Below are 288,358 nucleotides of genomic sequence, written 5' to 3' on the forward strand. Positions count from 1 at the left end.
GCCAATCGAGATGCACCAGGTACACCGAGGTGACCCTCCTAGCCACTAGAATTAAATGACCACAGGTCAGATTCGACAGGGGTATAAACGGGGTCCCGCCGGACGACACGTTGGTAGTCCTCCTCAGAACAGCGGATCTGTAGTCGGGGGCTCCCCCTCAGGCGGGGGCACTGCCTGAGGTAACTCCTCGAGGGAGAGAGCCCTCAGCTTTTAGGTGAGTGATATGCGCGTTTTGAGCCATCACTTTAAATCTTGGGGATTCTTAAGTCGGCCGTGTAGTATTAATTCTCTTTACATCATTGAGCCTGTGGTTTTATAAAATGTTACCGGACTTCTAACTAGCTTTTGCTGAAGAATAAATCTGAGTTTTAACACCTGTTGGATTTGGTTAGTTGTGCATCCGTAACATTTTAAGTTGGTGTAGTCGGCAGGATGGTGTTAATAGAGGAATTATTATGGAGGCAGGGCTGCAGCCCTTCTCCCCCAGGTCTGGACTGGGCGAAGGAGAAGTGGTCCGAGCCGGCAGCGGTCGTGGAGAGAGTAGAACTATGCCGTGGAACTTGTCGAGATGGCAAAGGCAGTGTGTGTGCCCTCCTGGGCGCCTGCTTGATTCAAGCACAGAACCGAAAGAGTGATTCTGCTAAAAGGCAAGGGGAAACAGATTATCTGAAGGTAGAATTGAAGGAAAGGGACGTGCGGCCCCTTATTGAAACAGAAGGGCACGCGGGTCTGCACGGTGGGAGCCCCTGGAGCGCTGTTTGCACGGCCCCTTGGTTGGGACCCGAACTCGGCGAGTTGCAAGCTAAGTTTTCGCGCAAGCCGGGCGAAACCGAACCTGAGTATTTGTGGAGAGTTTCTCTAACGGGGGAGGATCGGATACTGTTGAGTGATGATGAAGCGAGAGGTTACTGGGGACCGGGAGTGTTTCTGAGTGCTGGACCGGCAAGTGATCAGTCGATAACGTCCCGAGTAGCCTACTGGGCTGGGGGTGTGGACCCCAAGGAGAGAGGAGAATCTGTTACTATCCGGGAAAAGGGACTGTCGGAGTTAACGGAGGGCAGCAGGAAGGTCCGCCCAGCCGGTTGTAAACCCCGCCCCGAGCGGTCTCGAACTCGGGGGCCGTCGGGTCGGAACTACGATCCCAGAAGGGACGATCTCTGGCGGAAGGCACCGGCACTGGGGGCTGCACGGACAGTCCACTGACGACATCCGGGAGTGGGATTGCTGGAGGGGAAAGCTAGAGACCCACAGGGAAGCGCCAGCAACCCCGCCCCCTCGGGAAGAGAAACGGGACCCTTTCGCGGCACTGCGAGAGGAACTGGGAGGGCTAAAAACTAGGAGATGCGGTTTGGGATTCAGGCCGCCCAGTCTGCATGGTAAATACCTGCCAATGGTCTGCTGATAAGGAGCCTTATATACACATTCCTGTGGGTCCAAGACGGATAAGTTTGGAATTCTTAATTGATACATGAGCCCAAATTAGTGTTTTAAACGAACGACAAGCTAGTGAGCTGGGAATTAGGCCATCAAGAAAGGCTATAAACATTAGAGGAGTAACAGGGGCAACAGAAAATGCCCCATAGCTCAAACCCAACTTTGGCTACCTGGGGAAAAAAAAATGACAGCTGTGGAGGTGGCTTTAAGCCCCTATGAGGGAAATATACTGGGATTTGATGTGCTGGCAGACAGGCAATGGGACCTACCCAATGGCAGGGTGTGGAGCATTGGGGGCAGGGAGGCAGAGGCTATTCATGTGAGAACATTGCAGTTTGCTCCTGCACTGCCGCAATCTAAGGTAACCCGTGTCCCTCAGTAACCACTTCCAGCTTCAGCCAAACAGGGCATTTCGGAAGTAATTAATGATCTGGAGAAAAGAGAGATTATCAGTTGCACACATTCTCCTTATAATTCTCCTGTTTGGCCAGTCCGTAAATCAGATGGAAGGTGGTTATAAAAGATTGAACAGTAATACTCCACCATTAATTTCTGCCGTCCCAAGTATTACCTCAGTGATTGCCCACCCTCTCTGACTTGCTCCGAAAAAACCCAGAAAATGGGATTGGACTTTGCAACATATGGAAGCCCTTAACACTCTGAAAGATGAGCTTAAGGCTTATCAGAGACTAGGTCCATTGCACCCATGAGATCCTTTAAGGGTGGAATGGGGATTTGCTGAACATGCCTCATACTGTGGTGTGTTTCAAAAGGGGCCACAGGGACCAGCCAGGCCTTTATTATTCTCTTCCACTGCATTCAAAGAAACAGAGCGATGATATTCAGATTGGGAGAAGGGGACTCTTTCCCTCACTAGAGCAGTTAGAGAGGCTGAAAAGCTGCGTACTTCACAGGATGTTATAGTACAGGGTCCTTTCCCCCTCTTAAATTCAATCCTCAATGGGTCACCTCCTCCTGAGGGAGTAGCCCAAAAGGCCACAGTTAGGAAATGGTATGCATACCTAGAAAGAATAAGCCAATTGCTTCCACTAAAGGAGGGTCTGACTAAGGTTTTCAAACTACAGCAACCTGTAAACCCTGACCCAACCTTGCTGGGTCAACCATATAAACCTTCTCCAATTGAGGAGGCACCCAAATTCGTGGCAGGCTCAGATGTGCAGGGAGTGTGGTTCACAGATGCATCTGCCTGTCGAGTGGGATCAAAATGGCAATATAAAGCAGTGGCGTTGGAGATTGGTACTGGGAAGACAGTTGAGGAAGAGGGTGAAGGTAGTGCACAAGTAGGAGAACCACGGGCTTTATTACTGGCTGTAGAGAATGGTGCTACCATTGTCTATACTGACTCTTACGCAACCTTTAAGGGTGCTACAGAGTGGATATGTCAGTGGGAATCTAGTAAGTGGGAAGTAGGTCATGCGACAGTGTGGAGGACAGAGGACTGGCAATGTCTCCTGGCAATAGGGAGATCCCGACCTTTAAAGGTGGGATGGGTGAAGGGACATGCTTGGGATGGAACCCCAGCTGTGAAATGGAATCAGCAGGTGGACCACCTGGCCCAAATCAGGATGGTCACCAGTGAGAAGGAAGATTGGGATAGACTAGCAGAATGGTTGCATATCAAACGAGGCCACTCAGGGAAAGCAGATCTCTTATGAATGCTGATCTCGGGGTTGGCCAGTGTCTATGAAAACCTGTGAAGCAATTCTTACAGCTTGCCCACAATGCCGAATAAGGCTTAAGGCTAATCACCCAAACCAAGCTCTGGCCCAGCATATCAGACAAGGCAAGGCTCTTTGGAGCACGTGGCAGGTTGATTACATTGGTCTTCTGAGACCATCTCATGGGAGTGGAAAGACTCACCACATCAGTGCCTGGTGGATAATCCTGGACTTCTAACCCTGTGACCCGGTTTTAAGACCGAGGCCTAGTTTGTGCTTTTTTACAGGACCATGAAGGAACGAGTCATTCCAGTCCTTTTGCTGACAGTGATGATGGTGACAGGCGCGGATGGTGAAGATCTGGATGATAATGTCATGGCAAAATGATGGACATTAATATATCGCGAGTCCTTGACCTCGCACGAGAGCAATGTAACAATTATAGTTGGAGGTTCAGATTGGATGGGGGAGGAGGTTATACTCATGTTGTTTATAGTTGGTCACCAAGTGCAGTAAATGCTAGTTCAGTATGAAACACCAGATGTGACTATATCCTCCAACTAACCCATGGGATCACGGGGTGGAGTTGGAATGGTACTACGCTATGCCCTGAAATTCCGTGGGGGCAACTGTGTATGGTACTCGAGGAACATCAGTAGAGCACCCTAGAACTGAGTTTACAGCTATCAACCTTAGCCAATGCTACATCTAACAATTTGGGGACTCTCAAACAATCAGTTATAACATATTGGTAAAATGACTATCAAAAATTGGGCTGTATTGGATTAGATGCCAAAGAAAGAGAAGGGTATATGTAAAGTTTTGAACATGTCAATGGACAACTGCTGTGTTCACTCCAAATGTGTCATTGTGGCTTCAAGACTAAATCAAGGAGAGAATACAGCAAGAGACTCGGAGCCAATTGCTTCTGCACCAGGGACCAACTGGTTGGGAAAAGTTTTGATATGTTCAGATTTTCTTTCACGGGGTGGGCGACCAGCCTTCTCTAATCTTTAATAATGCTTGTAGTTATGATTACTGTAATCTATATTGCAATAAGTTCTATCAAATGCTTGGTAGTGAAGCCTGTACTAACGGTTAAGTATATTCCTTTAAACTGTCCATACACTGGATATTCCTGTGTTCGATATTCCACTTTAGTTCTAGACCAGAAGGGAACGATGACCCACAATGAGCATCAAACTCGCCAAACTGCACCCCCTTTTAACTTTGGAGGCAAGATGTGACTGTACCACCACTCCAAAGAAACCAGTCGAATCATGACTGTGGTCATGGGGTGGATTGTGGCAGTACATTCCCCCCCCCCCCCCCATCCTGCCAGCAGGAAACGAAACTTCTCCAGGAAGGGAGAAGGGGAAGGAAACCCTGGAGGCTGCAGGTTGAAATTTGAACTGGCCAATCGAGATGCACCAGGTACACCGAGGTGACCCTCCTAGCCAATAGAATTAAATGACCACAGGTCAGATTCGACAGGGGTATAAACAGGGTCCCACCGGACGACACGTTGGCAGTCCTCCTCGGAGCAGCGGGTCTGCAGTTGGGGACTCCCCCTCGGGCCAGGGCACCGCCCGAGGTAACTCCTCGAGGGAGAGAGCCCTCAGCTTTTAGGTGAGTGATACGCGCGTTTTGAGCCATCTCTTTAAATCTTGGGGATTCTTAAGTCGGCCGTGTAGTATTAATTCTCTTTACATCATTGAGCCTGTGGTTTTATAAAATGTTACCGGACTTCTAACTAACTTTTGCTGAAGAATAAATCTCAGTTTTAACACCTGTTGGATTTGGTTAGTCGTGCATCCGTAACACCTACCACAGTGTTTTTGGTGCCAAAACCCCGGGAATGTGAGGAATTCGAGATAAGGATAGTAACTGAGAGAGGTAACGGGCAAAACATGGACTGAATGCAGCTAGAGATTGAAGAGCTGCATGACAAGTGGGGAATTTTTATTGTTGTAATTCTGGTGAAGGGACGAGGGGTGGATTGTGTGTAAATTGTCCACTTTTTGTTGGTGTGGTGATGATATTATTTTGATTTTGGTGTTGAGACTTCTTTTTTGTTGATGTGAGTGAAGTTTGTGAAAACTGTGATGATTTTGTGTGATGAATGTAGATGTTAATTCTTAAATATGTGATGCACAGAGGCGAGTTTGTATTGGGTCTGGCTGAGATGGAGTTAATTCTCCCCATAGCAGCCCTCGTAGTGCTGTGCTCTGCATTGGTAGCTAGAAAGGTGTTGATAACACACCAGTGTTTTGGCTACTGCTGAGCAGTGCTGGCCCAGCATCAAGGCTGTCTCTCCAACATTTTTGCCCCCCCTCAACGGCAGGCTGGGGCTGGGCAAGATCTTGGGAGGGGACATAACCAGGACAGCTGACCCAAACTAACCAAACAGATATTCGATACCATATGACGTCAGCTCAGATCTAAAAGCTAAGTAAAGGGATATGGAAAGGGGGGCTTTTTTGTCTTCCGGAGCAACCACTACATGTACTGAAGCCCTGCTTCCCAGGAAGTGGCTAGACATCGCCTGCTGATGGGAAGTGGAGAATAACATCATTTGTTTTTCTTTGCTTTCGCGCGCGACCTTGGCTTTCACTTTATTAAACTGTCCTTATCTTGACCCACGAGCCTTTTGTTATATTTTCTCCCCCCTGTCCAGCTGAGAAGGGGGAGTGATAGAGCGGCTTTGGTGGGCACGTGGCATCCAGCCAGGGTCAACCCACTACAACTGATATCACCAAAACGCAGGAAAATAAACCCTCTGCTCCTGCCAACCCTTACTCAGGCTTAAGGAAGGATTTGATTGATCTAAAAAACTAGGAAGCGCGGGGGGAATTTCAGGCCGACCCACTCGCATAATATCCAGCTTAGAATGGCCTAACCAGCATATTGATCCACATATTATTTTAGCCACTGGCCCCAGATGAATACCTGTAAATTTTCTAATTGATACTGGAGCCCAAATAAGTGTTATCACTGAAAAAACAGCTAAAAGTTTAGGATTGACCCCTACCCGAGAAAAAATAAATATAATAGGAGTAACCGGAGTCCCTGAAACCAGACCAATTAGTAAAATATGTGTTTGGCTTCCAGAGGAAAATCGAATGACTAAGATAAAGGTGGTCATTGGTCCGTATCGAAATAATATACTAGGATTTGATGTCTTAGCAAACGAAGACTGGAAACTGCCTGATGGGACAGTGTGGAGCTTTGGAGCCCCACCGTGTGAAGTTCGGGTGCTTGAAGCAGCCATTAAGTTACCCCCTTCCAGAGTAACGAATGTTAATCGATATTCTTTACCAGCTGCTGCTAAAGCAGGGCTCAGAGAGGTGATCAAAGACTTGGAAAATCGCGGCATTATAACTAGAGTACACTTGCCCTATAATTCTCCAGTATGGCCAGTACGTAAACCTGACGGCAGATGGCGACTGATGGTTGACTACAGGAGACTTAATAGTAATACAATGCCACTCACAGCCGCTGTTCCTAACCTTGCTGACCTAGTCACCCAAATCCAAGCAAAACATCACACATGGATGTCCACATTGGACGTTAAGGATATGTTTTTTATGATTCCTCTTCAAGAGGAGGATAAACCTCAATTTACGTTCACTTGGGAAGGAATACAATATACCTTTAACCGACTTCCCCAAGGATACAAACACTCCCCCACTATTGCCCATAATGCACTGGCAAAAATATTGAAGGAAATAGAAGTCCCAGATGGGATAAGCGTGTACCAATATATTGATGATATCTTAATTGGTGGGGACGACCAAGAGACGGTCAGAGAAGTGTCTAGTCAGGTTTGGGCCTCGCTGACTTCATTGGGGTTGGAAATCCCTTCTGCTAAATGTCAGGGACCAAGTCAAGAGGTTAAATTTCTAGGTGTTTGGTGGTCAGGAGGAGCCGTAGCTGTACCAGCTGATACCCTGGGAAAAATAGAGGCTGGTAAAACTCCAGAAAATAAGAAGGAACTACAACAGATACTTGGGACTTTAGGTTACTGGCGAAAACATGTCCCTGGATTTTCCATAACTGCTCGACCTTTGTATAATTTAATTAAGAAGAATGCCCAATGGCAGTGGACCTCTCAGCATGAGGAGGCCTTGAATTTACTGATTCAAGAACTATGCATATATCAGACTTTAGGTCCCATACATCAGACAGATCCTATACAGATTGAGTGGGGATTCAGTGAACATGGTTCCCATTGTAACTTATATCAACGGGGACCAGAAGGCCCTGATAGACCGTTGGAATTCTCTTCTCATTCATTCAATGATACAGAGCAATGATACACTGATTGGGAAAAGGGTATGTTATCGCTAATACGAGCAGTAAAAAAGGCTGAACGGATTCGCACAAGCCAGGATATTGTTGTTCGGGGTCCTTTCCTTCTTCTGGAATCAGTCGGGAAAGGGACTGCTCCCCCCGAGGGAATTGCCCAAAAACCCACCATCCCGAAATGGTACTCTTACTTGGAAGGTATCAGTCAGTTAGTTACTATTACTGAAGGGCCAGTAAAAGTATCTAAATTACAAAAGGATGTTAATGCAGACCCTTCTATGTTAATCAAACCTAATAAACCATCACCTATTTCAGAAGCACCCCCATTTACAGTTGAATCAGACCTGACAGGAGTATGGTTTACAGATGCTTCTGCAGTATGAAAAAAATCAGACTTGGCAATATGCAGCGGTGGCTCTGGAGTTAAAGACAGGAAGAACTGAGATTGAAAAAGGAGAAGGTAGTGCCCAAATAGGGGAACTACGAGCTGTATTGTTAGCTGTGAAATTTGGGGCTCAAATTATATATACTGACTCCTATGCAGTGTTTAAAGGGGCAACAGAATGGATAGGACATTGGGAAGCCAACGGTTGGCAGGTCAACCGTGTTCCAGTGTGGAGAACAGAGGACTGGAGGCAACTATTAGAAGTAGGACAAGGAAGAACATTACAAGTAGGATGGGTAAAGGCACACGATAAAAACCTTACTGAGGCTACTCACTGGAATAACAAGGTTGATTATCTCACCTGCATACATACATTAGAAACGGATGAAAGCACAGATGCGCAGGAGTGGGCAAGATTGAGAGAATGGTTACACGAAAGGCGTGGCCACACTGGAAAGGCCGATCTGTACAAGGAGTGTCAAGCAAGAGGGTGGCCTGCCACAGTGGCTGACTGTGAAAGGACAATAACACACTCTCCACAGTGCCGCTTACGATTAAAAATGGATTATCCGAACCAAGCCCCACCTTTGCATATCAGAGCAGGAAAGACATTCTGGCAGACTTGGAAAATCGATTATATCGGGCCACTTAGAACATCTAACCAACACAGGTATATTCTAGTAGGAGTAGGGGTAGTATCCAGTTTGACCCAAGCCACTGCAACCACAGCAGCATCCGGAGAATGGACCATTCAAGTGCTAAAGGAGTGGTTTAGTACCTTACCTATGCCTTCTACTATCCAAAGTGATAACGGTTCGCATTTCACAGCAGCCATCGTCCAGGAATGGGCAAGGGGGGAAGGTATTGACTGGATCTTCCATACTCCTTATTACCCTCAGGCAAATGGAATAGTGGAACGAATTAATGGACTAATCAAAAGATTTGCAAGGGTCCATGCATCAAATTGGGACTTGAGATTGTCTGAGGCAGTATATACTGTTAATAACAGATGGGGTGAAAATGGAAACGCAAAAGTTAAGGCGTTCTGTCCTACTGGATATTTAATCTCCAAGAAACCACATGAAATTGGCAAATTCCCCACACAATTGCATTCTGGCCAACCTGTAATGGTCAAGTAACCTCAAATTGGAGTTGTACCCCTGATACTGACCAACCCAAGGGGGCTGTATGCATGGGAAGCAAAAGATAGCTCCAATCGCATACATCGGATAAGTAGCAGGTGGATTATACCAGATTTCTAACCAATTTATCGTCAAGCGTGTATACGTTCGAGCAGCTCTCTTCTCTTTAAATTATAGGACTGTTCCAGTAGAAGAAGGATAAGGGACAACTGGGAAGACACAGGGTGGAGACCTCACAGACGTCGATCCGAACTGATGTGAACTGTACCTGGGAGGAATTGACAAGCTACACAGACCTGGAGCATGGATCAGGAGTTTTGATCTTTTGATTTTCATATGTTTGTTTTGGTAGGGATAATTGTTTGTTAATCTAAGTTTTAATAGTGCTATACTATGGCTGTAATTGTAAGGTTTTTTGTAATAATTGTTGTTAGTCCTATAATAATCATAGGCATAAGTAGACAATCTAGGATATGGAATAGACAGCCTCAGGCTTTTGAGCAACACAGTTCCCCAATTGTGAATCATACCGAACCAGACAATGTGATCTATAAGATGATACAAGGTTTTGCTCGCATGCTTAACTTTTCTCATGTGACTACCTGTTTGCCTTTACCACATACCCCCACTCAGGGGATCCCCATAACAGCTCTCCCCGTGGATATAGGTAAGAATTTAGATTGGCTCTGGAATCAAAATAAGTCTCTCATTTGGGGTGAATTTGAATGGAAGTGGCCATTTAACAATACATTAAATCGAACTTCCGTTTGGAGCCTAAATTGTTCCTATGCCCCACTCTGTCGGGACAATAAGACTTTAGGATGTAGGGGCAAACAGCCTCAATCCTCCCAACAGCCATGTTCCAAACACCCTTGGGCAGATACACGGTATGGGGATGAGCCATATTGGGGAAAACGCTTGGTCCTGAGGTATGTGGAACTGGTAAACACCCAGTGGTGCTTTGAGTTTCCTTCAACACCCGGTAATTCATGTATGTGGTTCAATGTGATGGAAGGACCACCTGCTAATTGTTTCTGGTCTCAAGCCCATGAGGAGAGAAAAGATGACAGGAAGGAGTGCTATCCCTGGCGGTCTCGACAAAGGTTCTCAACACAACCGAATGTGAAAAAACCACCCCTGTGGAATTGTACAAATATTATAAATTGTACCATTGGTGGGGATGTAGAAAATAGTTGGTTGTGGTTAATTCCTTCATTACGGCATTTAATCAGTGCTGCCTGCTTGTGTCAAAATTACACCAGGCCATATCCCCCCGCAATGGGATGTAATACTAGCATAAGCTATGAAGACTTAAAATATTCTGAGGAATCCTCCCGTCGCATTCCTTGAACCATGGGTAATTGTGATGACTCACCTATATATGCTCCACGTCAGTTAATTTGGATATGCTCAGATGGGACTATTACAGATATGTTAAGACCTATACATCTTGGTCTGCAGCGTACTTTGGAAGTACCATCATTATGTCCTTCTTCTTACTCTGAGAAATTTATCTCTCAAGGACTGTGGCATCCCCGTACCAAACAAAGTACAGACAACACCGATTGGACTGTATCCCAGAAATTAGCGGTATGGGCCGAAGGATTCTTTGGGCTAGGAATAGGTCACCTTAAAACTAGAATTGTGCTGTCCAATTTAACTGCACAAGTGGAAGCTTTGGCTGACCTCACTAAAGACAATTTTGAATTGCTCAATACACAAGTACAAACTGCCTCGAAAGTTGCACTTCAGAACTGACTTGCACTGGATATATTACTCAAAGAACAAGGGGTGTGCAGATACTTGAAAGCAAACCATGAACAAGAAGAATGTTGTGTCACAATTCCTAATGTGTCACTACCTCTTCGGGAAAACCTCCAGAAGATGAAGAAGATAGTCGAAGTTACTCATGAGCTGCAGGACCAAATGAAGGAAACCTGGTTGGGAAATATTTTTGGTAGGATAGGATGGGTATTTTCTGGATGGACTGTTAACTTGTTACAAACACTGATTGTTATTATAATTTCTATTATTGTAGTATGCATTGCCGTTAGTTGTGTAAAAAGAATGATTGTAAAATCTATCTCTCGGGTAAGGGCTCACCCAGAAACTGAGGAATACGTAATTCTACTAAAACACACAGACAAAACTTATACCAATACACCGGTCAATGATGACATACTTGTGGTTGAATTGTGACTCAGGTCACGGGGTAGACTGTATGGATTGTCCGGCTCATAGTTCACAAACAAGTTTCACCATGTCTACTGCACACAGGCGACTCATGGGGGGTTACAAAAGCGACCCAGCCTTGGATTGCCTTGAGGCCCTGTCTCTGTGCAGAGACGACTCACGGGGAGCTGTGTAGACAGATTAGCCCTGGGTTGTCTGATAAACCCTAAACTAAACAGGGTGTTGGCTGTGCCATTCAAAGAACCAAAACCTGAACTGAGCCTTGAAATCCCTTAACAAATAGTATGCCCTGAGTCTCAATCCAACCACTATTCAGTTGCCTGAGGAAGCAAGGTAAAAAAACCCCAAACCTGGAGGGTTTCAGCTTCAGTTTCAAATGACAACCTTGTGTATTCAAACAATCACAGACCAGCAAAGGAAAGATAAGGGGAAACTCCACTCAGATATACATAATCCATTTAGGCATATATCATAATCCACTCAGACATAGTCGTACACACCATTCCACAAGTCAGGGGATAAAAACCCTAAGATTCAGGTTGGAAATGGGGGAGTCACTTCTCCAACTATACAGTTGGCTTGTGAAGGAGACCCTTCCCCTCCTTGATCGGGATGCCGGTCGAGGTAACTTCCCTGGGATTGAGAGCCCTTACCTGGAGGGGTAAGTGAATATTGTTTATGCTTTAGGTTTGTAAACACGTGTGTGCTTGTGGTTGTCTGTGAATCACTTGTGGTTGTAATAATGTACTACTCTTGCCTTAAAAAATTGCAATAGTGCATTCCTCCATTGTATCTGTAAAACCTGCAATAGTGGTGTGTTAAGTCTGTAAGTGAAGTTCAAATAAATCATTTGCTTGAACCTTGCAGTTAAGTCTGCAAGTGAAGTTCAAGTCATTTGCTTGAACCTTGCAGTTAAGTCCTTTTCCGTCACAGGCGGGTGGTGAGGAATTGCACTGCGCATCATTTATACATTCCAATCCTTTTATTATTACTGCTCTCATTTTATTAGTGTTATCATTATCATTATTATTTTCTTCTTTTCTGTTCTATTAAACTGTTCTTATCTCAATCCACGAGTTTTACTTCTTTTCCCGATTTTCTCCCCCATCCCACTGGGTGGCGGGGGAGTGAGTGAGCGGCTGCGTGGTGTTTAGTTGCTGGCTGGGTTTAAACCACTATAGGGCTAAGAGCCTAGTCTGCATCAGAGGTGCTCCCAGCACTGAAGCGTAGGCAGGAGCCCTTCTCCTACCTCTCCCATCTTCTTTCCAGCCTCAGAGAAAAGGTGACATGCAGACCCAGCTCAAAAAGCATGGTCACAGCTGCCTGGGGAGGAGGACTCCCCTGTACCCAGTACGAGCTGCTGGCACCCTGAGACATGCAGCTTGGTGGTTCCAGCTGCAGCCCAAGATGCTGTCCACCGTTCTGAGTTCCAGTCTGTGACATTTCCCCTTCCTCATACACTTCACATCTTAAAGGAAGTTTTTTACACAGATTAAGGTGGTTATTCATTCCCCTCCATCACCTTTTTACACTTCACTGGGTTGATGGTGAAGTCTAATTAAAGCAACAGAATCTAAGAACCAATATTTTGTTATTTAAAATAAGCAGATGATTTTCACAGAAATTTTTTAAAGGCAGAGTAATTCACTACAGTCTTTCAGAATAAAGCTAGCCTTGACTCTCCAAAATGCCTTGGAGTGCTCTTGCTGTGGGATTAATGACAGTATACATGACAGAAACATTTCCCTAAAACTTTTGGTGGCAAGCAAAATTTGACAAACATGGCAAATTAGAACATAGGCTTTCTTTTACTCTTGGCTATTGTACTGGGTCTGACTGGTATGGAGTTAATTTTCTTTATAGCAGTCCATACGCTGCTGTCCTTTGCACTTGTAGCTAAAACACTGTTGATAACACACTAATATTTTGGCTATTGCTGAACAGTGACCCAAACTGACCAAAGGGATATTCCATACCATATGATGTTGCACTCCACAATAAAAGCTCAGGAAAAGGAGGAGGAAGGGTGAGACATTTGTGGTTATGGTGTTTGTCTTCCCAAGCAACTGTTACATGTGCTGAGGCCCTGCTTTCCAAGAAGGGGCTGGACATCTGCCTGCCGATGGGATGCAGTGAATGAATTCCTCTTTTTGCTTTGCTTGCGTGCATGCAGCTTTTGTTTTCCCTATTGATCTGTCATTATCTCGATCCATGAGTCTTCTCGCATTCCTTTTACTTTCTCCTCATCCCGTGGGAGAGAGGAATGGGCAAGAGGTAGGGTGGTTGTTAGGCTGCTGTCTGGGGTCAACCCACCACAGCCCTTTTTGATGCCCAAAATGGGGCACGAGCATATAGGGTCTGGCTGGGATGGAGTTAACTTTTCCCATAGCAGCCCCCATAGTGCTGTGCTTTGTATTTGTAGCTAGAAAAGTGTTGATAACACACCAGTGTTTTGGCTACTGCTGAGCAGTGCTCCCACAGCATCAAGGCTGTCTCTCCAACACCCCGCCCCCACAAAGGCCAGTAGGCTGGGAGTGTGCAAAAGGTTGGGAGGAGACACAGCCTGGACAGCTGACCCAAACTGATCAAAGGGATATTCCACACCATACCAGGAGGGGGAGTGAAAGAGCAGCTTGGTGGGCACCTGATGGCTAGCCAAACTCAACCTACCAAAATGATATAAGGACAACTTTGATCTGAACTGCTATAACTGTTGTAGTTGTTAACTGGCAGGCTTCTGTGTTGGTCATAGAGCTTGCTTGCTTTACTGTGTGATAGAGTCTAGGACTTGTTAGGGGCTGCTTTCGGCTCTTTCTGTGTTCTGCATTGCTTATCTCTCTATCTTGCTGTGCCCAGGAAAATTTTGATAAAAACAATGTCCATGAACTATGAGTGGCATACTGCCCTGCCATTGATGCCATTCCTGTGTTGGGTGGGCTATCTTGTGGAGAGAATGAGGGATTACACGTCTCTTTTTTCCTCTGGGATTGGAAGGGCTAGGTTTGTTGCATGGGCTCCCAAGGTTTCTCACAGCATACTCCTTGAGAAACTGGCAGCTCATGGCTTAGACAGGTGTACTCTTCACTGGGTGAAAAACTGGCTGGATGGCCGAGCCCAGAGAGTTGTGGTGAATGGAGTTAAATCCAGTTGGCGGCCGGTCACAAGTGGCGTTCCCCAGGGCTCAGTACTGGGCCCAGTTCTCTTTAATATCTTTATCAACGATCTGGATGACGGGATCAAGTGAACCCTCAGTAAGTTTGCAGACAACACCAAGTTGGGAGGGAGGGTTGATCTGCTTCAGGGTAGGAAGGCTCTACAGAGGGATCTGGACAGGCTGCATTGATGGGCTGAGGCCAGTTGTATGAGGTTCAACAAGGCCAAGTGCCAGGTCCTGCACTTGGGTCACAACAACCCCATGCAGTGCTACAGGCTTGGGGAAGAGTGGCTGGAAAGCTGCCTGGCAGAGAAAGACCTGGGGGTGCTGGTTGACAGCTGGCTGAATATGAGCCAGCAGTGTGCCCAGGTGGCCAAGAAGGCCAATGGCATGCTGGCCTGTATCAGAAATAGCGTGGCCAGCAGGAGCAGGGAAGTGATTGTTCCCCTGTACTTGGCACTGGTGAGGCTGCATCTCGAGTACTGTGTTCAGTTTTGGGCCCCTCACTACAGGAAAGACATTGAGTTGCTGGAGCGTGTCCAGAGAAGGGCAACCAAGTTGGTTGGTGAAGGGTCTAGAGAACAAGTCTTATGAGGAGTGGCTGAGGGAACTGGGGTTGTTTAGTCTGGAGAAGAGGAGGCTGAGTGGAGACCTTATCGCTCTCTACAACTACCTGAAAGGAGGTTGTAGTGAAGTGGGTACTGGTCTCTTCTATCAAGTAACTAGGGATAGGACAAGAGGAAATGGCCTCAAGTTGCGCCAGGGGAGGTTTAGATTGGATATTAGAAAAAATTTCTTTACTGAAAGGGTTGTCAGGCATTGGAACAGGCTGCCCAGGGAAGTGGTTGAGTCACCGTCCCTGGAGGTGTTAAAAAAACACGTAGACGTGGCACTTCAGGACATGGTTTAGTGGGCATGGTGTTGTTGGGTTGATGGTTGGACTTGATGATCTTAAAGGTCTTTTCCAACCTAAATGATTCTATAAGGTTCTTGCACATCCTTATATAAACTCTTTGACCCTAGATCCACCTATCTAGAAGAGGCGGGGAATCTTCACCAGCAGATTGGCTTAGTGAATCGTGCTTTAAGCTAACGAACTTGGGAGGGTAGGGTCCACAGCTGTGACACCTGTACATCCATAAGCAACAGGGTGGATGAGCCACTACTACCAGAGTAGTGAGGAATGCTCCCCAACCTTCTCCAAAGGCAAGACCCCTAAGTCCAGCCACCTCAAGTGCATGTATACCAATGCACATAGTCTGGGCAACAAACAGAAGGAACTGGAGCTCTGTTCCCAGTCTGAGAGTTATGATGTCATAGGAATCACAGAAACTTGGTGGGAAAACTCACATGACTGGAAGACCACAATGGATGGCTACAAACTCTTTTGGAAAGATAGGAAGGGAAGAAGAGGAGGCTGACAAAACCTTACTTTGGCTGCTCAGGGGAGTCTCAGGACAACAGAACCTGGTCCTCATGGGTGACTTAAATTACCTGGACATTTGTTGGGAAAACAGCACAAGTCATCCATCAGGTTCCTGGAATGCATTGAGGACTGCTTCCTGCTACAGATGCTAGACATGCTGACTAGGAACAGCGCATTGCTAGATTTACTGCTCACAAACCGAGAAGACTTACTTGACAACATGACTACCAATGGTAGCCTTGGATACAGCGACCACAACATTGTGGAGTTTAAGATCCTGCCAAGCATGCTGAAGGCCAGTAGTAGGACAAAGATCCTGGATTTTAGAAGAGCCAACTTCAAGATGCTCAGAGTCCGACTGTGAGGGATTCCATGGGAAGCATCCATGGAGGGCAAAGGAGCTTGTGAGGGCTGGGAGTTATTCAAGAACAGCGTCCTGAAAGCACAAGAACAGTCCATCCCCTACAAAGGGAAAGGAAGAAAGCAGAACAAGAGGCCACCCTGGCTTAACAAAGAGCTTTTGGATGTGCTTAAAAGCAAAAAAGAAGTGTACTGGCTATGGAAAGGCAGCCAAATAGCCATCGAGGACTACAAGAACCTTACTAGGGCATGCAGAGATGCAGTCAGGAAGGCTAAGGCTCAGCTAGAACTGAAATTGGCCAGAGATGTCAAGTACAACAAGAAAGGGTTCTTCAGGTACGTGAGCAGTAAGCCCAGGGAAGACAGAGGCCCATTGCTAAACAAGGCAGGGAAGCTAGTCACTACTAATGCTGACAAGGCAGACGTTCTCAGTATCTGTCTTTACCTGTGTAGCTGGACCACAGATCACAGGACTGATTAGCTACAGCAACACATGTCAACCCACCAGCTGGACGCCAGGTGCCCACAAAAGCTGTTCTATCACTCCCCCCTCCTCAGCTGGTGTCCTGGTTTCGGCTGGGATAGAGTTAACTGTCTTCCTAGTAGCTGGTACAGTGCTATGTTTTGAGTTCAGTATGCGAAGAATGTTGATAACACTGATGTCTTCAGTTGTTGCTCAGTAGTGTTTAGACTAATGTCAAGGATTTTTCAGCTTCTCATGCCCAGCCAGTGAGAAAGCTGGAGGGGCACAAGAAGTTGGCACAGGACACAGCCAGGGCACCTGACCCAAACTGGCCAACGGTGTATTCCATACCATGTGACGTCCCATCCAGTATAGGAACGGGGAAGTGGGGGCAGGGATTCGCCGCTCGGGGGACTGGCTGGGTGTCCGTTGGCGGGTGGTGAGCAATTGCACTGTGCATCATTTGTACATTCCAATCCTTTCATTATTGCTGTTGTCATTTTATTAGTGTTATCATTATCATTATTAGCTTCTTCTTTTCTGTTCTATTAAACCGTTCTTATCTCAACCCACGGGTTTTGCTTCTTTTCCCGATTTTCTCCCCCATCCCACTGGGTGGGGGGGAGTGAGTGAGCGGCTGCATGGTGTTTAGTTGCTGGCTGGGGTTAAACCACGACAGTCCTTTTTGGCGCCCAACGTGGGGCACGAAGGGTTGAGATAACGACAAACCTGACCAGAGCTTGTTAAAACAAATTTGTTATAAGCATTCATTATATCAGTCTAATAGTCGCTGGTCATTATGTTGATTTATGTGTTCTTAGAGTTGTTGCTCTGGTTTTTAAAGTTCTGTTATGTATCACCTCGCTTGCTGTATGTAGTCCCTCTTCTGCTGCTTATCATCCGTGGGAGGTGGATTAAGGTTTTCGCTTTGATGTATTGTATAACACTGGTTTATGGTATGATAAAGTCGTCGGCTGTGGGATTAATCTGGTACTTGCACTCAGCATTGTCACCTTTATACTGTGGAAGCCATCTGTGGGAAACTATTAATAATTATACCATTTACCTTTCCTCCTTGGAAAACCAGTCTATGGGTGGGATACCTTTCTTCCCCTCTCCTTTCTCCTTCAGTCCAGTTACAATGGTGTTTGAGAATTTTGAAAAATTTGAATACTCTTGGGATGTTGGGACCAGCACGGTCCTAGCCCTACTGCTAGGAATTAGCATGCTTCTGAATGTGGTTCAGCTCTCGTTTAAGGTTAAACAACTATTTAAGAAAATCACCCAGAGATCTGCCCCAAGGCTGGATAATTATGAGTGGCAGGGTGTGTGGGGTAGTATGGGCAAGTACCTAGAAAAGTGGGCACCTCCAATGTTTTGGAAATTCACCCCTGAACAAGCGCAGAATCCAGAAGAACTAGTAAAATATTTGGAAAAGGTATGCTGTCACCCCGGCAGCTCCAGAGAGATACAAATTACTGCAACGTGCTGGGGCCTGGCCCATGCCTATCAAGCCCTGTTCGACACCACTCAGTACCCTCAAGGGGAAGAGAAGGTCTCTGGACCTAACAACAAAACGATGAGCACTGCGGTCACTCAAACCTCGGCAACGAGCACTGAGGTCCCTCCAGCCCCAGCAACGAGCACAACAGCTACCCAAACCTTGGCAACAGACACTGCGGTTATGCAAGACCCGGCGAGCGGTACTGCAGCTGAACCAGTGGACCAACCTGCACCAGTATCAGTTGCCCCCGTACAGAAAAAGAAATATACAAAAAAATCAGTTCGCTTAGTGAAGGATGAAGGCGAACCAGGGTCATCACGGGAACAGGAGGAAGAGGCAGAACCAGAGGTAATAACCCGGTCCCTATCCTTGAGTGAGCTGCGGGATATGCGAAAAGATTTTGGCCGCCGTATAGGTGAGCATATTATCACCTGGCTCCTCCGATGCTGGGACAATGGGGCTAATAGCTTGGAATTAGAAGGTAGGGAAGCCAAGCAGCTGGAATCGCTTGCCAGGGAAGGTGGCATTGACAAGGCAATTGGAAGAGGGACACAAGCCATCAGCCTCTGGAGGCGACTCCTGTCAAGTGTGAAGGAAAGGTACCCCTTTAAGGAAGATGTTATATGTCAATCAAGCAAGTGGACAACCATGGAAAAAGGTATCCAATACATGAGGGAATTAGCTGTGCTAGAGACAATTCATCATGATCCAGACAACCCACAATTACCCAAAGATCCAGACGAAGTCCAATGCACACGACCCATGTGGCAGAAGTTTGTACGGAGCGCACCATCGTCCTATGCCAACTCACTGGCGATAATGACCTGGAAAGACGAAGAGGCACCGACAGTGGATGAAGTGGCTCGCCAACTCTGTCAATACGAAGAAAATCTCTCCTCCTCCCTACAAGCCTGCATTTCGGCTGTGGAGAAGCTGTCCCAGGATTTCCAGCAATTCAAAGAGGAGATGTCCTGTTGCCCACCTGTAAGGACCAATGTCTCAGCTATTAGGAGTGAGCGCTCCTCTGCCCAAGAGAGAGAATATAGAAGGTACACACCGCGAGGTGCCCTGTGGTTTTACTTATGTGATCATGGAGAGGACATGAGGAAATGGGATGGAAAACCTACCTCGGTCCTAAATGCACGGGTACGTGAGCTGCGAGGAAAAAACACCACAAAACGGGATTCTACCAGGAAAAATGCTGCTCCGGTTTCCAAGCAGAGAAGGGCTGATCTTATTTCTGATCCTCTTGAAGGGACTTCTGAGCCAATTTTATGAGAAGTGAATACTGGATACTCTGACCAGAATTAGAGGGGCCCTGCCTCCAGCCAGGTGGAGGAAAGGGATAACCGGGTCTATTGGACTGTGTGGATTCGATGGCCTGGCACGTTAGACCCACAGGAGTATAAGTCTCTAGTAGACACCAGCGCACAGTGTACTTTAATGCCATCAAGTTATGAAGGGGCAGAACCCATCTGTATTTCTGGTGTGACAGGGGGATCCCAAGAGTTAACTGTATTGGAAGCTGAAGTAAGCCTAACTGGGAATGAATGGCAGAAACACCCCATTGTGACTGGTCCAGAGGCTCCGTGCATCCTTGGCATAGACTATCTCAGGAGAGGGTATTTTAAGGACCCAAAGGGGTATCAATGGGCTTTTGGTATAGCTGCCTTGGAGACGGAGGGCACGGAACAGCTGTCTACCCTGCCTGGTCTCTCTCAAGACCCTTCGATTGTGGGGTTGCTGAGGGTGAAAGAACAACAAGTGCCAATTGCTACCACGACGGTGCACCGGCGCCAATATCGCACCAACCGAGACTCTCTGATTCCCATCCACAAGTTGATTCACCAACTGGAGAGCCAAGGAGTGATCAGCAAAACTCGCTCACCTTTTAATAGCCCCATATGGCCCGTGCGAAAGTCTAATGGGGAGTGGAGACTAACAGTTGACTATCGCGGCCTGAATGAAGTTACGCCACCGCTGAGTGCTGCCGTTTCAGATATGCTAGAACTTCAATACAAACTAGAGTCAAAGGCAGCCAAGTGGTATGCTACAATTGACATTGCTAATGCGTTTTTCTCAATCCCTCTGGCAGCAGAGTGTCGTCCACAATTTGCCTTTACTTGGAGGGGTGTCCAGTACACTTGGAATCGATTGCCCCAGGGGTGGAAACACAGCCCCACCATTTGCCATGGACTAATCCAGACTGCACTGGAAAAAGGTGAAGCTCCGGAACACCTGCAATACATTGATGACATCATCGTATGGGGCAACACAGCAGAAGAAGTTTTTGAAAGGGAAGAAAATAATACAAATCCTTCTGAAAGCTGGTTTTGCCATAAAACAAAGTAAGGTCAAGGAACCTACACTGAAGATCCAGTTTTTAGGAATAAAATGGCAAGACGGGCGTTGTCAGATCTCCATGGATGTGATCAACAAAATAGCAGCTATGTCTCCACTGACTAATAAAAAAGAAACACAGGCCTTGTTAGGTGTTGTGGGTTTTGGAGAATGCGTATTCCAAATTACAGTCTGATTGTAAGCCCTCTCTATCAAGTGACCCGGAAGAAGAATGATTTTCAATGGGGCCCTGAGCAACAACAAGCCTTTGAACAAATTAAATGGGAGATTGTTCATGCAGTAGCCCTTGGACCAGTCCAGGCAGGACAAGATGTTAAAAATGTGCTCTATACTGCAGCTGGGGAGAATGGCCCTACCTGGAGCCTCTGGCAGAAAGCATCAGGGGAGACTCAAGGCCGACCCCTGGGGTTTTGGAGTCAAGGATATCGGGGATCCGAAGCTCGCTATACTCCAACTGAAAAAGAGATATTGGCAGCATATGAAGGAGTTCAAGCTGCCTCAGAAGTGGTTGGTACTGAAACACAGCTCCTCTTAGCACCCCGACTGCCAGTGCTGGGCTGGATGTTCAAAGGGAGGGTCTCCTCTACACATCACGTGACTGATGCCACGTGGAGTAAGTGGATTGCACTGATCACACAACGGGCTCGCATAGGAAACCCCAGTCGCCCAGGAATTTTGGAAGTGATCATGGACTGGCCAGAAGGCAAAGATTTTGGAATGTCGCCAGAGGAGGAGGTGGCACGTGCTGAAGGGGCCCCGCTGTATAATAAACTGCCAGAAAATGAGAGGCAATATGCCCTGTTCACTGACGGATCCTGTCGCATCGTGGGAAAGCATCGGAGGTGGAAAGCTGCCGTATGGAGTCCTACACGACAAGTTGCAGAAACTGCTGAAGGAGAAGGTGAATCGAGTCAGTTTGCAGAGGTGAAAGCCATCCAGCTAGCATTAGATATTGCTGAAAGAGAAAAGTGGCCAGTGCTCTATCTCTATACTGACTCATGGATGGTGGCAAATGCCCTGTGGGGGTGGCTACAGCAATGGAAGCAGAGCAACTGGCAGTGCAGAGGTAAACCCATTTGGGCTGCCACACTGTGGCAACATATTGTGTCCCAGCTAGAGAATCTGGTTGTAAAAGTACGTCATGTAGCTGCTCACATACCCAAGAGTCAGGCCACTGAAGAACATCAAAACAACCAACAGGTGGATCAGGCTGCCAAGATTGAAGTGGGTCAGGTGGACCTGGACTGGCAACATAAGGGTGAGCTATTTATGGCTCAGTGGGCCCATGATGCTACAGGCCATCAGGGAAGAGATGCAACATATAGATGGGCTCGTGATTGAGGGGTGGACTTAACCATGGACACTATTGCACAGGTTATCCATGAATGTGAAACATGTGCTGCAATTAAGCAAGCCAAGCGGTTAAAACCCCTGTGGTATGGAGGACGATGGCTAAAATATAAATATGGAGAAGCCTGGCAGATTGACTATATCACACTCCCACAAACTCGCCAAGGCAAGCGCTATGTGCTCACGATGGTGGAAGCAACCACTGGATGGCTGGAAACATATTCTGTGCCCCATGCCACCGCCCGGAACACTATCCTGGGCCTAGAAAAGCAAGTCTTGTGGCGACATGGCACCCCAGAACGAATTGAGTCAGACAACGGGACTCATTTCCAAAACAACCTCATAGACACCTGGGCCAAAGAGCATGGCATTGAGTGGGTGTATCATATCCCCTATCATGCACCAGCCTCTGGGAAAATCGAACGATACAATGGACTGTTAAAGACTACATTGAGAGCAATGGGAGGTGGGACCTTCAAACACTGGGATACACATTTAGCAAAAGCCACCTGGTTAGTCAACACCAGAGGATCTGCCAATCAGGGTGGCCCTGCCCAGTCAGAATTTTTACATACTGTAGAAGGGGATAAAGTCCCTGTAGTGCACATAAAAAATATGTTAGGGAAGACAGTCTGGGTTACTCCTGCCTCAGGCAAAGGTAAACCCATTTGTGGGATTGCTTTTGCTCAAGGGCCTGGGTGCACTTGGTGGGTGATGCGAAAAGATGGGGAAGTCCGATGTGTGCCTCAAGGGGATTTAATTTTAGGTGAGAATAGCCAGAATTAAACTGTATATTAGTTGCTATATAACCCTTCTACTGTATGTTATCCTTACTATAATTGTTATATGCTATATCCATAGTACTATAGTAAGAATCACTTAGATCAAGCAAGAAAAGAACTGTGATAAAACTGAGCAAAGCGCAGTAGTGATGGAACCAGAACTGACTCCAGCATGCAACAATCCAACGGTGCACACCATCCTCCTGCTGCGCCAAATGTCACCTGCTTGTCACACTGCACTGAAGCCCTATTCTGCTCTACCGACTGAGAGGACTTTGCACCATCCCTCCTGCCCAGAAAGACTGGTATGACAGATGGACCCCAGAGTCAGGAACTAAATGAACTCAATGAACATTTTATGAACATGACCCATGAACTAAAGGAATGATATCTCTGTGTGTGTATACATATATATATATATATATCTTTGCTCATATGTCTTAAAGGGATGGAAAGGTAATGATTGATCAGGATGTAACTAAAGGTATGGGAACTGTGCATGACATCAATGGTATAGAATAAGGGGTGGGTACTGTCCTGGTTTCAGCTGGGATAGAGTTAACTGTCTTCCTAGTAGCTGGTACAGTGCTATGTTTTGAGTTCAGTATGCGAAGAATGTTGATAACACTGATGTCTTCAGTTGTTGCTCGGTAGTGTTTAGACTAATGTCAAGGATTTTTCAGCTGCTCATGCCCAGCCAGCGAGAAAGCTGGAGGGGCACAAGAAGTTGGCACAGGACACAGCCAGGGCAGCTGACCCAAAGTGGCCAACGGGGTATTCCATACCATGTGACGTCCCATCCAGTATAGGAACGGGGAAGTGGGGGCAGGGATTCGCCGCTCGGGGGACTGGCTGGGTGTCGGTCGGCGGGTGGTGAGCAATTGCACTGCGCATCATTTGTACATTCCAATCCTTTCATTATTGCTGTTGTCATTTTATTAGTGTTATCATTATCATTATTAGTTTCTTCTTTTCTGTTCTATTAAACCGTTCTTATCTCAACCCACGGGTTTTGCTTCTTTTCCCGATTTTCTCCCCCATCCCACTGGGTGGGGGGGAGTGAGTGAGCGGCTGCGTGGTGTTTAGTTGCTGGCTGGGGTTAAACCACGACAGCTGGACAGGTGAGAGAAAATATAACAAAGAGCTTGTGGGTCGAGATAAGGACAGGAGAGATCACTCACCAATTACCGTCATGGGCAAAACAGACTCAACTTGGGGAAAATTAACTCAATTTATTACCAATCAACCAGAGTAGGGTAATGAGTAATAAAACCAAATCTCAGAACACCTTCCCTCCACCCCTCCCGTCTTCCTGGGCACAACTTCACTCCCGGATTCTCTACCAACCCCCCAGCGGCACAGGGGGACCGGGAATGGGGTTTACGTTCAGTGCATCACGCATTATTTTCTGCCGCTTCATCCTCCTCAGGGGCAGGACTCCTCACACTCTTCCCCTGCTCCAGCGTGGGGTCCCACCCACGGGAGACAGTCCTCCACGAACTTCTCCAACGTGGGTCCTTCCCACGGGCTGCAGTTCTTCACAAACTGCTCCAGCATGGGTCCTTTCCACGGCATGCAGTCCTTCAGGAGCACACTGCTCCAGCATGGGTCCCCCACGGGGTCACAAGTCCTGCCAGAAAACCTGCTCCGTGGGCTCCTCTCTCCACAGATCCACAGGTCCTGCCAGGAGCCTGCTCCAGCGCGGGGTTCCCACAGGGTCACAGCCTCCTTCGGGAACCCACCTGCTCCGGCGTGGGGTCCCCCCCGGGCTGCAGGTGGATATCTGCTCCACCGTGGACATCCATGGACTGCAGGGGAACAACCTGCCTCACCATGGTCTTCACCATGGGCTGCAGGGGAATCTCTGCTCTGGCGCCTGGAGCATCTCCTCCCCCTCCTTCTTCACTGACCTTGGCATCTGCAGGGTTGTTTCTCTTACATGTTCTCACTCCTCTCTCCAGCTGCCGTTTTCTCTGTCCCAACTTTTTTTTCCTTCTTAAAAATGTTATCACAGAGGCGTTACCACTATCGCTGATTGGCTCGGCCTTGGCCAGCGGCGGGTCTGTCTCAGAGCCAGCTGGTATTGGCGCTCTCAAACACAGGGGAAGCTTCCAGCAGCTTCTTACAGAAGCCACCCCTGTAACCCCTCCCGCTACCAAAACCTTGCCGCACAAAGCCAATACATGGAGGAAGGGCTGGTCTGCGGCCTCTTGCAAGGTCTCAACCCACATAAATCTATAGGTAGTGGCTGATATTGGTCAGGAAGTTGGACTAGATGATCGTTGTACGTCCCTTCCAACTGAAATAATAGTCTATTCTATTCTATTCTATTCTAACATTGCTGACATTGTTGCGAGGCCACTGTCTATAATCTTTGAAAAGTCATGGACATCAGGGGATATCCCTAATGACTGGAAGAGGGCAAATGTCATACCCATCTACAAGAAAGGCCCAAAAGAGGACTCAGGAAACTACAGGCCCATTAGTTTTGCTTCAGTCCCTGGGAAAGTAATCATAGAATCATAGACTGGTTTGGGTTGGATGGGACCTTTAAAGATTATCTAGTTCCAACCCCCCTGCCATGGGCAGGGATACCTTCCACTAGATCAGGTTGCTCAAAGCTTCATCCAACCTGACCTTGAACACTTCCAGGGATAGGGCATCCACAACTTCTCTGGGCAACCTGTTCCAGTGTCTTTCCACCCTCACAGTAAAGAATTTCTTCCTAATATCTAAGCTAAATCTACCCTCTTTCAGTTTAAAACTGTTGCCCTTAGTCCTATCATTACACTCCTTGATAGAGCCCTCCCCATCTTTCCTATAGGCCTCCTTTAAGTACTGGAAGTCCACTATAAGGTCTCCCCAGAGCCTTCTCTTCTCCAGGCTAAACAACCCCAAGTCTCTCAGCCTTTTGTCAGAGGAGAGGTGTTCCAGCCCCCGATCATCTTCGCTCGAGCAGGTCCATGTCTTTCTTGTGCTGGGGACCCCAGAGCTGAACACACTACTCCAGGTGGGGTCTCACAAGAGTGGAGTAGAGGGGGAGAATCACCTCCCTCGACCTGCTAGCCACACTTCTTTTGATGCAGCCCAGGATACGATTGGCTTTCTGGGCTGTGAGCGCACATTGCTGGCTCATGTCCAGCTTTTCATCCACCAGTTTATCCCCAAGTCCTTCTCCACAGGGCTGCTCTCAATCCCTTCATCCCCCAGTCTGTACTGATATTGGGGATTGCCCCAACCCAGGTGCAGGACCTTGTACTTGGCCTTGTTGAACTTCTTGAGGTTTGCATGGGCCCACTCCTCAAGCCTGTCAAGGTCCCTCTGGATGGCATCCCTTTCCTCTAGAGTATCAACCACACCACTCAGCTTGCTGTCATCCACAACTTGCTGAGGGTGCACTCAGTCCCACTGGAACGAGTCCTCCTAGAAACTATCGCAAGCCAAATGAAGCAGGTGACTGGGAAAAGCCAGCACAGATTTACCAAAGGCAAATAATTCCTGACTAACCTGATCACCTTCTAGAACAAAATAATATCTTCTGTTGACATGGAGAGAGCAGTGGATGTTGTTTACCTAGACTTCAACAAAGCATTCAACACTGTTTCCCACAGCCTTCTTTCTCCTGGACAAACTGGCAAGATACAGACTGGATCATCGGTCTGCAAGATGGGTAGGAAATTGGCTAACAGGCCGCACTTGGAGGGTGGTGGTCAATGGTTTTTACTCAGGCTGTCAGCCTGTCACAAGTGGGATCCCCCAGGGGTCAATACTGGGCCTGTTGCAGATGGAGTAACGCACTTCATTCGTAAGAGAGAAGTAGCAATATGTTTATTGATATAAACCAGTAATTTAACAGAGTTTGATAGTAAATGTGACTGTTTTAACAAGATTCAATGGCAAGGTTCACTTGATATTTACTGCATAGAGGACAGTGTCAGATGAAACTGTCAGGGAGACCTTCCCGTTGAGTCATGAGGTTCAGAAAGGACCCCCTTGTGTTCTAAACTTCTCAGAGAGGAGTCTAGGTGCGGCTGGATCCACTCCTAGTCCCAGACTTGGTCAACGGTTTATGTCTAAAGGATTATATATGTGCACAATCAATCTTTTATATCACTTAGCTAAGATTTCAAAGTTTAGCATGCTGTTAATCACTTACCAAGAATCTGTTGCAGCAAGGATTCTCTCAGCCTTGAGGAGTAACCTTGAGAGGTGTCCCTACTCAAGGGGAGATCCCGGCATGCAGCCTGCTGCCATGCAAGAGAGCTCAATGGGCCCTGGGCTGTCCACTATTTATGGAGTAAGATAATTGACTCATAGTCATATTTGCATACCGACTACAGGTGTTAGCTTCTTCCAAATTTGGCTTGAGTCAGACATTGACCAGTACTGTGGTTAGGTGGGTGCATTGTTCAAATTAGCCCTTGGCTATTGTGTTGTTATCTGTCTTCCCCAAAACCACTTTGAGCCGGATGCAGCCATCACGACCAGAAATCCATTATGTTTGCCACTGGTGGTTATCGCTTGATCAGGATTATGGGAAATACAGCTCCAGTTGAAGGGGCGGGGAGTGCACCACCACAGGGCCCCACGCTGTTCAACATCTTCATAAATGACCTGGCTAATGGGATTGAAAGCGCCCACTCTCACCAAGTTTGCTGATGACACTAAACTGGGTGGTGAGGTGGACACTCCAAAAGGGTGAGCCATCTTACAGAGAGACCTGGACAGGCTGGAAGAGTGGACTAGCAAGAACAGTATGAAGTTAAACAAAGACAAGTGCAAAGTCCTGCACCTGGGTCAGAATAACCAAAGAGCCTAGTACAGGCTTTGATCTGTGTGGCTGGGGAGCAGCCTTGCTGAAAGGGACCTGGGGGTCCTTGTGGTCAACAAGCTGAACATGAGTCAGCAGTGCGCCGCTGCAGCAACAAAGGCACATTGGATCCCAGGCTGCATCCACAGGGGCATTACTATCAGAGATAGAGATGTGATCATCCTACTCTACTCAGCGCTTGTCAGGCCGCACCTGGAGTACTGTGTCCAGTTCTGGTCCCCACAATTCAAGAAAGACATGGACAGACTGGAGAGTGTCCAAAGGAGGGCCATGAAGATGATCAAGGGGCTGGAGAACCTGCCCTATGAGGAAAGACTGAAGGAGTTAGGTCTTTTCTCCCTGGAGAAGAAAAGGCTCGGGGGGCACCTCATCACAATATTCTGGTACTTAAAGGGTGGCTACAAAGAAGACGGAAGCTCTCTCTTCACAAAGAGTCACATGGAGAAGACAAGGGGCAACGGGTACCAGTTGTACTGGGAGAGGCTTCATTTCAACATAAGAAAGAATTTTTTTACAGTGAGAACAATCAATCACTGGAACAACCTCCCCAGGGATGTGGTAGAGTCCCCATCACTGGAGGTTTTCAAGACATGACTGGACAGGGTGCTAAGATAATCTCATCTAGGCTCCCTTTCCCACAAAAGGATGCACCACATGATCCTTCAAGGTCCCTTCCAACCTTGGCTGTTCTATGATCTAACACTGTTGGCTTTTTCTCAGGTTTGTGGAACCTAGTTTCATCTTGGCATAAGAGGAGACAACTTGTTGCTGAGGTGACAAAGAAACATACCTTAAAGCAGTCAGTCACTGGGTAGCAGGGTGTATGGAAGGATTTGGGCAGGTGCCTAGGGCGGTCATCATGTCCAATAGCTTGGGATTTTGTGCCTGAACAGGCAATTAATCATGGTAAATTGACACGCCACCTGATAGAAGGGTGCCTTGCCTACCCCCATGAAACCCAGCAGCTCCTAGCACCATATTGGGGCTTTTCCTGTGCGTATCGAGCCTTCATTCAGCATCATCAGAAGAGCATGGCTGAGACAGGGACCGAAACTACATCTGAGGACACCATGGTTGAGACAGGGACCTAAACCCCAGCTACAGAAAATAAAAGGAATGCGAGAAGACTCATGGATCGAGATAATGACAGATCAATAGGGAAAACAAAAGCTGCATGCACGCAAGCAAAGCAAAAAGAGGAATTCATTCACTGCATCCCATCGGCAGGCAGATGTCCAGCCCCTTCTTGGAAAGCAGGGCCTCAGCACATGTAACAGTTGCTTGGGAAGACAAACACCATAACCACAAATGTCTCACCCTTCCTCCTCCTTTTCCTGAGCTTTTATTGTGGAGTGCAACATCATATGGTATGGAATATCCCTTTGGTCAGTTTGGGTCAGGTTTCCTGGCTATGTCTGCTCCCAACCTTTTGCCTACCCCCAGCCTATTGGCCTTTGGGTGAGGGTGTTGGAGAGAAAAGCTTTGATGCTGTGCAAGCACTGCTCAGCAATAGCCAAACCATTGGTGTGTTATCAACACTATATCTTAGCCACAAATGCGAAGCACAGCACCATATAGGCTGCTATGAAGAAAGTTAACTCCATTCCAACCAGACCCAGAACAAACTGGTAGAGAACTAATACATCATGAGCCTAAAATCTGTTCAAGATGCATGCTTCTTCCATTACAGTGTGGTCAAATGTTAGTCTGTTCTTTTGAGGATTCAAAGCTAGTTAGTGGCTTGATTTTGCTCTTCCCTCACTTATGTTTGCAGAATATTAGAACATTGCAAGCTGCAGGAGCTAGGTTATTAGAAAACTACAGTATAATGTTTCTAATTATTCTGTATTCTTAACAGAGCTATTTCTTTAGTCTGGATGCATTTCTGAAGTCTCTTTAGCAGCAGTGCTTTTAGTGTGACAGACTTGTAAGGAATTGAGGGAGGTGGAGGAAGACTTGGCTAATGATGAAAGTGCATTAAAGGAGAGCTCTGGGTTGCAGGTTTAATGGTGTCTGCATGTGACATTGATTTGCGTTTTCTCTGTGGTTATCTGTATTTTATCCTTTGAGGTAAAAAGGGTACAGCTCTAATTCAGATCATATCAGTGGTGTTGTGTTTTAACGTTTCTTATAACTAGAACATGACTTGAAAGAGGACTGAAATATGGCTGCAGAATAGCCTCGGTTAGTGTGTGTGATGGGGACCACACAACCCTTCCAAACTTTTTTAATATTAGCATCTTGTAATCCTTACACTTCTGAAACTTCACACCCACTGTCCTGTGATCATCCTGTCTCCATTCTGATTGTGTGACTTATTGCAGGTTTCCTTAGACCTACACTGTTTTGGGGGTAGATCCACCAAAGATCTTAAATATGAGAACATTTGACTTTTGAGTACCCCATGGTCCTTGGCCCAAGTTAAGCCTCTGAGTTCCCCGAGCATGGAGGTGGTAGAAAATTAGGGACCCAGCAGCAAGGTTCACAAGAAGTCAGCAAACTGAGTGGGCCACTAACTCAGCTAGTAAGTTGAATACGCTGGAGGGGAGAAATCCACACTTTAAAACAACCCACCCCCAATCTCTAATGTCAGGTTGAATGCAGGCACATCCTTCTCCTTGGAGTCCTCAGCCATGAGCACCCTGGCTGTCTGAGCAAGATTAACACCTCTCCCTCATTTAACAAAAACAATGTTTCTGCCAAACTTTGAGGAAGGTTTTGTACCTGAATCTCAAATCATCTTTTCAGGCGTGCTATTAGGATCTAAAAGGGGGGGAGGTATGTCTGTCACTTGCAGAGAAAAAGAACTAACCTAGCTTTGACATGCAAACTGTGGGTTTTGGATTGGATTGGAATAAAATTGGATGGATGCAAGCACTGCTATCCATTGTCAACACTTTTGTAACCAAATGTCTTCTGTGTGGAGTTTCACCAGTTTTACAGTATCTGCTGGGTTAGGACACACAATTCAGATAGGTAGGAAAGTCCCAAGCAGAAAATCTTGCTTAAACTGCAATGTGAAATTAAGCTTTATGGCTGTGTTGGATTTAGGGCCTAGGTGGTCCAGTACAGGACCACTTTGAAACTGCAGGCTGTCAGGTTTGTTAGGGGAAGACATGCCTGAGTGGTTAAATTGGACATCTCAAGAATATTGAAATGTTGGGGTCTGCCTTTTAAAGCAAAACTTAGATGCCTAATGTGCTTTGGGATCTTCTGAGAAGTCTTATGAACTTTGTCTTTTGAACTGCAAGTCCTTTAAACCTACTTCTAAGCTGTAAAAAATTAGGACTGCACAAAGGCCCTGATCGTTTGGAGGCTCCTCTCCTTTTTTTAGGCTCATTCTTAATTAACTACTGTGATGCTTCAAATCAGAAGTTTTGATGACTCTGTGAGGCTCAGTGTTTGGCTGTAGCAGATTTTTCAGGAATGTTTTTATTATTTGGACACCAGGCATCAATGAGCAGAACAGATTTAGTTGCAGGAATGTTTTCTAAAATTATCTTGCTAATAATGTAGTGTCTCAGCAGAACTCTACCAGAGTCTATGTGCAACCCCATGCTGCATTGTCTTCTGTTTCAACACAGATCAGTAAATTTGGATTTACATCTCTCTCATTTGTGGTTCTTGGGAGACTGTGGGGAAAAGTACCTAAGTTTATAAGAGTGAGCAGCAGTATTTTTTTTGGGGGGGGGAGGGATAATAGGCACCTTAGTCCCACTTACAAGTCAGTGCCAGAACTTAGCTTCTTTGCTAACCCTTTCTTCAGTCAGGCACTATATCTTGCAAATTCCAGTGTTGTGCCAGCACACAGTGCTTACCTAATGCCATGTAATGGCAAAAGTACACAAAAGCCTGTTTTTTGACCTGTTGTTATGTGTTTAAACAAGGTGCATCTGCAGAAAAAGTTCTTTCAATAGGGTATCCATACCTTACATTAACCATGAGATCTTGGAAGATTTCATTAAAACATTTTTAAAGCACAATAGTTTGGATTTTTTTTTCTACCTAAGTCATAATTTTGGTATCTCAATCTTTATATTAACACTAAGAAGGGATTATGGAAATCAAAGAACTTGCATCAAAGCATGGTGAAAATGGCAGTAATTATGGAGCTTGGTTTTGTTCTAAGTAAAGCATAAAGTGGCTTTAAAGAAACTGGTTTAAAACCAAATTAGCATTTAAAATATAAGTAATATGAATAAGATTTTTTTTTTAAATATAAAGCAAACAGAGCACTAGGTCATGGGTAAAAGAAACAGTATAAATCTTGTATATATCTTCAGATTACTGCATTCCTCTTACCTGGAAATGCTTGTAGAAATGGGGAGATTAGCTTCCTAACACAATTCTGGTTTGAGGAAAAAACATACATGGTCTCACACTGTCAAAGCTGCAAGGTTCTAGCCCCAAAGTTCTGAACCTGTTTTGACATGTCCTTTCCCTCGTACCCATTGGGTTACTCTTTCTTTCAGTCCCTTATGAATTACAAAAGGTAGCCACAAGTGATAGCCAAACTGTGAGCAGGGATGTGATGGGTTAACCCTGGCTGGACGCCAGGTGCCCACCAGAGCCCTTCTATCACTCCCCCTCCTTCTCAGCTGGACAGGGGAGAGAAAATATAACAAAGAGCTTGTGGGTCGAGATAAGGATAGGAGAGATCACTCACCAATTACCGTCACGGGCAAAACAGACTCAGTTTGGGGAAAATTAACTTGATTTATTACAAATCAACCAGAGTAGGGTAATGAGAAATAAAACCAAATCTCAGAACACCTTCCCTCCACCCCTCCCTTCTTCCCGGGCACAACTTCACTCCCGGATTCTCTACCACCCCCCCAGCAGCACAGGGGGACGGGGATGGGGTTTACGGTCAGTTCATCACACGTTATTTTCTGCCGCTTCATCCTCCTCAGGGGCAGGACTCATCACACTCTTCCCCTGCTCCACCGTGGGGTCCCACCCATGGGAGACAGTCCTCCACGAACTTCTCCAGCATGGGTCCTTTCCACGGTGTGCAGTCCTTCAGGCACAGACTGCTCCAGCGTGGGCCCCCCACGGGGTCACAAGTCCTGCCAGAAAACCTGCTCCATGGGCTCCTCTCTCCACAGATCCGCAGGTCCTGCCAGGAGCCTGCTCCAGCGCGGGGTTCCCACGGGGTCACAGCCTCCTTCGGGAACCCACCTGCTCCGGCGTGGGGTCCTCCACGGGCTGCAGGTGGATATCTGCTCCACCGTGGACCTCCATGGGCTGCAGGGGGACAGCCTGCCTCACCATGGTCTTCACCACGGGCTGCAGGGGAATCTCTGCTCTGGCGCTTGGAGCATCTCCTCCCCCTCCTTCTTCACTGACCTTGGTGTCTGCAGGGTTGTTTCTCTTACATGTTCTCACTCCTCTCTCCGGCTGCCAAATACCGCCGTCCCAACTATTTTCCTTCTTAAAAATGTTATCACAGAGGCGTTACCACTATCGCTGATTGGCTCAGCCTTGGCCGGCAGCGGGTCCGTCTTAGAGCCGGCTGGTATGGGCTCTCTCGAACACAGGGGAAGCTTCCAGCAGCTTCTTACAGAAGCCACCCCTGTAACCCCACCCGCTACCAAAACCTTGCCACACAAAACCAATACAAGGGATCACACAGGTATTAATTCCAGAAATTGCCAACAGAATTCACATAATTATTTTTTTCTTTGTGAAATACAAAATGTTTTGGATACAAAAAGCATATCCAAGAGCAGTGTTACTAAAGTTGATCTTCCACTTGACTACAGAAGCAAGTAAATAAATATATCTTGTAAATATCAAATTAAATTTAAGACAGCTTGATGCAAATATTTTACATTTATTGGAAGGGTGCAGTAAAAAGGGGACTGCAGAAAAGATAAAGGACTATTCAAAAATGGTCTGCAGTTTACAAGAATATTGAAATTCTGTTTTGTAACAGCCTACAAAAATAAAAAGCTAGCTTAAGTTCAAAAGTGTAACTTTAAAGTATATAAAAATTGGCAAATAAATAAAGTTTAAATGCATATCTATTTAAAATTATAAAGGACAGACCACTAACTTTTATTACATAGTTATCATTTTCGGACTTGTTTAAAAGCCATATGAATTCACAAATGTTTTGGTTTTTTACATGTGTACTTTTGGGAAGAAGCACCCATTTCCAGTGTTATGCATTATCGATCTGTTTCACAAATATATTATTTTTTAAACAACAAAGAGTATAAAAGGTTGTTTACCTAATATTAAACTTGATGATGCATACTTTGGCACAAAATTGAAAAAAAAGTTTAAACACGTTTCAAAACTGTATCTGTACCCCACTCAAGGTTACAAGTGTCAAAACTTGTGTGTGTGCTAGTGGGTCAGTGAATCAACCTTCCCACCTTCCTCAACATCCCTCCTCCTTCTCCAGATGCCTAAAACTATATGAAGGAAAATTAACAGTTGAAAAAACCAGCAGTCCTAAAATTAGTTCAAATTTTTATACCTGGAAGACTTTTGAATATGCATATAACTACACAATTCTTTAATAGAAGGGATGGATAGGTGCTTGGTTTTGGCTTTCAGTCCTCAAGATGTTTTTGTCTGCCTGTCTTTTGTGTCCCATGTGATGAGCCTAAATTCTGAGTTTTTCCTATTACATGTTTTTAGCATTTTAGTTAAAATTAGGTGGGAAGCTCAGTGGAAAAAATAAGTTGTCAGTTACAGGTAATGATACAATTAACAGTGGAAACAGTTATTTTTCTTCTAGTTGGTAGGTCTATTGAAGAGTCTGAATCTGTGGCATGACCAAGCAGAAGGTGGAGGGAAGGAAAATAATATTGTCACTATCTCTCCTTAAGCACTACAACTTCAGGTGTTGCAAGGAATTGGCTACATTCAGAGATACAAGAAACTTCCAGTCTCCAGGGGATTTATTAGTGCTTTGTAGCAAGCATAAGCATGCTATAAAAAGTTGCCATATAGAGTGCAAGACCTTCTCTATGAAATCCTGGCTGCATCTATGCTACATATCAGAATGGCTGAAAGCACCTGAATTGGTTACTTTAATTCAGCAGTCCCTTTCACTGAAAAACTGGAGAGGAACAAAGGTACAGGTTTACCTTTGTGTAGAATTCAAGTGAAATGTAAATGCTTCTATTGAAGAGATATTTTGTGGAAGCAATACTGCTGTTCAAAATATCAGTAAAGTAATTGTTTCAATTTAAAATTTTATATATTTTAAATGCATTAAGCCATATCAACTTAGTCACCTAATGAAAAATTAGCATCCCTGTAGACTTTTATTGACTTAGCAATGCTTGTTGTTTGAAGTTGCAAGTCTCAGAATTTGGGAGGGATGTATAATTATCTGCATAATTAAACATTATATGATGTAAAGAGGTCATATTTCTAAAAGCAAAATGGATAACAATAATGGAAATTAATACTATTTGGAAAGTTCTGATAAGTAGAAGGCATGTTTAAAGTGAAGCTCAAATGGAATTGAGGAACTGGTATTAATTTTAAAGATAGTGTTTTGCATCTGGTCTGACAGCAAGATCATTCCTTTGGAAAGGGGCATAACTGGCTTAATATTGTTCCATAAGAATAGGAAAAGGATGTTCTGTATTGTAAACTAGGCAGTGGGGAATGTTATTGTTCTGATGTCTTTTATGATGTGGACAATTCATTATGTATTTAGGGTTTGTAACTTGATTAAACCATGATTTGAACTATGTGTTTCACGTTTACTTAAATTTTCATACAAACACAATGCCACAGGTATAAAGGTATAACATCACTATGAAACTTTTGAGTCAAACAAAACCAGGGATATATCAGAACTTTTGTCTCACAAGAGTAACTTTATTGAAGTAAGTGAAAGGGGAGTATCTGTGGTAGATAGAGCTGTCAGAGTTAAGAAACGATTGGGAGGTGCAAAGGGCCAGATTCTTCTGGTTTAGCAGTACAGTGCAGCTAGAGCTGTTAGCCTACTGCAGCCCTGTTTAAAGAGCAGAAAGATTCTTTAATAATTGCAGCACAAGTTCAGAGAGAACTAGTTTACATATTAGTAATCCAAGGATTTTGTGTTGCTATTGCATTTAATATTTGTGGAATTTTTTATATGTTGAGAAAGACTGAAATGACTGAGCTGACTGTATAAAGACAGTACTGTGAATCTTTTAATTTTTTTTTGGTGGTGTAAATGTTTTGCTCAATAGCCTCAACATGTGCAATCTAGAAGCAACCTCTATCAATCTGATTTTTCTTTTAAAAGCATAATTGCCTTAAACTGAATTAAATTAAATGCAGAAGCACGTGCTGTCTCGTCTCTCTTAACCCATTCACAAAATTTCAGCTATATGTAGCTGATCTATAAACTTTTGTAGTTCTAAAACTGGATGAGAGTTCCAAATAGTGGCAATTTAGGAATTATTTTTTTTTCTCCAAGCCTTCTTTGCTAATAGGAGCATGCATCCTATGTTGTCCTATTGGATAACAGTTCATATTTACCTATAAAACACCAAGCCAGTTATTGCAAGTTTTACTTACAAAGCATTCAATTCTGGGAAGGCAGGGGAAGAAAGTATCAACTTTACCTATTCTAAGTTTTTACTCTGTGACCTCAGTCAACTGCATTTGAGAATTTTATTAATTAATTTTTTTTTAAGTACAGCTAACAGTTTTTGTTTTAGAGAAGGCCTTTATAAAGATGATCTGAGACCTATAAATGAGCTACTCTCTTATAGCTATAATCTGAGAGCTGCAAAATAATAATGCAACTAGCTAGCCATCTAATTAGTCCTTCACCTCCAAAAAAACCCCCAACACTCTGAAAATTCTAATTTAAGGCCTACCTAAATGATGTCTAAAAACATGGCGTTCTAAAATGGCTAGTAATATACAACTTCCTGAAAATGAAAGAACTCAGAATTAACACATAAATTCTACACCTGGACATATATTCCAGTTAGAATTTTGTGTAGAAGAGACAAAGGGACATTATAGTCCAAGTTGCAAAGAAAACCAAGAGTCATAGTAACAAACTTTGTGCCTTTCCTCCTCTGACTGTTGAGTCTTTATTCTTTCTGGAGGAATGTTATTTTTTATATAAACTTTTTCCTTCTTGGTGGCGTTTACAGCTCCACTGTCCCCAGTCTTTTGAAATCTGATTGTAATGATTTAAAAAAGTTAAAAGGTTAATGTTTCTACTCTGCCTTGTTCAGCCTGCTAGAGGCTTAAAACATATTTCCTTATGGCATAGAGAAGCAGTGTTTTTATTTGGACACTATGCATGGAATGTACTTTTGTTTAGCTTTTGCAGGCTCCAGCTGCATACTGATAATTACTGCAAATTGAAGGAAAAAGTCAGGATCAAAAGCAAATCTAGTAATTCACATTCTTTTACTCCTCTAAAACCAGTCCTATTTGTTGCCTATAACATGTTGCTATCATTAGCAAATCTACTTCTTGTTGACCTTTTCTACACGTGTGCACCTACTGCTTTTACTTATTTTTTGTAAGGCAGATGATTTGCAGTATTTGTTAACAACATACATGTAGTCAAGACTTGCTATTGGTCTTTTTGTTTTTTTAAATAAATGTAGTTCATTGCAAAGGAGACATATTACTGAATTCTGATGGCTTCATAGGAAAAAAGCAGTAGCTTAAGTAAATCACATCCAAAGTCAGAAGTATTTATAATGTGGTAAGAAATGCACATGTAGTTCAATTTTCTAGAAAAGAAAATTCTGGATTTCACCTTACATCCAGAATCTGACCTTCATCCTTAAACAAGGTATCATTTAAAAATATCAGTTGCATAAAGAATTTAAAAAATATAAAAGTGTCTCATTCATATACTTATCAAAAACTGTCTTCACTTTTAAGGCCATCGTGTGTGACACAGTCACCACATTACAGTGCCATAGTGTTGATATCTAGGATGGGGATAGGAGAGCGAGAACACAGCATAATGTAGAAAACCTCTGAAAAATTTCACTAGCATTTACTTGCTGTAAAATAGATAGAAGCCACAGTCACTTAAATTCATAGTATGTGCTTTTCTATTTACGTATATCCTAAATGACAATATTACTGTGACTGGATATATAGCATTTGGCAGAATATATCTTTAATGAAGGTGTAGACATCATTGGTAGACTTGGATATAAAAAAAAACCAGTTAATTTTAAAGTAATTAGAAGAATATTGCAAATAATGTTGTATAAATGCAGTGTTTAAGGGGAAAATATTACTTCACTAGAAAATAAAGTCCTGCAGACTGAGTTTGGTGCTAGTTTATCACTATGTCACTTTCTTTTTGATTGAAGACAGCTCTTTCTGAATCTCACTGAATTTTGGCCGGTTTTCAGGTTTGTAGGCCCAGCACCTCTGCATTATTTTATATATTTCTTCTGGACATTTTTGTGGTGCTGACATTCGGTATCCTGGTACACAAAAAAGGGAGAAACATATAGCATTGAAAAATGATACATATTGACAAATTTAAAAAGAAATTAGTTAAGTTCAATATCATTGCATTAAAAAAATATTGAGGGTAAATTTTATATGACTTGTGATATCTTTCTCAGTGGGTTCATACAGAATTGCAGTACTTAGGTAGTAAGACTTGTTTTTATAAACAATCCTCTGCTCTGAAAAACATCAGATTTTTCTTTGGCTTTTTAAGGACAAACTTCTGTGGTCATCTACAGTGATTATAATTAACAAGCAAACTAGCTTTTTTATCATTTGGTAGTTTTACTAGCTAAGAACCTGTTTATGAATTACGCAGTAGAAATATGTAGAGGAGAAAGAGTCCTGAAATGCCACTAAAGGTGATGAAATCAAAGACCTGAAACCTTGCTCACAGTTATTTGTTACTTTTAAATAAAAGTATTTTGATTATTTTGTAAAAGAGAAAAAAAATGTGGCATTCACTGTTCAACTAGCTTGCCAATCTCCACCATAACTTAAAATTTTGTCTGAAATGCTTTAATAGAGAAGATAGAAGGATATAATTTTTTTTCTAGCAGTTTGGGATATTTCCACTTGCATTATCTTAACTAATTCATTCTGGTCAAGCTTCTATTTGCACAGCAATCAATCCCTCCTCTCCATTTCACCTTTTAGTTCTGTAGCCACAAAAGCCAACATGCTATAACTCTGTCTTCCCCTAAGTAAGTCACTAGTCATGATCTTCCTTTTTGCAAGAAGCCTATAAATCACACTACTTCTCCCAGAAAGCTAAACAGCAATTAAATAATCTCATATTTATGCTAAAGTTGCTAGATAACCCATATGTTATTTCTTTGCTATTTTTCATACTGTATGTACCTACATCCCTATGGATCTACACAGCATCTCTTTTGTTCCCTACAATTAACTACCTTTCTCCACTTGTTCTCGTGCTTGTTGGTTCATCATTCCAGGGTATGGGCATACTCCTAAACTGAAGGTCTCCCACAAAAGGATTCCAAAGCTCCATACATCACTCTCAGATGTGTATCTCCCTAAGGAAAGGAAAGAAAACCAGTGGCTTAACTTACAGAATAATTCATGTTTTACATAATTGTGATATCATGTTCTCCTGTATTTCAAATTATAAACATAAATTATCTTAAAGTTAATACCTAGGAATAATATAAGCTAACCTAAAGTTCTGTAGTTTGACAGAGCACATGGCTGAGAAGATCTTACCATGTTGGTCATTTTCCATGTAAGTAAGTTAAGAATTTCTTTCCATTTACTGCCCCAAAATATTTTTTTATTTTCTTTTAATATAAAAGGACAGAAAAATGTCAGGGTTTTTTTTCCTTGTTTATAATCACTTTCAACTCTGAAGATACTTTTAAAAAATTTACCTTTTCCAGTTCCCTAATATAGCATGGCAATGAGTCCTCCAAGAGGAGCTAAAATCAATAGAGTTCTTAATTACAAAGAGGACCTGGGTTTCTTACTCTGAGAAACTACTCTCTGAAAATGAATCTACAGTTGCTTCAACTGTTATTTAATTTGGACTTTGAAGAACTGATGCACCCAATGAGGTTAAAAAAAGTAATCTGGCCTACTACTATCACCAGCTATGCTTCAGACAGATTGCAAAATTAAGATAATTTAAATCCAAACCTCTTTGTGGAATAAAAGCTTTATATTATGGGAGAAGGACAGCTCTTGGGGGTGATATTTGTATTGTCCCTGATAGATTCACATCAAGATGCATGCTATATCAGAAAGTGTAAGCTCCTAGCCCTTTGCAGCAGGGCCTATGAAAATGTTACCTTAAAAATCCATTTATCATATTTCTGTCATCATTTTTCATGACTTTATTTCTTTGTTACATTCTATGAGTGTCTTTATTCTTAAAAACATACACATGCTTGCAAATGTGTGTTTGCTCATCTCTGAGCATTAAACCAAACTCACTTATTTCCCCTTCCTTCTGCTGCATTTCCAGAAAGGCCCTATAATCCCATTGCTTGTGTCAAATTTTCAGCTAAACATTTTAAATCTACTTACACTAGAAAAAAGGAAAATACATGGAAATTATAGTGACAGTTGGTGACATGAAAACTGTTCTGATGTCAGAAAGTTCAGTTTACTCTTAAACTAAATATCACTTCCAGCTAACAACTCTATCTACATTAGCTTGTGTGCTTATTAAACAGTAATTATGGACATTCACTTTGCTCTTTATAGTAAGATTAGTTTTCTTGTCTATATATCAACTCTCTTCAGAGTTTGGCATCCAGTAATTTAACACTTTTCATTAAAGTCCTTCGGTAGATACAAGTGATTATTTTTTTTAAAGAAAGTACAACTTCTACACAGTTAATTATCTTTCCCACTATAATATTATCTGGGAAAAAAAAGGGCATGCTTTTTCATAAACAAATACAGTAATTTATTAACATTACAAAGAACTGGAAATGTTGTACTGGAAAAACATATGCATTAAAAGTGCATTTTAATTTTGAGAGAACTGGAAGCGAAAATACCCTACACCTTGGCCTAAATATGTAATTTATTAGGTGCGTTTAAAGCAATTTTTCACTTGCTGGAAGTGATGGAAATCATATAGTCCCAAGTAAAAATAATGGTATGGAATGGCACTGAACAGTACCTACTGAACTAAAGGTTAAATCTTCCATATGCTCCAGTAGCATCAAGATTTCATTCATGACTTCATACACAACTCCCTAACAGTTCCATTTGCCTTAATCCAGTTTCTAGACTTCCCAACCTGAATTTTGACATTTAAAATCTTTTTGTGACTGCTATTAATGTCATATAAAGTGAATCCAGAAGTGTTTAAAAAAAGGCACTTTTATTTATTTTCTTAAGCACTGTATCATTCATGTAATGACCAAATGACCCTATTTCTCATTTTCCTCTAACCATTAAATTTTGCCATTAAGAACTGACATGCTCAATGGTTGTCATCTAGTTTTGAAATATTGCACATTTAGTTCTATTTCACTCCGGTATCCTTAACTACTTTCAGTGTTACCTACACAAATTAATACAATAATTATGACCATATTATTAGAATGGCAAAACACAAACCAATTATTTTACCTTGCACTTTTCAAGGACTCCCTTGAAAATGATCCATAAAAAAAAAAAACCACAGAAAGCTTCAACCATATTTTGAAAGCTGAATATTAGACTGCTGAATACTTTAACAAATGTTTGAAACAGGTTATTTTCCAAACACTGCAGAAAATCACTTAAAACTGGCAGGGTATTGATTCATTTTAGGAAACAGCAAATAAGTAAAGATGTTAATCAGCTATATGTTCTTCTCCTGTAAGGTGTGGAAAATAGCAAAGACTCAGAAGTACAAAATGAAGGTGTCATAAAAGCCAGTTTTCTGCTTAATGTAGTAGACTGGACTGGTATGGCTGTGGAGAAGGGGTTTCCATTATATATCAAATAAACGACAAGTACTTTTGAAACAATGAAAATAAAAATTCAAAACACCTTTTATAGTGGAATAAACACCCAAAATAGAAATAGTATTCCACAGCAAACATTAGCAACACTAGCACCTCTTAGAAAAATAAATAATAGAGGGTCAGTCACTCTAACTACATTTATTATTAGCTTTCCAAGGGGAAGATTTGCATTATTGTGTTATGGCGTTAACTTCTGCAAAAGTGCTAATGAAAGGGATTCTTCTTCTAACAATCATGTTAGAAAATTATGATTTCCAATGCATGATTTTAAACAAAAGCTCTAAAAGGTGGGAGAAGTATTTAGAGATACTTAACAGGAAGATATAAAATGTTTAAATTTTTTTTCTAAGAACTCAAGTAAAGAATTGGTTGAGAGAAGTGCGTTCAAAATATGATTTCATTCATTTAATATGCTGCTGCTTCTTCACAGCTCACTTAGAAGAATAATTTTTTTCTAGTTTTACCTACAAGCTAAAAAGCTAAATCCAGCAGTTTCTATTTTTGTTTTGAAACTATTACCCACATAGTATGGACCACTTCACTCAATCAGAAATAATGGATTTTTTCCCCCCATAATAGCATAGCAATATATAAAAGTGCATATAAACAAAAGCTGCAGTTTAAAAAAATAAATAAAGCATTTTTTTCTCCAATGCAATGATTTATCTAATCATTTATCTGATAGAGTGCTCTAGAATGTTAAAATCTTCTGCCTTCTTTTAAAAAATGCCATAAATATGCAGAAATTCCCACTCACTGGAACGAGTTAGCAACATAACCACAGCATTATTTTACTGTTGAATAAGTAGCAATTTTGATGTTGCTGCCTTGTTCTTTTTGAAGGGAAAATAGTATTTTTACATAAATGAGGCTGAAATATTATTTTTAAGGTAACTAAAATACTTTAAACATCTGTTGATCTGAACTGGGAAAAAGGAAAAATTATATATATATGCTCAAATACTGTCCATGATGTAGTCCCCTTGCACCTTATACTGTATATTTTTTATACCAAGAAGATAAAGATATATCCTTACCATAGTTGAGAGCTTCTGGAGCAGTCCACTTGATAGGAATCTGCTTTAAGCCTGATGATGAATAAACTCCATCATCCTCTTGACGAGACATTCCAAAATCACTTATTTTCAAAATGTTGTTTTCATCTACCAAGCAGTTCCTTGCAGCCAGGTCTCTAAGAACAAGAAATAGCCCCCCACCCCCCCCATTTTTTTCACACATTTGAAACTACTAAAAGTCATTTAAAATGTGAAGAAAAATCTTTAGTGTATTGGGTCTGTCTGGGATGGAGTCAACTTTCTTCATAGCAGCCCATATGGTACTGTGTTTTGGATTTGCCTAAAACAATATTGATAACACACCAATGTTTTAGCTATTGCTGAACAGTGCTTGCATAGTGTCAAGGCCTTCTCTTTTTCTCACTCTGCCTCTGTCAATGAGTAAGCTGGGGGTGGGCAAGAAGTTGGGAGGGGACATAGCTGGGACAGCTGACCTGAATTGACCAAAGAGATATTCCATGGCATATAATGTCATGCTCTGCAATAAAACTGGGGGGGGGGGGATTTTTCCAAGGTAGCTGTTGCTCGGAGACTGGCTGGGCATTAGTCTGTTTGTGGGAGGTGGTGACTGACTGCCTTTTTGTATCACTTCTTTTTCTTTTTTCTTTCACTTATTAAACTGTCTTTATCTCGACCCATGAGTTTTTCTCATTTTTGCTCTTTTGATTCTTTCCCCATCTCGTTGCGGGCGAAGTGAGAAAGTGGCTGGTGGGTGTTTAGCTGCTGGCTGGGGTTAACCCACCACAAGTAGGTTCCTTTATATTTTCTATCATAGCTGAATTTATCAGGAAGAGCGAGTATGTCACAATGTAGACTAGGTTCTAGAGACCAAATAGATACTCATTTCAATGATGAAATAAGCAGACGTAAGGCAAAGAGCTGCTGTTGCTATACTGCCCATTGAGGTCACAGAAATAAACCTGCAGATTAACAAATTTTACTTGATGCAAAATGAGACAGAACTCAAAGAAGCAGCCCGAAACGTGTTCTCAAAATTGTGAAAGACACTGAGAAGCCAGAGAATTGGCTCTATCTTACCTCTATTATCATTACAGTTTCCATCAAAAATCAAAAGCTACTGAGCACTACAGGAAAAGGTATTTTGGTTCAGTGTTGGATGAGAAGCTCAGAAAAAACAACATCCTTCTTTTCCCTCCCTCCATCTCAAACATGCTTTTCAACAACAAGAAACTGTAAATATATGGGGCTTTGGATAGAAAACCACTGTGAAAAGTCAGTATTACAGATAACTTTGCTGTTAAATATTTGTAGTAACTCATCACACTTCCTAGATGGTCTTTTAAAAAAACTCCACAAATATGTTCTGTTTGTTTTCTCTTCCTTATCTTTCCCCAAAGCAAACATCCCAAATAAGTACAGACATAGTTGCATGGATTTAGGTGCCTCTCTCTCTCTGGGGAATTGTTTTTCTTTTCATACAGCATTAATACTTGCTGAAGTAATTCCATAAAATCAGTATTTAACTTAGAAAAGCAGCAAATATTCCTTATTTTCCATTGTGAAAGCTGTACAAATTGAGCACAAATTACACTGAGTTGCTACAGAACAAGTTAATTAGTAACAGAATAACCATGACTTTCACTTTATCATACCAAGATTATGGAAGTTCCTAGTGATTATTAAGAACAAAGGAAAAAGCCCCTTCCTCCAACTACCAAAGAGTAAAAATTAATATTTCATTTTCAAATTTCATTTTTAAACACTAATCTGAAGTTTCTATAAACACAAACAGCACAGTGACCACATGTCACTAATACAAGTTGAATATGCTGAAACTACAGCAGATAGCTCCCAATGCTTTTGCTAAAAATCCAACAGCAAGTTAAAGAGGAAGTGGAGGCAATTTCTTCATGCCAAGAATTGTTTGTCAGTGAAGACTTAAACCTCATAAAGTTTTCTTTAAGAACACCCTGTCCTGGTTTCAGCTGGGACAGAGTTAATTTTCTTCCTAGTAGCTAGTACAGTGCTGTATTTTGGATTTAGTATGAGAATAATGTTGATAACACACTGATGTTTTAGTTGTTGCTAAGTAGTGTTTATACCAAGTCAAGGATTTTTCAGTTTCCCATGCTCTGCCAGCAAGCAGGTATACAAGGAGCTGGGAGGGAGCATGGCCAGGACAGCTCACCTGAACTAACCAAAGGGATATTCCATACCATAGGACGTCATGCTCAGTATATAATCTGGGGGGAGTTGGCTGGGAGGTGCAAATTGCTGTTCGGGGACTGACTGGGCATCGATCAGTGGGTGGTGAGCAATTGCATTGCGCATCACTTGTCTTTCTTGGGGTTTATTTCTCTCTCTTTTTATCTCCCTTTTCATTACTACTATTATTTATTATTATTTATTATTATTATTATTATTATATTTTATTTCAATTATTAAACTGTTGTTATCTTAACCCATGAGTTTTACTTTTTTTCTGATTCTCCTCCCCATCCCACTGGGAGGGGGGAGGAGTGAGCAAGTGGCTGCGTGGTGCTTAGTTGCCAGCTGGGGTTAAACCACTACACACCCCTGGAAAGAACCACACAGCAGGTAATACCTAGTATTTCAACTGAATTCCATCAGTGAAAACCACAACCACAACCATGTTATTAAACCAGCAGGACAGACTGCCTCAGTGAAGCAATTAGCCATATTATACCTTCTCCCTGGGTCAGGTACTTAAAACACCCTCGGCTGATAAAAACAATTAGTGAACAGAATCAGTATACCTCCACTGCACATTTAATTCAACCAAAATAGTCTATTATCTGATCAAAAAAGAAGGGGTGGCAGGTCTACAAGTGAAACTTGTTTTTTTGTGGACTACAGACACTTCCTCTCTTCCAGCCACTTCAGATAACTTCCAATGCTGGCTGGCTAACTAAATCAAAACATACCTGTTTCTGAAGTTTCTTGCTACTCATGTGCTGCTACTTTTGCTATATGTGGAGATCATATCAATAGTATGTGTCATATCAATTAGTCTGTGTCTAATAACAGATAGGAAAAATAAATATTAGAGGGTCAGAAGCAGATCCTTTCAAGTGCTCTGTGTTAGCCTTCTCCTTCATACTTTTTTTATTTGTTTATTTTTTCATATTGTTGTAGTTATCACATAATGAATAATAATGGAAAATATTAACTGTAATACTGATCAGTCCTCTCAGTTCCTAATGTCATCCTCATTATCACAGATGAATAGTGCTAGGAAACTAGAGAATATCTGACTCCTCTACTTGCTATCCATATTGTTCAGTTTTTCCCAACTATAAAATGAGTAGATTTCCCCACCTCAGAGCAGAAGTGACATTCAATTACTCCCTGTAAAGCATTTTGAGATTTTTCAGACAAGGGATTTAAAGATTTTGCAAAAACAACTCAAAAGTATCACAGAATGGCTGAGGTTGGAAGGCACCTCTGGAGGTCATCTGGTCTAACCCCCCTGCTGGGAGACAGTGTCAAAGGCCTTACTCAAGTCCAGGTAAACAATAGCCACTGCTCTGCCCTCTTCTACCAGGCCAGTCACTTCATCATGGAAGTTTATCAGATTGGTCAAGCATGACTTCCCCTTGGTGAAGCCATGCTGACTACTCTTGATGACTTCTAGTACTTCATGTGCCTGGAAATGGTTTCCAGGATTAGCTGCTCCATCACCTTCCCAGGGATGGAGGTGAGGCTGACAGGCCTGTAGTTTCCTGGGTCCTCTTTCTTGCCCTTCTTGAAAATAGGAGTGACATTTGCCTTTCTCCAGTCTTTGGGCACTTCTCCCAATCACCATGATTGATCAAAGATTATCGAGAGTGGCCTCGCAATGACATCTTCCAGCTCCCTCAGCATTTGTGAAAAACAAAACAAAAAAGCCCTGAACAACTGTCTTCAGTAACTGAACACAACCACAAAGACCAGACTTATATCTAAAACCACATTCTTCCACAGAACCTTTATTTTCTTCGCCTGTAAGACTAAAATGTATCCTATATTCCAGGAATAGTCTGCATTGCACTGCTCACTCTCACTGTAATCATAGTGAGAGCTATCATATAGAATGATTTATAGCATCTTGGTGAACACATCCCTGTGAACTAAGGTTACAAAGATAATATTAATCAAAAGGCAAACTTTGGAAGTAATATAGGTCAAAGAAAACAGGAGAAAATAAAAACTGCCAATAAAGCTTAGGCTTTAGTGCACTATAATATGGTCTAACTAGAAATTGAAGTTGGTAAACAAATAGTCTATTCATAAATGTCAGATTTCTAGAAAATAACAACTATATTGAAATATAAAATGTATTCACTAGATATTGAAGGAGGTGTTAAGTGTTTTTAAAAATGCTCTAAGGATAAATACTGAGAGATATATATGTACACACACACACGCTATTGAGTATAAGTGTTCCTAATTCAAAATTGCAAATATATGTACATTATTATCATCCCCACCCTCTAAGAACTTACTTGATAACCATTATGTACCTGATTTTTTTCTAAGTGCTTTGCTAAATATGTGGGACGTCACATGGTATGGAATACCCTGTTGGCCAGTTTGGGTCAGGTGCCCTGGCTGTGTCCTGTGCCAACTTCTTGTGCCCCTCCAGCTTTTCTCACCGGCTGGGCATGAGAAGCTGAAAAATCCTTGACTTTAGTCTAAACACTACTGAGCAACAAGTGAAAACATCAGTGTTATCAACATTCTTCTCATACTGAACTCAAAACATAGCACTGTACCAGCTACTAGGAAGACAGTTAACTCTATCCCAGCTGAAACCAGGACAGTGATAGATTGTGGCATGGGTCATGGTAGTAGATGATGGAAAGTTACAGCATCCCATGCAGAATTGCAGAATGGGATGTATTTGGTTCACTAGGACAAAGCAAATTGCTTCATCTACTGAGGACTGTGCAGCTAAATAAGGTAACTACTGCATGCAGTGAACTTCACCCTCAGTCCCACCCTACACACCTTCATGCTATTTCCTTTTCTACTGCTAGTTTTTTCAAGCAAGTGAAAGTTGTCCTGAACTCTATAAACACAGTAACAAAAAACAATCTTAAGGAACTGTTGTACAGAAAACTATATTCCTATTTTCTCTACAGTAGTTATTGCAAATGCCTTCATATACACATATCTGAAAAAAAATTAAGATATAAAGTTTACTTATTTTACAGTCATTTCTGATGTGTAGTATGAGAATCAGAAGATTATATTCATTTTTATAGTCTGCAAAATGGTCAGCTACTAATGAAAAAATACACAATTACAATAAGGTATACTTTGAGGTAGATACAAAAATACTGGGCATAATAAATTAGATATATAATTCAATTATTTTTGTAGAAGGGGAGGCAGTAGGACTTCAGGAAGAATACCTTCCCAATATGTTTATGTTTCAGAGACAAACTTTCTATTTTACTTCTTGACCATTATAGAGATCACTTATATCTCAAAGGACATAAACTGTCCCTTTAGAAGTACAAAAGTAAAGCATGAGCTCTATATAATGTTATCACTGCTTTTTTTTGTTGTAATCTCCTAATACTTGGTGTCTGATATGAAGACTGTAGTTCTACAAGTTGAAAAACTGTGTTAATTATGAATCTCAATTTTCATTAAAAAAGAAACAGTTTAAGCTAGATGACTGTGAAAAAAAAATTACTTCGAAGTTAAGAAGAGAGAAATAAAACAAAACCCAGGCTTCCTATTTTCTGAATGCTTTGCATTTTTAAGTGATGCAGTATTTTTTTATAAATAACGAGATTGGTAACTCTATGTAGAAGATAGTGGAGCTGATCCAGCCTCCTGCTGTGATGAGTGACAGGGTCACTCCTGCTTCTTGGAGCTTTCTCACCTTCCTGTTCTGGGTGCATTTTTATTAGGAAGAAACCCACGTTGCTACCACACATTATATGGCACCTGTTACCTACAGAGGTAATAATGGAGGAAAATTAAACAACTGTAAACTTACTGCTTGCAGCCCAGAGAAGGCTCCAGTGAGTATACAGATCTATTGACACACTGTAAAACTTTTACCTTCTTTGAGTTTTACTCAGGTAAGTTACCATGTATTCTCCATTTTCCTAGTAAAACAAGATTTCTGTACCAGCTATTTTAAAAGAGGCAAAGATGGGCGTGGTTGACAATGAGCAGTTCCTGAAGAGAAGCAAATATCATCATAGCAGACTGAGAACCTGGAAATGGAGCAATAAAACAATATATGATCTATTCCTCCCACCATTTCCTTATTTCTGTGGTTACCTTCGCAATGTCTGCATGTGGGACAGAAATGTTCCTATCAGCAGCATCTACAGGTTTTTCATCTGCATTGTTTTTCAACTTTTAAAGAACTTAATAGTTATTGTTTGTATTTTTCTGAACAATTATTTTGATGAAAACTGCATCATAGTCATTTTAGTCTTTGCATTGATATCCTTGTTGATTTCTGTAACAGATTTTTCCCATGCATATCTGATGGCATATAATGTATTGAGCAAAATGTGAGACTTAGGAATGCCTAATGCCACGCACAGGAATAATACCACTGCTGGATCGCCTCTTGGATTTCAATATTTCCTGTGCTAGATGATCTATAGATAAACTTTATTAAAATGAAATGCAGTCATTCCTATGCTCTTGAACTGCCTGAAACACTGCATGACATAACAGGCACAAATATGTATAAATTTGATAACCATAACATTTTTAATTTTCATTAAAATCTATTTGATATACAACTGAATTATAAGGAAAATTAAGTGTCCAAAACCTGATTATCCAAGATGGACTCTGACCAGAATATAATAATTCCAGAAGTCCCTGTTTTTTTTAAAATGTTACCCTTCTAGCCTTGTTTGCAATTTATAATCACATTAGTGGTGAATAGATTTGCCTGCTCCCCTGGACCTCTGTTTCTCTGAAAAACATTAAGCTAGAGTATATGGAATATTTAGGGAAAAGAAGGGTGAACAGCAGCTGTGACAGCTGTAATGTAAAATGCATGGAATAGTCATTGCAATACAGACACAACTTCCACAGGACTGAAGCTCTCTGTAAGTGTCATTTGGAAATGCAAGTCAGTTGTAAGTCTGCTTAGCCTTAGTAGTTGGATTTAAAGATGAAAGCAAATCCCAGGGTAGAAACTGGTCTCTAACTCACTACAAAGAAGAAAGTGTGAAAGAGGTGAGGCTGGAACATTATGAAACTGCTAATGAAGTTGGAGTTGTGAGCTAAATCTTCCTATATAAATATAAGAAAGGAAAAAAGTATTTTCCATACAGTTAAAAACAGTCAATGCCTGCTTCTTAACTACTTACTGTAAATATGATCCACGATGTGAAATCCTGGCTCTACTAAAGTTAAATAACTTATTGGAATCAGAGATTCAACCATTTTTTTTAAACTCAATTTGTTCAAGTATTTGACTATACTTTTTCCAGCTTTGTTTAGTTTTTCTAAAGAACACATAATTTCTTGAGAGGAAAGCATTCTGCAAACCTGCTCTGCAAATGAATTGATATAACGCAGGGGAGTCATGCATAGAAAAGTGAGGCCTAAGAATTTACAAAACCAAAGAAATTACCTGGTGACAGGACAAACTAAATTCCCTTTTTAAAGTAAAGAAAAAAAATACCATAGTTAGTATTTTTAAGAAGCAACCATGGCAACTAGTATCATAAAAAGAGAAAGACATTCTCCAAATCTAAATGCTAATTTTATATAACTTGGCTGAAGTTTACTTTAGACACCCACACAGACATAACACACACACAAAATTCACAATCTTGAGGGATGTGGGCCAGGTGAAGAGTAGAGTCAGGACCCTGAATTTTAGGAGAGCAAACTTTCAGTTGTTTAAGGAACTAGTGGATGTGACCTCCTGGGAAGCTGCCTTCAGGGATAAAGGAGCAGAACAGAGCTGGCAGCTCTTTAAGGATATTTTTCTTAAAGCGCAAGAGCTCTCAATTCCCATGTGTAAGAAATCAGGCAAGGAAGGCAGGAGACTGGCATGACTGAGTAAGGACCTCCTAGTCAAAGTATAAGAAGGAAATGCACAGGCAGTGGAACCAGGGACATGTATCCTGGGAAGAATATAAGGATGCTGCCTAGATGCATAGGGATGGGATTAGGAAAGCTAAGGCACAGCCGGAGCTGAATTTGGAGAGGGATGTGACGAATAATAATAAGGGCTTCTACAGGTACATTGAAGAAAGGCTATATGAAGAAAGGCTGAGAGATTTGGGGTTGTTCAGCCTGAAGAAGAGAAGGCTCCGGGGAGACCTTACTGCAGCCTTTCAAAGTATAAAGGGGGCTTATAGGAAAGAAAGAGAGAGACTTTTTACAAGGGCCTGTAGTGACAGCACAAAGGGCAAGGGTTTTAAACTGAAAGATGATATTTAGATTGGACACAAGGAAGAAATTTTTTATGATGAGGATAGTGAAACACTGGAACAGGTTGCCCAGAGAATTTGTGAATGCCCCATCCCTGGAAGCATTCAAGGTCAGGTTGGATGGGCCTTTGAGCAACCTGATCTAGTGAAAGATGTCCCTGCCCATGGTAGGGGGGTAGACTAGATGATCTTTGAAGGTCCTTTCCAACCCAAACCATTCTATGATTCTATAATATACATATATGCTACAAGTGATAGAATTTCAGGTTCCATTTTCAAACTTTTTAAATTAGATTTCCCAATAATCAGACTATTTTTCCTTTCTTACTTTTTGTCACAATGCAGTTTGCTACATTTATTGGATTATTTAAATCAAGTACTTTTTCTTCTTTGTAATTTTATCATTTAGCTTTCTCTGAATGTGAATTTTGCCTGTATTTTTGCTTTTTTCTGAATTACCAGTTTATTTACCACTTTTTAATATCAGTGTCCAGAGCTGCATGTAGTGTTCTGTTCAGTGTGACTCACTGCTGCCTTACAGGCTATCTATTTCTAGTGCGTGGATACCTATTGTAATTCTTTATGCTAACTCTGAAAAAGGGGATATGAATGATACGCTATGCTAGATATGAAATAAATTTGTCATTAATATGCATATCAGAATATAAAAGAAGTATACAATTCATCAGTGAAATGAAAGTGGTGTATATAGCCCAGAATGTTAGGGGAAATAAGTGAACAATAGTGTCAAGTTTTTTGTTTGTTTGTTTGTTTTTTAATATTAAATCAGTAGCTGCAACTAGTAAATTAGCTGAAGTGGATCTGAATTGTGTCCAACGGATATGTTTACATTATCAAATAATTCAGTGCAAGAGAAGCAGATAAACAGACTGAAGTAACTGGTGCTGAGGTTCCTCAGATTTCCATTATACAAAGTCAGAGAGGTTTACTTAGGATTAAACGTAGTCTGGTCTTCTGTACCAAACATGGTCCCAAACTGTGTGCAGCAAAGCTATCATACAAATTTTGGCTTCCTAAACTGCAGGCTTCTCTAGGGAGCACCATTTTGTCCAGCATATCAGTGCCACATCAGAGCCCTTGCCATCATTGCTCACAAAAGACTCCATATTGTTTCTGTTCCTTCTCATGGCATTTTGAGTTACATCATTGTGCCTGATGACTGCCCTACCTTCCAGCTCAAAGTTTGGACAACATCTACTGCAAAGAATCAAAACACCAGTAGGAGTGAATCATGTGAGTTTAAAGAATAGATTAAAACTATCATAGAATAAAACTATCAAAGAAAAATGCTGGCTCACTGTCAAATATAAAAGATTACCAGGCACTATAGTAGTTACTTATAGTAAGACTCCAAAAGGAAGCTGAAGCACTTCAATATAATGGCTACTTCCTGGTTAAAAAAAAAGCTGGAATTGTATGTTTAAGGATGAAAATATGTCTTTATATTTTACATTGGAAAATCTTCCATAACTTTTACATTTTTCTGAGGGCTCTCTCTGCTTGACTCTTTCTGAAGCTTACAATGATCTCCTGTAGTAGGAAAGACAGTTATTTACTTACAAACATATAAACAGCTAATTTCAATTACAATTCAATCCATCTGTTTTACAGAAGAAAAACAATATACACTGAGAAGTTAAACACTTGTAAATTAAAACACATTAATAAATAACTAAGATAAGTATATCTGTAACCACAGTAATATTATTTCACACTTTAATTCAACTAAAATAAGACAATAGCAGGCATGGGAGGTCCTGTCATCTCAATTTTGTCATTTGTTTTCATGAGACTCAGAATTTCTGTTCAGGCACATGATAATTCCTGATCATTTCAAGCTAGAAAGATATTAAACCCTTATCTATTACTAGTTTTTCATGTAAGCAGTTACTTCAGCTCCCATAAGGATACTGGAAGTACAAAAGGGAGCAGGGGTACTCCCAGTAAAATAAAATGAGGAGGGAGTAAGGGTTCATGATTCCATCCATGCCCTTACAAGCAGGATAAGCAAACTAGTCCAGCTAATCATGTGCAGGAGAAGAGAGTCTGCACAAGCAATAATGGGAAGGAAGGGCAGCTTCATGGCAGTGAATGAGGAGTCAGGAAGGTCTATGATACCAAATAGGCAGGACAGTCAATTCAATCATTAGTAAATGGGAATGGAGATGTTTGTAACCAACTAACTATGAAGAAGTGATATTCATAGCAGGTAAGTTTAAAAACTCCTCTTTTGAATGTTTATAAGCTTACTCATTATACTGATCTCCAAAATCCTGCCCAGAAATTACTCCAAAAGCAGGAAGTCTTTCTAATCAAGTAATGTTACTTATTCTGCCACCTTAATTCCTATGTAAAGTTTTTCAAAACTGGGACTTGGCCCTTGTTTCGCTGATTTATTTTTATTTCCCAGAACCCATGAGATTTGATGAAATATCTGATATCCAGCTTTGCCAGGTTTCTGATCTTTTTCTGGCAGACTTGAGTGACTCAGCTTGAATCTGTGAACAACAAAATACCGTAACATTGATTCAATAATTCTTACAGCTCCATGTTCCTTGATCTCTCTCAATCTTCCAAATCAGTTACCATGCCGATAAGACTTTCTTCACTGACTGCAGCTTTGCATAAGGGTGTCCTGGTTTCAGCTGGGATAGAGTTAACTGTCTTCCTAGTAGCTGGTACAGTGCTATGTTTTGAGTTCAGTATGAGAAGAATGTTGATAACACCGATGTCTTCAGTTGTTGCTCAGTAGTGTTTAGACTGAAGTCAAGGATTTTTCAGCTTCTCATGCCCAGCCGGTGAGAAAAGCTGGAGGGGCACAAGAAGTTGGCACAGGACACAGCCAGGGCACCTGACCCAAACTGGCCAACAAGGTATTCCATACCATGTGACGTCCCATCTAGTATAGGAACTGGGGAGTGGGGGCGGGGAATCGCCGCTCGGGGGACTGGCTGGGTGTCGGTCGGCGGGTGGTGAGCAATTGCACTGCGCATCATTTGTACATTCCAATCCTTTCATTATTACTGTTGTCATTTTATTAGTGTTATCATTATCATTATTAGTTTCTTCTTTTCTGTTCTATTAAACCATTCTTATCTCAACCCACGGGTTTTGCTTCTTTTCCCGATTTTCTCCCCCATCCCACTGGGTGGGGGGGAGTGAGTGAGCGGCTGCGTGGTGTTTAGTTGCTGGCTGGGGTTAAACCACGACAGTCCTTTTTGGCGCCCAACGTGGGGCACGAAGGGTTGAGATAACGACAAACCTGACCAGAGCTTGTTAAAACAAATTTGTTATAAGCATTCATTATATCGGTCTAATAGTCGCTGGTCATTATGTTGATTTATGTGTTCTTAGAGTTGTTGCTCTGGTTTTTAAAGTTCTGTTATGTATCACCTCGCTTGCTGTATGTAGTCCCTCTTCTGCTGCTTATCATCCGTGGGAGGTGGATTAAGGTTTTCGCTTTGATGTATTGTATAACACTGGTTTATGGTATGATAAAGTCATCGGCTGTGGGATTAATCCGGTACTTGCACTCAGCATTGTCACCTTTATACTCCGGGAGCCATGTGTGGGAAACTATTAATAATTATACCATTTACCTTTCCTCCTTGGAAAACCAGTCTATGGGTGGGATACCTTTCTTCCCCTCTCCTTTCTCCTTCAGTCCAGTTACAATGGTGTTTGAGAATTTTGAAAAATTTGAATACTCTTGGGATGTTGGGACCAGCACGGTCCTAGCCCTACTGCTAGGAATTAGCATGCTTCTGAATGTGGTTCAGCTCTCGTTTAAGGTTAAACAACTATTTAAGAAGATCACCCAGAGATCTGCCCCAAGGCTGGATAATTATGAGTGGCAGGGTGTGTGGGGTAGTATGGGCAAGTACCTAGAAAAGTGGGCACCTCCAATGTTTTGGAAATTCACCCCTGAACAAGTGCAGAATCCAGAAGAACTAGTAAAATATTTGGAAAAGGTATGCTGTCACCCCGGCAGCTCCAGAGAGATACAAATTACTGCAACGTGCTGGGGCCTGGCCCATGCCTATCGAGCCCTGTTCGACACCACTCAGTACCCTCAAGGGGAAGAGAAGGTCTCTGGACCTAACAACAAAACGATGAGCACTGCGGTCACTCAAACCTCGGCAACGGGCACTGCGGCCCCTCCAGCCCCGGCGACGAGCACTGTGGCTACCCAAACCTCACTGACAGGCACTGCAGCCCCTCCAGCCTCGGCAATGAGCAGGGCAGCTACCCAAACCTTGGCAACAGACACTGCGGTCCCTCCAGCCCCAGCAACGAGCACAGCAGCTACCCAAACCTTGTGTCCTGGTTTCAGCTGGGATAGAGTTAACTGTCTTCCTAGTAGCTGGTACAGTGCTATGTTTTGAGTTCAGTATGTGAAGAATGTTGATAACACTGATGTTTTCAGTTGTTGCTCAGTAGTGTTTAGACTAATGTCAAGGATTTTTCAGCTTCTCATGCCCAGCCAGTGAGAAAGCTGGAGGGGCACAAGAAGTTGGCACAGGACACAGCCAGGGCACCTGACCCAAACTGGCCAACAGGTGTATTCCATACCATGTGACGTCCCATCCAGTTTAGGAACGGGGAAGTGGGGGGGGGGCAGGGATTCACCGCTCGGGGACTGGCTGGGTGTCGGTCGGCGGGTGGTGAGCAATTGCACTGTGCATCATTTGTACATTCCAATCCTTTCATTATTGCTGTTGTCATTTTATTAGTGTTATCATTATCATTACTAGTTTCTTCTTTTCTGTTCTATTAAACCGTTCTTATCTCAACCCACGGGTTTTGCTTCTTTTCCCGATTTTCTCCCCCATCCCACTGAGTGGGGGGGAGTGAGTGAGCGGCTGCGTGGTGTTTAGTTGCTGGCTGGGGTTAAACCACGACACCTTGGCAACAGACACTGCGGTTATCCAAGACCCGGCGAGTGGTACTGCAACTGAACCAGCGGACCAACCTGCACCAGTATCAGTTGCCCCCATACAGAAAAAGAAATATACAAAAAAATCAGTTCGCTTAGCGAAGGATGAAGGCGAACCAGGGTCATCACGGGAACAGGAGGAAGAGGCAGAACCAGAGGTAATCACCCGGTCCCTATCCTTGAGTGAGCTGCGGGATATGCGAAAAGATTTTGGCCGCCGTATAGGTGAGCATATTATCACCTGGCTCCTCCGATGCTGGGACAATGGGGCTAATAGCTTGGAATTAGAAGGTAGGGAAGCCCAGCAGCTGGGATCGCTTGCCAGGGAAGGTGGCATTGACAAGGCAATTGGAAGAGGGACACAAGCCATCAGCCTCTGGAGGCGACTCCTGTCAAGTGTGAAGGAAAGGTACCCCTTTAAGGAAGATGTTATATGTCAATCAAGCAAGTGGACAACCATGGAAAAAGGTATCCAATACATGAGGGAATTAGCTGTGCTAGAGACAATTCATCATGATCCAGACAACCCACAATTACCCAAAGATCCAGACGAAGTCCAATGCACACGACCCATGTGGCAGAAGTTTGTACGGAGCGCACCATCGTCCTATGCCAACTCACTGGCGATAATGACCTGGAAAGACGAAGAGGCACCGACAGTGGATGAAGTGGCTCGCCAACTCTGTCAATACGAAGAAAATCTCTCCTCCTCCCTACAAGCCTGCATTTCGGCTGTGGAGAAGCTGTCCCAGGATTTCCAGCAATTCAAAGAGGAGATGTCCTGTTGCCCACCTGTAAGGACCAATGTCTCAGCTATTAGGAGTGAGCGCTCCTCTGCCCAAGAGAGAGAATATAGAAGGTACACACCGCGAGGTGCCCTGTGGTTTTACTTATGTGATCATGGAGAGGACATGAGGAAATGGGATGGAAAACCTACCTCGGTCCTAAATGCACGGGTACGTGAGCTGCGAGGAAAAAACACCACAAAACGGGATTCTACCAGGAAAAATGCTGCTCCGGTTTCCAAGCAGAGAAGGGCTGATCTTATTTCTGATCCTCTTGAAGGGACTTCTGAGCCAATTTTATGAGAAGTGAATACTGGATACTCTGACCAGAATTAGAGGGGCCCTGCCTCCAGCCAGGTGGAGGAAAGGGATAACCGGGTCTATTGGACTGTGTGGATTCGATGGCCTGGCACGTTAGACCCACAGGAGTATAAGTCTCTAGTAGACACCAGCGCACAGTGTACTTTAATGCCATCAAGTTATGAAGGGGCAGAACCCATCTGTATTTCTGGTGTGACAGGGGGATCCCAAGAGTTAACTGTATTGGAAGCTGAAGTAAGCCTAACTGGGAATGAATGGCAGAAACACCCCATTGTGACTGGTCCAGAGGCTCCGTGCATCCTTGGCATAGACTATCTCAGGAGAGGGTATTTTAAGGACCCAAAGGGGTATCAATGGGCTTTTGGTATAGCTGCCTTGGAGACGGAGGGCACGGAACAGCTGTCTACCCTGCCTGGTCTCTCTCAAGACCCTTCGATTGTGGGGTTGCTGAGGGTGAAAGAACAACAAGTGCCAATTGCTACCACGACGGTGCACCGGCGCCAATATCGCACCAACCGAGACTCTCTGATTCCCATCCACAAGTTGATTCACCAACTGGAGAGCCAAGGAGTGATCAGCAAAACTCGCTCACCTTTTAATAGTCCCATATGGCCCGTGCGAAAGTCTAATGGGGAGTGGAGACTAACAGTTGACTATCGCGGCCTGAATGAAGTTACGCCACCGCTGAGTGCTGCCGTTCCAGATATGCTAGAACTTCAATACGAACTAGAGTCAAAGGCAGCCAAGTGGTATGCTACAATTGACATTGCTAATGCGTTTTTCTCAATCCCTCTGGCAGCAGAGTGTCGTCCACAATTTGCCTTTACTTGGAGGGGTGTCCAGTACACTTGGAATCGATTGCCCCAGGGGTGGAAACACAGCCCCACCATTTGCCATGGACTAATCCAGACTGCACTGGAAAAAGGTGAAGCTCCGGAACACCTGCAATACATTGATGACATCATCGTATGGGGCAACACGGCAGAAGAAGTTTTTGAAAGGGAAGAAAATAATACAAATCCTTCTGAAAGCTGGTTTTGCCATAAAACAAAGTAAGGTCAAGGAACCTACACTGAAGATCCAGTTTTTAGGAATAAAATGGCAAGACGGGCGTTGTCAGATCTCCATGGATGTGATCAACAAAATAGCAGCTATGTCTCCACTGACTAATAAAAAAGAAACACAGGCCTTGTTAGGTGTTGTGGGTTTTTGGAGAATGCATATTCCAAATTACAGTCTGATTGTAAGCCCTCTCTATCAAGTGACCCGGAAGAAGAATGATTTTCAATGGGGCCCTGAGCAACAACAAGCCTTTGAACAAATTAAATGGGAGATTGTTCATGCAGTAGCCCTTGGACCAGTCCAGGCAGGACAAGATGTTAAAAATGTGCTCTATACTGCAGCTAGGGAGAATGGCCCTACCTGGAGCCTCTGGCAGAAAGCATCAGGGGAGACTCAAGGCCAACCCCTAGGGTTTTGGAGTCGGGGATACAGAGGATCGGAAGCTCGCTATACTCCAACTGAAAAAGCGATACTGGCAGCATATGAAGGAGTTCGAGCTGCCTCAGAAGTGGTTGGTACTGAAACGCAGCTCCTCTTAGCACCCCGACTGCCAGTGCTGGGCTGGATGTTCAAAGGGAGGGTCTCCTCTACACATCACGTGACTGATGCCACGTGGAGTAAGTGGATTGCACTGATCACACAACGGGCTCGCATAGGAAACCCCAGTCGCCCAGGAATTTTGGAAGTGATCATGGACTGGCCAGGAGGCAAAGATTTTGGAATGTTGCCAGAGGAGGAGGTGACACGGGCTGAAGAGGCCCCGCTGTATAATAAACTGCCAGAAAATGAGAGACTATATGCCCTGTTCACTGATGGGTCCTGTCGCATTGTGGGAAAACATCGGAGGTGGAAGGCTGCTGTACGGAGTCCTACACGACAAGTTGCAGAAACTGCTGAAGGAGAAGGTGAATCGAGTCAGTTTGCAGAGGTGAAAGCCATCCAGCTAGCGTTAGACATTGCTGAAAGAGAGAAGTGGCCAGTGCTCTATCTCTATACTGACTCATGGATGGTGGCAAATGCCCTATGGGGGGTGGCTACAGCAATGGAAGCAGAGCAACTGGCAGCACAGAGGTAAACCCATTTGGGCTGCCACACTGTGGCAAGATATTGCTGTTCGGATAGATAATCTGGTTGTAAAAGTATGTCACGTAGATGCTCATGTACCCAAGAGTCAGGCCACTGAAGAACATCAAAACAACCAGCAGGTGGATCAGGCTGCCAAGATTGAAGTGGGTCAGGTGGAGCTGGACTGGCAACATAAGGGAGAGCTATTTATAGCTCGGTGGACCCATGGTACCTCAGGCCATCAGGGAAGAGATGCAACATATAGATGGGCTCGTGATTGAGGGGTGGACTTAACCATGGACATTGTCGCGAAGGTTATCCATGAATGTGAAACCTGTGCTGCAATTAAGCAAGCCAAGTGGTTGAAGCCCCTTTGGTATGGAGGGCGATGGCTGAAATATAAATATGGGGAGGGCTGGCAGATTGACTATATCACACTCCCACAAACCCGCCAAGGCAAGCGCCATGTGCTTACAATGGTGGAAGCAACCACCAGATGGCTGGAAACATCCTGTGTCCCATGCCACTGCCCGGAATACTATCCTGGGCTTTGAAGAGCAAGTTTTATAGCGACACAGCACTCCAGAAAGAATCAAGTCGGACAACGGAACTCATTTCCGAAACAACGTCATAAACACCTGAGCCAAAGAACATGGCATTGAGTGGGTGTATCACATCCCCTATCATGCACCAGCCTCTGGGAAAATTGAACGATACAATGGACTGCTGAAAACTACACCGAGAGCAATGGGGGGGGGTGGGACTTTCCAACATTGGGATACACATTTAGCAAAAGCCACCTGGTTGCTTAATAGTAGAGGATCTGCCAGTTGGGCTGGCCCCGCCCAACCAAGACTTCCACATACTGTAGAAAGAGATAAAGTCCCTGTAGTGCGCATGAAGAGTATGTTAGGGAAGACAGTCTGTGTTAGTCCTGCCTCAGGCAGAGACAAACCCATCCAAGGGATTGCTTTTGCTCAAGGACCGGGGTGCACTTGGTGGGTGATGCAGAAGGATGGGGAAGTTTGATGTGTACCTCAAGGAAATTTGATTTTGGGAGAGAATAGCCAGTGAATTAGGCTGTATGATGTTAACTGCTAAATAACCTGCCAATGAATGTCATTGTATCTATAGTGGCTATATGCCATATCAAGGGTATTACAGTAAGAATTACCCAAATGACTGAAGAATGGACTTTGAAACCGAGCCAAGTGCAACAGTAATGAAACTTGAACTGGTGCCCAGCGATTTCCTCAAGATCAACATCTTCGACCTGCAGGCCAAGGGCGTGGGTTGCACCAAATGTACCAGCCGCAAGCTCCAGAGGCAGCATGCAACAATCCAACACCTCACACCATCTCTCCTATCCTGAAGGACTGTTACAACAGATGGAGCCCCAAAGTCATGGACTAAATAAAATTGATGGACACATTAGAGGGATGGCCCATAGACTAAGAGAATGCTATTTGTGTGTGTGGGGGGGTGTCCATATACATATATATATATCTCTCAAAGACAGGGAAAGTAGTGGTGATTAATTGGAAAATGTAGGATCTGGGCATGATGTAGATGGTATAGAATAAGGGGTGGATAATGTCCTGGGTTCAGATGGGACAGAGTTATTTTTCACAGGAACCTGGGAGGGGGCACAGCCAGGACAGCTGACCTGAACTAGCCAAGGAGCTATTCCGTACCATGTGACATCATGCTCACTATATAAATGGGGAGTGGGCTGGGGAGTGCTCTCGGCTTTTGGTGGGGGAAGTGGCAGAGTGTTGGGTTCCAGGTGGTGAGCAGTTGCACTGTGCATCACTCGTATACTCTTTTATTAATACTGTTGTTGTTGTTGTTGTAACTTCTCATTTTGTGTTGTCCCAGTAAATTGTCCTTATCTCAACCCTCAAGGTTCCGTTTTGTTTTCTTTTCTCCTTTCTGATTCTCCTCCCCATCCCTCCGGAGGGGGGCAGGGAGGAGTGAGCGAGCAGCTGCGTGGTCCTTTGTTACCGGCTGGGCTGAAACCACGAGAAATTAAAAATAGGTCTTCAGCCTCTCTCTACCTAGAAAGTACTTGTTGAAAATCTTTGTATTGGGTTTGTGTGGCAAGGTTTAGGTAGCGGGGGTGTTACAGGGGTGGCTTCAGTGAGAAGCTGCTAGAAGCTTCCCCTATGTACCATGGAATTAATGCCAGCTGGATCCAAGACAGACCCGGCACCGGCCAAGGCTGAGCCAATCAGCGATAGTGGTAGCGCCTCTGGGATAACATATTTAAGAAGGGAAAAAAGATGTGGCGGGCACAGAAACTGCAGCCGGAGAGAAGAGTGAGAACATGTAAGAGAAACAACCCTGCAGACACCAAGGTCAGTGAAGAAGGAGGGGGAGGAGATGCTCCAGGCGCCGGAGCAGAGATTCCCCTGCAGCCCGTGGTGAAGACCATAGTGAGGCAGGCTGTCCCCCTGCAGCCCATGGAGGTCCACGGTGGAGCAGATATCCACCTGCAGCCTGTGGAGGACCCCACACCAGAGCAGGTGGGTTCCTGAAGGAGGCTGTGACCCCGTGGGAAGCCCGCGCTGGAGCAGGCTCCTGGCATGACTTGTGACCCCGTGGGGGACCCACGCTGGAGCAGTGTGCTCCTGAAGGACTGCACGCCATGGAAAGGACCCATGCTGGAGCAGTTCGTGAAGATCTGCAGCCCATGGGAAGGACCCATGTTGGAGAAGTTCGTGGAGGACTGTCTCCCATGGGAGGGACCCCATGCTGGAGCAGGGGAAGAGTGTGATGAGTCCTGCCCCTGAAGAGGATGAAGCGCCAGAGATAACGTGTGATGAACTGACCCCAACCCCCATTCCCCATCCCTCTGCGCCCCTGGGGTGGGCTAGGTAGAGAATTCGGGAGTAAAGTTGTGCCCGGGAAGAAGGGTGGGGTTGGGGGAAGGTGTTCTAAGATTTGGTTTTATTTCTCATTACCCTACTCTGGTTGATTGGCAATAAATTAAGTTAATTTTCCCTAAGTCGAGTCTGTTTTGCCTGTGACGGTAATTGGTTGAGTAATCTCTCTCTGTCCTTATCTTGACCCACGAGCCCTTTGTTATATTTTCTCTCCCCTGTCCAGCTGAGGTGGGGGGAGTGATAGAGCAGCTTTGGTGGGCACCTGGCCTCCAGACAGGGTCAACATACCACAATCTTTTTCCTCTAAATCATGGAGAGACCAACTTTATAGTCCTACAAGGAATGATGGAATTTTCTGCTGAAACAGGGTCCCATGAGAGGAGCCCCTGAAAAAGGATGGAAGGTTGTGTGAGCAGTACAGCCTGACTTATACAGAAAGTAGGCAGACTGCAGAAAAATAGTTTCAGCCAATGATTATCTTCCTACATTTAAGCTAGTTAGACTATATATAAACAGTTATGGTTGGACTTGATGATCTTAAAGGTTTTTTCCAACCTAAATGGTTCTATGATTCTATGATTATAAAAGTAAAATTTAACGCTAAAATGTGAAAATATTTAGAATATGTTTTCCTGAATTTTATATTCATTAGATGCATATGAGACATAAACTGTTTTAGAGATTCATGTCACTACATAGTACATGAACTTTAAACTAAGATACTAACTTAGCGTGCCTGCTTTTGTTTAGACACAGATTACAATGCAGCATTGTGCTGCCAAAAGTTTAAATGCTCCAGATGATAGTGCATGTTTACTTATTGGGCTCTTCATGTTATTTGTAAAGGAAATAGGTTGAGCAAGAAAAATTTTCCACCAGAAGATTAAAATGATTAATGAATTACTAGGAATTATACAACTCAGTAGTTTAAATGTTGAGGAAGTAAGCAAACTGGAACTGTATTAACAGAAGAACAACTTTTTCATTGTTATTTACATAAATGAAAGACACAGTAAATATAAGGAGAGTTCATAAAGGGAAGAGAAACCAAATGAAATGTTAGTTTGTTGAGCTGATCCCTGAGCAGTACAGCAAAAGTTTATCAACAGCATCATTTCAAATCACCAGTTTAAAATCATTAATTTTGTCCTGGTTTCAGCTGGGATAGAGTTATTTGTCTTCCTAGTAGCTGGTATAGTGCTATGTTTTTGAGTTCAGTATGAGAAGAATGTTGATAACCGATGTTTTCAGTTGTTGCTAAGATTTATGTTTAGTCTAAAGTCAAGGATTTTTCAGCTTCTCATGCCCAGCCAGCGAGAAAGCTGGAGGGGCACAAGAAGTTGGCACAGGACAGAGCCAGGGCAGCTGACCCAAAGAGGCCAACAGGGTATTCCATACCATGTGATGTCACATCTAGTATATAAACTGGGGGGAGTGGGGGCGGGGGGATTGCTGCTTGGGGACTAGCTGGGTGTCAGTGAGTGGGTGGTGAGCAATTGCATTGTGCATCACTTGTATATTCCAATCCTTTTATTATTACTATTGTCATTTTATTAGTGTTATCATTATCATTATTAGTTTCTTCTGTTCTATTAATCTGTTCTTATCTCAACCCACAAGTTTTACTTTTCTTCCCGATTCCCTCCCCCATCCCACTGGGTGGGGGTGTGTGGAATGATTGCTGGAGGTGACTTATCGATATGATACCCCCCCCCTCAAGGGAAGGTGAACCTCCAGGGAGGAATACAGTGGACACGTAAAGAATCGGTTCCATGGTAGTTCCCTAAGCAACATAACCTGCAACCTTAATTGTTAGCAACACCAGGGGAGCTTGGTGTGCTGACTCTGAAAAGTAACACGGAGGATGGAGCGGAGTGGAGACACTGCGGCCAGGCTCTGTGATTGCAGGGATAGGGAACTGGAACGATAGGAACAAGAACAGTTGGTCCCTGCACTGAATCCACTGAAGCAAGGAGATAAAATAATGGGGGTTCTGTCAACCTAATGCCCTACTTTTGATTTATATTACACATGCCCAGTACTGGGGTACTGACATGTAACATCATGTTCTCTGGGTGAACTTTACTCATTATAATACCAAAACACACCTCCATCCTAAAAGCTACCTACCTCCAAGGTGCAACCACCCCCCCATGGAGCACGCGCTCTGAATTTTTTCTAGCATATACCTTTAAAAGCAAAGCGAGAAAACTTTATACCAGTCAAAGTAAAGGTATGTATGACTAGAGTCACTCAAGCTCCACATAAAAAGAAAAATAGTATAAAAAGACCCAAAAAGAGGAAGACTATTAAGGAAGATACCATCATAGACAAGTCGGGAGGACATCGCTGACTTCTGGGATCAGTCAACGGGCTGAGCCTCTCTTCCCCTCCCATAGGGACGCCTATTGGGTGATATTTGAACACTCGGCTGTACCGAGTGCTTCCCTGGGAAACTTGGAAATCTCTATATATGAGTTGCTTTCTTTTTTGATTTCACACGCTGTATTCAATATTTGCACATGCTTTGCAGACAGTGTATTTATCACTGGCAATCCAAAAGAACCTGTACTGTTGTTTTAATAAACTGTGCTGCTCATTAATCTAGTCATGGTAGTTCGGTAATGCAACCAAACTCCCTGAGTCTGGTAATTCTCGTGCATTGAATGCAGCTAAGCCGAGAGCACAGTGTGCTATAAGTGCATCCGTCATCGTGATAGTTACGTGACCAGACTTATAGTGCTGAATTGGACATTACTCAGAAACTAAACCTAGCCGCCCCCAGCTCCCCTGACATCTGAGGATAAGCTGGAACGCAAGGGGGATTATTTTCTGCCAAATGCCTTTACCCTTTAACGCAACAGGGAAGTGAATGAGCGGCTGCATGGTACTTAGTTGCTGGCTGGGGTTAAACCACGACAAATTTCCATTAAGATATTCTACGTACATTTATTTTTAAAACCTGAAACCTGGTCTATGATACTCCAGTCTATTGCTATATGGCAAACAGAATGAAATGGTACAGTGTTCACTTGCCTCTCTCTCTTCCTAGATGACAACAGTCGAAGAGCACCATGTTAATTATTATAGGGTTGGAATTACCACACTTCAAAGTGCACGCAATAGTGTGAAAACTACTAAAAATAATTTTCTGGAGCATTGCAAAGCTCTGACATATTCACATTTTGTAACTCTGGTTAAAATAAATGTTAAGTTCCATAATGTAGTTTTAATAGCCACTGATGAATTAAGGTTCTTGTTCAGAAAGACTACCTCAATAGCATCACTCCCTTGGAGCACAGAAACAGACTGAAGACTCCAAACGCCTTGGTACAACATTAGCAGAGCATTGGCACACACTGCAGCCTTTAGACAGCTGCAGTGTTCCTTTGTTGCACTAGAAGCAGAGTGCCAAGTGGTGTGGAGAGGGGAGCATTGTTTTGGCAACAGTCAACACTTCCTTGTTTTGCTTAGCAACAACTAGGAGTCCCAAGAGCTGCTCTCCAAATCTATTTTTTTGGAAAGAGTTAGCAGAGAGATCCTCAGCCACCCACAATAGGGCTAGGAGAAGGAGGGCTTCTGCAGCCTTCTTGTATACTTGCCGCAAGTCTGTGTCATTTCTCCACGTAAATGTAATGTTTTTGTAATAGTTCTTCCATTAATAGTTATGATTAATAGACCAAATTGAAAATAATCAACAACCTGTGTAAAAACTGCAATGTTATAACTGCATGGTATCTTTATAATCTAATAAAGTCAGAGGAAATCCTGTTTTAGTGAAAAAAAAGTTATTAGGTTAGAGGTGATATAGAAATTTTCATAAAGGATATGCATAGTAAGAAATGAAAGCTCAGTACATGGTACTGCAATGTGGCAATCAAATTCAAAATTTGACTAAAAATTATTTCATAGGTATGAGAGTGAATAAATTTGGGGGGCTTTTTTTTTTTTAAACAACAACATACCTATATTAAGTGGCCAACAGAAAGTAACAGTTCTTTCATCGAAGTTCACATTTGCAGTTTTGAGTTTAAACAGAATGGAAATTTTTTTAAATATTCATATTGTAAAAAACATTATGCTTTGAAACATTGTTTTATATAAAACAGAGACATCATCTTATGAATAATTAAAATTTAAGCCTTATTTATTACATTTATGTGCTGTTTCAACTGTACCACTGACAATAATTCTCTGAAAGAATTATTGGCTGAAGCATGATCAACTATTATTATTAACCACCAACAGTATAGAATGTTTTGATTCGGTAATAAATGATTAAATGTTTTCTAGCTATGGAAAAAAGGTACAGAAAAGGAACTTTGCATGATCATTTAATTTTTTACATGCATTGCTGAATGAATCATAAAAAGCTAATTAATAATGACAATAACTGTACACAGAAGTATACAGACAGAAGAGACTAATAAATTTTCTGAGGATCTGCAACTTAAGTTTGTATAATACTTCTCCAAAGAAAAAAAACCCATAAATTTAATCATAAATTTAATATTTCTTCCACTACTGCTTTCTTTTATAAAGTCCTTAATAATCCCTCAGGAAATTTTATGAATTATGGGAGTGGATATCATCTTTTAAGAAATTACAGCTTGCACAATAAACCTTAATGAGTTTATGTAGGTAATAGAAAGGCAAACTCATTGCAAGGAAATGTAGTCTTTCTTCATAGTCATTACCAGCACAGAAAATTACAGAAACTACAATAAAGATCTTGAGTATTGCAATACCAACTTTTAAGCACTTTCTGCCCCAGGAGGAAAAGTAGTATTCAAAGAAACACATTGTGCTTGAGGACAATAAGGTACTTTAGAACAGAACTAAAACAGCCATTCTACTGAGAACTGAACTGCTTGGAGCTAGCCAAAATGAGACACTAGGCACAGACATGTATTTAGCTCCTATCCTCTACAAGATTTAGATACAGAAATCAAGCAGGGAAGTTCCATCTCCTTAGGAAGGAGACCTGCTCAGCTTTGGAGTTCAAACCATCACCTCCTATTTCCCAAGAGAGTTAGATCCCTACCAATATACTAAACTGAACAGGATCTACACTAAACTGAATAGGAACATATTATTCGTGTAGTAACTGAACCACTAACCCAGGGAGAAATAAAAGATTCAGAGTAAGTAAAAAAGAAGCAGTAGTAATATGAATAATGACATGGAAGAACTGGACCGAAGAGCTTGATTATCTCACCATGAAATACAAAAAAAGAAGCAGTAGTAATTTGAATAAATATATGGAAGAACTAGACCACAGAACTTGATCATCTCACTATTGAATAAGTCTTCTTTAATTCAAGATATGAGAGACTTCCAGAACATTAACTCTAGTGACTGAAAGGAAAGCTTGAGTAAGGAATATACCTTGATTGCTGTTTGTACCCATCTTCTCATATGCATGGTGTGTATAAGGAAAATAAGTGATTTGAATCTGATACCAACTCTATGCTATATCTGGCAGATGCATAGTTGAAGGCTATTGCTGATAACTTCAGTGAAAAACTGGCACTGGGAATGTTTATTAATTAATTACTTTTAAGATTCAAACTTTTATTATAGCATACTCCTAATAATTCATCTTGAATTTTGTTTACATTATTTTAAAAAATAAGCTGGTTCTTAATTTGTTTGTAAACCCCTTCCACAGGGGAAAAATCAATTTACTTCTCAAGTAAAACAGTGAAACTGTGTACAAAACACTGTCAATGCGCAAAGTAATTAACAGAAAAATAAAAAAAATATTTCTGCTAGTTTCAATTAGAATCATGTATGTTTTACTTGTAGATACAGCTGGAACAAAATTTTCATACAGAAATAATATTTTCAAAACTTAACTGTCCCTTTGATTTTAAGAGGTTTTACTAACTATCAAATGATAAAAACAGAGAAAAAACAGAACATAACTGCTTCTATCAATATTAAAATATTTTATCCAATAATAATTTGAATTATTTTCATTAAGACAAGATGGTGGGTAAGGAGAGGGGAAAATAAAACAAACAGCAAATATATTCAAATTCTCTGAACCACATACCTGCATCTTTTCTCCTGTATTGCCACAGGGTTGGTTTGGAAACTAAAACTAAATTATGGACAAATGCATTCAACATATGCAATCAAATACTGGAAAAGAAGATCGGTCATAAACGCTCATTGAACCAACTGAGATTATCACATGTCTATGCTAATCTTCTTGTACTGGGTCTGGTTGGGATGGAGCTAACTTTCTTCATAGTAGTCTGTATGTTGCTGTGTTTTAGATTTGTGACTAAAACAGTGTTGATAACACACCAGAGTTTGGCTATTGCTGAAGTGCTTGCACAGTGTCAAGGCCTTCTCTCTTTCTCACTCTGCCCCCTCAGAGAGTAGGCTGGGGTGAGCAAGAGGTTGGGAGGGGACGCAACCGGGACAGCTGACGCAAACTGACCAAAGAGATATTCCATACTATATAACATCATGTTCAGCAATAAAAGCTGGGGGGGGGAGTTTTTCCAAGGTAGCTGTTGCTTGGAGATTGGCTGGGCATTGGTCTGCTGGTGGGAGGTGGTGAATGACTGCCTTTGCATCACTTGCTTTTTTCTCTTTTTTCCTTCACTTATTAAACTGTCTTTATCTCAACCAATGAGTTTTTCTTGCTTTTGCTCTTCTTATTCTCTCCCCTATCCTGCTGCAAGGGAGTCACCGAGTGACTGAGTGGGGGCTTAGCTGCTGGCATGGCTTGAGAGGTTGGAGATAAAGACAAATTTGATCAGAGTGCGCTAGACTGAATTTATAGTTGTTAGACCTGTTTATCTGTTACTTGCTGTTGCTGTTTGCAATGTTGACTTGTTTGTTCATGACACTGGTTTATTTGTTCCCTCACCTGCTCCATGGTATGCTCCTGCTCTTGCTGTGCATCAAAATCCAGGGCTTGTTAACGGCTGCTTTTGGCTTTTGCTGTTTGCTATGCTGTTTATCACTTTGTTTTGCTTTGCCTGGGAGAGCTATGACAAAAGCACCTCCCCTTTTTTCTCTGGGGTAGATGTTTCCTGCCTTGTTACAATGGTCTTCAATTTCTTGAACATTCCAGAATGCTCATATTGGTGTGTGTCATGAATCTGATTTCAGCTTTTCCTAAGGTTAACCAACTAGTTGGGAATGCCATACAGGGATGTGCCCTGAAGTAGCCTGATCATGGGTGGCAAGGTGCGTGGGAGAATTTGAGCAGGTGGCTAGACCAGTTTTCACCTCCAATGGTGTGGGACTTCACTCCCCAACAGGCGTGGAATCCTGTTGAAGTAGCAGAACACTTGAAGAAAGGATGCCTTATCTATACCAGAGATACAACTTCTTGCACTGTGCTGGGGCCTGGCCTACGCCTACTGAGCCTGTGTCTGTATAGATGAGAGGGTCTCTGGATCTGAGACCTTACAAACAAACAGAATCTGTGGCTAAGCCAGAGACCCAAGCATCAACTATAACAGTTGCTCCTATATTCAAGAAGAAACAATGGAAGTGGAAGTCAACTTGGTTAGTAAGGGATGAAGAAGCTCCTCCTGAGAGGGAACAGGAGGAAGAATCAGAAGATGCAGCCTGTTCTGCAGCAGAAGAGCCGCAAGAACAAGAGAGGAAAGAGACAGAAATCATAAGCAAGTCAGAAACCACTGGGTCCCTATCCCTGAGTGAGCTGCGAGATATATGGAAAGGTTACAGCCATCATCCAGGCCAGAAAATTATCACCTGGTTGCTCCGATGCTGGGTTATTGGGGCCAACAGTCAGAAATTAGAGAGTAATGATGCCTGGCAGCTGGGAACCATCATTAGGCACTTGGAAATTGACAAAGGAATCAGAAGAAGGGCAACAATCCACAGCCTCTGGAGGAAGTTCCTGTCAAGCATGAAGGCAAGGTATCCCCTCAAGGAAGATCTTGTAAACTACCAAGGGAAGTACTCTATTGCAGAGGAAGGTGTCCAGTATCTGAGGGAATTAGCAGTGGTGGAGGTGATCTACAGCAACCTGGACAACAACCAGGCCTCCAAAGATCTGGATGATGTCCAGTGCATGCGGTCCATGTGGTGGAAGGTGTATGGAATGTACCAATGTCATACACCAGCACCCTAGCAATAATAGATTGGACAGATTGAGGCACCAAATGTGGGTAGACTGGCCTGCCAGCTCCAGCAATTCAAAGAGGATCTCTCTTCCTCCCCAACCCTACAGGCCTATGTCTCAGCTATCTTGACTGTCCCAACAGGTCTTCCTCCTCACCCATACAGACTGGCATCTCGGCTATAAAGTGTTGCATGGAGTCTGTCTTTCCCTGATCAAGGGAAAGGGAACCATGAGCCCACACCGTGTGCCACCCTGTGGTTTTATCTGCATGACCACAGGGAGAACATGAAGTGAGACGGTGCACCTACCTCAAACCTAGAAGCTCACATGCAGTGTGAGGAAAAATAGTGGGCAAAAAGGCTCCATTGGTGAAAATAACCCATGATTTGAGTTGTACAATGCCATAGTTGTATGATGCTATAGTTGTATGTCAGAAGTACTACAGCAGGAGCTGTCCAAACCAATGGAGGATGAACCTCATAAGGAACCGAGCAAGTGCAGCAGTGATGCAACCTGAGCTGGTTTCAGCTCCCAGCAATCCAGCACAACACACCATCTTTCCTGTCCTGAATGACCATCGCAACAGATGGAGCCCAAGTCATGGACTAAATGAACAGAATGGACATTTGAATGGGGATGGCCCTATAGACTAAGGGAATGATATCTGTGCATATGTCAAAGGACAGGGAAGGGTGTGGTGGTGGTTGATGAGAATGTATTGAATACTGTAGGACCTGAACATGATGCAAATGGTATGGAATAAGGGGTGGAGATTGTACTGGGTGAGGCTAAGATGGAGTTCATTTTCTTCATAACAGCCTGTATGTTGCCTTGTTTTAGATTTGTGGCTAAAACCAGTGTTGATAACACACTAATGTTTTAGCTATTTCTGAACAGTGCTTGCACGGTGTCAAGGCCTTCTCTCTTTCTCACTCTGCCCCCTCAGGGAGTAGGCTGGGGTGGGCAAGAGACTGGGAGGGGACACAGCCGGGACAGCTGATCTGAACTGACCAAATTGATATTCCATACCATATAATGTCATGCTCAGCAATAAAACTGGAGAGAGGGGTGGTGGAAGGAAGACTTCTTATAAAGTAGTTGTTGCTTGGAGACTGGCTGGGCATCGGTTTGCTGGTAGGAGGTGGTGAGTGATTGCTTTTGCATCACTTGCTTTTTCTCCTTCACTTACTAAACTGTCTTTATTGACCCATGAGATTATCACTGATAATGATAACTGAGATTATCATCACATCTCTATGCTAATTTTGTGTTTCTAATTAAGAGAAAAAAATGGAACCTTCTAAACAATAGCATGTTTTAAAAATGAAAAGCAAGAAACAATCTGTCAAACTAATTAAATGGAGATGAAATAACTGCATACTTTTGTATATCTTCAACCACTCCTTTTATTTCTTTTAATAACATCTATTCATGCAGCTTTCCTTATTTAAGCCCACTGATTTCTGCTTTTTAATCAGCACAAAGAGAGAGCAAAAAACTAGTGATTTCTGGAATCTAGATGAGATGAAAATGCAGATCAAAGAATCATTCATGTACATTAAGCATTCTAAGCCTGAAAAATTTAAACTTTATATCTGCACCTACTAAAACACCATAGAACACATGAAAATAGAAAACAGAGAGCAGATTAGTTGTTGCACTGTCTCAACTGCTGAAAGACTAAGCAAAAGCATGACTGAATTGGCAATTTAAAAAAGCCAGTTCAAATTTAAATGTAACTTTAAAATATAGAAACTGAGTGTAGCCAGTGCACTATAACTAAAAAGTGGCATTAAAATAATTTTAATAAGCTGCTGAGCAGTCTTTAGTTTCACATTAACAGCAAATCAAATGCACATGCTACTATAAATAAGTCACCTAAATTACTAAAAAAAAAAAACCCAACAAAAAAACTCTACACAAGGGTTCCAAACATCTTTAAAACAACAGATAGGAGTACTGCATAGCATAGTAGCAAAACAATTTATTTTTTATTGCAACCTACACAATAGAAACCATTTCTAATTAAGTATTATTTAAGATCCTTTTTTCCTGGCCAAAACAGTAATCAAAGCCTTTTGACTTTTAATTAAAAAAAAAAAAAAAAATTCTGCTGCTTAGTCTATTTTGTCTCTAATTTTCTTACCTTTTTTGTTTTCTCTAAAAGAACTACTTTTAGTTGATGAATTTTCTGACAAACAAGTGTTTCTTGTTCTTTTAAAATGTTTTTTTCTTTTTTCATAATGCTAAACCTTCTTCCTACTATAAATTAAATTGTTCCATTCTAATCTATGTGGTCTCAACATTAAACTTATCCATGACTAGATTGCATCATTGTTTTACCTGACCCATAAAGGAGGGAACAAGGGCTCCCATATTCCTTGTATAGACCATACAGTCACACCTTTGGTGCTCAAGTAAGGAGGGGCTGAAACTAATAGGGTTGAGTCCTGTACACCTAAGAGCTTTCTTAGAAAGCACTAGAGTTTGACTTTTCCCTGGTAGCCTGTCACTCTCTAATATATGTGCAGCATAGCACCAGAGTGCTGAACCCAGTAGTTTGCAATAGGTTCAAAGTACCCAGCAAGTAATAAACATTCTGTGCTTCTGTGGCAGACATATCCAAGGTTTCTAGACAAAAGGATCTCCAACCATTCCCCAGGGGCAAATGTTCAAGCTCCTCAACATTTCAAACAGAGAACATACCTAGAAAATTTTTATGTATGCTAATCCTAATAAAATGCAATTTAGTCTTTGGTAAAACATATTTTAAAATTTCATGAGCTACTTTCCTAGAGTGAGCATTTGCCAATTAACCTGTGTTAGTAACTCAAAAAAGCCCCAATAATTATGTAGTGCCTGTAGTATTACTACTAAAAATCACTAAACTTGGTTGTTTGTCATCCTGATTCAAATTTTTTCATTATATTTTCCTATCAGTCAGAACAATTAGCTCATAAATACAAGCATACACTATGCCCAACCTTAGAAGTCTGAAAGATCTTAAAGATCCCAGAAAATAAGATTGTTAAAATAATAATGGAAATGCATATTTTGATTTATTAACCTGTGTGTTTCATAAAAGTAAGCAGTGTTCCTGAAGATATTATTTGACTACTTGGTTATGTTTTGAAACTGCAACTTTCTTCAGGATATGTTTATTAAAAATTTTGTTTCTGCCTTTAAGGAAAGTGGCAGCTCTCTATGATAAACTTCTGTGATAATAATAAACAATTTTTGTGATTCTGAAAGTTAAAAGGTAAACAGAAGGGAAAGACCTTTTTCCCCCCATGTGTACCACAGTATGTGTAACCCAGGCTGTGTGCACTGGCAAAGTCTACGGTACTAAGAAAACAGAAAATTAGATTCCAGTTCTATTTCCTGGCTTTAGACCCACATGACATATTTGCATTCAACTTTCTAACTTATAATGAAATCCTCATATGTTAAGACATTGCTACATACATGTTCTCTCTGAAATGTATTCTTTGAATCACAAATTATTATCTTTTCAAATATACCTTAAAAACAAAACAACAAAAAAACCTTATGAAGACAGAAGTTAGGGGAAAATAGCAATTAAAAAAGGATATTAACCATTATCATAAACTGTTTTAGCACAATCACTATACAGTTCATCCACAAGCCATCAGGGATATAAAAAAGTTATTAGAAAGACAGCACTTGATGTAATGAGTAGTAATATAAATGAGTCCTTAAAGTTTACTCTAAATAGCAGAAAAATAACTGTTCCTATTCAATGCTGTCAGTGTCTCTCTCACAGGTATGTTGAGGCCATACTCTCATCTATAGTAACCAGAACAGTACTAATTAAGGCAGACGAGCAACAAAATGCTTTTTACAGAGTTTAAAGGGAGGAGGGGAAATAGCACTTCTCAAAAAATAATTGTTTCTAAAATTGTTTATATTTTGCAGGTGTCACATTACCATTTATTGAATAAAAACAGTAATCTTTTTCAGTAATCATAATTACCAAGTAAGACATTACACAATACACTTCCAATATAGTTTAGTTATTTAGTTATTTCTTTCCCCCTTGATTTTATTTTCTAAGAACACATGAGATCTAAATAGGGCCTTCTCATCAAACATTGATCCAACAGTTAAAGAAATGAGTAAATACTACAACATTTATGAGGATAGTGAAAGTCACTAATGCTATTAATTGCTTTGATTTGTATGCCATTATTTTCTTAACAAATAGAGTCAGTCTAAAATGCATTCTACCATGACAGAATGCTGGGAGTTTAATCATATTTTTCCTCATGTTGCTTACAATACTTTTCTGGGATTTCCCATAAGGAATTTTCTACATTTTTACATAGCAAGTATGGGATTTTCGCTTCGCTCTTAATTATGTGTTTCAATTAATTTGTTCTTCAGAATAATTTATAAACAGCATAAGATAACTATTTTATTTAGGTATCCTTAAATCAAGTCAAACACAAAAAACCTAGTAAAAACATATAAACGATACTTACAATAATACTATATTTTATAAATAGATTTTAAACTTATTCTTGTTGGAAGAATATGTTTAAAGATAAATCTACTTCTTGACCAGCAGCATGTAGAAAAATTCATTTTTGATAAAAAACTAAGAGAAATGCCATTTGGCTCTCATTAGAACTGTGCTAAGTATGAAATGGGCTGATTTTGTATGTTAAGTGGCCCAGAGTTTAGCTACAAATGTTCAAAAAAGCAAACTGGAAATCATCAGTATTATAAATGAAAATGTTATTTTATAATTTCCTCTGGAAAGGGAATTATCATCATGTTTCTGTCTCATATTTCAGCCATATGATTGATAGTAGCAGGGTTATATACTGTGATATTTCGAGAGAATTTTTAATTTTTTTATTTTTATTTTTGAAAGAAAAATTTACATTCCCTTTGATACACACTGAGTTAAGCAGCTCCAGAACAGAGTCAAGCTGGAGAAGAAACAACAAAAAGGAATATAAGGTACCCCAAAAGCATAAGGCCTGATCATCTTCAATATTGCAGAGAAAGCAGTCAAGACAATTAATAATGTTTTAATATACAGAACTCCAGCTTCTCTCCCTTGATCATTTGAGATATCAGTGGATTTCCCTGGAACACACTGCAAACATACCTGAACTTCTGTATTGGCTATGCAAATATCTTAAAATTTCAGGGAGGACTTAAGATGCATAGATTGCCATGATTCACTGACACTAAAATTCATTGCCATTATTAAACACCACTATACATTTAACCTGCTAACAGTTCAAGTGATCAAAATTACAATACTGAAAATAAATATCTTCCTTACCTGTGTATACAGTTTTTAGATTCAAGATATGCCATACCAGAAGCAGCATCTAATGAAAATTTCACTAACTGTTTGGTTTTTAGCTCATCCTTCTTTTTTCTTAAAAAGGACAGGAAATCTCCTCCTAGAGAAACAGACAGACAGACAGACAATGAGACAAGAGAGAGAAATGTCAGTATTGTATCTATTATTAGGGATGCAAGACCGAACAAAATGCAACTATCAGCTATTCTCCTCAACCTATCAGTCTGAAGTTAATTTAAGAAAAAGGAAGGAATGCACTATCACCAGATGTGGTTTCCCTAAGCACCCTTAAATATTAAGTGCTTAAAAGTGAAAACTGCACAAAACATGACAGAGGTTAAACAAAACCTGTGTTTTTGTTATATCAAAAATCTTCACTAGTATACATTAAATACACATTTATATTAAAAGTATTGACAAAAATAACTGATAATTTGTAGTTCTCTAATTACAGAATGGTTGCTGGAAGGGTCTATTAAAATTGTGAATAAAATAATTAGTTTCTACTTGTAGGTTTAGATACAGTAAAGTAATTGATTTGTAATTGATCATTTGTAGTGGTGTTTCTCAAACTCTACAGTAAAGCCTTTGGAAAGGTTACAAAGTGTTTTACTTCTTGGGCAATATTAACTGCCTATTTCATGCTGGCAATTAAAGGCAAACAATTATTACTGGGGCTTCAGAGGCTTCTGCCTTGGAGGAACTAAGTTGCTACCATCTTGTCTGAGGAGGGGAAGGTGTCAGCATAAAGGATTCCCAAAAGGGAATCTGCATTTGCAAAAGTTTCAGAAAAAGCAATTTAGGACAAAGATAAACATGGGAGACATTATATAAACACTGCAATGCCAAAAAATTACAGTATAGCTTTCCATGTCACAATAATTGCTAATTTATAGTCAGCCATTGCTCCAGTCTTTGTTTCTTTTCACTTTGCACTTACCTGACTACAGCAATTCTCTCTCTTAATTAATACTTTATGACACAATCTGAGAGGTTATTGACCCAGTCTGGTAACTGACAAAAAGCAGATATAGCTAGAGAGAAGGAAGATGATCACTCCATTGAAATAGGTGTCATTACTTCCACATGTAAAAAGAATTATTCCGATTATAGCAGACAGTTAAAAATAATTTTTAAGCAATCCCTCCTCCACATGCACACAAGCAATATTAGATTCAGAGCTGACTAAAATTGTTTATATACTGAGCACTTACTGCTCAGTACATAGGAATCATCTTTTAATAAGTATGATTATACATTGTCCTGGTTTCAGCTGGGATAGAGTTAATTGTCTTCCTAGTAGCTGGTATAGTGTTATGTCTTGGATTCAGTATGAGAAGAATGTTGATAACACACTGATGTTTTCAGTTGTTGCTAAGTAATGTTTAGTCTAAAGTCAAGGATTTTTCAGCTTCTCATGCCTAGCTAACAAAAAGGTTGGAAGGGCACAAGAAGTTGGGACGGGACACAGCCAGGGCAGCTGACCCAAACTGGCCAACAGGGTATTCCATACCATGTGACGCCACATCTAGTATATAAACTGAGGGGACTGGGGATAGGGGGATCGCCGCTTGGGGACTAACTGGGCGTCGGTCAGTGGGTGGTGAGCAATTGCATTGTGCATCACTTGTATATTCCAATCCTTTTATCATTACTGTTGTCATTTTATTAGTGTTATCATTATGATTATTAGTTTCTTCTTTTCTGTTCTATTAAACCATTCTTATCTCAACCTATGAGTTTTACTTTTTTTCCCTGATTCTCTCCCCCATCCCACTGGGTGGGGGGGAAGTGGGTGAGCGGCTGCATGGTGCTTAGTTGCTGGCTGGGGTTAAACCACGACAGTCCATTTTGGTGCCCAACGTGGGGCACGAAGGGTTGAGATAATGACAAGCCTAACCAGAGCTTGTTAAAATGAATTTGTTACAAGCATTCATTACATTGGTCTAATAGTTGCTGGTCTCTATGTTGATTTATGAGTCCTTAGAGTTGTGGCACTTGTTTTTAGAGTTCTGTTATGTATCACCTCACTTGCTGTATATAGTCCCTGTGCTGCTGCTTATCATCCATAGGAGGTGGATTAAGATTTTCTCTTTCATGTATTGTGTAATACTGGCTTATGGTATGATAAAATTATCGGTCGTGGGACTAATCTGGTGTTTGCACTCAGCATTGTCATCACCTCTATACTTCGGGAGCCATCCATGGGAAACTATTAATAATTACACCATTCACCTTTCCTCCTCGGAGAGCCAAACTATGGGTGAGACACCTTTCTTCCCCAGTCTAGTTACAATGGCATTTGAGAATTTTGGAAAATTTGAATACCCTTGGGATGTTGAGACCAGCATGGTCCTCTTGCTAGGAACCAGCATGGTCCTGAATGTGGTTCAGGTCTTGTTTAAGGTTCAACAACTATTTAAGAAGATCACCCAGAGGTCTGCCCTGAGGCTGGATAATTATGAGTGGCATGGTGTGTGGGGTAGTATAGGCAAATGCCTATAGTGGTGTTCCAAAACACCTCCAGTGTTTTGGAACTTCACCCTTGAGCAAGTGCAGAATCCTGAAAAACTAGCAGAACATTTGGAAAAAGTATGCTGTCACCCCAACAATTCCATGGAGACACAAATTACTGCAATATGCTGGGGCCTGGCCAATGACTATTGAACCCTATTCAATACCACTCAGTACCCTCAAGGTGAGTAGAAGGTCTCTAGATCTAACAACAAGGTAACAGGCACTGTGGCCACTCCAACCCCCGCAACAGGCACTGCAACTGAACCAGTGAACCAACCCGTACCAGCATCAGTTGCCCCCATACACAAGAAGAAATATACAAAAAAATCAGTTCGCTTAGTGAAGGATGAAGATGAACCAGGGTCATCACAGGAACAGGAGGAAGAGGCAGAACCAGAGGTAATCACCCGATCCCTATCCTTGAATGAGCTGCAGGATAAGCGAAAAGATTTCAGTTGTTGTATAGGTGAGCATATTATCACCTGGCTGCTCTGATGCTGGGACAATGGGGCTAGTAGCCTGGAATTAGAGGGTAGGGAAGCCAAGCAGCTGGGATCGCTTTCCAGGGAAGGTGGCTTTGACAAGGCAATTGGAAAAGGGACACAAGCCATCAGCCTCTGGAGGTGACTCCTGTCAAGTGTGAAGGAAAGGTACCCCTTTAAGGAAGATGTTATATGTCAGTCAAGCAAGTGGACCACCATGGAGAGAGGTATCCAATATCTGAGGGAATTAGCTGTGCTAGAGATGATTTATTATGACTCAGAGAACGCAGAATCACCTAAAGATCCAGATGAAGTGCCATGCACACGACCCACGTGGAGAAAGTTTGTACGGAGTGCACCATCGTCCTATGCCAACTCACTGGCAATAATGACCTGGAAAGACGAAGAGGCACCGACAGTGGATGAAATGGCTCACCAACTCCGTCAATACAAAGAAAACCTCTCCTCCTCCCTACAAGCCTGCATTTCGGCTGTGGAGAAGCTGTCCCAGGATTTCCAGCAACTCAAAGAGGATATGTCCTACTTTCCCACCTGTAAGGACCAATGTCTCAGCTATTAGGAGTGAGCGCTCCTCTGCCCGAGACAGACAATATAGAAGGTAGACACCACGAGGTGCCCTGTGGTTTTACCTATGTGATCATGGAGAGGACATGAGGAAATGGGATGGAAAACCTACCTCGGTCCTAAATGCACAGGTACATGAGTTGTGAGGAAAAACCACCACAAAAGGGGATTCTCCCAGGAAAACTGCCGCTCCAGTTTCCAAACAGAGTAGAAGGGCTGATCTTATTTCTGATCCTCTTGAAGGGACTTCTATGTCAATTTTATGAGAAGTGAGTACTGGATACTCTGACCAGAATTAGAGGGGCCCTGCCTCCAGCCAGGTGGAGGAAAGGGATAACCGGGTCTATTGGACTGTGTGGATTCGATGGCCTGGCACGTTAGACCCACAGGAGTACAAGGCTCTCGTAGACACCAGTGCACAGTGTACTCTAATGCCATCAAGTTATAAAGGGGCAGAACCCATCTGTATCTCTGGTGTGACAGGGGGATCCCAAGAGCTAACTGTATTGGAGGCTGAAGTAAGCCTAACTGGGAATGAATGGCAGAAACACCCCATTGTGACTGGTCCAGAGGCTCCGTGCATCCTGGGCATAGACTACCTCACGAGAGGGTATTTCAAGCACCCAAAGGGGTATCAGTGGGCTTTTGGTATAGCTGCCTTGGAGATGGAGGGAATTGAACACCTGTATACCCTGCCTGGTCTCTCTCAAGACCCTTCGATTCTGGGGTTGCTGAGGGTTGAAGAACAACAAGTGCCAATTGTTACCACAACGGTGCACTGGTGGCAATATCACACCAACCGAGACTCCCCGATTCCCATCCATAAGCTGATTCGTCAGCTGGAGAGCCAAAGAGTGATCAGCAAAACTCACTCACCCTTTAATAATCCCATATGGCCAGTGCGAAAGTCTAATGGGGAGTGGAGACTAACAGTTGACTATCGCGGCCTGAATGAAGTTACGCCACCGCTGAGTGCTGCCGTTCCAGATATGCTAGAACTTCAATACGAACTAGAGTCAAAGGCAGCCAAGTGGTATGCTACAAATGACATTGCTAATGCGTTTTTCTCAATCCCTCTGGCAGCAGAGTGCCGTCCACAATTTGCCTTTACTTGGAGGGGTGTCCAGTACACTTGGAATCGATTGCCCCAGGGGTGGAAACACAACCCCACCATTTGCCATGGACTGATCCAGGCTGCACTGGAAAAAGGTGAAGCTCTGGAACACCTGCAATACATTGATGACATCATCATATAGGGCAACACAGCAGAAGAAGTTTTTGAAAGGGAAGAAAATAATACAAATCCTTCTGAAAGCTGGTTTTGCCATAAAACAAAGTAAGGTCAAGGAACCTACACTGAAGATCCAGTTTTTAGGAATAAAATGGCAAGACGGGCGTTGTCAGATCTCCATGGATGTGATCAACAAAATAGCAGCTATGTCTCCACTGACTAATAAAAAAGAAACACAGGCCTTGTTAGGTGTTGTGGGTTTTGGAGAATGCGTATTCCAAATTACAGTCTGATTGTAAGCCCTCTCTATCAAGTGACCCGGAAGAAGAATGATTTTAAATGGGGCCCTGAGCAACAAAAAGCCTTTGAATAAATTAAATGGGAGATTGTTCATGCAGTAGCCCTTGGGCCAGTCCGGGCAGGACAAGATGTTAAAAATGTACTCTATACCAGAGCTGGGGAGAATGGCCCTACCTGGAGCCTCTGGCAGAAAACATCAGGGGAGACTCAAGGCCGACCCCTAGGGTTTTAGAGTCGGGGATACAGAGGATCCGAGGCCTGCTATACTCCAACTGAAAAAGAGATATTGGCAGCATATGAAGGAGTTCGAGCTGCCTCAGAAGTGGTTGGTACTGAAACACAGCTCCTCTTAGCACCCCGACTGCCAGTGCTGGGCTGGATGTTCAAAGGGAGGGTCTCCTCTACACATCATGCAACTGATGCCATGTGGAGTAAGTGGATTGCACTAACCACACAACAGGCTTGCATAGGAAACCCCAGTCGCCCAGGAATTTTGGAAGTGATCATGGACTGGCCAGAAGGCAAAGATTTTGGAATGTCGCCAGGGGAGAAGGTGGCACGTGCTGAAGAGGCCCCGCTGTATAATAAACTGCCAGAAAATGAGAGGCAATATGCCCTGTTCGCTGACGGATCCTGTCGCATCGTGGGAAAGCATCGGAGGTGGAAGGCTGCTGTATGGAGTCCTACACGACAAGTTGCAGATACTGCTGAAGGAGAAGGTGAATCGAGTCAGTTTGCAGAGGTGAAAGCCATCCAGCTAGCGTTAGATATTGCTGAAAGAGAGAAGTGGCCAGTGCTCTATCTCTATACTGACTCATGGATGGTGGCAAATGCCCTGTGGGGGTGGCTACAGCAATGGAAGCAGAGCAACTGGCAGCGCAGAGGTAAACCCATCTGGGCTGCCACACTGTGGCAAGATATTGCATCCCGGCTAGAGAATCTGGTTGCAAACATATGTCACGTAGGTGCTCACGTACCCAAGAGTTGGGCCACTGAAGAACATCAAAACAACCAGCAGGTGGATCAGGCTGCCAAGATTGAAGTGGGTCAGGTGGAGCTGGACTGGCAACATAAGTGTGAATTATTTATGGCTCAGTGGGCCCATGACACATCAGGCCATCAGGAAGAGATGCAACATATAGATGGGCTCGCGATCGAGGGGTGGACTTGACCATGGAAACTATCGCACAGGTTATCCATGAATGTGAAACATGCTACAATTAAGCAAGCCAAGTGGTTGAAGCCCCTGTGGTATGGAGGATGATGGCTGAAATATAAATATGGGGAAGCCTGGCAGATTGACTATATCACACTCCCACAAACCCACCAAAGCAAGTGCCATGTGCTTACAATGGTGGTAACAACCACCAGGTGGCTGGAAACATATCCTGTGCCCCATGCCACTGCCCGGAATACTATCCTGGGCCTTGAAGAGCAAGTTTTATAGCGACACGGCACTCCAGAAAGAATCAAGTCGGACAACGGAACTCATTTCCGAAACAACCTCTTAAACACCTGGGCCGAAGAACATGGCATTGAGTGGGTATATCACATCCCCTATCATGCACCAGCCTCTGGGAAAATTGAGCGATACAATGGACTGTTAAAGACTACACTGAGAGCAATGGGAGGTGGGACCTTCAAACATTGGGATACACATTTAGCAAAAGCCACCTGGTTAGTCAACACCAGAGGATCTGCCAATGGAGCTGGCCCTGCCCGCTCAGAACTTTTACGTACTGTAGAAGGGGATAAAGTCCCTGTAGTGCTCATAAAAAATATGTTAGGGAAGACAGTCTGGGTTACTCCTGCCTCAGGCAAAGGTAAACCCATTTGTGGGATTGCTTTTGCTCAGGGACCTGGATACACTTGGTGGGTGATGTGAAAAGATGGGGAAGTCCGATGTGTGCCTCAAGGGGATTTGATTTTAGGTGAGAATAGCCAATGAATTAAACTGTATGATATTAGTTGCTACATAACCCTGCTACTGTATGTTATCATTACTATAATTGTTATAGGCTATATCCATAGTACTACAGTAAGAATCACTTAGACCAAGCAAGAATGAACTGTGATAAAACTGAGCAAAGCGTAGTAGTGATGGAACCAGAACTGACTCCAGCATGCAACAATCCAACAGTGCACACCATCCTCCTGCTGCATCTAATGTCACCAGCTCGTCATACTGCACTGAAGCCCATCCTGTTCTGCCGACTGAGAGGACTTTGCACCATCCCTCCTGCCCAGAAAGACTGGTATGACAGATGGACCCCAGAGTTGGGAACTAAATGAACTCAATGAACATTTTATGAACATGACCCATAAACTAAAGGAATGATATCTCTGTGTGTATACATATATTCATATATATATATATAGTTGTTTATATTTCTCAAAGGGATGGAAAAGGTGATGATGATTGACCGGGATGTAACTGAAGGTATGGGAACTGAGCATGACGTCAATGGTATAGAATAAGGGGTGGATACTGTCCTGGTTTCAGCTGGGATAGAGTTAATTGTCTTCCTAGTAGCTGGTACAGTGCTATGTTTTGAGTTAGGTATGAGAAGAATGTTGATAACACCGATGTTTTCAGTTGTTGCTAAGTAATGTTTAGTCTAAAGTCAAGGATTTTTCAGCTTCTCATACCCAGCCAGCGAGAAGGCTGGAGGGGCACAAGAAGTTGGGAGGGGACACAGCCAGGGCAGCTGACCCAAAGTGGCCAAAGGGGTATTCCATACCATGTGACATCATGCCTAGTATATAAACTGGGGGTGGGGGGACCGCCGCTTGGGGACTAGCTGGGTGTCAGTGAGTGGGTGGTGAGCAATTGCATTGTGCATCACTTGTATATTCCAATCATTTTATTATTATTATTGTCATTTTATTAGTGTTATCATTATCATTATTAGTTTCTTCTTTTCTGTTCTAGTAAACTGTTCTTATCTCAACCCATGAGTTTTACTTTTTTTCCTGATTCTCTCCCCCATCCCACTGGGTGGGGGGGAAGTGAGTGAGCGGCTGTGTGGTGCTTAGTTGCTGGCTGGGGTTAAACCACGAGATACATCTATATGAATGTGAAATTCTTCCAGTGTTCGCAAATTATGGTATTGCTTGTATGAGAACAGTAAATCAAGGTAGCTTACAAAAAACCCTGCAAGGTCATCCTAAAAAACAGCTAGCTAGTTTTCAATATTGAAAATCACATCACATAAGTGCATTAATCATATGCTGGAGGATGCCTCAGTTTTTGTCCCATGAGACAGGGACACCTCAGGGCCCTGTCAGAACGAGGCTCCAGGCCATCAGAGCAACAACTGCCTTGCAAGCCTTGCCTTGCAAGGACTTTTAATTGAAAAATTGTATACAATCTTATAAATTCCTTTCTAATATGCTTAACCAAGTAATAAAGATCCTAATTTTCATCAGCTCATTTTTGAACAGGATGGAAAGGTTCTAATGTTCTTATATTACAGGGTCAAATTGGCAGAGTATGAGCCTGTAACTTCCCAATACAAACATAGCATCAGAAGGTGATTGAGAGTTGCTAATTTATCTTCAGTGCTTGACATGCACTGCATGAATTTCTAGACTTTTGAGCAAAAATAGCACAGTATACCTTAGTTGTATACAGTATATTTTATGTTTATCATCAAAACATAGTTTAGTATTTCTAATGTCTCAAAATCACAATAAGGAAAAAAGTCACCAAGGACATGTTTTTGTTAATAGTTCTGTTTACTGGTATTTGTTACTGAATAAAGGTCAAGAAAATGTCTTTTAGCTACTCTGTTCAACCTTGATTTGAAAGCACTGTTAGTTACAGATGAAAAAAAAAGTGATTTCCATCGCTTACTGTACAAAATATATTATTTCATTTCAGGTTAAATCTGGTTATCCTCATCACTGTAACACAAATACAAGCTTAACTGTCCTTTAACAAAATTACTCTTACAAGGAAATTCTGACTTTTACAGTCTATTGTAGCCAATGTTTCATCTATTCATCTTCACAAGAAACCATCCACAGGAATATCTTTGTCGTGGTTTAACCCCCAGCCAGCAACTAAGCACCACACAGCCGCTCACTCACTTCCCCCCCCACCTAGTGGGATGGGGGAGACAATCGGAAGGAAAAATGTAAAACTTGTGGGTTGAGATAAGAAGAGTTTAATAGAACAGAAAGAAAATAATAATGATAATAATAACAACAATAAAATGACAATAATAATAATAAAATGATTGGAATATACAAGTGATGCACAATGCAATTGCTCACCAGCTGACGACTGATGACCAGTTAGTCCCCAAGCGGCGGTCCCCCCACCCCCAGTTTATATACTAGGCATGATGTCACATGGTATGGAATACCCCTTTGGCCACTTTGGGTCAGCTGCCCTGGCTGTGTCCCCTCCCAACTTCTTGTGCCCCTCCAGCCTTCTCGCTGGCTGGGCATGAGAAGCTGAAAAATCCTTGACTTTAGACTAAACATTACTTAGCAACAACTGAAAACATCAGTGTTATCAACATTCTTCTCATACTGAACCCAAAACATAGCACTGTACCAGCTACTAGGAAGACAATTAACTCTATCCCAGATGAAACCAGGACAATCTTCAAAACTAAGTTAAGAGGATTTCACTATAAGCCCTTCAGTATAGAACTCTAGCTACATGATATCTTTATATGCTTCTGTTTTGGGTTTGTGTGGTGGGGTTTGTGTTGTGTAGGGAGAGGGTTACAGGGGTGGCTCCTGTGAGAAGCTGCTAGAAGCTTCCCCAGCTCCAAGTTGGACCCACCTCTGACCAAGGCCCACCCAATCAGTGACAGTGGTAGCGCCTCTGCGATAACATATTTAAGAAGGGAAACCTGCAGCCGGTGTGGAGATTGGAATGTGAGAGAAACACCTATGCAGATACCAAAGTCAGTGAAGAAGGAGGGGGAGGAGGTGTGCCAGAGGAGGTGATGCCCCTGCAGCCTGTGGTGAGACAGCAGGCTGTCCCCCTGCAGCCCATGGAGATGAGTGGTGGAGCAGATGCCCACCTGCAGCCTGTGGAGGACCCCACGCTGGAGCAGTTGGATGCCCCCGAAGATGGCCATGACTCCATGGGAAAGCCTGCACTGGAGCAGCCTGTGCCTGAATATCTGCGGCCCACGGAAAGGACCCATGCTGGACAAGTTTGTGAAGGACTGTCTCCTGTGGGAGGGACCCCACGCTGGAGCAGGGGAAGAGTGAAGAGTCCTCCCTCTGAGGAGGAAGGAACGCAGAGAGAATGTGTGAGGAACTGACCCCAACCCCCATTCCCAGTCCCCCTCCACCACTGGGGGGAGGAGGTAGAGAAAACCAGGTGTGGAGCTGAGCTGGGAAGGAAGGAGGGGTGGGGGGAAGGTGTTCTGAGATTTGGTTTTACTTCTCGTTATTCTTGTTTTGATTCGGTAGTAAATGAAATTGATTTTGTTTTTTTCCCCAAGTTGAGTCTGTCTTTTGCCCGTGACCATAAGTGGTGAGTGATCCTTCCCTGTCCTTGTCTCAATCCATGAGCGTTTCTTTATATTTTCTCCTCCTCATCCCACTGGGGTTGGTGGGCAAGGAGTGAGCAAGCAGCTTCGTGGTGCTTTGTTGCCAGCTGGGCTTAAACCACGACAGCTTCTTAAAACAAGTTTTACTATAAAAGCAGTAGTTCACTTTTTGCAGCATATAGTGTCAAAACATAATCTCAGATTTCATAGCTGTTAATAAAAATGAAATAAACAGACTAATTAGACTATGAACCAACTGAAACATAACTAGATGATTTCATAATAGAAAGTAGTGCTTTCTCTTACATGTGGAATTTCCATTGTATTATGAAATGCTACCCGTTAGTTAATGGCACACAACACTACTAGAAAATGAAAACTGCTCCAACAGCTATAACTGCTACAGAAATAATTAGACCATTATAGCGTCACTACAAGAAAAAATCAACTAGCAGTTTGGGGTTTATGAAAGGATAAATAACAGGACTGGAGTGTCTGCCTAATACAAGAGGATTATTTTATTAAGTAGATAAAAAGTGTAGCACACAAGCGGGAAGCTCCATGAGAGCAGTCTGCTGTAACTGGATTCATCCAAAAAACAGCCTTTCATGTATTTCACTGTGAGTGTGAAATATTTCTCTTTATATACAGAAATTTTGAGAGCAAAAATACCATGTCAGCATCTCCTCATCATGCCCATACTTTATAGCATAAAGTTTATGCTATACTTGATGTAATATTTTTTGGCAATATAACAGTACACTTAACGTGGAAAGCAAAAGAATCTACTGTTTTCCAAGACAGAAAACCTTTCTATGATGAATGAGAACACAACAAAAAACAGGAAACAGCAATGAAATATGCTAAATCAGTTTACAAAATATTTAATTATGGTAATCTCTAACTTAAGGCATCTATGCTCAACTGTAAATATGTACTTCAGTGTTCTCTTGAGCTGGTGCCTAAAATGGTACCTATCCACTTGTTCTAGACAGCCTTGGCATTATTCTAATACCAGTATTTATACTGAACATAATTAAAATATAGTTATGAAATGATGATGGAAAATAGATTTATATATTCAAATATATATATAAATAAAAAAATGGGAGAATTTCCTTTTTTAAATAACAACCATATTAAGCAGAAATTTAAAGTGTCCACTTCATTCCTCTTACAGATGGTAATGAATTGGACTCAGCATGCTTCTGGCAGTACCACTGAATGGTCACCTAACACAGATGAGCTCCATGATTCAATATTCATACCTGTTTTATAAGCTTTAATAATAATATTAAAATGATTTTTATATGCATTTCTAAGTATTTATAAATTTGAGGATTCATACAGACTGAAGTCAAGAAATTCACATTTTCTTTATTGCCTTGTACATTAAAACATAATGTATTATCAACAGAATACACCCAAACACAGCTACTTAAAACTATGAATTGTAAATATTAAAAATGCATCTGTAGCAATTCTAGAAAATACTTTTTTTAAAAAGTAAGCATCTATTTGGCAAACTAAAAAATTTAAGGCTTTAGAAAGGCTGAAGCTGTCACTTTCCTCAATGTAGTTCATTTTCACTTTTCAAGTAATGGATCATTTGTGTGTAATGCAGTATTTTCACCAATTTTTTTTTTATTGTAAATAAGTAGTAACAGAAACTGTAAATAAACCCGTTTTTTCAGCTACCTACGAAGAGAAATAATTGTATTGCTATTGCAAAACCCAGTTAAAACTTAACTTCTCCTGCTATGCAAACCAAATAAAAGTTGCTATAATCACGTAAAGTTTTGCAATAGCAATATTAACATTGGTATTAATGAAGTATGAATAGAAATGCATGCTTGTAGAAGGAAAAGATGGAAGAAGAGATCAAGAGCTGAAAGAATGGCATGCACTGAGAGCTACGGACATGATTAGTAGCAATAAAACAGGTAAACACTGAGAAGATATTGCTTGCACCAGGACCACAGTGCAGATGACTCGTTAGCAGAAAACTTGTGATGAGACCACAACACAGATGACGACTCAGCACAAGATCTGCAGGCCAATAAAATTGGATGACAACAACGTTAAAATGCATTGTATGTGCTGTTGCTCTTCCTGTTAACAGGAAGATGCACTATGGACATAATATATTAAAAATGAGGAAAATATTGACAATGGTCAGCAACCTTGCCTAAGATATTTAAGGTGGGTTAGATAAGCTAGAGTCTGAAACCAATGATCCCACCACAGCAACTACTGACTCCCAAAGGGCATAAAGGCCTGTCCAAAACCCAGTCTGTCATCACTAGTTAAGAGGAACCCAGAAATCATAGCAAGAACTCAACAGCCAGCATCTTTTGTCCTCTGTGAATGAGTGTGTAGATACAACTTATTTAAGAAATTAATTAAAATGAAAATCACCTTCCCCTTTCATGAAGTCTTCCACTGAGTTTTGTTACATTAATTCCTACAATTTGACTATATTATTAAAACATTAATAAAATCATTATCCTTGAAAGAGACTTTTGATAAGAAAGTAACAATGATCCATGTGAAACAGCACATACATGTAGAACAATTTTTTTTTAGTCTAAAGAAAAGCAATGAACATTTCTCTCTAAATGAAGACACATTAATTTTTTTATTTAAAAGTTGTTTTTAGGCAAAGCAAAAAGTAATAATATGAAGGATTACCAATAAATAAAACTAAGGAAACAACACTGCATACAAAACTTCTTGCAGCTATCAAAATGTTTTGGCTAAATTTTTATGTTTGGTTGGTTTCATTCAAATTTCCAAAAGACTGTCTGCTTGCTGATGGATGAAATATACATTTACTTTTGTACAGTCTTGATACAAAATATAGTTTTGTTAAAGCCTAAAATATTTGAAAAGATAAAAAACAAATTCTATTCTCAAATATTACAATAAAAAAAGACTGTATAACAGGACTTTGGTTTTGTTCCATCACAAAGAGAAGCTCTGAGCTGAAAGGAATTTTTAATCATCATCATCTGTTCCCCAACAGAGGAATCTGACTGTTCTCCCTGTTCTCTTAATATCCTCACAGATGGAAATCATGCAGCAAATAGGAGGAAGGCAGAGCCACACATGAATGTATAAGAGTAAAGAAAGGGGAGGGGAGGAAGAAGAAATGGGGTCTGTTTGCATGTGGGAGGGTTACAAGAGGGTTTGGGAAGGAGAGGGTGAAGTGGGACATATATGCAGAGAAGAAAGACATGGGGGGTCTGACTCATAGGGTGATATGTGCAACAGGAGAGAAAGTGGCAGGGGCAGAAGCATTGAAGGTTGCAGAGGAGTAGAGAGAGAAAGAAAAATGGAAGCTGGAAGCTTAGCTGAATGCAGGAGGGAAGGATGAAGTAACAGAGATGAAAACTAGAGAAAGAGACAGGGGTCATATTTGTGTGAAGAGAAACTGTAGGGGTAGACAGAAGATGATTTCAGCAACAGGTTGGGTATTGAGCCAAATAGCTTATTTGATTAAAGCATATCTTACAGAGGAAAAAACAAGAATTGAATTAAAAACAGTCACTATCGTTGTTAAAAATCTGCACCTTATTTCTAATTTGAATTTGTCTAGAATTTGACTATTTGTTTCTGTTGCACTGATTTTTGACAGTGTGAAGTAAAGATTCAGGATGTTACTGAAAGACAGTATAAAGATCTCAAATTTGCTGGCAAAACTCAGCTACTGATGATGCACAACACAACCAATGAGGCATATCATGCACTACTATATTAAAGATTTAAGGGGTCTCAAAACAGCAGTGACTGGAAAAAAACCTGAATGATCTTTTATAAAGATCTCACTGTCTCCATAAGCAATAGAAAATTGAAAAAAAAACCAAACCACATACAAAGCAAAGAACACAGGAGCTGAATCCATAACACAAAGTAAAAAGGTAAGGTTTTTGAACATCAGTCAGCATTCCAGGCCTATGAATGGAATCAGCTGTATCCCAGAGATAGCAGGGCTAAACTTCAGGCTCAGGTAAGACAGTGTACGCATATTTGAGTGAGCCTTAGACTACAGTGAGATCTCATTTACTCAAGATAATAGTTCATTTAGACACTCCAACTAGCAGAAAAGCTCAGATAATCTGGATATTATACATGATATCAACAAATAAAATATACCTACCTCAGTCCTTGGTTCCAAATGGGCTTGTTAGCTTCAGCGCAGCTAACAGCAGAAATATATGGAGTCAGCTGTGATTTGGTGCTATACCCAAATATATCACTACAGAGCATAATACAGAAAATATGAGTAATTCCACAAAACTCAGCTTAGATTTAATAGGATGTATTAGCTGCATCTCAGCACCAGCTATACTGAATCTGTAGGCATTTCTCCACTTGATACCTTGTAGCCCTCCCTTCCAAGAAGGCCAAGAAAAGGGCTTGCTAGGTCAGGCAGAATACTGGGCTTTATTTGCAAATGCCTCTGACCTAATAAGCCCACTGGAGCTAAAAAGTGCTGTAATGTACAGAAAGCAGCAATGGAGTCATCTTAATTTCAGAAGAGCTGGAGTGAATAAGCCAAGCTGAACCAAAGCCAACTGCAGATATGATGGCATGAACAGGGTGCAGAGGTAGCCCAAGAGCCTGAGTTAGGAATGGCTTCTCAGATCCTGTTACAGGCATTATAGAAATAGCCATGCTGTTTCTGAACGTGCCAGCATAGCTGCAATCATGCAGTGCTGCACCTGAGCTAATAAAACCTGTCACCTCTGACTTGTTTCTTCATCAGTGACATAGAGAATTTGCATCCCAAATATTCCATCCAAATCCGAACAGCTGCAAAGATGGATGTGATGACCTTGCTGAATTCCACCTTAAAAACTAGTTACATATGTCTAGGTATAAGCTGAACATACATAGCTGAAACCTGAATCCAATGATAAATTCAGACAACTTTCTTTTGCCCTTTATATGTACAAGCATAGCTCTACCTGTTTGCAGTTGCAAGTGTTCAGCACATCTACTCCAATGTATGTCAGCATGAGCATGAATAAAACAAGAAACACAAACTCAGTGTCCAATTAATGTGTGTGTGGGTGGGCAGGTTGGAACCATGCATTCATTTTGAAATAGAAATTTTATGGTTGTATCAGGAATGCACGCTAGTATTCCAGAGTAACATTTGCACTGCACTTAGTATTACAGTGAAAATCCCAGAAATGTCTGCTGGGGGGAGGGGGGGAAGGGGAGGGGAAAATCCCACTAAGAGCAGATCACTGATAGAATACATTAAATAAGGCCTGTGGCCATAGAATGGATTTGGAGAAGAGAAACAAATAGTAGAAAACTATTCAGAACTGTATGAGGTACGGATCTGGTATGAAAAGGATATCCAGTTATTAAAGGCTGTATCACAATATATATGCTAGAGGAAGCTAAATTCAGACTTAACAGACAAGTCAGATTCTTGAATTGTCTATTTTTGAATGCTTGACTTTGCAAAATGAAAGTTTTTTAAAAAAATTTCTAGGGATATAATTTTAACTATGTTAATTATAAGAATGCTTAAATACACAGAAACCTGAAAGAGATAATAGGCTATCTGCTTGTGATTAAACAGTCCAACAGCTAAAAGGAGTAGGTCATGAAAAGCATAACTGCAATCTTACTTATACCACCTTGAATCAATAGTTGGAACTTATGAAGATGTTTGCATCTGCTGTCATTAGACAAATCCTTCTAGAGAGAATTGATATAGGCTTAACTGAGGTGCATATTTTGACAACCTGCGCAGATTTTCTTTGCTGAAGGAATGGAGGCACCTTTGAAGGTTCTATAGGATATACTTTTGAAAGTATTTGCATGAAGTGGTAACTCCACAAGATTATACAACTAAATTCAAAATTCTCTACTCTAGAACACATAATTCATGAACATACGAAGTTCCTTCCTCTACCTTAGGTCCTTCTTTTAGGGCAAGCTGAAATTCAAGTAAATTGAAATGAACATAAAGTAGGAGAAGAAAGAATTCTGTGGCTTGGAATTGCTTTTTGCATCTGAAAGATTTCATTTGATTTTTATTAGCTTTTCCCTAAACCTAGGAAAAAGAGTAAACATTGGGAGTTTAGAGGGTCTCTTGCAACTTGATTTTGATTGTGTGGGAGATTGCATGATATATTATGAGCAAGTGAAAACAGAATTAAATGATCCTCATGGTTTCAGTGAATTAAACCCCCTTATTCTGAAAGCAGAAATACCATAGTAAGGTTCATGATCAGTGAGAAAAGTTGGGACTAGGAGATAATAGTGGAGAAGGGTGAGATAGAAGGGTATTCTAGCTGCTTTTCCATAAAAAGATGCAGAGTTCATTCTGAAAGGAGAAAAGAGAGGGAATGATCTTTAGAACACTAAGGGTTTCTTGTTAGTAGGCAACCACTAACACCTACTGAGATATTTATCTGTGGTATATGTGTCACAAGAAATAAGAAACAGTTGGTAGAACACTCTCTGTTGTAGTCAGAGAAACAATTATTATGCCTCCTTACTCAGACAATGGTACCAGTTGGTTATCTGGAAAACAGGAGAACACAGCTCTTTTAAAAATATTCCAGTTGATTTTTTCTGTATTAAAATGTACTGTTTGGTTTTATGTGTTGCTCGATATAGGTTTTTTTAGTATGTAAGAAAGAAGTTTATCTTGTGATTGAAAAAAGGTGTATTTTATTAGACAATCATAAAATATTTCTTTGTTAAAATATTTGTTATGATCTCTGAGTCGTCAGAAGAAATTGTCTTTAATCAATTTACTGGACTCTCTGTCAACTTGATAAAAGAATCATGTGTAGCTTAATCTTTAAAAACCCTAAGTCTCTTACTCCTATGTTTTCAATCCAGTGGATAAAACTTCCCAAGTCCAGGTCATCATCAATGGTACCATCATGAAAACATGGTTAGAATAACAAGTTCTGTTTTCTCAGGCCTCCTTTCTCAGTCAATTTAAGGGACTGTCTTTTTCATTAAATGTTGTCTGAGAAGCTAGAAGGACTAGAGTGACCTCATACCAACCAACTCTAGAAAAAGATGCCACAATCTGGTTAAAAAAAGTTCCTCCCCTTTCCCCTTGTACAGATTTCTGCAAGGCCCACAGGACATTACTGAGAAGTGACCTAGCCTCTAACAACCCAGCCAAGAGAAGTGAGATAGGATGTATTTTTCCACACATGCATCTCCTTAAAGTAAAGAGAAGTTATAACACACACAAATTAGATTAAGATATTTACTTCATTTTTTGATAGGTGATGGACAGGGAAAAAATATAACAAAGTCTTTCTCTATTGGAGTATTCTATGATGCATTGACACTGAGTGGATGTATGAAGTTAGTTCAACATGGCTAACAGCAAATTTAGAAGAAACTGAAATGTAAGTAAATGATGGTTATTTTTCATTAACGTATATAATTTCTAATCGACCTTTTAATTTTGGTTATATATCTGCAACATGCTCTGCTACCTTATTTATTATTTTCAGTTATTCATTCCTATGTCAACTTTATTGAATTTTCTTCATCAGTGTGATCCTTTCTTTAGGAAGCATGTCATTTATTATGTTCTGTTAACACACAAAAAATAAGGGATCTTGCTATAAAGGATGATTGTCTTTGACAACTTGTTTTATTTCTCTGCTATCTATTAGCAACATATGAGCTGTTTTTTGTACTGGGACTGGCTGGGATGGAATTAACTTTCCTCATAGCAGCCCATATAGTGCTGTACTTTGCACTTGTGGTTAGAATGGTGTTGATAATGCACCAATGTTTTGGCTATTGCTGAGCAGTGCTTGCACAGTATAAAGGTTGTCTCTCCATCCCCCTCCTCCAAAGGCTGGTAGACTGGAGGTGGACAAGAGCTTAGGAGGGGACATAGCTGGAACAGCTGACCCGAACTGACCAAAGGGACATTCCATACTATAGGACGCCATGCTCAGCAATAAAAGCAAGGCTCATCCCCTGCACTCTGAGTGTGCTGACCCCTGCGATTTCCCCAAATGCGGGAAACTCGACTGCTTAAGTTGTGGTAGTGGGGGACTGCGTTCGCACTCTCCCCTGGCTGATACAAATTTAGCAAAAGCCACCTGGTTAATCAACAGTAGGGGATCTGCCAATCAGGGTGGCCCTGCCCAATCAGAAATTTTACATACTGTAGAAGGGGATAAAGTCCCTGTAGTGCACATAAAAAATATGTTAGGGAAGACAGTCTGGGTTACTCCTGCCTCAGGCAAAGGCAAACCCATTCATGGTATTGCTTTTGCTCAAGGACCTGGGTGCACTTGGTGGGTGATGCGGAAGGATGGGGAAGTCCAATATGTTGTGGCGGGTTGACCCTGGCTGGATGCCAGGTGCCCATCAAAGCTGTTCTATCACTCCCCCCTCCTCAGCTGGACAGGGGAGAGAAAATATAACAAAGGGCTTGTGGGTCGAGATAAGGACAGGAGAGACCACTCACCAATTACAATCACAGGCAAAACAGACTCAGCTTGGGGAAAATTAACTCAATTTATTACCAATCAACCAGAGTAGGGTAATGAGAAATAAAACCAAATCTCAGAACACCTTCCCTCCACCCCTCCCTTCTTCCCGGGCACAACTTCACTCCCGGATTCTCTACCTACACCCCCCCCCAGTGGCGCAGGGGGCCGGGGAATGGGGTTTACGGTCAGTTCATCACATGTTATTCCTGCTGCTTCATCCTCCTCAGGGGCAGGACTCATCACACTCTTCCCCTGCTCCAGCGTGGGGTCCCTCCCACGGGAGACAGTCTTCCACGAACTTCTCCAACATGGGTCCTTCCCACGGGCTGCAGTTCTTCACGAACTGCTCCAGCATGGGTCCTTTCCATGGTGTGCAGTCCTTCAGGAGCACACTGCTCCAGCGTGGGTCCCCCACGGGGTCACAAGTCCTGCCAGAAAACCTGCTCCGTGGGCTCCTCTCTCCACAGATCCACAGGTCCTGCCAGGATCCTGCTCCAGCACGGGCTTCCCATGGGGTCACAGCCTCCTTCGGGCACCCACCTGCTCTGGCGTGGGGTCCTCCACGGGCTGCAGGTGGAGATCTGCTCCACCGTGGACCTCCATGGGCTGCAGGGGGACAGCCTGCCTCACCATGGTCTTCACCACAGGCTGCAGGGGAATCTCTGATCTGGCGCCTGGAGCATCTCCTCCCCCTCCTTCTGCACTGACCTTGGTGTCTGCAGGGTTGTTTCTCTTACATGTTCTCACTCCTCTCTCCGGCTGCCGTTTCTGTCTATCCTGCAACTTTTTTTCCTTCTTAAAAATGTTATCCCAGAGGCGTTACCACTATCGCTGATTGGCTCGGCCTTGGCCAGCGGCGGGTCCGTCTTAGAGCCGGCTGGTATTGGCTCTGTCGGACACAGGGGAAGCTTCCAGCAGCTTCTCACAGAAGCCACCCCTGTAACCCCCCCGCTACCAAAACCTTGTCACACAAAGTCAATACATATGTGCCTCAAGGGGATTTGATTTTAGGTGAGAATAGCCAATGAATTAAATTGTATGATGTTAATTGCTATATAACCCTGCCACTGTATGTCATCAATTACTATAATTGTTGTATGCTATATCAATGTTATTACAGTAAGAATCACTTAGATCAAGCAAGAATGAACTGTGATAAAACTTAGCAAAGCGCAGTAGTGATGGAACCAGGACTGCCTTCAGCATGCAACAATCCAGCACTACACACCATCCTCCTGGTGTGCCCAATGTCACCCGCCCGCTGCACTGCACTGAAGCCTGATCCTGCTCTGCCGACTGAGCAGACTTTGCACCATCCCTCCTTCCCAGAAAGACTGGTATGACAGATGGAGCCCAAAGTCATGGACTAAATGACTCAACAGACATTTTATAGGGATGGCCCATAGACTAAGGGAATGATATCTCTGTGTGTGTATATATATCTCAAAGGACAGGAAAGGTGATGGTGATTAATTGAGATGTATTGGAAAGTGTGGGACCTGGGCATCACATAAATGGCATAGAAAAAGGTGGATACTGTCCTGGTTTCGGCTGGGATAGAGTTAATTGTCTTCCTAGTAGCTGGTATAGTGTTATGTTTTGGATTTAGTATGAGAATACTGTTGATAACACACTGATGTTTTCAGTTGTTGCTAAGTAATGTTTAGTCTAAAGTCAAGGATTTTTCAGCTTCTCATGCCCAGCCAGCAAGAAGGCTGGAGGGGCACAAGAAGTTGGGAAGGGACGCAGCCAGGGCAGCTGACCCAAACTAGCCAAAGGAATATTCCATACCATATGATGTCATGCCCAGTATAAACTGGGGGGGAGTTGGCCAGGAGGGGCGGATCACTGCTCGGGAACTAACTGGGCACTGGTCGGCATGTGCTGAGCAATTGCATTGAGCATCACTTGTTTTGTATATTCCAATTCTTTTATTTTTATTATTATTGTAATATTATTATTATTATTATTAGTAGTAGTAGTAGTATTTTCTTCCTTTTCTGTCCTATTAAACTGTTCTTATCTCAACCCACAAGTTTTACTTTTTTTCCAGTTCCCTCCCCCATCCCACTGGGTGGGGGGAGTAAGTGAGCAGCTGCGTGGTGCTTAATTGCCATCTGGGGTTAAACCACAAGATGTCTGTATTCTGAAGCAACTGCTACATGTAATGAGGCTCTGCTTCCCAGGAAGTGGCTGGACATAGCCTGCTGATGGAAAAATAGAGAATAAATCTCCTTTGTTTTTGCTTTTCTTCCCCACCCCCCCTTCTTCCCAGGCTCAGCTTCACTCCTGACTCTTCTACCTCCTCCCCCACTGAGTGACTGAGGAGGGGTAGGGAATGGGGGTTGTGGTCAGTTCATAACACTTTGTCTCTGATGCTCTTTCCACCTCACAGTTTTCCCCTGCTCCAGTGTAGGGTCCCTCCCATGGGCTACAGTCCTTCACGAACTGCTCCAGCATGGGTCCTTTCCATGGGGTACAGTCCTTCAGGAACAGACTGCTCCAGTGTGGGTCCCCCACAGGCTGCAGCTTCCTTCAGGGCATAATCACCTGGTCCGGCATGGGGTCCCCCATGGGCTGCAATTTGGATATCTGCACTGATGTACTCCATGGGCTGCAGGGTGACAACCTGCTTCATCATGGTTTTCTCCACGGGCTGCAGGGGAAATCTCAGCTCCAGCACCTGGAACACCTCCTCCCCCTCCTCCTTCACTGACCTTGGTGTCTGCAGGATTGTTTCTCTCTCAGTTTTCCTCACTCCTCTCTCTCACTGCTGCTGCACAGCATTTTTACCCTTTCTGAAATACATTATCACAGAAGCGCCACCAGCATTGCTGATTGGCTCAGCTTTGGGCAGTGGCAGGTCCATTTTGGAGCCAGTTGAAACTGGCTCTGCCCATCATGGGGGCAGCTCCTGATGGGAAGCCATCCCTGCATCCTCCCGCTACCAAAACTCTGCCACATAAACCCAATACATTTTTGTATATAACAATGGATGCACAGATGCTTAAGTATGCATTTGCCACTGTCTCTATTGTTTTCACTGATGACTTTATCCAGATGCATATTCTTTAATTCCATTTACACTTGGAACAATGGAAAAAAAACCAAAAAAGATTTCCTCTGCAGAGAGTTAATGACAGAATCACTAATAGAGTAGCACTTCTCTACATGAAGTACTGTTTCCAGAAAATTTTTTAACACCTGAACAAAGAATCTGAATTGAAATCTGAATCTGAAATGAAAAGCAGAATAAGCCACTACTGAAACACTGAAACCCACATCAAAGCAGTCTCTAAAAGACACAGTAAGCATGCAGTATACATGTATTTGGTAAATAAGAACTGTAGAAAAAGTGCAATTAAACAGACCATTAAAAAACCTAACCCTAACACATGAATTCCACACTTTATGGAGCCGTTTCTAATGTTTTCTCAGAGAAGAAACTGTCATTATTAATCACAAACTTTCACTGCTGTACACTTGCAAAATACAATTCTAACTTAAACCATGCCGTTTTTTGTCATTAAAAAGAATTTCAGAGTTAATCTGCTTAAACACCTTCAACTGTAAAGACATATAAGACAAAAAGCACAGATAAAGAAGATACTGAGAAAGCCGAGTGGTGAGTGAAAGTCAGAAAGGCCACCAACATTTTGTTCTTCAAAGGGCAGCATTAAATATCAAGTCAAAGCACTAATAATAATAATTTTAGATTATCTCATCCAAACTTGCCATTAGAGAACAGAAAACTAGTAATATCAGAGTCACTGCTTTTCTGAACTGTTTTGTCTTTCTTTCCTCTGCTAACTTCTTCAGAGTTAGCATCCTTATCTTTTCTAGCTGATTTGGCCAGTCTCACGGTATGCTAGCCAAGTTTTAACTGTCCAAAGAACATAGAAAAGTGTGATGGTTCGAGCACAGTGTAACATTACAGAGGGCAGGCAAGCATGGAAGTTATCCAGAGGACTTACAGCCCAGAAAAAAATGATAGAATTAAGAAGTTTCTTGCAAATCCAAAGTCAGGAGACAGAAATTTTTTTTGATGGATTTGGACTGCAAACTGGGCATGAGAATCAGTGAAAGACTTCCACTAATTCCTTCTCTAATTGTATTAGTATGTTTCAAGTTGCCCTAGACTCTGAAAACCCTGAAGGATAAAGTTGTTAAAAGATGAGGTTTTATATTTATTAGCAGAGATGTCTAGAGAAGCTGATTACCAGTGTATGTCTTAAAAAATCTCAGGACAATGCTGTTAGTTTCCATTTTAATAAAGTCAATCACATGTACTAATATAATAATTTAATATAATCTAATGGAATAACAGCAGAAAATTCCAATAAGTCAAAGATTTCATCAGTGCACTTTTACTAAAGCTAGTTAGTACTCAGGAATTATAAAGTCTAAATATTTACTAAGTCTTCATTAATTAAATGGTTCTTAAACACCTTGCAGTATAATTTTGAAGACAAATCTAGCAATATATAAAACAAAGTGTTGCATATTAACCAATACCAGAGGGTACTAAACCCACACATTTTCCAGCTTCTGAGAGAATCAGATCGATACAGTTGCCTGAATCTGGTATCATCCCATCAATTTGAAACTCTCTCCAATCATTGATGAATAATATAAACTGAAGATTAAAAAATAAATCAAGAGCATCTGAAAAACTGAATAATTCTGCTGAACAATGTATTTTCATAAAGAGAAAACCCATATGAATGATAATCCAAATTTGAGTTACTAAAACTGAAACACTACCCAGTCATTAAGTTTCTTTAAATACAAGTATAGCATTAACAATATAACCCTATTGTTAAAGGAAGTATTATTTAATATCTTTTCAGGAGAAAAATGAAGATATGGCAGAGAGACATTGTAGCAAATTCTGTTCTTGAATGGTTACAGAAAAACTCACAACAGATTTGAATAGCTCACTCCACTCCTATCCTGGTAGAAGCTAAGATCTCCAAAGATTTGCAACATGGGTGACTTTTGAGATCAGTCATAAGAATGCAAATAAAGGCAAATAGAAAAAAAATATATTTTACACTATGGAAACAATACATATGAACATATGCTGTGAGAAAAGAAAAAAAAATACCTGAAACAAGTTCCATAACAATATAAATAGGTTGTCGTTGTGTGCAAACTCCTATGAGTTTTACAATATTAGGATGATCATACTGTTTGAGTATTCTGCAAAACATACAGTAAATTTATTATATTAATAAACTTTATTGTATAAACTGATTAAGTATCATAGGAAAATATCTTAAACTCTTAATATTATTTTAATGGAACATGTCATTAGTGTTATCATAAAAAAAAATCAATATAACAAATCAATCATCATAGTGTTTGAATGAGGGCACATCAACTCACTTATAAATCAAGACTGAATGCTATATTATTTTTATTATTATTCTACTATTTGTCTACATAACAAAAGAACTGAAAAATGGCCTGATAGATCTGTAGTTCCTCAAGAACCCCTGTAATTAAATAACATTTCAGTGGTGGACCAATAGCAGTTAGGTTAAAAAAGCCTGCACAGCACTTCCCTATATTTTCCTTCTGCACTGTTCAAATGCACACTCAATCCAATTTTACTTTAAGAGATTAATTTATTTGTACAGTAAGTTTTAAAAGAATATAAAGACAGCAATTTCAACTTTGGGAATTAAACAAAAACATTTACGTCTTCTTACACAATGCTTTAATAAGAACATTTGCAATCTAAAACAGCATGCTATAATTTACAAGTATAATGAAGAGCTAGGAAGAATTCTGGAGAGACATTACAACTTTTAAATGTTTCTTCTACTATTTGCTAACTTAAACCACGCCTTCTTTTTTTCATAAGAGTACAATATTAACCTACTTGGTACATACATACTCAGACACAGCATATTTATTTTTCTTTCATTATAAGACTGTTCTACCAGTGGCAGGCTGCTTAGCAAATGAAGCATCTCTGCAGCAACTGAGTTATGAGCCATTTAAAGATGTTCAATAGCTGTAATGGCTGATATTAGTGATTTATATAATGTCTTATAGTTTTCCTTATTGATCATACTAGTTTTTGAGTAAAAATGAAAATATATCAAGTTCCCTAGCAAGAACAGAAAAAGATAATTTAAACAGTTTCAAAATTATCTCGATATACCTCTCTACCCTGATGAAATTTATATACCCTGAAGATATTTATATACCCATATAATCAGCCTATATTCAGAATAATTAGCATATTGTGATATGAGTGTAATCGGAAAAATAGGTATGCAATCACATGCTGCCTGACACAGCACAGAATCTCTCTTCTGAAGTGAATTCTTCTTCCCAAGAAAAAATTAGTAAATGGGGATCCATACTATAACCTGTTCAAATTTGATCAGCTCTGTTAATCAAGCAGGTGAGAAGGCAGGATTAATGGTATAATATATAACTGGTATAATTATAACTGGTATAATTCAACAGTTACAGTGCAACAGTGTAGTGCAACAAAGAGAAGTGCAAAGTCCTGCACCTGGGGAGGAACAACTCCATGCACCGATATATGCTGGGGGTCACCCAGCTGGAAAGCAGCTCTGCAGAAAAGGAGGTGCCAGTTGGTGGACAACAAGTTCAACATGAGCCAGCAATGTGCCCTTGCAGCAATGAAGGCTAATGGTATCCTGGGCTGAATTAGGCAAAGTACTGCCAGCAGGTCAAGGGAGGTGATCCTACCCCTCTACTCAGCACTGATGAGGCCACACCTGGAGTCCTGTGTCCAGTTCTGGGCTCCCAAGTACAAGAGAGACATGGACATACTGGAGAGACTCCAATGAAGGGCCACAAAGATGATTAAGGGACTGGTGCATCTCTCCTATGAGAAGAGGCTGAGAGAGCTGGGATTGTTTATCCTGGAGAAGAGAAGGGTCGGGGGATCTCATCGCTGTATATAAATACATGAAGGGAGGATGCAAAGAGGATGGAACCAGGCTCTTTTCAGTGATGTCCAGTGACAGGACAAGAGGCACTGGGCACAAACTGAAACACAGGAGGTTCATCTGAACATCAGGAAACACTTTTTCACTGTGAGGGTGACTGAGCACTGGAAAGGGTTGTCCAGGGATGTTGTGGAGTCTCCCTCCTTGGAGATATTCAAAATCCATCTGGACACGGTCCTGGGCAACCAGCTCTAGGTAGCCCTGCTTGAGCGGGGGCTTGGAAAAGATGAACCCCAGAGGACCCTTCCAACTGCATCCATTCTGTTATTCTGTGATATAATCACATTTAAAGTAACACTGTCTTTCAGTCTTTTTGTCTGAATCCTTATGGCAAAATGCAGAAGAAGTTTTAAATTGAGGCACTTAAAATAAGAAAAATGTGTTTTATAGGCACAGCTTGCTTTGCTGAAGAGGTGGTTTTGCCAACTGCAGATGCTGCTGCATTCACACATTAAAAAATTGCCTATTTTTAGTTACTGGGACAACAGTTGTGGAACATATTGAGGGAGAGGAAAAAAGGAAAAAATTTTTAGAACGGCTTCTTAAAATTTTTGTGAAGGTCAGATTTTATAAATTCATGTAGCAATAAAACTTGAAAAAACACCACAGTGTAAATATATGTTTTAATTAAATTTAGAAAACCTACCTGGCTTCTGACAGAAATTTTATTTTCAGTTCCTGAGGAAGATCTTCTTTACAAGTTTTTACAGCAACAGGAGTCTTATCCTTTAATGTTCCTTTATATACCTCACCAAAATTACCCTGAAATCAGGAAAAAAAAAATCATTCTAAGTAAACAAAGTCTTTGCCTTTTAATAAAAGAAAACTAAAGTAAGGAGCATAGAATAATTTCCATCACATGTATTTCTTAAATAAAAACAAAATGAAAATTATTTAAGACAGAAATTGAAGGAAGAAGGTGTCAGCCAAACCCTCCCCCCCCAGAAAACAAAAACAAAAACTGAAGATCTCATTCTTTTAGATAAGCTTTGTATTTCCCAAAGAACAAATCAACTCCATTTTAAAATTGTCAGGTAAATTTTCAGATGAATCCCTCTCCTGTTTGCTAGTATCTAGAGATGCACGTGAGTTTAATAAACAGCAAAAATCTGCTGGAAATGTTTTCCTTTCTTTCCTCATTTGAATATTTGTCCTTGTTTTGGCTAGGATAGAGTTAATTTTCTTCTTAGTAGCTGGTACAGTGTGTTTTGGATTTAGTGTGAGAAGAATGTTGATAACACACTGTTGTTTTAGTTGTTGCTAAGTAGTGCTTATCCTAAGTTAAGGATTTTTCAGTTTCCTGTTCTCTGCCAGCAAGCAGGTGTACAAGAAGCTGGGAGGGAGCATAGCCAGGACAGCTGACCTGAACTAGCCAAAGGGATATTCCATACCATAGAATGTCATGCTCAGTATATAAAGTAGGGTGGGGAGTTGGCCGGGAGGGGCAGATTGCTGCTCGGGCATCGGGCATCAGGTGGTGAGCATTGTGCATCACTTGTTTTTTTTCTTGGGTTTTATTTATTTTTTATTTTATTATATTCCTTTTCATCACAATTATTTTTATTATTATATTTTTAATTATTATTAGTAGTATTACATTTGATTTTAATTTAGTTATTAAATCGTTCTTATCTCAACCCACGAGTTTTACTTTTTCTCCGATTCTCCTCCCCATCCCACTGGGAGCAGCATAGAGTGAGTGAGCAACTGCGTGGTGCCTAATTGCTGGTTGGGCTTAAACCACAACAATACTATAGTGCCAAAGGAAGAAGATAGAGAAAAGGAGAAAAAAAAAATCATAGATGGAAAATAGTAATGCTATTTAGTTACAAGTAAAGACATTCAGGTGCCTAAACACAAGCCTCTAGTAGTATTTCAGAAACCAAGATAGCTGGCAAGCATGGCAGAGGATCTTTAACAGCCATCTATCATTCTAGAATAGCACTTCTAGAGGCCAGGACACTACCTTTGATATCTAAATGGCACTAGATGCCCAAAGGTAAGTAGCTGAATCACTCCCAACATGCTTTTCCTCTAGCTTTCTAAGAAGTACTTAATAATGAAAACTGAAACTACCTTAAAGACTATTTAAGTATTAAAAATTGGGTTTTCCCCTTATTTTAAAATATTTAATTATCATTTTATATCTGTTCCTTTTATATAAATTTCATTTTGCAGGGTATTATAGAATTAATACAGAGTAAATAAATGGAACTTTCACACCTGAGGTGAAGCAAAATCTTCCTCTTCACTAAAGTTTGCATCATCTTCTACATCAAACTTTCATGATTTTTCAATTAATCTTTTCCAGGCCACTCAAGATTTTATAATCCTTCAGATTTCTCATTTCCAAGGTAAATTATGACAGTTTATTTAACATTTTCTCATATAGAAACTGATCATCCTGTCATCCTTTGGTTTGACTATTTTGTTTTTTGAGATGGATGCATAACAAGTTGTCCTGGTTTCAGCTGGGATAGAGTTGTCTTCCTAGTAGCTGGTGTAGGGCTATGTTTTTGAGTTCAGTATGAGAAGAATGTTGATAACACTGATGTTTTCAGTTGTTGCTAAGTAATGTTTAGTCTAAAGTCAAGGATTTTTCAGCTTCTGATGCCCAGACAGCAAGAAGACTGGAGGGGCACAAGAAGTTGGGAGGGGACACAGCCAGGGCAGCTGACCCAAAGTGGCCAACAGGGTATTCCATACCATGTGACGTCATGTCTAGTATATAAACTGAGGGGAGTGGGGGTGGGGGGATCGCCGCTCGGGGACTAGCTGGGTGTCAGTGAGTGGGTGGTGAGCAATTGCATTGTGCATCACTTGTATATTCCAATCCTTTTATTATTACTATTGTTATTTTATTAGTGTTATCATTATCATTATTAGTTTCTTCTTTTCTGTTCTAGTAAACTGTTCTTATCTCAACCCATGAGTTTTACTTTTTTTCCTGATTCTCTCCCCCATCCCACTGGGTCGGGGGGGGAAGTGAGTGAGCAGCTGCATGGTGCTTAGTTGTTGGCTGGGGTTAAACCACAACACAAGTTTATATAGTGGCCCAACAAAGCTTTTTATTCTGTTTATTATTTTTTAAATACTTCTTAACCAGATTTACTGTTATAATCACTTGTAAGCACTAAGTTGTCTTTATTGTTAAAAATGCTTTTTGCCAAAAACATGCAATACATACATAAATTCATTTTACTAAAAAGTAATCGATTTTCAGATAGATTAACTGTCTTTACTAATCAAGACATTCATAGTTGTTTTTAGGAAGACAAACTTTTTTATGCCTGAAACATCTTTATTTTTGACACTTTTTTTGATACTTTTCTATTTAAGAATGCGAAACTGGCATAGTACCTGTATAGCATTTTATGTGGATATAGCTCTGTCTAAAGCTAACTAATGCTTTTTGTCATCTTAAGCTGTTAAAGAGATTTTATCTTGGGAAGCAGAATTTTCTGACAGTATTTAATTCCCCATTTCTTGAAAAGTTTATCGATTCTTATGGTGTGTCTCTTAATACTAAGGCAACTGTTGCTTTCATTTTACTTCTCATTTAAGCCTCTTTTTCAGGTTTTGGGAAATCTTTTGGAACATTGTGTCCAAAGTGGCACTTGCACTAAATTTGTTTGTAGTTGCAAAGCTGCTGAAAATATAAGTGAGGTACACGGCATTACCTGAATAGGGGTGTTTTAAAAACTTACAGCTACTAAGCACAATTTGTGATAGAAACTATAAGAATTAATTTAATATATATACCATTGTGAGGTTACCTAATTCATTGTCATACAAAATCAATGAGCATTTGTTTTAACAAGTGTCGATTAAATCATCTTATTATATCAGATTTTTTATTTACATATAACTTTCCTATTTTGCAATAATATTATTCTTTTGTAAGATTGCACAGATTAAAACAGCCACATAATGCTTTATAGAAATCCACTTATCTTAAAAGCCTTCCAAATAAGAAAAATATGCATGCTAGAGTTAAACATTTTCAGCACTCAGACGCATTACATTGTTTCCCAGTAAATGTGATTTACATTTATTTAAAGCACAATGTTGTGTTTCGTATTATAGTAAAAGAATTGGTATAAAATCGCATACCACAGTAATTTAAAAGATAAGGCAAATAGGAAACGTACAGACTTCATGATTGATATATACCTATTTAAATGTTATTTAGCTCACTTGATGATAACTTACTTTGCCCAGTAATTCTCCCAGTGTGACATCTTCATGACTGAGAGCCCATTTCTTGTCCTATGGAAAGGAAAGGAAAGAAGAATTTTCAGTCTGTGTATTTTCTACAAAATAAATTTCAGCCATTAGAAAAGTACCTAAAGAAGGATTTTATTTGGACCACTCAATCAATAGCATGCTAGGAAGTTATAAATTCAAGAGTTTGCAAAACATGTTTTAGAAATCTTGCTATGCAATAAGATATTGAAGTATACTATACAGCAAATTTCTATCAGAAGATTATGCCTACAACAGTATACACTTTTTATACACAAGCTCTGGAAAGGGTATCTAGCACTCTGTTTAAAAAAAAAGACTTAAGTAAAAATTTGCAAGGATATCTTCATTTTAGTATACAAAATAACATATTGCTAGATAAAAAAAAAATTTGTCCTCAGTATACTGAAAAAAAGAACCAATTTTCCTATTATGAATAAGACACATATTTGCATCTCTTAAACCTTCTGTGGTAGTTTGATATATGTCCTGGTTTCGGCTGGGATAGAGTTACCACGACAATATATTACAGGAAACTACTTGAAAAAGATAACATAACAAGCACTGATTACAGTATCTTTTCAGTGCTGATGACCAATACCACAAATATTCTGCAACAACCCACAGACACATGGAAAACAATCATAAGCTTCTTGCTACACAGACCTCTAATAAATATTTAATGAAAAAGTTAGAGTAGGATATTTTAAGTCTAACCCATATAATGAAACAACTGTTTAATATTGTTCATTTTTAATAGTCTGTTAGCACCTCATCCACTAACCACCTTGCAAGCACGATTGCCATCTGTCATGTTATTGGTAAGGTCCTAATTATATTTCAAGCAATCTCTGTTACTAATTGTGGTGCTATTAAACAGTCTTGTACTAGCATGAATGAAAAGTATGAGACTTTTAGCAAATGGTAAGAGGAGATGGAAACATTTTAATTCAAGGAATAACCATTTCCCAAAGTGTTCATAGTTTTTTGGACTTTATTTTCCCATTTGCTTTCAGGGTGAAAAACAATAGCGAGCGAATTATTGCCACCATTTTACTTACCAGATACAAAGATATAAATATATTAAAACAAATTTTGCAACTGAAAGACTGGAATAGGAGAATCTGTGTTAAGGCATTATATTCGTAAAAGTTTTTAGCATAAGATACAATATTTTTCAAATGCTTTTTTTTGCCTTACAATATTAAATACATTTAAGTTTATCCTGAACAAAGTCTGTTTCATTTTGATTCAGATATTTTAATTTCTACTAATATATTTACCAAACTTTTCCACTTAGATATTAAAGCTAACAGCTATTTGTGATATTGCTAAGGTCACTGCCTTTGGAATCCTGTAATTGGTGCTTGCTTTCCAAGTGCACCACAGTATATGATAATCATTACATTAGCCAACAACACATATATGGTTATTGTCATAGGTCAAAATTTCACTCACTATTGTTAATAAATAACTTTACAGTGTGAAATGATCTCAAAAACAAAACAAAAAGCATGTGCTGCCCCATTATACTCTCCCTCAAGCATAATTTACCAGGTTGAATGAAACTGAAAAAATCATTGTGGATGAATACAAATACCTGCAGCACATACAGCATGCAAATATATTTTCAGATACAGCATGTAGGAAATATTCTACTCTATATACTTACAATATTTCCATGTAAGTGTAATGTATGAATTCTTTTGTTGAAATAAGAGACTCAGTAGAGATTACACTAGAAGAAGAATGCAGACAGAATATCTATCATCTTAAAAACTGCTAGAGAAAAAACACATTTAAAGTAACTTACTGTGGGTTACTAGAACATTTAAACTGTATTTGTGGGGAAAAACTAGACCTCAGTGATTTTTCCACATTGTTTTTGTAAGGAGCGTGTCCTGACTTGAATCTGGCTGACCTGCAATCCTTCTCCCTGACAACTAAAACACATAAAGACTGAATTGCTTCAGCAGTCTTAGGAGCCAGTTTTAGTAGGCTGTCCCATTTACATTGCATATAAAGCCTACCAGCTGTGCATTGCTGTCCACTGGACTTGTTGGGTGCAAGTGCGCTTCAGACTCTTGATTTCTGGTTCTGGTCCCTCGTCTCCTATTCTGCTCTGGTTTCCCTGCCTGACACCCTGATGTGAGCAGCCATAAAGATGGCCTGGTTAGAAGGGGAAAATTACTAAGCAGAAGAAAATGTCTGCTGAAAAATACTGACAGAGAAAATGCCTGCCAGCCTGGGAACTGCTAGCCTGGGAACTAGGCCTGGGAACCAGAAGCATCCTTGAAAAGTGCAGCTGGCATCTTTGAAGTATGGCTGGGTACCCAGAAACTGGAGACATCCTGAGATACCATTGATAAGTACAAAACCAAGGAACTGTAACAGCAACTTATCATCTGAAAAGGTGAAAAATAGTCTGGGAAAAGGGGAAAACATCCTGAGAAAGTAAGAATCAGTAACTGCCATAGGCTGTTCTAACTGCAAGAACAGGAAATGAGTCTGGAAAAATAAAGTGGTCTGAAAGAGCAGAAATCATCATCATCTATTTGCTGTTCCAGGTGAAAAACAGAAATTAACAGCATCTATTGGCTGCTCAAAGTGGTGGTGTCCTAAGCCCTCTTATGTCTCTATGTTATAAAAAGGACTTAATTTTTATGCAAAATGGAGCCTCTCTTTGAGAACTTCCCATGCTGCACATACTTTTTGCAAAAAACTTTCTATGAGATCTTGGATCCTTGCCAAGGATGCCTGGCTGATTCCAAACTCCATGACGCAGATCATCTTTGAAGTGAGACTCTCTTTTATCTTACTGGTCCCCCTCTGGGCCCGCTTTTGGGGTCAGTTCTGTTTGTCCTCTGGGATGGTTGGGTCCCCCTCTGGGATCGGTTTGTCCTCTCCTCTGGAATGGTTTGGTCCCTTCTGAAATGTGTCTAATTCTCTTGATACTGGTATTATATATCCATATATGTAATCTATCATAAGTATATCTGCTGTTATATTGTTAAGTTTGCTTCACTAATGGTAAGTTTGTAGTAACCTGTAATAGTATATACCTACTTGGTTGTTGCTGTTATTGGTTGTTGCTATAATGGTGATTGCTGCTATACTATCAATTGTTTCTATTATTGATTGCTGCCATACTATTGATTGATACCATATTATTGATTGCTGATAGTAATTTGTAAGAGCTTGATATATATATTAGCTTTATTAATCATAGGTATACTCATAGTGGTGATTTTTGTGGTAGTATACTTGCTAGTGGTGATTTGTATGGTATTTGTGGTAATCTGTAATAAATTAGAGAAATTTAGAGGATAAAAGCCTCTGTGTCTTTGTGTATTATGGAATCCCACAAACCCATAGTCGTGATCTCTACACATGCGCAGGCCTGGTAACCCTTTAGGTAGTGACACACCCTAGGTCTGATCCGTACCAATACAATCTATCTTGTGATAGTCTCCTCTGTTTCCTCATCTCAGACTTGCCACTGATAACCACCACCTCTCACCCCATGGATGGAGCTTTTCCTGAACAACTATTTTTTTTCCCTGAATGCCAAAGAGGAGGGAGCAGTTTTAGAAGGAGAAACCTAGTTGCAATCCCTATAAGAAAATATGATACATTTCATTATTAGTGATACTGCAGCCATTTTAGAAAAAGTTGCAACAATTCTATTTGTAACAGGTCTTTGAAAGAAAGCATGAATGAACATCCAATGATTTAAAAAAAATAAAAATTGAAAAATTGCTTTTATCCCACAATAAACTGTTCAGATAACTGTGATATGTAATCATTATATCTTCTAGTTTATTTCAGATAAATCAAGTACTGACAATAAGAAATTCAACTTTGTCATTAGCATTCCACAGAAAGATTTTGGTAACATACAAAATTACACACAGACATAGTGCTCCCCATATACATAAACCAAATACAGCTTCAGTAGTCCAAGCCCAGCCTGCAATTCTATGGAATTACTGAGGAAGTTCCCCTGATTCCTATGATGGGGATGAGAAACTAGCCACTATTTCCTCATCTACACCTTTGGCTCAGTGACTCACAACACACTCTGCTAAGAAAGCAATCTTTTTACTGCCAGTTACTGCAGTTAGTCCTTTAGCTCAAATAGGGGCAGCCTGGACTGCAAAGGAAAATTTCATGGCATCTCAAAGGGAACTGGACATTTAATATCTTGTACATCCTGTGCCAAGCAGCTCTGAGAGCTGGGCCCCATATTCAGAAGATTATTTTTTTTAATTTCCAAATGAAGCAACTCAAAGAACAGAACAGAGCATTCAGTATATGAGTTGATCTAGTACATGAATCATTTTATTTACTCTTCCACAAATAATACATTTCACTGCTGTGTGGTATAGAGAAAGACATAGTTATTATACTGCTTGCAGATATCTAGGAAGTTGATGGAAAAATACTTGGTAGTCTTGAAAGTGGAATGTTAGCATGAGTTGTTACTTGTCTGATGGCCTGTATTCATTATACTGAAGGAACTGTGCTCTATTCCAAGAACCATACACATGTATACAGCTGTATTGTGCTCACACCGTGAGTTGTCGTAACTAATGGTCTTTCATTTCTGAGACTGGCAACAAAATATTTTGCAAATGCCTGTTCAGTTACTTATATTTCAGAGAAATGTATGTTTTCAAAACATCCAGTTTTCATTTAGGACTGTGCACTGATACACTAAACCCACTTTTTATTTTAGCATATGTTCAAACCTGCAACCGTACTCATGATTATCTTGCTACAAATGAAGACATGCTGGAGAAGGTATTCAGTTTAGGCGAAATGCTACGTAATTTTAACATACAACACAGGGTTTTGGCAAAGTGCCTACAGAAATATGACCTTTACAAGACAGTAGAAATTTCACCTTTCGATTTAACTACATAGACTTATTCACATATATTTTGTGCTGACCAATTGTACATTTGACTAATCTGCATCAGTACTATTTATTACTACATTATTGCACTTACATTTTAAAGATGATCATTCTCTGTATAATTATCAAACTAATATATGAAAAAAATCCCTTCATCTCTACTTCCCAAAGACAGAGAAAACCCTTTTGTATGTAATTAGACATTAATGCAGGAAATCATCTCTCTTGTGCAACCTGTCTGTAACTAATATGCTAGGTCAAGCCATATTATCTGTCTAGAACCAGATATTATATAAATTATTTTTGCCAAAAGACTGAATCCTAACAGAAGACATTACAGCCATCATCACCGCCTTTAACACATCAATTTTCAAATTTAAAATTAAATGCTGTAGAATCAATATTAATTTTTTTAGTTATTAGTGAGACACATGACCAAAAAGGGAAATGTTGATTCCCTGGGAAATAAACTAAATTAAATAAAACAAAACAAAACTCCTGTCTTGGCTGAATCCTAGATAATTAGCAGAGTACTGAATACAACCTGAGTATAGAGCCTGATCAATAACCTTTTTGCAATATAAAGCTTGAGACCATCTTAAAAGGAGCTGAAAGATGGCTGTTTTTTGGGTTGGTTTTTTTTTTTAACTCTAAAAGTTCTTCTCTCCCATCAGAAGAGAGGGGCTAAAATCTTTGACAGAATGTCCCCCACAGTACCCTCCTTCACAGTGCTGCATATTTCCTTTGGGCTACATGGCCAGTAAATTCTATTGTCTAGTCATAAGGAAGGTGGAGGCTTGTATTGACTTATTTCTCTCTCTTTTTTTGAGAGGAAACCATTCAGCAGGTAATCCAGAAGCGTTCTGGGTAACTGAAAGAACAGAAAGAGTACAGAAGAAATATGCTGTGCAGTGCACCTTGCTGGGAAGGTAGCTATTCATTACCTTCTTCCACATTTTTACATTTACATGAATTCAGCAGGAAAAAAACCAGGAAAGGGCAGGGGGAGATAAGTTCTACTGCAATTTCTAAGACTTTTTTCTTACGTACATGGCCACAAAAAAAAAAATCACATAGATCACTGCTTTTGTAAACCATGCTCAGTGCACATTCTAGAGACTCTTTGAATCCTCTATTCATCCAAACTCCTGGCATGCCACTCTGTCAGGCACCATCACATGAAGTTTTGTACCACACCATCATGTCTGTGTGATGGGATCCATGCATAGACATTCCCCCTTCCTTGGGGCATTGGGAGACTTCTGAGGTACGTCTCGATAACCATTAATTGATTTTTCACCTATAGACAAGATTCTTGATTGAAACTGCTGCCCCACTGACCAGATACCAGAAGCAACATATTTCCTTCATCTCCTCTTTTTGATTTTGCTAAAAATAAAAAATTTTCTGTTCACTAAACCTGTAAGATTTTCTAGATATTTTCTGTTGATTGCGTGCCTTATTCAGAATCTGTTACACTATAAACACATAGAAATGGCCAAACTGAGTGCACACTTTCCTCTAGTTTAAGTTTAAAAAAACTATTTAGAAATAAAGCTTTTAAGAAAAAAACCAAAAATGACTACTTGGAAGTATTAACAAAATACTTTTTTAACATTGAAATAAGTACTGCAAAAGCAAAAGAATTCTAAAATGTTACTGGTTTTTTTTTTTAACCTCTTAATTTCCAGAACTCAATACTTCAGTGAATGACTTTTTGAAAATATTGACAACATGACATTTCAAAGTCTTGTTTATGAAGAAAAAATCTGATGCATAATCCTTCAGAGGAATAGTTAAACAAAATGGCACTATAAACTGCAGTCAAATGATCTATCAAAGGATTTGTTATCACTATATTAGTACATTAATCACTACCTGTAACCCACTCATTACATTCAGTAACTTGGTCCTGCCAGATTTTTTCACAAAGGATTATTCAAAGTTTGATCAGCTTTGTTACTGAAGTTCATCTTTATTGATAAGGATACACAAATTGTGCTGCCTTGTTAGTATCAGTTTCACAAGGTATCAGTAAGTGAATATTAATTTAAATGGTACATAAATTAATGAGTTGCCTACTTATAGGAGGTTTCTATGAATAGAAATCTTTAATTACTTTTGTCGGTATACAAACTATGTCTTAAACTTAAGAGCCTCATCACATGTGTCACAGAAGACAGCTGATAAGAAGGGGACATCCAAGAAGGCTGTCAGTTCAATTGCTGATCAGGAATCCCCCAGATGCAGAAAAAGGACTGAGATCACCTCCCTTGATTATGGTGAAGGGACCTCTGGTCTGGCAGTGCAAGGTTCAGACAGTGAATACTCCATCTGGAAATAGAGGGCCCCTGCCTTCATCCAGGAGGAGGAACGGGGTGACCAGGTTTACTGGACTGTGTGTATTTGATTGCCTGGCACATCAGATCCACAGAAGTATAAGACTCTGGTGGACAGTACTGCACAGTGTACCCTAATGTCATCAGGATATAAGGGTATGGAACCCATTTGGATTTCTGGAGTGACAGGGTTATCCTAACAGTTGTCTGTGTTGGAGGCTAAGGTGAGCCTAACAGGGAATGAGTGGCAAAAGCATCCTATTGTGACTGGCCCGGAGGCCCCGTGTATTCTTGGCATAGACTACTTTGGGATAAGGTACTTCAAGGACTGTGCTGATTTTGGCTGGGATAGAGTTAATTTTCTTCATAGAAGCTAGTATGGGGCTATGTTTTGGATTTGTGCTGAAAACAGTGTTGATAACACAGGGATGTTTTCGTTACTGCTGAGCAGTGCTTACACAGAGTCAAGGCCTTTTCTGCTTCTCACCCCACCCCACCAGTGAGTAGGCTGGGGGTGTACAAGAAGTTGGGAGGGGACACAGCTGGGACAGCTGACTCCAACTGACCAAAGGGATATTCCATACCATATGACATCATGCTCAGCATATAAAGCTGGGGGAAGAAGAAGGAAGGGGGGATGTTTAGAGTGATGGCGTCTGTCTTCCCAAGTAATGGTTACGTGTGATGAAGCCCTGCTTTCCTGGAGATGGCTGAACACCTGCCTGCCGATGGGAAGTAAAGAATGAACTCCTTATTTTGCTTTGCTTATACACACAGCTTTTGCTTTACCTATCAAGCTGTCTTTATCTCAACCCACAAGTTTTCTCACTTTTACCCTTCCGATTCTCTCCCCCATCCCGCCATGGGGGGAGTGAGCGAGTGGCTGTGTGGTGCTTAGTTGGCAGCTGGGGTTAAACCACAACAAGGACCCAAAAGGGTATTGATGGGCTTTTGGTGTAGCCACTGTGAACACAGAGAAGATGATTAAACAGCTGTCTACACTGTCTGGTCTCTCGGAGGACCCCTGTTGTGGAGTTGCTATGGATCGAAGAACAGCAGGTGCTTGATTGCTACCACGACGGTCAATACCACACCATGACAGTCAATATCACACCAACTGAGACTCCCTGGTTCCCATCAATGAGCTGAATCATCAATTGGAGAGCCAAGGAATGATCAGAAAGACTCGTTCACCCCTTAATAGTCCCATATGGCCAGTGCAGAAGTCTGACAGAGGGTGGAGGTTAACAGTAGACCGTTGTGGCATGAACGAAGTCACGCCACCACTGAGCGCTGCTGTACCAGACATGTTAGAGCTCCAATATGAACTGGAGTCAAAGGCAGCTAAGTGGTATGCTATGATTGACATTGCCAATGGATTTTTCTCAATTCCTTTGGCAGCAGAATGCAGGCCACAGTTTGCTTTTACGTGGAGAGGTGTCCAATACACCTGGAATTGATTGCCCCAGGGGTGGAAGCACAGCCCTACCATTTGTCAGAGACTAATCCAAGCTGCACTGGAACAGGTGATGCCCTTGACCATCTGCAATACATCGATGACATCATTGTGTGGGGCAACAAAGTGGAAGAAGTATCTGAGAAGGGAAAAAGAGTAATCCAGATTCTTCTGAAAGCCAGTTTTGCCATAAAAAAAGAGCAAGGTCAAAGGACCTGCACAGGAGATCCAGTTCTTGGCCATAAAATGGCAGGATGGATGTCATCACATCCCTATGGATGTGATCAATAAGATAACAACTATGTCCCCACCAGCTAACAAAAAAGAAATACAAGCTTTCCTAGGGATTGTGGTTTTCTGGAAATAAGCATTCTGGGTTGTAGTCAGCTTGTGAGCCCTCTTTATCGAGTGACCCAAAAGAAGTATTTTGAGTGGGGCCCTGAGCAACAGCAAGCCTTTGAACAGATCAAGTAGGAGATAGATCGTGCAGTAGCTCTTGGGCCCATCTGTACAGGATCAGCTGTGCAAAATGTGCCCTACACTGCAGCTGGGGAGCATGGCCTCACCTGGAGCCTCTGGCAGAAAACACTAGCAGAAACCCAAGGTCGACCTCTAGAGTTTTGGAGCCAGGGGTATTGAGGATCAGAAGCCAACTACATACACCCCAACTGAAAAAGAGATACTAGCAGCATATGAGGCCATTTGAGCTGCTTCAGAAGTTGTTGGTACATGGAATAAGTGGGTAGCCTTCATCATGCAATGGGCTCATGCTCGAACTGCCCAGGAGTCCTGGAAGAGATCGTGGACTGGTCAGAAGGCAGAGACTTTGGAGCATCACCTGAGGAGGTGACTCATGCCCAAGAGACAACACCATATAATGACTTAAAAGAAGATGAAAGGCACTATGCTCTGTTTACCATCAGAAGTGGAAAGCTGCTATGTGGAGTCCCACATGAGAAGTCGTTGAAGTTGTTCAAGGAGAAGGCGAGTTGAGTCAGTTTGCAGAAGTGAAAGCCATCCAGCTGGCCCTAGAGATTGCTGAACGAGAAAAGTAGCCAATACTCTCTCTATTGACACATGGATGGTGCTTAACAGCCTGTGGGGGTGGCTACAGCAGTGGAAGCAGACCAATTGGCAGCGCAGAGGTAAACCTATCTGGGCTGCTGCATTTTGATAGGACATCGCTGCTCAGGTAGAAAACATCACTCTAAAGGTAGGTCATGTAGATACTCACTTGCCCAAGAACCCTGCTACTGAAGAACATCAAAACAAGCAGGTACACCAGGCTGCCAGAATTGAAGTGTCTAAGGTAGCCCCAGACTGGGAGTGTAAGGGTGAGCTATTTGTAGCTTGATGGGCCCACAAAACATCGGGACATCTAGGGAGAGATGCAACATATAGATGGGCTGGTGATCAAGAGGTAGCCCTGTGGTGGTGCATTTCTTTCCCCCTCTCCAGGCTGATTTACGAACTCAGGAAGGCTCGCTAGGCCTTAGCATAAGTGTAATGAGTCGGGCAGTTAAGCAACCCTTGACTGTGCCAGGAACTCTTACACAGCTAAGACAGGGAGATATGCTGTGCGTCTCAAGGACTCCTGCTGCCCGGCGAAGGTGGGGGGACGGGAGTAGAGATAGCCAGTTCTCATAACAACCTGCAGCCAGTTCTCTCTCATAACAACCTTCGAGACATTACAATCCTCCCCTGACAATCTTGGAGCATCCCGTATCTATGTTTTGAGTTATTCTCCAACAGTCTTGGAATTTTCCAGCACAGCTGGGATACCAGCACTTTGTTGATGACAAGTCAATCATCTCCCAAACCTATAAACAGTGGTACTAAGTGAGGCCCTTTGAGCTCTCCTGGACCGCAGCAGGCTGTGACCAGCATCTCCCTCTGAGTGGGACACCTCTCAGAGCTTGCAAACTTTCCTGTTTGTGAAAATTGGAGGTCTGTCACCCAAAGCCGACATGACCTGGGCTGATTCTCTTCGCTCCTTGAGGCTTGACCCTTTGCCCATTGAGACAAATGCCGAAGCATTTGACGTGAATATTTTCACTGACCTCGAGGGGAATTTTTAACAGGTATACCTCTTTTTCTCTCTCTTTCACTCTCTTTTATTCTCTTTTACTCTCTCATATGTATTCCTCTTAGTGTCTTTATGCACGTGCATGTACTAACCTGAATAGTCTACAGTAAGTATATTAAAAGTTAAGTATATTATAGCAAGTATATTATAAGTTATTACTTTCAAATTTATACTTAAATTTCGGTCGTGATTTTTATTCAACTGTGAATGAATTTTAGGCTGCTATTATACTCATAATCCCTTTAGATATAAACTGTTGCCCAAGTCTGGGACTAGGAGTTGATCCAGCCGCACCTAGACTCCAACAGGAGTTTAGAAAGCAAGGGGGTCTTCTCTGAACCTTGTGACTCAATGGGAGGGTCTCCCTTACCCTTTCCCACATTCCCTTTTACCCTATTATGTTTTCGGTCCCTATATACATAAGTTTAGTCTGATTCTGATTTAATTTTCCTGTGTGCATTTCATCCATGTACTAAGTAATAATAGAGTGAACCTTGCCATCGAATTCTGTGAAGTCGCACTTTCATATAAATTTCTATAAAATCATTTTTCTATTGCTAATACTATTGGAGGTGATTCTTTAAACAATCCAAACCTCTCATTTCTCTCTCTCTCTCTTTAAATCCCCCCGCGACAAGCCCTGACCATGAAGGCCATCACACGGCTCACCCATGAATGTGAAACATGCACCGCAATCTAGCGAGCCATGCAAGTAAAGTCTTCCTGCAATAGAGGGCGGTGGCTGTGTTTTCGATATGGCAAGGCCTGACAAATTGACTATATTGAACCACTGCCACAAACCCAAGGCAAGTGCTACATACTCACCATGGTGGAAACGACTACCAGGTGGCTGGAAACATACACTGTTGACCATGCCACTGCCCAAAACACCATCCTGGGCTGTGAAAGGCAAGTTCTATGGCAACATGGCACCGCAGAAAGAACTGAATCAGACAATGGGACTCATTTCCGAAATAACCTCATAGACTCCTGGGCAAAGAAACATGGCATGGATTGGGTGTATATCACATCCCGTATCACTCACAAGCCTCCAGAAAGATTGAGAGATATAATGGACTGTTAAAGACTATGTTGAGAGCATTGGGCAATGGGGCATGGAAGCACTGGGATATAAATTTAGCAGAAGCCACTTGGCTGGTAAACACCAAAGGATCTGCTAACCATCCCAGTACTGCCCAAACAAAACCCCTACATACTGTGGGAGGAGAGAAGGTCCCTGTAGTGTACATAGGGAAGTGGCTGGGGAAGGTGGTGTGGATTGCTCCTCCCTTGGGAAAAGGCAAGTCCATTTGTGGGTTTGTCTTCACTCAAGGCTTTGGGTGTACTTGGTGGGTAATGCGGAAGGATGGGGAGACCCAGTGTGTGCCTCAAGGAGATTTAACCTTGGGGGAAAAATAATCTGTGATGTGAGTTGTATGTTGTAGGAAGTAATGCAGCAGGAACCACCTGAACTGACAGAATGATCTTTGCAAAGAACTGGGTGAGTTCAGCAGTAACCCAAACCGAGCTGGTGTTGGCACCTAACAATCAGTCACACTGCTTCTCCTGTCCTGAGCAACCACCTTGACAGATGGGACCCAAGTCATAGCCTGTTCTTATGGGTATTTTGCAGGGGAGTGGCAGAAACCCATGGAATGGGAAAATAATATCTATATATATGTTAAGGGACAGAGGATAGTAGTTAATGAGAATGTATAAATCCATATGTTGGGTATAAAGTATGTAGTATAAGTTGTAAGTGTTGGTAAGAGGGGATTTCAGGAATGAGAAAGAGATACAAGGGGATGGTCAGAAGATATATAAATGTATCAGTTAGTTAATGTGGGACCTCAGCATGACACAAACAGTATGGAATAAGGGGTGGAGATTGTATTGGGTCTGGCTGGGATGGAATTAACTTTCCTCATAGCAGCCCTCATAGTGCTGTGCTTTGCATTTGCGGTTAGAACAGTGATGGTAACACACCAATATTTTGGCTACTGCTGAGCAGTGCTCCCACAGCATCAAGGCTGTCTCTCCAACTCCCCCTGACCCCAGAGGCCAGTAGGCTGGGGTAGGAGGAGACATAGCCAGGACAGCTGACCCAAACTGACCAAAGCAATATTCCATACAATATGATGTCATGCTCAGCAATAAAAGCTAAGAGAAAGGAGAAGGTGGGGGGCATTTGTTTTCTGAAACAACCGCTACATGTACTGAGGCCCTACTTCCCAGGAAGTGGCTGGACATTGCCTGCTGATGGGAAGTAGAGAATAAATCTTTTTGCTTTGCTTTGCTTCCACATGCTGCCTTTGCTTGCTTTCATTAAACTGCCTTTATCTTGACCCACAAGTTTTTAATCTTATTTTCTCCCCCTGTCCTGCTGAGGAGGCGGAGTGAGAGAGCGGCTTGCTGGGCACCTGGTAGCCAGCCAATGTCAACCCACCACGTGGTCACTGAATTACTTCTTAATCAACATTTAAATACTCTCTCAGATTCAGCTTCTTGAGAATTCAGGCACTACTACATACATTTGATACATATATTTGATGCAAGAAAATAGCTCTGTCCTTGTAAGTTTGCAGCTTCTTCTGAGCTTATCCTTTGCTCCTTCACAGCTGAAGTGTCAGAAGACAGTGGACTTCACCAAAGAAGTTTAATTCTTTTGTGGATTGATCTTGTAGAATAATATATCTCAGTGATGAACTGCCAGGAAAGTTAACTGCATTAGAGTGGAAGAAATCCTTAAAGAGGAATCGTAGTTTTGGCAACTGCAAGATAGCTCCTGGAGATCCACACACATCTGTAACAAATGCTATATTACTGTAGATACTTAGGAAAGAACTTGTTTTGTTTGATCAATAGTGGCTATTTATTTAGGAATCCAAGAGCTATTTCTGACTGAACTGCTCACTTTGAAATTATTCACAGTGCAATGGGTAAACAAATAAGCAGTATACAAATAACCACATTTAGTGGTAGATTTTTTTTCAGCCATTTGATGAACTTGTGCAGATACAATGGAATACAAATATGGATAGCACACTGAGAAGAACCCCAGTTACTAATAAATAATTTCTCTTATGATCAGATACAATAACTTTTAACTTGCAAAACTCATGAAGGCTGAAAATTAAAAAGGAAAGCTCACAACACACTTTTTTCTTAATTCTGAAGTACATTTTTCCAGAACTCATTTTGATCAGTTGGGAGAACAAAAAAACATAAGTCAGAAAAAAAAGTTGTTGCAAAGATCTACGACAGTTAAAACAATTTTAAAACAACTGCTCTAAACCATTTAAAAATATTTAGCTAACACACTTTTCAATTTCTTATTTGATTCAAACTGCTGGTCATGAAGCATTTAAAGTGCATTATATATTGTTTTTAGTTTACACATGGTATAAGTAGCTATTAGACACTCAAGATCATAATTCTTAATTTTTTAAAAGCAAACATACAATTTATGTGTTACACATATACTAAAACCATAAAGTTTCCTAGCACTCAGTATTCTTTTTAGCACTAACCATCAATAATATCATAGACATCCTTTCTGTTACTTCATGTAACCTGATGAAAGTTGAAAAATTCATGAACCCTAAAGGAATTACTCTTGACTATTAACACTGAAGCACATCACCACAAAGGAAGTCATATCACCAAATATAGAACCTGTATGATGGGATTTTATGGATGGATGATGATTATTTGCAGCACTTGGGAAAACCTGAGTAATGAAAGTACTTCATCACTACAACTGCAAGCAATTACCACCTGGTTATAAGACAGAAGACTAGCATCACCCTCAGTGCTAAAATTTGCTCTAGTTTAAGTTAATACTGAAACTAACTCAGTGGCCCTCAGTCCGTTTTGTAAGGAGGTTATGATATGATGGATGCATTTGTAGTGGTACGGATTTCAGACATGAAAAGACCTGCCACAAAATATCATACGTGTCTGTACAGTTTCTATGTCATATAAGGACTGGTTATCACCGAGGGATTTTAAACTATTCATAAGTGCATTTACACCTCAAAGGACATGAGCTCAAGTAAAGTAATGCAGAAATGTTCAAGAAACTGATCTGGGACCATATTTTACCAATAGTGTATGTACTAGAAAAATTCTTTGACTATACATAGTTACATAAAACTATGTATAAATAAAACATAACTTTATTAAAAAAAATTTACCAAAATGAAACAAAATGTTAAGAATATGAAAGTTCCTTGCATTCCAAGTAAACAACAGAGAATGAAGAAATTATGTTTTCCAGGCCCGTTTAACAAACAGAATAACTAAGAATAAATTCTGTTATCATTTAGCATGTAGTAACATACTACATTATCATTTTACATTTGTTAAAATAGGGCTGTTCTCACAGGCTTTTATACATTGAAAAATGCTTTTATACACTGAAAGCTCTGCAGTAATATGTATATTATACAAAGCCAGAAAAAAAGCCAGGAAACAGACAAAGCATTAAATTTTTAAAATAATTATAGTATTATAAAAGGAATTTGCAAACAGACATAAAAAGATTTCATTTTTGGTTTGACAGCCTTTTATCTTTAGCTTAAACAGTGTGGAATGATTGCTGGAGGTGACTTATTGATAGGGGGGTGTGTGTGTGTCCCCTTAAGGGAAGGTAAACCTCCAGGGTGGAATGCAGTGGATATGCAAGAAATCTGTTCCATAATAATTCCCTAAGCAACATAACCTGCAACCTTAGATGTTAGCAACACCAGGAGAGCTTGGTATGCTGACTCTGAGAAACAACACGGAGGGTGGAGCGGAGTGGAGACACCACGTCCAGGCTCTGTGATATCACTGCAGGGATGGGGAACTGGAACTACTGGAACAAGAATGGAAGGTCCCTGCATTGAATCCACTGAAGCAAGGAGGTGAAACAATAGGGTTCTGTCAACGCTATGGCCTTACATCTGATTTATATCATAAGTGCTCAGTTCTGGAGTAGTGACATGCTAAATCATGTTCTCTGGGTGAACTTTGCTTATTATAATCTCATTATAATACCAAAATACACCTCCATCCCAAAGGCTACCCGCCTTCAAGGTGCGACCACCCCTCACTGAGCATGCGCTCTGAGTTTTCCCTAGCATATACCTTTAAAAGTAAAGCGAGAGAACTTTATACCAATCATAGTAAAGGTATGTATGACTAGAGTCACTCAAGCTCCACCTAAAAAATAAGAAAATATAAAAGGGCTTAAGAAAGGAGGAATGTTAGGGAAGACACCATCATAGACAAGTTGGGAGGACATTGCTGACTTCTGGGATCAGTCAATGGGCTGAACCTCTCTTCCCCCCAATAGGGACGCCTATTGGGTAAGATTCGAACCCTTAGTCATACCAAGCGCTTCCCCAGGAAACTTGGAAATCTCTATAGAGTTTTTCCATAATTTAGTGTGCTTGTAGTCAACTGTATTATTATTTGCACGTGCTTTGCAGACAGTGTGTTTATCACTGGCAATCCAAAAGAACCTGTACTGTTGCTTTAATAAACTGCGCTGCTCATTAATCTAGTTGTGATAGTTCATTTAACGCAATCAAACTCCCTAAGTCTGGTAATTCTCGTGCATTGAACGCAGCTAAGCTGAGAGTGCAGTACGCTATTAAGTGTATCCGTCATCGTGATAGTTCAGCATATTGAACGCGACCGGACTTATAGCGTTGAATTGGACATCACTCAGAAATTAAACCTAGCTGCCCCCAGCCCCTCTGACATCTGAGGATAAGCTGGAACGCAAGGGGGTTTATTTTCTGCCAAACTTCTTTACCCTTTAATGCAACAAACAGTTTATATCAAAATATAATTATTTGCATATCAAAGATAAAATCCTAAGCTTTCCCATATATTCAATAATGAACTTAAAACAATATATTATGTTCAATAAATAAAATATCAGTTTTGCAATCAGCAAGACATTAACCAAAAATGAGTATTTGCAAAGCCCCACTCTTTAAAATTAAAAATTATATATAATAGAGAAAATATGTATCAATTAAGACCTAAAAAACCTCCCTACATATCAACTTCAATAAATGTTGAAATTCCCCAGGAAATAAGCAGAATAAATGCACTTCACAAATAGACCACAGTGTACAACTCACATAAGATGTAATAAATTTTCAATATCTTTATAATCAAAGCAGACAAAAAGCAAAGGTCATTCAAGTTTTAAGAGTTACCTAGAAGAAATAACTTTCATTTTTGATTTGATCAAAATTGTCCATATACATTTACTAAAGCTAGCAAGTGTCCATAAAAACATGTTGAACATATATGCAATATAGAGAATAAGTATATAGATGTTAAAAGCTATGAAGAAAAAAAGGCTTTCATTTTAACAGCTAACTCTTGCTCTTTTTTATTTTTTAATTATTATTAAAGCAAGCACAGGTAAGCATTAAAATACATTAATTTTGAGAATAACAGAAATATGCTTTAATTTCTTAGGATTATTAGAGGAAAAGAACTAGGATTTTGGAGAAGGAAACTAACTCTGAATTATAATGTTATGCTTTCTAAAATTTTGTAGAATGTAAAATGTGCCTTAAGTGTGCTTGAAACCAGTCAATTTTTTTTCATTAAGAACAAATGGCTAACTCATAGTTAAAACAGAAAGATTAAGTTGAAAAGAGTTGGTTTATGAATGAAATATCAACCGAGTAAATACTAACCACAAAACTACTGGAAGAATGCAAGGAGACTGTTAAGCTTTCTAAATGGTGATATATTTTATTATCCTTTTTTGTTTCTATTCTGAAAGACATTCTGAAGTGGCTTACAGATTAAAAGGTTTTATTTCAAATTTGCAATGATGCTGGCGGGACAGTACCTGTTTCCATGTCTATATCAGTACCTTATATATGAGATCTAAAACAGAAATGAAACTGTGATTTGAGAATTTTACCACTTAAAGAAAACCATTTTTATTCAGACAACTTCTTCATTACAATGTTATGGACAATGAACTAATATTTTCAGTTACATAGTCCATAGTGGAATCCAAACGGGAAACTCAAAAGCAGAGAAAAGAAAAAAAAGAAGTACAAGGATGTTTTGGGAGACTCTGAATGCCATTCTTTCAGGATGGCAATTATTTATTATATAAATCAGGATGGAGTGTTATTTTGGAGGAATGCATTGGGCAGAGTAGAGAAGGCTGAAAACATTCAGAAAAAGAATGGAGATTCACAGAACAGTGAGCAAGAACAAAAAATCTTCCAAGAATTTGCATGCTGAAATAAACACTAAAGAAAACTGCAGTGTCTTCTGTCTAGAAGCCAGCAACTGAGATAGTTCCAGTACTCAAATTATTGACTTAATAGCATATACAAATATTCTACAACCTACTTAATATTACCACTCGTCATCACAAGGAACATATGTTAAATGATAATACAAACCCCAAAATACTTTCAGTTTAATAGAATTCTTGGAATGCATGTGTTACCTTAACAACAGGATTCAGCAGAACAACACCTGATTTCTTTGTAATAATTTGCTTTGTTGTGTAATGATGGTCTATGAGCTGAGGAATAGTTGGAAACCCAGTTCCTTCAAAACGATACTGATTCTGTATGGAAGTAAAAGGAAATAATTGTTTCTGTACAACCAAAATTTCAAAGAAGAAACTGTAAAAGAACATTACCTAGCTTTCATCACTAGTAACAAAATAAAGAAAAGTTTGCTTTTACAGAATTAAAACTCTATCCTAATCAATTTAATAACACTTCTACCACAATAAAAAAAAAAGCAAAGATGGTGATTCAGGTTCATTTACAAAACTGGGCAATGAAAACCTCTACCACTGCCATGCAGATTTATTTTTTTTCTAACACTTACAGTTAAATTCTTTGCAGAATGCATTATACCAAGTTTCTCTTCATTAGAAATAAACACATCCATTTCCTGTAATGTTTTATCACTATTAGTAAAGAGAGCTTGGTCACGTCACTTATTTTTATCTTATTACTGGTTCTCTATTGTAAACATGCTTTCACAGTCTAAAATACTTGTGGTTTATTCCCCTAACGTTATTCACTAATTAATACTGACTCAGCTTTGCTTGCCCAGTAACACTAGTCTCCGTTCCTTTCAAACAACCCCCTTCAAATATCTGTTCTGATGAACTTTAGCATGGTTAGGGTACTCATGTCCCGAGAGTCTGCCTAGCACAATAACCAGTACTGCATAACATTTCCTCATACCAGACCCAGCCTTGCACTCATCTGCTGCCATTTAAGCTTACTTACCTTCAGGGCAGACAACATTCTTTTATGCTGTGTATTTACATGGGATCCTGATTAAAATCACTAACAAACAACAGTTTGAAAATAGCATAGCCTCAAAGAGGAACAGTGAAAAACAGAGTAGCCCTCAGTGACAGCAATGAATTTTGATGCTTAAAACTGAAGGATGAACTGATTTATAATGCAAATACTTTTATTGGGATTAGCACTTAAAAATATTTGCAAAACTAGAAAGAATACTTATGCAATTAAAGGACTACCGTTAAAACAGGTATATGTTGTACTTCTGCTCTGTAGTCTTTGACTCAGAAGAAAATTTAAGGCCAATGGGGACCAAACCTGTCAGTGATGCAAGAGTGTGATTTGACCAGTCACAGAGACCTGATTCAACACTACTTATACCAATGTGAAAAAAAATTATTACACTTTACTCTCAGCAAACTTCCCTACCAAGATGTTAATGAATCCAGTCATTCTTGTCATATGGCCATAACAATCCCACCACTTATTAAATGCTTTTTAGGGTTAATAAGCTTTTTTTAAAAAAAATTAAAGCTTTTTTTTTCACAATAAATGTAGATCATTCAACCCATAAGAATGCATAAGGAGTCTTGCATTTCTTTAAGAAAAAAAGGTTTTAGCTTCCATGATTGTCAAGAAAATCTCCCACAAATTAATCCCAAGAGCGGATGAACATAAGGTGTTATTACTAAATGTACAAGCAGAGAGATCTAGTGACCTGATAATGTTTGGATTGTGCAATATTAAACAGTATCAATCTTACATTTCTAATATAACACCTAAGAGAAAGTAGTGAAATTATGGGAATTTATTTACAGTTCTGTAAATTTTTCTTGGAAAAGTGGATATTAAAAAGCGTCAGATTACAGATAAGGGTAGCCTCAAAGTAATACTTATTAAAAAAAATCTCTATTTTAACTGACTTCAAAGCCCAGTCCCAGTCTACATTTTTTGAAGCCCCACTGGAGTATGACATACAATGATTTACACAAAATTATTTCAGCCACACTAAGCACATAACATGCATTTAATTCTGCTGAGTAAGGATCAGAGCTCCAAGGATCTTATAAGACTGTGTGTATCTAGGTATAGGTAGTTTTATTGCTCTTATTTTCTCATTCAGCACTCTGATAAACCAAAATACTTTAAGGTCATAAAAATAAAATAAAATAAACACTGACTTTTTGTCAATTGTTAAATCCTAAAAGGAAAGCTGTGGGTGAAAATTAACAAAAACCCCAGATAGACCAGTGTCCATATTGACCCTATAAAAAAACCTTTCAACTTATATGAAGTTTGAACAATACCACTACCCCTCATTAAAAAAAAATAAACCAGCAACACAATACTGAATTCCCCAGGTATGCTGCATCAGCTGGGGATTTAGACCGGGAAACATAGTGTAAACATAGTTATGCTACCAAATTTGTAAATTTGTCTGTATAGTTTGACTGATGTTTGGGAGATTTTTATTGTATCAGACTGAAGTATGTTTTGTCAGTATTGCTGAATCAAAACTGAGACTGATTTGCTGGTATATTGTACCTATATTCACAGAGTAAAGAACTAGAAGCATTTCTAGTAATGTTATGAGCACTATCTTATTTTGAATGAGTTTGAAATTCTGAAAGGTAAAAAGAAAAATACATATATAAATAAAACCAAGAAATGCATTAAAAATAAAAAGTAATACATTGGGTGAAAGCAAATAAATATTAATGTAGTTTAAAATGACCAGTTTTTCCTAAGTTAGAGAAACAAAGGGATCAATTTTGGTCTTTACTCAGAAGCATACATGCTATGTAATATTCACAAGCATTTGTGTTCTGCTGAACAAAACAACATCCACAAGGCTAAAAAGAACACATGTATCTCCAAAGCAGCATGGACTTCAATTCCCAGCTATATACAAAACAGCACAGAATATTTTCTCCTGAGTGAATGTTTCCATTTTTTGGGAAGATTCAATGGAATCTTTATAATCTGAATTAAAAGTAGCCTAATAAGCACCAACTGTGAAAATAGGTTTAAAAATAACTAAATATACATGCATAAATTAGTAGTAATAAGTTCTGGATTTCAAAACATTTACAGAAATATCTTGGTTTTTCAACATAGGCTAAAAGATGTAGAATAGCCTCATACTTCATATTTTTCTTTTATTCCCAAAAATTACCTTTTCCTCCAATTTGAGCACTGATGGAAATATTTCCAACAGCTTTCATATTTTCATATAAAGGCTAAATCTATGTGTCATAGTAAATTATGTAGATCCTAAATTGTTTAGCTGAAATAATTAACTTCCTAACACTGAATATTTAGTACTATATCAGAGACGTACATCAGCATATTGTATGATAAAGTGTCTCCGTTGTCCATCTGAAAACACAGAAAGGACATATTCACCAGGTTTCCCATGGCTCTCTCGCACCAAGAAGTCTCCTTGCTGTTTTAACAGCTCCTGGGCTTCTATTCTTGGAATTGCACCATGATACCAGTCTTGCTCTGCCAATGGTTTCTCAGTAGTTGATATTACATCAAAGAACTTGGAAAAAATATCAAAGAAGAATGTTACTATAACAGTACATTTTTAGAGTTTAGTTTTCCATGAAAAGCATGATAAACAACAATAATTTCTATTTCTGTATCTAAATTGCCTATTTCTATTAACAAACAAAATTAAGGCTATTTATTTACACTAAAGGCATACTGATCACCTTTTTTTCTATTGCTTAAAAAAATACTGACCAAGCTATCAGCCTTTCTCACACATTCTGACATGCTATTAACAACAGTTCAAAATTAAGCATGTCTTTATCCAGAGACAAATTTCTGTGACATAAGAACATAAGAACATAAGAAATTGAGTTTTCAAAAGTATTTGTATTGGCTAAATTATTTTCATAGAATTTAAAAATCCCATTCCAAATCAATTAATAATTCTAAGAGCCATTTTCTTCCTAGCATTTACACCATAACAGAGAATAGGCACTTGGGCATATTGTGCTTATGAACTTACATACAGTTTCTGAAGGCACAAAGATTCTAAGATACTATTTTCATTGCTTATAAATGGAAGGTAATGAGTTTTAACCTATAACCTCACATATTAAACAAGCTTACATTGTTTAAGAAAACACTTAGAAAAACATTTTTTTTCAATGACTACTTCAGATTTATTTGTTATGACTAGACTGAGAAGCCCTTACTTAGGCTCTATGTCATTCAAAATCATGCCAGAACTCATACAAATTCTCACTGCTAGAGTGATAAATCTCTGAATAAAATAATAGACTCCATATTGCATCATGAGTTGAACACATATCTGAACATGTCCCAGAAAAACCTATTGAACTGCATTTTAGATAGAATGAAAACTGAATCGTCAATAAAGCCCTATCAAACAGATACAAATGAAACCTACAATTCCGAATGGATCTCAGCTACTGATCTACCCAGATGAAACAAGGTTTTTCTTCTTCATATCATCAAGGATGATATTTCTGCCATATAGGATTGGGAAAGAGAACAGAAACATCCCACTGATGCATGCAAAAGAAAAATTTGACACAATGTAAATCTGGGCAGACTAGAGGCCACCTGCACATTTAAGGTCTCCCTGAGGAGTTGTTCAGGTTAAGATGACTTATCTAACAAAAAATAACACTAGGAAGAACTTCAAACGCTCAGAGAAGGAACAAGTAGAGCCCAGAAAGGAAGCCCACACAGGACTTCAGAGGGTTGTGATCAGTGGCACAAAGTGCAGTTGGAGGCAAGTCACTAGTGGTGTACCCCAGGGATTGATACTGAGGCCAATACTGTTTAACCTCTTCATTAGTGACCTGTACGCTGGGACAGAGTGCACCCTCAGCAAGTTTGTAAACAATGCAAAGTTGGGAGGAGTGGCTGATACCCCAGATGGTTGTGATGCCATTCAGAGGGACCTGGACAGGCTGGAGAAATGGACAGAGAAGAATCTCATACAGTTCAACAAGGGGAAGTGCAAAGTCCTGCACCTGGGGAGGAATAACCCCAGGCACCAGTGCAGGCTGGGGGCTGACTGGCTGGAAAGCAGCTCTGCAGAGAAGGACCTTCCCCCCAAGAAGAGGGTCCCAGCAGACACCAAGCTGACCATGAGCCAGTAATGCACCCTTGCAGCAAAGAAGGCCAACAGCCTCCTGGCCTGGATTAGGAAGAGCATTACCAGCAGGTTGAGGGAGGTGATCCTTCCTCTCTACCCAGCACTGTTGAGGCGACACCTGGAGTCCTGTGTCCAGTTCTGGGCTCCCAAGTACAAGAGAGACATGGACATACTGGAGAGAGTCCAGCGAACAGCCACAAAGATGATTAAGGGATTGGAGCATCTTTCATATGAGAAGTGGCTGAGAGCTGTGACAGTTTAGCCTGGAGAAGAGAAGGCTCAGAGGGGGAATCTTATCACTGTGTATAAATACCTGATGGGAGGGAATGAAGAACTCTTCTCAGTAGTGCCCAGTGACAGGACGAGAGTCAATGAGCACAAATTTAAACACATGAAATTCCATCTGAACACAAGAAAACACTTTTTTAGTGTGAGAGTGGTCAAATACTGGAACAGGTTGCCAGAGAGGTTGTGGAAGTTCCATCTATGGAGATATTCAAAATCCGACTGGATGTGGTCCTTGGCAACCTGCTCTAGATGACCCTTACTGAGCAGGGGAGTTGGACTAGATGATCTCAAGAGGTCCCTTTCATCCTCAACAATTCTGTAATTCTGTATAAAAAAATGCCTTTAAGTCTGGGGGTTCCTAGCTTTCTTTCTAAGTTATATCTCAAAAGGGTTAATTTAGTCTACAATCCTGATGGAAAACTGGAGAATATATTTAAGAGTCTGACAGAGACTCATAGTCTCAGACATCAACATTGGGATCTAGAGCCCTGGGTGTCTATTGTATCAGGGATATTTTTAGACATGAGATCTGAGACCAACACTATAACCAATAGACCCATCACTAGAAAGAGTGACTATGCTCTATTACAGATTCAGAGAGAAGTGGGACTGTATAAGAAATAATAACGGCTTGAACAAAAAGCACCCAGTCAGAGTTTTTAGGATAGAAAAGGGATGTACTCCAGCATAATGCATTTATTAGCATAATGAAGTACTAAAAGATCAGATTATTGTTCAGCCAAGAAGGCAGTCCTATTTTTCAATTTCATCAACAGTTAAATACTTCTCAGACTGGAGCTGTCTACCATTGTTAAAGTTAAATGACACAAAGCTATTCTCTTTCAGAAATTCCTAAACCAAAAATAATCTTTCAAAATGTTATAAAAGGTGTGACCAGTACCTCCTGCTCTTGACCCCTGGTAATAGTGTCGTCATCATTCTGCCAAGGATCCCAAATAGAACCTGCCTGTCCCCTTAGTGTCGGGTGACAAAAGGTTATTTATTCTGTTAAGGGATATTAGGAGTAGTTGCCTCTCCAGCATCCCCATCCCAGGACTTCCTCCTGCTTGGCCACTGGAACCCAGTCCAGTGAGCCCAGGGACACGGGGTCTCTGCCCAGGCTGAGGGACATGGCTGCTACTTTCCCATTTGCAGGTTCAACCAGTAGCAAAGCTGAGCATGCATACCAGAGACAAACACACTGTGGCAGGTTGACCCTGGATGGACGCCAGGTGCCCACCAAAGCTGTTCTATCACTCCCCCCCCCACCTCAGCTGGACAGGGGAGAGAAAATATAACAAAGGGCTCATGGGTCGAGATAAGGACAGGAGAGATCACTCACCAATTACCATCATGGGCTAAACAGACTTGACTTGGGGAAAATTAACTTAATTTATTGCCAATCAACCAGAGTAGGGTAATGAGAAATAAAACCAAATCTTAAAACACCTTCCCCCATCCCTCCCTTCTTCCCAGGCACAGCTTCACTCCCGAATTCTCTACCTACCCTCCCAGCGGCGCTGGGGGATGGGGAATGGGGGTTGGGGTTAGTTCATCACATGTTGTCTCTGGCGCTTCATCCTCTTCAGGGGCAGGACTCCTCACACTCTTCCCCTGCTCCAGCATGGGGTGCCTCCCATGGGAGACAGTCCTCCACGAACTTCTCCAATGTGGGCCCTTCCCATGGGCTGCAGTTCTTCACGAACTGCTCCAGCATGGGTCCCTTCCACGGCGTGCAGTCCTTCAGGAGCACACTGCTCCAGCATGGGTCCCCCACGGGGTCACAAGTCCTGCCAGAAAACCTGCCCCAACGTGGGCTCCTCTCTTCACAGGGCCACAGGTCCTGCCAGGATCCTGCTCCAGCACGGGCTTCCCACGGGGTCACAGCCTCCTTCGGGCATCCACCTGCTCTGGCGTGGGGTCCTCCATGGGCTGCAGGTGGATATCTGCTCCACCATGGACCTCCATGGGCTGCAGGGGGACAGCCTGCCTCACCATGGTCTTCACCATGGGCTGCAGGGGAATCTCTGCTCCAGCGCCTGGAGCACTTCCTCCACCTCCTTCTTCACTGACCTTGGTGTCTGCATAGTTGTTTCTCTTACATGTTCTCACTTGTCTCTCCAGCTGCAGTTTCTGTGCCACAGCAACTTTTTTTCCCTTCTTAAATATGTTATCACAGAGGTGCTACCACCGTCGCTAATTGGCTTGGCCTTGGCCAGCGGCGGGTCCGTCTTAGAGCTGGCTGGCGTTGGCTCTATCGGACACAGGGGAAGCTTCTAGCAGCTTCTCACAGAAGCCACCCCTGTACCCCCCCCCATTACCAAAACCTTGCCACACAAACACAATACACACACACACAGAGGACACTTACACAGCCAGTTACACAGACTGCCACAGACATGGTGCTGCCTTCAACCACACCTACATATAGGACTAGCATAAAACATAAGTATAGGCAGCCAAGTCCCCTTACTCCTCTTTGGCTGGTAGAGATAAAAGGTCACTAGCGAAGGTACATACATGGCACTCTCTAGATTCACAAGCCCACCCTCTTACCCACTCCACAGGTCTCCTACTTGCCAGCTTGTCCAGCTCAATGCTTGTTAGCAGACACATGCACTCACACACTCATCCCACAGGCACTGTACACTCGCAAGTCCCCCTGGGTATACCAGCATGGACCCTTACCCACCTGATATCCCTGCCCAGACCCAGGGTGTCCTACTTGCTGGCTAGTCCAGCTTGCAGTTTGCTAGCAAATTCCACACACACACTCCCCTACACACCACGTTCAGAGAAGATACAGACACTTGGACACCCCCTCCTCCCAGCAGCCGGCACCAAGCGTGCGAGCTGTGACCTGCAGTCCTGCTCCAGCTGCTGTCACTGAGCCCCTCACTTGTCTCACTCATGCTAGTCCCTTCCAGTAGCAAGTTTTTGGGACACACACTATTCCCACCCCAGTGGCTGGAGGCAAGAGACCCCCACTTGCTCCAGTAGCTGACGCTACAGGCCAGGGGCACCTACACCCCTGGTCTGACTCTAGTAGCTGGCACCAAAGCCATTCATGCCGGTCCCCTCAGTAGTGGGCATTCCAGGCACAAAGTCTGTAGGACCCTACCTAGATCGAGAGAGCTATGGCCCCCTACAACTACTGATGCTAGCACCCTCACTTGCTCCAGTAGCTGACACCATAGGCCAGGGGAGCCTACACCCCCCCCGCCCCTGAGTCCAGCAGCTGGCACCAAATCCACTCATACAGCACACAGGTCTCACGAGTAGCTGGTGCTTAGTCCTTGCAGCACACACACACGAGACAGAGAGTGAGATAGTTAAGAAAAGATTTAATAAGAAGATATAAGAAGATAGGATAGACTGTGGTGATCAGGTGCAGGGCTCTGCCAGACAAGCGTACTGACTGGCCCCATTCTACCTGTGACCAGCCCCTCTGGTAGTCTTTTCTGCCTATCCTCTTCTTTGTTCATCCCTGCTCCCCCTTCCCCTGCACACTGCCTCATCAGTTGGCATAGTTCCACCTACCCCTCTCAAACATCCTGGACCCTCAGGTTTGCATCCTTATCAGTTGCAAAGTCCTCTTTGCCTGCAGTTTCTTGATAGCCCCTCAATTTGTGTGACTGACAAGGTTTGTTTCTGGTTATTGTCTTTGTTAAGGCTAATTGGACAGGTTTTATGTCTCTGTGTGTTTGTCTCCTTCCCTTTCCTTATCCTACAGGCTGAAGAAATAAACACTCTCACACTCCACATATCCTAACCAATTAGTATGACTGGCCAGGTTTGTTCTTATCACGACCTCCCTTATCATTTGTCCCTCAGATTTTTCTCTGTCTGTTTTTGTTTATGGCTCCTTTGACCAGATACCCTTAAAGGAGCAGACACTCTCCTTCCACATACCCTTACATATTTGAACGTTTATTGTTCAAAGATGCTGCATTTGACTGACCTTTGCTACATGATCAAGAAATGTTGCGGGGTTCAAAGTAATAAAACCATTCCCACAGAAAAACATTTCTACTCCAAAAGAAACACTTCTAAGTATAAAAAAGAAAGTTCAATGTCAACAAGTTAGTTCATGACCTTCACAAAAAAAGGTTAAAAAACCCACATCTGACAATTGAGACAGCTCCTATAAAATGGATATTATCAACTATGACCATGAAATCCATTTTATAGCTTACAAAAGAAGCAGCCACCAGATAACACCTGCTTATGTTCAAACTGGGTCAAGTCTGAGTCACTGATTAGATTATCATGTTCACATCCCAGAATAAAAGCATCTTTATTACACAGAAAAAACAGGGAACATTTTAGACTTTGCTAATTATGGTATTGTTTATAACACTAACATCAACCTCTCCCCTTTTTTAAATTTGTTTAAACAAATATTTATTTCTTTAGAAGAAAGCAATGAAAATTCTACAAGGTATCCTATGCTTATTGTCTCCTACCAAACATTACCTTTAATTTTGGTCATATACTATTGGTTAATCATAACCGAGGTAGAAATCTTTTTAATTTTTTCTGATGAAACAATTAGTAATTGGTCATGTTTTGTATGTTATTGAAATTGTATTTTTTTTTATTAAAAAGTCTTCCTACTCCAACATATTTTCTGTATGATACAATATTCACCCTGACTGCTTATTAAAGAAAACATGGCTGAAAGCCCAGAAAGATCAGTACAAATGCAAGATGTATAATCATTTTAATATTGATTTCAACTTGATTTATCACTTAGCACTAATATTTGTATTGCATTTTATAGTTAGAATAAAATGGTTTAAATGCAAGAAAGGTTAGTCACTAAAGAAGATAGAAGAAACAATGTTATGGGCACAAAATTATTTACAATTCCCACCTATTTTCTTAGCAAGTTTAAAGAACAGTAAGCTGCTTGAAATTACTAACTAGATATCTGAAAGAAAAGGTTTACATTCTAGGCCTCAGTGTTTTACAATTTCACTGATGAAAAGATCTTTTGCCCATTTTTACGTACACACTCACAGGAGCATTTTCAAATAAGTGACTGAACAGCTTACATGGACAAATTTTTTTCTAAGATTTTTGCTGTTATTTTTAACTTGCAGTCAAATTAACAGTTAACATAAAATCATACAAAAGGAGAACAACTCATACTGAAGAATTTCTACTTTCACCCCCAATCCTTTTTTCCCCTTTTCTTTTTTCTTTAAAGATTTCCATTTTTTCCCACACTTTGCTCATGAGATAGTTCTCTTTCTGTGGGGAGGGAAACACCCTCATATACTTCTTCATGCTCTTCATGTAACCATTAGTGTCTTTTTTGCTTATAATTAATCTCCTTTCTTCCCCCTACTGAACAATCCATTGAAACAGCAGCTTTTCTCCAACAACAGTAAATGAAGCAGTCTCAAACTGCTTTTTCAAAGCCTTTTTAAGAGCTGCTGGTTTTTTGAGTGAAAAACTGAGCAGAGTATTGCATTATTTCTAACTGTAAAAAGAGAGAATATTCTTGCACTCACACTGTCAATGAAAAGACAATAATAATGGAAATTATATGTTAATAACTAATAGGTTCATTAATACTTTATTTTCATATATATTCTGAGCTCAGACTTTGTGTATTACTTCATTTTCCACCTTTAAACAAAGAAAACATTCTGTCAAGAAATTTTTTTCCCTCCCCATGTAAAAGAGAGGCACAGACATGGATAAGAAAGTAAAGCAACACATTTTAGTTGATATTTTGAGACATTTCCCTATGGAGTATCTCCCAGCCCTGCTACTAGGCTCAGTGAAAACTGATTCATTCCCACACTGGGTTTGTGTGGCAAGGTTTTGGTAGCAGGAGGGCTACAAGGGTGGCTTCTGTGAGAAGGTGCTAGAAGCTTCCCCTATGTCTGATAGAGCCAATGCCAGATGGCTCCAAGACGGACCCACCGCTAGCTAAAGCTGAGCCAATCAGCAACAGTTGTAGTGCCTCTGTGATAACATATTTAAGAAGGGGGAGAAAGTTGTGCAACAGAAACCGCAGCCAGAGAGAGGAGTGAGACTATGTGAGAGAAACAACTCTGCAGACACCAAGGTCAGTGAAGAAGGAGGGGGAGGAGGTGCTCCAGGCGCTGGAGCAGAGATTCCCCTGCAGCCCGTGGTGAAGACCATGGTGAGGCAGGCTGTCCCCCTGCAGCCCATGGAGGACCATGATGGAGCAGATATCCATACTGCAGCCTATGGAGGACCCCACACCGGAGCAGGTCAATATGCCCTGAAGGAAACTGCAGCCTGTGGAGAGGAGCCCACGCAGGAGCAGGTTTTCTGGCAGGAACTGTGGCCTGTGGGGGACCAACGCTAGAGCAGTCTGTTCTTGAGGGACTGCACCCCATGGAAAGGACTCATACTGGAGCAGTTCTTAAAGAACTGTATCCAATGGGAGGCACCCCACACTGGAGCAGGGGAAAAGTGTGAGGAGGAAAGTGTGGCAGAAACGAAGTGTTATGAACTGACTGCAACCCCCATTTCCCATCCCGTCTGTGCCGCTCGTGGTAGGAGGAGGTAGAAGAGTCAGGAATGAAGGAATAAAGTTGAGCCTGGGAAGAAGAGGGGGGTGGGGGGAAGGTGTTTTTAGTTTTGTCTTTGTTTCTCACTTTCCTACTCTATTTTTAATTGGCATCAAATTAAATTAATATCCCCCAAGCCAAGGCTGTTTTGCCCAACTGGTGAGCAATCTCCCTGTCTCTATCTCGACCCATGAGTTTTTTAATCTTATTTTTTTCCCCCTGTTCTGTTGAGGAGGTAGGGGTAAGAGAATGACTTAGTGGGCATCTGGAAGCTGGCCAAGGTTAAGCCACCACAAGTAGTAGTAATAATAATATCAATAACAACAAGAAGAATTTATATGATGGCACCTCTATAATAAATATAGGAAATATCATTATTGCAATGATGGTAAAACATGCCTGACCATCAAACCTACTGCAGATTATCATAATATACAGCATTACTAGTAAATCTACCACACAAGAACTGGTAATCTTTCAAGTATAGCACCAATCTGGGAGCAGCAAAGAATATACAAATTCTTTTTTCTGAAGTGCAATAAAGTTGTTCTGACATACAATTATGTCACAATATTATCATATCCACTGATCAGTCAGAACTGTGCTTTTTATAAAGTCATTGTAATCTAATTTTTTCCTGTGTAAATAGAAATGTGTGATACTTCAGAAAAAAATCCTACTTAAGCTGCAAAAATAAGAGAATTCTACATTGTTGATACTACTTACCGATGATGAGCCCAACATGGATTTTGGAGATCTTATAATTCCAGCTATGGAGTGACGTATAGTGTCCAACTTTGAGACTTTGACCTTCTTGTCCTAGGAGAAAAAGTAATATCTCCAGTAAAACCAAGCAAATCAATATGGATTTACCTCTGTACATTAATAATTGAATTCCTGGAGGACATGGAATGTAGACTCATGGATTTTGTTTGAATAAAAGATAGGGACTGATCTGCTAGTGATACAAACCAGCAGGCACGTGTCAACATCAGTGGGATTATGCTACTGCATACCAATTGAAGAGCTGAAAGATTCTGTGATTCCTTAAATATTTAGTGCAATTATTTTAAATATCACTATTGTTAACTATAAGAGATCTCAAATTCTTTTGCACCCTAAAGACATAGGACCTAATTCTCAGCTGTCCTGAAATACCTTTTCTTTTTAAAGGGTATTGGTTTGACAGCATATAATAAAACCATACATAATAAAACCCATACATACTGTATTGGGTCTGGCTGAGATGGAGTTAATTCTCCCCATAGCAGCCCTCATAGTGCTGTGCTCTGCATTGGTAGCTAGAAAGGTGTTGATAACACACCAGTGTTTTGGCTACTGCTGAGCAGTGCTGGCACAGCATCAAGGCTGTCTCTCCAACATTTTTGCCCCCCCTCAACAGCAGGCTGGGGCTGGGCAAGATCTTGGGAGGGGACATAGCCAGGACAGCTGACCCAAACTAACCAAACAGATATTCCATACCATATGACGTCAGCTCAGATCTAAAAGCTAAGTAAAGGGAGACAGAAGGGGGGCATTTTTTGTCTTCCAGGGCAACCACTACACGTACTGAAGCCCTGCTTCCCAGGAAGTGGCTAGACATCGCCTGCTGATGGGAAGTAGGGAATAACATCATTGGGTTTTCTTTGCTTTCGCGCGCGACCTTGGCTTTCACTTTATTAAACTGTCCTTATCTTGACTCACGAGCCTTTTGTTATATTTTCTCCCTCTGTCCAGCTGAGGAGAGGGAGTGATAGAGCAGCTTTGGTGGGCACCTGGCACCCAGCCAGGGTCAACCTACCACAGTCCTTTTTGGCGCCCAACGTGGGGCACGACAATGGCAGTTTTGCATTAAGCATGCTATAGCTAGTTATTAAGTGGCAAGCTCCTGTGCGGGTCATGGAGCTTGTTGGCTGCTTGCTTATCTCTATTTTGCTGAGTTTGGGAGCATGGTAATACAAATAATGTCTATGTGCCTTGTACTGGCACCGTTGGCTTTGCTGTGCTGTGGGAGCTATCTTGCGGAGGAGATGAGGGAATACATCTCCCTCTCCCTACCGGGTATTGATATGAATGGTTTTATTATGCAGGCTCCCGAGGTCTTTGTTCACCCTTATGTGAGCTGTTCAGTACTAATAATGAATACTGGTGGTATATTATGGGTATTGTGGAATCTGGTCTCATCCTGGTATAAGAGAAGACAAGTTTCGGGTGAGGCAATACTGAAATGTGCCCTCAAGCGACCGGTCCCTGGGTGGCAGGGTATATGGAAGGATTTGGGCAGATTCCTAGGATGGTTATCACCTCCCATAACCTGGGACTTTACACCCGAACAGGCAAGCAACCCTGGCAAACTGACGCGCCACCTGATAGAAGGGTGCCTTGCCTACCCCAATGAAAACCAGCAGCTTCTCGCACTGTACTGGGGCCTGGCCTATGCCTACCGAGCCATAGTTCAACACTCTCAGAGGACCACGGTTGAGGCAGGGACCCAGACTGCATCTGAGGACACCATGTGTTGGAGAATGGCTGAGGGAGCGCGGTCATGGCTCCGTGGAGGAGTTTTGTTCTACCAATCTGGACATAAAACCAGACTAGGCCGCGATGGAAAATTCCGAGTCATGCTGACAAGGAAGAAAAGAAGGTCATACTGACCTTGTATTGTGTAGATAAGGAGGTACTGTATGAGAAAAACAGGATGGAACGCGGGCCCAGGCACGAAGGCAGTAACTGCAAGTAGGAGGAGTATGATAATGTAACTTTTAGAGCTAAGCCAATGATTGTAAGACAAGTATGTATAAGAGGTAACTTTGTGTTATAAATATGTGAAGGTTTTGCAGTAAAGCTGAAGCTTGCTTTATCACTCACATTGAGTCGACTGCTTGACTTCCCTCGCTCGTCGCAACCATGCTCGAGATAGGGACCCAAACAACAACAACAACTACAGTAATTGCCCCAGTAGTGAAAAAGAAACAGTGAACAAGGAGATCAACAGGTCCATATCATCGATTAGTGAGGGAAGAAGAAGAAGAGGAAAGGTTTGATCTAGAAGCCGGTCCTTCGACAAAGAAATTGGAGGAAGGAGTGAGAGAACTTAGACAGGAAGTGGAAACTCCCCGGTCCCTGACCTCCTCAGAACTTCGGGACATGCGGAAAGACTACAGCCGCCAGCCAGGTGAGCGGATTGCTGCCTGGCTGCTCCGATGCTGGGATAACGGGTCTGACAGTCAGCAACTGGAAGGCAAGGAAGCCCAACAGCTGGGATCCCTTGCTAGAAACTGGGGAATTGAAAGAGGAATTGGAAAAGGGGCAGCAATTTGCAGTCTCTGGAGACGGCTCTTCTCAAGTGTGAGGGCAAGATATCCATTTAAGGAAGATCTTGTGAACTCCTCAGGAAAGTGGACTACTGCAGATGAAGGCATCCAGTACCTGAGAGAGTTAGCAGTGCTGGAAGTCATCTACAGTGATCTAGATGATGAGGAGGTCTCCAAGGATCCAGAGGATGTCCTGTGAACATGGGCCATGTGGAGAAAGGTGATTCAAGGTGCCCCAGCATCGTATTCTAACAGCTTGGCAGCAATGTATTGCCCAGATATGGAAACACCAACTGTGGAGAAAGTGTCGTCTTGGCTCCAAAACTTTGAAGAAAATCTCTGTGTCTCCTCACCCCTACAGGACAGTGCCTTGGCTGTTAGGGATGCTCCAAGAAATCAGTCCTCTCCTGCCCCGGTCAGAGGGAAAGGGAGCCCAAGGTGTATGCTGCGTGCTGCACTCTGTGTCGTGGTTTAACCCCAGCCAGCAACTAAGCACCACGCAGCCGATCACTCACTCCCCCCCCCCCACCCAGTGGGATGGCGGAGAAAATCGGGAAAAGAAGTAAAACTCATGCGTTGAGATAACAACGGTGTAATAGAACAGAAAAGAAGAAACTAATAATGATAATGATAACACTAATAAAATGACAACAGCAATAACAAAAGGATTGGAATGTACAAATGAGGCGCAGTGCAATTGCTCACCACCCGCCGAGCAACACCCAGTTAGTCCCCGAGCGGCGATCCCCCACCCCCACCCCCCCAGTTTATACACTAGATGGGACGTCACATGGTATGGAATACCCTGTTGGCCACTTTGGGTCAGCTGCCCTGGCTCTGTCCTGTGCCAACTTCTTGTGCCCCTCCAGCTGGGCATGAGAAGCTGAAAAATCCTTGACTTTAGACTAAACACTACTTAGCAACAACTGAAAACATCAGCATTATCAACATTCTTCGCATACTGAACTCAAAACATAGCACCATACCAGCTACTAGGAAGACAATTAACTCTATCCCAGCTGAAACCAGGACAACTCTGGTTCTTGCTGTGTGATCAAGGGGAGGACATGAGGAAGTGGGATGGTGAACCCACCTTTAAGCTGGAAGCCCGTGTACGTGAACTGAGAGGGAAGACAGCTGTTAAGAAGGGGTCACCCAAGAAGGCGGCTGTCAGCGTAGTTGCTGTAGAGGCCCAAGAAAGCAATCAGCTATCTTCCAGGCATAGAAGAACTGAAACCACCTCCCTTGATTCTGGCGAGGGGACTTCTGGTCTGGCACCGCAAGGGTCAGACAGTGAATACTCTGATGAGGAACAGCAATAGAGGGTCCCTGCCTTCGGCCAGGAGAAGGAAAGGGATGACCGGATATACTGGACTGTGTGGATTTGATGGCCTGGCACATCAGACCCACAGAAGTATAAGGCTTTGGTAGACACTGGTGCACAGTGTACACTGGTGCCATCAGGGTACAGGGGCACAGAACCCATCTGGATCTCTGGAGTGACAGGGGGATGCCAAGAATTGACTATATTGGAGGCTGAGGTGAGCTTGACAGGGGACAAGTGGGAAAAGCACCCCATTGTGACCGGCCCAGAGGCCCCTTGTATCCTTGGCATAGACTACCTCAGGAGAGGGTACTTCAAGGACCCAAAGGGGTACCGATGGACTTTTGGTATAGCCACTGTAAACGCAGAGAAGATCAAACAGCTATCATGTACCCTGCCTGGCCTCTCGGAAGATCCCTTCATTGTGGGGTTGCTGCGAGTTGAAGAACAGCAGGTGCCAATTGCTACCAGGACGGTGCATCGGCGGCAGTATCGCACAAACCGAGACTCCCTGGCTCCCATCCATGAGCTGATTCATCAACTAGAGAGCCAAGGAGTCATCAGCAAGACTCATTCACCTTTTAATAGTCCTATATGGCCAGTGGAAAAGTCTGATGGAGGGTGGAGGTTAACAGTAGATTATCGCGGCCTGAATGAAGTCACGCCACCACTGAGTGCTGCTGTACCAGACATGTTAGAGCTCCAATATGAACTGGCATCAAAGGCAGCCACGTGGTATGCTACAATTGATATTGCCAATGCGTTTTTCTCCATTCCTTTGGCAGCAGAGTGCAGGCCACAGTTTGCTTTCACGTGGAGAGGTGTCCAATACACCTGGAATCGACTGCCCCAGGGGTGGAAGCACAGCCCTACCATTTGTCAGAGACTAATCCAAACAGCACTGGAACAAGGCGATGCCCCTGAACATTTACAATACATAGATGATATCATCGTGTGGGGCAACGAGGCAGAAGAAGTGTTTGAGAAGGGAAAAAGAGTAATTCAGATTCTTCTGAAAGCTGGTTTCTCCATGAAGAAAAGCAAGGTCAAGGGACCTGCACAGGAGATTGAGTTCTTGGGAATAAAATGGCAGGATGGATGCTGTCATGTGCCTATGGATGTGGTCAACAAGATAGCAACTATGTCTCCACCAGCTAACAAGAAAGAAACACAAGCTTTCCTAGGCCTTGTGGGGTTCTGGAGAATGCATATTCCAGGTTATAGTCAGCTTGTGAGCCCTGTCTATCGAGTAACCCGGAAAAAGAACTATTTTGAATGGGGCCCTGAGCAACAACAAGCCTTTGAGCATATCAGACAGGAAAGAGCTCATGCAGTAGCTCTTGGGCCTGTCCGGACAGGACCAGATGTGCAAAATGTACTCTACACTGCAGCTGGGGAGCATGGTCTCACCTGGAGCCTCTGGCAGAAAACACCAGGAGAAACCCGAGGTCGACCATTAGGGTTTTGGAGCTGGGGGTACCAAGGATCAGAAGCCCACTACACCCCAACTGAAAAAGAGATACTAGCAGCCTATGAGGAGGTTCGAGCCGCCTCAGAAGTTGTTGGTACAGAAGCATATCTCCTCTTGGCACCACGATTGCCCGTGCTACACTGGATGTTCAAAGGAAACATCCCCTCTACACATCATGCAACCAGCGCTACATGGAGTAAGTGGATAGCATTGATCATGCAACGATCTTGACTGGGGAAATCCAACCACCCAGGAATCCTGGAAGAGATCATGGACTGGCCAGAAGGCAGAGATTTTGGAGCATCGCCTGAGGAGGTGGCTCATGCCCAAGAGGCACCACCATATAATGAGTTATCAGAAGACGAAAGGCGTTATGCTTTGTTTACTGATGGATCCTGTCATGTGGTAGGGAACCAGCAGAAATGGAAAGCTGCTGTGTGGAGTCCCACACGACAAGTCGTTGAGGCCACTGAAGGAGAAGGCGAGTCAAGTCAGTTTGCAGAAGTGAAAGCCATCCAACTAGCCCTAGATATTGCTGAATGAGAAAAGTGGCCGGTACTCTATACTGACTCCTGGATGGTGGCTAATGCCCTATGGGGGTGGCTACAGCAGTGGAAGAAGACCAATTGGCAGCGCAGGGGTAAACCCATCTGGGCAGCTGCATTGTGGCAGGACATTGCTGCCCGGGTAGAACACATGGCTCTAAAGGTACGTCATGTAGATGCTCACATGCCCAAAAGCTGTGCCACTGAAGAACATCGAAATAATGAACAGGTAGACAAGGCTGCCAAAATAGAAGTAGCTCAGGTGGACCTGGACTGGGAGCATAAGGGTGAGCTATTTGTAGCTCAATGGGCCCACAAAACATCGGGACATCTAGGGAGAGATGCAACATATAGATGGGGTCGTGATCGAGGGGTGGACCTGACCATGGAGGCCATCACACAGGCCACTCACGAATGTGAAACATGTACTGCAATCAAGCGAGCCACCAGAGTAAAGTCTCCTTGGAACAGAGGGCGGTGGCTGGGCTTTCGATATGGCGAGGCCTGGCAAATTGACTACATTGGACCACTGCCACGAACACGTCAAGGCAAGCGCTACATACTCACAATGGTGGAAGCAACTACTGGTTGGCTAGAAACATATCCTGTAAACCATGCCACTGCCCGAAACACCATCTTAGGCCTCGAAAGGCAAATTTTATGGCGACATGGTACCCCAGAAAGAATTGAATCAGACAATGGGACTCATTTCCAAAATAACCTCATAGACTCCTGGGCAAAGAAACATGGCATTGAGTGGGTGTATCACATCCCCTATCACCCGCAAGCATGTGGAAAAATTGAGAGATATAATGGACTGTTAAAGACCATGTTGAGAGCGCTAGGCAATGGGGCATGGAAGCATTGGGATACAAATTTAGCAGAAGCCACTTGGCTAGTTAACACCAGAGGATCTGCTAACCATCCTGGTCCTGCCCAAACAAAACCCCTACATACTGTGGGAGGAGATAAGGTCCCCGTAGTGCACATGGGGAAGCAGCCGGGGAAGGCCGTGTGGATTGCTCCTGCCATGGGAAAAGGCAAACCCATTCGTGGGACTGTCTTTGCTCAAGGACCTGGGTGTACTTGGTGGGTAATGCGGAAGGCTGGGGAGACCCAGTGTGTGCCTCAAGGACATTTAACCTTGGGGGAAAATAATCTGTTATGTGAGTTGTATGTTGTAGGAAGTAATGTAGCAGGAATGACCTGAACTGCAGAGGAGTGAACTTCACAAGGAACCAGACGAGTGCATCGGTGACCCAAAGCAAGCAGGTGTTGGCGCCCAACGATCGAACATACTGCTTCTCCTGTCCTGACCACTTATCTTGATGGATGGGGCCCAAGTCATAACCTGTGTGTGAACATCTGGAGGAGTGGAAGAAGCCCATGGAATATCTATCTGTTAAAGGACAGGGGATAGTAATTAATAAGAATGTATAAATCTGTATGTTGGGTATAAAGGTGGTTTTAGTATGTAGTTTCAGTTGTAAGTGTTGGTAAGAAGGGATTTCAGTAATGAGAATTAAATACAATGGCGTGGTTAGAAGATATGTGTATTAAATTATGTGGGACCTGAGCATGATGCAAATGGTATGGAATAAGGGGTGGAGATTGTATTGGGTCTGGCTAAGATGGAGTTAATTCTTCCCATAGCAGCCCTCATAGTGCTATGCTCTGCATTGGTAGCTAGAAAGGTGTTGATAACACACCAGTGTTTTGGCTACTGCTGAGCAGTGCTGGCACAGCATCAAGGCTGTCTCTCCAACATTTTTGCCCCCCCTCAACAGCAGGCTGGGGCTGGGCAAGATCTTGGGAGGGGACATAGCCAGGACAGCTGACCTAAACTAACCAAACAGATATTCCATACCATATGACGTCAGCTCAGATCTAAAAGCTAAGTAAAGGGAGATGGAAAGGGGGGCATTTTTTGTCTTCCAGAGCAATCACTACGCGTACTGAAGCCCTGCTTCCCAGGAAGTGGCTAGACATCGCCTGCTGATGGGAAGTAGGGAATAACATCATTGGGTTTTCTTTGCTTTCGCGCGCGACCTTTGCTTTCACTTTATTAAACTGTCCTTATCTTGACCCAAGAGCCTTTTGTTATATTTTCTCCCCCCTGTCCAGCTGAGGAGGGGGAGTGATAGAGCAGCTTTGGTGGGCACCTGGTGCCCAGCCAGAGTCAACCCACCACACATACATACTTGCATTATCCTTAATTTGTTTTCTTCTTTTATTAATCTGATTCTCTAATAATACACTACTTGTAAATATTAATACCAATCAGTACAAGTAATAGGATCTGTTTGTTTTCTGGTACTACAATAAACCACAGGGGCAGCCACCACTACCTGGATTTTAAATCCTGTAAGAAAAGAGCTATTCACTAAAACTACTTCCATCACAAGTAAATGGAAAGTCCAAAGTGTTTATAACTTGACTTAGTCCAAGGACTGTTAATTTCCTAATATCTGATTCATTGTCAGCTCTCAAATTTTAGTATCAAAGAATCTTTCAAAAATACATAAATGTATTTTTAACACTGAAAAACTTAGTTTATTTCTCATAACTTCACTCTCAGACACAGATGAGGTATTTTAATGAATATTTGCAAAATAATTAAACCTGAAGCAGAGAGACCACAAATTAAAAATCTCATTCTAATTAGCTATGGGTTAATTAAGCTGTAAGAAACTGAAAATGCAAACAGAATAAATCTGTTTTGTAGTGTAACAAAAAAGATTGCTTCAAAGTTTTGAACATACCCCCTTGACTGAAGAAACACAAAATCTGATAATGTAATAAATGCAGTTTCGGTTTATTCCAAGAATTCTGAATGAGCAACAAAATCCATTAAATATGTATACACAATAAAGCATTGTTTGAAAATGACTCCCAAATATAATTTAGTTTACAGGATATAGGTTAAACATTGTCTTAGTAAAATAAATTTACTTCTTTAGCAGCAAAATTCTGCAATATTCCATAATTTGTTTGTCATGAAAAGAGAGTATGAAAAAGAATATTTCATATAGGAATAGAAAAAAGGCTAAAAGGGAATTTACTAGCCACTTGAAATTAACACCAATCAATACAATTTTTATTCTTTTTATCAGACTCAAGTAATACTGCATGACAACTACTTTTCTTACAGTGAAATACTCTGTCCTGAGTCGACTGTCAAGTCAATATTTATTTTTTAAGTGTTGATGAAATAAATTGACTACTTAAAAATATCATTAATAATGGGACAACACAGTGTCTAATTTTGCTTGCATGCCTATCAGGCTTGGAACGATCAATTCATTTCACACATCTTTTCACAAGTGAGCCACAGGATTTAGCTGTGACTAAATGTCTACTTCTTACATGACAGGAAAAATTAAGTTACCAAAATATGCATGAATTCCACTGTGTTGTGTTTCCACCCCTGGGGTAGTCGATTCCATGTATTGGACACACCTCCACGTGAAAGTAAACTGTGGTCTGCACTCTGCTGCTGAAGGAATTAAGAAAAACGCATTGGCAATATCAATTGTGGCATACCACTTGGCTGCCTTTGACGCCAGTTCATATGGAATTCTAGCATTTCCAGTATGGCCGCACTCAGCGGTGACATGACTTGGTTTAGGGTGCAGTCCTTCAGGAATGTCCCCCATGGGGTCACAAGTCCTGCCAGAAAACCTGCTCCAGCGTGGGCTCCTCTCCATGCGTCCACAGGTCCTGCCAGGAGCCTGCTCCAGCGCAGGCTTCCCACGGGGTCACAGCCTCCTTTGGGCACATCCACTTGCTCCGGTGTGGGGTTCTCCACAGGCTGCAGGTGGATATCTGCTCCACCATGGACCTCCATGGGCTGCAAGGGGACAGTCTGCCTCACCATGGTCTTCACCACAGGCTGCAGGGGAATCTGCTCTGGTGCCTGGAGCACCTCCTCCCCCTTCTTCTTTACTGACTTTGGTATCTGCAGAGTTGTTTCTTTCACATTTTCTCACTCCTCTCTCCCAGCTGCTGTGTCGCAGCAGTTTTTTCCCCCTTCTTAAATATGTTATCACATAGGCACTACCACTGTCGCTGATTGGCTCAGCTTTGGCCAGCAGCGGGTCCATCTTGGAGCTGGCTGGCACTGGGTCTATCAGATATGGGGGAAGCTTCTGGCATCTTCTCACAGAAGCCACCCTTGCAGCCCACCCCCGCTACCAAAACGTTGCCATGCGAACCCAATACAGGACGTTATGAGAAACAGTGTCAAAGGCCTTCCTGAAGTCCAGATAGACAATATCCACTGCTCTCCCCTCATCCACAAGGCCAATCAGTTCATCACAGAAGGTTATCAAGTTGGTCAAGCATGACTCCTCCTTGGTGAATCCATGCTGACTACTCCTGATGATTTTCTTGTCCTCCATGTGCCTGGAAATGATTCCCAGGATTAGCTGCTCCATCACCTTTTCGGGGATTGAGGTGAGGCTGACTGGCCTGTAGTTCCCTGCGTCCTCCTTCCTGCCCTTCTTGAACATAGGAGGGACATTTGCTTTCCTCCAGTCCTCAGGCACTTCTCCCAGTCACCATGATTAATCAAAGATTATTGAGAGTGGCCTTGCAATGACATCTGCCAGCTCCCTCAGCAGTTGTGGGTGCATCCCATCAGGGATCATAGACATATGCATGTCCAGTTTGCTTAAGTATTCCTTGACCTGAGCCTCTTCCACCGAGGGTACATCTTCCTTGCTCCAGCCTTTCCCCCTGGTCTCTGGGACCTGGGATTCCTGAAGGTTGGTATGCTAGTAAAGACTGAGGTGAAGACGGTATTCAGTACCTCAGCCTTTTCCATTTTCTATGTAACCAGGTCCTCCGTCTCGTTCAGCAATGATCCCACGTTTTCCCTAGTCTTCCTTTTGTTGCCTATGTACTTAGTGTAGCCCTTCTTGTTGCCTTTGACATCCATGGCCAGATTCAATTCCAGGTGGGCTTTGGCTTTCCTAACCTCATCCCTGGATGCTTGGACAACATCTCTGTATTCCTCCCGGGTTACCCATCCTTACTTCCATCCTCTGTATGCTTCCTTTTTGTTTCTGAGTTTTGCCAGGAGCTCCTTGTTCATCTACGCAGGCCTCCTGGCATTTTTGACTGACTTCCTGCTCATTGAGATGGACCGCTCTTGAGCTTGAAGGAGGTGATCCTTGAATATTAACCAGCTTTTGTGGGCCCCTCTTCCCTTCAGGGCCTTATCCCATGAGACTCTTCCAAGCATGTCTTTGAAGAGGCCAAAGTCTGCTGTCCTGAAATCCAGGGTTGCAATCTTGCTTTTTGTCCTGCTCCCTGCCCTCAGGATCCTGAACTCCACCATCTCACAGTCACTGCAGCCAAGGCCACCTTTGACCTTCGCATCCCCAATGAGCCCCTCCTTGTTGGTGAGTATGAGGTCCAGCAGAGCACCTCTCCTCATTGGCTCCTCTGTCTCTTGGGTCGGGAAGTTATCATCAATGCACTCCAGGAACCTCCTGGATTGCTTCTGCCCTGCTGTGTTGTTCTTCCAGCAGATATCGGGGTGGTTGAAGTCCCCCATGAGGACCAGGGCCTGAGAATGTGAGTCTGCTCCTATCTTATCTGTCTGTAGAGGGCCTCATCTGCTTGTTCTTCCTGGTCAGGTGGCCTATAGCAGACACCCACTACAACGTCACCTTTACCCATCTTCTCTTCAATCCTAACCCATAAACTCTCCGTCAGCTCCTCATCCATCCGCAGGCAGAGCTCTATGCATTCTAGCTGCTCTCTCAATAAAGAGCAACTTCCCCTCCTTATCTTCCCAGCCTGTTCTTCCTAAAGAGCCTGTACACATCCACTGCAACATTCCAGTCATGGGAGCCATCCCATCCCATCTCTGTGACCCCAACAAGATCGTAGCCCTGCAACTGCACACAGACTTCTAACTCTTCATGTTTATTCCCCATACTGATTGTGTTAGTGTACAGGCACTTCAGAGAGGCACCCCAGCATGTTGAGTTCCTGGAGAGAGTTTGGGGGATTTCTCCATAATGGTACCTTGTAGGCAAGGTGCCTTGTTTCCTCTTACACCAGGATGAAACCAGGTTCCACAAACCCATAAAAAGCCAACAGTCTTAGATACTAGGATCAAACAGCTTACATAAGGATGTGCAAGAACCTTAGGAGCCTGTGCAACAAAACTATGCACATCAATCCCAGAGGAGAAAAGGGAGGTGTTATCCCTCATTCTCTCCACAAGATAGTCCAGCCAGCACAGGAATGGCATCAATGCCAGGGCCAATCACATGGTCATTGTTTTTATCAAACTGTTCCCAGGCACAGTAAAATAGAGAGATAAGCAGCGCAGCAAATGGCCAAAGCTAAAAGCAGCCACTAACAAGCCCTAGATTCTATTATACAGTAAAGCAAGCAAGCTCTGTGACCTGCACAAAAGCCTGCTAATTAACAACTATGACAGTTATAGCACACTCAGATCAAAACTGTTGTTATCTTGAGCCCCACACTGAGTGCCAAAAAGGGCTGTAGTGGGTTGACCCCATCTGTCAGCCAAACACCCACCCTGCCTCTCGCCCACTCTACTCTCCTACAGGATGGGGAGAAAATGGAAGGAAGGTGAGAAGACCCATGAATCTAGATAATGACAGTTTAATAGGGAATGCAAAAGCTGCATGCACCAACAAACAGAGGAATTCATCCACTACTTCCCATTGGCAGGCCTGGAAAACAGGGCCTCAGTACACATAATGGTTGCTTGGGAAGACAAATGCCATAACCATGAATGTCCCCACTTCCTCCTCCTTTCCCTGAGCTTTTACTGCTGAGCACGATGTTATATGATATGGAATATCCCTTTGGTCAGTTGGGGTCAGCTGTCTTGGCTATGTCCCCTCCCAACCTTTTGCCCACCTCCAGCCTACAGACTTTTTGGGGAGGAAGAGAGAGTGAAAGCGTTGGCACTGTGCAAGCCCAGTTCAGCAGTAGCCAAAACACTGGTGTGTTATCAACACTGTTTTAGATACAAATGCAAAGCACAGCATCATACCAGCTACTATGAGGAAAGTTAACTCCATCACAGCCAGAACCAGTACACAATGCAAGGTCAAATGACCTGCACAAGAGATCCAGTTTTTGGGAATAAAACGGAAGGATGGACATCGGCACATCCCTATGGATGTGATCAACAAGATAACAGCCATGTCCCCACCAGTTCATAAAAAAGAAACACAAGATTTCCTAGGCATTGTGGCTTTCTGGAAATAGGCATTCTGGGTTATAGTCAGCTTGTGAGCCCTCTCTAGCGAGGAACCTGAAAGAACTATTTCGACTGGGGCCCTCAACAGATCAAACAGGGGATAGCTCACGCAGTAGCCCTTGAGCTGGTCCAGTAAGGAACAGCTGTGAGAAACATATTCTACACAGTAGCCATGGAGCATGGCCTCACCTGGAGCCTCTGGCAGAAAACACCAGGAGAAACCTGAGGTCGACCTCTAGGGTTTTGGAGCCAGGGGTACTGAGGATCTGAGGCCCACTACACCCTGACTGGCCTCTGACCCCAGGACTAAAGTACAATAGCAAGGATGCATGATGTACTTAAACAAATGCAAAGCTTACCATAGAAGTGACTGATCTGGCATCTTCTTCATAATTCACTACAAGTGGTGGCTCTTTCCCATCATTTTCTTGAACCTTTTGTTCCAGTAGTTCTTTTTGGGCTGCAAATTTTGCCTCAGAGCATCTTAATTGCTGAACTGTTTGCTTAAGTTCTTCCAGTGCATGCTTTTGGCTCAGCAAGAGTACAATACTGCAGAGAAAAATAACAAACAATTTTAAAACATATGATTTAAAATACATATTTTGCTTCATGAAAGCTACATAGAATAAAGCATTTTCAATACTGGAATTTGTTTTTCTTTTTTCACTTTATTCATCCATGTAATGAAGGAAATTATTAACCTTTTATAAGTAAGAGTCTGAGAAGTCCTCAGAATTATTTGTTCAAAGGCATAAACACATGAAGCAAATATTAGAAAATTCTCAAAGCTACAAGACAATGAAAGCAGACACCTACTTAGCGATTCCAAAACCAAAAATCACATTGTAGTAAAAACAGAAGAAATTATTGTCTTCATCCACTTCGGTTGAATTTACAACCGTTAGGGTTCCCTGTCCTTTTGGGTAGAAATACACTTTTAGATTATGATTTCCAGTGATGAGGAATCCACTGCAATCCACATAGCTGTTATAATAATAATCTTCATTATTAAACTCACCTTATATCCAGTATAAATTGGTCTGGCTCCATGTTAGAGATACCTGTTGTCTCCATCTTCTGGACTGAAAGGTCCTCTACTGCATAAGTATTTCTGGACTGCAGTTCAGAACACTCTTTAACTTTTTTTTTTTTTAGCTAAACAAATTGAACTCCATAAGGGGCTAAAAGAAGTTCTTTCTCATCTTCTACATGCTTTTATGGCTTTTTGCTGACACCCCCCCCCCCCCCATTTTTCAATATCTATCAGAACTGGACCCTGTATTCTATTAGCAGTCTCACCTATACCACAGTCTTCTGATACAGTATTTCACCATTTATAGATTTAGAGATCACAAGAGCATTTTCAAATTTCCCCCATTAACTCCAACACCTTCCCAAAGACAGACCAACAGCCACTCTCAAGCCTTATAAGCTTTCTTTTTTGTGTGTATAAGTTTACATTTGAAAAGAGACAATTAGCCAAGCACAATACATAATGCAATCTGAATTTACTAGTGTCTCATCTCAATGTTTTAGATAGATAGTTTTCTTCCAGGTCACTGATTAAAAAAAAAAGTTCAGTAATTCAGAGTAAGAAGATTTAGTTACAGTTATATTTCATGTCCGCTAGCCAGTTTTTAGTCTATTTATTGATTCTTCTTTCTTTGAGAGAGACTTCATACCTACATTCTTACACTGACAAACTTCAAACTGTTACCCTATAAATAGCGCCTTGTAGAAGACCTGAGATTTTCCTTTCTAAAACAACAGTTGTAGCACAGCCTACTGAAAGCTTTATCAGCTTTAAATGCTTCAGGGACATGATAGTATTTAAAACAGATGGGGGGGGGGGGAGGGGGGAGGAAACCCACAACCCTGCAAGTGGCCTCACAGCAGACAGCCATGTAAAAAGACTGTACCAATCTCCTATGCTGCAATCATCAAGATTTCCACCTTTGTTGCATGCAAATGGAGAGCCATTTGAAGAGGTTCTGCAGAGGGAAAAAAAACCCAAAACCAACCTACCAAAAAAACCCCAAAAGCTCCAGAGTGCTCAGTCCTCCCAGAAATTAATAAAGTTAAATCTGGAGGACTTTCAGAAGGATCTAGATCTGTGTCAATAAAAGGAAAGAGTCCTCCTTACACTGAGAGTATCAAGTATAAATTCAGTCCTAAAAGCATGAACCTTCAGGAATAAGGAAATACTGAAAAACTAACTTCTTCGCTAAGAAAGAACAGAGATTAATTGAATTAAGATGGCCATAAGACAGACTTTCACATAAAGATATCAAAGAACAACCATATTTAACTCCAAGAGATATTCTAAAACAGTAGTGAAGGACAAGCAGATTACTTAGAGCATATACAAGTACCTAGAGGACACTTTCAAATTACCCCCAAGAACTGCCAAAACCAAAGATGGACAGAAGTTGTCTAACACAGAGAACCATCCACCATCCATGGTGCAATATAGACAACCTTAAAAGCACTCAACTGGAACCCAGAGACGTAGTCTAGAAACAGGTGCAGAGTTCTCACGGTCTGAAATGACAGATGAAGCAGGTTGAGGGACCAGAACTACCAAGAATGAGGACAGCGTAGAGAAAAATCATAGTATTCTGTCACTCTACACCTTGAGAATAACCCCTGGAAGACAAACCCTCCTGCCAGCCCTCCAATTCTTATGGGAAAAAAAGGAAATTTAGAAGTTATCCCTGACAGCAACCCACTCCTGAGCAGAAATTAAAGTATTTCTCCTTTGCCCTAGCAGCGAATAAATCTGGCTCGTGTAATTCCTCTCTCACGAATTATGCTGGTGGTTGTACTCATGAATGAGGTTCACAGCTCTGCTGACACACTGTCCACAAGAGAGCTAGAAAATCCAGAAAAAACAATTCAAATATCAACCTCATCAACAATTCCACACATCCACAGCTTCAGTCCTCTCCAACAAAGCAGGGGAAACCTGATTCAACCTTGTTTGTTGATACAGCAAGAAGTTGCTCTGTCATAACCTGTACATGTAAACACTGAACATGAAATAGACATATTCTGAATGCACTACAGGCCAAACGTCATGGATGTCAAGAGATTGTTTCTTCACAAAGTGATCCTGAGTTAGATGATTATTCAAGTAGGTTCCAAAATAAGGGAACACTCTGTTATAAAATCCTTGTTGGCAGGAAAAGATAAAAAGTCATATCCCTAAATATGTGCATTGCACTAAGTCACAAAAAAAAAAAAATTCTGATAATCAGCAGAATGATCATTCATGGGGAAAGGATCAGTATGATGTATGAAGACACAATTGGAGGTCCTGGAAGTGAAGTTTGGCATGAAACTGCAGAAGTTTAAAAGTATAACACAAAGAAATGAACAATCTCTACTCAAGATAATGTTCTATCGTTTGGTCTTCATTATGAGAGAGAAAAAAGAAAAAAGATCTCCCTGTGAAAATGATGTCCTTCCACTATCAGCAAGGCTTTGGTGAATACACAACATCAGCTAAAATTAAAACACCCCAAACTCTGAATGGTTACAGCTCACCATGATCCAGAGATAAGATGGATCCTGCATGTTAAAAGACATGAACTGTTCTCTTTCCTGAACTGTGGCAAGATGTGCACCAGGTCATCCGCTGAAAAGTATCTGAAACACTAAATATTTTCAGCTTGCCAAAATCACACGTATGATGTTCCCTGTTCCATCTATGCATGGAGAAGTAGCCCCTATAAAATTCTTTAGCTATTGCTTCCATCAATGCAAACTTTATGGTCCTTGTGGCTAAAAAGAGCTACTATCAACCTCACAGAGTAAGATCTTGTGTGAAGAGTCCTTGTGAGACCGGATCAGGGCAACAGATTGGAAAGTGGTTATTGGGTTTATATGGCAAGGTTTTGGCAGCTGGGAGGCTGCAGGTGTGACCTCTGTGAGAAGACCAACATGAGGCACCAAAAAATGCTGTGGTGGGTTGACCCCATCTGTCAGCCAAACACCCACCCTGCCTCTCGCCCACTCTACTCTCCTACAGGATGGGGAGAAAATAGAAGGAAGATGAGAAGACCCATGAATCTAGATAATGACAGTTTAATAGGGAATGCAAAAGCTGCATGCACCAACAAACAGAGGAATTCATCCACTGCTTCCCATTGGCAGGCCTGGAAAACAGGGCCTCAGTACACATAATGGTTGCTTGGGAAGACAAACGCCATAACCATGAATGTCTCCCCTTCCTCCTTTCCCTGAGCTTTTATTGCTGAGCACAACATCATATGGTATGGAATATCCCTTTGGTCAGTTTGTTTCAGCTGTCCTGGCTACGTCCCCTCCCAACCTCTTGCCCACCCCCACCCATCTGGGCTTTGGGGGGGGAGAGAGAAAGCCTTGGTGCTGTGCAAGCGCTGTTCAGCAATAGCCAAAACATTGGTGTATTATGAACACTGTTATAGCCACAAATGCAAAGCACAGTACTCTATGGACTGCTATGAGGAAAGTTAACTCCATCCTAGTCAGACCTAGTATACGCTGCAAAGTCATTCAATAGCTCAGAACTGGTGGTGCTGAGGCTGTGTCAGAAAGAAGTGAGCTGAAGTCCAAACCAGTTTAAGTGAAGAGACAGAAAACATAATTTTGCAGACTTGACCTTCATTTTGCCCAGATAAAGCAGAACCAGGGAAGATTTCCTCAGCACTGAAGGGCTAGCCTCAGCATCTTGCATGAGACTCAACAATAACAGACTCTAAAGCTCTTGAATTTGGAGGTGACCTCCTCGCTTTCTTCCATGAAGAGACTTGCATTAAAGCTCTTTGAAGGTGCCAAACTCACAGCCAAGCAATATCTGACTTGACCAGCCCATCCACCAGCAGGATGACCTCTGCCTCAAGAGGCAAGCTTTCATTCATCGCTCAACTGCCCTTGCCTTTGACCTTGCTTTGCAGTGTTGAGGCTGGTGCTATATCATGTGACAGCAGTCAAGAATATGCAACAGTTGACTGAGACCTTCTAGGGACCATAAGTACTTGTATAAGAAGAGCTAAACAATCAAAAATGTCCTGGTCATTCTTCAGTGCAGTTAAAAATGAAAATGGGGTCTGTTGGTGGAAGACATAACCAATGCCAAAAGAGAATGGGTGATTTCAAGGAAACTTATGTCTTACACCTAGAAATCTAAGCCAGATCCCATGCTTTTTAAAAAGACCCACAGATACAGCTGGAGTCTACACTGAGATCATCTCTTCAAAAATACAAACATCTGCTACAGGATCAAAGGAGCCTACCTACAGCAGGAAAGGCAGGGATAGAAAACCACTTTCAGAGAGATATAACGGACAACAAAATAATACTGAAGAAACATTCCTAAGGAAAAAGCAGCATGAGGGAGAAACAAAGACATAATGCTTAAAATACCCACAAAACTCTCATATTTCAAAGCATTTATCCTTTAAGCTATATGCAGCAAAGAAGGTAGGTCAAGAATTGAAAAATGGGAAAATATACATACTGTGAGTATATGTGTAGACTATCAAAGAAAGAACAGGAAATCATCAAATCAAAACAATTACACATACGTATAAAGTTTCATATATGAATAAAATACTACTCAATGTATCAAGTTACAAGATGCCTTCAGCAGAGAGCTTAGAAGTCTTTTTCAATGAAGACAGAATTATCTGAGGACTTGCATTCCACTTCACTGGTATTGCAAACCAATATTTATGTCCATGTTTGTAAGATTCTGACTGATCACAACAAGAATTGGAAAAACATCACTACAGACAAAAGTTATTTATCTGTTGTTATAACTTCAGTTTAGACTGTGATGTGAAATTTAATCAGAGTTAGAAAAAAGACCAATGATCTTGATCAAAAAAAATTATTTATAATGTATGTTTATTTGTGGCACTGTAAGACATCAATTAATCCCTCATCTTCATTATTTACTATTCAGTATTACAGGGTGTTGGTTCTACATTATTGCATAAGAAAGTTTACATCTTGCATATGGCTCTGAAAAGTCTTTCATAAAATCATATCTATACAATGAACTGTCAGAGAGACAATCTGAATTGACTCCTTTTGTTCCATCAAGCTGAAGTTACACTGCTAACCAAAGGTCTAATTCTTGAGCCATCCCAATAGTATGACAATTAAACTAAATTAAAGGAGCTGCTCGGTTCTCTAATTAATTAGGATCTGGAGTGGGGAAGGTTTATTTAAGACATGGGAAATTAACTTTTTGTTGTCATTGATAATAATCATTTCTCACTAAAGCAAAACAATGTTAGTGCAGATTATTTAATATTTAAGTCTTAGGAACTGCATTATACACAAATTTATCTCAAATTATTATATTTTGATATTTTAATTATACTTACTCTGATGTTTTTTCACAAGTCTTAGAGGACTCTTCTAATTTTTTCTCTAGTTCCAACACAAGTTTCTCTTTGCTCAGAAGTGTCTGCTGTGTCTGAATCAATTCTTCTATTAATGTTTTTAACCTGTAATACATATATTTCAGAAATCTGTTATGCATACACAAACTGAACATATTTGGAAACTTTCTTTTTTTCCTAAAGATGAAAAGGAGCATTAGTCTTCAAAGTATGTTATTTGCTGGTCATTGGCCTTTTTTGTGGCTGTACCTTTATATTATATTATTAACCTATGTTATTACAGAATCCATACTAGATTGTGGATACATACAAAGTTACAGAATGATCTGCTGCCTGCATTCTCTAGAATGCATGATGTTATGTGGATTAATGCCTTCTTAATATATTGCTAATTCATGAGTAGTTATATGAAAAATGAAAGCCTTCAGACTGTTGAAGTACACATTAGATAAATACATACAATCAGTAGTTGTGATGTATTAATCTCTAGAAATAATAAAACCAGAATCATTGCAAGTTAAAACAATACTTTTTAGTATAAGAGTGATCTGTATATTCTTCTCTATACGATTAACTTTTTTAAAGCCACACAGTTTTTGGTAATGGTAAGTCCAAAATAAAGATAAAATTTGTACAAGAATACTCAACATTAACTGAGAAACTGTTATTGCACATTAAAACCACTACTGACACTTTGCAATTATACTAGCAAATATTCCAATAGCAAAAAAAGTCAACAAATGTAAAATGAGACTTTGCGATATAATTCTCAATCAACTCTACACAAAGCAGATAAAAAGCTTGCATATCAAAAAATATACTTTGACTTCAAGCAATTGCTAAGCTGGGAGAATAATTTAAAAAATATCCTTTCCTTCTTGGCATTCATCTATCCATCTTCAGGTATCTTACTCTGTTTCCCCTGTATTTTCAAGCACAATTTCAACAAAAAGGTATTATAGTAAAGAGTGGAACAAAGATAAAATACATATAGTACTTGATACTGCACAGATCAATTGCCCAAAACTGTTCCAGTTTGGGGAGTGTCAGAGGTTTATTCTGTTATGCTTTTCAGAATATCTCAATATTAGTCTATGATATTCATCAATGTTTATCAGGAGACACCCTATCTCTCTCATTACTTACAAAAGTTCCCTAATAAACACTGACTTTTAACTACCTCTCTCTGTCAAATCTTCTTTATTCATAAATATAAACTTACCTGAAAACGTAAAACTGAGCCAGTTTTCTCATCACTTATCCTTAGAATATATTTTATCAAAACCTTCAGTAATGCATGTAAAGTTGTCATTCTTCTCATATACTCAAAAAAACTATTGATTTGACAAAAAATTATTGATTCTGGATTAACATATATCTTCTAATCCATTCAATGTCTGGGAAATAAACCCAGTATATGTATTAGATTTATTATATTTGCTAGATACTGAAGGTAGTTTTCCTCTGCAGAAAACATAACGATGTAGTATTTTGAAGATCCAAGGCCATGATCTCAACTCTGAAGATCAACAATCAAATTCCTATTGTTTCAGAACATACAGAATGGATCTTTAAAAAGCCATCATCTATCAATAAAGGATGTAATACACTGACCTTACTTGAGAATATCTAGTCAATGCACAATAAGTTGATGCAAGCATGTTATATTTTTCTAGTAGTTTTAAAGCAAGACTATAGGAAAAGCTACCTAAAAAGCAGTTGACAAGGTATATCAAGCAAAAGCAGTTAAAGAAAACTAAGCAGTCATAAGAGGAAGGGTTCTTGCTTGTATTAAAAACAATTTAAAAAAGAAGAAATAGGATAATAATAGTCAGTTTTTACAGTGCCAGGAGATAACTAGTAGAAGTCCACAAAAATCTGCACTGCTTAATATGTTCATAATAACTGAGATAAAACAACAATTTAAAAAGTGACAAAGAATGCTGACAGAACAATGTTATTTGAGGTAGCAAAGGAAGGGGCTGAATGTGAATAATGCACAAAGATTTTTCTGAATCTTATGAGAATCAGTAACTGGACTGCCATTTAGAAGATTAATCTCAATGTGTATTAAAATAAACAAATATACAAGGGGGAAAACAATCCAAAACTTTATACAATGAATGGCTCTAAGCTGACCGTTACCACTAAGAAATGAGATCTTGGGTTACAACAGACTATTCCATGGAAACACTGGCTTGATACTCAACAGTGGTCAGAAAAATCAAATAGAAGGATTCTCTAGGATTTGTTAAAAATTAAGCAGAATGAGAACATAGGAAACCTCAATATGCCTCTCTCTAATCTATGTATCTGGATTACCTGTGCAATTCTGGTCATTTATCTCAAAAACAATACAATAACCTTGAAAACATTCAAAGGAAGCTAACAAGCTTAATAAAAGATAAGAAGTTTTGGGAAAGGAAGGACTAAAGCTAAAGACTATTTGCTTTGAAAAAAAAGATGACAGAACAGGAGTATGATAAAAGTTTATATCATAAATGGGGTGGAAAGGAGTACATTGTTCCTATTGTCTTCCAAAACAAGAGCTTAGAGTCATAAAATGAAACTAGGAAGTAACAGGTCCACATAATGTTAACTTAATCTTTGGAATTCCTTGACCTAAGACTGTGGACAATAGTTAGTTAGACATATTGAAACTGACTAGACAAATTCATGAAAGAAAAATACATCTAAGGCTATTACAAACAAATATTACTTCTGGCTCAAAAAAAATTCTAATCCGCAAATTATGGGAGGCTGAGAGAACATTCTGGGGAATGCACGCACATCCTGTTCTTGTTCTCCTCCCTAGACTTTCCCTTTGGGCTAATGTCAGAGAGAAGAAAGTTGGCTAGGTCAGTCTTTGGTCTGACCTAATATAGACTCATTTGCTCAAAGGCCCTAATATAATCTCTACCAGAAAGTGGACATACAACAACACTTCAAAGAGCTATTTGATTCCTGTTCCAAAAATAAAATCACACCATAAAATTTCTCTCTCAAATGTATCAAAGAATTTAAAGTGCATGAATATAAGCTTTGTAACAGGACACACTTGTATTGAAAAAAATTATATTTATGCAAATATGAAGATACTTATTTACAAACACAAGTTTCATCAAAATCATTTGCTAAAGAAGCAGCGTTTAAGCTGTTTTGCTTACACATGCTGATGGCTTATTTCTAAACACTGGGACATTGAAGACAAGCCGAACAAGAAGTTATTTCTGATTTTGAGCTATGGAAGGTAGAATCTTATAAAAATTGTAAGACCATTCAAAAGGGAGATTTAGTATATATTTTTTCCTTGTAACTGTGCTGAAGTACAGCTAGCTGTACAACATATACATAGTTTATGCAGGAATAATCTTGATTTAGTAATGATGCAGAATATATTATAAACAAAAATGTTTAAAGAGGAGGGAGGGGCTTTATTCATTAATGGACCTTTTCATAAGAAAGATGAAGCTGTTTTGGGACTGAGGAGAAATCTGACAAAGAAAGCTGAGACATTATATAAAAGAGGTTATTTCAATATCTATTTAAGAATAAATTTATGAAAAATAATTAGATCGCATAAGAAAAACAGAGGACAACTAATGACCTTGAAAAAGAATGAACAAAATGCAGAGAATCTTAGTAGTGTTGAGGAAACATAGGGCTTAGAATAATTTACAGAAGACACGCTGTAATGTATTTAGATTTGAAATGTCTCACTTCTATACGTTCTCACTATTATTTTGGTTTTAATAAAAGTCTGCATGAAACAAAGGTCATAGTTTGATTAAGCAGACAAATTGAAAAAAAATACAGATTTCTTATTTGGATCAGTTATACATTGTAAAGAAAAACCTCAAATAAGTCAGACTGAAATATATTACAGACAAAACCCATAATCTACTAATGAATTATTAATTTACCATTTTATATTGCTTATAATTAATTTTTGCAATCTCAAAAGTGACTGCATCAGAACATTTTATGGCAAAAGATGAGATTGACAAGATAATAACCTCAGCAGTAGATTTGTTCCCCAGTAACAACTGATTAAAGTTGGTGTCGTGGTTTAACCCCAGCTGGCAACTAAGCACCACGCAGCCACTCGCTCACTCCCCCCACAGTGGGATGGGGGAGAGAATCAGAAGGGTAAAAGTGAAAAAAACTCTTGGATTGAGATAAAGACAGTTGAATAGGTAAAGCAAAAGCTGCACGCACAAGCAAAGCAAAACAAGGAATTCATTCACTACTTCCCATCGGCAGGCAGGTGTTCAGCCATCTCCAGGAAAGCAGGGCTCCATCATGCATAACAGTTACTTGGGAAGACAAACGCCATCACTCCGAACGTCCCCCCTTCCTTCTTCTTCCCCCAGCTTTATATGCTGAGCATGACATCATATGGTATGGAATATCCCTTTGGTCTGTTGGGGTCAGCTGTCCTGGCTGTGTCCCCTCCCTACTTCTTGTACACCCCCAGCCTACTTGCTGGTGGGGTAATGTGAGAAGCAGAAAAGGCCTTGACTCTGTGTAAGCACTGCTCAGCAATAACGAAAACATCTCTGTATTATCAACACTGTTTTCAGCACAAATCCAAAACATAGCCCCATACAAGCTACTATGATGAAAATTAACTCTATCCCAGCCAAAACCAGCACAGTTGGGGAAATTAATAAAAAGATAAACCTACACAATAGATTTACAAAATATGTGGAGGTAGTTTATCACCCTGAACAGCTAAAAGTTCCATGAAATGTAATACAACAGCTACATCTATGTTAGCAAATTAATACATATTAAAGGTTATAACAGTGAATAAGAATTTTCTTTGGAAAACAAAAGCAGAACACCTAGTTGGCAATCAGGAAATCACTGACTACATCACTATACTCAATGGCTTCAAAGACAGATTTCAGTATTTTTCCTAGAATACTGAATGTGGAAGCACCTTTGAGAAAATTATTAAGTTCCCAAAGAGAATTCATGATGGATTTGGGGCACCGTAAAAATTAACTGGGGAGGAGGAGAGACTAGATTGAAAGTTCAGGCAAGTGCTGTTTTTTTGGGTTGGGGGGAGTATTTTGTGCAAAGGAACAATAAAAAGTGCAATACACAAGAGTCTATAGCTTAAAAACATTATTTCAGAAACTGGACCTTAAAAGTCAGGATACAGCTACGCAATGAGCTGATTGAGCTTAGACATCGTGTATGACAATTTCTAAAGGAATATATTTTTTTAAAGAAAACTTACATGACTTGTAAACTTTCTGCTGTTAGATTATTCCACATGATCTCATTAGCTTGAAGGTTTTCATTTTCTTCGAGTAAAGACATATCAAACTCTATTGCTTGTTCAGCAACTTCTGATGACCTAATTTAGCAAATAAAAGTGATATTTGCAAAATTAACATGTATCTTTAAGTAGATCATAAAGAAAATTGTTTTGTTTTGAATTATTAATAACTAGAATATAGTTAAAATTACATATGAAATAAAAGTAAAAACAACAATAGGATATATATTCTTTTTCCTCTAAATAAAGGGGACAGTCTTAAAAACATACCAGAGAACAAAATAGAATATAATTCTCTGAATTAAGATCACAACATAATCAAGGTTTTTCAGGGGGTAACTATTTGCATGGATCCACTCTTAGCTGATCCAGCTATAAATCTGCATGACAATTATCAATTTGCACATTAATAACAAAGGATAATGCAAGAAGTCCTAGGACTATCCACTTATGTACCAATATGAAATATCAGTTCAATAACCAGCAAATAAAGTTTATTTTTTTCAATTAAAAACTTTCTTGCAAAATGCATCCAAATACACACTAAATTAGCTCACACCGAATCTGGGTTGTCATGTGTCCAAAGAAGAGCAACGAAGCTAGTGAAAGGTCTAGAGAACAAGTCTTATGAGGAGCAGCTGAGGGAATTGGGGCTGTTTAGTCTAGAGAAAAGGAGGCTGAGGGGAGACCTTGTTGCTCTCTACAGCTATCTGAAAGGAGGTTGTAGTGAGGTGGGTGTTGTTCTCTTCTCCCAAGTAACAAGTGATAGGATAAGAGGAAACGGCCTCAAGTTGCGCCAGGGGAGGTTTAGATTGGATATTGGGAAAAATTTCTTCACTGAAAGGGTTCTCAAGCATTAGAACAGGCTGCCCAGGGAGGTGGTTGAATCACCATCCCTGGAGGCATTTAAAAGATGTGTAGATGTGGCGCTTGGGGACATGGTTTAGTGGTGGACTTGGCAGTGTTAGGTTTATGGTTGGACTCGATGATCTTAAAGGTCTTTTCCAACCTAAATGATTCTATGATTCTATGTATAGTCTGCTGCCAGTACCAAAGTTATGGCTCTTCACATGCAATAATAGTAATTGGAATTCTGTTTTTCTAGAGACAGCCAGAGATGGATGATTGAAGAAACAGTCAGATTAAAAACCTGACATTCAGACAACTTTCTGCACGTGTAGGTGGAACAGCTTTTCAAATTAGGACAATGGTTTACAAATAACAATTTAAAAGGAACCAAACAGAAACAAATACAACTCTGATCACTTTAGCAGTGTTGTAGTTTAATAGAATTTTTCCTCGAGAAGAAACATGAACATGTACACCAAGATGAAAACTTATACCTATGAGTATCTATGAAGTCATTATACTCAGAGTTAGGATCTATCCATTCAACAGAGGTCTGGATCTCTTTATGGACATTCGCAATCTCTTCTGTTACAAGACTGGTGATCTGGCTATATTCATCCAAGATTCCTTTTCTAGAGAGAAAAAAAACCCACTATAGTGTATAACATGGCACTGAAGGCATAGATGGCATTGACGATGCTTCAAACTTTCAATTTTCTGTTAGTACAAACTCGTTTCAACTGGCTAAAAAGGGAGAAAAAAAAAAAAGACCATATATTACTCAAAGAAATAACAGATCAATTGTGACCTCTTCTTTACAGATTTGCTATGAGTAGAGAAGTCTCCAAGACCATGCTCCTTATACTAATTACAGTGCATCTACATATAGTGTAGTGAAACTAAAGCTGTAGAGATTACAGGGAAAAGGAATGTATACAGCTCATTGATGACACCCTTCTTTATGACCAGAAAACTTATGCTAGCTATCATTTATACTGAAGCTTTTCATGTTCTCTTGACTGACAAAATAAGTATATTCTGACATATGATAAAATGAATCAAAAAATAGTCAGTGTGCATTTCCTTTAAGACCTGGCTTTCTCCATTGCTTTAACTGTTCTCTTTCATATCTTCATTTTATTATTTGATCATTAGGGCAAAAATAAGCATAAATCACAAGTTTGCATATATTTACAAGAAGAAATAAAATCAAACAAAAAGTTGACATGAGAAAGTACAAGCCATCTAGCCTAATGACCTGCCCCCAACAGTGGGCAAAAGCAAGTGATTAGGGAATGGCCAAAGAAAAGAATAAGTGATATTTTACCACTACATTTAATAGCATCCAGTGATATTTCCCCAGAATATCTTCCTACTCTAAGTTTTAGCTTTCCATAAATAGCCCTTCATAATAATTTCCTATTTCATTTTTATTTTTGACAAACTTCTTGGCTTTCCAGGTTCTGAAGCATGGTGAGGTGTTTTTTTAAATACTGATGAATTTTCACCAACCCAGAGGAACGTGCAGAAAAAAAAGTATCAGCAGATTTTTCCTGGATAAGATCTCAAGTTATGTTTATTTTATAAAAAACATTATTTGCTTGTATTTCTTCAGTACTTTTTCTAAGGAGAAAACAGACAAGAGAATTCATTAATGTCAACTACAGCAATGCCAGATCTAAGAGAAATGGAATCTATGTTAATTACTAAAAAAAAAAATAGTGATGTTAATATATGCTTCAAGTTTACCAAACTAATTGATTTGCAAAACCAAGATTATTAACGAAGTATATTTCACAGATAGCCACACCAACCCCTACACTTGTAATCACCATCTCCTTTAGTAAAACTAAGCCCAAAGATATTAGATAGCAGTAATTTTCCAATAAATTCAGATCTCACTGAAAATGTTTATTTAGTGACAAGAATATTTTTACAGGTTTTTCTTTCAAAGATGACAAAGCAAATTGGGTTCAATAGGTTCTTGTTCAATGATAAAACTCTTCAGTGAATTATCATAATTCACGATTATGAAAAATCACATTAATTATAGCACACAAATTTAACTGAAGTCTCTTGCTGTTATTTTACATACAAAATTAAGATTAAAAGGACTGTGCAGAGACTACTATAGAGGTCTATTTCATTTACACACCTGCACCAGAATCAAAGGGAGCAATGATACTTCATGAGGCAGTTAATATTGTCCGTATCACCTAAGCATATAAAGCATGAAACCCCCAACTCTCCTTCATTTCCTATGTGCTGAAGTCAAGATGAATGTAGACTTCAGAAAAGGTAAGAAAATGATATATAGAAGAGTGCCTCCCATCTAAATGAACAATACTTACAAAAAGAGGTAACTACTTTTTCTTTTAGTAAGTGATTTACAAGCAATACATTTAATTGCAGTCCTCGGAAAATCTTAGAGAAAGACCTACAGAACAGTCTCCCAAACCAACTCATATTCTTCAGGAAAGTCAAAGAGGCAGCATGGTGGTTACAAATCAGAAAAGATAGTTTAGAGTCCTCATTGACAATTCTCCAAGATATCAGTTTGCACATCTTCATCAGTGATGTGGAGAATGATCTTTCAGAAAAAGGTAATTGTATTTTTAAGGCTGGATTCCTTACAATGAAATTTCGTTTATATGATCCTGCTATTTGCACACACATGAGTAACCATGCATCTGTCTGGCGCTCCTCCCAAATGACTTTCATAGAATCATAGAATCATTTAGGTTGGAAAAGGCCTTTAAGATCATCGAGTCCAACCATCAACCATGCCCACTAAACCATGTCCTGAAGTGCCACGTCTACGTGCTTTTTGAATACCTCCAGGGATGGTGACTCCACCACTTCCCTGGGCAGCCTGTTCCAATGCCTGACAACCCTTTTGGTGAAGAAATTTTTCCTAATATCCAATCTAAACCTCCCCTGGTGCAACTTGAGGCCGTTCCCTCGCGTCCTATCACCTGCCACCTGACAGAAGAGACAAGCACCCACCTCGCTACAACCTCCTTTCAGGTAGTTGTAGAGAGCAACAAGGTCTCCCCTCAGCCTCCTTTTCTCCAGACTAAACAGCCCCAGTTCACTCAGCCACTCCTCATAAGACTTCTGCTCCAGGCCCCTCACCAACTTGGTTGCCCTTCTCTGGACATGCTCCAGCACCTCAATGTCTTTCCTGTAGCGAGGGGCCCAAAACTGAACACAGTACTCAAGGTGCAGCCTCACCAGTGCCGAGTACAGGGGAACAATCACTTCCCTGCTCCTGCTGGCCACGCTATTTCTGATACAGGCCAGCATGCCATTGGCCTTCTTGGCCACCTGGGCACACTGCTGGCTCATATTCAGCTGGCTGTCAACCAGCACCCCCAGGTCTTTTTCTGCCAGGCAGCTTTCCAGCCACTCTTCCCCAAGCCTGTAGCATTGTATGGGATTGTTGTGACTGAAGTGCAGGACCCGGCACTTGGCCTTGTTGAACCTCATACAATTGACCTCGGCCCATTGATCCAGTCTGTCCAGATCCCTCTGCAGAGCCTTCCTACCCTCGAGCAGATCAACCCTGCCTCCCAACTTGATGTCATCCGCAAACTTACTGAGGGCGCACTCGATCCCCTCGTCCAGATCATTGATAAAGTTATTAAAGAGAACTGGACCCAAAACTGAGCCCTGGGAAACACCACTTGTGACCCGCCACCAACTGGATTTAACTCCATTCATCACAACCCTCTCTGGGCTCGGCCATCCAGGCAGTTTTTTTACCCAGTGAAGAGTACACTTGTCTAAGCCATGAGCTGCCAGCTTCTCAAGGAGTATGCCATGAGAGACAGTGTCAAAGGCCTTACTAAAGTCCAGGCAGACAACATCCACAGCCTTCCCCTCATCCACTAGGTGGATCACCTGGTCATAGAAGGAGATCAGGTTGGTCAAGCAGGACTTGCCTTTCATGAACCCATGCTGGCTGGGCCTGATCCCCTGCTTGTCCTGCACATGCCATGTGAGCGCACTCAAGATGAACCGCTCCATAATCTTCCCCGGTACCGAGGTCAGGCTGACAGGCCTGTAGTTCCCCGGATCCTCCTTCTGACCCTTCTTGTAGATGGGTGTCACATTGGCAAGCCTCCAGTCATCTGGGACCTCCCCTGTTGACCAGGACTGCTGACAAATGATGGAGAGTGGCTTGGCAAGCTCCTCCACCAGCTCCCTCAGTACTCTCGGATGGATCCCATCTGGTCCCATAGACTTGTGAGTGTCCAGGTGGTGTAGCAGGTCATTAACTGCTTCCTCCTGGATTATGGGGGTATATTCTGCTCTCCGTCCCTGCCTTCCAGCTCAGGGGGCAGAGTACCCTGAGGATAACTGGTCTCACTATTAAAGACTGAGGCAAAGAAGGCATTAAGTACCTCAGCCTTTTCCTCATCTTTGGTGGCAATATTCCCCTCTGTATCCAACAAAGGATGGATATTCTCCTTGGCTCTCTTTTTGTTGTTAACATATTTGTAAAACCATTTTTTGTTTTCTCTTACGACAGTGGCCAGATTGAGTCCTAGCTGAGCTTTTGCCTTTCTAATTTCCTCTCTGCATGACCTAACAAGATCCCTGTACTCTTCCTGAGTTGCCTGCCCTTTCTTCCAAAGATGGTAAACTCTTCTTTTTTTCCTGAGTCCCAGCAAAAGCTCCCTGTTCAGCCAGGCTGGTTGTCTTCCCCGGCGGTTCGTCTTGCGGTGCATGGGAATAGCCTGGTCCTGAGCCATTAAGATTTCCTTCCTGAAGAATGTCCAGCCTTCCTGGACCCCTTTGCCCTTCAGGATTGTCTCCCAAGGGACTCTCTCAACCAGTGTCCTGAACAGGCCAAAGTTTGCCCTCTGGAAGTCCATAGTGGTGGTTTTGCTGACCCCCTTCCTTACCTCACCAAGAATCGAGAATTCTATCATTTCATGGTCCCTAAGCCCGAGACGGCCTCCGACCACCACATATCCCACCAGTCCTTCCCTGTTTGTAAACAGTAGGTCCAGCAAGGCTCCTCCCCTGGTAGGCTCACCTACCAGCTATGTCAGAAAGTTATCTTCCACACACTCCAGGAACCTCCTAGACTCCTTTCAAGACTGTTGGCCATTTTAAACTGTCGTGGTTTAACCCCAGCCAGCAACTAAACACCACACAGCCGCTCACTCATTCCCCCCCACCCAGTGGGATGGGGGAGAAAATTGGGAAAAGAAGCAAAACCCATGGGTTGAGATAAGAACGGTTTAATAGAACAGAAAAGAAGAAACTAATAATGATAATGATAACACTAATAAAATGACAACAGCAATAATAAAAGGATTGGAATGTACAAATGATGCGCAGTGCAATTGCTCACCACCCGCCAACCGACACCCAGCTAGTCCCCCGAGCGGCGATTCCCCGCCCCCACTTCCCAGTTCCTATACTAGATGGGACATCACATGGTATGGAATACCCCTTTGGCCAGTTTGGGTCAGGTGCCCTGGCTGTGTCCCCTCCCAACTTCTTGTGCCCCTCCAGCTTTCTTGCTGGCTGGGCTTGAGAAGCTGAAAAATCCTTGACTTGAGACTAAACACTACTTAGCAACAACTGAAAACATCAGCATTATCAACATTCTTCGCATACTGAACTCAAAACATAGCACCATACCAGCTACTAGGAAGACAGTTAACTCTATCCCAGCTGAAACCAGGACATAAACCAAATTGGTTCCCAGCAAATTTCATAAAAATAAGGCTACTGGAGAGGCAACTAACATAACATAGAATAGAATAGAATAGAATAGAATAGAATAGAATAGAATAGAATAGAATAGAATATTTCAGTTGGAAGGGACCTACAACAATCATCTAGAGTCCAACTGCCTGACCAATTCAGGGCTGACCACGTTAAAGCATGTTAACTTGCCATAGTATTCCAGCTGAAGGAAAGGATAAAGCATAAGATTAACTATAAACACTGCAGTTAATCTCTAAGGTTTTAAAAGTTTATGAGAAGACAGTCTCACTAAAATGCTTAAGTAACCCCTTAAAACTACTATCTGCATTTATTTCAATAGACTTCTCTATGCACAGTTATTGTCAATGGAAAGATGAAAACAGCTTTTTCATTACTCCTTGATATACAAATAATTCATGAAGGTTTATGTCCTGGTTTCAGCTGGGATAGAGTTAATTGTCTTCCTAGTAGCTGGTACAGTGCTATGTTTTGAGTTCAGTATGAGAAGAATGTTGATAACACTGATGTTTTCAGTTGTTGCTAAGTAGTGTTTAGTCTCAAGTCAAGGATTTTTCAGCTTCTCATGCCCAGCCAACAAGAAGGCTGGAGGGGCACAAGAAGTTGGGACAGGACACAGCCAGGGCAGCTGACCCAAAGTGGCCAATGGGGTATTCCATACCATGTGACATCCCATCTAGTATATAAACTGGGGGGAGCAGGGGCGGGGAGATCGCCACTCAGGGATTAACTGGGCATTGATCGGTGGGTAGTGAGCAATTGCACTGTGCATCACTTGTATATTCCAATCCTTTTATCGTTACTGCTGTCATTTTATTAGTGTTATCATTATCATTATTAGCTGCTTCTTTTCTGTTCTATTAAACCATTCTTATCTCAACCTGTGGGAGATTTCATGGAAAATGGGGGACATTTCTTTGAGCCTGATTATTTGGAGTTAGCATAAGTAGGCCGCAGTTACCATGAGTGGGCCAGAGTACGTGACAGCTGCAGTATGAACGGACTTTGAACCACCAGAAAAACAACGGACATGAGGAACTTGGACAGTGGAGCAATTAATAAACAAGATAACAGAACTGCAGAGGCAAGAAGGAGCTGCAAGAGCTTTAACGCAATTAAGAAAGCTGTCATTTTGGCTTAGAGCATTTAGCTGCAGGATGGGGACTTAGGAGTTGGTTTGTATCTTTGTTAAAAATTGGGGTTTCTTTTATTCTTGTATATTTTATTAGGTATAATGTTGCTTTTACTGTGTTTAATTAATTGTGTTCATAGATCTTGTAGGTCACCTTGACCAACATAACAGGTCAAGATTCTCTGTGCATTGCAACCGCATCACAAAACCCATGAACCAGTAGACAGGATGGCTATGACTCGTGCAGAGCGCCTGGCCAGCGAGCGTATGCATCATAGGCTCCCCATATTGCAACCGAGGCGGATTTTGGCACCCGCTGGCCACGTGTGCTTAAATCCGATCCTCTGCAAATGTATAAATACCGGGATTTTCTGAAGAGCATCGGGCTGGTGTACGGCAAGGCCATCGTTGCCTCCATGGGGACGCCCATGTAAAGCTGGCACCTATCGATTGCTGGGCTGAGTTTGCGGTGCAAGACGGCATGCAATGTTGCAGAATAGAGCTGCTATTGATTTTCTATTGCTAGCACATGGTCATGGTTGTGAAGATTTAGATGGAATGTGTTGTATGAATTTATCTGATCACTCTGAATCGATCCATAAAGCTATACAAATGATGAAGGACCAAGTTCAAAAACTGCAGGTTAGTGATGGTTTGGGATGGTTAGACAGGCTGTTTACCCATTGGGGAATTATGGGATGGATAAGAGATCTGTTAAAAATGTTGGGAATTGCTTTGTTAGTATTGGTAGTCTTGTTATTAATTATCCCTTGTATACTCAGTTGTTTAGGAAGGATGGTACAGAATGCAATGGCTAAAGTCTGGATTGTTCAAAAACAAAAAGAGGGATTTGTGGGATACTTGGAAAGTAATGGGCACACAGTGAACAATCCAGACTCGATAGAATTGATCAATTTGTGAGCCAAGGATGTTTTGTAGGCAGCAGACTTCAAGGATGCTTTGCTAGTGGACACATATTTAGCTAACGGTAGTAAGAGCATTCCAGATGCCTTTAGAAGGCCTTGAACAGAATAAACAAGAAGACAAAACAAGAAAGATGCCAATTAGAAGAACACAGGTGCGCATTCCACGATAAAGGGAACTTGGCAAGAACCTCAATTCCACAGCTTATCTTGACCAATTAGACTGAGACAAGTTTCGCATGTTTTAGTTAATACAACCAATTATGCCTTATGTTTATGCGCGTGTACAGTGTTGTTATAACCAATCACTAGGTGTAACTAGGCGCGTGGACAGCTCATGCTAACCAATCTCTAATTTGCTTATGCGTGAACAGTAACTAGAATGAACATATAAACCGAGCTATCTTGGCAATAAGGTGGCATCTGCTTGATCATATTGATTGTGCGCAGTGTCCGTGACTTCCGCGTCAACATCAACCCACGAGTTTTACTTCTTTTCCTGATTTTCTCCCCCATCCCACTGGGTGTGGGGGGGGAATGAGCGAGTGGCTGTGTGGTGCTTAGTTGCTGGCTGGGGTTAAACCACGACAGTTTATTATTTTCTAATAATACTATGAATTAATTAGGAGATTACACAAAAATTGTGGAAATTAGAAATATATAAGAAAATACAGCTTACAGGGCTTTAATCATTTCTTCTTCCATCTTCTGTAATGAATCAAGTAACAGAGGAAGTGTAGTGTCATAATATTGGTGCTGATGTAGCTGTGCTCCTTTCAGTGCCAATACATATTGATTATGCAACATATGAAGTTTCATAGTGGCTTTATCACACCGATCTTTGGCTTTCTCAGTCTCCTTTCCTGAGAAGAAAGAAAAAAGGAAAATGCATATGGTGATTTTAAAGTATACAAACATCAGTACTTGTGGTTGACATAAATCTAATAGATTCATGATGTTTGCACTTTGTTCCACAATAATATGTTTAAGCTATTTCTCTGAAGAAGCTAAAATTTGACAATTCTCAGGTCACTAGTAAGCCCAAATGTCTTAGTGTTCCTATTCAAGATGATAGAAAAAATGCTGCCTTTCCTTTGAGCAGAAATGTGAGAATACTTTATCTGAAAGTATATGAAAACCATCATCTCCATAAGTATAAAAATAATATAACTATGAAGAATGAAATGAAAACTACTCAAACACGAGTACCACAAATGCTAATCTTTTATCTGTCTCAGAGTAAATAAACATTTTTTAATGAAGAAAATAAATAATGTCCTACTATCTCAGACCCATGATCCATTTAGACCAATACTCTGTCTCCACTAGTGATAGCAGGAACTGCTTTTAGGGAAAGAATGTGTATTGGGTTTACGTGGCAAGGTTGTGGTAGCAGGGGCTTACAGGGGTGGCTTTGGTGAGAAGATGCCAGAAGCTTCCCTTATGTCTGATAAATCCAATGCCAGCTGGCTCCAAGATGGACCCGCTGCTGGCCAAGGCTGAGCCAATTTGCGACGGTGGTAGCAACTCTGTGATAACACATTTAAGAAGGGGAAAAAGCTGCTGTGCAACAGCAGCCGGGAGAGAGAGGAATGAGAATATGTGAGAGAAACAACCCTGCAGATACCAAGGTCAGTGAAGAAGAAGGGGGAGGAGGTGCTCCAGGCACCGGAGCAGAGATTCCCCTGCAGCCCGTGGGGAAGACCACGGTGAGGCAGACTGTACCCCTGCAGCCCATGGAAGTCCACAGTGGAGCAGATATCCACCTGCAGCCCGTGGAGGACCCCACACCAGAGCAGGTGGGTGCCCCCAAAGGAGGCTGTGACCCCATGGGAAGCCCACGCTGGAGCAGGTTCCTGGCAGGACCTGTGGCCCCGTGGAGAGAGGAGCCCACACTGGCGCAGGTTTGCTGGCAGGACTCGTGTGACAGTCTGATAAATTATAGTCAATGTCTCAAACATTCATTAAAGAACTTTGGTGGGGAAAATGGCCTCTGTAAAAACGCTGGAGTTTTGTGAACAGGACAATGTGGCCGGAGGAGAGGGACCCACGGAGGGTGGGACCGTGCTTCTCCAAAGCCGCAATTCCTTATCTTAAGTGACCAGGAGAAGGAGCACAGCATATGTGCCTGGAGGAGGGGGCCCCACGGAGGATGGGACTGTGCTTCCATCTTAAGTGGTCATGCCAGCAGAAAAAGAGAGGCAACTCCCCAATGAACCCCCTCAAAGCTCACCGACCAATTCCAGAGAACCCCGGGAACGTGAACTGCACATGTCGAGACCACCGACTAACACACTATAAAAGAAGGGAGGACGAGTTCTCAGTGCGCGCCCTCTGGAACTGGATCTCTATGCTGGCTGGACCAACGCTGGACCCAGGACTGGTGAAACCCTTTTCTTCTCTCTTTCTTTCTCTCTTTCTTTCTCTCTCTCTCTCCCCCTCTTTTTCTTCTCTCTTTTCCACAGTCCCTACACCTCATCCTTTTAAACATAAACCGTTGACCAAGTCTGGGACTAGGAGTGGATCCAGCTGCCCCTGGGCTCCTCTTTGAGAAGGAGTCCAGAAAGCAAGGGGGTCCACTCTGAACCTTGTGACTCAATGGGAGGGCTCTCCATATTTTCTTCTTTGAATTGATCCCCAAATAAGTAAGGCTTACGTATGGTTAGCACGTGTTGTACAGTTCACTGACACAGTTTCATGTTCCTTTTTCTGCTTCTTTTTCTACACCTCCCTTCTCTTTTCAAACAGCGGCTTAATGACATGATGCAAGGTTCATATTGATAAGTTCACTTGTACTTGGGCAAGGTTAGCTTGGTTGAATAAATGTTGATTGTTGTTTGAACTCCCCTGGTGGTGTTTCACCTTAATTCTGACAAAGGAAATCCACGAACCTGAGTTGCTCCAACTTTGGGACGTGACAACTTGTGACCCCGCAGGGGACCCATGCTGGAGGAGTCTGTTCCTGAAGGACAGCATGCCATGGAAGGGACCCACTCTGGAGCAGATCATGAAGAACTGCAGCCCATGGGAAGGACTCACGTTGGAGAAGTTCATGAAGGACTGACTGCCATGGGAGGGACCCCACGCCGGAGCAGGGAAAGAGTGTGAGGAGTCCTGCCCCTGAGGAGGAAGGAGCGGCAGAGACAATGTGTGATGAACTGACCGCAACCCCCATTCCCTGTTCCCTCTGCACTGCTTGGTGGGGGAGGAGATAGAGAATTCGGGAGTGATGTTATGCCCGGGAAGAAGGGAGGGGTGGGGGGAAGGTGTTTTTGAAATTTGGTTTTATTTCTGATTACCCTACTCTGGTTGATTGGCAATAAATTAAGTTAATTTCCCTGAGTCGATTCTGTTTTGCCCATGACGGTAATTGGCGAGTGATCTCTCCCTGTCCTTACCTCGACCCACGAGCCTTTCAGTATGTCCTGGTTTCGGCTGGGATAGAGTTAGTTTCCTTTCTAGTAGCTGGTATAGTGTTATGTATTGGATTCAGTATGAGAAGAATGTTGATAACACACTGATGTTTTCAGTTGTTGCTCAGTAGTGTTTAGACTAAAAGTCAAGGATTTTTCAGTTTCTCATGCCCAGCCAGCAAGAAGGCTGGAGGGGCACAAGAAGTTGGGAGGGGACACAGCCAGGACAGCTGACCCAAAGTGGCCAAAGGAATATTCCATACCATGTGACGTCAATGCCTAGTATATAAACTGGGGGGAGTTGGCCGGGGGGTGCAGATCACTGCTCAGGGACTTAATTTTCCCTAAGTCATGTCTGTTTTGCCCATGATGGTAATTGGTGAGTGATCTCTCCCTGTCCTTATCTCGATCCATAAGCCTTTTGTTATATTTTCTCTCCCCTGTCCAGCTGAGGAGGGGGAGTGCTAGAGCGGCTTTGGTGGGTACCTGGCCTCCAGCCAGGGTCAACCTACCAGAGTGAGAAACAACAGAGGGAACACCAAGGTCAGAGGAGTATGATGTACTCCATGGCAGAGCAGATATTCCTGAAGGGACTGCAGCCCATGGAGGACCCACTCCAGAGTAGAGGAAGAGTGAGAAGGAAGGAGTGACAGAGAGAAACCACTATATCCTGACTGCACACACACACCCCTGCAATCCCTTCCACTGAAGGGACTGAGTGTAGCCAGTAGCAATAACAAGGAGGGAGGAGTCCGGAGTGAAGGAGTGAAGTTGAGCCTGAGAATGGGGAAGGAAAGGTCTTTTCCTTAAGTGTGCTTGTTTCCCAATACCCAAATCAGTACTCAAATATTTATAGTAATTAGCAACAAATTAAGTTAAATTCCCCAAAGTTGAGTCTGTTTTGCCTGTGGCAGTAATTGGTAAGTGATCTCCCTGTCTTTATTTCAACCCACAAGTCTTTTTGCTCTCTCGTTCTTCTTATTTTCTCCTCCCCCAATCCCACTGCGGTGAAGCGTGTGAGCAAGCAAGCGGTTGTGTGGATGCTTGGCTGTGAGCCAAGGTCAACCCACTACAGGGTACAAAACATTTGCAACTACTAAAGGACACAAAAGCAGAAAGACAAAGCTCTATAAATATATTAGGAGTAACAGTTGAAGGACACGAGATTAATTTCTTAATGGAATGCACAACAGAGAAGGCTGAAGGATTTTATGCCATTTTGCTTCTAAGAAAGAAATTTGGTAACAATTAACCTAATAAAATTTTAACAGTAAGATAGGCTATAAGATGAAGCGAGAAAAAAATTGACTGTCTGGCTACGTTAGAGGCATTTCCATTACATGATTAGACAAAGTTCACACTAGAGCAGATGCTCCCAAACTGTGGTTTACACATGCATATCTGTGTGGTACACATACCAAACTATATATAATACATAGCAACAGTAGTATGCAAGTGCCCCCATGAAGGAGCTTTACCTGAACTCTAAAGTAGGATCTTGACATAGGGGTTTTGATTGATAACCAATGAGAACTACCTTTGTGCATGTCGTGGTTTAAACCCAGCTGGTAACAAAGCACCACGCAACGGCTCGCTCACTCCTCCCCCCCAGCCACGGTGGGATGAGGAGAAATATAAAGGCAGGCTCATGGGTTGAGATAAGGACTGGGAGGGATCACTCACCACTTATGGTCATGGGCAAAAGACAGGCTCAACTTGGGGAAGAAACAAAGTCAATTTAATTTACTACAAATCAAATCAAAACAAGGATATTAAGAAGTAAAACCAAACCTTAGAACACCTTCCGCCCCCACCTCTCCCTCCTTCCCGGCTCAACTCCACTCCCGGTTCTCTCTACCTCTTCCCCCCGGCGGCGCAGGGGAACAGGGGATGGGGGTTGGGGTCAGCTCGCCACACATTGTCTCTGCCGCTCCTTCCTCCTCAGGGGGAGGACTCCTCACTCGTCCCCTGCTCCACCGTGGGGTCCCTCCCACAGGAGACAGTCCTTCACGAACTTCTCCAACGTGAGTCCTTTCCTCAGGCTGCAGTTCCTCATGAACTTCCCTGGCATGGGTCCTTTCCGCGGGCCGATCTTCGGTCACACACTGCTCCAGCACCGGCTTTCCCATGGAGTCACGGCCATCTTTGGGGGCATCTGACTGCTCCAGCATGGGCTTCTTCACAGCCTGCAAGTGGGCATCTGCTCCACTGTTCACCTCCATGGGCTGCAGGGGGACAACCTCCCGTCTCACCATGGGCTGCAGGGGCATCAACCTCCTCAGGTACCCCTCCTCCCCCTCCTTCTTCACTGACCTCAGTATCTGCATAGGCATTCCTCTCACATTCCAATCCCCCTACTCCCTGCAGGTTCCCCTTCTTAAATATGTTATCCCAGAGGCGCTACCGCCGTCACTGATTGGGTCGGCCTGGACCAGAGGTGGGTCTGACTTGGAGCCAGGGGAGCTTCTAGCAGCTTCTCACAGGAGCCACCCCTGCAGCTCCCTCCCCCGCTACCAAAACACTCCATCACACAAACCCATAACAGTGCAGTTGCTGACCCAAGCCATCTAATCAGTAGTCCCTCATACTACTTCAGACTGTCAGGGCATAGATAGCATGGGCCAGTGGCTACCTGCTGAGGGGAGCCAGGGGTTGTGGTGGATTCCTGGGCTGGCAGTGGAGGGGGCCTTGCCAGCCTGACCCACCAAACCCAAACAAGGCAACAGGGCAGGCTGGTGGGGGCAGTCTCCAGCCCAGGGAATCAGGCACTTCCACAGGAATTCGCAGAGGCCAAGTCAGAACATCAGCCTGCAAGTAGGGGTCATGATCAGGCCTGGTGAAGGTACCCAGCATCAGACCCAGCCCTGGGGTGGCCAGGCAGGAACATGGCGACAGGGCTGGGTAGAGGCCAGGCTGGGACATCAGCCTGTGGGTCAGGCCCAGCTCAGTGGGGCTCATGGCCACGCAGGGCAGGGCTGTGGCAGAGCTGGAGACTGACTGGCACTCCTATGGTATCACTGAGGCAGGGACTGACAGCCCTGTGCTGAGCTGAGCTGAAATAGGGCCCCTGAGCCTGTGGGCAAGGGTGGGGGAGGCTGATGAGAGCCAGTAAGGCCTATTAGTACCCTCTGGGCCTGCACAGGCTTCCCTTTTGCTTTTGCACACTTTCTAAAAGCTCCATTGTATTATGTGAGTTATTGTCTCAGTCAAGCCTTTCAAATGATAACACAGGAGGAGAGGAAAGTAGACAGGATTCATACAGGAGTATTGTTCTTACAACATTCTTAAAACACACAAAGAGACTGTAGCTTTTTCAGAGTTCAGAATAGTCTCTTTTTCTTATCTCTTGCTTGTTCTTTAGAACTACTTGTTTCCAGTAACCATTCCCTACAGTGTCTGAAACTTGCCCTGATTTGATGTTTGGCTGGTAGTTGAATCATACCTTTGTTTGACCTTGCAGTGTTCTTCATACTTCTCAAATTACACATTATTTTTCACATTAGATTAATATTTTTAAATCTTGTGATTTATATTAATATAGTTTCAATTAAATCTTATCATTTCTATGCTATTATATACTATGGAACATGATAGCCAAAACTCTACTCTCAAACTCCTCAGCTTAATCTGTTCTGTTACAAACTGCATGAAAGAGCATCAGTCACTGTCATGAACAAAACCTTTTCTCTCTCTTTTCCTTCATACCATGACATACAAGCACTAAACAAGTTATTCTCCTTTGGGCATTTTTAGAGGGTTCTTTTGGTCATCTCATCCATTTTTTGGTTTATCTTTATGTGGCTCAGATATACAATCAATATTTTTATTTTAAATTACTATCCAAAATTCTTAGCATCAATTAGGATATCTGTTTATTTCCCAAGAAAAGCAAAGGAGTTTGGTTTTGGATTATGGTAATTTTCTCTATTAAAACTTCACTAGGGCATCACAGCATTTTATTTCAGAAAAATTTAAAATGGAAATGGAAAATAATATTAGGGGAGTATCAGGGCTTTTTTTTTTTTGAATGAAGCAACAATACTCCTTTGAGAAAAGATGCCAGTTTTGAGAGTATAATGTTTCAGACAAAAAAAACCCCTTCAGTTTACTTTAGAATCTTTTATTTTTCTAAACATCAGCACTGAAATGTAAAACTAAGTCGAAGCATACCGTAATGCATTAGACATTTACCAGTGTTTAAGAAAGCAGTTTTTCAAATAATTCCCCACAACCACATCTATCTTTTCAGCTACATGTTTTTCAGCATTTCTAATAACCAAGGTAACTCCTGAATTTTTTGTTGTCTTCACATTTGTTTATCAATAACAAACCTCCCACATAGTCACTTCCTTATTTATTTCAATTCTGGAGACGCACATTTTCACAGAGGATTATTTCTGTGTCTAGAAAAGAATGTTCCTTTATACTATTTGTTTGCATTATGCTACTGAAAAAATTTTTATACAGATGAATGAGATGACTAAGGCTTTCAAATAGGTCTTATGATCCTTTAACAACAATTTTTTAAAGCAATAAAATATTTTTAGAGAATCCTAAAGCTGGGCTTAAAACTGCTTCTACAGATTGATAAAGAGAGAGAGTACTGGTGGGACCCCAGCATTTCCTTTCTCCTAAGTCAATTTTGGTAAGGACTAAAAACTTCTTAAATTAAAGCAAACAATTAAAGAACCTAGGTATGACAGGGAAAAAAAAGACTAACCTTACAGTGATATACCAAGCCAAAGTAGCTAGGTATATTCAAGGTAACAGACTCCCAATACTGAAGAAAAGTTTACACAATTTACAGTGAATTCTTGAGAAAGCTTTGTTGCTTACCAATTTGGGGGGCAACCCTCTAATTTGTCCTTTTCTTCTATTAAGCCTTTCCTCATAGTTTGATTTCTCTAGTCTTCCATCATTGAATAGAAAAGATGAAGTCATAACACCTTGTAGAACTTACCTTATAATTGATTATTCTGTATTACCTATTTAGTTGATCTTAGGACCTCCCTGATCCCATCATCTGCTTAAATGAAGTATTTTATGTAATACTGTGTACATCTAAATACCATAGGTGATTATGAAAATGATTTCTTCATTTGATAGTTCTTATTCATCCTGGGAAAACTGCTAGTGCATTAACCAACTACATGGATTTTTGTGGGATACTTGGAAAGTAATGGGCACACAGTGAACAATCCAGACTCGATAGAATTGATCAATTTGTGAGCCAAGGATGTTTTGTAGGCAGCAGACTTCAAGGATGCTTTGCTTGTGGACACATATTTAGCTAACGGTAGTAAGAGCATTCCAGATGCCTTTAGAAGGCCTTGAACAGAATAAACAAGAAGACAAAAAAAGAAAGATACCACTTAGAAGAACACAGGTGCGCATTCCACGATAAAGGGAACTTGGCAAAGAACCTCAATTCCACAGCTTATCTTGACCAATTAGCCTGAGACAAGTTTCGCATGTTTTAGTTAATACAACCAATTATGCCTTATGTTTATGCGCATGTACAGTGTTGTTACTGTGTGAACAGTAACTAGAATGAACATATAAACCGAGCTATCTTGGCAATAAAGTGGCATCTGCTTGATCATATTGATTGTGCGCAGTGTCCGTGACTTCCGCGTCAACAAGTGGCGCCCGAACAGGGACCCTCGGATCGGTGTTGAATTCTACAACAGGAACCGACGGAGAGAGGGTGCGGAAGCCGGCCGGAGGCGAGTGCTGCCCCGGCACTCGGGAAAAAAAAAAGCGGTACCGGTACCGTCGTGGGAATCTCGTCCTGATCAGGCGAGCGGCCGGGGAGGAGATGGGGTCCACTATGTCCAAGGAAGAGGCAGCAGTGGTTAAGCTCCTCCAACATATGCTCTCTACGAGAGGATTAAGTTATGACTCGTCTACCCTGAAAGCCCTGCTACTATGGGCGAGAGAAAAAAGCTTACTCCCTACTTTTGGAGATGCTTTTGCCATTCCTACTTGGGAAAAGATAGGGCAAGAATTATGGCATAACATAAGTTCGGGTTCAAAAGAGGCGAGCAGATATTCCACCATGTGGAAGTTAATTATAGAAACTTTAAAAGATATGAAAGCTGAACGTTCGGCAGTAGCTTCTGCTTTTGCCGCACTGCAGCCCGAAGGGCCACAAGGGATGCCATCCCCGGCGAGCTTCACCTTTGCGCCACCACACATTCCAGCCGTTGTTCCAGCCCGTGTATCCGGCGCAGGGGCTAGTGCAGTCAGGAAATCTGCGGTAGCAGATCCAGAGCCCAGAGATCAGCCCTTAGAAAAAGCCGACAGCCTGGCAGAATTTCCACCACTACCAGCAGAAGAGACGGAAAACAACTTAGTCTCTAATTCTCATCCTTCATCACCTAAACCAGTTGCCTCATCCCTGTATCCACCACTGCCACCATCCACTCTCCCATCCCCGCTCGAGGGAAAGGAGGAACGGGCAATAGGTTCGGGGGATCCACAACTAAAGGAACTGGAGCCGTCGGTGAAGTCCGAGCCATCGTCTTCAACTTTTCCTGCGCCTCCACCACCCTTCAACGCAGGATTTTCATCGTTCCCGCAACCACCTCCAATGAATCCTTGTGTTTCCCAGGACATATCGGGTGAGATCGGTGCTGTGGCTCCTTTGCCACAGCCACCTCCGGCGACCTTATTAACAGGGAGTGGGGTGGGAGATCCGGCAAAAAGATGGAAGGGGGTAATCAGAGATGCTTTGATTGAAGGTGAAATTATTCCATCTGTGTTCCCAGTTGTGGCAGGGGCGCATGGGGGTTCCATTTGGGAAACGTTAGACTGGAAAGTTTTAAAGGAAACTAAGGCAGCAGTCACTTAATATGGGTTAAAATCACCATACAGTCAATCTGTTATTCAACATGTATTTTCTGCACATTTATTGACACCATACGATGTTAAAATGATTGTGCAAATGTTACTGCTTCCATCCCAGCAGATTCAATTTTATCAAAACTGGCAAGCGACCTGTGAAAATGCAGCCGCTATCCCACGACAGAACGGGGATCCTTTGTTTGGAGTGCAAGCTCAAATGTTATTGGGGGCAGGTCCTTATGCCAGATCAGGATGGCAGGCACAATTTGCCATAGAAGTTTTACAACTCAGTCAAGATTTAGCTTTTAAAGCATTGAACAGAAACCTTTTAATTGGTGTGGGTACAGCTTTTGAGCTTAGTACCTGGGAAGCTATCGGAACCTCCCTATGGGATGAAATTAGTGACGGGTCTAAAGAAGTTAAAGGTCTTACAACTTTATGGAAATTAATGAAAGCAGATCGTAAAGCATCTGCGTCTGCTTTTGCTGCTCTCTCTCCCACCACAAGCGAAGGAGAAACGCGGGGAGAAAAACATAATGCAGCGAGAGAGACTTTTGGAGCTTGTTTGCCTGCTCCTGTGCCCTTGACTTCTGCTCCACTCCCTGGGACTGCCAATATTAATCAGCCATCTGACAGTTCCCAAGCCTCCCTAACCGTATGCTTAAAGGAAACCCTACAGAATCAGGAGGCTGCTGTGAAGCGAGAAAAACCGCCAACCGTATCCTTTGATGCACGCCCCCCCCCCCCCCACTTTCCTCCTCCTTGCTACATTTGGCCTGTTATGGGTGACACACATAAGTGAAGAATGGATGATCCAACAACCAAAACAGAATGTATGGGTAACTTTGGTGAACATAACGCATCAAGAAGCTATATGTCTTTCTGTCGCTACCCCTGAAAACCCTTTTTCTACCTCTTTGGTGGGGTTACCTCTAGACACCTGGCCAGATCCAATGCCTGAATTTTCCCTTTGTACTAACCCACAATCCTGTGTCGATAATTGGGACGGTGTGTATGCACACCTGCCTCAAGTAATGCAAGAACCTCAAGAGTTAGAGTTGTCAGGATCAGTCATCATGAATGCCTGTGTGATGTTTAATTACACCTATAACACCACTCGAAAGGGTCAGAATGTAAATGCTATTTTGCCTGTATATAGAAATGCTACAGCTTGGTGTAACTATATCTATTCCAGAATATCACGCTTTTTTTTTTCTATTCCAGCTGCTTTACCTGCAGGGATGTTTTTAATTTGTGGGGATAGAGCGTGAGGGAATTCCATTGAAACTTAATGGGAGGCCATGTAGCCTCGGACGACTTATATTACTAACACCTGATATCAATATGATTCCCAGTAAAAAGGCTCACAATAACTAACACAGGGTTAAGTGGATGACTAACAAGTTTAAGAATTACGAGATGGTTGAAAGATTTGCTTATACATGGCTTAGTTATTTTAATTGTAATATTAGCAGTTGTAATGATTGTACCACGTATCATAAAAATAGTTGAACGTATGAGTGCAAAAGCATTTCATGTAACTTGGCTTACACACACAAAAAAAAAAAGGGGGGGAATTGTGGGAGATTTCATGGAAAATGGGGGACATTTCTTTGAGCCTGATTATTTGGAGTTAGCATAAGTAGGCCGCAGTTACCATGAGTGGGCCAGAGTACGTGACAGCTGCAGTATGAACGGACTTTGAACCACCAGAAAAACAACGGACATGAGGAACTTGGACAGTGGAGCAATTAATAAACAAGATAACAGAACTGCAGAGGCAAGAAGGAGCTGCAAGAGCTTTAACGCAATTAAGAAAGCTGTCATTTCGGCTTACAGCATTTAGCTGCAGGATGGGGACTTAGGAGTTGGTTTGTATCTTTGTTAAAAAGCGGGGTTTCTTTTATTCTTGTATATTTTATTAGGTATAATGTTGCTTTTACTGTGTTTAATTAATTGTGCTCATAGATCTTGTAGGTTACCTTGGCCAACATAACAGGTCAAGATTCTCTGTGCATTGCAACCGCATCACAAAACCCATGAACCAGTAGACAGGATGGCTATGACTCGTGCAGAGCGCCTGGCCAGCGAGCGTATGCATCATAGGCTCCCCATATTGCAACCGAGGCGGATTTTGGCACCCGCTGGCCACGTGTGCTGAAATCCGATCCTCTGCAAATGTATAAATACCGGGATTTTCTGAAGAGCATCGGGCTGGTGTACGGCAAGGCCATCGTTGCCTCCATGGGGACGCCCATGTAAAGCTGGCACCTACCGATTGCTGGGCTGAGTTTGCGGTGCAAGACGGCATGCAATGTTGCAGAATAGAGCTGCTATTGATTTTCTATTGCTAGCACATGGTCATGGTTGTGAAGATTTAGATGGAATGTGTTGTATGAATTTATCTGATCACTCTGAATCGGTCCATAAAAGCTATACAAATGATGAAGGACCAAGTTCAAAAACTGCAGGTTAGTGATGGTTTGGGATGGTTAGACAGGCTGTTTACCCATTGGGGAATTATGGGATGGATAAGAGATCTGTTAAAAATGTTGGGAATTGCTTTGTTAGTATTGGTAGTCTTGTTATTAATTATCCCTTGTATACTCAGTTGTTTAGGAAGGATGGTACAGAATGCAATGGCTAAAGTCTGGATTGTTCAAAAACAAAAAGAGGGATTTGTGGGATACTTGGAAAGTAATGGGCACATAGTGAACAATCCAGACTCGATAGAATTGATCAATTTGTGAGCCAAGGATGTTTTGTAGGCAGCAGACTTCAAGGATGCTTTGCTAGTGGACACATATTTAGCTAACGGTAGTAAGAGCATTCCAGATGCCTTTAGAAGGCCTTGAACAGAATAAACAAGAAGACAAAACAAGAAAGATGCCAATTAGAAGAACACAGGTGCACATTCCACGATAAAGGGAACTTGGCAAAGAACCTCAATTCCACAGCTTATCTTGACCAATTAGACTGAGACAAGTTTCGCATGTTTTAGTTAATACAACCAATTATGCCTTATGTTTATGCGCGTGTACAGTGTTGTTATAACCAATCACTAGGTGTAACTAGGCGCGTGGACAGCTCATGCTAACCAATCTCTAATTTGCTTATGCGTGAACAGTAACTAGAATGAACATATAAACCGAGCTATCTTGGCAATAAAGTGGCATCTGCTTGATCATATTGATTGTGCGCAGTGTCCGTGACTTCCGCGTCAACAGATTTTTAAGCATTTTTGTTTCCCATTCTGAACCCAGCCTCACTAGGCTTCTACAAGACCAGAAGTCAAGAGGCTTTAAAATAATTTATACTGATCTACAAAGTACTTTTTATGCAAACTACCTCAACTAAACTAAGATAGCTTTGATTATTAGTTCTGTCTCAGGAAGCAAACTCTAAAATTTACTGACCAGCCTGAAATACCATCACTCTCCAAATAGAGATGCAAGTGCAGTGCTCTTAATTAACATGGCTTTCATAAGACCTAAATCACAAAAATGGACAGAATAAAGAGAGTATGTTGGCTTTTAATCTCTAAGGTCTTTTTTCCCTTTGTCTTGTAAGAGACTTAAATGAATTTGCTTTTTCAAAAAAAGAAAATCACGCATTCCCTCCTCCACTCAATATATTTCTAAGAGGATAACTTGTTTTTCCCCAAACCTTATTTAACAAATTCATGACTGCAAGTGACAAATAGTTTTCTGATGGAGAAATACCTATTTATATATACATACAAGTTTTCAGAATACTGAAGATCTAAACTTCTGAGCTAAGAATAAAGTTATCTGTGTAATGAGTATCAGCAGTTAAGATAGATAAACAAATAATAAAGCATAAAGTAAGAAAAATAAAAATGCAATCTTATGCACTGCTATAACACGTTTGAGCTAATAAATAACACTAGTAAATTCTCTCAGAATGATGAGTGCTGGTCTGTGAGAACTGAGTAGTGCACATCCCAGGGCTGTATGTCTATGCTGAATGGAAACAATATGCCTAAGCTGGTCCCAAACTAACTCCACAAAAAGCCACCAGGATCTCTTGGCACCATGCTCCCCAGTGTTCCCTACGCTAGAAACTTTATTTCACGCACAAGAAACAACCCTAGCCCTTGCAAGTACTGGTACTCTCTCTGAGCTGGAATGCGTGAAATACAGTATTTCTTTTATTCACCCTGCTAACATCTGTAAATAACACAGGCCAGTTCAACTAGCATTACTAGTTTCATCTTACAATGTGAGTTTCAGGCAAAACCAAACTCAAAACCCTAAGAGTTTCCCTGATCTCAGTGACATCTAAAGACAACATATGCCACCAGGAGATGTAATGGTATAATCACGATTATACAAACAGCTCAGAATGAATGCACCAGCAACCTAATAAAAGTATTATCTGACCACTCAGCTATTACAAAGAGTGGCAGGGCAATAACTTGGTTTAACCAAAGCTTTTTCAACAGCTTCCTTATTTATCATAGATATAGCTTTTGTTCTGTACCACTTCATTATATACCAATGGAATCAGAAAACATTTTCCCAGCAAATACAATATTGTATAATATGCTAGGTGTACTGTTAATATTATTAGTGTCCTCTAAATCATAAAATCGCCAGGGAACAGAAGGCAACCTAGGGCTTGCAAATGTGATTTAATTTTTATTATGCTACTGCAATTCCACATATGTGTACAAAAAGATGAAATTATATGCTTATCTACTGGGTCTGGCGTTAACTTTGTTCATAGCAACCCATATGGTGTTATTTGTTGCTAAAAGAGCATTGATAACACATCAATGCATTGGCTATTATTGAACAGTACCTGCACAGCATAAAGGCTTGCCCCTGCCCCTGGAAAAGCAAGTAGGCTAGGGGTAGGCAAGAGGTTAGGAGCAGACATAGCCAAGACAGCTGACCCAAACTGACCAAAGAGATATTCCATATTCGAGGACATCATGCTCAGCAATAAAAGCTCAAGGAGAAGAGGAAGGGGGGACAGTCGGGGTTATGCTGTTTGTCTTCCCAAGCAACCATTACGCATGCTGAGGCCCTGCTTTCCAAGAAGGGGCTGGATAGCTGCCTGTCCATGGGAAGCAGTGAATCACTTCCTCTTTTTGCTTTCCTTATGCACAGAGCTTTTGCATTCCCTATTAAACTCTCATTATCTCAATTCATGAGTGTTCTCACCTTCCTTATATTTTTCTCCCCATCCCATGGGAGAGGGGAGTGGGCAAGAGGCAGGCTGGGTGTTTGGCTGCCAGCTTGGGTCAACTGACCACAGGACTTCTTGGTGCCTCACATAGGGCACAAAAATGGATTGTAGTGGGTGAACCTCAGCCAGCAGCCAGATGCCCACCCAGCTGCTCGATCACTCCCCCTCCTAAACAGGACAGGGGAAGAAAATAGGATGAAAAAGGTCATGGGTCAAGAAAAAGACAGGGAGATTGCTTACCAGTTACCATCACAGGCACAAGACTCCACTTGGGGAAATTTATTACCAATTAAAATAGATTTGGGTAGTGAGAAACAAACAAACAAACAAAAATTAAAGCTCCACCTTCCCCCACCCCCCTTTTCCCAGGCTTAACTTCACTCCCAACTCATCTATCCCACACCCCAATAGAACAGGGGGAGGATGGGGGGTTACAGTCATAGAATCAGGACAGCCCACTTTGGAAGGGACTGTCTTGTCCAACTTTTGATGGGAAAGGGAGCCTAGATGAGATTATCTTAGCACCCTGTCCAGTCATGTCTTGAAAACCTCCAGTGATGAGGACTCTACCATGTCCCTGGGGAGGTTGTTCCAGTGATTGATTGTTCTCACTGTAAAAAAAATTCTTTCTTATGTTGAAATGAAACCTCTCCCAGTACAACTGGTACCCGTTGCCCCTTGTCTTCTCCATGTGACTCTTTGTGAAGAGAGAGCTTCCGTCTTCTTTGTAGCCACCCTTTAAGTACCAGAATATTGTGATGAGGTGCCCCCCAAGCCTTTTCTTCTCCAGGGAGAAAAGACCTAACTCCTTCAGTCTTTCCTCATAGGGCAGGTTCTCCAGCCCCTTGATCATCTTCATGGCCCTCCTTTGGACACTCTCCAGTCTGTCCATGTCTTTCTTGAATTGTGGGGACCAGAACTGGACACAGTACTCCAGGTGCAACCTGACAAGTGCTGAGTAGAGTAGGATGATCACATCTCTATCTCTGATAGTAATGCCCCTGTGGATGCAGCCTGGGATCCAATGTGCCTTTGTTGCTGCAGCGGCGCACTGCTGACTCATGTTCAGCTTGTTGACCACAAGGACCCCCAGGTCCCTTTCAGCAAGGCTGCTCCCCAGCCACACAGATCAAAGCCTGTACTAGGCTCTTTGGTTATTCTAACCCAGGTGCAGGACTTTGCACTTGTCTTTGTTTAACTTCATACTGTTCTTGCTAGTCCACTCTTCCAGCCTGTCCAGGTCTCTCTGTAAGATGGCTCACCCTTCTGGAGTGTCCACCTCACCACCCAGTTTAGTGTCATCAGCAAACTTAGTGAGGGTGCTTTCAATCCCATCATCCAGGTCATTTATGAAGATGTTGAACAGTTGGGGCCCAGTATCAACCCCTGGGGGACCCCACTTGTAACAGGCTGCCAGCCTGAGTAAAAACCATTGACCACCACCCTCCGAGTGCGGCCTGTTAGCCAATTTCCTACCCATCTTGCAGACCACCCATCCAGTCTGTATCTTGCCAGTTTGTCCAGGAGACGGCTGTGGGAAACAGCATTGAACACTTTGCTGAAGTCCAGGTAAACAACATCCACTGCTCTCCCCATGTCAACAAAAGATGTTATTTTGTTCTAGAAGGTGATCAGGTTAGTCAGACATGATTTGCCCTTGGTAAATCCATGTTGGCTTTTCCTAATCACTTGCTTCATTTGGCTTGTGATAGTTTCTAGGAGGACTCGTTCCATTACTTTCCCAGGGACTGAAGTAAGACTAATGGGCCTGTAGTTTCCTGGGTCCTCTTTTGGGCCTTTCTTGTAGATGGGTATGACATTTGCCCTCTTCCAGTCATTAGGGATATCCCCTGATCTCCACAACTTTTCAAAGATTATAGACAGTGGCCTCGCAACAATGTCAGCAATGTTAGAATAGAATAGAATAGACTATTTCAGTTGGAAGGGACGTACAACGATCATCTAGTCCAACTGCCTGACCAATGTCAGCCACTTCCTATACATTTATGTGGGTTGAGACCTTGCAAGAGGCCGCAGACCAGCCCTTCCTCCACTACTGGTGGGTTGACACATGCATTGTCATAGCTACTTGATCCTGTGATCTGTGGTCCAACTACGTCAGTAAAGATAGAGGCAAAGAAGATACTGAGAACCTCTGCCTTGTCAGCATTAGTAGTGACTAGCTTCCCTGCCCTGTTTAGCAATGGGCCTCTGTCTTCCCTGGGCTTACTGCTCACGTACCTGAAGAACCCTTTCTTGTTGTACTTGACATCTCTGGCCAATTTCAGTACTAGCTGAGCCTTAGCCTTCCTGACTGCATCTCTGCATGCCCTAGTAAGGTTCTTGTAGTCCTCGATGGCTATTTGGCTGCCTTTCCATAGCCAGTACACTTCTTTTTTGCTTTTAAGCACATCCAAAAGCTCTTTGTTAAGCCAGGGTGGCCTCTTGTTCTGCTTTCTTCCTTTCCCTTTGTAGGGGATGGACTGTTCTTGTGCTTTCAGGACGTTGTTCTTGAATAACTCCCAGCCCTCACAAGCTCCTTTGCCCTCCATGGATGCTTCCCATGGAATCCCTCACAGTCGGACTCTGAGCATCTTGAAGTTGGCTCTTCTAAAATCCAGGATCTTTGTCCTACTACTGGCCTTCAGCATGCTTGGCAGGATCTTAAACTCCACAATGTTGTGGTCGCTGTATCCAAGGCTACCATTGGTAGTTATGTTGTCAAGTAAGTCTTCTCGGTTTGTGAGCAGTAAATCTAGCAATGCGTTGTTCCTAGTCGGCATGTCTAGCATCTGTAGCAGGAAGCAGTCCTCAATGCATTCCAGGAACCTGATGGACGACTTGTGCTGTTTTCCCAACAAACGTCCGGGTAATTTAAGTCACCCATGAGGACCAGGTTCTGTTGTCCTGAGACTTCCTTGAGCAGCCAAAGTAAGGTTTCATCAGCCTTGTCATCCTCATTGGGTAACAGATACCTAACACAAGATCCCCCTTGGTGACGATCCCTCCAATCTCGATTCAAAGGCATTTGATAGAACATTCATGGACTCCATAGCTCACCTCCATACACTCAAATTTCTCTTTTACATGAAGTGCAACTCCAACTCCTCCTTCTTCCCTTCTGTCCTGGTTTTGGCTGGGATAGAGATAATTTTCTTTCTAGTAGCTGGTATAGTGTTATGTCTTGGATTCAGTATGAGAAGAATGTTGATAACACTGATGTTTTCAGTTGTTGCTCAGTAGTGTTTAGTCTCAAGTCAAGGATTTTTCAGCTTCTCATGCCCAGCCAGCAAGAAGGCTGGAGGGGCACAAGAAGTTGGGAGGGGACACAGCCAGGGCAGCTGACCCAAAGTGGCCAAAGGGGTATTCCATACCATGTGATGTCAATGCCTAGTATATAAACTGGGGGGAGTTGGCCTGGGGGATGTGGATTGCTGCTTGGGAACTAACTGGGCATCGGTCTGCAAGTGGTGAGCAATTGCATTGTGCATCACTTGTTTTCTATATTCCAATTCTTTTATTATAATAATAAAATGACAATAATAATTATTATTATTATTTTCTTCCTTTCTGTCCTATTAAACTGTCTTTATCTCAATCCACAAGTTTTACTTTTTTTCCCCGATTCTCTCCCCCATCCCACTGGGTGGGGAGGAAGTGAGTTAGCAGCTGCGTGGTGCTTAGTTGCCAGCTGGGGCTAAACCACGACACCTTCCTATCTTTCCAAAAGAGTCAGTACATAACAGTTCCTCTCTGCTGTGCTCCTTTCTCCTCACACTTTTCCCCTGCTCCAGTGTGGGTTCGCCATGGGCTGCAATTACTTCAGGAAGTATCCCACTGCTCCAGAATGGGGTCCTCCTCAGGCTGCCTCCTGTGCCAGACACATCCAGTTCCAGACAGCTCCGTAACAGACCTACCACATGCCAAAGTTGAGCCCATCAGCAAAGTTGGTGGCACCTCTGTGAAAACATATTTAAGAAAGGGCAAAAATGCTGGATAGGCAGAGGATTGGGGGGGGCAGGGGAAGAAGTGAGAAACAGCAGTGCTAACACCAAGGTCAGAGAAGGAGCAGGAGGAGATGATCCAGGCACCAGAGCAGAGATTCCCCTGTAGCCTGTGGAAGAACCCATGCCAGAACAGATATTCACACTGCAGGCCCTGGAAGACCCCACACCAGACTGACCCCATGCCAAATTTCAATATCATTACACTTGCAAAATAGAGAAATTTCTAAATTGTTCCTTTGTGTGACTTGCATAACTTCTTAGGTTGACCAGCTTGTAAAGGTATTGTGCAAATTTACAAGTAATTGAGCATGCTCTAGCCCAGGGACAGAAGACAAAGTCAGATTTTCTATGCGGTAATTGCCCACCTCTGCTCTAGGCAGATGAGGCCAGATACCATAACGGTGACTCTGTTTACCAGAGGAAAGGTACTATTTTACAAAAGTGGAACTGGAATGCCTAGGAGAGAGACTAGAACTCACTGGTAAGGAAATAAAAGGAAAAATTATAGTCTCAAGTTGAACATTGGTTTGGAGAACTAAACTCTATCCTAATCCCCATGAATAGCTTTATATCTTAGGTAAGTTACTCAAACCAAGCTTTTATAAAACATTCGTTTCTTTTATAGGACATTCCTCATTTCTAAGGAGTAATTCGGTACTCCAGGTCCTATTTGCAGCAGTGCTGGATGCTCACAGATAGTATGAGGCCAATGGAAGTCATGCTTCAAATTTAAGATGACCTTTATAATCTGGGATGCCAGCTGCCCAAAATCCAAAGATATTATTTTGTGCTATATATTACAGAAGTCTAATGATATGTTACATAAATATAATCTTTATCATCCAAGCTTGTAAGGCACTGAAGGACACATTCACTGTCAACACACTATCCAATATCATGGAAGGGAAAAATTAGATCAGATCAGAAAAAAACTATAAATCTACTAAATACTAAAGAATATTTAATATTCACCCAAGCATTGCTTTTCAAAGGTACAATTTAATTAATTTATCTTGAAAAAGTAGCAACAAACAGGATTAAAATACCTTACCAAATATAAAAAAAAATTCTAGGTATTTCAAACCCAGTTTTAGAATGAATACACCATTTGGAATATAAAAGCAAATAATACTAGGCAACTGAATGGCAGCTGATAATCAAATGCTCTCTTTCCTACCTTCTTTTGTTAACTCCCCGTTCTGAGTTGGCCCAGAAGACTTTTTAAGAATACAAAGGGACACAGCATAGATACTTTCCCTCACCCACACCCCTTTAAAAAAAAAACAAACCAAATAAAAAACCTAACCCCCCCCCCCCCATCTGTGAATGAGACATGGTAGCAATCACCTTTTTTGTTTTCATTAATTTCGGCTGTAGTTTTTCATGAGAAATAGTAAAATTTTCTTTAACCATTTTAAAATAAAAATATATCTATTCTATTGAACCTCACAATTCTAAAGGGCATGCTGCTGTTCTGCAGTTCTTTTTGAAAAGGGTTTTGTTGTTGTTTAGTTTGGTGGGGTTTTTTTTCTTTCATGTGGTATTTTATGAGAAAAGAAAAAGAAAAATCAACTCTGATCTCTCCAAAATTGTTATCTTATACAGCAGAACCTGAGATGTAGTAATAAATCTTCCCAGGATAAATGTTTTTATTGCTGCTTCCTTTAACATTTACCATAAACCTCAGATACTCCAATACTTTCACCTCTTCAGTAGCTTATGCAACCACCAAAAATCATCTTAAATCATGTTTATTATTAATTGCTATAATCCTTGTCTTCCTAATCATTAGCAGAAAGTCTTTCTGGGCCCAAACTCCTTCCACATTACTTAACAGTACTTCTCCCACTCTGATACAGAACTTGTGTAAAGAAGCTCAGGTGATAGTGTACACCCATGACAAACACCCTTCCAAATCCTAAAGCATTTGTCAAATCCTCTGGGTTTTTTTTACTGCTGTCTGTTGGCTCTCAAGGAACTTCCTAGACAGCTTCAGTACATGCCTCAGATATTAATGTTTCATTTCTCTATTAGCTCTCTTAAATTGTAACTACCCTGCTAGAAGATGAGCTCCATGGCACATCCTTTATTTCTAGATCTCCTATTGTTCAGATAAGTGTGTGGGCTGGAGTACTTAACTTTCTCCTTATGCATGCATCCAGGCTTCTCCTAGACACCAAGTTCCTTGGTAACAAAAGAAAGCACATGCCAAGATATTGTCCCTGCTATAGCCATGATATGACACTGGGCCTGGAAGATGTTCCCAAATACTACAATCTAGCCCTGACCTTATTAGCATTAAAAGCATTACTTCTTTAGATCATTCTTCATATACCTCTTTACCAATAAAGATTTATTCCATTTCAAGTTCTTTCTTATCTATAACGAAGAACTTTGACTGTTTACCCTAACCGCTGAGTCCTTTTTGTGCTCTTTTGAAACACATTTCTTGTAAAAGCTGATGTATGTCTTTTAAGAAAATTTTTTTCATCTTACTTTCAATACTTGGTTATGCCCTCCCAATCTTCTGGTAGGTACTGTACCTGGGTTTTTTTGTAAAAAAAACCCAAAAACCAAAAAAAACCCCAAACCACTAGTTACTCAGACCTCCATAACTTGTTCACCTCACAAACCAGCTTGACAATTCCAGGGCTCAGAAACCCTATGAAAATACCATGGCTTAAAAAAATTACAGCAGCTCAGCTGACCTGAACTGATTTACTGATTTATTATCTACACCACTACAACTACAAAAATATTTGTAATCAAGAACACAGCTGGGGCAGAGGCATAAGAGAAGCTGTAAGACATTTAATTTTGCAATTCTTGGCAAAAAAGCTGCAACATTTTTCTGAGGGTCAGTTTGTTAACTGAGATTTACACTAAGATGGTACAGAAAGCAAAATTAAGTAAGAAATATAATAATGGAAGACATATTAAATGGAAGAAGGAATAAGAAGGTTAAGGAAAAACCACAATAGAATTAAGTGTCTTAAAAACAGCACTTTTTTGTTTTTGTCATGGTTTAACCCCAGCCGGCAACTAAGCACCACACAGCCACTCACTCACTCTCCCCCCCAGTGGGATGGGGGAAAATTGAAAGGGTAAAAGTGAGAAACTCATGGGTTGAGATAAAAACAGTTTAATAATTAAAAAGAAATAATAATAATTTTTTTGAAATGTAAGGAAAAGAGAAAAAAAAATCAAAGATAAAAGGAAAATAAAACCCAAGAAAGACAAGTGATGCAAATGAAAACAATTGCTCACTACCAACCGACCGATGTCCAGCCAGTCACTGAGCAGCGGCCCCCCTGCCAACCTCCCCCCTAGTTTTATTGCTGAGCATGACATCATATGGTATGCGATATCCCTTTGGTCAGTTGGGGTCAGCTGTCCCAACTGTGTCCCCTCATAACTTTTTTTTCACCTCCAACCTACACAGTGGCGTGGCAGTGAGAGGAGCAGAAAAGGCCTTGACGCTGTGTAAGCACTGCTCAGCAGTAAATAAAACATCAGTGTGTCATCAACACTGTTTCCAGCACAAATCCAAAACATAGCCCCAATACAATCTACTATGAAGAAATTTAACTCTATCCCAGCCAAAACCAGTACAGTTTTTTATTTTTAAAAAAATAATAATAATTCAGTTGTATTGGGTTTACATGGAAAGGTTTTGATAGCAGGGGGGCTGCAGGGTGGCTTCTGTGAGAAGACACCAGGAGCTGCCCCCATGCTGGACAGACCCAGTTCCAGATGACTCCAAAACAGACCCACCGCTGGCCAAAGCTGAGCCAATCAACAACACTGGTGGCACCTCTGTGATAACATATTTAAGAAAGGGTAAAAAAAAACCCCAACACTGCACAGCAGCTGTGAGAGAAAGGAGTGAGAAAAAAAACCAACTCAGAAACACAGTCCTGCAGACACCAAAGTCAGTGAAGGAGAGGGAATGTGATGCATGCACTCAACTCCTTGACCAAACTAGTGGTAGTTTGGTTCAGCCTCCAAAGGAAGTAAAGGCCTAGGCTGTAACCGGGCCAAGAACTTCTCTAGTTCCAGTCTGTTCTTTGAAAACCCACACAGGAACAGGGTGACACGGTGAGCATTGATGCATATGAGCTTGGAAACTGGAACACCAATCGTGTGATTAACACATGAATACCAGGTGGTTCTTCCAAGACTAATTTGTCAAGGAACAAAGTAAGTTGTGGGTACAAGGAGTCACATGCTTACCTTTTCCATCGCATGTAATTTGACTATAAGCCAACCACTTTATTCCATAAATATGACAGCCTGAGTGAGCTATTTTTGAGCTCTCCCTGCTAAGCAGCTGGCTGCATGGCAGCGATCTCCCCTTGAGCTGGGACGCCTCTCAAGGTTACTCTTCGAGGTTGAGACCCTCCCTTACCAACTGCAGATCTTTGGTAAGTGACCAACATTGTGAATACCCTTGTATTATAGTGCACTAAGATTTTGTATTGGTAACTTTGAATTATTATTACATCCTCTGTGCAGTAAGTAATAGAGTGAATCTTGCCATCAGACTTTGTTAAGTCTCACTTTTACAAACATCTTACTTCAATAAAACCACTTTTGCGGATACCTTTGGTGGTGGTTCTTTAAGCAGTCTAAAATCTCCCCCGTGACAGGGAATAGGTGTATCAGGGGCAAGAGCAGCCTGTGGTGAAGACCATGGTGAAGCAGGTTGTCCCCCTGCAGCCCATGGAGGATGACATTGGAGCAGATATCCACCCTGCAGCCTGTGGAAGACCCCATGCTGGAAGAGGCGGATATGCCCTGAAGGAAGCTGCAGCCATGGAGGGCCCACACCAGAGCAGGCTCCTGGCAAGAGCTGCAGCCTGTGGAGAGGAGCCCATTCTGGAGCAGGTTTTCTGGCAGGAACTGTGGCCTGTGGGGGACCCACACTGGAGCAGTCCATTCCAGAAGGACTGTACCCCATGGAAAGGGCCCATGCTGGAGAAATTCTTGAAGAAATGCAGCCCGTAGGAAGGACCCACATTGGAGCAGTTCATGAAGGACTGTATCCCATGGGAGGGGCTCCATGCTGGAGCAGGGGAAGAGCATGAGGAGGAAGGATTGGCAGAGACAAACTGTTAGGGACTGACCACAACCCCCATTCCCCATCTACCCTGCACTGCTCAGGGGAAGGCAGAAGAGTTAGGAACAAAGAAGTGAAGTTGAACCTGGCAAGAAGAGGGATGCAGGGGGGGAAGGTGTTTTTTGTCTTTGCTTCTCACTATCCTACTCTGTTATTAATTGGCAATAAATAAAATTAATCATCCCCAAGGTGAGTCTGTTTTGCCTGTGACTCTAATTGGTAAGGGATCTCCCTGTCATTTTCTCAACCCATGAGCTTTTTTCATCTTATTTTCTCCCCCTGTCCTATTGAGGAGGGGGAGTGAGAGCAGCTTAGTGGAAACCTGGCAACCATCTAAGGTTAACCCACCACATCAGTTAATCAGGAAACCATCAAAACATTGCAGTTACTGAATAGCCAAAACACTCTTTGATTTCAATGGGAAAGTTTGGTGCATAAGGAATGAAGAACAATGACCAGAACTAGAACAGAAAGAAGGAATAAAAAGAACATATTAGATCACAACATCCTGTTATAATTTTAATATTATGTACTATAAGTTCCCATGTTATGTAGTTGCTTGGGGATAAACTTCAAATTAAAGCAACATAGAAGACAGATAGGGAACTAGATGAAATTAACAACTGAGTATATATTTACATTTTTAAATTAACATGAACACCAGTTAAAAAAAATTAAGCTAAACAGCACTAAGTATAATTTCTCTTATCCGATGCCATTTTGTCTTTGAACAATAAACGTTCAAATATGTAAGGGTATGTGGAAGGAGAGTGTCTGCTCCTTTAAGGGTATCTGGTCAAAGGAGCCATAAACAAGAGCAGACAGAGAAAAATCTGAGGGACAAATGATAAGGGAGGTCATGATAAGAACAAACCTGGCCAGTCATACTAATTGGTTACGATATGTGGAGTGTGAGAGTTTATTTCTTCAGCCTGTAGGATAAGGAAAGGGAAGGAGACACAACACAGAGACATAAAATCTGACCAATTAGCCTTGACAAAGACAATAACCAGAAACAAACCTAGTCAGTCACACTAATTGAGGGGCTAGCAAGAAACTGCAGGCAAACTATCAAAGCAGCTGGTTGCAGGTAGAATGGGACCAGTCAGTACGCTTGTCTGGCTGAGCCCTGCACCTGGTCACTGGAGTCTACCCTATCTTATTATATCTTCTTATTAAATCTTTTCTTAACTATCTCTCTGCATAATCTCACTCTGTCTTGTGTGTGCTCTGCAAGGACTAAGCACCAGCTACTGGTGAGACCTGTGTGTGAGTGGAATTTGGTGCCAACTACTGGAGTCAGACAGGGGGTATAGGTGTCCTGCAGCCTGTGCTGTCAGCTACTAGAGTGAGCGAGGGTCCTAGCATCAGTAGTTGAAGGGGGCCATAGATCTCTAGACCTAGGTAGGGTCCTACAGACTTTGTGCCTGGAATGCCAGCTACTGGGTGGGATCAGCATGAGTGGATTTGGTGCCAGCTACTGGAGTCGGACCAGGGGTGTAGGTAGCCTGTGGCCTCTGGTATCAGCTGCTGGATAAAGTGGGGGACTTTAAACTCCAACCACTGGAGCGGGAACAGCGTTTGTCCCGAAAACCAGCTACTGGGAGGGACCGGTGTGAGTAAGGGGCTCAGTGCCAGCAGCTGGAGTGGGACTGCATGTCACAGCCCATGTGCTTAGTGCCAGCTGCTGGTGGGGGCTGAGTGTCTGTATCTTCCCCAAATCTAGTGTGCATGTATATTCACTAGCAAACTTCAAGCTGGACTAGCTGGCAAGTAGGAGGCCCTGGGTCTGGGCAGGGGTATCAGACGGGCAAGGGTCCATGCTGGTATACCTAGGTGGACTTGCAAGTGCAGAGTGCCTATGGGATAAGTGTGTGCATGCTTGCTAGTGAGCATCAAGCTGGACTAGCCAGCAAGTAGGGGACCCATGAAGCAGGTAAGAGGGCCCAGGATCTGGGCAGGGGTACAGAGGGGCTGTGCCAGTACTTGAGGGATCTGCAAACGTGCATGTGCTTTTGAACCTAAAGTGTCATGTGTGTGCTTTCACTAGTGACCTATCTCTACCAGCCAAAGAGGAAGGGGACTTGTCTGTCTATGTTTATGTTTTATGAGAGTCCTATACGTAGGAGCTGTTGAAGGCAGTGCCTTATCTGTGGCAGTCTGTGTAACCAGTCGTGTCAGCATCCTCTGCCTGTGTGCACGCCTGTCTCTCTGGGATACATGCTCAGCTTCGCTACTGGTTGAACCTGCAAATGGGAAAGTGGCAGTCACATTCCTCAGCCTGGGCAGAGGGACCCCAGGTCCCTGGGCACACCGGGCTGGGCTCCAGAAGCCAGGCAGGAGGGAGTCCTGGGCCAGAGCAGCTGGAGGAGGAAGCCACGCTCTTAACATCCCTCAACACGTTCATTTATCAGTTTTCGCCCAGAATTTTGGACAAATTTGGAAAGAAACAATCTTTCTCTCAGCACCGATAGCTACTATACTGCACTATGAACTATAGTACAACAGAACCAAGGACAATAAGTATCATTTTAGGCAGTCATACAAAAAGTAAAGATGGATCTTAGAATTATATTTACACACTGCCGTCCAATTAATTTTCTTTAAAGAAAAAAAAAATAATCTTAGGAAGCATGTAAAAAACCCACCAGTCATTAACAAGATATTTCAACAGACAATAGAACAAAGGCTCTCATTTACCTAATCATTAGTACAAATCAACAGGAATCAAAAAACATGCAATTTGGACACACCATTCCCTTAAAAGCTTTAAAACGTCCCAGCATACCAATGAATTATTTTCCCCCTTTTGCTTAAGGTTAAACAATTTGGATCCATTCTACTAAGTGTCAAGAATTGATGTCGCTGCCACTGCAGCAACCATAAAAGATCACAGGATGTAAATAGGCTGCAGCTACAATGTAGATGAGACAGAGCTGCAACCTGCTTACCACTATTACAGTGGATTTGAGCAATTTTACATTCAAAATATGTCCACTGAAGGAATGATGAGTTTAGAGCAGAGCTACCATTTATTTTAAGGAAGGGCTATCATTTGTTTTGATTTTCAAAAACAGTACCATCAATATATATGACAATTAGCCTTACTTAAGACATTTTGGTTTTTTAATATTGCAATCAAGTTGCTTAAAATAAAAACATTGTCTTGTTTCACTGTAAGAGTTTTAGTACATTCTAAAACCACAATAATAAATAGATAAAATTAATACAAGTCAGTCATACCTTTAGCCACAGCTTCTTTATACTTTTCTTTGGCAGAATTTACTTCTTTTATTAGTTGTCTATAGCTAGATTTTAGTTTCTCCAATTCTGTCTTCGTGACCTTTAAGAAAACAGAAATATAAAATGTATTAAAAATACTCAAACTCAACATTACTAACAATCTTGCCATTAGTGAAAAAGAATTACAGGATTTTTTTTCTAAAATAAGCATATTAAATTTTTTCATTAGCTCGAGGTTATCTTAAAAGGCTATTACTTGTTGTCACAAAAACAAAACCAATAAATGTAAGGGATGAAATTGAGGCCTGAAACAGTTTCCCTATTTGTATCAGTGCAGTACAGTGTAACAACAAATGTTTAGGAAACATAGTTTATCATAAACATTAGTACATTTTAATCAAGTGGAAAAAAAGATGCTTATTAAAATCACACTAGATGGAAAAAGTTCTATACGCTACTCTCAATCTCCACCTCAACACCAACCACGTTGCTGGAAGAAAGAAGAAACAGTGCTTTTCCATCTCTCAGTAGAGCTTTCAGACTGATTTTTTCAGACCTGATTTTTGACAGTTGCAACTAACCTTTCCCCAGAGCACCTGAACGAAACTGATTCCCGTCAGCTTCACTGCTTAGACACAGCACTCTCAACATCAGCAGGGAGACTGACATCAGTTTTTATTCCACCACTAATGCTAAAAGTAACAGAAAAGGTCCTGAAAAGCTCTACCTGCAGACTTAAATATTTGGTTTACACTTGATTCATATTTTAGAATAGAGACTAGAATCCTACTTCTACCCAAAACATTCTGGACAGTAAGGAGCACTCATTAACAAAAGTTTTTAAAGCTCTGATCCTAAGGACGTCAAGGGATGTTATAAGTGGCCACCACCTCCAGCAGCTTCAGAGCCCAGGGATTCCTTCTGACAAGCCACTGGAGACCCCCAGAGACCTGGGGATCTCCATCCCAGGCCAATGGATGTGGCTGCTGCTTTCAGGTACAACCAGTAGCAAGGCTGAGTGTGCATCCCAGACACACACACCACACACAAACACACACAGAGGACAGAGGGCTACACAGACTGCCACAGACAAGGCACTGCCTTTAACAGCCAGGACTCACACAAAATATAAGCACAGACAAGCAAGTCGCCTTCCTCTGCGGCTGATAAGGACTGAAGGTCACCAGTGAAAGCACACACACCACATGATTCACAAGCACATTCACAGATCCCTTGAGGAGTAGCACAGCCCCTCTGTCCCTCCATGTATTGGGTTTACACGGCATGGGTAGCTTCTGTGAGAAGAGTCCAGGGGCTGCCCTCAAGATGGACAGAGCCAGATCCAGCCAGTTCCAAAAGAGACTCATTGCTGACCAAAGCTGAGCCAATCAGCAACACAGGTGGCACCTCTGTGATAACATATTTAAGAAAGGGTAAAAAACACTGCACAGCAGCTGTGAGAGAGGAGTGAGAAAAAAAATATGAGAGAAAAGACTGCAGATGCCAAGGTCAGTGAAGAAGGAGGGGGAGGAGGTGCTCCAGGCGCTGGAGCAGAGATTTCCCTGCAGCCTGTGGTGAAGACCATGGTGACGCAGGCTGTCCCCCTGCAGCCCATGGAGTACCATGTCAGAGCATATATCCACACTATAGCCCATGGAGGACCCCATGCTGCAGCAGATAGATATACCCTGAAGGAAGCTGAAGACTCCAGAGAGGAACCCACACTGGAGCAGGCTCCTGGCAAAAACTGTGGCCTGTGGGTGTCACATCCCAAAGTTGGAGCGACTCAGGTTCGTGGATTTCCTTTGTCAGAATTAAGGTGAAATGACACCAGGAGAGTTCAAACTGTCACGACCCAGACTGGACAGACCAGGGAGTCGCATTTAAATCAGAATTCCCTCGGGATAAATTAAGGTGAAACGACACCAAACGATCAGTTAAACATTTTATTCATGGCAGAAGCAAACTGAACTGGGGAGTCGTGGTAGTAGGTGGCAGGATTTCTCAAAACAGGAACTGGCATGAGACTACTTCTGTAAACCGTGTAACCCATGGTAACCATATACATCAATTCAGGGAATAAGGAGATCCCTCCCGTTGAGTCACGAGGTTCAGAGCAGACCCCCTTGCTTTCTAGACTCCTCCTCAGAGAAGGGCCCAGGGGCAGCTGGATCCACTCTTAGTCCCAGACTTGGTCAACAGTTTTATGTCTACAGGGATGAGGTGTAGGGATTGTGGAAAAGGAAAAGGAAAGAGAGAAGAAGACAGAGAGAGAAAAAGGAAGAGAGAAAGATTTCACCAGCCCTGGATCCAGCGCTGGTTCAGTCAGCCGAGGGGTCCAGTTCCGGTGGGCTTGCGCACCTGGGGCTTCAGTTTGTGTCCTTTTATCATCCTTGCCCCTCCTTTGGGTGGGCACTCAAACTCATTAGGCTAATGAACAGTTTGTGAGCCTTTGGGCTTGGGGGTCATTTGGGGAGTAACTTCTTCCCTGCAGAAGTGGCCATTGTTTGATCTTTGTATCAGAACAGCTTATCAGAACAAGGAGCTGTGTACCCTCCAGCAGGCCCTCCCCGTCCTGTTGCTGATGTCTGTGCTGATGGGCTTTTCACCTGTGGTTCCTTGCTGTGCAGGGTTTGTTGTTATACAGAGTTCCTCTTTAAGCAGAACTTGCCCCACCACAATGTTTGAGACATTAACTCTTTCAGTCTCTCACACAAACAACAATCAACATTTATTCAACCTAGCTAACCTTTGCCCAAGTACAAGTGAACTTATCAATATGAACCTTGCATCATGTCATTAAGCTGCTATTTGAAAAGAGAAGGGAGGTGTAGAAAAAGAAGCAGAAAAAGGAACATGAAACTGTGTCAGTGAACTGTACAACACGTGCTAACCATACGTAAGCCTTACTTATTTGGGGATCAATTCAAAGAAGAAAATATGGAGAGCCCTCCCATTGAGTCATGAGGTTCAGAGTGGACCCCCTTGCTTTCTGGACTCCTTCTCAAAGAGGAGCCCAGGGGCAGCTAGATCCACTCCTAGTCCCAGACTTGGTCAACAGTTTATGTTTAAAAGGATGAGGTGTAGGGACTGTGGAAAAGAGAGACAGAGAGAGGAAGAAAGAGAGAAGAAAAGGATTTCACCAGTCCTGGGTCCAGCGTTGTTCCAGCCAGTCTAGAGCTCCAGTTCCAGAGGGCACGCCCCGAGAACTCTTCTTCCCTTCTTTTATACCTAAAGGGTCCACCCCTGTAGGTGGGGGTTTGCCATCATTGAGCAAGCGCAGTGTGAGCTCAGGCATGTTCCAGAAATTGAGTCGGTGGTCTCGACATGTGCAGTTCATGTTCCTGGGATTCTCTGGAAACGGGTCGGTGGGCTTGGGGGGTCATTGGGGAGTTGCTTCTCTCTCCCTGCAGGCATGACTGCTATCTGGCCTTTCCTCCAGGAGCATACGTTGTGCTTCTTCTCATGGTTGCTTAAGATAAGGAATTGTGGCTTTGAAGAAGTGCAGTCCCACCCTCCGTGGGGCATTCTCCTCCAGCCACATTTTCCTGTTCACACAACTCCAGCGCTTTTACAGAGGCCATCTTCTCCAACAAAGTTCTTTAACAAATGTTTGAGACATTGGCTATAATTTGTTCAGACCGTAACAGTGGGGGACCCACACTGGAACATTCTGTTCCTTAAGGACTGTACCCCATGGTATGGGTCCATGCTGCAGCAGTTCTTGAAGAACTTGAAGGGAAGGACCCACATCGGAGCAATTAGTGATGGACTGTATCTCATGGGAGGGACCTCATGCCAGAGCAGGGGAAGTGCATGAGGAGGAAGGAGCGGCGACCAAGGTCAACCCACCACACTCCAATATCCTGGCCTGTATCCTGAGCCCTCCTACCCACTCTACATGTCTCCTACTCACTGGCTAGTCCAGCTTGGCACTCTAACAGAAACACACACTCCTACAGTCATCTCAGAGTCACCCCACACTCACAGGTCTTCCCAAATACCAGCACTGCCCCTCTGCTCACCTGATACCCCATGTGACTACAAGTGCTGTTAACATACCAGTGTTTTAGCTATTTCTGAACAGTGCTTGAACAGCATCAAGGCCTTCTCTGTTTCTCACTCTGCCCCACCAATGAGTAGGTTAGGGGTGGGCAAGAAGTTGGGAGGGAACACAACCAGGACAGCTACCCCAACTGACCAGAGGGATATTACATGCCATATAACATGATGCTCAGCAATGAAAACTGAAGGGACGGGTATTTGGGGGAGGTAGCCGATGCTCAGAGACTGGCTGGGCATCAGTCTACTTGTGGGAGGTAGTGAATGATCGCCTTTGCATTACTTGTTTGTTTCTCCACCACCACCACCACCACCACTTAAGCTGCCTTTATTTTGACCCACAAGTTTTCCCGCTTTTGCTTTTCCTATTCTCTCCCCCATCCCACTAGGGGCAGGGGGAGTGAGTGGCTGCATGGTGCTTAGCTGCTGGCTGAGGTCAACCCACCATATCTGTCCAAATAAATTCATATAGAAGAACATTTTCAATCTCTGCCTTGTCAGCTAGCAGGGGAGAGAAAATGTGGAGGAAATATTGAAAATTGAAACTAGACACAGTCTACATATCACAGATCATCACTTGTACCATAGCACAGAAACAGAACAAGTAAAAAAAAAAAAAATTCACCTTTAACTTTCTAAACAAAACTATAAGTCTATAAAACATAGTCAAATAAAATACCTTGTACATCTCTGCTTCAATTTGTTGATGAACACCTACATAACTCTTCTTCACTTGCTGCTTATCTTTGATCATCATTGTAAGCCTATGCAATGGCCCAGAATTAAGATCCTCTGCATGTGTCTTCATTATTTTACTCAGCTGTTCTGTTTGCTGCACCATGAGCAACCAAGACTATTAAAAAAACAAACAAACAAACAAAACCACACAAAAAAGGAAGAAAAGCAGTTACTTATTCTGGCTTACAAATAACGAACAGGAACTGTGGGGAAAATGCATCACTGTTTAAAACAATTTAGTAATTTTATTTTTCTTTTTAAGTTACCTGAATCTTGAGATCTTGTAAAAAAGTTCTTCCTGCTATGGCAAAACTATCCCTTGAACTTATTCATAAAAAAAAGTATCAGACACAAAAACATAATATTGCATGGTCACATTTCAGCAGTGTTTTAGTACTTCTAAACATCCATGAAAGCTGTACAGCCTTTTCTGGATTACATCCTCAACACCTTTGACAATCATGTCCCCATGTTCTTTGTTCTCTTGTTTCCTAATCACAGTTCCTCTCTTCAAGCTGACTTTTCCGCCTTTATCTAAATATTTCACAGTAATATACATTTGAATTGTAATTGTTTAAGAGGATACTATTCATCAGCTGTTCCATATTAATTGATATCATCAGTGTTCAGTCCATCAGTGACAAAACATAAGGTGCTAACAGATTACTCATTTGTCACAGTAACTGAACATCTTTCTGTACCCTTAACTTTAATAACTTCCTTGGCCATTCTGCTAGTCAGTTTTCAGGACAGCAAAATATACTGTGGCTTTGAACCTTGCATAAAGAATGAACTGCAACGTGAACAAAGATTTCCAACGTACAACAAATAGGGACCTGAAATTAAAGTTCAGATGAAAGGAAAGTATTTCATACCCTATAGAATCTTGTTACACTTTGTTGATGGGAACAGTATTGGATTCCTAAGAGGTAATTCACTAACAGACTGCTATGCTACATTTGAAATTGCAGAATGGCTATTTGCAATACAATTACCAGTTTTTGAAGGCAGCTGATATGCTGTTTTTAAAATCTTGTTCTTGCTAAAGATACAAATTAACCTTATATCATCAAACCTTCAAAAATGTATTTGTTTGGTAGGTTTGGGGGTTTCTTACATCTCATTATAAACATGTATTATACTGGGTCTGGCTGGGATGAAGTTAACTTTCTTCATAGCAACCCATATGGCGCTGTGGTTTAGATTTGTGACCAGAACAGTGTTGATAACACACGAATGTTTTAGCTATTGCTGAACAGTACTTGCACAGCATCAAGGCCATCTCTCTTTCACACTCTGTCCCCCCATAGCAAGTAGGTCAGGCATATGCAAGAAGTTGGGAGGGGACACAACCAGAACAGCTGACCCAAATTGACCAAGAGAGATATTCCATACCATGATCTGCAATAAAAACTGGGGGGAGGGGGATTTTTGGGAAGGTAATCGTTGCTCAGAGACTGACTGGGCATCAGTCTGCTTGTGGGAGGTGGTGAGTGATTGCCTTTGCATCACTTGCCTGCCTCCCCCCCCTTCCTCTTTCCTTTGCTTATTAAACTATCTTTATTTCCACCCATAAGTTTTCTTGCCTTTGCTCTTCTTGTTCTCTCCCCCATCCCCGGGGGGTGGGGGGAGCAAGTGAGCAGCTTTGTGGCACTGCCAACTGAGGTCAACCCATCACATATATTTCCATCTCTACATGACTATGCTAAAAGTCACATGGGATTTTAGAGAATAAAATGAAAAACAGATAATCCCTGTATACTTATTAAACTATATTTAACATTTCTTTTAGCTCATACACATTCCATGGACCAGCACAGAGCTGTCTCAGACTGCTTAAAAAGTAATGTTCTAAAAAGGTCAGGGCCTAAAGCTTCCTGGCTTTATCTGAAAACTGTTTAATCCTTTCACTATAGAACACTTTCCAAATGACATCAGAAGACATATTTCAAAGTTGTGTATGATAAAAACAACATTAAGCATCTTTATTACAAGAGTGAACTCTTCTATAACCACAAGACTCATGAGAGAGCTCCTAAAGGTAGAACTGTAAGAGTTCTGCATTTTCTCTTCGACTGATTTATTACTGATGAAACAAATAGTTTCAACCAACCCTGAAAATCCCAGCAAATGCATTTTTCAATAGAACAGGTACTCTAAAGAAATACTTAGCTTACAATTCACTAAATAAACCTAAATAAGTCATATACGTAGTGAAAAATTGTCTTTCCAATTTAAAAAAAAAAATCATCTGCACATTCTCTATTCCTTACATCTCTCTCTCCACACTGAGAAAATACTGGTTAAAACAAGATTTCAGTGTTTTGTATGATTACATTTTATTAGTTTTAAATAGCAAAAGCTATTTTAAAAAGCTAGCTAAGGGACAAATATCAAAAAAGGCAAAGCATTAACTTTTGGGGAAAAAAAAAAACAAACCACCCCCACACCAAAAAACCCACAAACCACAATCTGTCAAAAGCAACAAAATAAAACATTGTTCAGTTTAACAGGTGAGTTTTTTTAGACATACACACAGAAAAAAGCTTATGGAAAGCACTTAAAAATACTGCTCTTCTGGTATTAGTAGATGCTGTCACTGTGCCTTCCAACAAGTTTACTGCCTCTTCATTAAAAAAAATAGGACACATTTTCAAAAAACCCATCTCCAATTACTCACTCTTTCTGTACACTTAAAAAATAAAAGCATAAAAGATTAGAGATCTTGGTATTTATTTTTGATGTCACATAACACCAAAAATCAAATCTATATGTAGAGTTTTTCAAATGTTAGGAAATGTAAGATACTAGACCTACGCCACAAAATACTTGGTCAGATTTTGGTTCTATAAAACCTCCCTTCTCAAGAAAAGGTATCATGAAATAGAAAAGTAAATTAGAATGATGTCAGTAATCAAAACAATAGTTCAGACATTTTAATTGACAAAAATCAATAAGACAATGTATTGCTACACAACCTTAAAATCTAAGTTGACAGTGAAATTTCAGGGCAAGCCCATACAAAAGATTTGCCAGTAGCATATGAATATTTTTGCTATTGTGCAAAGATGTACAGAGATCAAGGGTGCAGTTTGAGTAACACAGTACCTCCTCAGAAGATGGGGGGGGAGGGGGGCTAAAATAACTCCTGAAAGAACAACTTAGGTGCCAATGTCCAAAACAAATTTTCAAAATATGACACAGATGCCTCTCTGCAACCCAAGGAGAAAATGGCTTAAGATACATCTTCAGCTTTTTTTTTTATTATTATTTGCTCACAAAAAAAGATGCCCATATTACTCGCATAAGTTGCGCTAGACTGAGCTAGCCACAAAGCTTAAAGATTGCAATGCTGAATACTCTAATATCTATGCTCCTTTATTGTTCTAGCCTTAAGTCACTCTCAGTTTCACTGCCTAAAATAACTGCAAGACAGTTTTGCTAGCACATAAGAGCAATTCTACTGGGGCAGCAGTAGCAAGAACTATGAATCATATCATCAATAAATCTATATGAAACTGAGTTTTCTATGCCGTATATTTTATAATGATGGATCCCAAAGAAGACATCTGACTTCTGCCATTAAGCAGAAAACGTTTCAATCAGTTTACCAAAATCATCACAGCTTAGATGATAAAACCTATAACAAACTGTGCATGAAAAACATAACTGGGTGAAAAGCATTCCAAATATACTAAAATACACCATTAAAACCCACATATGAAAAAAGGCAGAGCATCAATTTAAAAATACAATTACTGGGGAGGGATGTAACTTAAGCTAGATGCTATGTGGTTATACTTTTGGGACATCTGAAACAGGCTAGCTATACCAGTGTAGCTTTCAAATCACACAAACCACCACTTTAATCCAGCATAAATCTAGATTGATGCACAAGGAGTAGTTATGTTCCTACTCCTATGAGCATTATATACTATATGTCATGCTCATACCTAAGAGGCCAGCATTCAAGCAGCAACTCCATAAGGCAGCTAAGAACTGCTTTGTCTAAAACTTAACCTGACCAAAAAAGATGTTTTCCTGCAGAATAGGAGATCAGTATTTATGCCACACTGAAGTGACTGTGTAACCACTGCTACAGCAAAAGGGCCAAGAATTGAATAAGCCATTAAAACAGAATTGTTTTCTCAAGTCAGGAAGGAATCCAAGTCAGGAGTGAAGCTTACTAACAAGCGAAATAGGGAAGTTTAAGTCATCTTTACCTTCATTGTACTTCCTCTAAATGTGATAATTAACAATTTAGGGGGAGGACAGCCTTACCTTCATAAAAAGTCAAGACAGTTATTTTAAATTGGGTATGAAATTATGTTTAAACATATCTACAATTATGAGAAACATCCTGAATGCTTTGTTTTCACAAAAATATACTATGGTGTGAATAACAGAATGTTAGGCTTTGCCTTGGTTTCTTGGCATTTTTCTATTTCTGTCACAAATTCTATAACAAAAACAATAGTTCTTATTTAACTGTTTTATAAGAAAAGCTTACTATAATGTTTTGAAAACAGAGTATGCTAAACAAAATAGCAGACAACCCAGGAACCTAAAATACTGAAGTTCAATATTCAGGATCCTGGTTTAGTTTGTTGTTCTTAAAGCAAAACTGGAGCTTGACTTTCGCATATTCCACTGAGGGACTAAAAGGAGCTTATTTTAAACACTTTGGCAACAGTAATTCTCAAGAGGCTGAATCAATAGGAATCAAACACAAACACTATTTTGAGCTGAGCCAGTTATTCCATATACTATCTTTCCCATTTTCCTCTAAATAAAGTAGACAGAATATAAGACAGAATCACTTCACAAGCAGCCAGGAGAATAATATTTATTGTGACACATTTTAGTAGGTCACTGGAAAATAAAATTTAAAAAAATGCTAGACTTCATTACTTACAAAAAACCAGACAAAAACCCCAAACTAATGAAAAAACCCAACCCTGTTGATCTCTAAGGATTTTCTTACCTTGGACACATTGCTGATATAATCCAGTTGACAAGTACTCTCTTTATCTATTTGATTACAAAGATTTTGTAAAGTGGAAGCATACTCCTTATCACTTTTTACACGCATAACCATAAATTTCTTCACTGTTTCCAGCAGTCGTAGTTCCCTGTCTTGCAGTTTTAATAAAGCATCATGAGAATACTTCAGGTCGCTTCCAAACCCCATTTTTTAAGGCACTCTATACCGCACAGCTGACAAGATAGATTCTTCACCACATCTGAAAGTGGAACAAGATTCATGAGAAACATATTGAAAGAAAAACTTGTGTTACAAAGAGCAACTATTAATGCCTAAACTCTGAAATAACATAATCATAAGATTAAGCATTACCTTATATATACCACTTGGAAACCAAATGAAAGGAAGGTCAAAACAATTTCAAACACCAACCTATGACTTGAAGAGATCTCAGGTCCTCCATGTTACTTTGAACTGTGTCCCGATCCAATATCGGGGAGGGTTCTTAAACGATCCCAAGAGCGAGATTAAGACACAAACGAGGTCAGATGCCGTACAACCTTACAAGTTTTATTTCCTATAACAACTGATAATAGCAACAGGACAGAGGGAAGAAGAAAGGAAAAAGAGGCAGGCCTAAGCAAGAAAATGGGACAGATGCAGCAAGACTAGTTACCACCACCACGAAGCCAGCAATGTCCCGTTGGCTCGGTCTCGGTGCAGGTGATGGAGGTCCAAGTTCCAGGTTACAGCAGACAGACAATGACAAAGTCCCAGTTTCAAGCGCTGATTATCAATCCCTTGCAGTTCCTTTCAGTTCCTTTTTCCAGTCCCTTGCAGTTCCTTTTTCGAGGGAGGAGTATGCGGTTTTTCCGAAGAGTTCAGACATTTCCACAGAGACTGCTAGCTTCAGGCAGATATGGTGATTTCTTCAGGGCCTTCAGCACGTACTCCCCACAGCAACTGGATGCTGAGGCTAGCAAATGGTCAGCAAAGTCGAGACAAATATAGTCCAACACAGTCTCTTACAGTCTCTTACTACTGTCAGCTTAATCTCAGTTTGTAGCCTCCAGTTTCCCGTCTGTAAAATATAGTAGTATAATAGTACCTACCTGTACTAGGTCTGGCTAGGATAGAGTTAGTTTTCTTCATAGCAGCCTGTATGGTGCTATGTTTTGGATTTGTGACCAAAACAGTGTTGATAACACAATGATGTTTTAGCTATTGCTGAACAGTGCTTCCACAGTGTCAAGGCCTTCTCTGTTTCTCACACTGCCCCGTCAGCGAGTAGGCTGGGGATGGGCAAGAAGTTGGGAGGGGACACAGCTGGGGTAGCCAACCCAAACTGACCAAAGGGTTATATTCCATGCCATATAACGTCACATTCAGCAATAAAAACAGGGGGTAGTCTTTCCACAGTAGCTGTTGCTCAGAAACTGGCTGGACATCAGTCTGCTTTTGGGAGGTGGTGAGTGATTGCGTTTGCATCACTTGGTTCCCCCCCCTTTTCACTTATTAAGCTGTATTTATCTCAACCCACAAGTTTTTCTTGCTTATGCTCTTCCAATTCTTTCCCCATCTCACTGCAGGGAAAGTGAGTGAGCAGCTGATGGGTGCTTAGTTGTTGGCTGGGGCCAACTCCCTAACTCTTAAGTGACTAGTCCTAGTGACTCAAAATATTTGATTCCAGTGTTAAGTCCTAAGAACACTGCATCTCTGAGAAATGGATAAATGGAAGATGACTAGGCAGTTTGTTCCTAAATACTGTGGTAACAGTTTCAAATTCAACCTCCCAAAAGTTAGAAGATATTTCAAATCAAGTTCCCCGTGCAACCTTACATTGATCCCCTCTGAGATACACACATAACAGAGTCCTTAATTTCATACCATTTCCCCCTAAAGCAGATCCATCTCACTGCACAAAATAGACATCATTTGATAATCAGATAATAAATATTGAATATTACTGTATGAAATCCTACAGCACAACTGCAGGTTAAGACATGTCTGAGCTAGCTTTGAAACACCTGCTTCTGATACCGATACGCATGCAGCCACATCACAGAAGAGTTGAGTCCACATATACGAGCAATTTCCAAAGACTTACATAGGTTTTGCCCTGTGGGCTGAACCCCATTTTCTGCGTATCCATCTAAAACTTATCCCCATACTAATCGGCTTCATACTTGGTCAGATAAACTACAATTACAGCTCTAGACCGCAGTACAGACATACCCTGTGCATTGCTTTTTCACCAATTCCTGCGCTCCAGACAAGCCTTAGTTCTTTTGAACACAGAAGTATTAATTTCTTCATAGGCTTTTCATTCACACTTAAATTAGCTGAGTGCTTTACAAACATTAATAGATTTATCTTCCTAACAGTCCAGGAGGTGAAGCAGGACTAATACTCTTATTTTATGCAGATAACTACGACATAGAAATTCATGTCAACATTGTACCAGCTAATACTAGATACCTAATTTGCAAGGCTTAAAGACAGACTTTTCAGAGTGCCCAGCATTTTTAATATATTAAACATCTAGAACAAAGATGTAATTGGCTTCAGTTACCACACAGAATTTCTGCAAATCAGAATCTACAACTTGAAAGCTATCAGATAATGAAGAACGGTCATCACATAAGCAAATTTTCATGTATATGATTTTTCCAATATGATACGTCATGATAATAGCAGCATAATTACTTTATCTCCAGAGTAGCCTTACTCCCAAAACCATTCCTTCTCTTGCTGCAGTTTCCTGCCTCAGTTAACTCTTCCAAAAAGTTACTGAAATAAGCCTCATTCACTACATATTTATTCTCAGAACACAAGGTATGGTATGTAACTAAAGAAACCATGATCCTATAACAAAAATAAAAATAGCATTGTGTTATTATGTATGTACACAATAGAGACAAATGAAGGTTATTGGAGTAACCTCAGATCTTGCTGTCACAAGCTTTCATATGCTCTTAACTTCAAAAGCATCATATATTCGGAATTCTTACTGATGGTTAAGAGCTCTGTCAAAGAGCAACACTAAATTTATATTGGCTCTATTTATAAAGGATGGTCTCTGTCATTAGCTGTATTAATGCTAATATTTTTACAGGTAAAGTTTAGGAACAGTCTTGCAAAAAAATTTAGTAAGATGAACAAAAGAAAAAATATTAAGACGCTTATTAAAATGACTGGTGCTTCATTTCTGATTTTTAACATGCTTTAGATTTATATCTACTTTTGTGACTAAGCTCATTTATCTCCTACCACACTTCAGAATTATAAGCTACTTTCTTACATTTCAGAATTGGAAAAGAATGGAACTGAATCTCAGGATAAAGTCTGGCCCTGTGCTACTAGTAAAGTGCTGACTTCCATCTTTTACTAAAGGACAGGAGGACAAGGGAGGGAGAAACTCTTCTCAGCATATATTTCATTCAGCTTTTACTGACTCACAGTGAATCAATAGAACAAAAGATCAAATAATATCTCACTTCAGCCTCCTAAGTCTCCCTTCATTAAGTAACAATTAGACTGTTTTCAGATGACACTATTAGATGTCTGGATACATTGACAAAAAATGAATACATACTGGACTCTGATATTTGTTTTAAATCATTCCATTCATCACAACAGAAGTAGCTGTCCTGGTTTTGGCTGGGAAAGAGTTAATTGTCTTTCTAGTAGCTAGTATAGTGCTATGTTTTGGGTTCAGTATAAGAACGTTGATAACGCACTGATGTTTTCAGTTGTTGCCAAGTAGTGTTTAGACTAAGAGAAGGATTTTTCACCTCCTCAAGCCCACCCAGCAAGCAGCCAACTAGCTCCTTGACTACTTCAGGTCAGCTGTCCTGGCTGTGGCCCCTCCCGGGTTCCTGTGAAAATTAACTCTATCCCAGCTGAACCCAGGACACCCATCTCTTCGCATCACCTACTAAGCACACCCAGGTCCTTGAGCAAAAGCAATCCCACAAATGGGTTTACCTTTGCCTGAGGCAGGAGTAACCCAGACTGTCTTCCCTAACATATTTTTTATGTGCACTACAGGGACTTTATCCCCTTCTACAGTACGTAAAAGTTCTGAGTGGGCAGGGCCACCCCAATTGGCAGATCCTCTGGTGTTGACTAACCAGGTGGCTTTTGCTAAATGTGTATCCCAATGTTTGAAGGTTCCACCTCCCATTGCTCTCAATGTAGTCTTTAACAGTCCATTGTATCGCTCAATTTTCCCAGAAGCTGGTGCATGATAGGGGATATGATACACCCACTCAATGCCATGATCCTTGGCCCAGGTGTCTATGAGATTGTTTTGGAAGTGAGTCCCGTTGTCTGACTCAATTCGTTCTGGGGTACCATGTCGCCACAAGACTTGATTTTCAAGGCCCAGGATAGTGTTCCGGGCAGTGGCATGGGGCACGGGATATGTTTCCAGCCATCCAGTGGTTGCTTCCACCATTGTAAGCACATGGCACTTGCCTTAGCGGGTTTGTGGGAGTGTGATATAGTCAATCTGCCAGGCTTCCCCATATTTATATTTCAGCCATCACCCTCCACACCACAGGGGCTTTAACTGCTTGGCTTGCTTAATTGCAGCACATGTTTCACATTCATGGATAACCTGTGCGATAGTGTCCATGGTCAAGTCCACCCCTCGATCACGAGCCCATCTATATGTTGCATCTCTTCACTGATGGCCTGAGGTATCATGGGCCCACTGAGCCATAAATAGCTCACCCTTATGTTGCCAGTCCAGATCCACCTGAGACACTTCAATATTGGCAGCCTGATCCACCTGTTGGTTGTTTTGATGTTCTTCAGTGGCCTGACTCTTGGGTACATGAGCATCTACATGACGTACTTTTACAACCAGATTCTCCAGCCGGGACGCAATATCTTGCCACAGTGCGGCAGCCCAAATGGGTTTACCTCTGCACTGCCAGTTGCTCTGCTTCCATTGCTGTAACCACCCCCACAGGGCATTTGCCACCATCCATGAGTCAGTATAGAGATACAGCACTGGCCACTTCTCTCTTTCAGCAATGTCTAACGCTAGCTGGATGGCTTTCACCTCTGCAAACTGACTCGATTCACCTTCTCCTTCAGCAGTTTCTGCGACTTGTCGTGTAGGACTCCATACAGCAGCCTTCCACCTCCGATGTTTTCCCACAATGCGACAGGACCCATCAGTGAACAGGGCATATTGCCTCTCATTTTCTGGCAGTTTATTATACAGCGGGGCCTCTTCAGCCCGTGTCACCTCCTCCTCTGGTGACATTCCAAAATCTTTGCCTTCTGGCCAGTCCGTGATCACTTCCACAATTCCTGGGCAACTGGGGATTCCTATGCGAGCTCGTTGTGTGATCAGTGTGGCCCACTTACTCCACGTGGCATCAGTTGCATGATGTGTAGAGGAGACTTTCCCTTTGAACATCCAGCCCAGCACCAGCAGTAGGGGTGCTAAGAGGAGCTGTGTTTCAGTACCAACCACTTCTGAGGCAGCTCAAAGTCCTTCATATGCTGCCAATATCTTTTTCAGTTGGAGTATAGCGAGCCTCCTATCCTCAACTCCAAAACCCCAGGGGTCGGCCTCAGGTCTCCCCAGGTGCTTTCTGCCAGAGACTCCAGGTAGGGCCATTCTCTCCGGCTGCAGTATAGAGCACATTTTTAACATCTTGTCCTGCCCGGACTGGCCCAAGGGCTACTGCATGAACAATCTCCCGCTTAATTTGTTCAAAGGCTTGTTGTTGCTCAGGGCCCCATTTAAAATCATTCTTCTTCTGGGTAACTTGATAGAGAGGGCTTACAATTAGACTGTAATTTGGAATATGCATTCTCCAAAAACCCACAACACCTAAGAAGGCCTGTGTTTCCTTTTTATTAGTTGGTGGAGACATAGCTGCTGTATTGTTGATCACATCCATAGGGATGTGACGACGCCCGTCTTGCCATTTTATTCCTAAGAACTGGATCTCCTGTGCAGGTTCCTTGACCTTCCTTTCTTTTATGGCAAAACCAGCCTTCAAAAGGATTTGGATTATTTTCTTCCCTTTCTCAAAGACTACTTCTGCCATGTTGCCCCATACAATGATGTCATCAATGTATTGCAGGTGTTCCAGAGCTTCACCTTTTTCCAGTGCAGCCTGGATCAGTCCATGGCAAATGGTGGGGCTGTGTTTCCACCCCTGGGGCAGTCGATTCCAAGTGTACCGGACGCCTCTCCAATTGAAAGGAAATTATGGACGGCACTCTGCTGCCAAAGGGATTGAGAAAAAGGCATTAGCAATGTCAATTGTGGCATACCACTTGGCTGCCTTTGACTCTAGTTCGTATTGAAGTTCTAGCATATCTGACAGGGCAGCACTCAGCGGCGGCATGACTTCATTCAGGCCACCATAGTCAACTGTTAGTCTCCACTCCCCATTAGACTTTCGCACTGGCCATATGGGACTATTAAAGGGTGAGCGAGTTTTGCTGATCACTCCTTGGCTCTCCAGTCGACGTATCAACTTGTGGATGGGAATCAGGGAGTCTCGGTTGGTGCAATATTGCTGCCGGTGCACCATTGTGGTAGCAATTGGCACCTGTTGTTCTTCAACCTTCAGCAACCCCACAATCGAAGGGTCTTGAGAGAGACCTGGCAGGGTAGACAGCTGTTCAGTTCCCTCCATCTCCAAGGCAGCTATACCAAAGGCCCACCGATACCCTTTGGGTCCTTGAAATACCCTCTCCTGAGATAGTCTATGCCAAGGATGCATGGGGCCTCCAGACCAGTCACAAAGGGGTGTTTCTGCCATTCATTCCCAGTTAGGCTTACTTCAGCCTCCAATACAGGATCCCCCTGTCACACCAGAAATACAAATGGGTTCTGCCCCTTTATAACTCGATGGCATTAGAGTACACTGTGTGCCGGTGTCTACTAAAGCCTTATACTCCTGTGGGTCTAACACGACAGGCCATCAAATCCACACAGTCCAATAGACCCGGTTATCCCTTTCCTCCACCTGGCTGGAGGCAGGGCCCCTCTAATTCTGGTCAGAGTATCCAGTATTCACTTCTCGTAAAATTGGCTCAGAAGTCCCTTCAAGAGGATCAGAAATAAGATCAGCCCTTCTACTCTGTTTGGAAACTGGAGCGGCATTTTTCCTGGTAGAATCCCGTTTTGTGGTGTTTTTTCCTCACAACTCATGTACCCGTGCATTTAGGACCGAGGTAGGTTTTCCATCCCATTTCCTCATGTCCTCTCCATGATCACATAGGTAAAACCACAGGGCACCTCGCGGTGTGTACCTTCTATATTCTCTCTCTTGGGCAGAGGAATGTTCACTCCTAATAGCTGAGACATTGGTCTTTACAGGTGGGGAGTAGGACATCTCCTCTTTGAATTGCTGGAAATCCTCGGACAGCTTCTACACAGCCAAAATGCAGGCTTGTAGGGAGGAGGAGAGATTTTCTTCGTATTGACGGAGTTGGCGAGCCACTTCATCCACTGTCGGTGCCTCTTCGTCTTTCCAGGTCATTATCGCCAGTGAGTTGGCAATAGGACGATGGTGCACTCCGTACAAACTTCCGCCACATGGGTCGTGTGCATTGGACTTCGTCTGGATCTTTGGGTAATTGTGGGTTGTCTGGGTCATAATGAATCGTCTCTAGCACGGCTAATTCCATCAGATATTGGATACCTTTTTCCATGGTTGTCCACTTGCTTGATTGACATATAACATCTTCCTTAAAGGGGTACCTTTCCTTCACACTTGACAGGAGTCGCCTCCAGAGGCTGATGGCTTGTGTCCCTCTTCCAATTGCCTTGTCAATGCCACCTTCCCTGGAAAGCGATCCCAGCTGCTTGGCTTCCCTACCTTCTAATTCCAGGCTATTAGCCCCATTGTCCCAGCATCGGAGGAGCCAGGTGATAATATGCTCACCTATACAGTGGCCGAAATCTTTTCGCATATCCCGCAACTCACTCAAGGATAGGGTTTGGGGGATTACCTCTGGTTCTGCCTCTTCCTCCTGTTCCCGTGATGACCCTGGCTCATCTTCCTCCTTCGCTAAGCGAACTGATTTTTTTGTATATTTCTTCTTGTGTATGGGGGCAACTGATACTGGTGCAGGTTGGTCCACTGGTTCAGTTGCACTACTGCTCGCTGGGTTTTGGGTAACTACAGCATCTGTCGCTGGGGTCGGAGGGGCCGCAGCGCCCGTCGCTGGGGTTTGGGTAGCTGCAGTACTCGTCGCTGGGGCTGGAGGGACCACAGTGCCTGTCACCGGGGTTTGGGTAGCCACAGTGCTCGTTAACGGGGCTGGAGGGACCGCAGTGCCCATCGCCGAGGTTTGGGTAGCCGCAGTGCCTGTCATCTTGTTGTTAGATCCAGAGACCTTCTCTTCCCTTTGAGGGTACTGAGTGGTGTCGAATAGGGCTCGATAGGCATGGGCCAGGCCCCAGCACGTCGCAGTAATTTGTATCTCTCTGGAGTTGCCAGGGTGACTGCATACCTTTTCCAAATATTTTACTAGTTCTTCCAGATTCTGCACTTGTTCAGGGGTGAATTTCCAAAACATTGGAGGTGCCCACTGTTCTAGGTACTTGCCCATACTACCCCACACACCCTGCCACTCATAATTATCCAGCCTTGGGGCAGATCTCTGGGTGATCTTCTTAAATAGTTTTTTAACCTTAAACAAGAGCTGAACCGCATTCAGAAGCATGCCTGTTCCTAGCAGTAGGGCTAGGACCGTGCTGGTCTCAACATCCCAAGGGTATTTAAATTTTTTAAAATTCTCAAACGCCATTGTAACTGGATTGAAGGAGAAAGCAGAGGGGATGAAAGGTACCCCACCCATAGATTGGCTTTCCGAGGAGGTGTCCTGTGTTCAGCTGGGATAGAGTTAATTTTTACAGGAAGCTGGGAGGGGGCACAGCCAGGACAGCTGACATGAACTAGCCAAGGAGCTATTCCATACCATGTGACATCATGCTCAGCATATATATGGGGAGCAGGCTGGGGGGGGAGCTTTCGGGGGGGGGGGGGGGAAGTGGCGGAGCATTGGGTTCTGGGCGGTGAGCAGTTGCACTGTGCATCACTCGTTTTGTATATTCTTTTATTAGTACCATTGTTGTTGATGTTGTAACTTTTCTTTTTGTGTTGTCCCGGTAAATTGTCCTTATCTCAACCCATGAGGTTCTGGTTTTTTTATTCTTTTCTCCTTTCTGATTCTCCTCCCCATCCCACGGGAGGGGGCGGGGAGGAGTGAGTGAGCGGCTGCGTGGTGCTTTGTTAACGGCTGGGTTGAAACCACGACAGGAGGAAAGGTAAATGGTGTAATTATTAATAGTTTCCCACACACGGCTCCTGAAGTATAGAGGTGATGACAATGCTGAGTACAAATACCGGATTAGTCCCACAACCGATAAATTTATCATACCATAAGCCAGTATTACACAATACATCAAAGTGAAAACCTTAATCCACCTCCCATGAATGATAAGCAGCAGCAAAGGGACTACATACAGCAAGTGAGGTGATACATAACAGAACTTTAAAAATGAGAGCAACAATTCTAAGAACACATAAATAAACATAGTGACCAACGACTATTAGACCAATATAATGAATGCTTGTAACAAATTTGTTTTAACAAGCTGTGGTCAGGTTTGTCGTTATCTCAACCCTTCGTGCCCCACGTTGGGTGCCAAAATGGACTGTCATGGTTTAACCCCAGTTCAACAACTAAGCACCACGCAGCCGCTCACTCACTTCCCCCCCCCAACCCAGTGGGATGGGGGAGAAAATCGGGAAATAAGTAAAACTCGTGGGTTGAGATAAGAACAGTTTAATAGAACAGAAAAGAAGAAACCAATAATGATAACACTAATAAAATTACAATAGAAATAATAAAAGGATTAGAATATACAAGTGATGCACAATGCAATTGCTCACCACCCGCCGACCAACGCCCAGTTAGTCCCCGAGCAGCAATCCCCCCTCCCCCACCCCCACCCCCCCCAGTTTATATACTAGATGTGACGTCACATGGTATGGAATACCCCGTTGGCCACTTTGGGTCAGCTGCCCTGGCTGTGTCCTGTGCCAACTTCTTGTGCCCCTCCAGCTTTCTCACTGGCTGGGCATGAGAAGCTGAAAAATCCTTGACTTCAGACTAAACATTACTTCGCAACAACTGAAAACATCAGTATTATCAACATTCTTCTCATACCTAACTCAAAACATAGCACTATACCAGCTACTAGGAAGACGATTAACTCCATCCCAGCTGAAACCAGGACACAGCCTTAGTACTGTGTAAATTAAGGCAATGTTCAATACAAAAATTAAAATCATAGAATCATTTAGGTTGGAAAAGACCCTTAAGATCATCCAGTCCAACCATAAACCTAACACTGCCAAGTCCACCACTAAACCATGTCCCTAAGCGCCACCTCTACACGTGTTTAAATACCTCCAGGAATGGTGACTCAACCACTTCCCTGGGTAGTCTGTTCCAATGCTTGAGAACCCTTTCGGTGAAGATATTTTTCCTAATATCCAATCTAAACCTCCCCTGGCACAACTTGAGGCCGTTTCCTCTCATGCTATCACTTGTTACTTGGGAAAAGAGACCAACACCCACCTCACTACAACCTCCTTTCAGGTAGTTGTTGAGAGCTACAAGGTCTCCCCTCAGCCTCCTTTTCTCTAGACTAAACAGCCCCAGTTCCCTCAGCTGCTCCTCATAAGACTTGTTCTCTAGACCCTTCACTAGCTTCATTGAGGTGCTGGAGCATGTCCAAAGAAGAGCAATATCTTTCTTGTAATAAGGGGCCCAAAACTTAACACAGTACTCAAGGTGCAGCCTCACCAGTGCCGAGTACAGGGGAACAATCACTTCCCTGCTCCTGCTGGCCACACTATTTCTGATACAGGCCAGCATGCCATTGGCCTTCTTGGCCACCTGGTCACTCTGCTGACTCATATTCAGCCAGCTGTTGACCAACACCCCCAGGTCCTTTTCTGCCAGGCAGCTTTCCAGCCACTCTTCCCCAAGCCTGTAGCATTGTATGGGATTGTTGTGACCGAAGCGCAGGACCTGGCACTTAGCCTTGTTGAAACTCATACAATTGGCCTTGGCCCATCGATCCAGCCTGTCCAGATCCCTCTGTAGAGCCTTCCTTCCCTCAAGCAGATCAACCCTCCCTCCCAACTTGGTGTCGTCTGCAAACTTACTGAGAGCGCACTCGATCCCCTCATCCAGATCATTGATAAAGATATTAAAGAGAACTGGCCCCAGTACTGAGCCCTGGGGAACACCACTTTTGACTGGCTGCCAACTGGATTTAACTCCGTTCACCACAACTCTGGGCCTGGCCATTCAGCCAGTTTTTTACCCAGCAAAGAGTATGCCCATCCAAACCATGAGCAGCCAGTTTCACCAGGAGAATGCTGCAGGAAACAGTGTCAAAGGTTTTACTGAAGTCTGAGTAGACAACATCCACAGCCTTTCCCTCATCTACTAGGCAGGTCACCTTGTCATAGAAGGAGATCAGGTTCATCAAGTAGGACCTGCCTTTCATAAACACATGCTGACTGGGCCTGATCGCCTGGTTGTCCTGTATGTGCTGTGTGATGGCACTCAAGATGAGCTGCTCCATAACCTTCCCCGGCACCGAGGTCAGACTGACAGGCCTGTAGTTCCCCAGATCCTCCTTCTGGCCCTTCTTGTAGATGGGCGTCACATTTGCTAATCTCCAGTCCACTGGGACCTCCCCAGTTAGCCAGGACTGCTGATAAATGATTGAAAGCGGCTTGGTGAGCACTTCCACCAGCTCCCTCAGTACCCTTGGGTGGATCCCATCCGGCCCCATAGACTTGTGTGTGTCCAAGAGGTGTAGCTGGTTGCTAAGCATTTCCCCTTGGATTACGGGGGCTTCATTCTGCTCTCTGTCTTCCAGCTCAGCAGGCTTGGTACCCTGAGAGCAATTGGTCTATTAAAGACTGAGGCAAAGGTGGCATTAAATATCTCAGTCTTTTCCTCATTCTTTTTCACTGTTTCCCCCCACATCCAATAAAGGATGGAGATTCTCCCTAGCTCTCTTGTTGTTAATGTATTTATAGAGACATTTTTTATTGTCTTTTACCACAGTAGCCAAATTCATCTAATTTCAAATGCTCCAATATTGCAGAGGCAAAGATGTGGTAAACAAGTATCAAGATCTAACCCACTTCACTGTCTATAGCCTAAAAACCAATACTTTTAATTATATATAGAAATCAAGTGAAACCAATATAGATCACACTGTCACTTACTTGAAGCTAAAACTGTGAGAAGAATTACCAAATAGATTAATAGACATGGTCTATGCAATCTGTAGTTAGAATACTCTTAAAAAGTACAAGTGCATTTCAAAAGGCCAGCATTCAAAGAAACAATATCTGGCATCAATACATACAGGTATTTTCTCAGGTTTGATATTCCCCTGCTTGGTGTACACAGATGGCTTGATGGTCTGACCCAGTAGGGCAGCTATTTAGTCTAGTGCTCTGTTTCCAACCATGGCAACAGGATATGCTGTTTCAGTATAGTGAACAAGCCTGGCTATTATTTGTGGCTTGTTCATTCTTGTGCTTCCCCACATTCAGTTACTGGATTAGGGAAGAAATATTAGTAGTCCCATTTTTTGCTTCCCCACACAACATTATAACAGTAGCACTGAACATGCAGGACAGATTCCCAGACAGATTTTACAACCGCAGACTAGTGGTAAAATTGGGAAGTCCAAAGTAAAATCTAAATGCAGAAAAGATTTACTATGGAACCAGTACAAAATATGGGAAGTTTGAGACACAAAGATACTTTCTACTCCAGTGCAGAAAATACAAAAAGAAAGTGTGAAAGATATTACAAATAAAATCTTCCTCAAAAAAAAGAGGCAGAATAATATTTTATCTTAAAGGAAAAAAAAAAAAAGTAGAGATGGCATCATGATTTAAAGTAGCTAGATCAAGAACTGATGACAATGAACACACAAAATGACAAATTAATACAGAAAGACCTTCAAAAATTGCTTACCCTTACTGTGAAGGGATCTTTCCTACTTCTGGCAGATACCCATGAGCTTTATCTCTTTTTCCACACATGAACAATGCTTGCATAATTTGACATGTGAAATCTGAAATTGAAGTCTAGCACGTTTTGTAAAGGTAATAAAATTCCAGTGGCACCAAATAGAACAAATGAGTTTCAACTAGTTAAATCTTTATTTTAAGATGAGATCTATATCTCACTATAAAAATTACTGGTTATGCAAATTAGCCAATCAATATTTGGTAAGTATTAACAGTTAAAATATGTCCCAGAGTCAATTTTTTTTTTTAGAATCACTCCCAAAATAACAAACTAATAAATGATAAGTAAATTCTCAATGTACATTTAATAATATATTGTGAATTCCTTGAACAGTTCTGAATTTCAGTATAGTTACCAAACATGGTTTGTGACTTGTCTCAATCATCACCACCAAGAACAGCGATGCTGTAAGATTCCAAACTAAGCAATGATAAATTTTGTCAGTACGTCAATGAAAAAACTTCAATGACAGCCACATAAATCTTCGATACTGCAACACTGCCTTCAGCAAATAGAGCCAATATTCCAGCATTAGTAGTCTTCCTGGATTCCAGCAACAGCTCTGAAAACAGTACTTTTCACATCCAATCTACACCTAAAGATTGCAATCTATCCCTGACACATGATAATGGCCATACTGGGTCAGATCAAAGGTCCATGCAGTCCGCAGTCCTGTATCCTGCATCTCATTTGCTTTTGGTCATTGGCAGAGTAGGGAAGAAAAAAAGCACGTATATAGCAATACTTTCCCAGGATACTCTCCTACCCTTGTAATAACTTCTGGCTCAGGAATTTTATTATATATTGCCATGAAATATATCTGGGAATGTGACTGATAATCTTAAAATAATGATGGAACCATAAGCACCAGTTAAAACTTGTGGTTTATAATGTGAATGACAGCCCACATATTTAGAACTTTCCAGGCCAAGATAGGCAACTGATAAACCACAAACCAGAAGCAAGCCTGGCCTCCAGTTAAATTCAGAACAGGGGAGCACAGCATATACGTGGACCTTCAAGAATGCGGCATATGGAACAGGAATTGTATGCCAAGAGGCTCATACTTACTCTTGATCTGCTATCAATTCCCATGCTACATGGGCTCCAAATTGCTTAGCATGGCACATATTTTGCAGCCCTACTCTAAACATTAAGAATACTGCAAAAACAGAAGACGATTTGGATTCAGGAGAAACAAATGCTCAAATTCAAGGCTTTAGTAATGATTTAAAGACCACTTTACAACAGGTGATCAATTTACTATACAGTCCATCTCAATTTCTGAATGTGAGGCTTATAATAATCGTATTCCATTAACGCAAGGAAATCATTCTTACACCTCCATCCACACCCCAAATAAAAATTAGACTATTAAATAACTGAAATTTCTCTTAGTATAGGATCTAATCCTGGAATATACAAAAAAGACCATGAAACATAAAACGCATGCTTTACCTATCATTTGCTTACATTAATCACACATTCAGAATATTAATCTATACATGCATTGGAGGCTAATTGTATGTAATATAAACTAGCCTTCACTGACAACGTTTCCATAGAGCTACCGCTATTAATAGACATCCACAGTGGTAATCTAAAGCTAGCTTGATCATTTCAAAATTGGTCTGAAATATCAGTCTACCCAATAAAAAATAATCAGCTTATTTTCAGGAAGGTTTTCCCGCAAAAGGTAGCTTATATACCTTGAAAAATTTTCCCCAAGAAATTATCCTCAGTATACTTCTCTTTATACCTGCAGCTACTTCTTCTGACTTCCACTTTCTAAAATATACTTTTGTTTTCTAGGAACTCTGTGAAAGTAAAACAGACCAAATACATGATTTTTATTTTATTTCAGCATGTATTGTAAAATACATCACAAAAAATAAATTGGATAAGTTACTTTGGATTTTCAGATTATTACCAGAAGATATTTAAAAAAAAAAAAGAGAAAAGAGATTTGAAACAAATAGAAAGAGCAAAGATTTCTCAATTACTGCAAGTAGTATTATCCTATGACTTCACACACACAATTTTGAGGGAAGAAATAATTGTCTATACACATGCAACCAAAGATATTTTTTTTCTTTTTTTTAAGTTCTTAGAATTTCTTTTCTTATGAAAGTGCATTATATCAGGAAAATAGATAAATTCATTTATTTGTGAAATTTACACTTGATAAAACAAAAAGGAAGCCCATTAATAAGGAAAGGAGAAGCATGGGAGAACAAAAGATAATATATGGGAAAGACAAACTTAATAACAGTATTTTCAACAGACTGTAAGGAAACAAGTGGCAACCTGAGAAAGTGACTGACCAAGACACTGAAATTTCTCAAAACATTCAAAATTCAAGCTGCAACTCTGACTATAGTCTAGGTGAAGTGAACTGAGAAAGAAGACTGGATCTTTGAAGTTGTGTGGGTTTTGTTGTGGCTTTGTTGTTTGTTTTTTTTTAATATATTTTTACGTACGTGTGTGTGTGTGTGTGTGTGTGAAAAATGGGCTTTGCATATAGCTTGTAATTACAAGCTAATCTATATAAGCTACATCCAGACCAACATAAGCATTCACATACAATCTCATACCAGTTTAAAATTAAATCTTTAGACAAGGCATTCTATATTTGTTTAGCCATATGCCCTTCTAAAAAAAAAAGACACAAATTAAACAAAATTTAAAGAGAGACAGCCAGACTATGTAAGGGTAAAGAAAAGAGAACTGTTTTGCAGATCTCCATTATTTAAAACAAAGTACTTATAATGGTATGGTTATAACATTTTTTAAAAGTCTTACAATGGGATAATTTTAGTTCATATTCAAGCAGACATTATTTAGCATTCCTTTCTGGTTACTTAGTGACAGTCTAGAAACTAAGTGCTGCTTAAAACAAATACAAAATTTCCACTCTTCATAACCAATAATAGGAAAGACTAAGTGATGCTTACATTCAGCCACTGTAAAGAAACAGCAGCTATGCAAGCAAATACAAAAGGATAAAAAAATGCAGCAGGCTAGAAGCATTACATAATTCACTACAGTTTTAATAGCAGATACAAAAAAATCTTATGAGAAGTTCCAAAGACCAAGATTCAATTATGTAAGAGAAAGCCCACACCAGCAAAAAATTACAGGAGGAAAACATTATAGTAAATTTGGCTCCAGTCCTCCTATCACAAATACAAACCATGTAGAAACACCAGAACACCACTGGACAGGAACACTTTCTTCCCCCTTTTCAGGTTCAGACAGACTCATGAAAGTGAAAGGCATGTTACCAATAACACCTAAAGACATTCAAGTTTTAAGCAAATGTTAAAGAACTGCATGTTGTAAGATGCCCCTGTCTGAAAATTCCATTTTAATAAATCAAATTACTGATTGGAGCCACTTAACACAGACAAACTGTATCTTCTGCTCTCTGCACACAGACAATACACCCACCATTCTTCACTAAAAACTATACTATCACATATGTAAGAAGGGATAGTTTTTGTTTATCAATGTCTCCCATTTTCTCAACAGGCAATTTCAGGGGGAAAAAAGGACTCATGATTAATGCAGTTTAATACAATTCTGAATTGTATTTCTGCTTCTGTCAAAGAGCTCTTACATAATGCTAAACAAATCACAAACTTTTCACAGGTTGTCCCTACTTGAAAGGTAATTGATTTTTCATTAGATCTTAATTAGACATTTATTTTGATGCTTAATTTCTTAACATTTCAGTTCCTCATGTTAACATAAATAACTTCCAAAACAATAATATGAAAAAATTTTGAAGTCATACCCGCAAATGATTTTATGATGAGAGATGACAAGAATCCAAATTTCCCATCACATTAAGTCGATTAAAAGAAAAAAAAAAAAAAAAGAGACATTTTAGAAGCACCCTTGCTGATTTCTAAAAACTACTTCCAAAACTTTCTATACACCACATACCATCACACACACGAAGCTCTTAAAAATAGTGTCCTGGCTTTGGCTGGGATAGAGTTAATTTTTTTTCTAGTAGCTGGTATAGTGTTATGTCTTGGATTCAGTATGAGAAGAATGTTGATAACACTGATGTTTTCAGTTGTTGCTAAGTAGTGTTTAGTCTCAAGTCAAGGATTTTTCAGCTTCTCATACCCAGCCAGCAAGAAGGCTGGAGGGGCACAAGAAGTTGGGAGGGGACACAGCCAGGGCAGCTGACCCAAAGTGGCCAAAGGGATATTCCATACCATGTGACGTCAATGCCTAGTATATAAACTGGGGGGAGCTGGCCTGGGGGGATCACTGCTCCGGAACTAACTGGGCATCGGTCAGCAGGTGGTGAGCAATTGCATTGTGCATCACTTGTTTTGTATATTCCAATCCTTTTATTATTGTTATTGTCATTCATTTTATTATTGTTGTTATTTTCATTATTATTTTCTTCCTTTCTGTCCTATTAAACTGTCTTTATCTCAACTCACAAGTTTTACTCTTTTTTTTTTTTTCCTGATTCTCTCCCCCATCTCACTGGGTGGGGGGGAGTGAGTGAGCAGCTGCATGGTGCTTAGCTGCTGGCTGGAGTTAAATCATGACAGTCTAAAGTTAACTATCTTTTCTTGAACCCTGGAAACAAAGCTAAGAATTCCATTGCTTCACTATTAACAAAAGTTTCCAAAATAAATCTTTCTGCAGAAATGCTGCAGTGATCTAATGCAAATGTTACAGAGCAGAAACTTGCAGCATATTCACATACACAGTATTTTAGATCTTTCTATTCCTTAACAAAATGGTGAATACTCAACAATTCCCATGTCCCTCCTGCATAATAATCCTCCCTTCTTAAGTTTTCTAAAACCATTTTTATAATGTAAATAAATCAAAATAAATCAATACTATAATTAAGACAGTATTAAGTGGAAAGTCTTTTCTCTTAAGATAAAAGCACATAGCAGTTTACTTTCTGCTGGAATGAGCATAAACTCTCTTCTCTTGCTGCTGCCGATCCCTCCCTCCTCCCTCCCCCCCCCCCCGCAAAAGAATTCCCCTTCCTTTTCCTAGACCCACTTCCCACACACAGAAAAAGACTCCTCCCTGTGAAGGGATGACCTCATGCAGCTAATCCATCCTTGTATGCAGCAACTCCAGGCTTGCTGCCAGCTTTCTCTGCCTTCAGGCAGAGAAAGCAACATACCTTCCTTCACCCTGCTGATAGCTCAAAAAAACATCCATAAGTGGCAGCCAATCACTTTATACATTGAGAATCCAAATATCAACTAAAGAACCACCTTCTTTTGAAAGATTCAGATGTGACAAGAAGTAGTCACAAGTAAGTTGTGACTATAGTTGTAGGAAAGCAGGGAAGGATCTTGGTGATAATTAATAAAGCCTTTGCTCAGTTTAAAAGTAACCTTGTATATAAGACAATCTTTTCCTTCAAAGAAGTATCTTTGAAAGCTCAGCTCTTTTGGGGTTAACATTCCACAAAGGTTTACTCTAAACTTTTAACGGTACTGATAACCTGCTACAAACCTATTAAAAAGGAATTTATAAAAGGAGAAATGCACAACATACACATCTCACCAACAATAATCATTATGGTAACTCAACCTATGGCATTAATTACCATTTGCTTTGACTGTGAGCTGTTTAGAAGTATGAACTTTCCACCTTCTTGAGTCTTCCAAAGGCTAACACACGTATAGCAAAACATATCAGTCATTTCTTTTCTAGACAATATACCTTTATTATATATAACTTAATGTGTGCAATAATTAACTTAAAATAATATCCAGTAATTTCTTTTGACCTTAAATCAAAAAGTTTCAGATGTTGCCCAGGTTTTTCTTACATTGCAACTTGTTAAAAGAAACTACATTAAGATATAGCAGAATATCCAAGTCACTTTGTGTAGGTTTGTTACAAAGTGGAGAAAATTTATGTCAAGTATTTGGAAGATATTTTTTCTCACTGCATTTAGAAAGTCAGAAAACAGTCTAACTTGTATCAAAATAAAAAAAAAAAACACCCACACACAGATGTTCATGTGGGATGAGTCACTTCCAAGTCTGTATGTTTACATAAGTTTAAACAAAACAGAAACATATTCCAACACAAAAAGGTATCTTTAATGCCTTTCTATATCTTGTGCCCTCATATACCAACATGTCAGCATTTGGTATTCTTAAATACCAAACCCATGAACAGAAAACAACATGTTTACTTATAGCAGATTCAAAATAGGCACATGAATAAGAAAGGGACTTTTTGGTGTTACTGTGTCAGCTATCTAGACAGCCTCCAAATCTATATTCAAAGTTAAGAAAGTCTCTAAGCTGTACAGAATTGCTAGAGGAAAAACAGGGCCTTATTTTCCCATTTATTTGAGGGGAGCCACGCATCATAAAGCTACAAGTGGTGACTGGGGCACTCCCCTCCCCCTTTTATTCCCCCCCCCCCCGCAGCATTTATAGCCCAGCCAGTGTGCCTTGGTACACCAGGAGCAAAGCAAGGGAGCTGCAGCTCTGAGGCCAGGCACCCCGGGTACTGGCGGGGACAGGCACAGCAGGAACCGAACTGACTTGGCCCTTTCTCTCCCCTCATCCCCGAGGATGCCGCCGAGCCCGAGCCTCACATGCCCGGGGGCCCACTCGACCCACCACGCTACCAGCTACGCCAAGGCGGAGCCGCCACCAGGCAAGAAGCACTCCCGACTACTCCCGGCACCGCCACCGCCACACCCTCAGAAGAAAGCGCGAGCTGTATCGAGTGCGCCCGGCCTGCAGGTAAATCAGCTCGCGGGGCCTACATGCCGCCGCCGCCTCCCATGCCCCAGCTCCCTCGCGGGTGAGCAAGACACTGCGGAGTGTAGTCACATCGCACGCCAGCGACGACACTCCTGGGATGTAGTCACCACCACATGCACCGCACCATACACAGGACCTACCTACCTACCTGACAAACCGACACCCTCCGCCACGACAGGGGTCACAACCCCACCAGCATCACATGAGCAGAGCCAACGAATCAACGCCAGACTCACTTCTCCCCGTCAACCAATCTGGGCCCTCACCGTCCCTTGGTGACGCTCTGTGACTGGCGGCTAGTAAGTGAGGGAAGAGGCATTGCTGCTCCCGTTCCCCGGCTAGGAGGGAGGATGCGATTAGCTTCCGGGGGGGAGCCGCGGGCGGTGGGTGCTGTGGCGCCCCGCGGGGGGCTGAGACCTTTGAGGGGAGGCCAGGACAGACACCCCTCGCTCGCGCCTGTGGACTGTGTTCCTAGGGCCACCGCCCTGCCCTCGGCTTCTCGCTACTGAACTCCGGTGCCTATTGCTCTTGCTTGTTAAAGAGCAGAGTAACCAAAAGGCGACGATGGTGCGGGCGGTTGGGGGCCCGGCCCGTTAGGCCCTGCGGAAGGCAGGCAGGGCAGCGCAGCGCAGGCGGTTTGTCCACTCAAAGTGCAGCCCCTCGGCCGGGGCGCTAGCGGGGCAGTGTGGTCAGGCTACAGATGGTGTGGCAAAGCCACCAAGGGTATTGCTACAGATACTTGTAAGGGAGAAAGAGCCTAATACCCGTTCACAGCTGTTTCTGGCATAATTTACTATGCATGGTTAAACTGTTGTGGCTTTCTGTGCCCATCAAGCACTCTAACAAGAGGTAGATATTGGAATTATATATATGTAATACCTATTATGTCAGAACCTGTGGTAGACCACCAACTGCCAGCCCAGGCAGTGATGACAGTAGCTCCCAACACTGCAGTGTCAGATGAGAATGAATATGTAGCTGGGTGCCAGGGTGACCTGACAATATCAACCTCAGCAGCCACTTCTGGTTCTTTTCTTTCTGTAGGCAGAAATGCAGAATTTTCAGCAACTACCATACCATCAGAGGCTGATTGCTCTCATACAACAGGTCAAGCATAGGAGTGACCTTTGAGATGCTTAAAAGCCACATGAGATGAAAAGTCAAGTCTGCCATGCTCTCTGTAATCAGATTCATATGGACAAACATTCCTAAAATTTCCCATAAAAATGTGTGAAAAATCACTGTTGAATATAAAGTCACCTGTGCATTAAAAAGTGCTCTTAAAATCTACCACTGCTGGAAAACAATACATCACATTTTTTTTTACTAAATGTTTTTAACTATCTTTTTAATCTCTTTAATCACTTTTGACTTTTCCAAACAGTCTCAAAAATATTTTTTGTATCCTGATTTTAGCATCAAATGTTGCCACCTTCAAAAGTTAGTGGAGAATGGAAACAGAAGATTTGATTCAAACTTTAATAACTGGTGAGGAACATTTACATAATTAAAATGTTAAAATATAATGTACACCAAGTTTAATATATTTGTATAATTTTTCTGCTATTTAGTACTTGATGATGGAAATGTAGGTGAGAACATAAAAGAAATGTAGAGACAAAAATATGGCAAAGCCTGAGAAAATAACTCATGGACATTGCAGCTTATGGAGAGAGAAAAAAGTCTGATGTTTTGTTATCTAGAGAATTTAGTATCAGGAACGGGTAACAAGAAGCAGCAAAAAAGTTGAGCTATTATTGTGACACTAACTTAAGAGGTTGGGGAAATATTGCATGAATATTAGTGTTCTATAGTCTCTTTTTAACAAGCTCTGTTTTAAGCAAAGAATTAAATTTAATTAAGAAGTAGTAACAAGGTCTGATATTGCAATGCATTCCATGCATAAGAACATAAGAACCACCATAACAGGTTAGATTAGTTACAGACAAGTATCTTGTTTCAAGTAGCGGCCAGTAGCTGGTATTTCGGAAGGAGTCTAAAAAACAGGACATGGGCAGAGCAATCCTATTCCAATCCAGGACTTAAGCTACAATTTGTTTCTAGACCATCGTGTTTAAAAAACACTAGTGAAACTATGCTGTGTGCACTCATCTGGCTGTGTTTTTTAAGCCACTGTGCTTTTTTCTTCCTTATGGAAGTCTTATGGAAACCATTTCCTTTATTTACTTATCAGGTGAAAAAAAAAAAAGCTTCCTTCTGTACTTCCTCCATATGCACCTCATTGCAAGATTGGGACCTAAAATTAGAAGCAAATTTGCATAATATTAAATACACAATGGAGACAAATAACGAAAAGCTGTTATTTGATTTGCAGTAAAAAGTGGTTTTTTAAGATGTAATTTATTGTTGGATACTTTTCAATAATGTTATGTTTGGGATAAAAATATTAATTTAGATGCAAATACAAAATTCAACATAAGAAATCATCAATGACAAGGTTTTATGACACATGCAGGTGCAGACAGCCTTATTCAGTCCTGTTTCAGCTATACTCAAAGATTATATCCTATTGTATTGGGCAGATAACTTGTCAGTCAAGTTGTACACATGACTAAAGAAGATCTTTTATGATTATGTCTATGGTTTGGTAATTTAGCCAGCCTTGATAGTCTTGAACCTGATGAGAACCAGTAGAAGCTGCTGTGAGGTTAGAAGAATCTCTCTCCTTTAGTTTTCCAATTAGAGTTTTTAAAATGTACCAAAGAACAAGCTTGACTTTTGAGGAAGAAAGGATTGCTTGTTTCTTTTTGTAATTAGTTGTTTTCAAACCCTTCGTATATTTATTAAATGGAGGGGAAAAAAAGGGTAGGCCTATACTGTGGTCACTGCAGTATCATGTAGAAATATGCAAGCTAGTCTGAAATTTAAATTAATTTCATTTAGAAATTGCAACCAATAATTGAATAGGAAAAACATTAAAAGTGTATTAGCACTTGCAATTAAAAGCCTAAAGTAACAACTTTATTCCTGACAGGTTGCAGATGCTAATCCTCTCCTCTCTTCCCCACCCCAGTCTTCTTGCTCTGAACACGTTCCTTTCCTACTCAGACCCATACATGATTTCCTCTGCCCCAGTCCTACCTGGCCTGAGACAGGGCCCATAAGTTCATTAACATCAGCACCTTAAATCAGCTAGTTTGGACAACTGTAGCAGTCAAGCATCGCTTCAGACATCATTGCAAAATACAGAATCTGCCTGAGAAACTCAGTAAGCGTATGAACACATGCTGAGTTCTGGGGTGCAACACCTCAACACCTACCAAGCAGAATGCTTCATGGCTGAACTAGTTGAAGTAATAGCAACTGTCTAGTAGAAATACCAGAAGAATTAAATTTATTATTCTGATTCTGTCTTCTCTTCTCACATGACTCATCTTCTGTAAACTTTCATGCTTTCATTTTTGCAAGCTTCCTACTTACTGAAGGAAGAATCTTCAGTCTTTCTATCATATTCTATTCTCCCACCACTGTGACCCTAGAATAGCAAGAGTCTTGTCTTATTGAGTTAAGCTCTAGGTTTCAAGAATCCTTTCTTTTTTGTTGCCAGTCTATAATTCAGTCAGCACATTTTCATGATTTTGAATGTTTTTTTCCTACCTTCATCTAATTTATTTTTGTTTATGGTTCATTGCCTTAGATTCCTGAATGCAAGATGCAAGTATCTCTTTTATACTGCCAATACTCATGTTGAAAAACCTTAAAGTTATTCTTAGATGACAGACACTTTAGCACTGTATTACTTGAAGAATGCTAACAACTTTAAATGAAGTTACATGTGTGGAAGGAAATAAAAATGTAAGTGTTCCTCAAAATCACTCCTTCAAATAGCTAAATGTCCTGGTTTCAGCTGGGATAGAGTTGATTGTTTTCCTAGTAGCTAGTACAGTGCTATGTTTTGAGTTCAGTATGAGAAGAATGTTGATAACACTGATGTTTTCAGTTGTTGCTAAGTAGTGTTTAGACTAAAAGTCAAGGATTTTTCAGCTTCTCATGCCCAGCCAGCAAGAAAGCTGGAGGGGCACAAGAAGTTGGCACAGGACACAGCCAGGGCAGCTGACCCAAAGTGGCCAACGGGGTATTCCATACCATGTGACGTCACATCTAGTATATAAACTGGGGGGGGTGGGGGCGGGGGGATCACCGCTTGGGGATTAACTGGGTGTTGATCGGCGGGTGGTGAGCAATTGCACTGCGCATCATTTGTACATTCCAATCCTTTCATTATTGCTGTTGTCATTTTATTAGTGTTATCATTATCATTATTAGTTTCTTCTTTTCTGTTCTATTAAACCATTCTTATCTCAACCCACGAGTTTTACTTCTTTTCCCGATTTTCTCTGCCATCCCACTGGGTGAGGGGGAAGGGAGTGAGCAGCTGCGTGGTGCTTAGTTGCTGGCTGGGGTTAAACCATGACACTAAAGTAGAAGGCAAGTCATTGCAAAAATTCAACATCAAAAAATCTCTTGGATATACTGAAGTGAGGGATATAAATAAGTTAATAAATTCCTAATAATTTCAGGCTTTTGACCAACAATGAGATTCCTTGATTCTCAACAAGGGCATATGAATTCTTTCCTATTCAGTTAGATTTGCTGCAATTTCTTGATGAGTTACGTATAAAAGAATATTTCTAAACTATTGCATAACTTGGAAAAAAATGCAGTTAACTGTTTTACTCATTCTTTACCTTTCTAACATGTCTTCTATTTGCTATTGCTATTACTATAAAGAAATACAGTAAAAAGGTTTAAATGCCTACACAAAATGTGTATAAAAGCATTGGAGCTTTTGTGCCAGATATAGAATGCAATTACTACTGTTATTATTATCTATGAAAATTAATCTGATTCTTCTATTACATATCTAGAGAATAACATCATAAAACCCAGGCATGCTGAAGCAATAAAACTAAGAACATGCGAATACAGAGCAGAGCAAACACCTGAAGTTTTTCTTTTCACTTTTGCCATAGACATTCTATTGGACTTGAGCAAAACTCTCTCTCTGCCTCAGTATCTCTATCTATAAATGGCAACATTAATACTTTCCTTGAGGCATTGCACTGAGTTTGCGTGGCAAGGTTTTGGTAGCTGGGGTCTTGTGTGGATTGTCCGGCTCATAGTTCACAAACAAGTTTCACCATGTCTAGTGCACACAGGCAACTCATGGGGGGTTACAAAAGTGACCCAGCCTTGGATTGCCTTGAGGCCCTGTCTCTGTGCAGAGATGACTCACGGGGAGCTGTGTAGACAGTTTAGCCCTGGGTTGTCTGATAAACCCTAAACTAAACAGGGTGTTGGCTGTGCCATTCAAAGAACCAAAACCTGAACTGAGCCTTGAAATCCCTTAACAAATAGTATGCCCTGAGTCTCAATCCAACCACTATTCAGTTGCCTGAGGAAGCAAGGTAAAAAAAAAACAAAAACAAAACCTGGAGGGTTTCAGCTTCAGTTTCAAATGACAACCTTGTGTATTCAAACAATCACAGACCAGCAAAGGAAAGATAAGGGGAAACTCCATTCAGATATACATAATCCATTTAGGCATATATCATAATCCACTCAGACATAGTCGTACACACCATTCCACAAGTCAGGGGATAAAAACTCTAAGATTCAGGTTGGAAATGGGGGAGTCAGTTCTCCAACTATACAGTTGGCTTGTGAAGGAAACCCTTCCCCTCCTTGATCGGGATGCCGGTCGAGGTAGCTTCCCTGGGATTGAGAGCCCTTACCTGGAGGGGTAAGTGAATATTGTTTATGCTTTAAGTTTGTAAACACGTGTGTGCTTGTGGTTGTCTGTGAATCGCTTGTGGTTGTAATAATGTACTACTCTTGCCTTAAAAAATTGCAATGGTGCATTCCTCCATTGTATCTGTAAAACCTGCAATAGTGGTGTGTTAAGTCTGTAAGTGAAGTTCAAATAAATCATTTGCTTGAACCTTGCAGTTAAGTCCTTTTCCGTCACATTAATTTGGCGTAGTCGGCAGGATACAATGGAGGAACTATTGCAGAAACATGGTCGTAAACATTCTCCTGCAGACAAGGAGAAGGCGAAGAAGTTGTGGAGAAGTAAAGAGAAAGTGGTGGCATGGGTAGAGCAGTGTAGGAAGGAACAAAAGAAAAAGAAAAGGGAAAGGTAAAGGCATCCTGTGCACTGTTTTTGGAGCATGCCTAACTTGTGCACAGGAGGAGGCACTGAAATCTGGGACGGCAAAAATAACAGGTGCAGCCGATCTCATTGAAGATACAAAATTCAGGGCATTAGAAACTGAAGTTTGTCCTGGGTTCAGCTGGGATAGATTTAATTTTTACAGGAACCTGGGAGGTGGGGGGGGGGGGGCATAGCCGGGGCAGCCGACCTGAACTAGCCAAGGAGCTATTCCATACCATGTGACATCATGCTCAGTATATAAATGGGGAGCGGGCCGGGGGGAGGGGTCGGGACGGCGGAGCATCGGGTAACGGGTGGTGAGCAGTTGCACTGTGCATCACTCCTTTTGTATATTCTTTCATTAGTACCGTTGTTGTTGTTGTTGTAACCTTTTTTTTTGTGTTGTCCCAGTAAACTGCCCTTATCTCAACCCTCGAGGTTCCAGGTTTTTTTTTTTCTTTTCTCTCCTCCGTCTCCTCCCTATCCCACCGGAGGGGGGCGGGAGGAGTGAGCGAGCGGCTGCGTGGTCCTTTGTTACCGGCTGGGCTGAAACCACGACAGTCCTTTTTGGCGCCCAACGTGGGGCACGAAGGGTTGAGATAACGACAGATCTGGCCAGAACGTGTTGAAACAAATTTGTCATACGCATTTCTTATATTAGATAAATAGATGTTAGTCACAATGTTGATTCATTTGTTTACATGGTGGCGTTTTGTAAGTTCTTATGTGCTCTATGTATTGCCTGTAGTCACGTTTCTCACCTCTGGGAGAGTGATTGGGATTATCATTTTGCTGTACTGGGCAATGTCGACTTGTGAAATGATTACATCACTGGTCATGAGGTTAAGCTGGTATCTGTATGAGGCAGTGATATCATTTCCATACTTCGGGCACCTTCTATCGGATTTTATTGGTAATTACACTCACTCCATGGGGAAGTCAGGGGGGGATACTTCCCCCCGTCCGTTCGCCTCCCTTCTCTCCTTCCGACTAATTACAACAGCTTTTGAGAATTTTGAATATCCTTGGGATGCGCAAGCCAGTGTGCTGTTAGTGCTATGCCTCCTGAATATGTTTCAGGTCTTGTTTAGGGCTACAAAAAGGCTCTTTAAGAGTACCACCCAGAGATCTGCCCCAAAGCTGGATATTCATGGGTGGCACGGCATGTGGGAGGATATGGGCAGGTATCTAGAGAACTTCTCACCTCCAGTGGCTTGGACGTTCACTCCCGAACAACTACAGAACCCTCATGAAGTGGTAGAATATTTGAAAGAAAAATGCTGTGGCTATTCCAAAGACGTACAAGTCACTGCACTGTGCTGGGCCCTGGCCAGTATCTACCAAACACTGCTTGATATTAGGCAGCACCCTCAGGGGGAAAAGGGGGAAAAGATGGAAAACAGGGCAACAGGCACCGTGGCTACCCCAACCCCGGCAACAGGCACCGTGGCTACCCCAACCCCGGTGACAGGTACTGCAGCTAAACCAGAGAACCAACCTGTGCCAGTATCAGTCGCCCCTGTACAGAAAAAGAAACACACAAAGAAATCAGTTCACTTAGTGAGAGATGAAGATGAACCAGGGTCATCGCGAGAACAGGAGGAAGAGGCAGAACCTGAAATAATTACCCGATCTCTATCCCTGAGTGAGTTGCGTGACATGCGAAAAGATTTTAGCCGCCACCCAGGTGAGCACATTGTTACCTGGCTGCTCCGATGCTGGGATAATGGGGCCAGTAGTTTGGAATTAGAGGGTAAGGAAGCCAAGCAGTTGGGATCTCTGTCTAGGGAAGGGGGCATCGACAAGGCGATTGGGAGAAAAACACAAGTCCTCAGCCTCTGGAGGCGACTTCTGTTAGGTGTAAAGGAAAGATACCCCTTCAAGGATGAAGTTACATGTCACCAAGGCAAGTGGACCACCATGGAGAGAGGTATCCAGTACCTGAGGGAATTAGCTGTGCTGGAGGTGATTTATAATGATCCAGAAAATGCGCAGTCACCCACAGATCCAGATGAAGTCCAATGCACACAACCGATGTGGTGGAAGTTTCTACGAAGTGCACCACCAACCTATGCCAACTCATTGGCAGTAATGTCCTGGAAAGAAGGCAATGGACAAACGGTGGATAAATTAGCTGTCCAACTCCGGCAATACGAAGGAAGTCTCTCTTCCTCCCTACGGGCCTGTGTCTCAGCCGTAGAGGAATTGTCCCGAGAGTTCCAGCAATTCAAAGTGGATATGTCCTCCTCCCCACCTGTACAGGCCCGCATCTCAGCTATTGGGAGTAAGCACTCCTCTGCCCAAGAGAGAGAAGAGAGAAAGTACACACGACGGGCTAACCTGTGGTTTTACCTGCGTGACCATGGAGAGGACATGAGGAAGTGGGATGGAAAACCTACCTCAGTCCTGGATGCACGGGTACAGGAGTTGCGAGAAAAAGCAACCAGAAAAGAGGATTCTTCTTGGAAAGCTGCTGCTCCAGTTTCCCGTGAGCAGTCCCCCAGATGCAGTAGAAGGGCTGATCTCATTTCTGATCCTCTTGAAGGGACTTCTGATTCACGTGTGCGAAAAGTGAGTAACGGATATTCTAACCAGGATTAGAGGGGCCCTGCCTCCAGCCAGGTGGAGGAGAGGGACAACCGAATCTATTGGACAGTGTGGATTCAATGGCCTGGCACGTCCGACCCACAGGAATATAAGGCTCTAGTAGACACTGGTGCACAATGCACCCTAATGCCATCAAGTTATAAAGGGGCAGAACCCATCTGTATCTCTGGTGTGACAGGGGGATCCCAAGAGCTAACCGTATTGGAAGCTGAAATGAGTCTAACCGGGAATGAGTGGCAGAAACACCCCATTGCAACTGGCCCAGAGGCCCCGTGCATCCTTGGTAGAGATTATCTCAGGCGGGGGTATTTCAAGGACCCAAAAGGGTACCGTTGGGCCTTTGGTATAGCTGCCTTGGAGACGGAGGAGATTGAACAGCTGTCTACCCTGCTTGGTCTCTCTCAAGACCCTTCGGTTGTGGGGTTGCTGAAGGTTGAAGAACAACAGGTGCCAATTGCTACCACGACGGTGCACCGGCGGCAATATCGCACCAACCGAGACTCCCTGATCCCCATCCATAAGCTGATTTGCCAATTGGAGAGCCAAGGAGTGATCAGCAAGACTCACTCACCCTTTAATAGTCCCATATGGCCCGTGCGGAAATCTAATGGGGAGTGGAGACTAACAGTAGATTATCGTGGGCTGAATGAAGTCACGCCACCGCTGAGCGCTGCTGTGCCAGATATGTTAGAGCTTCAATATGAACTGGAATCAAAGGCAGCTAAGTGGTATGCCACAATTGACATTGCTAATGCATTTTTCTCCATTCCTTTGGCAGCGGACTGCAGGCCACAGTTTGCTTTCACTTGGAGGGGCGTCGAGTACACCTGGAATCGACTGCCCCAGGGGTGGAAACACAGCCCCACTATTTGCCATGGACTGATCCAGGCTGCACTGGAAAAAGGTGAAGCTCCAGAACACCTGCAATACATTGATGACATCATTGTATGGGGCAACATGGCAGAAGAAGTTTTTGAGAAAGGGAAGAAAATAATCCAAATCCTTCTGAAAGCTGGTTTTGCCATAAAAGAAAGTAAGGTCAAGGGACCTGCACAGGAGATCCAGTTCTTAGGAGTAAAATGGCAAGACGGGCGTCGTCAGATCCCTATGGATGTGATCAACAAAATAGCAGCTATGTCCCCACCGACTAATAAAAAGGAAACACAGGCTTTCTTAGGTGTTGTGGGCTTTTGGAGAATGCATATTCCAAATTGCAGTCAAATTGTGAGTCCTCTCTACCAAGTTACCCGGAAGAAGAATGATTTTAAATGGGGGCCTGAGCAACAACAAGCCTTTGAACAAATTAAGCGGGAGATTGTTCATGCAGTAGCCCTTGGGCCAGTCCGGGCAGGACAAGATGTTAAAAATGTGCTCTATACTGCAGCCGGGGAGAATGGCCCTACCTGGAGCCTCTGGCAGAAAGCACCAGGGGAGACCCGAGGCCGACCCCTGGGGTTTTGGAGTCGGGGATACAGAGGATCCGAGGCTCGCTATACTCCAACTGAAAAAGAGATATTGGGAGCATATGAAGGAGTTCGAGCTGCCTCAGAAGTGGTTGGTACTGAAGCACAGCTCCTCTTAGCACCCCGACTGCCAGTGCTGGGCTGGATGTTCAAAGGGAAAGTCTCCTCTACACATCATGCAACTGATGCCACGTGGAGTAAGTGGGCCGCACTGATCACACAACGAGCTCGCATAGGAAACCCCAGTCGCCCAGGAATTGTGGAAGTGATCACGGACTGGCCAGAAGGCAAAGATTTTGGAATGTCACCAGAGGAGGAGGTGACACGGGCTGAAGAGGCCCCGCTGTATAATAAACTGCCAGAAAATGAGAGGCAATATGCCCTGTTCACTGATGGGTCCTGTTGCATTGTGGGAAAACATCGGAGGTGGAAGGCTGCTGTATGGAGTCCTACACGACTAGTCGCAGAAACTGCTGAAGGAGAAGGTGAATCGAGTCAGTTTGCAGAAGTGAAAGCCATCCAGCTAGCGTTAGACATTGCTGAAAGAGAGAAGTGGCCAGTGCTCTATCTCTATACTGACTCATGGATGGTGGCAAATGCCCTGTGGGGGTGGCTACAGCAATGGAAGAAGAGCAACTGGCAGTGCAGAGGTAAACCCATCTGGGCTGCCGCACTGTGGCAAGATATTGCTGTTCGGATAGAGAAGCTAGTGGTAAAAGTACATCACGTAGATGCTCATGTACCCAAGAGTCGGGCCACTGAAGAACATCAAAACAACCAGCAGGCAGATCAGGCTGCCAAGATTGAAGTGTCTCAGGTGGACCTGGACTGGCAACATAGGGGTGAGCTATTTATGGCTCAGTGGGCCCATGATACCTCGGGCCATCAGGGAAGAGACGCAACATATAGATGGGCTCGTGATCGAGGGGTGGACTTGACCATGGACACTATCGCGCAGGTTATCCATGAATGTGAAACATGTGCTGCAATTAAGCAAGCCAAGCGGCTAAAACCCCTGTCGCATGGAGGGCGATGGCTGAAATATAAACAGTGGGAGGCCTGGCAGATTGACTATATCACACTCCCACGAACCCGCCAAGGCAAGTGCCATGTGCTTACAATGGTGGAAGCAACCACTGGATGGCTGGAAACATATCCTGTGTCCCACGCCACTGCCCAGAACACTATCCTGGGCCTTGAAGAGAAAGTTTTATGGCGACACGGCCCCCCAGAAAGAATCGAGTCGGACAACGGGACTCACTTCCGAAACAACCTCAGAGACGCCTGGGCCAAAGAGCATGGCATTGAGTGGGTATATCACATCCCTTATCACGCACCAGCCTCCGGAAAAATCGAACGATACAATGGACTGCTGAAAACTACATTGAGAGCAATGGGGGGTGGAACTTTCAAACATTGGGATACACATTTAACAAAAGCCACCTGGTTAGTTAATACTAGAGGATCTGCCAATCGGGCTGGCCCCGCCCAACCAAGACTTCCACATACTGTAGAAGGGGATAAAGTCCCTGTAGTGCGCATGAGAAGTATGTTAGGAAAGGCAGTCTGGGTTAGTCCCCCCTCAAGCAGAGACAAACCCATCCAAGGGGTTGTTTTTGCTCAGGGACCTGGGTACACCTGGTGGGTGATGCAGAAGGATGGGGAAGTTCGATGTGTACCTCAGGGAGATTTGATTTTGGGAGAGAATAGCCAGTGAATTAGGCTGTATGATATTTAACTGCTAAATAACCTGCCAATGTATGTCATTGTATCTATAGTGTCTATATGCCATATCAAGGGTATTACTGTAAGAATTACCCAAATGACTGAAGGATGGACTTTGAAACTGAGCCAAGTACAACAGTGATAGAACTTGAACTGGAGCCCAGCAATTTCCTCAAGATCAGCCTCTTCGACCTGCAGGCCAAGGGCGTGGGTTGCACCAAATGTACCAGCCACAAGTTCCAGAGGCAGCATACAACAACCTAACACCTCACACCATCTCTCCTATCCTGAAGAACTGTTACAACAGATGGAGCCCCAAAGTCATGGACTAAATAAAATTGATGGACACATTGGAGGGATAGCCCATCGACTAAGGGAATACTATTTGTGTGTGTGTGTGGGGGGGGGTGTCCATATACATATATATATATATGACAAGGAAAGTGATAGTAGTTGATTGGAAAATGTAAGATCTGGGCATGATGTAGATGGTATAGAATAAGGGGTGGATAATGTCCTGGGTTCAGCTGGGATAGAGTTAATTTTTACAGGAACCTGGGAGGTGGGGGGGGGCATAGCCGGGGCAGCCGACCTGAACTAGCCAAGGAGCTATTCCATACCATGTGACATCATGCTCAGTATATAAATGGGGAGCGGGCCGGGGGGAGGGGTCGGGACTTTCGGTGGCGGAGCATCGGGTTCCGGGTGGTGAGCAGTTGCACTGTGCATCACTCTTTTTGTATATTCTTTCATTAGTGCCGTTGTTGTTGTTGTAACCTTTTTTTTTGTGTTGTCCCAGTAAACTGCCCTTATCTCAACCCTCGAGGTTCCAGGTTTTTTTTTTTTCTTTTCTCTCCTCCGTCTCCTCCCTATCCCACCGGAGGGGGGCGGGAGGAGTGAGCGAGCAGCTGCGTGGTCCTTTGTTACCGGCCGGGCTGAAACCATGACAAGTTGAAGTGACCAAAACTGCTTTAGAGGCAGAACGAAAGATAAGTGTGGCCTTGAGTGTTCATAATGGACAATTGGAGGTTGAAAATGTGTTTTTGAGAGCTGAATTAAATTCTGAAAGGGAGAAGAACAGAAAATTACTAGAAAAATTAAATTTGTTGTTTTCAAGTGCTCCAACTCCCTCTCCCGCCCAAGTCAGGAATCTAGTTATGTGTGCCGATCCTGACACTTGGGACAGGGATATCTGGGGCGACCCAGATGATGAATCTGATGGGGCAAGTAATATTGAAATTCGACCCCTCATTAAAACAGAGGTACAGTCGAGGGCCAGGAACGATCGAAATTTAACTACAACCCAAACCACCCCGTGGTCTGGACCTGAGCTCGCACAAATGCAAGAGAAATTTTCACGCAAGCTGGGGGAAAGTGAAACTGAATATTTATGGTGTGTGTCATTGAATGGAGGGGATTGAGTCTTGTTGAGCGAGGAGGAAGCTAGGGGATATTGGGGTCCTGGTGTGTTCCTTGATCAGGGTCCCTTGGGGAACCAACCCTTGATGCTCAGAGTTGCCTATTGGGCAGGGGGACTAGATTCTAGAGAGCAAGGTGAACCTCTGACTATTAAAACGGCTGGATTATCTAGGCTGGCTGAATCAGTGCAAAAGGCTGCCTGTATATAAGCCATGTACAAGCGTGGGGAGCAGGGTATTCCCCTTGCTGCTCTGGTTGATCCGGTCCACCTTAAACCATTAATTAGAGGTCTCCCTGACGTCCTGAAAATTTATGCGCAAAACCTAAAAGAAAAAATGATACGGGCAATTGATCACAATACTTGCAACCCCAACCAGCGACAACAGCCTGTTTTAACATGGGGGGAATTATTACAAGAAATAGTGATTTATGGTAGAGAGATGGGCTGGTTAGAGGAAGGTTCAGATTCACAGCGCCGAGTCCAACAGGCACGATTTTTTAAGGAGAATAACTCCCATCCCCCTCGACAAATCTATTCTCGTTCTGACTCTCAGTGCAATGAACTATGGAAAAAGGCATTAGCATTAGGAATACTCTGCTCAGTGTTACGTGGGCAGTCCACAGAAAATATTCGTACAATGATAAACCTGGTGGAGCAGCCTATTAGCAAGGCTATGGGATGTACTGATATCACCAAAATGCAGGAAAGTAAACCCTCTGCTCCTGCCAACCCTTACTCAGGCTTAAGGAAGGATTTGATTGATCTAAAAAACTAGGAAGCGTGGGGGGAATTTCAGGCCGACCCACTCGCATAATATCCAGCTTAGAATGGCCTAACCAGCATGTTGATCCACATATTATTTTAGCCACTGGCCCCAGATGAATACCTGTAAATTTTCTAATTGATACTGGAGCCCAAATAAGTGTTATCACTGAAAAAACAGCTAAAAGTTTAGGATTGACCCCTACCCGAGAAAAAATAAATATAATAGGAGTAACCGGAGTCCCTGAAACCAGACCAATTAGTAAAATATGTGTTTGGCTTCCAGAGGAAAATCGAATGACTAAGATAAAGGTGGTCATTGGTCCGTATCGAAATAATATACTAGGATTTGATGTCTTAGCAAACGAAGACTGGAAACTGCCTGATGGGACAGTGTGGAGCTTTGGAGCCCCACCGTGTGAAGTTCGGGTGCTTGAAGCAGCCATTAAGTTACCCCCTTCCAGAGTAACGAATGTTAATCGATATTCTTTACCAGCTGCTGCTAAAGCAGGGCTCAGAGAGGTGATCAAAGACTTGGAAAATCGCGGCATTATAACTAGAGTACACTTGCCCTATAATTCTCCAGTATGGCCAGTACGTAAACCCGACGGCAGATGGCGACTGATGGTTGACTACAGGAGACTTAATAGTAATACAATGCCACTCACAGCCGCTGTTCCTAACCTTGCTGACCTAGTCACCCAAATCCAAGCAAAACATCACACATGGATGTCCACATTGGACGTTAAGGATATGTTTTTTATGATTCCTCTTCAAGAGGAGGATAAACCTCAATTTACGTTCACTTGGGAAGGAATACAATATACCTTTAACCGACTTCCCCAAGGATACAAACACTCCCCCACTATTGCCCATAATGCACTGGCAAAAATATTGAAGGAAATAGAAGTCCCAGATGGGATAAGCGTGTACCAATATATTGATGATATCTTAATTGGTGGGGACGACCAAGAGACGGTCAGAGAAGTGTCTAGTCAGGTTTGGGCCTCGCTGACTTCATTGGGGTTGGAAATCCCTTCTGCTAAATGTCAGGGACCAAGTCAAGAGGTTAAATTTCTAGGTGTTTGGTGGTCAGGAGGAGCCGTAGCTGTACCAGCTGATACCCTGGGAAAAATAGAGGCTGGTAAAACTCCAGAAAATAAGAAGGAACTACAACAGATACTTGGGACTTTAGGTTACTGGCGAAAACATGTCCCTGGATTTTCCATAACTGCTCGACCTTTGTATAATTTAATTAAGAAGAATGCCCAATGGCAGTGGACCTCTCAGCATGAGGAGGCCTTGAATTTACTGATTCAAGAACTATGCATATATCAGACTTTAGGTCCCATACATCAGACAGATCCTATACAGATTGAGTGGGGATTCAGTGAACATGGTTCCCATTGTAACTTATATCAACGGGGACCAGAAGGCCCTGATAGACCGTTGGAATTCTCTTCTCATTCATTCAATGATACAGAGCAATGATACACTGATTGGGAAAAGGGTATGTTATCGCTAATACGAGCAGTAAAAAAGGCTGAACGGATTCGCACAAGCCAGGATATTGTTGTTCGGGGTCCTTTCCTTCTTCTGGAATCAGTCGGGAAAGGGACTGCTCCCCCCGAGGGAATTGCCCAAAAACCCACCATCCCGAAATGGTACTCTTACTTGGAAGGTATCAGTCAGTTAGTTACTATTACTGAAGGGCCAGTAAAAGTATCTAAATTACAAAAGGATGTTAATGCAGACCCTTCTATGTTAATCAAACCTAATAAACCATCACCTATTTCAGAAGCACCCCCATTTACAGTTGAATCAGACCTGACAGGAGTATGGTTTACAGATGCTTCTGCAGTATGAAAAAAATCAGACTTGGCAATATGCAGCGGTGGCTCTGGAGTTAAAGACAGGAAGAACTGAGATTGAAAAAGGAGAAGGTAGTGCCCAAATAGGGGAACTACGAGCTGTATTGTTAGCTGTGAAATTTGGGGCTCAAATTATATATACTGACTCCTATGCAGTGTTTAAAGGGGCAACAGAATGGATAGGACATTGGGAAGCCAACGGTTGGCAGGTCAACCGTGTTCCAGTGTGGAGAACAGAGGACTGGAGGCAACTATTAGAAGTAGGACAAGGAAGAACATTACAAGTAGGATGGGTAAAGGCACACGATAAAAACCTTACTGAGGCTACTCACTGGAATAACAAGGTTGATTATCTCACCTGCATACATACATTAGAAACGGATGAAAGCACAGATGCGCAGGAGTGGGCAAGATTGAGAGAATGGTTACACGAAAGGCGTGGCCACACTGGAAAGGCCGATCTGTACAAGGAGTGTCAAGCAAGAGGGTGGCCTGCCACAGTGGCTGACTGTGAAAGGACAATAACACACTCTCCACAGTGCCGCTTACGATTAAAAATGGATTATCCGAACCAAGCCCCACCTTTGCATATCAGAGCAGGAAAGACATTCTGGCAGACTTGGAAAATCGATTATATCGGGCCACTTAGAACATCTAACCAACACAGGTATATTCTAGTAGGAGTAGGGGTAGTATCCAGTTTGACCCAAGCCACTGCAACCACAGCAGCATCCGGAGAATGGACCATTCAAGTGCTAAAGGAGTGGTTTAGTACCTTACCTATGCCTTCTACTATCCAAAGTGATAACGGTTCGCATTTCACAGCAGCCATCGTCCAGGAATGGGCAAGGGGGGAAGGTATTGACTGGATCTTCCATACTCCTTATTACCCTCAGGCAAATGGAATAGTGGAACGAATTAATGGACTAATCAAAAGATTTGCAAGGGTCCATGCATCAAATTGGGACTTGAGATTGTCTGAGGCAGTATATACTGTTAATAACAGATGGGGTGAAAATGGAAACGCAAAAGTTAAGGCGTTCTGTCCTACTGGATATTTAATCTCCAAGAAACCACATGAAATTGGCAAATTCCCCACACAATTGCATTCTGGCCAACCTGTAATGGTCAAGTAACCTCAAATTGGAGTTGTACCCCTGATACTGACCAACCCAAGGGGGCTGTATGCATGGGAAGCAAAAGATAGCTCCAATCGCATACATCGGATAAGTAGCAGGTGGATTATACCAGATTTCTAACCAATTTATCGTCAAGCGTGTATACGTTCGAGCAGCTCTCTTCTCTTTAAATTATAGGACTGTTCCAGTAGAAGAAGGATAAGGGACAACTGGGAAGACACAGGGTGGAGACCTCACAGACGTCGATCCGAACTGATGTGAACTGTACCTGGGAGGAATTGACAAGCTACACAGACCTGGAGCATGGATCAGGAGTTTTGATCTTTTGATTTTCATATGTTTGTTTTGGTAGGGATAATTGTTTGTTAATCTAAGTTTTAATAGTGCTATACTATGGCTGTAATTGTAAGGTTTTTTGTAATAATTGTTGTTAGTCCTATAATAATCATAGGCATAAGTAGACAATCTAGGATATGGAATAGACAGCCTCAGGCTTTTGAGCAACACAGTTCCCCAATTGTGAATCATACCGAACCAGACAATGTGATCTATAAGATGATACAAGGTTTTGCTCGCATGCTTAACTTTTCTCATGTGACTACCTGTTTGCCTTTACCACATACCCCCACTCAGGGGATCCCCATAACAGCTCTCCCCGTGGATATAGGTAAGAATTTAGACTGGCTCTGGAATCAAAATAAGTCTCTCATTTGGGGTGAATTTGAATGGAAGTGGCCATTTAACAATACATTAAATCGAACTTCCGTTTGGAGCCTAAATTGTTCCTATGCCCCACTCTGTCGGGACAATAAGACTTTAGGATATAGGGGCAAACAGCCTCAATCCTCCCAACAGCCATGTTCCAAACACCCTTGGGCAGATACACGGTATGGGGATGAGCCATATTGGGGAAAACGCTTGGTCCTGAGGTATGTGGAACTGGTAAACACCCAGTGGTGCTTTGAGTTTCCTTCAACACCCGGTAATTCATGTATGTGGTTCAATGTGATGGAAGGACCACCTGCTAATTGTTTCTGGTCTCAAGCCCATGAGGAGAGAAAAGATGACAGGAAGGAGTGCTATCCCTGGCGGTCTCGACAAAGGTTCTCAACACAACCGAATGTGAAAAAACCACCCCTGTGGAATTGTACAAATATTATAAATTGTACCATTGGTGGGGATGTAGAAAATAGTTGGTTGTGGTTAATTCCTTCATTATGGCATTTAATCAGTGCTGCCTGCTTGTGTCAAAATTACACCAGGCCATATCCCCCCGCAATGGGATGTAATACTAGCATAAGCTATGAAGACTTAAAATATTCTGAGGAATCCTCCCGTCGCATTCCTTGAACCATGGGTAATTGTGATGACTCACCTATATATGCTCCACGTCAGTTAATTTGGATATGCTCAGATGGGACTATTACAGATATGTTAAGACCTATACATCTTGGTCTGCAGCGTACTTTGGAAGTACCATCATTATGTCCTTCTTCTTACTCTGAGAAATTTATCTCTCAAGGACTGTGGCATCCCCGTACCAAACAAAGTACAGACAACACCGATTGGACTGTATCCCAGAAATTAGCGGTATGGGCCGAAGGATTCTTTGGGCTAGGAATAGGTCACCTTAAAACTAGAATTGTGCTGTCCAATTTAACTGCACAAGTGGAAGCTTTGGCTGACCTCACTAAAGACAATTTTGAATTGCTCAATACACAAGTACAAACTGCCTCGAAAGTTGCACTTCAGAACTGACTTGCACTGAATATGATATTACTCAAAGAACAAGGGGTGTGCAGATACTTGAAAGCAAACCATGAACAAGAAGAATGTTGTGTCACAATTCCTAATGTGTCACTACCTCTTCGGGAAAACCTCCAGAAGATGAAGAAGATAGTCGAAGTTACTCATGAGCTGCAGGACCAAATGAAGGACACCTGGTTGGGAAATATTTTTGGTAGGATAGGATGGGTATTTTCTGGATGGATGTCATGGTTTAACCCCAGCCAGCAACTAAACACCACACAGCCGCTCACTCCCCCCCCACCCAGTGGGATGGCGGAGAAAATTGGGAAAAGAAGTAAAACTCGTGGGTTGAGATAAGAACGGTTTAATAGAACAGAAAAGAAGAAACTAATAATGATAATGATAACACTAATAAAATGACAACAGTAATAAGAAAAGGATTGGAATGTACAAATGATGCGCAGTGCAATTGCTCACCACCCGCCGATCAACACCCAGTTAATCCCCAAGCGGCGATCCCCCTGCCCCCACCCCCCCCAGTTTCTATACTAGATGTGACGTCACATGGTATGGAATACCCTGTTGGCCACTTTGGGCCAGCTGCCCTGGCTCTGTCCTGTGCCAACTTCTTGTGCCCCTCCAGCTTTCTTGCTGGCTGGGCTTGAGAAGCTGAAAAATCCTTGACTTGAGACTAAACACTACTTAGCAACAACTGAAACCATCAGTGTTATCAACATTCTTCTCATACTGAACTCAAAACATAGCACTGTACCAGCTACTAGGAAGACAATTAACTTCAACTGTTCATGAGGTTGGAGCCCTCTTAATCCTGGAATAATGAATCCACGGACCTTTCCCTTGGACCTTGACAGCTGTGTAAGTAGTCAGCAGTACCTGGAATGGTCCCTTCCACTTCTCAGTCAGCGGCTCCAAATTCCATGACTTGATGTAGACCCAGTATCCAGGCTGAAATGGATGGGCTGGTGTATCCAGTTCCAAGGGCCTGCTTGTTGTCATGTACTTTTGCAATTCCTGTAAAGTCTTTTCCAAGGACATTAAGTAAGTATTCAAGTCCATTTCCCCTTTAATGTGGATTGTTCCTGGTATACGTGGGGCCTGGTAAGGCCTTCCATAAAGTAACTCATAAGGGATCAAACTGGTTTTACCACGAGGTTGTGTTCTGATTCTTAACAGTGCTAAAGGTAGCGCTTGTATCCAAGTCATTGATGTTTTCTGACATATTTTTCCAATCTGCAATTTAAGTGTATAGTTCATTCTTTCTACTTTTCCACTTGATTGTGACCTATAAGGAGTATGGAGATCCCACGTTATGGCTAAGTTTTTACATAATCGTTTTATAAGTTCAGCAACAAAATGTGGTCCTCTGAGGACATTCCTAAAGGAACACCGAACCTTGGGATAATTTCTTTAAAACAAGATTTTAGTTACTTCCCTAGCTCTGTTGGTGCGACAGGGAAAAGCCTCTGGCCATCCAGTAAAAGTGTCAATTAGAACAAGGATGTATCTATATTCCCCTTTTCTAGGTAGTTCTGTAAAATCAATTTGCCAATAGTCTCCTGGGGAATTTCCTCCTTTTGTAACCCCAAAAATCAATTTATTGCTGGTATTTGGGTTATTTTTACAACAAATTTCACATTTTCCCATAATGGATCGAATAATTTCTGTCATTGCCTGGCTTATAACTATCTTTTGAGGATGTTTTACTAAATTTTGAGTTCCCCAATGTACTTTATTATGTTCTCGCCTGGCAATTTCTCTCATTAATGAGGGTGGGATCACTATTTGTCCTGTGGGTGTAACAGCCCACCCATCTGTTTGTTCCTGTGCCTGTAAGGCTTTTATTAATTTAACATCTTTATTATCATATTTAGGTGGTGTTTCAGGTAAAGTTATTTCTTTTTCTGGTAATAATGCCATGATGCCTGTTTCTGCAGCCTCTTTGGCAGCTTTATCTGCCAATTGATTACCTATTTCTGGTGGGGTCTTTCCTGTTTGGTGGGCTTTGCAATGCATTATTGCTACTGCCATCGGTTTTTGAATGCTCTCTAATAGTTCTTGTATTTGTGCAGCATGCTTGATTTCAGTTCCTTGTGCTGATAGTAGTCCTCTCTCTTTCCAGATGGCTACATGGGCGTGTACAACTCCAAAAGCATACTTAGAGTCTGTCCAGAGATTAACCTTTCTCCCTTCGCTCAGTTCCAATGCTTGAGTTAAGGCTATTAGTTCTGCCTTTTGGGCTGATGTTTTGGGAGATAAGGCTCGTGCCTCTATTATGCCATCTAAGGTTGTCACAGCATATCCTGACAGTCTCTTCCCATCGCGAACAAAACTGCTGCCATCAGTATATAACTCCCAGTCTGGATTTTCCAACGGAACGTCTTTAAGATCTGGACAGCTAGCATATATTTCCTCTACTGTTTGTAAGCAATCATGTTCTGGTGGACTCTCCACTCAATCAGTGGAGAGAAACACTGCAGGATTGACAACTGAAGTGGTCTTGAGATTGGTGTCATCTTGTTCTAGTAGTACCGTTTGGTATTTCAGCATATGACTGAGGGACAACCAATGCCTCCCTTTTTGTTCCAAAACTGACTGCCATATGTGGTACATATACAGTAATCTTTTGTCCTGAAGTTAGTTTACGAGCCTCTTGAATTAATAATACTGTTGCTGCTACTGCTTTAAGGCAGCTGGGCCATCCCTGGCTTACATTGTCCAATTGCTTGGAAAAATATGCTACTGCTCTCCGTTGTCCTCCCAGAAATTGTGCCAGGACCCCCAGTGCTAATCCTTGTCGTTCATAAGTGAAAAGCTCAAACAATTTTGTCAGGTCTGGCAAACCCAGGGTAGGAGCTTTCATCAGGGTTTGTTTCAGTTGCTTAAACGCGGCTCTGCTGTCGTCTGTCCATTCTAGGGTGTCTCTTTGTGAGTCTTTTAGTAATTCATATAAAGGTTTTACTAACAGTCCATAGTTTGCAATCCACAGGCAACACCATCCTGTCATGCCTAGGAATGAATGCACGCAGTTCTCTTGGTGTATTCGGCTCTGGGAGATGGCATATAGCCTCCTTTCTTTCAACTCCCAGGCGTCTCTGTCCTTTTAGAATTTCGAAATCCAGATAAGTGACAGTTTCTTTTACAATCTACGCCTTCTCCTTTGATACCCGGTATCCGCTAAGTCCCAAAAAGTTCAAGAGGCTTATGGTCAAAGAAAAGCATTGTTCCCGAGTTTCTGCTGCAATTAAGATGTCATCTACATATTGTAATACAGTTCCCTGTCCATTTATTTCCTCCAAATCTCCAATTCCTTCGCCAGCTGATTTCCAAAAATAGTTGGGCTATTCTTGAAGCCTTGTGGTAGAACAGTCCAAGTATATTGAGTATATTGTGTCTTTCGCCCTGTTTCAGGATTTTCCCGCTCAAAAGCAAAAAGCTCCTGACTTTTAGAGTCCAAAGGGATGCAGAAAAAGGCATCTTTCAGATCTAAAATCATAAAACAGCTTTGTTCACTGGTGAGGGTAGTTAGTAATGTATACGGGTTTGCGACTACGGGATGTATATCTTGTACTATCTGATTGATTGCTCTAAGATCCTGGACTATAACGGTAATCTTTTCCATTAGCTTTCTTTACTGGTAAGATAGGTGTATTGTATTTTGACTCACGTTCTATTAGCAACTTATATTTCAAGAATTTTTGAACTATTGGTATCAATCCAGTTCTCGCTTCTAATTTTAAAGGGTATTGTTTAATTCTTACCGGTGACGATCCTGGTTTTAGATCAATTCTTACTGGTTCCGCTCTCTTAGACCTTCCTGGAACTTCTCCTGCCCAAACGATGGGAATCACTGCATCTTCTGTTTCTCGAGGTATCTTGTCCCTTTTGGGATTTGTATCCTGTAACAACAAGGCTGTGGCTTAAACATATTTAGATTCTGGGATTAAAATTTCAACTTCCCCATTCTTGAATCTGATTTTAGCTTCTACCTTTTCAAGTAAATCTCTACCCAGTAAAGTTTTTGGAGAATTTGGCAAATATAAAAACTGGTGAGTAACCCATTGTTTTCCAAGTTTAAATTTCAGGGATTTGAAAAATGGCCGGGTCTCACGAGTCCCTGTTGCACAAATGACATTTATGCTTTTGTTATTTAAATTTCCTTCTAGTGTATTTAAGACCGAATATGTAGCCCCAGTGTCAACTAAAAATTCTATTTCCTCATCTCCCAGCTTTGCTTTAACTAGAGGTTCTGCTGGGAGAGGTTCCTCCAGTCCGTATCGGTCCTCTTCCCCTGCTTACTTCAAACGCTTCTCTCAGCACAGCCACAAACACATTTGATTCCTTTTTCTTTTAACATTCCTAATCCTTATCTCACTTGTAATTTCCTTGCAAAAGCGGCTGCCAGTAAATCAGCCTCTTGTTGCTTTGCTCCTCTTTTTCTTTTTTCTTTTTTTTTCTGCTCAGTTTTCTGCTTTTCTTTGTGCTCATCGTATACAAACACAGCAACACTCAAAATCAAAAACTTTATTTTCAGAAAAAAAGAAATTACAGCAAAATACTTGTAAAATATGGAATTGCAACCATACCAGGGGCTCAGATGGTGAAATTGAGCTTATAGGATTTATTGACTTCTTTCAGGACAATAAAAAGACTAATTTATCAGGACACCAGTTCTCTTCTCTCACAATACCTTTAATTTAGATGTTTTGCTCATAGACCCGCTGTAATATGATATAACACCAGTGCTGACAAAAAATATAAGAATGATGCCATCTGTTGTTGGATTGGATACAGATTTTAATTCATTTAGCTGGACAACAAATCTGAATTGTTCACAGCAGATCTAAGCAGGGTATTGAAGGGGGAATTCAAATTGTAACTGCTCAGCAGTGGTAATTTGTGACCAAGGAATGATCTGGCATGGAGGGCAAGAAGGCCCAACTACAAGAAGAGCTTAAACTGGCTGGAAGCAGGAATGCCAGAGACAGAATGATTCCCTCTAAGGGAGTGAAGTTTCCCTGGGTGATGAGATAAGAAACAGCCTCAGCATTGTCTTGTAGCCATCCTGGAATGCAGTGCTCAGGGGCCCAAGCTCAGGGGCCACCTTCCGGCAGCAGAGCTGGGCTGGGGGATGGACCTAGGGCCAGGCTGAGGTGCCCCATGCAACCGCTCATGGGATTAGTGCTGGTGCAAGTGTATATAAGGAATCGTGACGCATTGTTTGGGTGTAAAGTCCCAGGTTATGGGAGGTGATAACCGTCCTAGGAATCTGCCCAAATCCTTCCACACACCCTGCCACCCAGGGACTGGCTGCTTGAGGGCACATTTCAGTATTGCCTCACCCAAAACTTGTCTTCTCTTATACCAGGATGAGACCAGATTCCACAATACCCATAATATACCACCAGTATTAATTATCAGTATTGAACAGCTCACATAAGGGTGAACAAAGACCTCGGGAGCCTGCATAATAAAACCATTCATATCAATGCCCAGTAGGGAGAGGGAGATGTATTCCCTCATCTCCTCCACAAGATAGCTCCCACAGCACAGCAAGGCCATCAATGCCAGGGCAAAGCACATAGCCATTATTTGTATTAACATGTTCCCAAGCTCAGCAAAATAGAGATAAGCAAAGCAGCCAACAAACTCCGTGACTCGCACAGGAGCTTGCCACTTAATAACTAGCTATAGCACGCTTAATGCAAAACTGCTGTTGTTGTGCTCCATGTTGGGCGCCAAAAAGGACTGTGGTAGGTTGACCCTGGCTGGGTGCCAGGTGCCCACCAAAGCTGCTCTATCACTCCCCCTCCTCAGCTGGACAGGGGAGAGAAAATATAACAAAAGGCTCGTGAGTCAAGATAAGGACAGTTTAATAAAGCGAAAGAAAGGTCGTGCGCGAAAGCAAAGGAAAACAAATGATGTTATTCTCTACTTCCCATCAGCATGTTACCGAAATCTGGAATAAAACTCCTTAACACCAATGTGATGTTAAGAAGCAGGCACGTCGTTTATTGCAGCGCTGGGGACACGGGGGATCGCTCCTCCAAAGGTGTGTCCAACTTAGTATTAAACTCCATCAGTTTTATACACTTTTTCTGTCAAATCATCGTTACATAAGTTTCTTTACGTAAAAATGCATACTATGCTTGCTCTTAAATTTAACCTTTATAATGATTGGTCCTTTGATTATATGACCTTATCAATATATTGTTATTTAAAAACAATCATTGGACAATTTCACTTAGCTCTACTGATTGGAATCCTTGATATTGAAATCAAGATGGGAAGGGTAAGGAGGTTTCCAAGCAGCAAACTGGTGTCCATGATGGTCTCCTTAGTTTCTTGTCCTTGCTCTTTGAAGCTTAACACAGTTTCAATTACAGTTTCAATCACAGGTGGTCAGTTCCAATATTGTTCTCATCTAACGTACAGGAACATCTAGTCATGAGAGCAAAGAACTACAAAACTTACGAGTAATTACTAGTTAATCACTCAACTACACTTTATAATTACCTCTATTGTTTCAATCATAATGTTAGTTTCCAAACACTGATGCCTTGAACAAAGGCAGGAGAAGGAAAATTTTACTGTATCGCTGTACTAACGAACTTTTGCTTGCTTGAAAAACTTCGAATTTTTGGTATGTACTAATTAGATAAGAAAACCTTGACCCCTGTCAATGGTATGCACTGGAGGCGCCAACAGACAGGAGGCCTCTGGCCTGATGTGCGTCAACAGACAGGAAGCCTTGGGCCTTGATGATAAGCTTTGAGTTCTGCTGAGTTTTTGTAATTAAAACTTGCCAAGGCCAGTTAACTAGGAGAAAGAGATGACCCACACTGTGCGTGACCAAAGGGTAGACACTATGTAAATGATAATATGAATATGTATGACTAGAACAATATAAATTTTGTTTGCTGTAGGTAACAGTGTGCACAATAGGTGGAGTGATCCCCTGTACACCCAGCACTGCAATAAAGAATGCCTGCCTTCTTGTATTGGGTTTGTGTGGCAAGGTTTTGGTAGTGGGGGAGTAGTTACAGGGGTGGCTTCTGTGGGAAGCTGCCAGAAGCTTCCCCTATGTCCCATGGAGCCAAAGCCAGCCGGCTCCAAGACAGACCTGCCGCTAGCCAAGGCCAAGCCAATCAGTGATAGTGGTAGCGCCTCTGTGATAACATATTTAAGAAGGGAAAAAAGTTGCGGCGGGCACAGAAACTGCAGCTGGAGAGAGGAGTGAGAACATGTAAGAGAAACAGCCCTGCAGACACCAAGGTCAGTGAAGAAGGAGGGGGAGGAGGTGATCCAGGCACCGGAGCAGAGATTCCCCTGCAGCCCGTGGTGAAGACCATGGTGAGGCAGGCTGTCCCCCTGCAGCCCATGGAGGTCCACGGTGGAGCAGATATCCACCTGCAGCCCGTGGAGGACCCCACGCCGGAGCAGGTGGGTGCCCGAAGGAATCTATGACCCCGTGGGAAACCCGTGCTGGAGCAGGCTCCTGGCAGGACCTGTGGATCTGTGGAGACAGGAGCCCACGGAGCAGGTTTTCTGGCAGGACTTGTGACCCCGTGGGGGGCCCACGCTGGAGCAGTGTGCTCCTGAAGGACTGCATGCTGTGGAAGGGACCCATGCTGGAGCAGTTTGTGAAGAACTGCAGCCCGTGGGAAGGCCCCACGTTGGAGAAGTTCGTGGAAGACTGTCTCCCATGGGAGGGACCCCACGCTGGAGCAGGGGAAGAGTGTGATGAGTCCTGCCCCTGAAGAGGATGAAGTGGCAGAGATAACGTGTGATGAACTGACCGTAAACCCCATTCCCCGTCCCCCTGTGCCGCTGGGGGGGTTAGGTAGAGAATCCGGGAGTGAAGCTGTGCCTGGGAAGAAGGGAGGGGTGGAGGGAAGGTGTTCTGAGATTTGGTTTTATTTCTCATTACCCTACTCTGGTTGATTGGCAATAAATTGAGTTAATTTTCCCCAAGTTGAGTCTGTTTTGCCTGCGATGGTAATTGGTTGAGTGATCTCTCCCTGTCCTTATCTCGACCCACGAGCCTTTTGTTATATTTTCTCTCCCCTGTCCAGCTGAGGTGGGGGGGAGTGATAGAATGGCTTTGGTGGGCACCTGGCGTCCAGCCAGGGTTAACCCACCACATCTGGTTTGCAATTACAAAAATCAAGTAATGACTACTCTGACCAGGATTAGAGGGACCTTGCCTCCAGCCAGGCGGAGTAAAGGGACAACCAGTTCTACTGGACTGTGTAGGTTCTATGGCCTGGAACATCAGACCCATGTGAGTATAAATCTGTGGTGGATACTGGTGCACAGTGTACCCTAATGTCATCAGATTATAAAGGGTACTTCAAGGACCCAAAAGGGTACCAGTGGGCTTTTGGTATAGCTGCCTTGAGTACGGAGAAGATTAAACAGCTGTGTAGGTTGCTTGGCCTCTCAGAGGAGCCTTCTGTTGTTGGGTTGCTGTGGGTTAAAGAATGGCAGGTATCAATTGCTTCTATGATGGTGCACTGGTGACAATATCGCAACAACCAAGACTCCCTGGTTTCCATCCATAAGCTGATTCATCAATTGGAGAGCCAAGGAGTGATCAGCAAGACTCACTCACCCTTTAGTAGTCCCATATGTCCAGTACGAGCATCAACAAGCCTTTGAACAAATTAACTGGGAGATAGTTTGTGTGGTAGCCCTTGGGCCAGTCCGGACAGGACAAGATGTGAAAAATGTGCTTTACACCTGTGACTGTTCACTCAGCTCCTGCTCAGATTTTGACTAACACAAAACTCATGCTAAGGCCTGATGTATGCTGGGAGCAGCACCATTAGGTCAAAGCGAGGGCAACATGTACTCAGGACAGCTGGCCAGAAAGAGCTAAAAGGCCATTATCATAGAATCATAGAATCATTTAGGTTGGAAAAGACCTTTAAGATCATTGAGTCCAACCATAAACCTAACACTGCCATTATGCAGCTTGCTGTCTCCTGCAGCTATCATCTTTGCATATTGATTACCTAGCAGTTTCCTCAGAATCTGCTATCTCATGGAAATGGTATAGACCAAACTTCCAAGCTGGAAGGTATAAAAACATCAGCTTACTGTGAAAGCTTTTGAGGTGGATACAACAGCAGCTGGACTGCTGAGGCTTCCGTGCTTCCTGGTTTGATACAGGGGACAGTGGCATTGTGATGGAGTAGGAAGGATGAGCACTCTCACCATCCGCTAGGTAACTATTTTTCTCATAAGTGCACAAGTTATAAGTTGTGAGTTGTGAGTAAAGAATTAGAGAACCTGTGAGTGAGAAACCTCATGACTTAAGTGATGAATTAGTGAACTGACAGAGTAGTCTGTGCAAAGGGGATTGAGCCCTTGTTTGTCGTGTTTGTTTTTTTCTTTCCTAATGAGCTCATAAAATAAAGTTTAATCTACAGAGTATGTTGTCCTGTAAATTTGAGACATCCAAACAGACTGTGACAACACCACAGCCAGGGATCATCGCCCCACCTGGAGCTTCTGGTAGAAAGTACCTGGAGAGACTCGAGGTCAAACTCTAGGGTTTTGGAGCTGAGGATATAGATGACCTGAAGCCTGTTACACTCCAACTGAAAAAGAAATATTAGCAGCTGTCGTGGTTTAACCCCAGCTGGCAACTAAGCACCACACAGCCGCTCGTTCACTCACTCCCCCCACAGTGCTATGGGGTAGACAATCAGAAGAGTAAAAGTGAGAAAACTCATGGGTGAAGATAAAAACAGTTTAATAGGGAAAGCAAAAACTGCGCACGCAAGCAAAACAAAACAAGGAATTCATTCACTACTTCCCATTGGCAGGCAGGTGTTCAGCCATCTCCAGGAAAGCAGGGCTCCATCATGCGTAATGGTTACTTGGGAAGACCAACGCCATCACTCCGAATGTCCCCCCTTCCTTCTTCTTCCCCCAGCTTTTATATTGCTGAGCATGACATCATATGGTATGGAATATCCCTTTCGCCAGTTGGGGTCAGATGTCCTGGCTGTGTCCCCTCCCAACTTCTTGTGCACCCCCAGCCTACTCACTGGCAGGGCAGTATGAGAAGCAGAAAAGGCCTTGACTCTGTGTAAGCACTGCTCAGCAATAACGAAAACATCTCTGTATTATCAACACTGTTTTCAGCACAAATCCAAAACATAGCCCCATACTAGCTACTATTAAGAAAATTAACTCTATCCCAGCCAAAAACAGCACAGCAGCATATGAAGGGGTTCAAGCTGCTTCAAAAGTAGTTGGTACTGAAGAACAACTCCTCTTGGGACCTCAATTGCCTGTGCTGGGATGGATGTTCAAAGGGAGGGTCCCATCTACATCATGCAACTGATGCTACATGGAGTAAGTGGGTTGCACTGATAATTCAATGGGTTCGAATGGGAAACCCTGACCGCCCAGGAATCCTGGAAGTGGTCATGGACTGGCCAGAAGGGAGAAACTTTGGAGTGTTGCCAGAGGAGACGACTCATGCTGAAGAGGCCCCACTGTATAATAAATTACCAGAAAATAAGCAGCAATATGCCCTGTTTACAGATGGATCCTGTCGCATTGTGGGAAAATATCGAAGGTGGAAAGCTGCTGTGTGGAGTCCTACATGACAAGTCGCAGAAACCGCTGAAGGAAAAGGTGAATCGAGTCAGTTTGCAGAGGTGAAAGCCATCCAGTTGGCTTTAGATATCGCTGAAAGAGAAAAATGGTCAGTACTTTATACTGACTCATGGATGGTGGCAAATGGTCTGTGGGGGTGGCTACAGTAATGGAAGTGGACCAACTGGCAGCACAAAGGGAGACCCATCTGGGCTGCTGCATTGTGGCAAGATATCTGCTCGGGTAGAAAATCTGGTTGTGAAAGTACATCACGTAGATGCTCACATACCTGAGTTGTGACACTGAAGAACATTGAAACAACGAGCAGGTGGACCAGGCTGCTAGAATTGAAGTTGCTCAGGTGGATCTGGACTGGGAGCATAAGGGTGAGCTATTTATAGCTTGATGGGCCCATGACACAGCAGGACACCTAGGAAGGGATACAACATACAAATGGGCTCGTGATCAAGGGGTGGATTTGACTATTGATGCCATTGCACAGGTGTCGTGGTTTCAGCCCAGCCGGTAACAAAGGACCACGCAGCCGCTCGCTCACTCCTCCCGCCCCCCTCCGGTGGGATAGGGAGGAGACGGAGGAGAGAAAAGAAAAAAACCCTGGAACCTCGAGGGTTGAGATAAGGGCAGTTTACTGGGACAACACAAAAAAAAGGTTACAACAACAACAACGGTACTAATGAAAGAATATACAAAAAGAGTGATGCACAGTTCAACTGCTCACCACCCGGAACCCGACGCTCCGCCATTTCCCCCACCGAAAGTCGAGAGAGCGCTCCCCCCGGCCCGCTCCCCATTTATATACTGAGCATGATGTCACATGGTATGGAATAGCTCCTTGGCTAGTTCAGGTCGGCTGCCCCGGCTATGCCCCCCCCCACCTCCCAGGTTCCTGTAAAAACTAACTCTATCCCAGCTGAACCCAGGACATTATCCACCCCTTATTCTATACCATCTACATCCTGCCCAGATCTTACATTTTCCAATCAACCACTACCACTTTCCTTGTCTTATATATATATATGTATATGGACACCCCCACACACACACAAATAGTATTCCCTTGGTCGATGGGCTATCCCTCCAATGTGTCCATCAATTTTATTTAGTCCATGACTTTGGGGCTCCATCTGTTGTAACAGTTCTTCAGGATAAGAGAGATGGTGTGAGGTGTTAGGTTGTTGTATGCTGCCTCTGGAACTTGTGGCTGGTACATTTGGTGCAACCCACGCCCTTGGCCTGCAGGTTGAAGATGTTGATCTTGAGGACATTGCTGGGCGCCAGTTCAAGTTCTATCACTGTTGTACTTGGCTCAGTTTCAAAGTCCATCCTTCAGTCATTTGGGTAATTCTTACAGTAATACCCTTGATATGGCATATAGACACTATAGATACAATGACATACATTGGCAGGTTATTTAGCAGTTAAATATCATACAGCCTAATTCACTGGCTATTCTCTCCCAAAATCAAATCTCCCTGAGGTACACATCGAACTTCCCCATCCTTCTGCATCACCCACCAGGTGTACCCAGGTCCCTGAACAAAAACAACCCCTTGGATGGGTTTGTCTCTGCTTGAGGGGGGACTAACCCAGACTGCCTTTCCTAACATACTTCTCATGCGCACTACAGGGACTTTATCCCCTTCTACAGTATGTGGAAGTCTTGGTTGGGCGGGGCCAGCCCGATTGGCAGATCCTCTAGTATTAACTAACCAGGTGGCTTTTGTTAAATGTGTATCCCAATGTTTGAAAGTTCCACCCCCCATTGCTCTCAATGTAGTTTTCAGCAGTCCATTGTATCGTTCGATTTTTCCGGAGGCTGGTGTGTGATAAGGGATGTGATATACCCACTCAATGCCATGCTCTTTGGCCCAGGCGTCTCTGAGGTTGTTTCGGAAGTGAGTCCCGTTGTCCGACTCGATTCTTTCTGGGGGGCCGTGTCGCCATAAAACTTTCTCTTCAAGGCCCAGGATAGTGTTCTGGGCAGTGGCGTGGGACACAGGATATGTTTCCAGCCATCCAGTGGTTGCTTCCACCATTGTAAGCACATGGCACTTGCCTTGGCGGGTTCGTGGGAGTGTGATATAGTCAATCTGCCAGGCCTCCCACTGTTTATATTTCAGCCATCGCCCTCCATGCGACAGGGGTTTTAGCCGCTTGGCTTGCTTAATTGCAGCACATGTTTCACATTCATGGATAACCTGCGCGATAGTGTCCATGGTCAAGTCCACCCCTCGATCACGAGCCCATCTATATGTTGCGTCTCTTCCCTGATGGCCCGAGGTATCATGGGCCCACTGAGCCATAAATAGCTCACCCCTATGTTGCCAGTCCAGGTCCACCTGAGACACTTCAATCTTGGCAGCCTGATCTGCCTGCTGGTTGTTTTGATGTTCTTCAGTGGCCCGACTCTTGGGTACATGAGCATCTACGTGATGTACTTTTACCACTAGCTTCTCTATCCGAACAGCAATATCTTGCCACAGTGCGGCAGCCCAGATGGGTTTACCTCTGCACTGCCAGTTGCTCTTCTTCCATTGCTGTAGCCACCCCCACAGGGCATTTGCCACCATCCATGAGTCAGTATAGAGATAGAGCACTGGCCACTTCTCTCTTTCAGCAATGTCTAACGCTAGCTGGATGGCTTTCACCTCTGCAAACTGACTCGATTCACCTTCTCCTTCAGCAGTTTCTGCGACTAGTCGTGTAGGACTCCATACAGCAGCCTTCCACCTCCGATGTTTTCCCACAATGCGACAGGACCCATCAGTGAACAGGGCATATTGCCTCTCATTTTCTGGCAGTTTATTATACAGCGGGGCCTCTTCAGCCCGTGTCACCTCCTCCTCTGGTGACATTCCAAAATCTTTGCCTTCTGGCCAGTCCGTGATCACTTCCACAATTCCTGGGCGACTGGGGTTTCCTATGCGAGCTCGTTGTGTGATCAGTGCGGCCCACTTACTCCACGTGGCATCAGTTGCATGATGTGTAGAGGAGACTTTCCCTTTGAACATCCAGCCCAGCACTGGCAGTCGGGGTGCTAAGAGGAGCTGTGCTTCAGTACCAACCACTTCTGAGGCAGCTCGAACTCCTTCATATGCTCCCAATATCTCTTTTTCAGTTGGAGTATAGCGAGCCTCGGATCCTCTGTATCCCCGACTCCAAAACCCCAGGGGTCGGCCTCGGGTCTCCCCTGGTGCTTTCTGCCAGAGGCTCCAGGTAGGGCCATTCTCCCCGGCTGCAGTATAGAGCACATTTTTAACATCTTGTCCTGCCCGGACTGGCCCAAGGGCTACTGCATGAACAATCTCCCGCTTAATTTGTTCAAAGGCTTGTTGTTGCTCAGGCCCCCATTTAAAATCATTCTTCTTCCGGGTAACTTGGTAGAGAGGACTCACAATTTGACTGCAATTTGGAATATGCATTCTCCAAAAGCCCACAACACCTAAGAAAGCCTGTGTTTCCTTTTTATTAGTCGGTGGGGACATAGCTGCTATTTTGTTGATCACATCCATAGGGATCTGACGACGCCCGTCTTGCCATTTTACTCCTAAGAACTGGATCTCCTGTGCAGGTCCCTTGACCTTACTTTCTTTTATGGCAAAACCAGCTTTCAGAAGGATTTGGATTATTTTCTTCCCTTTCTCAAAAACTTCTTCTGCCATGTTGCCCCATACAATGATGTCATCAATGTATTGCAGGTGTTCTGGAGCTTCACCTTTTTCCAGTGCAGCCTGGATCAGTCCATGGCAAATAGTGGGGCTGTGTTTCCACCCCTGGGGCAGTCGATTCCAGGTGTACTCGACGCCCCTCCAAGTGAAAGCAAACTGTGGCCTGCAGTCCGCTGCCAAAGGAATGGAGAAAAATGCATTAGCAATGTCAATTGTGGCATACCACTTAGCTGCCTTTGATTCCAGTTCATATTGAAGCTCTAACATATCTGGCACAGCAGCGCTCAGCGGTGGCGTGACTTCATTCAGCCCACGATAATCTACTGTTAGTCTCCACTCCCCATTAGATTTCCGCACGGGCCATATGGGACTATTAAAGGGTGAGTGAGTCTTGCTGATCACTCCTTGGCTCTCCAATTGGCAAATCAGCTTATGGATGGGGATCAGGGAGTCTCGGTTGGTGCGATATTGCCGCCGGTGCACCGTCGTGGTAGCAATTGGCACCTGTTGTTCTTCAACCTTCAGCAACCCCACAACCGAAGGGTCTTGAGAGAGACCAAGCAGGGTAGACAGCTGTTCAATCTCCTCCGTCTCCAAGGCAGCTATACCAAAGGCCCAACGGTACCCTTTTGGGTCCTTGAAATACCCCCGCCTGAGATATTCTCTACCAAGGATGCACGGGGCCTCTGGGCCAGTTGCAATGGGGTGTTTCTGCCACTCATTCCCGGTTAGACTCATTTCAGCTTCCAATACGGTTAGCTCTTGGGATCCCCCTGTCACACCAGAGATACAGATGGGTTCTGCCCCTTTATAACTTGATGGCATTAGGGTGCGTTGTGCACCAGTGTCTACTAGAGCCTTATATTCCTGTGGATCTGATGTGCCAGGCCATTGAATCCACACTGTCCAGTAGACTCGGTTGTCCCTCTCCTCCACCTGGCTGGAGGCAGGGCCCCTCTAATCCTGGTTAGAATATCCGTTACTCACTTTTCGCACACGTGAATCAGAAGTCCCTTCAAGAGGATCAGAAATGAGATCAGCCCTTCTACTGCATCTGGGGGACTGCTCACGGGAAACTGGAGCAGCAGCTTTCCAAGAAGAATCCTCTTTTCTGGTTGCTTTTTCTCGCAACTCCTGTACCCGTGCATCCAGGACTGAGGTAGGTTTTCCATCCCACTTCCTCATGTCCTCTCCATGGTCACGCAGGTAAAACCACAGGTTAGCCCGTCGTGTGTACTTTCTCTCTTCTCTCTCTTGGGCAGAGGAGTGCTTACTCCCAATAGCTGAGATGCGGGCCTGTACAGGTGGGGAGGAGGACATATCCACTTTGAATTGCTGGAACTCTCGGGACAATTCCTCTACAGCCGAGACACAGGCCCGTAGGGAGGAAGAGAGACTTCCTTCGTATTGCCGGAGTTGGACAGCTAATTTATCCACCGTTTGTCCATTGCCTTCTTTCCAGGACATTACTGCCAATGAGTTGGCATAGGTTGGTGGTGCACTTCGTAGAAACTTCCACCACATCGGTTGTGTGCATTGGACTTCATCTGGATCTGTGGGTGACTGCGCATTTTCTGGATCATTATAAATCACCTCCAGCACAGCTAATTCCCTCAGGTACTGGATACCTCTCTCCATGGTGGTCCACTTGCCTTGGTGACATGTAACTTCATCCTTGAAGGGGTATCTTTCCTTTACACCTAACAGAAGTCGCCTCCAGAGGCTGAGGACTTGTGTTTTTCTCCCAATCGCCTTGTCGATGCCCCCTTCCCTAGACAGAGATCCCAACTGCTTGGCTTCCTTACCCTCTAATTCCACACTACTAGCCCCATTATCCCAGCATCGGAGCAGCCAGGTAACAATGTGCTCACCTGGGTGGCGGCTAAAATCTTTTCGCATGTCACGCAACTCACTCAGGGATAGAGATCGGGTAAATATTTCAGGTTCTGCCTCTTCCTCCTGTTCTCGCGATGACCCTGGTTCATCTTCATCTCTCACTAAGTGAACTGATTTCTTTGTGTGTTTCTTTTTCTGTACAGGGGCGACTGATACTGGCACAGGTTGGTTCTCTGGTTTAGCTGCAGTACCTGTCACCGGGGTTGGGGTAGCCACGGTGCCTGTTGCCGGGGTTGGGGTAGCCACGGTGCCTGTTGCCCTGTTTTCCATCTTTTCCCCCTTTTCCCCCTGAGGGTGCTGCCTAATATCAAGCAGTGTTTGGTAGATACTGGCCAGGGCCCAGCACAGTGCAGTGACTTGTACGTCTTTGGAATAGCCACAGCATTTTTCTTTCAAATATTCTACCACTTCATGAGGGTTCTGTAGTTGTTCGGGAGTGAACGTCCAAGCCACTGGAGGTGAGAAGTTCTCTAGATACCTGCCCATATCCTCCCACATGCCGTGCCACCCATGAATATCCAGCTTTGGGGCAGATCTCTGGGTGGTACTCTTAAAGAGCCTTTTTGTAGCCCTAAACAAGACCTGAAACATATTCAGGAGGCATAGCACTAACAGCACACTGGCTTGCGCATCCCAAGGATATTCAAAATTCTCAAAAGCTGTTGTAATTAGTCGGAAGGAGAGAAGGGAGGCAAACGGACGGGGGGAAGTATCCCCCCCAACTTCCCCATGGATTGAGTGTCATTACCAATAAACTACAGGCAATACATAGAGCATATAAGAACTTACAAAACGCCACCATGTAAACAAATGAATCAACATTGTGACTAACATCTATTTATCTAATATAAGAAATGCATATGACAAATTTGTTTCAACACGCTCTGGCCAGATCTGTCGTTATCTCAACCCTTCGTGCCCCACGTTGGGCGCCAAAAAGGACTGTCGTGGTTTCATAACAAAGGACCACGCAGCCGCTCGCTCACTCCTCCCGCCCCCCTCCGGTGGGATAGGGAGGAGACGGAGGAGAGAAAAGAAAAAAAAAAAACTGGAACCTCGAGGGTTGAGATAAGGGCAGTTTACTGGGACAACACAAAAAAAAGGTTACAACAACAACGGTACTAATGAAAGAATATACAAAAAGAGTGATGTACAGTGCAACTGCTCACCACCCGGAACCCGACGCTCCGCCACCGAAAGTCGAGACACCTCCCCCCGGCCTGCTCCCCATTTATATACTGAGCATGATGTCACATGGTATGGAATAGCTCCTTGGCTAGTTCAGGTCAGCTGCCCCGGCTATGCCCCCCCCACCTCCCAGGTTCCTGTAAAAATTAACTCTATCCCAGCTGAACCCAGGACAACAGGTTATCCATGAATGTTAAATGCGTGCCATAATCAAAGCAGCCAAATGGCTAAAGCCTTTTTGGTATAGAGGATGATGGCTGAAATATTAATATGGGGAAGCCTGGCAGATTGACTATATCACACTACCACAAACCTGCCATGGCAAGCACCATGTGCTTGCAATGGTGGAAGAGACTACTGGATGGTTAGAAACATACCCTGTGACACATGCTACTGACCGGAATACTATCCTGGGCCTTGAAAAGCAAGTTTTATGGTGACACGGCACCCCAGAAAGAATTGAATCAATGGGACTCATTTCTGAAACAACCTCATAAACACCTGGGCCAAGGAGCATGGCACTGAGTGGGTGTATCATCACCTCCCCTATCATGCACCAGCCTCTGGGAAAATTGAATGATACTATGGACTGTTAAAAACTGCACTGAGAGCAATGGGTGCTGGGACATTCAATCATTGGGATACAAATTTAGCAGAAGCCACTTGGCTAGTTAACACCAGAGGATCTGCCAGTCAACCTGGCCCTGCCCAATCAAAACCCCTGCACACTATGGAAGGAGATAAGGTCCCCGTAGTACATATAAGGAACTGGCAGGGAAAAACAGTCTCTGTTATTCCTTACTCGGGAAAAGGCAAAACCATTCCTGGGTGAAAATAACCCGTGATTTGAGTTGTATGATGGCAGTGTTACATGATGCTGTATGTCCCCACTGCTGTGGCTGCCATATTTCAAAGGTATTATAGCAGTAACCTGCTAGCCAGGCTAGAGGCAAGGGGATGAGTTCATTGCAGTGTTAAACCCTATTGTGGGAGCAGCTCGGAACACCTGGCATTTGTTTTCAAGAGTGACCGTTAGAATTTGTTGTGCTGCATGTTGGCCAAGCCTTGAAGAACTAGTTTTACAAGGTCAGGTTGGAGGATGGCCTTGTGTAGGCCTGGGAAGATGTGGCTGAAGACAGTCACGAGTATGTGTATGGAATGTTTTTATCTTTAACTGTTCTGAGGACTGGCAAACATCCCAGCTGAGCCAGATATGCACTCCTGTGTTAGTAATATTGGCTGTATGCCATTAGTTCTTTCTAGATCTTTGTTGAAACATATATAAGTTTGATCCTTTTGTGAAATAAAGGGAATCTTGTACAGATAGCTTGAGCGCTTAATTCAGTCACCGCAGATGGTGACCCCGACGTGATCAAGAGAAGAAAATGACGTGATTAAGAGAATAAGAAAAGGGATGATTCCCCTCCACTCCGGAGACCACGCAATCTAACGGGGAGAGTTCTGAAGAAGTGGCCATGACTCCGAGAAAATAGGTGACAGCAACCCCTGTGGAACGGGTGAGTTGCGAGATTGCGGTAGTATGGGGCAATCAGCTTCCCAGGAGCATAAGCTCTACTTAAACGTTTTGCAGCAGATTTTACGGGCCTCTGGGTATAAAATAACAGAGGGACAAATTGCTTCACTTTTAATATGGGTAAAGGATAATTGTAACTGGTTTCCCACAGAGGGAACTTTTGATAGCAAGGTTTGGGAAAGAGTCGGGGAACGTTTACAAATGCGAAAAAGTTTGGCATTTGGTGTATCAGAAAATTTAATTGTGACATGGAAATTTATTTATACTGCGCTGGTGCATTTACAGATGGCAGAGAAAATCATATCAGTACAACCTGATACTACTTTTGAGGAGACAGTTTGTGAGCAGGCCACTAATGAGCAGGATTCTGATTCCAATAATAATTCTTTTGCATCAGGCAGGGTGGACTCTGAAAAAGAGCCGGATTTATATCCCTCATTACCTCCACCACTTCCCGCACCACCACCGTTAACGCACACACCCCGCCGGCAGGCAGGCAGGCAGGCAGGCAGAAAGCGGGCAGGCAGCACGGGCTCCGCGGGGTTGCCGACCCTCACCACCGCATACAGGTCCCCGCCGCCCCGCCGCTGCCTCCCGCGGCTTTCGCGCCCGCCCCGCCGCCGCCGCCGCCGCCTTTCGCGGCCGCCGCGGCCGCCGCCGTCGCCCCCACCCACCCCAACCGCCTGGTACTCCTTCTCCAGGGTTTGCAGAACTTAAAACAGAACCTGGCTTTGCTGCGTTGCCTGTATCTCTTTCTCCTGCTACTCCCTCTAACTCTATGCCTCTATCTAATCCTGTGGCTCCTGCTTTACAGCGGTGAGGAGAAAAAACTGTAGTGCCTTCAGCTCCGCCTTTAACAGACTTTGATGCTAAATGTGACTATTCATTTAATGATCTGGGAAAAAATACAAATAGCTTGATGCAACACTGTCGAGAAAAAGCTCTACAGCAAGGAGACACCATGTTTACTTTTCCTGTTATATACAGACCCCATAATCCACCACAGCATGAGGGTTTACCTTATGAAATGATAAAAGAATTATGGAAATCAATTCGTGAAAATGGGTTACAGAATTCATTTACAATGGGACTAGTGGAAGCAAATGGAGGCAGTTATGTTATGACTCCTTTGGACTTCAAATTGCTACAGAAAAAATTCAAAAGATGCCGCCCTGGAAATATTTAGGGTGGATTCTTACAGAAAGAACAGTACAGCCTCAATCATTAAAGTTGCAGACAGATATACGAACTCTGAATGATGCTCAAAAATTATTAGGAACAATAAACTGGGTACGACCCATGTTAGGTATAACCACAGAGGAATTAAGTAATCTCTTTAACATTCTGAGAGGTGATCCTGATTTAACATCACCACGGATCTTAACTCCAGCTGCCAAGGAAGAGTTAAATTTAGTTTCACAAGAGATATCTACATTACAAGCCTATAGAAGGGACTTAACTTTACCTGTTGATGTGTATGTCATACAAGGTCCAAAACAACCTTTTGCTATTATAGGGCAACATGATAAAGTCGCTCAGAAAATTTTATATTTGGAATGGGTGTTTCTCTCTAACACTTTTGTCCTGGGTTCAGCTGGAATAGAGTTAATTTTTACAGGAACCTGGGAGGTGGGGGGGGCATAGCCGGGGCAGCCGACCTGAACTAGCCAAGGAGCTATTCCATACCATGTGACATCATGCTCAGTATATAAATGGGGAGCGGGCCGGGGGGAGGTGTCTCGACTTTCGGTGGCGGAGCGTCGGGTTCCGGGTGGTGAGCAGTTGCACTGTGCATCACTCTTTTTGTATATTCTTTCATTAGTACCGTTGTTGTTGTTGTAACCTTTTTTTTGTGTTGTCCCAGTAAACTGCCCTTATCTCAACCCTCGAGGTTCCAGGGTTTTTTTCTTTTCTCTCCTCCGTCTCCTCCCTATCCCACCAGAGGGGGGCGGGAGGAGTGAGCGAGCGGCTGCGTGGTCCTTTGTTACCGGCTGGGCTGAAACCACTACAACTTTAAAGAAAACTATTATGCAGTCTTTAGAAATGATTGTGACTGTGGTACAAAAAGCACAGTCACGTACTCAGTGTCTCATTGGTTTTGATCCTGATACCTTGTATCTTCCTTTTTCAAAACAAGATTTTGATTACCTTTTTGTTCAATCACAATCGCTGCAAATCGCATTGGCTGACTTTACGAACAAAATTTCTTTCTCACTGCCTAAATGTAAGTTACTGCAAAACCTTCATACATTAATCATGCTTTAAAGTCCATGTTACATAAACAGAAAAGGGGGAATATGCCACCACAAGAACAGCTAGATAATGCTATGTTTACTTTGAATGTTTTAAATTGCTCACCAGACTTAATGGCCAGCACAGCGATAGATCGGCATTTTAAAACTCCTGATTCTATTTCACACAGACCTAAAGTACTGTATAAAGATCCTTTTAGTGGACCTGGTTGGAATGGACCTGTGGAACTAATCACTTGGGGGCAAGGGTATGCTTGTGTTCTTCTTCCCACAGGAACCAAGTGGATTCCAGCTAAACACGTGAAGCCATATCATGAGCTGGTGAAACCACTCGGACAACCCAATCCCGCAGATGAAGACTCTGAATTTGAAGGAGGAGAGACGAATGATGAGGAAGCAGCGCATCGAGAATGAAAAAGCTATCACATAGGGACATTTGAAGAGACTGCAACAACAAGCTAGCGTGATGATGCAACATGTATCCTACTCCAAAGAACACCTTTTTTAGCATACCTGGCAATAGTGGCCAGCAACAGCATTGTAAGAATTCTCATCTTTTTTCTTTGCGGGGTCACTGTGGCTCGGGTGCAGCATTTTTATTGGGCCCATGTTACTGAACCTCCCTTATTTAGGCCAGTAACATGGTGGGATTCAGAGATTCCTGTCTCTAGTAATGACACAAAATGGACGGGAGGGGTACGGTTACTACCTCCTGGCCCACTAGAAGAAAAGAAAGAATGGATCCATGTCAATGACACACATACTTATTATTCCCTGAAATGGTCCAAGGGAGGATTGTCTCGGCCAGTATTACAAGCTCAGTGTAATAATAATACTGGACCTTTTTTTCATGAAGTCATGGGTGATAGGTATACCATTTATAAAATGACAAATAGCTCATGGTGATTATCGAAAGAACCATTCCTTGTATAAGTTTGAACCTGACATCGAAAGAACCATTCCTTGCATAGTTTGAACCTGACACAGAATCAAAAAGATTCGGTGATGATATGTACTTCAAATCCTCATGTTTTTGTAGCAGCTCAATCTGTAGATATCGCTTTATGTAACCATGCTTTTGAAACTAACCTGAATCAGCCTTGGCATTTTATCTGTTTTACTCATAAGAATATATCTGAACTAAGTCTTACAGTAATCATGCCAATGTGACGTCGTGCTGAATTGTGGATCCCTGTAAATATGACCAAATCGTGGGAAAGGGAATCAGGATTAAGTCAATTATCAAGGCTTTTAAAGTGGACAATTAGTCACCCAAAACGATTTATAGGATGGCTCATTGCCTTTATAATATCAGCTATCATTATTGCAGCTACTGCTGCTGTTGCTACCACAGCACTTGTGAAATCTGTTCAGACTGCTCACACAGTAGCTAATGTATTAGAAAATGTTACAGCTGAAATGAATACCCAGGTACAAATTGATCAACAAATACTAGCACGATTGGATGCTTTAGAAGCAGTGGTAATTTGGCTTGGACTGTATTGGGTTTTTGTAGCAAGGTTTTGGTAGCGGGGGGTTACAGGGGTGGCTTCTGTGGGGGCTGCTGGAGGCTTCCCCTGTGTCCGACGGAGCCAATGCCGGCTGGCTCTAAGACGGACCCGCTGCCAGCCAAAGCCGAGCCAATCAGTGATAGTGGTAGCGCCTCTGTGTACAAAAAAAAAAAAAAAAAGCTGGAGCAGGGGAAGAGTGTGATGGGTGCTGCCTCTGAGGAGGATGAAGCGACAGAGATAACGTGTGATGAACTGACCACAAATGTCATTTCCCGTTCCCCTGTCCAGCTGAGGAGGAGAGAGTGATAGAATGGCTTTGGTGGGCGCCTGGTGTCCAGCCACGGTCAACCCATCATATAGAGATAGACAAAGTGCATTACAAAATAGAATGAAATTACATTGTGATTGGGAATTTCAAAAACAAGGGCTCTGTGTAACTCCTTTACAAGGGAATGAAAGTGTATGTGATTGGGATTAGGTGAAGGCGCATTTGCAAGGTGCGTTTGCTACTAATATTGCAGGAGAGATCTAAGATCTTGCACAGATATTACAAGATCAAATGGGAAATATACAAAATTAGCAGAATAAGGTGTTTTTGAAGGATTGTCTAATAGTGTTAAATGGTTAAATCCAAAAACATGGTTTGAAGGTTTAAATCTGTGTATCTGAACTTGTATTGCTATTGGAGGGTTATTAATCATTTGTGTGTTTGCAGCAATCAGAATCATCTGAGGAGCAGTACGAGGATTACGTCGGTTCGAAGCTAGAGTCCTCGCTGCCTTCCTCGTGAATCTGATGTTCCTAAACAAAAAAGGGGGAGATGTGGGAGCAGCTTGGAACACCTGGTATTTGTTTTCAAGAGTGACCGTTAGAATTTGTTGTGCTGCATGTTGGCCAAGCCTTTGAAGAACTAGTTTTACAAGGTCAGGTTGGAGGATGGCCTTGTGTAGGCCTGGGAAGATGTGGCTGAAGACAGTCACGAGTATGTGTATGAAATGTTTTTATCTTTAACTGTTCTGAGGACTGGCAAACATCCCAGCTGAGCCAGATATGCTCTCCTGTGTTAGTAATATTGGCTGTATGCCATTAGTTCTTTCTAGATCTTTGTTGAAACATATATAAGTTTGATCCTTTTGTGAAATAAAGGGAATCTTGTACAGATAGCTTGAGCGTTTAATTCAGTCGCTGCACCTATGGCCTGGTCCAAAGGGACCAGGGATGGAGATTGTAATGGAAATGCCTTTAAACTTTTGTAACCCATGATTTGAGTTGCATGATATAGGAAGTACTACAGCAGAAACCACCTGAACCAATGGAGGATGAGCGTCATTAGAAGCAGTGCAAGTGCAGCAGTGACCCAACCTGAGCTGGCTTTGATGCCCAATAACTCCATGCAACACCACCTCTCCTGTCCTGAGTGACCACCATAACAGATGGGACACAAAGTCATGAACTAAACAAACTCAATGGACATTTTATGGATGTTTTACAGACGTTTTACAGGGGTGGCCCATAGACTAAGGGAATGATATCTGCGTATTATATCAAAGGATGGGAAGGGGGGTGGTGGTTAATAAGGATGTATTGGATAGTGTGGGACCTGAGCATGACGTAAAAGGTATGGAATAAGGGGTGGAGAATGTACTGGTTTTGGCTGGGATAGAGTTAAATTTCTTCATAGTAGCTTGTATGGTTCTATGTTTTGGATTTGTGATGAAAACAGTGTTGATAATACATGGATGTTTTAGTTATTGCTGAGCTGTGCTTACACAGAGTCAAGGCCTTTTCTGCTTCTCAAATTGCCCTGCCAGCGAATAGGCTGCACAAGAAGTTGGGAGGGGATACAGCTGAGAGCTGACTCCAACTGACCCAAGGGATATTCCATACCATATGACGTTGCGCTCAGCAATAAAAGCTGTGGGGAAGAAGGAAGTAAGGGGAACATTCGGAGTGATGGAGTTTGTCTTCCCAAGTAACTCTCATGCATGGTGGAGCCATGCTTTCCCGGAGGTGGTTAAAAACCTGTCTACTGATGGGAAGCAGAGAATGAATGAATTTCTTATTTTGCTTTGCTTGTGCACACAGCTTTTGCTTTCCCCATTAAACTGTTTTTATCTCAACCCATGATTTTTTTCACTTTTACCCCATCCCATTATGGGGGGAGTGAGTGAGCGGCTGTGTGGTGTTTAGCTGCCTACTAGGGTTAAACCATGACAATATGCCATATGAAAAAGGCTCAAGTTAGTCTTTAAAGGTGAATTGCAAAGCAATAATACAGTTTCAATTAAGTATTTTGTTAAAATTATTATCATGGATCTAAGTGAATAAGACATGTACATAGAACGTGGAGATTTATCCTAGTTCACTCATTAAGAGAGTTTCACTTTCTCTCTGAAAGCCCATTTGGAACTCCTTGATCTTCAGAAGAGAAGCATTAAGATAATATAATTCTCATTATGAAGCACCAGGAGTGCAGATACAGTTGAGGTACAAAATTCTGTGGTCCTTAATCGAAAAAAAACTCCTATTGAATAAATAGGAACTGCATTTGACAAAGGATAACAGCATCTGATCCTGTAATCACTGATAATACACTGATAATTGTTTTGGTTATCCTCGATGAACAAACAATATCATCTCAATTTTTAAAATGAGGGATTTTTTTAAATCTGGAAATTAAAATTAATTTCCATGTGCAATACCTTCCATATCTAGTGTCGTGGTTTAACCCCAGCTAGCAACTAAGCACCATGCAGCCACTCACTCACTTCCCCCCCACCCAGTGGGATGGCAGAGAAAATCGGGAAAAGAAGTTTCGGGTTGAGATAAGAACGGTTTAATAGAACAGAAAAGAAGAAACTAATAATGATAATGATAACACTAATAAAATGACAACAGTAATAATGAAAGGATTGGAATGTACAAATGATGCACAGTGCAATTGCTCACCACCTGCCGATCGACACCCAGTTAGTCCCTGAGCGGCGATTCCCCGCCCCCACTCCCCCCAGTTTCTATACTAGATGTGACGTCACATGGTATGGAATACCCCTTTGGCCACTTTGGGTCAGCTGCCCTGGCTCTGACAGCAGCCTTCCACCTCCGATGTTTTCCCACAATGCGACAGGACCCATCAGTGAACAGGGCATATTGCCTCTCATTTTCTGGCAGTTTATTATACAGTGGGGTTTCTTCAGCCCGTGTCACCGCCTCCTCTGGTGACATTCCAAAATGTTTGCCTTCTGGCCAGTCTGTGATCACTTCCAAAATTCCTGGGTGACTGGGGTTTCCTATGGAAGCCTGTTGTGTGATCAGTGTGGCCCACTTACTCCACGTGGCATCAGTTGCATGATGTGTAGAGGAGACTTTCCCGTTGAACATCCAGCCCAGCACCGGCAGTCGGGGTGCTAAGAGGAGCTGTGTTTCAGTACCAACCACTTCTGAGGCAGCTCAAACTCCTTCATATGCTGCCAATATCTCTTTTTCAGTTGGAGTATAGCGAGCCTCAGATACTCTATATCCTCGAATCCAAAACCCCAGGGGTCGGCCTCGGGTCTCCCCAGGTGCTTTCTGCCAGAGACTCCAGGTAGGGCCATTCTCTCCGGCTGCAGTATAGAGCACATTTTTAACATCTTGTCCTGCCCGGACTGGCCCAAGGGCTACTGCATGAACAATCTCCCACTTAATTTGTTCAAAGGCTTGTCGTTGCTCAGGGCCCCATTTAAAATCGTTCTTCTTCCGGGTCACTTGGTAGAGAGGGCTTACAATCAGACTATAATTTGGAATATGCATTCTCCAAAAACCCATGACACCTAAGAAGGCCTGTGTTCCCTTTTATTAGTTGGTGGAGACATAGCTGCTGTTTTGTTGATCACATCCGTGGGGATCTGACGACGCCCGACTTGCCATTTTATTCCTAAAAACTGGATCTCCTATGGCAAAACCAGCCTTCAAAAGGATTTGGATTATTTTCTTCCCTTTCTCAAAATCTTCTTCTGCTGTGCTACGCCAGACGTTGATGTCATCAATGTATTGCAGGTGTTCCGGAGCTTCACCTTTTTCCAGTGCAGCCTGGATTAGTCCATGGCAAATAGTGGGGCTGTGTTTCCACCCCTGGGGCAGTCGATTCCAGGTGTACTGGATGCCCCTCCAAGTGAAAGCACATTGTGGCCTGCACTCCGCTGCCAAAGGGATTGAGAAAAATGCATTAGCAATGTCGATTGTGGCATACCACTTGGCTGCCTTTGATTCCAGTTCGTATTGAAGTTCTAGCATATCTGACAGGGCAGCACTCAGCGGTGGTGTAACTTCATTCAGGCCGCGATAGTCAACTGTTAGTCTCCACTCCCCATTAGACTTTCGCACTGGCCATATGGGACTATTAAAGGGTGAGCGAGTTTTGCTGATCACTCCTTGGATCTCCAGTCGACGTATCAACTTGTGGATGGGAATCAGGGAGTCTCGGGTGGTGCAATATTGCCGCTGGTGCACCGTCGTGGTAGCAAGTGGCACTTGTTGTTCTTCAACCCTCAGCAACCCCACAATCGAAGGGTCTTGAGAGAGACCTGGCAGGGTAGACAGCTGTTCAATTCCCTCCGTCTCCAAAGCAGCTATACCAAAAGCCCATTGATACCCCTTTGGGCCCTAAAAATACCCTCTCCTGAGATAGTCTATGCCCAGGATGCATGGGGCCTCTGGACCAGTCACAATGGGGTGTTTCTGCCATTCATTCCCAGTTAGGCTTACTTCAGCTTCCAATACAGTTAACTCTTGGGATCCCCCTGTCACACCAGAGATACAGATGGGTTCTGCCCCTTTATAACTTGATGGCATTAAGGTACATTGCGCACCAGTGTCTACTAGAGCCTTGTACTCCTGTGGGTCTAACATGCCAGGCCATCGCATCCACACCGTTCAGTAGACCTGGTTATCCCTTTCCTCCACCTGGCTGGAGGCAGCACCCCTCTCATTCTGGTCAGAGTATCCAGTACTCACTTCTCATAAAATTGGCTCAGAAGTCCCTTCAAGAGGATCAGAAATAAGATCAGCCCTTCTATGCTGCTTGGAAACTGGAGCGGCATTTTTCCTGGGAGAATCCCCTTTTGTGGTGTTTTTTCCTCACAACTCACGTACCCGTGCATTTAGGACCGAGGTGGGTTTTCCATCCCATTTCCTCATGTCCTCTCCGTGATCACATAGGTAAAACCACAGGGCACCTCGCAGTGTGTACCTTCTCTATTCTCTCTCTTGGGCAGAGGAACGCTCACTCCTAATAGCTGAGACATTGGTCCTTACAGGTGCGGAATAGGACATATCCTCTTTGAGTTGCTGGAAATCCTCGGACAGCTTCTCCACAGCCAAAATGCAGGCTTGTAGAGAGGAGGAGAGATTTTCTTTGTATTGACGGAGTTGGCGAGCCACTTCATCCACCGTCGGTGCCTCTTCATCTTTCCAGGTCATTATCGCCAGTGAGTTGGCATAGGACAATGGTGCGCTCCGTACAAACTTCCGCCACATGGGTCGTGTGCATTGGACTTCGTCTGGATCTTTGGGTAATTGTGGATCGTCCGGGTCATAATGAATCGTCTCTAGCACGGCTAATTCCATCAGATATTGGATACCTCTCTCCATGGTGGTCCACTTGCTGAATTGACATATAACATCTTCCTTAAAGGGGTACCTTTCCTTCACGCTTGACAGGAGTCGCCTCCAGAGGCTGATGGCTTGTGTCCCTTTTCCAATTGCCTTGTCAATGCCACCTTCCCTGGCAAGCGATCCCAGCTGCTTGGCTTCCCTACCTTCTAATTCCAAGCTATTATTAGCCCCATTGTCCCAGCATCGGAGAAGCCAGCTGATAATATGCTCACCTATACGGCGGCCAAAATCTTTTTGCATATCCCGCAGCTCACTCAAGGATAGGGACCGGGTGATTACCTCTGGTTCTGCCTCTTCCTCCTGTTCCCGTGATGACCCTGGCTCATCTTCATCCTTCACTAAGTGAACTGATTTTTTTTGTATATTTCTTTTCCTGTATGGGGCAACTGATACTGGTGCAGGTTGGTCCACTGGTTCAGTTGCAGTACTGCTTGCCAAGGTTTGGGTAGCTGCAGTGCTCGTCGCTGGGGCTGGAGGAACCACAGTGCCCGTCGCCGAGGTTTGGGTAGCTGCAGTGCTCGTTGCCGGGGCTGGCAGGACCGCAGTGCCCATCGCCGAGGTTTGGGTAGCCGCAGTGCCTGTCATCTTGTTGTTAGATCCAGAGACCTTCTCTTCCCCTTGAGGGTACTGAGTGGTGTTGAGCAGGGGTCTATAGGCATAGGCCAGGCCTCAGCACGTTGCAGCAATTTGCATCTCTCTGGAGTTGCCAGGGCGACGGCATACCTTTTCCAAATATTTTACTAGTTCTTCTGGATTCTGCACTTGTTCAGGGGTGAATTTCCAAAACACTGGAGGTGCCCACTTTTCTAGGTACTTGCCCATACTACCCCACACACCCTGCCACTCATAATTATCCAGCCTCAGGGCAGATCTCTGGGTGATCTTCTTAAATAGTTGTTTAACCTTAAACAAGAGCTGAACCACATTCAGGACCATGCTAATTCCTAGCAGTAGGGCTAGGACCGTGCTGGTCTCAACATCCCAAGAGTATTCAAATTTTTCAAAATTCTCAAACACCATTGTAACTGGACTGAAGGAGAAGGAAAAAGGGAAGAAAGGTACCCCACCCATAGATTGGCTTTCCAAGGAGGAAAGGTAAATGGTGTAATTATTAATCGTTTCTCACAGATGGCTCCCAAAGTACAGAGGTGACAATGCTGAGTGCAAATACCGGATTAATCCCACAGCTGATAACTTTATCATACCATAAACCAGTGTTACACAATACATCAAAGTGAAAACCTTAATCCACCTCCCATGAATGATAAGCAGCAGCACAGGGACTACATGCAGCAAGTGAGGTGATACATAACAGAACTTTAAAAATGAGAGCAACAACTCTAAGAACACATAAATCAACATAGTGACCAGCGACTATTAGACCAATATAATGAATGCTTATAACAAATTTGTTTTAACAAGCTCTGGTCAGGTTTGTCGTTATCTCAACCCTTCGTGCCCCACGTTGGGTGCCAAAATGGACTGTCGTGGTTTAACCCCAGCCAGCAACTAAGCACCATGCAGCCGCTCACTCACTCCCCCCCCCACCCAGTGGGATGGCAGAGAAAATCGGGAAAAGAAGTTTCGGGTTGAGATAAGAACGGTTTAATAGAACAGAAAAGAAGAAACTAATAATGATAACACTAATAAAATGACAACAGTAATAATAAAAGGATTGGAATGTACAAATGATGCGCAGTGCAATTGCTCACCACCCGCCGACCGACACCCAGCTAGTCCCCAAGCGGCGATCCCCCCGCCCCCACTCCCCCCAGTTTCTATACTAGATGTGACGTCACATGGTATGGAATACCCCTTTGGCCACTTTGGGTCAGCTGCCCTGGCTCTGTCCTGTGCCAACTTCTTGTGCCCCTCCAGCTTTCTCGCTGGCTGGGCATGAGCAGCTGAAAAATCCTTGACTTGAGTCTAAGCATTACTTAGCAACAACTGAAAACATTAGTGTTATCAACATACTTCTCATACTGAACTCAAAACATAGCACTGTACCAGCTACTAGGAAGACAATTAACTCTATCCCAGCTGAAACCAGGACTTCTAGTTAGCTGGAATATTCAACATAAAGTACAAATCTATACTTTTTTCATCTTTTTGTAGTTCATTTTCAGAATATATTAATTGTAACTCACTGGAACTATGTATTATCCTTTAAAACAATGAGACATCTTTGGGCCGGCCCCATTTTAGTCCACTTTTCAGAATACAACTAAAACCCTTCAAAAGCAGTAAATATGTATGTAGCTAGTGTGTATCTGTACACAAAGTATATATAGTTAATAAACATGGATGTCTGGGCAGACTGTACCCATAGAGTCTCTTATATTTGTCTAACCCCCCATTAAAACAAACCCTTTATATAGACTGTTTAAAAAGCAAATTATGAAAACAAATGTAATAGTATGTTGTCGTGGTTTAACCCCAGCCAGCAACTAAACACCACGCAGCCGCTCACTCACTCCCCCCCACCCCCCAGTGGGATGGGGGAGAAAATCGGGAAAAGAAGCAAAACCCGTGGGTTGAGATAAGAACGGTTTAATAGAACAGAAAAGAAGAAGCTAATAATGATAATGATAACACTAATAAAATGACAACAGCAATAATGAAAGGATTGGAATGTACAAATGATGCGCAGTGCAATTGCTCACCACCCGCCGACCGACACCCAGCCAGTCCCCCAAGCGGCGAATCCCTGCCCCCACTTCCCTGTTCCTATACTAGATGGGACGTCACATGGTATGGAATACCCTGTTGGCCAGTTTGGGTCAGCTGCCCTGGCTCTGTCCTGTGCCAACTTCTTGTGCCCCTCCAGCTTTCTCGCTGGCTGGGCATGAGCAGCTGAAAAATCCTTGACTTTAGTCTAAACACTACTGAGCAACAACTGAAGACATCAGTGTTATCAACATTCTTCGCATACTGAACTCAAAACATAGCACTGTACCAGCTACTAGGAAGACAGTTAACTCTATCCCAGCTGAAACCAGGACAGTATCCACCCCTTATTCTATACCATTGACGTCATGCACAGTTCCCATACCTTTAGTTACATCCTGATCAATCATCATCACCTTTCCATCCCTTTAAGACATATGAACAATGAGATAGATATATATATATATGTATACACACACAGAGATATCATTCCTTTAGTTCATGGGTCATGTTCATAAAATGTTCATTGAGTTCATTTAGTTTCCGACTCTGGGCTCCATCTGTCATACCAGTCTTTCTGGGCAGGAGGGATGGTGCAAAGTCCTCTCAGTCGGTAGAGCAGAATTGGGCTTCAGTGCAGTGTGACAAGCAGGTGACATTTGGCGCAGCAGGAGAATGGTGTGCACCTTCTATATTCTCTCTCTTGGGCAGAGGAGCGCTCACTCCTAATAGCTGAGACATTGGTCCTTACAGGTGGGCAACAGGACTTCTCCTCTTTGAATTGCTGGAAATCCTCGGACAGCTTCTCCACAGCCGAAATGCAGGCTTGTAGGGAGGAGGAGAGATTTTCTTCGTATTGACGGAGTTGGCGAGCCACTTCATCCACTGTCGGTGCCTCTTCATCTTTCCAGGTCATTATTGCCAGTGAGTTGGCATAGGACAATGGTGCGCTCCGTACAAACTTCCGCCACATGGGTCGTGTGCATTGGACTTCATCTGGATCTTTGGGTAATTGTGGGTTGTCTGGATCATGATGAATTGTCTCTAGCACAGCTAATTCCCTCAGATATTGGATACCTTTTTCCATGGTTGTCCACTTGCTTGATTGACATATAACATCTTCCTTAAAGGGGTACCTTTCCTTCATGCTTGACAGGAGTCGCCTCCAGAGGCTGATGGCTTGTGTCCCTTTTCCAATTGCCTTGTCAATGCCACCTTCCCTGGCAAGCGATCCCAGCTGCTTGGCTTCCCTACCTTCTAATTCCAAGCTATTATTAGCCCCATTGTCCCAGCATCGGAGGAGCCAGGTGATAATATGCTCACCTATACGGCGGCCAAAATCTTTTTGCATATCCCGCAGCTCACTCAAGGATAGGGATCGGGTGATTACCTCTGGTTCTGCCTCTTCCTCCTGTTCCCGTGATGACCCTGGTTCGCCTTCATCCTTCACTAAGCGAACTGATTTTTTTGTATATTTCTTTTTCTGTACGGGGGCAACTGATACTGGTGCAGGTTGGGCCGCTGGTTCAGTTGCAGTACCGCTCGCCGGGTTTTGCATAACCGCAGTGTCTGTTGCCACGGTTTGGGTAGCTGCAGTGCTCGTTGCTGGGGCTGGAGGGACCTCAGTGCCCGTTGCCGAGGTTTGGGTAGCTGCCGTGCTCATTGCCGAGGCTGGAGGGGCTGCAGTGCCCATTGCCGAGTTTTGAGTGACCGCAGTGCTCATTTTTTTGTTGTTAGGTCCAGAGACCTTCTCTTCTCCTTGAGGGTACTGAGTGGTGTCGAACAGGGCTCGATAGGCATGGGCCAGGCCCCAGCACGTCGCAGTAATTTGTATCTCTCTGGAGCTGCCAGGGTGACTGCATACCTTTTCCAAATATTTTACTAGTTCTTCTGGATTCTGCACTTGTTCAGGGGTGAATTTCCAAAACATTGGAGGTGCCCACTTTTCTAGGTACTTGCCCATACTACCCCACACACCCTGCCACTCATAATTATCCAGCCTTGGGGCAGATCTCTGGGTGATTTTCTTAAATAGTTGTTTAACCTTAAACGAGAGCTGAACCACATTCAGAAGCATGCTAATTCCTAGCAGTAGGGCTAGGACCATGCTGGTCCTAACATCCCAAGAGTATTCAAATTTTTCAAAATTCTCAAACACCATTGTAACTGGACTGAAGGAGAAAGGAGAGGGGAAGAAAGGTATCCCACCCATAGACTGGTTTTCCAAGGAGGAAAGGTAAATGGTATAATTATTAATAGTTTTCCACAGATGGCTTCCACAGTATAAAGGTGACAATGCTGAGTGCAAGTACCAGATTAATCCCACAGCCAACGACTTTATCATACCATAAACCAGTGTTACACAATACATCAAAGCGAAAACCTTAATCCACCTCCCACGGATGATAAGCATCAGAAGAGGGACTACATACAGCAAGCGAGGTGATACATAACAGAACTTTAAAAACCAGAGCAACAACTCTAAGAACACATAAATCAACATAATGACCAGCGACTATTAGACCGATATAATGAATGCTTATAACAAATTTGTTTTAACAAGCTCTGGTCAGGTTTGTCGTTATCTCAACCCTTCGTGCCCCACGTTGGGCGCCAAAAAGGACTGTCGTGGTTTAACCTCAGCCAGCAACTAAACACCACGCAGCCGCTCACTCACTCCCCCCCCCCCCCCCCCAGTGGGATGGGGGAGAAAATCGGGAAAAGAAGCAAAACCCGTGGGTTGAGATAAGAACGGTTTAATAGAACAGAAAAGAAGAAACTAATAATGATAATGATAACACTAATAAAATGACAACAGCAATAATGAAAGGATTGGAATGTACAAATGATGCGCAGTGCAATTGCTCACCACCCGCCGACCGACACCCAGCCAGTCCCCCGAGTGGCGAATCCCTGCCCCCACTTCCCCATTCCTATACTAGATGGGACATCACATGGTATGGAATACACCGTTGGCCAGTTTGGGTCAGCTGCCCTGGCTCTGTCCTGTGCCAACTTCTTGTGCCCCTCCAGCTTTCTCGCTGGCTGGGCATGAGCAGCTGAAAAATCCTTGACTTTAGTCTAAACACTACTGAGCAACAACTGAAGACATCAGTGTTATCAACATTCTTCGCATACTGAACTCAAAACATAGCACTGTACCAGCTACTAGGAAGGCAGTTAACTCTATCCCAGCTGAAACCAGGACATATGTCCAGAACAATACATTCCTTAAACAGAGTTCAGAAAATGCTAGGTACTTAGACATCTATAGTGATCCTGACTGGAAGACCATTGTACATCGAGGAGTTAGTGATCCACATAGCAGTTAACCTGAGTAGGCCCAGGCCAGTGTTGTGTTGTGCTGTGCTGCACATACAGTATGGCCTTCAGGCCTGTGCTGTGAAGCACAAATGCCTTGGCTGCAGCATAAACTCAGCCAGCTCACTGAAACAGAGAAGCCTGCAGGCAGCTCCCACTCGGTACCAGCAATTATGCCACCTGTGTGGCCTTGCCTTTGTCTAAAAGCGCAGCAAGAAGTTCTCATGAGAACATCCTTTCTGTTTGACAATAGGAACTGTTGATGTCACAATATGACAATAATAATAATGACAATAATAATAATAAAAGGATTGGAATATACAAAACAATTGATGCACAATGCAATTGCTCACCACTTGCTGACCGATGCCCAGTTAGTTCCCGAGCAGCGATGCCCCAGAGGCCAACTCCCCCCAGTTTATGCTAGGCATGACATCACATGGTATGGAATACCCCTTTGGCCACTTTGGCTCAGCTGCCCTGGCTGTGTCCCCTCCCAACTTCTTGTGCCCCTCCAGTCTTCTCAGTGGCTGGGCATGAGAAGCTGAAAAATCCTTGACTTGAGACTAAACATTACTTAGTAACAACTGAAAACATCAGTGTGTTATCAACATTCTTCTTATACTAAACCCAAAACATAACACTATAACAGCTACTAGAAAGGAAATTAACTCTATCCCAGATGAAACCAGGACATTTTTTAAAAATAGGGAGTTTAATGTTTCTAATATTTTCATGGACATTTTAACCTTGTGCTTTTGTTTTGATTAGTTGCTTTAAAAAATTGTCATTAACATATGTAAATTACCATAGAATCATAGAATTGTTTAGGTTGGAAAAGACCTTTAAGATCATTGAGTCCAACTGTCAACCATGCCCACTAAACCATGTCCTGAAGTGCCACGTCTACGCGTTTTTTAAAGACCTCCAGGGATGGTGACACCACCACTTCACTGGGCAGCCTGTTCCAATGCCTGACAACCCTTTCGGTAAAGAAATATTTCCTAATATCCAAGCTAAACCTCCCCTGGTGCAACTTGAGGCCATTTCCTCTCGTCCTATCACTAGTTACTTGATAGAAGAGACCAGCACCCACCTCACTACAACCTCCTTTCAGGTAGTTGTAGAGAGCGATAAGGTCTCCCCTCAGCCTCCTTTTCTCCACACTAAACAACCCCAGCTCCCTCAGCCACTCCTCATAAGACTTCTGCTCCAGGCCCTTCATCAGCTTCGTTGCCCTTCTCTGGACACGCTCCAGCACCTCAACGTCTTTCCTGTAGTGAGGGGCCCAAAACGGAACACAGTACTCAAGGTGTGGCCTCACCAGTGCCGAGTACAGGGGAACAATCACTTCCCTGCTCCTGCTGGCCACACTATTTCTGATACAGGCCAGCATGCCATTGGCCTTCTTGGCCACCTGGGCACACTGCTGGCTCATATTCAGCTGGCTGTCAACCAGCACCCCCAGGTCTTTTTCTGCCAGGCAGCTTTCCAGCCACTCTTCCCCAAGCCTGTAGCGCTGCATGGGGTTGTTGTGACCCAAGTGCAGGACCCGGCACTTGGCCTTGTTGAACCTCATACAAGTGGCCTCGGCCCATCGATGCAGCCTGTCCAGATCCCTCTGTAGAGCCTTCCTACCCTCGAGCAGATCAACCCTCCCTCCCAACTTGGTGTCATCCGCAAACTTACTGAAGGTGCACTCGATCCCCTCGTCCAGATAACTGATAAAGATATTAAAGAGAACTGGACCCAAAACTGAGCCCTGGGAAACACCACTTGTGACCCGCCACCAACTGGATTTAACTCCATTCACCACAACCCTCTGGGCTCGGCCATCCAGCCAGTTTTTTTACCCAGCGAAGAGTACACTTGTCTAAGCCATGAGCTGCCAGCTTCTCAAGGAGTATGCTGTGAGAGACAGTGTCAAAGGCCTTACTGAAGTCCACGTAGACAACATGCACAGCCTTCCCCTCATCCACTAGGTGGGTCCCCTGGTCATAGAAGGAGATCAGGTTGGTCAAGCAGGATCTGCCTTTCATGAACCCATGCTGGCTGGGCCTGATCCCCTGCTTGTCCTGCACATGCCATGTGAGCACAGTCTAGATGAACCACTCCATAATCTTCCCCGGTACTGAGGTCAGGCCGACAGGCCTGTAGTTCCCCGGATCCTCCTTCTGACCCTTCTTGTAGATGGGTGTCACATTGGCAAGCCTCCAGTCATCTGGGACCTCCCCTGTTGACCAGGACTGCTGACAAATGATGGAGAGTGGCTTGGCAAGCTCCTCCACCAGTTCCCTCAGTACTCTCGGATATATCCCCTCTGGTCCCATAGACTTGTGAGTGTCCAGGTGGTGTAGCAGGTCATTAACTGCTTCCTCCTGGATTATGGGGGTATATTCTGCTCTCCGTCCCTGCCTTCCAGCTCAGGGGGCAGAGTACCCTGAGGATAACTGGTCTCACTATTAAAGACTGAGGCAAAGAAGGCATTAAGTACCTCAGCCTTTTCCTCATCTTTGGTGGCAATGTTCCCCTCTGCATCCAATAAAGGATGGATATTCTCCTTGGCTCTCTTTTTGTTGTTAACGTATTTGTAAAACCATTTTTTGTTTTCTCTTACGACAGTGGCCAGATTGAGTTCTAGCTGAGCTTTTGCCTTTCTCATTTCCTCTCTGCATGACCTTTAATAACTAATAAATTAGTTATTTTAAAAAATTCTAACAAAAATCAGATAAAAATGTTTCCTTCTGGCTGAAATATTTTATGTGGAAAACAATCAATTACTAGTGAATATCACTAAGAGTACAGTTCTACACTTCTCTTGGACTCACAAGTTCATGTCATCATTTGTCTCTAATCTTTTCTTTATACAGGTGCTTGCATTCCTGAAGCTATGTAGGGAGCCAGAACAAGGAACTGATGTAAATGAGAACTCACTTAGGAAAAAAGATACCTTTTCATCTAGATTTATCCCTTAGTACTGTTCACTGTGTTGTCACATGTATTACTAGGGCTTGGACAAGGAAGTATTTGGGAACATAACAGCTCCAAAACTAAAAGAAGCCAATTATTAAATGCACTACAACTTTTGTTAAGCATATCCCAATATATTCTCGCATTGCTTGCCCTGTCCTAGCCTCATCATCACAGAATTGATATCCAGTCTGGCCTTTCATCAATATGCTCTCAGGAGTGCCACAGTCTCTACCGAGTCAAACAGACGACCTTCTCAGGAGTCTGTTGTTCCCCACTCCCCACCTAGTTCAGATGAAGGAGAGACAGGAGACCTCAGTGAATTATATAATCAAGTACTTCCATAGGAAATACTGTTATGACAACCCCTTTATTTATAATAAAAGGAAAATGAGCAAATTCATAATACCTTCCATTAAAGATTTTGAAGTTGTTTAAGGAGTACCACTATAAGTAATATTATTCCCATTTCATAAGTGGGCAAATTAGGTAGAGAATCTGTAGGTGATTTGTCCACGGGTCATTTGCCTAGAATACCTCCCAATCTTCTAAGGTTTGTTTTGTAACCTGGTTAAAATTGAAGACTAATGTAGTGGGTTGACCCTGGCTGGAGGCCAGGTGCCCACCAAAGCCATTCTATCACTCCCCCCCCCCCCCCCCTCAGCTGGACAGGGGAGAGAAAATATAACAAAGGGCTTGTGGGTCAAGATAAGGACAGGGAGAGATCACTCACCAATTACCATCACGGGCAAAACAGACTCAAATTGGGGAAAATTAACTTGATTTATTGCCAGTCAACCAGAGTAGGGTAATGAGAAATAAAACCAAATCTCAGAACACCTTCCCCCACTCCTCCCTTCTTCCCAGGCACAGCTTCACTCCCGGATTCTCTACCTAACCCCCCCAGTGGCACAGGGGGACAAGGAATGGGGTTTATGGTCAGTTCATCACACATTGTCTCTGTCGCTTCATCCTCCTCAGGGGCAGGACTCATCACACTATTTCCCTGCTCCAGCATGGGGTCCCTCCCACAGGAGACAGTCCTCCATGAACTTCTCCAACGTGGGTCCCTTCCGCGGTGTGCAGTCCTTCAGGAACAGACTGCTCCAGCGTGGGTCCCCCGCGGGGTCACAAGTCCTGCCAGAAAACCTGCTCCGTGGGCTCCTCTCTCCACAGATCCGCAGGTCCTGCCAGGAGCCCGCTCCAGCACGGGCTTCCCATGGAGTCACAGCCTCCTTCGGGCACCCACCTGCTCCGGCGTGGGGTCCTCCATGGGCTGCAGGTGGATATCTGCTCCACCGTGGACCTCCATGGACTGCAGGGGGGACAACCTGCCTCACCATGGTCTTCACCACGGGCTGCAGGGGAATCTCTGCTCCGGTGCCTGGATCACCTCCTCCCCCTCCTTCTTCACTGACCTTGGTGTCTGCAGGGCTGTTTCTCTTACATGTTCTCACTCTTCTCTCCAGCTGCAGTTTCTGTGCTGCTGCAACTTTTTTTCCCTTCTTAAATATGTTATCACAGAGGCGCTACCACTGTTGCTGATTGGCTCGGCCTTGGCTAGCAGTGGGTCCGTCTTGAAGCCGGCTGGCTTTGGCTCCATGGGACATAGGGGAAGCTTCTAGCACCTTCTCACAGAAGCCACCCCTGTAACCCCCCTGCTACCAAAACCTTGCCACCCAAACCCAATACAACTAATTACAATTAACCATTATGTTACCTCTCAAGATGTCAGATCTCATGCTATTTAAGCTTTAGAGTTCTGTACTATCAGCTCAAATCAGCACACCATGCTCTATCCAGAACTAGCAGAAAACAAACACAAAAACTTTGGAGTAAGTGTTCATAGTAAGATGCTGTGGTTTAAAAATAGGCAGTTTAATTCTGCGTCAGTTTCCAGTTCCAAGTGGTGGAGTTCACTGGAAGATTTTAACCTGATCTAGGTTTAAAAATAAAGAAATTTCCACCCAGATATTAATGATTATTTAAATGCAGCAGAAAATCATTAGATGACCTCTAATTAGCAAGTCAACTGCAGTCACAACTGATGGATACACATCCTCAATAAAAAGCTCATATCTTTTCCATATCCTCTGGTTGCTTCCCCCAGCCTCATCATCTTAGTATTAATATCCAGACTGAACTTTAATCAATTTGCTCTCAACCATGCCACAGTCTCTAACAAGCTCTTAATGAGAAGCTTGATCACACTGCCTGTACAGGATGAGCTGCACATACAAGATGAGTACATGCTGTCATCCTGAAAATGTTGCTACCTGCATATTCTCACAGACTCTCTTAATTGCAGTTGCCTGATACTTATATTGAGCAGAACTATGATGTAGAAATCCATAAAATAACCTTCAGGGTAGAATAGCTACAAATCATGTAATGTTTATTCACTTACATATTTAATAACAAAAATCTATGCAGAAATCCCAGATTCTGCATAAAGGCTATTTTGGTGTCTCAAAATGTATTTAATTTAATTTTGACTCTTTTTTTGTTTTGGAGAATTCGTGCATCCTACTTCATTACAATAATTAGGATTAATGAGTTTAACTGATTATGTTGGGAGATAAACTACATCTGCACAGCCATAGATGATAAGATAGAATTGCTGCAGCCTGAGTGTTTCACCATGTTGCTGCTGTTACTGTTATGCCCACTGTCACCCAAAACCATTCATTTTTTAAAAACTGAAACACACTAGTACTACAATGACAATGAGTTTTCTCAATGAGTTCTACTTAAAATATCAATAATAATAAATGTCAGTAATAAATATCAATAATATCTGCAAGACAGTGACAACATATGTATACATGTCTATCCTAACTGTTAAATTACTGTGCACTAAATTTTTTCTTTTCTTCCATGTAAACATAAAGGTCTTTTTTGCATAATTTCAGGGCAACTTCCATTCTTTTTTTCTTCTCCACATTACTCCTAAACTGTTTGCTTCCTTTGAACAAACTGTTAATCTTCATGTTCTTTTTCCATGATGTCTGCTGCTTTAGATAGTACTGTGACAAAGTCAGAATCAATATAAGATTTGTTCTTATTCTAAAATAAATACAACAAATTCTTAAAATCCACTTATAAATCAGGTTTTTAGCTGAATCACTTGCATATTGTCTTGTGCAGGAAGAAAAGGCAATTTTTCTATAGCTATTTTTTCATACACCATATATGTTTTATGCACTACATAATTATTACTGCTAATATGGTGTTATTTACTGGCATTATAATAGATTTCAAAGGCCTCAACTGAGATCAGGATCCTATTACACAAGTACAGCCAAGGGACAAAAAAACTCATACAGCTTCAGTCGATGACCCCATGAAAATCAGGGAAATTAAGCACAGTAATAAAGTTAAGCATGTCCATGTTAGACATGGACAAGGAAAATGGTGCATTAAAGAATGGAAATATTACTATCCCTACATTCCAACATTTGAGTACTTGACTATAAGCATGTAGCATTTTTTTCAATGTATTTTTATCTTCAGTATTGTCCTGGTTTCAGCTGGGATAGAGTTAATTGTCTTCCTAGTAGCTGGTACAGTGCTATGTTTTGAGTTCAGTATGAGAAGTATGTTGATAACACTAATGTTTTCAGTTGTTGCTAAGTAATGCTTAGACTCAAGTCAAGGATTTTTCAGCTGCTCATGCCCAGCCAGCGAGAAAGCTGGAGGGGCACAAGAAGTTGGCACAGGACAGAGCCAGGGCAGCTGACCCAAAGTGGCCAAAGGGGTATTCCATACCATGTGACGTCACATCTAGTATAGAAACTGGGGGGAGTGGGGGCGGGGGGATCGCCGCTTGGGGACTAGCTGGGTGTCGGTCGGCGGGTGGTGAGCAATTGCACTGCGCATCATTTGTACATTCCAATCCTTTTATTATTACTGTTGTCATTTTATTAGTGTTATCATTATTAGTTTCTTCTTTTCTGTTCTATTAAACCGTTCTTATCTCAACCCGAAACTTCTTTTCCCGATTTTCTCTGCCATCCCACTGGGTGGGGGGGGGAGTGAGTGAGCGGCTGCATGGTGCTTAGTTGCTGGCTGGGGTTAAACCATGACAGTCCATTTTGGCGCCCAACGTGGGGCACGAAGGGTTGAGATAACGACAAACCTGACCAGAGCTTGTTAAAACAAATTTGTTATAAGCATTCATTATATTGGTCTAATAGTCGCTGGTCACTATGTTGATTTATGTGTTCTTAGAGTTGTTGCTCTCATTTTTAAAGTTCTGTTATGTATCACCTCACTTGCTGCATGTAGTCCCTGTGCTGCTGCTTATCATTCATGGGAGGTGGATTAAGGTTTTCACTTTGATGTATTGTGTAACACTGGTTTATGGTATGATAAAGTTATCAGCTGTGGGATTAATCCGGTATTTGCACTCAGCATTGTCACCTCTGTACTTTGGGAGCCATCTGTGAGAAACGATTAATAATTACACCATTTACCTTTCCTCCTTGGAAAGCCAATCTATGGGTGGGGTACCTTTCTTCCCTTTTCCCTTCTCCTTCAGTCCAGTTACAATGGTGTTTGAGAATTTTGAAAAATTT

General features: G+C 42.4%; 1 protein-coding gene and 1 long non-coding RNA gene across 2 annotated transcripts; both read right to left on the reverse strand.

Annotated features, from left to right (window-relative positions):
• Positions 1-33,316: 33,316 nt before the first annotated feature.
• On the reverse strand, positions 33,317-227,842 carry LOC128136117 (tyrosine-protein kinase Fer-like). Its single transcript, XM_052775260.1, has 19 exons — positions 227,704-227,842; positions 207,646-207,904; positions 202,603-202,776; positions 197,862-197,961; positions 170,699-170,882; positions 162,714-162,851; positions 161,329-161,448; positions 156,063-156,185; positions 150,048-150,237; positions 136,509-136,601; positions 127,141-127,344; positions 123,980-124,102; positions 105,665-105,721; positions 102,099-102,214; positions 99,565-99,659; positions 75,293-75,416; positions 42,353-42,507; positions 38,748-38,870; positions 33,317-37,805 (listed from the first exon to the last, which is right to left on the reverse strand). The coding sequence occupies exons 2-19, from the start codon at positions 207,850-207,852 to the stop codon at positions 37,663-37,665; spliced, it is 2,469 nt and encodes an 822-aa protein (XP_052631220.1). The 5' UTR covers positions 207,853-207,904; positions 227,704-227,842; the 3' UTR covers positions 33,317-37,662.
• Positions 172,444-172,740, reverse strand: LOC128136125 (uncharacterized). Its single transcript, XR_008233263.1, has 2 exons — positions 172,709-172,740; positions 172,444-172,639 (listed from the first exon to the last, which is right to left on the reverse strand). It is a non-coding gene; the product is annotated as an uncharacterized LOC128136125 (long non-coding RNA).
• Positions 227,843-288,358: the final 60,516 nt, after the last annotated feature.

Source organism: Harpia harpyja, chromosome W, assembly GCF_026419915.1.
Source record: "Harpia harpyja isolate bHarHar1 chromosome W, bHarHar1 primary haplotype, whole genome shotgun sequence".
Taxonomy (NCBI): domain Eukaryota; kingdom Metazoa; phylum Chordata; class Aves; order Accipitriformes; family Accipitridae; genus Harpia; species Harpia harpyja.

What these genes read in the sequence shown, in the direction of transcription:
- LOC128136117 (XM_052775260.1), bottom strand. Translation starts at nt 207,852, where the DNA reads ATGGGGTTTGGAAGCGACCTGAAGTATTCTCATGATGCTTTATTAAAA. An exon ending in TAAAGAAGCTGTGGCTAAAG is followed by an intron (nt 170,883 to 197,861) that starts GTATGACTGACT and finishes CTTTCTTCTCAG; the next exon opens with GAAAGGAGACTGAGAAAGCC. An exon ending in TCTAAAAACTGTATACACAG is followed by an intron (nt 42,508 to 75,292) that starts GTAAGGAAGATA and finishes TCTTGTTCTTAG; the next exon opens with AGACCTGGCTGCAAGGAACT.